This window comes from Grus americana, chromosome 21, assembly GCF_028858705.1.
Source record: "Grus americana isolate bGruAme1 chromosome 21, bGruAme1.mat, whole genome shotgun sequence".
In the NCBI taxonomy this organism is placed as follows: Eukaryota; Metazoa; Chordata; class Aves; order Gruiformes; family Gruidae; genus Grus; species Grus americana.
In genome coordinates, this window is record NC_072872.1 from 4,054,154 (window position 1) to 4,274,459 (window position 220,306).

Below are 220,306 nucleotides of genomic sequence, written 5' to 3' on the forward strand. Positions count from 1 at the left end.
TGGGAAGGAGGACGGGTGGGGGAGAGGAACCGCCGGGTGCGGGCACAGGGCAGGAGATAGGAAGCTGCCCGCGCGGGCTGGGAAATGGGGACACTTTCTCGCCTTTTCCCTTGCCAGGGGAGGGCGATCCGGTCCGGGTTTTGCAGGCGCCCCTCCCGTGCCTGCCTGCCCTGCCTGCCTGGAGAGCGAGTCCGCTCCGTGCCCGTTCCCTCCCCGCCGCTCCCCCCTTCCCCTCCTCGGGCGGGCCGGGGCAGGCGGCGGCGGGATCCAGGCCGGGTTTTGCGCGCCGCCCGCCCTCCTGTTAGAAATAGGAAAATTCAATAATCAAAGCAAAGGGGAGCGCGAGGAGGAAAAATCCGGGATCAGGGCAAGTTTGATGGCGCATGCGCGCTGCAGCCTCCATCCCAAACACACACACATTTCCCTTGACTTGGAAAGTCACCCAAAGCAGCCCCAAGTGCAGGTAAGCCCGTCCGCTCCCGCCCGGCCCCGGCCCCGGCCCCGCCGCCGGCAGCCCCGGCTCGGCGGCGCCGGGGCCGGGGCGCTGCGCGGGCGGGCGGCCGGCGGCGCTGCCCGGCAGGTGGGCACCGCGCCGCGGTCCGCGGCCGGCTCCCGCGGGGCAGCGCCCAGCCTCCGCGGGCACCGGCCGGCAGCCGCCCGGCTCCGCGGGAGACGGGCAGCGGCGGGGGGTGCCGCGGCGGCAAGGGGGGCCGGCGGCGGCTGCGGGGCAGCGCCGTGCCCGCTCGGCGGCGGAGCCGGGGCCGCGGCGGCGCCCGTCAATTTCCAGGACTTTGGCAGGAGCCCGGGCAGGGGACGGGGGAACACGTGTTCCCGCTCCGCGCCGGGCGCAGGTAACCGCAGCCCCACCGCGCCGCACCGCCCGGGGGTCCCGGCGCGGCCGGGCGCGGGCACCGGAGGGGGGGCGGCGGCAGTAGTAAAGTTGGGCGAGCGGCGGCGGGGAGCGCTCGGCGGGCAGGGCCGGGTGCCGGCGGGGCGAGCCGTGCCGGGGAACTTTCTGCAAAGTGGCGGGGCCGGGGCCGGTGGCGTTTCGCCCGGCGCCCGCAGCGGGAACGGCCGCAGCCCCCCGGCAGGGACGGGGCGGGCAGGGGCCGCGGCGGCTGGGAGCCCGGCTCGGGGCAGCCGGTGCCCGGCCCCCCGGGCGAAGCAGCAGGTTATTTTTACCCGGTGGCATTTGCAGAATGCGCAGCTGATTTGCCATCCGGAGCCAGGAAGTTTCCCCCCCTCCGCCTCCTTCCCCTTCTCGCCCCCTTTCCCCTTTTCCCCCGTGCGCGGCGGGGTAGCGGCGGGCGGGGGGCGGCCGCCCGGGGCCGGGGCGGCGGGGGGCGCGGGCCGGGGCTCCCGGGGGAGCCGCTGCCCGCGTCGGAGGCTCTGGGGACGGGAAACAGGTGTCCGAGCCGTCACTCAGAGCCGGGCCGGCGGGGGGGGGGGGGGCGAGCGCCGCGGGGCGCGGACGGAGAAGGCGAGGAGCGGTCCCGGGCTGGGACCCCGAGCGCCATCGGCTGCGGAGCGCCGGTCCCGGCGGTGCGGGGGGCAGCCGGGGGCGCGGAGGAGGAGCGGGGCTCGGCGGCGGGCCGGGGCGGCGAGCGAGCTGTCAAGAGGCTCGGGCGGGCGTTGGGCTGGCGCGGCCGCTCGCCCCGGCGCCGGGGCCGGCCAGCTGCGCGACGGGCAACTTCTGCGGCAAACTTTTAGGGGTGGGTTGCGGCTAGAGGCTGCTCTGAATCACGGCGGGTTTGATCGATCGGCCCGAGCCCTCCTGCCCTTTCGGGCTGGAAAGGTGAAACTTTTCAGGAGCTGCACGTCCACCTTCTGTGTGCCCCCTCCTGTCCGCGCTGCACTGCACAGCAGGTCTTCGCAGCCGGCTCCCTGGAAGAGTAGCTGTCTCTCCCAAAACTTCATTGATGAATTTATTTCCTCTATTGATTTGCTGACTCTTAGTGTGGAATAATTTCTTGCGAAGGTTTTGGACTTCTCATTTCCAGAAGTCCTGCCTGCTTCCCACCTACCCTTTATTTATGTGTCGCTGCCACCTTGTTAGCTACCCTAAAGGTGGTTTGGAAGAGTTTATGGGGGAATATTGTTGAACTTCAGTAATCAAGTATCCAGATCTTATGCCTCCTGTTTAATTTATTAGACTAGTTATTTATTCTGTTGATGATAATCTGTTGCTGGTTTCTATGGAGATGTTAAACTGATCTCTTTCAGAAATCAAACTCCATATGCACTAAAACGTTTAAAGGAGCAGCGTCCCCTTTTGTTTTCAGACTTTGTACCTTTTCAGTGCTTTTATTGGGCTTCTGTATATTTTATATATTAAAGCCTGAAGTTGAAGCTTTGTGCAAGACAGAGCTTATTATGGCTAACAGAAAGTCAGGGCTTTGATCCTTTTTTTGCATCATCATTTAAAACAGATCATTTTTCCCCCCTCATCACACAAGATAGCAGAACCCTTTCAAGATCAAAGAGTCCAGCTAAAAACTATTGTTTAAAAAAAAAAAAGGCAGAAAAAGAGCCAGTTAAATTAGGGGGATGTTTCCTTAATCTGCTTATTTTGTTCTAAAGATTTTTTTTTAGCAGTGAAAACAACAACAACAACAGAAACTTGTGGCAACTATATTGTTATTTTTATACCTCCCAAGTCTTTTTAACGTTAAAATAAGTTCGAAGTCAAATATCTCTAAAGATAAAGTGCTTGTTAGGGTGTTTTTATTACTTGGTTTCTAAATGTGGAAGGTCAGAATCCAGAAAGCTACCGCATTAGAGAAGGTTTTAATAGTCTTTGTCTCATCTTAATGAGAGAGAAATCTAAAAAACATTTTCCCCGCAACATTTATAAATTATTTCAAAGAAGTCTCTCTGCATTTAACTCAGTTTACATTATTTCTTAACTTATCCATTGCATTATTACATGTGATTCGGTGTAATATCACTTTATAAAAAGTAATTGAGGTGAGAGAAGAGAAATTTTTTTATGCTTAAAATTTGAGAACTCGTGGTAAGCTGGTGTGTTGATCAGGCTCACGCACAGTGCACACCAGTTGTGGTTTTTTGCTCATCTTCTGGAGAAAAGTTAAAAGATTTGCAAAGAAAATACTAACAGCACAATGCATGTTTAACACAGTAAACCCCCCCCCCCCCTGTTGTACTTTCTCTTAGTGTATCTTCAAAATGTTTCACTTGCTAAAACAGAGGCGTTTTTCCTCTCTGTATGATTCTATGCTAATCTTAAAAATAAAAGAATGATCCTAGAGGAAATAGTGCGTGTAACCCTTATAACTCATATATGTTTGTCTGTGTATGTGTATATACCTTTGTATTTCACATATATATATACACACACGTATATGGAAAACACCTAGGTGGTTTATGATCTGTCTATACTAGACTTTATCTTTTTTCCTTGTTAATTTTTCTCCCTTTTTTTTGTGTGTGTGTGTGATTTGTAGTGTGGTGGATCATTTAAAATTTTTTTGTAAATATTCTGTTTATTTGTTTGATTTGAATTGCAAACAGAATTGACTCTTGACAAGTAAAAAGAGGAGGGGGGAAAAAAGGAAACACTATGGCTTTAAACTCAGGAGTTTGCATATTCTCCTTGTATCTTTCCCCTTTGCTAATTATTGTGTTGTTTTCAGAGCAAATATGTCATATCCATGGCGACCAGGCAGGTTTATTGTCTTTCAGAAGCAATAGCTCACATAAGTAATTAATGACTTCTTTTTTTTTTCCTCTGGCTTAGGTTAAACAGATCATTCAAGGAAAGTCATATCTCTCTCTCCCTCTCTCTCTTTTTTTTTTAGCCCAGTGACATAAGAACATGAGTTAGAACAAGAAAATACTTTAACCAAGAAGTCAACAGCTTATTTTTCCTCATTTCTTTTTAAAAGCTCCAAGTGTCAGCTTTCCACACACATGACGTTGTCATTCTTGCAGTTTCAGAGCGAAGCCTTGGTACAGGGAAAAGCCACTGAAAGCTGGAGTTCAGTTGGTGGTTGTACAGCTGAGCAAAGTGTGTGCGTGTGTCTCTGTGTGTGTATGTGTGGGGAGATATTATTCTTGCTTAAGGGTTTTGCTGTGTACTGGCAAAAAACGTTTCCCTCGCTATCCCCCCCCCCCCATTCTATCTGTATTAAAATCAGTGTTAAAATAAAGGTGTGTTTTTGTATCTTGCAGATTGTAATTCAAACAGTTTCCAGGAAAGAATTAGTAATTCATTTTTATATACAGCATATATACACACATGCTTGAGCTCCACCCAAAACAATCAAGCTAGCTGGAAAAAAAAAACCTTATTTCCTTTTTCTTTTCAAGCCCAAGCAAACTTGCACAGTGACTTTCAAAAGCTTATTAAAAATAGCCCCCCATTTTTGCAAGGAGTTTGCTGCAGGTATGAATCTTGTCCTTTCCCTTTCCTACTCTGTTTCTTCCTATTAAAGCGGAATTTGCTATCTGTCCAAGCCAGGGGCTGGTTATCCACTATGATTTACTGAGGTGGTGATTTTCTCCCCCGCCCCCCTTCACACCCCCAGCACCTTCACCCCTGTTTTGTTTTTGCTAATTTCATTTTCAGAAGGATTTATACACAGTCCAGCTATATAAATTCCTTGGGAGATAAAAGCGCCGCACACTTCCATAAACAAAACCTTTTACTTGCATCCTGTCTTCCTTTTTTTCTTAAAGTAAAAAGAAAAAAACCCTAAAAACAAAACCCCAAGCCATCTGATTGAAGCAGGTATCATAAATGTGTGCTGGTAATGATTCTGTATTCCACAATGCTGCTACTTTAACTTTTAAAATCTGTTTCCTTTCTGGTTTGTAACATTAATCAAAGAGCCGCTTCCTTCCAATTTTTCCACAGACTGGGGCTAATTAGAACCACTCGAATCATATTTTGTAAATTCCATGTGGATGTTACTTTAGGTTTCAAGATCGCAAATGCTTCAGGTTCAGTCTAGCTAGGCACTCTTAGGGTTATTTTTATTAATCTTTCTGTCTCCCAAAGCAGTTCACGGTTTCTCTCCATTTACCCCAAATAGATTTGTGGGTTCATGCACAGGGGTGTGTCGGAAATAGACATTACAAGTTAGGATAAAGAAAAACCAAGAAGGAAAGAGATTTTGCAGTGTAGCTCCCAAAAAGCAACAGAGAACCCCCTAAGTAACGTGAAGCTGAGGATTCAACAGACTTGATAATTGAGCCCTTAACCTCCTGATGTCTATATCAGAAAAACAGAGTCTAGCAGAGGGAGACAAAGAATAAAAGCAAATACTGGGTAGGAGGAAGGTGGGGAGATGACTGAAATATTGAAGTATAGTTCAGGATATGTATAAATCTGTATATTGCCTTGCCTTAGGTTCAGAAAATGTAGCTGGTTTAAAGGTGGCTGTGGGAGAACCTGATGTTTCTAATGCAGCTGAGAGCCTGGTGTGTCTGTAGCGTGAGCAGATGTAACTTGGAGAGACTTCTCTTGGAATTGGTGTTTATGTTTCCCTGTTTCCTTTTGTTTTTGAAGGACCGACTAGTGATTTTTTTTATTCTTTATGGAAGTTAAATAGCTAGAAGTTGGGAGTTTTCAGGTTGTGATTATTAGGCTGTGTTAAAGGGATTTGAATCGAACCACTTTGAGCACTCGGCAGGGCGACTGCTTCCATGCTCTGCTACCGTATTTCTCTCCTATATATTTGTGTACCTAAATAGGGCATCCAAGAATTAGGGGGCAGTGGGCTCGCAAGAGGGATCTTAAAGTTAACTTGCTTTTGGTGTATAAGACTGCAGCTTCAAAGAAAAGCAAGAGCGCATCGTAAATTTTGCTAAAATTAATCAACCGTTTAAGAGCTCCACATTAACGAGGTTTTCCAGGCAAGCAGCTTTCTTCTCCTCTTCTTCTTCTTCTTTCTCATTCAAAGTCCAAGAGGGTTGGGGTAGAGGGGGAGAATATCAGTAAGAAGAGGAAAGGGTGGAATTTGAGTAGAAATAATAAAAACAAAAAAGGCTGGATTTGTAGAATATAAATCCTCATGTGTCCTTGATCCATATTGTCAGGGTTTTTTTTTTTTTGGTCGGATTTGTCCTGTGTGCCTTTGACGGAAAAGGCACGTAGAGAGAGAGAGAGAGAGAGCGCGACAGAGGGGGAGAGAGAGAGACGTGTCACTGCTTTGGAGCTCATTATCATTCTTAATAAGTCTTAAGGAATAAAGAGGAGCATTGAGTGTAAATGCTGGGTAATCCTAACACTCCTCAAGGTGAGAGGAGTCTCGAGGACACAGAGAAAGAGAGTGAGGAGGAGGGGGCTACTGCGGGGGCAGGAGAGGAGATGTGGATGAAAGTGGTTTTTAAGGGAGTGGGCATGGGTTAGTAGGGCTTGTGGCTCCGGGGCACTTCGGTTTTGTTCCACGGGCCTGTGCCGGGGAAAGTTGTCTCCAAGTTTGCATCCAGAGATGGTAAGCAATCCAGCTGGACCTTGGGGCTGAAATATTGGCCTCTAATGGTGATGTTTTCTGACAGAACTTCGGTTTGAGAAGCAAGTCTGCTGTCCTCCCTTCAGGCTGTGCTAAAGGGTCTCGCTCCCTGAGGGGAAACAGTGCCCCAGGGTGGGGTACTGGGCTGGGTCCTTTGCCGTGCCTCCTGTTTGGCACCTGCTTCCTCAGCTCTGGATGAGACCTCGCTCACTTCTCAACCTGTGCACCCTGTTCTTCGCTCCTTTCTGTTTCAGTCTTGTTGGATGTCACAAGTCCTTCTATTTGCCTGAATTTCCTAAAGCATCTGCCTCCCCCCACCGTGCCTTGCAAGGGGAGGACGCACCCGTGCGCAGCTCGGACACTAGGTGGCTTAAAGTACAGGCACGGCTCTGTAAGGCAGCTGCCAGAGACGTTCATTCACTCTTTCTGGTGGGCTCCTGTATTCAAACTTCAGGCTGACAGCAAAACATGGAAATGTCTTTGAATCCGTTGTGGATTCTGATACTGTGCTACCTCCTTGGCAGTGTGTTTGCAATCGTGTTGGAGGATTTGAGCCTGTGTAGCAGTAAGAAAGAGGACACCGAAGAAGTGAATTCAGGGGCTGGGCTGCTTGCTCTGACGATAAGGAGTCAGGAACCTGCTTGTGTTGCTGGATCCTTCCCTCTCCAGGCAGATTTCACCAGACCGAATTTAAAGGGTGTGTGTGTTCCTTTTGGAAAAAAAAATATTTCAGGGTTGGCAGAGCCCTTCTTACTGTGCTGATGTGTAATGGAAGATGCCGAGCCTTCAGTGATGCCCACTGGCCCTTCTTTCTGGTCTCTTATCTCAAGTCCAGTTGCAGGCAGAAGGGACTGCTGTAATTGGGAATTTGCGTAATGCATCCAAAGCCTAAAGAGGAGGAGTGGAATAGCACTTGAATTTTTAAATTTTTTTTTTCCTCCTGCAGTCTGTGTTGACTCTCTGGTTCAGCCCATAGCTGCTGGCTGAAGTAGGAGCTTTACCTTTTTTAAATGACTCCAGGTACCTTTGAGCAGGTGGGAAGGAGTTGTGGATGCTGAGTTTTGATCAGTTGGCAGAAGAAGCCAAATACAATGAGGTGGAAGTCTTGCTAAATGCTGATTTTTCTGGGTCCAGGTGCTTGGCTTCAAGGTTAAGTGTTACATTGGTAATATTATTAGATATTAAGTTATTAGTAATGGAACTGTGGGGCTTGCCTGTACTTGGCAGAGAACCGCTAAGAAACTGTATTAGGGCTGAGTTCATCCTGGTTTCTCTGGTAGTGTCCTTCCAGCATGCCTGAACCCTGAGCTGGAGGGAGCAGCAGCAAACATGAATGCAGTTTTTGTGCATTGTCTGTCTTTTGAACTCTTTCCTGAGACGGCTAATGAGTTGTAGCAAGGATGCATGGGCTCTTGTACTGAGGGATCTGCCTGCAACCCCTCTTGCTTGCTCAGTCCAATGGCTGTTGATGAGGTGTCAGCTAATACCTTTCACGCGTGATTGAGCTGGTCTAGAATAGGACCCGGAGGTACAAGAGTCTGTACTCCCCGGGGTGAGCTCTAGAGCTGTCCAGCTGCGGAGGCCTCGTGTGTAATAAGCGCTGTAGGAAAAGGGTCTGCATTTGCAGAACTGTCAGTTGTTTGGGGCCTTTGGCTCCTTGCCTGCCATGGCATTTTGGGGTAGTTTTCTCTCTAGAAGGTATCCTATTTTCGTTCTGCCACCAGTGATGCTGTTTTGAAACAAAATAGGTTGCTTCCAAATTCTGAGCCACAGGGCTTGTCATTTCAATGACAATACAACAAGTCACCTCAGAGTTGGTCTCTGAGGCTGGTCCTGATCCTTCTGCGTGCAAGGCTGGTCCCAGTGCTGGGAGGGCAGCACAGTGTCACGCATACCAGCATCCATCAGACTTGGGAGGAAAGGAGGTAGATTAACTCTACAGATTTTTCAGAGGCTTTTTAGTTTTGGATACTATCCTTTGAAAGGATAGTGTGGGCTGGAAAGCTTAGAAAGAGAATCCTTACATCCCCTTGATGGGGAAAAACTATTTGGAACTGCAAAAGGTGTTTTGTTTCAGTTATATGCTAAAATGTGTTGTGTAATGTCACTCAGGAGAGGCCTGCCGTAGTCCTTATAGAACAAGGGTTGAGAGTGTGACCCTAGCACGAGTGTGTCCAGTGGCATGGGAGAAAAGCAGACTGGCCAGCGTTTCTTGAAAGTGTGAAGTAGTCTAGCTGTGGTCCCGACTCTGACTTGAAGGGAGGGATGGCAGTTGACTCTCGCTTGTAAGCTAGTTCTTTTCTTTCCTGGTTTTGCTTCTGCTTCCAATAGCAAAGGGACCAGGGTTTTTTATTCCTATGCAGTATGACTTCCAGCCCTACACCTTTCCCAGTGTGGCTAGGTAGAGCCTTTGAAATAACAAGACATGAACATAGATGGCGTAAATGCAAACTGAGCTATCTGACTGCAGCCTGTGGCTTCGAGGTATCTCCCTCCTGCCCCACTCAGCCCATCTCTATGCCAGTGAGAGCGAGGGCTGCACAGAATCACGCTTGTCTGCATGTTGGATGATGAGGCTGGCAAACAGCTCCCAGCCTGGCTGCCTCCCCATGGTGGCTGTGTCTGCGGAACATCCTCTCTGTAGGGCTGCTGGTGACGAGCCCCTCCCTCCACTAGTGCCTCAGGCTGGCCCAGCTTTATACCAGGGGAGCAGTGTCCTTTCACACTGGTGAGCCAGCAAAATCTCTCCCAGGGGTTATTATAACCTCTCAGCAGCGATTTGCAAACAGGCATTCGGAGATAAAGTCTTGGTGCCAAGCTAAGGGCCAGTAGGGCAGATATGAAACGCGGCAGGTTTATGAAAGGGAAGGTGTATGAAATGCAGCCTGCATCTCCCATTTCACTGCACTATGCCAAAACACACAGTTTCTTATTTCAGTCACTGTGATCTTTCAAGGAGGTTAATTTCCATGACGAACTCCGGGCCACGTGCTTGGAGGATTTATCTAATTAGACTGACACTTTTCTTTTTTAAAAAAGAAAATTAAGCTGCACCTTGGAGGACTTAAGTATTTTAAACTGTGGGAGCGGCAGCAGGCGGTGTGATCCCTGCTCTGTGAGCAGGGAGAGAGGAAATTTCCCCTTTTTCAGTCTCCTGTTTAAGACTTCACCAAAGGTCCCCATTTACTTAATTTTCTTACATGGTGGCTGGATGCTAAAGAGTGTTTTATCCTGCCTGAGTGAGTCCCTAAAGCATCAGCTGGCTCTTTAACTCATGTAAACTATTGATGTTCTGGGCTGTTACGTATTCAGGATGGAGTGGAGGGTAAAGGGGAGACCTGTTAATGCTCCTTAGCTGTGTCCTAGAAAAACTGCATCCTCCCAGGGCAGTGAATGGAATGCCTGTAACTGTGTAATGACTGAGGCAGGTATATGTCCCTCTCATCATGCTTGAGCACCTCATGCTCATGAATGTGTGGATCATTGAAGCTGGTGTGACTGTCCTTGTCTTGTCTGTGGTCACGCAGAAAAGTGAGTCCCAGGAGAGCCCCCTAGCCCTTCGTCCAGCCTTGTGGCAGTTGGATCGTGTTTGGGTTTCCTGCTGAAAATGCCTTTCAGACAAGACCTGGGACCATGCTGTAATAAAAATAGAGGATTTTAGGTTAAGGCTGTTACATGCAGGCAAGCCCTGTGCTTTCCTCAGACTGGATAGCTTTCACACTTGCAGGCACGGTGAATGATGCTGATTTTGTTCCCATCAGAGGGCTCCTGGAGTCCTGTTTTACACTCACTGCCAGCTGCCTGCCCGTTACTTGGCAGACTCCTTGTCTTGTTGTTTGTGAATCCAGGTTCAGATCACTTCAGGTCTGATATTGCTCCAGCTGTTTATCCTTGCGAAGGAGATAGAAGGAAGGTCTTCGCAGGGCACTGTATTTGCTGCACCAAACTCAGATCACATTTTCTCGCAGCCCAGGCTGGAGCAGAGTAGCGTTTGTGGGGTCTGGTACGAATGGGGAGGGAAGTGTCCATGCAAAAGGGGCCAGCATGAGAGCAACCTTGCTAACTCTGGTGATAATACACTGAATCCTGTGGAGCTATTCATGTTGCAAGACTCTGCACAGAGTGAGAAAAATACGGCAGCTTTGTCCAAGGAGATGGTCACTGAGTGTGCTACAGTCCCCAGCTGATATGCTGAGGAATCCATGGTGGAATGAACCTGAGATTTAATTTCAGTTTGTCTTTGGAAAGGAAAATAACAAAAATAGATGTTTCCTTTCCTACACCACACACACACATCCCCCCAATGCAAAAGAAAAAGAGAAAGAAAAATAATAAAATCTACCAGGCACTCAAAGGTCTAACCAATAAGAGCTCTGTCGGCTGGGGAGCGATCGTTCTGGCTTGGTCAGCCATCCCTAACAAGTTACGGGTTGTATAAACTCCCAGCTTACAGCTGTAAATTTACTCAATTTTGAATACAGCCACAAGCTGGCTCAGCAGGATCTGAAGCCGTCTGCTCCAGTAGTCGTGGTATGCTTGAAATTCACAACTTCTGGGGGCCCCAGCTTTGGACGCATCTAACTGTGGAGGGCCAGATCCTGGACCGCACCACGCATAGCCCTACTGTGCCCTAAATGGAAAGGGATCTCACCAATATAAGCTGCTGCGTTATTTTATCCTTTTTTTAGCTTTTAGCTTCCCTGCCTTGGGTGAATGCCTCTTGATCTCCATAGCAGCAGGTCCTCTGCCCCTGTGTCTGTTTCTGTCCCTCACCTCAAGACAGGGAGCTTGGCTGGGGGGAGAGTCCCGTGCAGAAAGCTTCCAAAATGCTGCCTGTCACAGCAGTGCCATCTCTGCCGGATTGTGTAGCAGGTGGGCAGGATTTGGTCCATACACAGTCTGGGGCCCTTTCCTGCACCGTCTGCTCAGTCCTGTGCTGAGGTGGAGCCAGTGGGTGTTTGCTTGAGTGACTGAGATTTAAAGCATAGTTCTGACTTCAGGGTTTGTTGCCACAGAAGGGACTGATACCTCTGAACACCTGTAATGTTGCAACGTTTGATGCTCCTGGAAAGCTGAACTTTTGGCTTGTTGGCACTGAATCCTGCCGCAAACAGGAGTGTGTTATTTGCATTGAAAGAGAATTTAGCCCAAGTACACAATTCAATTTTGATCACCTGTTACATGTTCAGAATTTGGACAATTAACAGCAGCTAGGCAGAGGCAGCCTAGGGGACGAGGGGCATACCTGCCTGATCCTGATCCCAGCTCTCTTCTTATTGCTGGCTACATTTCATCATGTTTGTGATAGGGAAGCGTTTTGTCCGAGACAAATCCTTTTATCTTGGAATGAGGCATGGAGTAGTGCCGTGTTACTCTCATTGACACCTTAGCCTTCAGCAAAACTGATGCGGTATTTTCTACTTGCTGGAATGTACTTTGAAGGTAGAGATGGCTTGAAGGATGGCCAGCCCCAGACCTCCTCAACGTGCACCTAGCAGCCTCTGCCCTGGGCTGCTCTCCGGCTCTCTGAACCAGCTCGTGGCCATCTTCACTGGAGCGGGTGGGTTGCCTGGTTCAGGCTCCTCCAGGTATGAGAATGGCAAGGGCAGAGGTTATGGGGATAATATGGCTTCTAACATGGCACGTGTTCACTCCTGAATTCAACGTCCTACAAATAAATGAAAATGAGTGGATGCAAATGAAAGGTTTGTGAGAGGTTTCCTCTCCCGTCTTCCTCCTCTCCCCTATGGAGTTGTGCTGGCTCTGGCTCCCAAAGGGTTAAGGTGACTCATGCCCCTCTCACCAGATCTGCTGGCAGGAACGCTTCATCCCAGCCTCTAATTGGTGGTGTTTGCTCTGCACTTTCTCGCTCTGATTTTGATGAAAACATTTAACCAGGAGCTTAGTGTGCAGAGGCTCCCAGCTGACAGCCGCAGCACTGTCTTTACCAAGTTGTCCTTGCTGTGTAAATTCAGCAGCTTGGCTTAGGGGTGGCAGGGGAGGACAAACGTACACAGCATCGCAGCCCCTGGCCCCTTGGCTTCGCTCCTCAGGCTGCTCTTACCTACAGTAATCTTTAGGGTCCAGGCCCGTATTTGTTCTAGTCTGCAGGTGCCTTTCTGTACCTGGACAGCCAGTTCAGAGCCTTGGGATCAGGCTGCAGAGGTGGGAAGAGTGGTCCCAGCAGGTCCCGTGGGGCCTGGTCTTACCCGAGAGCAGGAGGACAGCTTGGTAGGGCTTGGGAGATCTGTTCCCAGACCATCTGGCTGCGATCCTGGGGGATTCTCCCCCAGAGAACAGGCTCCAACAGGCCCTGAGCTGCAGAGGAGAGGTGAAGCTACTGGTTCTGTTATGTGGAGACAACCTACTCATTCCTTCCTATACCATTTAGGAGCTCGTGCAGGATTTTCCCAACAGAGTCTTTCACTATAGCTGTTTCAAGTAATAACCTGCTCGTCTATAGGCTCTTTTAATGGGCTTCAGCCTAAGAAGTCTCAGCCGATTTTAATTTTTGCCGTGCAAGTGGCAGAGAAGTTACCATGTCCTTATGGAGACAGTCTTGCGAGCGGGCATGTCCAAGCTCCTCAGTTCCTACATTACAGAACCCTTAGGCAGCAGCAGAACTGAAACAGCCCCTGGGGGAGATGCCAGTTTATCTGTGTTGCTGCTGGAAAATGCATTCAAATTTCTGCCCAAACAGGAGATTGTGACATGCAAGAAATTCATCTGAGCCCGTCAGGGCTGCCACTGCTCTGATATTTCTTTACTTTTCTTTCCTTATCTCTGGTGATCTACCCTATGAACAGCAAAACAAATCCAGATGGGAAAATTTATAAACCAGAAAATCTGGATTCCCCGTTCCTGGAAAAGCATGATTCCTTGTTCTCAGCCGCCTCCGTGTGTCATGGGGTCTGCCATGAAAAGATGCCAGAACTGTTGAAAGAGGCCGGGCCTATGTCTACATGAAGGAAAAGTAGCAGCACTGTAGCACCCTGTGTGAGTGCGGGTTCCAAAAGGAGATGTGCTGCACTGGGGGAAGCAGGATTTGCCCCAGGGCAGGTTGATCAACGAAGACATTTGTCCTCTTTAGATCCATTTGAGGACCTTGCTCTGCATCATTCTGCTGAACTGATTATGCCTATTGAGGGAAATTTTCTGCCTCTTCCCTGACCCTGAGTATTGATAGTCTGGAACCAAATACATGCGTCTCATTAAAAACAAAAAGAGCCAGTCCAGGCCTCCACTCTGTGCAACGTACTGTCTGTTATCAGCCCGGAGAAAGGGGAGCGAACAGGTGTAGGATAACAGTGCAACTGAGAGAGACCAAAGTGCATCATAAAATAAACAAACAGCCAGTGCTCCAGCTCCCCCAAATGCACCATTGAGTTGCAGGGTCTACAGCGTGCTTTTGAATGTGCTCCGAGCAAGTGCCCGCTTGGGGCACCGTTTAATTTGCAGCCAGGAATGGGTTGATGATTATCTGCATCGTGGTAGTGCCTGGAAGCCCCCTGCCCATTCGGTTGTGCTTGGGGCTGCAAGAGCAACATAAGCTCCCTGCCTCAAAGAGCTTACAGTTGGGGGGAAGGACGCTGCTTCTATGATTGACCAGCTGTGGGTCTGACTTGTGTCATGAAATCAAAAAAGGTAGGCCTGGATGGAGAACTGAAGAAGGCATCTTAGCATCTAAGTAAGGATCATAACTGTCTTTACTATGACCTTCACAACCTTTGCGGTCTTCAGGGAGGAGCCCACCCAGCCTCTTCTGTGTGACAGGCTTTCCTCCTGAGATTTCTTAGGTGAAGATATTTGTACCAGGATTTTATTTTATTTCGATGCACCTTTTCTTACTGTGGGAATCTTCATTGCTCCTCGTGCTTTGGGGCTGGCAGAGCTTGCAGGGGTGCTGCTGGCATTTTCATTGCATTTAGCGAAGGAGCAGCTTGGCTTACTTTACCCCATCAGCAGCCAGCGCTTTAGTGTCTTAGCGTGACTCAGCCACTGGAATTATGCTTACCCAACAATACCTTTTGTCCTTTGCCCAAAACTTCTGGCCAAGAAAAAGGGAAAAAGGAGGAGGGAGAAAAGAAAAAGATAAAATTCTGCATTTAGTTGTCCTTTCATCACAGGTGGTGCCAGTTGGTTTTTGCTTTATTTGTACAGGGTGGGGAGAAGAGAAAAAGAAAACAAGGTGGAACTCAGACAAGGCCCAGGAAATGTTTGAGCCTGACAACAAACTTCCTTTTGTTCAGGGGAGTGGGGGAAAGAGAACAGAAAAAAGGGGCAGAAGACCAGCTGAAACCAACCTCAGCCCTGTGCTATTGGGCAGGTTTCTTCTTCCTACTCTTTATTGTTAGGGGTTTTTTGTTTTGCTCAGGTGTCTTGTGATAATTTTGTTTGCACTAGGGCCTTTGTGTGCTGCCTTCTAGAAGGTGGACAGATGAAAGGTTTCCTGGGTACACATTTGTTATTTGGATGGGGAGGATTTATCATTTATTCTAGGGGTATCCTCTAGACCGATACTTTGCACGATCCTTCCCCTCTAGCCATGAAGATGAAGATGGCTAGAGTGGAAGAATGAAGGACCATGCTATTCAGGAGGAGAGACAGAGGAGCAATTTAGGGGATAGGCACGCAAGTCATGAATTAAAATGTGAAAACCAGGTTTTGTTGATGAGTATAGGAAGAGGACCTTGAAGAGAGCTGTCGGAGATACTGCCTAGAGGACTCCCAAGTACCACCAAATGCTAGGACATAGACCTCCCTGTCACAGGAAAACTCTCTGACCAGCAGGTTCTTGTTGGCACAAAATCTCTTGCTGAATCACATGCAATGTTCTTCTTTCAAAAGAATTATTGGGAGTGGTGGGATAGCTGCCCAAGGGGCACTAGAAATTAGAGTGACCTTGTGCTGTATGGGACAAAATGGATTCTGGTGGGATTGGGTTTCAGCAGGGTCATTACAGCCAGTTCATTGGTGCTTACTCTAGGTACGATTGGGGCCACGCAGTGCGCCTGCGCTGCCTGGAACTTGGTTAGAGCAGTTAGAAGTGTTTTCCCATGCAAACAGGTGGTGAGGGCTCTCTGTCAGGCGCTTGCATGCAGTCCATGTGTTGTACATTCAGTACAGCTGGGCTGGGCTTGGGCGACACTCAAGACCTGTTTCTCTCAGGAGATGCTCTTCCCTAGGATGCTAGCTGGTACCTTCCCAAATTGCCCTGTACTTCTCCTTAGCTGTTGACTCTGTTCAGTGTTGTCATGGTCCTGTAATGTTGGAATAGCTGGGTAGTGAGCAGGCTGGGATGAATGGCTGCTGAGTCTTTTCTTGGCCAGGCTAGAAAGATATTACACAGTGCTTAATTAATCTCTGTTATCTTATTTGCGTATCACAAATTGTTGTATCAATATTAGTGAACAAAGTTGTGGATATCATCTGTAAGGCAGGTGCTGGCCATGCTCTCCAAAGAAAGGTGAAAGGTTTTGACTTGGCTCGTAAGAGGGGAGGTGTCTAACATTCAGTACGTGAAAAGGAAGAAAGAAGAGTAGAGAATCGAAGTCACTGCATGGAGCTGGACCAGTGCGGCGCTTTCCTGTGGTGTCTTATCGAAGGCTTGGTATTCTTCTGGTAATGGCCAAAATCACTGACATGTCTAGTATATTAAAAGAAAGCATCCAAAGATGCTGCCAACTAAAACTTTTCCCCCACTACTGGGAAGTGGATTCCCTGTATTGCATTTACTGGGATTTGTATCCTTAGCGTCCTTTTTTTTCAGCACAGGTTCTTTATGAGTTTCATCGGACAGTCCTGGAGCTGCTCTTTTCCTGAATGTACTGCTAAGCCTGTGGATCTGGGACCCTTGGGTTGCAGGACATGATCCCAGTTAAACAACTCCAGAGCAGAGTCTGAATTCAATGAGTCCCAGGGACGAGCTGGAATACTTCCACTACAAAATACGCTACTCCAGATTTACACTGAGAGCCACCACATTCAGACTTTGGTCCTCAGTCTTTGCCTTAGTTTTTGTATCTGTACAATGGAGATAATAAAACTTGCCTGCAACATGGCTTGTAGCTGAGAATTACGGAACAGTTTCCAGAGCCAGAGGGAAGGCAACTATGGAACATGGGCTGTATTTTTGCTGCTAGTGTATTTGTCTGGAGTTTAGAAATTAAGGCCTGAGTGAGACTAACAGAAGAAGGTGAATGCACTTGCTGCTGAGGCTCTCCAGAGATGCTCTGGGGAAACTTGCCCAGGGGTCTCGAGGGAAGAGGCTGGCAGCGGGGTGCTGGCAGCAGGAGCGGTGGTGGCGAGCGAGCAGTTTTCCTGCCGTCCATTCCAAACGCAGGAATGACTGTGGGGAACGATTTCAAAGCCACCACTATGGAGATTAAGGGGATGAGAATGTAAATCTCAAGTAAAAAGGTAATTGAATGTAATAGCAAACACTGCTCGGTCTATGTTAATTTTAGCTCTTCCCCTGGATACAAGGCGCTGTATTAGTGTTTTATTACCATTTTGTTTGCACTAATAAAATAGTAAAATTTATTTCAAGGAAGTTGAAGGATGGTTTTACAATGCAAATTTGAAGAAATTGGACTTTTCATTTACGCTACTGCTATTTTAAACCCTGAAGGGTGTAAATTAGCCTCCTGTGCCTGGGTGAAATCCACTGCTTCCACAAGCAGGGGGAGGATTTGATGTGGGGGAGAAGAGAACAAAACCAAATCATCTGAATATTTCAGAGAGACAGAGATATCTGATGAGGAGAAAGAACTGACTGCCTGGGCCACTGAGAGTAAGGGCTGGAGCAGAGTGGGGAGAGCTGTTGGAAAAGCAGGTTTCTGCTGATGAGCTGTTTCAGCTGTTGTGAGTGTCAAGAAGGGGCACAACAGGGCAGCAGATATGCCAGTGGGTACTATGCATTGTGCCCCGTGCTGGCTATACCATTCCTGGCGCCAGTAATTGGGGCTCAGCTGATTAACAGATGCTGTCAATGACAGAGCGTTCCTAGAAGTGTGGAAGCCTTGGGCAGGTTTTGCTTTCTGGCCCAGGGGACCTCCACTTCCCATGCTGCCTGGGCTTCTCTCTTTCTCTTTGCTGTCTTCATCTTCCCGCCATAGCCCGGCCCATCTGGCAGCCAGGCATGGCCTGCCTCTGATTCACCACTGAGTCACGGTGCTGCCAGCGAAGGTGCCTCCAGCCCAAGAGGCTGGTTCAGCGACCTCCTTCACTCAGGACTCCTCTTTGGCATGAAATGGAAAGGGATGGGCAGATTATGTGGTCCCTTTCACCTTCGTAAAGTTGTTTATAACAGTGCTGTTCTGATCACACTGTTTTGCCCCTGCTTGGCCTTGATGTAAATGATGCTGTAAAGGCCCAGCCACACAGACTTGGGTCCAGAGAGCCATGTTTGGTTCCAAAGGTCCTGCGCTGAGTTGGCTGCATGCCTCTTGGAGGCAGGTGTCTCAGGGTGTAGAAGCATCCAAAGCTTAGCACCTTTCTTGGACTTTTCTGAGTTTCTGCAACAGGTATGAAATCTCACAGGATAACTTTGAGGGCTTCATTCTTCTTGTGCAAATGGATGTATGGAACAGGAGTTGTAACATCACTTTTTTCAAATTCCAGAGGTCCCATTGCCCTGCTGGGGAAGGCTTGGAGTTACTATTTTCTAATCATGTTCACCTTGCACATACCTCGATCTTCAAGCAATACTAGAATGAAGGCAACCATGCCGAGTTTCTCCTGTATAGAAGAATTAACATTTTTTCTGAATCTTGAGTGAAATTGTACCTTTGTTCATTGTCCTGAGATTGCTCCACCTCATAGGATGGGTTGCTTTTTTGGAGGAAGTCTATGTATTACATACCTTCCCAACCCACATCAGGTTTTTGTGCAGTGACTGAGGTGTACTGGTTTGGGTGAGAGGTCCTCAAAGGACCCTTTTCCTTCTGATATCCAGCAGACTAATGGGCTCCTGAAACATTGCTTATTCCTAGGCAGTTTCTGTCCACGAGTATTAGCGCTTCTGCTGCCAGCCCAGTCACACTGCTGTGGGCTGCTCCTTCTGTGGGATGTAATTGCTACTGTACTCGTTTGGTGTCTGGCCTACTGGTCTAGCTGTTGCCCTGCATTCTTGGCCAAGTGGTACAGAGTGAGCTGGAGAGGAAAAACCAGCTCCGGCAATCTGATTTTACAGAGAGGTAGATCTCCCAGCTCTCCTTTGGATTATGAATATCATCTATTAATTTTATCCTCAAGAGGTCTTTCAGGACAGAAACCACTGTTTACCCCACGCGAAGGCAGGATGGAGCTTTGGGTTGTTACTATTTATGGTTCAGAGAGCAGCGAATCCACTGGGGAAGTCAAGGCCAGGCTCCAGGTCCTGTGTTCTTACTGCTGTGCAACCTCTCCTAGTGTCTGGGTATTAAAGAAGGCTTTCAAAAGTTTTTAAACGCTCTTGCAGGTTCAACTTCTAACACAAAGCTACTAGCCCATGGGTGGTATCAGGCAGCCCTCTTAAACTCCCTGCCCTTCTCCTTTGGTGAGTGTAGCAGAGGCTGAGCCAAGACTGAGGGCGTTACCAAAGAAAGCAAAGACTTATTTTTGGCATTGAAATGGTTTCCTATTCCAGGCGAGTCTGGGGAGCAGCGTGGTTGTGTACCCAAGGATTTAAGCAGTGCATTAAGCAGAGGGGTTACACTCCGGGTGGATTTCAATCAAAAACTATAATTACATCAAATAGCAAACGGAAATGGAAAAAGAGGATTACTAACTCGACCCTGAACGCTGTTGGCTGCTGAACCTGCTCCATTATTCACACCCCCTCTATTGCCTGAGGTGGGGTGTGTGTATGTGTGTGTAGGCAGTAAGGCCCCCCTCCTTTTTCCATTTCCTTCATCCATCTGATGAAGTCAGAGTCCCTGTGTTGGTATCAGTGCTTGGAGGAAGGCTGGAATTTGCATGACTTGGATTTGGGACTTTGCAGGGCAGGTTTGATCTCCCTGTGCAACTCTTCCTGGCTCCAGGCAGGAAGAACTGCTCAGCTAAGGCAGCCGTGGGAACCCCCAGGCCCACGAGCTTTCTCTCTTTTTCTTTTTCGTTATCAGACTAGTGTTTTGGACTCATCACTGTTCATCCTCAAGGAAACTGGAAAGCTCCGGAGTGCAAACAGGAAATGCTTTCTAACCTAGAGAGCATTGAGTGTTTAAAACTAGCTGTGTTTGGTCTCCAAAAGAGACTGTTTTGCTTGGTACAACTACTAGCCAGTCCTTCCCAGTTGAGGACTTGCTGCACACCTGCACCCAGAATTTGGGGCTCCCAGGTTTGCTCTCTGGGTCAAGGTGTAACATGGCTTCCTGCAGTACTTTGAGATACTTTGTTCATTCCAATGTGCCGCTTCTGCCGTCTGGCACTGCTCTATCTGTCACCTGCCTTCTGGTCTTTGTCTGCCTTCTTCATTTGTCCTGCTTTCCCAGTCCCTTCTCGTGTCTGTCTGCCTTCCTGTCATTGGCAGGTTGTGTCTCTACGCGCCTGTCGCACACCTGAGGTTGGGAGGATGCATTGTGAGTGTGCTGAGATGGCTGGAAGTGTTTACCAGACAGGGAGGATACGGTATTCAATCCCCCACTGCCTTCCCAAGCCTGCTTTCTCAGATGGTTTTCCAGATGTCTAATCCCAGATTTCATAGCCCAGCCCAGCTCCTGTTTGATGGGATCTCTTCTCTCTTCATGCTAAATGGATGAGATGGCGTGCTGGAGCTAGGTCTTAATTTCAGCTACAGAAGAGCACTGCTCGGTGCTTTGCTGTTATGGCAGTCTGCTACACCCTGACCAAATTTGTTGCCCTGTTTTTACCTATGGTAGGTTTGGGGCTGGGGGAAGCAATCTGGTGCGTGGAAGAGAAACCCCAATACATTCAGCAGTGTGAGGGAGGCAAGAGGTTCATGCATGATCTAGGAAGAAGGCAAGTAGTCTTCCAAGGAAGAAGACAGTAGTCTTTTCAAGCTCTGGATAGTGGCAAATCCATACAGGCTGAGTCTTTGCTAGGTTCCAGCCTCTGAATCAAAAACACTGTAAAAGCCAGCATCTGTATGATTTTGCTGTGCTTAGCCTCATGCCTGGCATTGTCTTGTGCTAAGGGATGGCATGGAGATGTGGTCGGAGCAGCAGGCTGGGATTCTTCATCCTGCGGTGCCTATCATTTTGATTCTTGCTGAGGCTTTCTCATTTGTCTTAGAAACTGGGAGCTACCCTATAGTTTTCTTGCAGCTCTTCCTTGGGACACTTTTGAGAATGAAAGATCTGACTGCCTTCTCGTGTAAATTGGTGTTTATGCTAATGACTAAACAGAGTTACTCGTGTTTTTTTCCCATAGAACAGGCCCCTAGATTTTGCTCCAAACTGTGAAGTAGTTATATGTCGCTGGCAGGTGTCTGCCGTGTCTGTCACATGAGATTTTAGGGCTTCTCTTTTTAAATTATTTTATAATGTTCCTGAACTGCTGCATGTAAGGATAAGCTGGCTCCCTGCACAGGAGGAAATTTCCCTCAGCAGTGGGAATCTGTCCCTTTGCCTTTGACGAAAGCTGCGTTCCCCACCTCCTGCTGACCAGACTGTGCTGACTTCTCCCGCCTGTTCAGAGGTGGCTGGCTGTATTTCCATGGCACAGACCTTACCTTATCATGAAACATTTGGAGAGGAAAGATGCTTTGTAACTGTAAGACAATATTCTTTTCTTATAGACAGATCTTTGATTTTGTAATACAGTACAGTGAACTAAAAAAAAAAGCTATCCAAATGTAGGTTTCACTGAAGATCATTTAAATACATTAAGGAAACTCAACCTTAGCTAAAAACTGAAATCTCTTTTAGCAGGTAGGGGGAGAAATAATGTTACTGATTAGACCAAATTTTTCTTTTATTACACAAAAGGAAAAAATTCGTAAAGACAAAAATATGACCAAGACACTTTCACAATTTTTTTTTTCTCATGCATTTTACTGACTTTAATTTTAAATTTATTTCAGGCTCCCTCTGCAGTATCTAGAGTCCAGATATTATGGTGTAGGGAGCTAGTTAAGAAAACCAAAGCCTCAAACAAACTAGTTTTGTCACTGTCCAAAAGAGCTACAGTGGGAAAAATAAATGGTGACAAATCACATCAAACATTCTAAAATTTATCTTGATTTCAGATTTGGGTTTGTTACACACTGTAGAAAATACAAAAATCCAAACATTAGGAAAAAAATTGTAACAGACACAGGGAGGCTGGTGTTGTCCTACTTTGAGCTTGAATTTACTCCTTTTCACTCTGCTAAGTCCTGTTTCTGCCATGAATGAACTGGAGCCAGCGGACCTTTTCAAATGTTTGTGTGTGTGTGTGTCTTCCAGTCCAGGGCCTTAGTGGTTTTCATGGTCCAGCTGTGACCCTTCTTCTGCTTCCTTTTTACCTTTCCTAACAATATTTTGGAAATGACAACCCCTTTCTGTTCTCTCGTCCTTGTGTAAACCACAGTTACCTTACATCAAATGATACGATCTCAGCAGATGCGAAATAAAAGGTTTGATTTTAAAGGGCATCATTTGCAGGTGTGGAAAAATAACAGCAGAGGGTGAGGTTGAAAAAGGGGAGCAGAATGTCGAGGTTCAGGCACCCATTTTGGAGAGGTTTTTAAGACTCACAACTCCAGCTGAAGCCTTCCAAAGCTGCAGGTACTTAGAAATTTGGAAGAACTGGGTCTCTACTTTTTTTAAAGAGAAATATGCATGTGCATGAATATTTCTAGTTGCCGTAAGACATATTCTGTTATTCCTGCCGGCATCAGCTCTCAGTTACAATACCGAAAGTCCCGCTGGTTTCTAGTGGCCAGCTCAGAGAGTGAGGCGCTGCATCTCGGGGAGGAGGAAGGGTGTTAGACTATAACCCCCTGAGAGCAGAAATGCTGGCAGGAGGCATCTCACCTCGGGGAAGTGATCTTCATGGGTTACTAGTTTTATCAGCAGTACATCCTTTTATACTGAGAGAAGGAAGAGAGGAGAGAAATTCCATCCGGCTCTGCTGATTCAGTGGAGTAAAGAGGTGGAATTCATTAGGAAAAAATTGTTTACGGCACAGTTTTAGTCAGAGGTTCTTCCATTTTAATGTCCTGCTTTTTTTATGATAGATTGTTTGAAAGACAAAGCAAGCACTAGGGGCTGCTTGGTGTTTTTGTTTTTATTTTTTCATTAAAGTTTAATTGCGTGACTTGTTATGTGATGTAACTTCTGGAAATGCCTGTTGTAGTTGCTTGCAAAATGATTTTTGATTTGTTATGTTTGACTCTTAGGTGCAGGAGTGTGAAACCTCAAATAAGTATTCAGACATGCATATAGAGAGAAAACATATATATATATATGATAGGTTTTGATTAATGAAAGAAAAGAGCCGAAACTGCTGTGAGAGAAGAATCTCCTTTATTCGAAAGCTCTTCTGCTACAGTACTAGGACAGAGACTAAGGGCCTTAAAATTAGTATAACTATAATTTATATCCACCTTAAGGACACTCTTTGCCTCCTGATCAGTAATGGAACCTTAAATATAAATGGATCCTCACCTTGCAAACACTCAAATATTTTCTTTACTCACTGAGGTGTCAAAGGAAGGGTTTCTATAAGGAAAATAAGACATTTGCATAAGTACTCACAGCATCAAACAACAGAATTTGTATTGCATAAACAACAACAATCACATTAAAATCATACTGCTTTAATAGTTTAGGAAAAAATACAACAAAAACATGGAAACTGTAATAGATGTTGCTGTCTGTATTGGTATCGATTTCATAATTTGCATTGCCTTAATCTTGGGTGGGTGAAGATTAAGAATCTCCATGTAGAGGTATGCGTGCGCAATAAGCGGGTAACATCTTAAGCAGCTTTCCTGTGCCTGGAGATGATGATTTGAGGGCAGAATGTTTCCTCCATAAACTCTAGGTTTTGGAAAACAAAAGAGTATCTTTATAAATAAAAATCTTGAGAGGAAAACATCCATTAAACAATAAACTGGGGGAGAAAATGCTTACTTTAAGCAAGTTTTCCAAGCTTGATGTGCATTGTAAACATGACAGCAAAGAGACCTCCAAGCGCACACATGAAACCGACTTTTTTCCCCACTGTCCAATACATCAATTCCTAAAGGAAATCTGGAGCGTGTGCTGAAAAAAGAGAGAAGTTAGAAGTGTTGATATTATATAATCTAAAGCCTTTTATGTATAAAACATTTATACCTGTTTAACTTGACATGTGATAGTTAAACTGATAGCCTGCATGGAAACAATTATTTTGGCTCAGTTCTAATTAATTAGGAACACATTTCTACAAAATTCAAATAAAAATAAGGGAGGTAGCTCTGCATTAAGCCAGTACAAGTTTGTATGAGGTAACAACTTATACACATTTTTAAAAAGCCATGTCTCTGAAATACTGTTAATCAAGTATGAAAAAGAAAATACAAGGAAATTCACTCTCTAGAACATTTGTGAATGAAGGTTAACATGTTCATAAAATGATGATAAAAAAATTAGTAATGGTCACCTTCGGCTGTGATTCCTTTGAAAGAGAGCTGAGCTTCATCCAAGTAAAAAGCTATTCACTCGGAGCTGAGGAAAGGGACCTCACCTAAAACTTTCCCAGCAAATGGTGGGGCTCAACTGCTTTTACCTAGAAAGAAGTAGGGATTTCTTGCTTCCATTGGTTCTGCTCAACACGGAGGACTGATTTTCACCAGAACTGTGTGATGAGCATGTCCCAGGATGTGCTTCTGCACCCAGAATGTATGGTCGCTTCCTGCTACAGGTAAGTACAGGTTTCTGAAAAGACAGACACATTTTTTCTCTAGTTATCATCCTTGAAAAGTTTGTCCCTCTAATTTTATTTCTATCTGGGATTTTTTCAGATTTTGTTACTATACATAATTTGTACATTTGTATTGTCTGTAAATTGTTTGTTCTGGACTGTAAATGACTATCCAGCCCATACACCAGAGCAGGTAGGTCTAGAAGTGGACTCTGGGCAATTTTGTGTACAGGGCATCTGCACTTGTGGGTGTGTTCGCAGCGGTGGTAGACTCAGACTGTCTTGATATTTCAGGATGCAGAAAAATGTTTCTGTTCTTGCTGGCCACCTTTCTAGTGAGTCTTTATCTGAACCAGATAATAACCTAAGCACAGTCCTGGACTGATACCTTGCTGAACAGCTTCCCTATTGTAAGGTGTCATTTAAAAAAAAAAAGGGGGGGGGGAAGAAAAAAGGCAATTAAAAAAATACAAAACAAAATACCAGTCTTTAAGTGGAAATAGCAGTCTCCCCTTAGACTGAGAAGTTTATTTAGCAAAGAAGGGGATAACCTAGTGGCTAGAACACAGACAGAAATCTTATATTCTCCTAGCTCTGACTAAATTGCTATTTGAGTTCGGTCAGGTTACTTTAACTCCTTGTTTTCCCACCTTCACTGTGAAGTGAAGAATTCCCCTGTGGCATGTCATGCAGTAAAGCTGGAAGTTTGACTGGGCAGCAAATATATCTGCATACATGGTGATTTTACGTTGGAAATCTGAGGCTGTCTCTGAGTTCCCATGCACTTGCTCATTTTTTTCAGTGAAATAACTCTGGCTTTTAAAACTAGCAAAAGCAATTAGTTCACTCCAGGGACCAATAGGTGGAAACATGTCATTTTAAAAAATGGATTTGGTTGTGGGGATCTCTGAGGCTTTGTATTAGGTTAGAATATTTCTGCTGCCAGTGATGTCTGTAGACACTGGGTATGCTCTGTGTTCTGAGAAAGCCAGAGCTTGTTCAGCCCCGTGGTCCTCGTGCAGTTGGTCTGACGGCATAATAATGGTCTTAAAGTACTGCACATCACTTCAGCATAAGCATATGTATGAAATGGACCTATAATGCATAATTGTAACAAGTAACTAGAATACTGCGTATGCACTTCTAAAATTGGCTGGGTTAATAAAATGTGCTGATTGCTCCCTGAGGATATCAAGGGACTGGATGATATTAGTAAGGGTCACCAGTTCAAATCTGGGGCAAGTTAGCAGTGACTGCAACAGCCGTGGTACATCCCCGTGTGCTTTCCCTGAGTTTCTCGTCGGCAGGTATGTGTATCACTGCAAGGCCTACTTTGGTGGCAGCTGGATTAAAAAAGGAGGATGGCTGTATGTGGTGCTGACATGGGGCTTCAGAGACCGCAGTGCTTTCCCTGTTCTGCTTGGGATTTCAGCCCCCCTTTCCTGTGTAAGGTTAAAGCACGAAGCTGCTCATCCACGTCCTCTGGATTCACAGACCTTCTGTCACACATCTTGCAAATCTGTCACCTTATTTACGTATTGGAAGCAAGAATTCATTTGAATATTGTGTTGTATTTTTAAACAAAGATGGTTGATTTCTAAGTTTCCAAGAGAAAGGAAATGCGGAAATATTGGCTATTGCTCTTGCTGACCACTGGTTACGGGGATTCAGGCTGCCAGTCCAGGACAGAGAGCATTTTCCAGCTTCCCTCGAGAGGCAGAGTATCCCCAATATACCTGCAGAGTGCCGTTACATCAATTTTGTAAAGGAAAGGCAACAGTCTCAAGCAGTAAGATAATATGAGATCACCACCTGCACCTCTGGGTGAGCAGAGGCTTCTTGGCTTTCCAGCTTACGCCTCAGGGCTGAGTGCTGTTTAGCAGGGGTCTCGTGAGGGTGTCAGTACGCTCGTGTGTGTAGAAAATTGGTGGTTTCTGGCTGTGCTCTCTGCAACATCCTGCCTCTCCGAGACACATGGGAAACTGAACAACATGACTTGCTGAGCAGGAGGGCAGCTTCTGGTCAGGCGCTTGTATTTTTGCTGCCTTAGCTGCTGTTATAAATTCCTCACTCTGGCCTTTCACTTCTGATATTTTTCCCTTGGCCAAATCAAAGACGGTTTTGTTACCTCCGGCTCCCTGCGGACGCGGCAGCTTCAGGCGATGAAATATGCTACAGCCTTTAGAGGGAGGACAGGGGACCCGCTGCTGGGAATCCGAGGTGGAGAAGGGTTCCGGGAACAGGACTGAGGATTTTGCCTTCGTTTCAGCCCTGGCTGCATCCGTGTGCATGTGCAAAAGCAACAAACCTGCTAGTTGTGTGCTGGGAGAATGAATAGATAAAGGTGCTTGAAAGTGCTATGGGATTTATAATGTGGAATGAAGACCACAGAGCAGCATGTGGAGGCTGGCACTGAGTCGTGCTTGCTCCTCCTTGCCACTGCCCACCTGGGGAAGTAAGGTCAGCGCAGTTCCTAAATTAATATATACTATAATAAAATGGATGAATTGGGGAACAGTTGTAATATTTGTGCCTAAAAGGAATAAATAGGGGCAGAGGGGATTGCCTGAGGTTCCCCTTGGACTAGACATGGAGGAGCACAGTCCTACTGACTGGACATGGATTTTTAAGCTAGAAGTGAGATTGTGCTTTAGGCTTCTGCAGCTTTTTTCCCCCTTTTTTTCCAGTGGTACTGAACAACATTGGGGTTCCAGATCCCTGTTTTCAAACTGTTCAAAAGCTTGAATGTACCTGTAGGACTAATACTGAGACCCAGCTGACAGTCCCTGGTGCACAAGAGGGAGAAGAGATAAGCACTTTGCTGGAGTCTGAGTGAAGCTATGGAATTTGCTCCTGTGGCTGCTAATGTTCGGTGTTTGGAAATGGAGAGTACTGAGCCCACTCTGATGTTCTGTAAGTAACTGTGTTGCTACTCATGAACCTGAGAGCACAGAAGTGCTTCTTTGGTCTTTGCTGTCAATGGCAGGAGCCCTGAAAGGCTGCAACACAGCATGGCAGGCTCTAGACTCGTGCAGTTCCTGCGGGAATCTGTCATCTTCCCCCACGAATGACTGCCCTCAGCCTTTGATGATGTCTGGGAGAAGAGGAGCATGAAGCCCAGCTTGACTGAGAGGCAGTGCCAAGGATTAGGGAATTACTGTGAAGGGTAGAAATAACTCAGATCCTGCAACATGATCATTATATTCCCCCTAGGATCTGGTCGAGGGCCATAGGATTTGTTTCAGAGCTGAGAAGTTGAGGGATGCTCAGGAGGTTCCCTGAGGCTGCTGGGTCAGGGCTCTTTGCACTCTGTAGGAACTTCCCTTTTGCCCACATGTACATCTTCAACTGCAGCTTGAGCAGCTGCTGTTTGAAGGAGGAGGGAAGGGCGGGAGTTTCTCCTGGAGGGGCTGCCCCTGTCAGCAGCCTCGGGCAGGTGGAGGGGGGAATCTGGCCAGCGAGCAGGCGAACGGACACAGAAATGATGCTGGAAGCCAAGGCTAGTCCTGCTGATGTGGCCCTTTCTCCTGCAGCGGATCATAAAATATGGCTCAAATTTTCATTACGGCCTCTATTGATTATCTTTTGGGACAGATGAATTATAGGGAACATTAAATTAAAAAAAAAGGGGAAATATTTGAATGAGTTTGGGAGGTCGATGCCAGAAAGGCTGACGCACCAAGCCTTACCGGCACTTGCCTGCTTCATGGGCCTGCTGGGCCCTTCCTGTGGTCCCCCTTGGGGGAGTGCCTGTCCAGGGAGCTCCCCTTGTCTCTGCCAGCTGCCCTTGGGGAGCAGCAGGCTCTGCAGTGGCCGTGGGCTATGCCTAGGGACAGCCCAGGTGCGGAGGTGGTGGCTGGAGCCCCTGAGTGCCGCTTCTGATGCCACATGCTCTGCCTTTGCTGGGAGGTGGCCCTGGGGACCTTCCTGTTAAACAGTACTCGATCGGTGGCTGGCTGGCACCTATCTTGGGATTCTCTAACGAAAGGGGAAAACAAGGGGCTGTGGATGGGAAAAGGCCAGGTCATTGCATTTAGAGAAAAATTTGGATCTGGTGTAAATATATGCGTGGAAGCCAACAGTGAATCATAAAAGTTGTGATGGGCGTTCAAAGGTTTCCCTCCTTCCCTGAATGAGGAGGAACATCGCTGCCTTCATCTCTCGTACATTGAAGGGTCTGTACTCCTCTCTCCAGGGTTCATCGAGTGCAGGAGCTGATTCTTGATGTGGTTTGTGGTCAGGGACTTTTGACTCCAGGTAAGAGAAGCACCAGGATCAAATCATACCACTGTTAATGTGGCAGACTGAAGTCAGAAGAAGAGAGATCTTGCTTCTTGCTGGCTCTGGCCAGCTCTGATTTTGAGGATGATCCTGGAACTTTGTTCCTGTGGATTCTCTGTGCCTTTTCAGCTTTTCCAGGTTGTACAGTATGCCACACGATGCTCTGGGCTTATCTGCAGGAGATGGCCTGGTAAGGCTTTATCCCCCACTCGCTTCTCTGTATTCCACCAGAGTGGGTGAGATCCTGCAACCTGAAATGTCGTCAGCAAACTTTCAGCAGTTGAAAGTGGGAAATAATTGATGTTACCTCTTTCAAAAGAGCCACAGTTCAGAGCACTGTTCCCTTTCCCAGTGGTAGCAGCAGAGTCCTGGAGCAGACACTCGCAGGAGCTGGGTGGCTTTAAAATCCCTTCTCTGTGCTTTGTTCCTGGGTTGTTTTCTGTCAGTCAGGCCAGCAGCCAGTGCTTCTGAGGAATTCTCTGTTTTCTTTTCTAAGATTGAGAAGAATGCAGCCAGGGTCCCTCTCCAGCCACCTGCCTTCACACACCAGCTAGCAAGACAAACATTCCCCCTCCCAAATACTCGCCTGCATCTGGACATGGGGTCCTGCATGGTTGACCCAGGGGGACACCCCTTCTCCCCTCACCAGTCCCCCTGCCTGCCTGCCACCAGCTGCCAGCTTTCCTTCTGCGGGTCAGAACAAACACCCAAGGCGTGATATCTGCTTTTGAGACATTTGCATGTGTTGTGGTGGGTGCCTTTTATTCACACGTGTGCAGATTCCCGTTTCTCTGGTCATGCGGCCATTTGGCAGGGAGTTTTGCCAGCCTGCACATCTGCGTGTGCGTGCTGCAGCGGCAGAGCTGTCTCTGCCTGTGCCATCGCCCGCACTGCCGACCTGGAGGAGCACAAGTGCTTTGGGTGTACACGCTGTTCGGCTGCGTGCAAAACGACTCGTGCGTGCCCTGGTGGGCTTGTGTGGCCTTTTGAATCAAAACGGCATTGCTAAAGTGTGAGCGTTCACCCTTGCTTACGGGAGATTTAGGTGCTGGTGGACCGGGCCACCTTTCTGAGTGCTTAATGCACACTTGCATGTACGTGTTTCACTTCCTTGCAGATCTGTGCTGATTTCACAAGCCATCCACAAAGCTTTGGCTTCACCTGGGCAAATGCAAAAGGTGGTGGTTTCCATGGCTCCACGGCCTCTCTCAAGCGACACACCCTTTTTGTGTAAGCTGGCTCCCTGGAGTCGATTGTTTTTTGGCAAACAGCTTCATAAACTCCTCCAACAATTAAGCTGAAAAGAAAAAAAAACACACAACAAACCCCATGCATTATGGAGTGAGACAGCAAACAGGTTGGAGCAACTCCCCCAGCCAGCTCTGTCCCCACCAGCTCTGGAGCTAGCCCCAAGCCCCCATGCCAGCCCCGGCTGCACTTGCTGGACTTCGTTTTGGGAGGTGCCTGGGCTGCTCCAACCCACCAAACTGCAGTGAGCTAACAAACGTGAAGGAAAAGGTCATGTTATTCACTTTTATTTTTTCAAAGCTGCAAACATCCCTCTCTCTGGGAGGGGAGGCTGCACAGATGCCAGCTCTGATTAATTTAAATATTTACCAATCCCATTTTTTTTTAATTGTGTATGTTTGCACTCTGTTTGTGTCCCATAAAATACCTGGTGTTTTGGGCGTACCCCGTTTGCAGGGTGCATGAGATCACACTGAAAAAATGCAGTGAAAAACATTTTCATGCCACGACACATCAAATAGGATTTTGAATTAAGATGAAGATTTTTTCCCCCTTTTTTATCTCTGAAGTTTGGGTGAAAGGGTTTTCTTTTTCTATTTTTTTTTTAATTCTTTTATTTAACTAGGAAGAAAAATTGCCATGGAAATTCCTTTAAAAGTTGCTTTTGCCTCATCTCACCATGTCAGACAATGAAGGCAAGTGTTTGTGCTGGTCAGAGCACCCATTAGTGTGTATTTCTGTGCTATTGTCTTGATGGTGGTTTGTTCCAGTGGGCAGGCAGCGAGAAGGGGAGAAGTCTTGAGTTTGAAAGCCAGTGCCAGCTCTGAGCTCCTGGGTGAGCGATGGCAGCTCCACTCCTTTCCGGGCCCGTCGCTCGTCTGTCTGTCAGACTTGCTCTGAGGCAAGTGGTGTCTTTTGCTGTCTGTGCATCCCTGGCACGGGGGTCCATGCTTTTCAGGGGAGGTGGCTGAGATGAATGAATGACCGTTTGGTGGGTTTGTGTGCCCCAGAGCTGAGCACGGTACAGGAGCCAGTTTGGGCACAGGGACATCGTGGCACATTGTCTTCTTTGGTATGGGATTTTCTATGTGCTTTTGGCCACAGAGGCTTGCAGTCCTCTGGGAGGGAAGTTTTATTTGCGGGTTCAAGCAATGAAAGCACTACTGACATTCACCCCACCTCCTTTTAATTGTTTTCCATGCCCATTGGGTCATAGTCTGGTCCCAGCGACATCTGGGAAAGTACGGAGCTGTTCCTTGGAAAAATGGAGCATCTCCAAACTGAGAGCAGCGCTGCTGGGATCAGGATCCAGCCACCTCCCCTCTCTGCCCTGTGGCTAGCAAGCCGGGCAAGTTTGGTCCAAAGCACAAGTCTTTTGCAGGGGCTTTTTGTTTTACTGTGCCTATCAAGGACCACAGCTTGAACCTTCCCACTGTGAACAAGTCTTGAAGCTCTGTGTCAGGAGAGGCTTAGGGCGACAAGGGGGCAGAGGCAGTAACACTTCTGTAGGTGGGGCTCAGGGACAGCTGGAAGTTGGTGCACGAGCCAGATGTCGGCGCTGGGATGCCAGGGGCACAGCTGCCTTGTTAAAAACCTTAAGGCTGTCATTGGGGCAGGGTAGGATGTACATATGTGGATGTCTGCTGGAGGGGGGGATTTCCACTGCTAGAATTTGAATCCTCTGTTCCTGCTCTGCTGTGGGGAAAGGAAAAGAGAAGGGGAAAAATCAGGGTGGGTGTGCAGGGAGGGCAGCAGTTGTCTCATCTGAGCCATTAGCCAGAATTTGAAATTGGACCTGTTACTTTTGAGGAATGTAGGGCAGTGGAGGAGAGATGTTGTGTGAATGTGCACGCGGCTCTTGCTTCAGTGTCCTAGGAAAATGCCAGAGCGTAGGATGGCAAGGAGTAGTAATTACCCCACAGCTTCAGCTCCACCACTGCACTCTTTGATCACTTATTACTTTTCTATTCCTTCTGCTTCTTGCTGTAATTGTTACAAAATCTCTCTGCTTTGGGAGGGGTCCAGGACTCCAGGGCCCAATTGCATCTGCCCTGATTCAGAAAGTGGGTCATGCTGCTTGGTCTGGGAAGAAGATACTCATCTTGCTTAGCATGATATTTATTAGGAGATAGGGAAGGGAATGCAACCACGCTGTTGCCTAGAAAATTGCTCTGGGGGGATAGCGAAGGACTTGTGAGGGCAGAGCACAGAAAGTTCTTGCGCACCCGATGCCTGCTGAAGCTGTGCCACGTTCCCTGCGCCGGTGTTGCCTGCCTCCCTCTCAGTGAGATGTGGTGCGGATAGATGGCAGGACGAAAGTGGAACTGGGGACGAGGAAGGGATTTGTAGCTCCTCACTCAGCAGCTGCCAGGCAGTAATGGGCTTTTTACCTTCCTTGGAGTAGAGGCTGGTGGGAATGGAGGGAGGGGAAGACCAGATCTGGTTTGTTCATAGAGACATGCTGTTTTCACAGGAGCAAGTGAAGACCTAACCTGGTTGGGTTTTGCTGCTGGACAAGCGACCAGCTCTGTTCTGCACCCCCTCCAAATACATGGCAAGCGTGGGTACTCGGTGTGCTGTGTGATACAGTGCCCTGAAAGGCAAGAGCTCCCCTGCTAAGAGCAATTAGAAAACCTGGATCCACAGCCTCGAGTAATTTCCTCTGTGCTGTATCTATCTCTCATTAAACAACAGAGAGAAGGAAACTCGGTAGAAGAAGCAGATGATGATACGCCCAGTGTTGCTCCAGCAGGGTCTCACAGTAGGGACTCTGCCACAGATCGCCCTACTCGTGGGGGGTAGAAAAGCGCAGCTGATCCTGCCAGTCTGGCTGGGCCTGTGCTGCTGCTTGCTGTGAAATCACCCTCAGGATTATCCAAAGGAAGAACTGGCAACTCCACTAACTTGGAGGGCCGGATCCTCAACTCATTTTAAATTGGCATGACTTCACTGAAGCCACCGAAACTGCACTGATTTTACACCAGGTGAGGATCTGGTCCAGAATCTTCTGAAAGAAGACGACAAAGAGGGCACAAAACAGAGGTGTGATAGAGCCCCCTTACAAGCATGGGGACTCCTGAGTGGAGAGTGGGTCAGCAGGTCATTTCCTTATGTCTTGGACGTCTTCAAAGGGCTCTGAATTCATGTGGCAATGGGAATGCCAAAGCACAGCTCCCTCAGGAGGACGGGGGGACACCTGCATCTTTGCCTGCACTTTGAAGTGTGTGATGGCAGGGTTTGGTAAGAGCATCCAGTGTTGCCCTGCCAGTGTTTCCTGTTCATGGCTTTTTAGTGGCAGTGTGGTGAGAGGGGTCGGAGACACAGTGAAGACCCTCACCTCTTGATTTGGCCTGTTGTGAACACCGCTAGGCTTGTTCTCATGGGTGCTGTAAGCCTGGCCCGTCTTGTCCCGTACATTCAACACCAGTAGTATCCCTTGTGGCATGTGATGCCGTTGGCTGAGGCAGACCGGCGGCTGTGGCTTTAGACTTACACCACTGCCACCGCAAGTTTTAATTTCTCCAAGCCTGTGAGATGATGGGAGGAGAATTTCCACTTCAAGGAAGGAGGGTAGCCAGTGTCCATTGACTGCTCCATTGGGCAGCGTTAAGCACATGCCTCCAGAAATTGTTGGTTCCCGGTGTGGCAGGCCAATTTTGTTTTCCCAGCTCTGCACCTCATTCTTAGGTGGGGGTATTATGGGATGTATGTAAGAAGGTACGTTGTCATGTGTTTCTAGAGGAGGTTGTTTGCTGTAGCACCGGGTCTTGGGACCTGCAGGGATGCACAGAATTTCCTCCGGCCCCTGGCACGCACTCATATCCGGGGTGGATCTGGATAGGGTTTTAGCAACTCCCAGTGCAGCAGCTCAGGGCCGGAAGTGAAGAAGGGATAAAATATCCAGCTGAAACTCCTGTAGGATGTAATTACCTGAGCTGGAAGCTGGCCAGGACAGCAGGTATCGTGCATCATCTGCTGGTGGTATCAGAAGCACCTGGCATTGCAGGAGAGGTGGTCAGGACTGAGGAGTGACGTTGTTTGTGCAAGAGATGGGACCGCTCCCTCAGGGCTGCCTCTGTGGGCATTCAGCGTAACGGCTTTTGAAGTCACTTGGTGTTTGTTTCCATGGCTGTTCTGTGCACGTACCATGGTGCCTATAAAATGCTCTTGGGAAACTACAGCCCATGGATGGATGGCCCTGTCCTGACACTCATTCAAATGCTCCTGCTTTTCCATTTAAAAGAAAAGAGGAAAAAAGCTTAAACAAAACAAAAAACCAAGGGGAAAAAAAACCACCAAAGGAAATTGACTTCCCAAAAATTACACTAAGCTAACATTTGAGGCCTGGCACAAATCCATCACAGCCAGGAAACTCAGAATTAACCAGTGCATTCCCATGGCTGCCGGGAGGGGCTGCACTCTGGCAGCACAGGCTGAAGCTTTAGAAATTGGAGGCTTGGGGTTGAAAGTCCTCCCCATGTCTCTGAAGCACAGCAGAAGGTTTTTTCATGCACCTCCATGCGTGCAAAAAAGCAGCATTAGATGCAGGGGCAGCTTGAAGCTTCGAGGAGGGAGTTAACACCAGGCTCCTGGTGCTCGGATCTGACAGCTGATACCAGCACCTGACCCCGGGCTCATTGCACCAGGACTTTCCCCATGGCCTCTGTGTTGGTGGAGCAGGGACAGAGGGGTACAGCAGGTACCTGCAAGCTGCTGCTGAGGAAGCATGAAAATTTACACCCTAGCCCAGGTTGCAAGTGAGGACAAAGTTGACTCTTCTTCGTTCCCACTTGCATATGACGCAGCATAGCATAAATCATTGTGATTGACAGCTTCAGTTCAGTTCAGGTTAGAGGGGAAGGAAGGGAAGCGCAGGTCAGGCCGGGGGGGCAGTGCCGGAGCTGTCTGTGCGAGCAGCGGGCCCGGAGCAGGTCACAGGAAGAGGCTCGGAGCAGAAATCGTGGCTGGTGCAGCGGGTCAGAGGTGGCCTGAGCTGGCAGAGCGGGATGGAGGGAGGCTTGCAAAACACCTGCTGCGTGCTCCTCGCCTTGGGCTGATGCTGTGTGTTTGCGAGGACTCGTTTCACTCATCAGCTTTGAAAAAGAAGGGAAAGGGCTCCTGTACCTACTGCTGCAAAGAGGCTGGCGCCGTGCTGAAAGCGGGACCGAGGTCCAGCTGTGCTTCCGCTATCCCCAGCCGGGATGGGTTGCCAGACTGCTTTTGCTGTGAATTTTCACAGCTTTGGGGTACTGCAGACAGAAGACTTCATGTCAGAGCTTTGATAGTATCTAATTTCAGAGGCTGGGGGAGGTCGGGATGTGTTAAGGCTGAAAATATTTACAGGTTTTGAAGTTGAAACGCAAACAGGAAAAGCCCTTTAAAAAATGAGTGTAGTGGATATTCAAAACAGGGATTACCATGGAAACGCCACAATATTTGCTTAAATTGACACAAAGGTTGCTGGTTGCAGGGTTCTGACTTCTTTGGCTCCATTTTCTTTGGCCCGGCACCTATCACAAATTGATCTCAACAACCCTCTTTTGTTTTGCTTCTTTTATTTTTGTCTGATGGAAATTAAAAAAACCACCACCAACAAAACCCTCCAGTGTACAAATCCCACCTCACAGAAGAGTCTGAAGCTTCTGAGCTTCTGTCAAATGTTGGAACCAGGACATTTTTTAATTTTGTAAGTAAGGGAAAAGTTCTTGTTCGTTTAGTATGTGTGCGTATCCATTTCCTCCAATGCAGGAAATAGAAGGGAATTGTCTAAACTGTCTAGGGAGAGCAGGGAGAAGGGTGAAACGTGTTGCAAAGGTGGCAATGTGCATCCAAGAAGCTCAGGAAGGGAAGTGGGACTTTTGTTGTCCAGCTTTTGGACCAAAATTTGAGAGATTTAGTTTCGGTTCCAGATTCTGCCTCGGATTTGCCAAGTGACCTTTGACAAGTCACTTGCTGTGTGCCTTGTTAAACTGGAAATAATAATTCTTCCTTTGTCTTGTCTGGTTATATTTGTAACGTCTTTGGGGCTGAGGATTTACATTTGATGTGGGGGTATACAAGACTGACGCTAGAGCTCTGTCCTACTGGTGGCTGTAAGACAAACACAAGTGAATGATTCCCCCACAAAGGAGGAATGGCATCATGATCTCTTGTGTACAGAAACGCTCAGCTGGCTATGAGGGGAAGCTCTTTGCAATAAGTGGCTTAGTACTGTAGGCTGCTTCTGCAACTGATTGACCTGGATTTTTTTCTGGGGAAAGTTTGAGTGCGTGGCCCACCGGATGCTCACCTAGGTGGTTTGTACCTTGACTTTTGTGTTGCTAGCACCACACATGGCAGAGAAGGAGATTGGGATGCAATGCGTTTGACAGAGTGTGAAATGCCTTACTTTGCTGGACTGTTGTGTGTGACCAAGGGCTGAGGTCTGTGGGTGGCTGTGGCATTTGAGGACGGCGTCATTGCTTGGGCTCGTGATTCACCTGAGCTTTTGTACTGCTCAGTAGGGAATATTCATTTCCTTTTGAAACTCCTTTTGAAACAGGGCAAAGAGACTTCACCAAGTGAAGGGAGGCCATCAAATTCACACTGTCTTCACCTCAGACCACCTCCGAAACAAAGAACCTGACTTCTCTCCTGGCTTTGTACACTGGAATGGACCTTGAAGCCTGTGACTTCTCAATGCAAGGTACTGGCTTTTGTTCTGTGATCAAACCCTCTACTCTGACATAGGACTGGAGTGAGTGATTTTGGCTCTCCAGAGCCTCTATTCCAGTTTCTGGGGAACCTCTAGCTTATAAAGTTTACAAGAGCTGGTGAAAGTCATTGGTTTGGGTCATAAACGCGTGGTGGGGTGTTGGTTTATCTTGGGCTGGCTTACAAGTAGGACTGGGTTTACCCTTGACATTGCTGCCCATTTCTGCACAGACATAGGCCTCCAGCTGACACAGCAAAGCGCCGGTTTGAACAGCTCCCTCTCTTAGCCTCCTTCTTCCTAATGAGCTGGTGTGCAGTATTAACAATTAGCTAAGTGGTACGCCACAACAGGCTAGCATGGGAGACCCCTGGGTAAGTATTGTGTGGGACAGTTTCTGATTGACTTGTTTCACAAAAGAAGAGGAGTTTGAGGATGTCTGTGGTCACGGTGAGAAACTCAGAAAGGTTGTGAGGGGGTGGGACTCTGTGTTTCTAAAAGCCATTTTACTTTCTTCACTGCTTGGCTCCTGTCACAGCTTCTCTACAAAGAAAGGTATGGCACAACATGGCCTAGAAGAAAGCAGCTGTAGGATAACAACAGTGGGATAATGTATTTCTTCTCAATGATTTGGGTATTTGGGAGGTACTTGGTGGCACTGCCATGCTGCTGCAGATAGAAGGGGCTGAGGATCCTGGCTGTGTCTGGGCTTTGTATGATGTTATGTCTGCTCTGTAGAGGGTAGAGGTTTTGTCAGGGGCTATCTCCATACTGTGCTGTCAACATTAAAGGATGATGATGCCTGAATGAAGATCAGCAACCTGAAGTGCCTGTGGGGGTTGTGTATCACTGTGTTACTCTGTCTTTTGCTGCTGTGCCATAAATGATACTGGGCAAAGCAGTGTATCCAAAGCTGTTGTGAGTCACAGGTACAGCTGAGACCTGAACTAGAAGGATCAGGGTGGAGGGAACTGTATTGGCTTAGCAAGAGGGAAGAGAGAAAAATCACAGAGCTAAGATGTTGGTCTGGGGCTTCAGCTATCCCTGTCTGTCCCTGGCTGTGTGTGGCACAGGGGAATTTACTCATGTTCCGAGTGCCCTACCTTAAAGAGCAACAGCCGTGATCCTCTAAGGCTCAGCAGGGCTTAGTGCTTGCCACGTGTTCAGAGCCTACAGAACTAAATGCTTTCAGTAAACCTGCCAGTAAATACAGTATGCTTCAGGATGGGATATGGGTGAACTGTACCTTCCCACACCTTTCTAGTGCTGAAACTCCTCCAGGGTCTGGCATGCTTTATTTGGAAAGCTTGGGTTTGAACTATTAATGTAGGGAACTCTGGCCTTTATCCCTGCGTGAGCTGTTCAGGTGCCTGTGTCCCCTTTTAGAGCAGTGGCACACACCTTCTTAGGCCTCCAAAGGCGAGAGAGCTTCCCAAATCGGAGCTCTGCCCGAGGGAATTGGGTACTGAAACGTAAAGAGCCTTGAGATTTTACCAAATAAGATACAAATTCTCAGGTTTGACTGCAGCAGGTGAATTTCCTGCCAAACATCCTTAAGTGCCTCTCCAGAGATGCCCAGCATCCAGGGGGAACTACTCTGCTGAGGAAGCTGCTGCATAGGTTCTGGGTCCATTTTTCCATCAGAGGAAGCTTTTCCTGTGACCCCTCTCACAGATTTCTGCTGGCGTAGCTCCTGGTATTGAAAGCCCTGCATGTCAATCTGGCAGGGACCTGGGATGAGCAGGTCCTCTGAGACAAGAAGGCAAGAGGAGGAGACTGATATGTCAGGAATTCTTTAAGTGCTGAAGTGAACCTTAAGGTTCAGGTTCTTGCAGATCAGTAATCCTTTTCGATGTTTGCCTTCTCCTCCTAGTACCTACTGGGTGCGTTGCCTGTACAAAGCTGAGTGTCCTTCAGGGGCTGTTTTCTGAGGGACAGAAGCTCATTAGAAACAATAGAAATATTTCCCTTGACTCCAGCTGTTTTCTGAGGTCCCCCTAGTTGTACAAGCATCACTTCAGTGAAGGGACATGCATTTAGCCTTTCAGGCGTGTGGCTTTGTGATCGCTCGTGCTCTGGACTAGAAATCCCTGTGTTCCAGTCTTCAGCCCTGGAGCAAGTTGTATGGCTTCTACTCTCAAAACAAGCTCAATTTACTTTGGGCTACAGAGGCTGTTTGCACGTTCTCCAGAGCCCATCCCTAGGCTGTGATTGCTATTTCACTCTCTGTTTATAAGCACAAGCTGGCTGTTTAGTCCTAGAGCTATAAGGGTTGGAGGGAGTTTTCTTGTTCAGTTGATGAAGGGTAGCCTTTTATGTGGGGAAAAGTAGTAAAAAAAAAAAAAGTGGGAACAGGATTAGAAATACCTTCTGAATTTGCAAAATATTTCCCCTTGCTTCAGTCCTAAAGTAAACCTAAATTTGGGGCTTAACTTGGGCTGACTGCGTTATTTTTGCTAGGATCCTTGGGATCACCACATAGGCACAACTGCTAAGGGAGTGAGGTGGGAACTCTGCCTTCTGCAGAACTGCAGCCGGCCCAGCCCAGCTGGCCCTGGTGGCTCAGATCCTCAGCTGGGTTGGGGAATATGAAACAGCCTTGCAAAATCGTTGTGGAAATTTACCTGCCTGTGTATGAAATCAACTTGCCTGCCTTTGCCAGGAGGAGTTTAACTTGCCCATTAAAATATACATCTATTTATGTATTACTTGTTCTGTGAGAGAAAATTTTCCCAGGCAGTTACAAAACTCAGTCTAGACTGTAACGTGTGGCATCTGGTGGTAACATGCCATATACATATATCTGAATACAGTATCTACTGTATCACCCTGGTTGGGAGTTAATAGCACGTATCTTTATTATAGCGAGGTCTTTCCGTTTACAGCACACTCTCACTGGATAAAAGTTTGGCCCAGTTCCTGCCTGCACTGGTCTGAATGGGGCTCTACTCTGCCTGCTTCCATCCAGATAAAGCAAGGCAGGCATTTCCACGCTGCCTGTTCTGACCTGTGGCCCCATGGTTCACCTAGGCTGGAGGCAACAGTTCTCGGGCAGAGCTCTTCCGGTATGGCTGAGTTGAGGAGAGGGAAGATGTTAAAAGCCTGTCTGGGATAAGAGCAGGGTTGTCACATCCATCTGCTCAGGCCCTGACGAGCAGCTGATCCATATTGTTAACATATTGCCTGCCATATGGGCTAGCTCAGCTCTCCAGGAACGCTTGGGAGACCTGACCTCTAGTGTGACAAGATGTGAGCATGAAGGACGGGTTGACAACAGCCCTTGGGTCTCGGAGTGTGAAACTGTGTTTCAGCCACTTCCGCTGCCTTCCCCTGCGTTTGCTCGCACGCTGTCTCTGCCTGCCTCTCTCCCTCTCTTCTCTCTCTCTGAGGGTTTTTTCCTCCCTCCCCTGTTTTCCGCATCCCTGGTCTGCACTAGATCAATGACCTTCACTCATAACCAGACTGGACAGTTCTGACTCCCTCCCCCGGGCCTTCGATCAGATGTTTGGTTGGCGGCTGTGGAAAGCTGAATGGGGGGAAGTCAAAGGAGGGGAAAGAGGATCATGTGCTCAGCAGGCCTTATAGCTGTCCTTACCATATCTGGTCTGGGAATGGGACTGAAGCCTGATCGCTAAGGTCCTCAGCACCTCCTGCTCACTTGGAGGCAAATGCTAATATAGCCTCCTACAGGAGGGCCAAGTGCAGCAATGGGATCTAAGCAGGTCGAAAAGACTCATAGGTTCAGAGAAGGGCCCTGATGCCAGAGTTTGAGGAGGGAACACTTATAAGGCTCTTGAGAGACACAGAATGATTTAGTTTCAAACTAAAGGTGGGCACAGCCCAAAGCCCTTTCAGAAGCCCTGCTATGCCCAGCAGCCAGTGATTTAGCAGCTACAGCCATCAACATGAGGAGGAATTGTTGTCTGAGATACACAAGCTGAAGAGGTTTTCCGGCAGTGAGGAAGTCAGCTGAGCAGGATCCGTCCCAGCTGTTGAAGGAGCTCTGAGTACAGAGCCCGTGGTGCAGTGAGGTGCAAGCACAGAGCTCACGTGTATAGATATGTGGAGCAGCTTAGCCCTAAAGAAGCCCAGTGCTTAAGTGGGGGCCAACAGTTGCCTGGGTGACTGTCACGCAGGAGATCAGCCTGCCCCAAAAACTTGGATGGAAAAAGGATGTTCAGTACTGGAGGAGATAGGACTGGGCCAGGCCCTCACAGGTTCAGGCCTTGCTTTCCCTGCCACCTTCAGTCGTTCTTCTGACTTCATTGTATTCTCAGTCTCCTAGAGCCATTGCTGATGAAGATGGCCATCTCTTTCCTAAGGCTTCTGTCTTCACACTTGAACTTCATGGAGGTTAAATCCTGGTGCTATTAAAGCAAGCATGAGTTTTGCTGTAAACCTCAGTGGAGTCAGGATTTCAGCCTTGACTCCTCCGAAGAGGATCAAGATGTTTCCCAATCTTTCTTACCCATCACCTCTGTCAGACCTGCAGGCATAACTTATTTGTCTTTTAGTCTCCCCAAGTAAGGGTTGGGTTTTTTTTTTTTAAAATGCCTGTCCTGTGAAAGTCGGTATCCTCAAAAAAGCTGTGATTTCACCCTACTGCTCCTCATAAAGGTTTTAGTCTGGTTTAGGTGCTTTTATCACTCTCCCTCCCCATATATCTGCAATTGCAATGAGCATTAATAGTGTTTATTTGTAGAGAGGAGCCCACTGAGGTATTGCAAAATAAAACACAGTGATGAGTCGTGGTTTATTTACTCAAGCTTCACTGATGTAACAAACCTGATTTTATGCTAATAATGACTCAGAAGCAGAGTTGGGAGGAGAAGACATATCTCCTGATTCCTTTAGCCATCTGACAGTATTTCTTCCTGTCCTTACTGGATCCAACAGCAGTTCTCTCAGCTGGGATGCAGGCAGCAATTCTGTGGCACCCTGACAAAACAGCTAGCTAAAAAGAAAAGGTTAATAGCGCTCTGCCAGTTCTCAGGGTTCCACTAAACATTTAGGAACGCATTCAACTCTGGTAGGCACTGTACGTGGGGCTGTCCATCTGTCTGTCAGGCATATGTCCAGCGGGAGCCAACGGGGACGCTGACCTGACAGAGTTCCTCAAGGAAAACCGGTTGGAAAGCACTTGGAGCAATCAGTGCTAAGTATGCCCATGAGTGTTCGAGGGAAATGCATGTTCAAAATGTAGTTCTTAGAAATCTGTTGATAAAACCAAAAAATTTGAAAAATGAACAAATACTGTAAAGTGAATGTGATCTGTTCTCTGATGTCTTCTACTGGGGGCTCATTCCATTCCAGAGCTGGTGCTCAGCCCATGGGGCAGTACTGGAGGTGAGGCTTATCTCACTACTTGAGCTGAATACGGAAAGACTGTTTTAGCATATTGCCTCTGACAAATTATGTATTAATGCTGGGGCTTTTTTTTTTGTTATTACTGCAGTTATATATTAACCATTAAGAGCCACAGGTAAGCCATCTGCTGATGTAAAGCAGCAGAGCTGCATTTTCAGCCAGCAGAGCTATCCTGATTTTTGCCAGGGCAGTATATGATCTGTCCCAGTGTCTTTCTTGTGATTCTTGCTGAGTTTGTCTTAGCTGTACATTAATAGAACATACAAGAGAAAAGAGGAGAGGACAAACTAAGGTGAGTTTGAAAGTAAAATGAGCAAACAATATTGCTAGCCTTGTCCTTTCAGAAGTCAAAAGCTACTTCCCTCCTCCCCCCAATTATAAGACTTAGTAATACCAAGGTTTCTATGTGTTTAGGATGCACACAAATCACATTTCAGGTTGCTGTGCCCTGCAAGTGGGAGAGCAGAGGGAGCAGAGGGAGGGATAGCACTATACATACATTGTTGTACAAAACAAAAATCTTATGTAACTTGCAAGATCTCAGACTTTAAGAAAAACATGAAGCGTTGCAAAGTTGACAAGAGTTGGCACATGGGAGCAATTCCTACTTGATTACCATGTCCCTGAAGTGTGCTGACCTAGAGAACAGCCTACTCAGGAACCTGGTTGCCCTCCTCCTTCGCCAGGGCTAGTTACAACAGGAGCTGAAGTCAATCGCCCTGAAGGCCGGGAATGTTCTGGTAGACTTGTTTTACTCGGGGCGGTTCGGCAGCGAAGCAGTGCAGATCCTACCTGAGCTGGTCAGATACGAAGTGGGGCAGAGGGGGTTTGTCCTCTCTGACATCCGATCTTTGAGGAACTGATAGCAGGACATCCTCGATCCCAGTTAGGGATAAAGGTAGAGAAATATCCTGGGGATGGAGTGAGGAGAGCTTCTTGGCAGCTTCCACTGTAGCAGCACAGCCCAGCGCTGCTGCCTGCCCTGCTTGTTCCCCGAGGCAGCTGGGCTCTGGCATTCCCCCCAAGAGGCTCAGGCTCATGTGCTCCTCTGCACATGAGACTGTTGTAGCTCTGGCTTTCCCATCCCAGAGGGACCTGCTGGACTGTGAGGGGTGCTTCCCCCGCCTCTCCCTGACTTCCCAGCACTCCTAACCTGGGGGTGGCCAGCCAGGGGGAAAGCGCGGTTGCCCTCCCCTGGAACTCGCTGTCCAAGCAGGGCCTGAACAGAGACCATTCCAGGTGCATGCGGAGAGCACTGAGCTCCCAGGCTTTTGGCCCAAACTTTGAAAATCCACACAATGTTCCCCTGGCAGAGCTGCCTCTCACCCCTTTCCCAGCTGCAGAGAGAGATGAAGGTGCCTCCTAGGACACCACCAAATCAGTCCCCCAGCAACTTCTGGGCTTGCTCTTTGAACTCTGCCATGCTAGCTATCCTCCCTTTGTCCTGTTCTCTCTTACCCACTTTTTGCTCATTCCCCTGTGCCACTTTTTATGGGTTCGCTAGAAAGGAGAGGAGATTTTTCTTTCCCTTGTTTGCTTCACTCCATTACTCCCATCTGTTCATCCAGGCCCTTAGTCTCTTTGTTTTTCAGAGTTGTATGGATTTGGACTCTATTTGCTCTCTAGGATGCTCTTCTGGTCAGGGCTGGTATGGGAAGGAGGTCTGGTTCACAGGCCAGCGCGAGGGGTGGGGAAAATGTGCCTCTTCAAATTAATCAGAATTTTCTCCTCCAGAAATGCTAATGGGGGAAAAGCAATTAAAGCAGCCTGTTTTTTATTAAGTAATCTGTGTTAAGAGCTTGTAATGAAGTTTAGTGCCGTTGTGACTCGATATTTCAGCTTCATCGGTTTGAGTCAAAACAATCCAAAGTGGGAAGGGAGCGAGGAGGTGAGCTGCTCCCCAGCATTGGTTGCGCTCTTTCCAGCTCCCTCTTGCAGGCTTTCCAGTATAATGCCTATGAGACCACTCACTCCTTATCCTGCCCAGGAGGGCTGTACTGCATAAGAAAGGGGGCTTTAAAACCTGCACACGCAAACTGGATGGCTTCTTCTGGTTTAAAATATGTGTTCTTGAAGTGGGGATGACCATGGCCCCTTAGAACAGCCTTTGCTTTGTTTCTTGGGGTAGTTGCAAATACCGAGTTTTCTGTAGGGCAGTGTGTGGACAAGGGATGGCAGAAGGGAGGTGGCAGCGAGGAGCTGTGAGACCCTCCAGCTGAGTGCTGCATATCTCTGAACAGGTTCGTAAACCTCTTCCAACATCTGGAAAAGTTTTAGCTGCCACAGAGCGAGGGTGGGGATGGCTCCTGCCATTCCTGTCCTTTGCACCTTGGGGCCTGCGCTCGCTCCCCTCTGAGCAGCACAGCCCTGTGACCAAGGGTTGCAAACTGCTGGGGGTGTGTGAGCAGCTGTGGAAGTAGCCTGTCTCCTCCTCCTCTCCTTCCTCCCACTACAGGAGAAGGCAAGAGAAAAAAGGGACAATGTCCCTTTAAACAACTACATGCCAAGCCTCTGCCGTCCTGTTTTATCTGAAGTCCAACCGCATGTTGTTCCAGGGCCGATCCGCTTTAGCTAATTAATAATCTGACAGGAGCCACCCAAGGGATTAGCTGCTGAGACGAGCTAGACCAAACCCCCAGCAAATGAGCCCCGCACTCCCTGGGGACTCAGAGGTGACTTTGGGGGGCAGGGGGCTGCACCACATGCAGAAGGGTGTCGAGGCCCTGAAGGGGATTTACGGCATCTGGGAGGTTGAAGGGGGAGGCAAGGGGTTACAATTTATGAGATGTAAACTAATAAATCAGTTAGTTGAGGAGGGGAAAGGGGGAGCACCAAATTAAAAGATAACGTCTTAAAGGAGCAGTGTAAATTGATGGCGCTCCTTGTGGCAGGAGACACCAGGAGAGTTCCCAGTGCGGACCAGTTGTAGCTTCCTGTGCACTGGCTGCCTGAGAGAGAGGAAGAGGGAGACTGCAAAGCAAAAGAAAAAAGTGTGTTGATGGGGATCGAGAGGGAGAGAGATGCATTTTTGTGCAGTTTATGCAAACAGATGATGGTTTGGCTTTTGTGACAGAAGCAGCAACATGAAGGAGGGCATGGTCACAGAAGACGGGGGCTCTGGGTAGTTGAAGTGCCCCTGGCCTGAGAGGAGTTGGTGGGTAAGGGGGTGCATGGTCATCCTCTGCACTTAATCACATATGATTAGACTTGTCAGGAACTCTTTGTTTGCCTACTTGTTCAATTGAGATTAGTGGGGTGGGTCAACTTGAAGCAAGACAAGTTACTATTAGGAGAGCTGTCTGAAGACAGAGTGATATATTTTCTTCTCCAAATTTGCCTTTTCAGTGACTCTTCAGATAGTGACGGGGTTTGGAGTTTGCTCCTGAGGCAAGTGTTTGGTTTTGTTCTGGAGGCTTGCAGGGGTTTGGAACTTCCTGGTGGTGAAGGTCCATTTCAGATTCTCTTCTGATTTCAGGAGCTGTGTGCCTGCTGGGTAGGGTAGTGGCCTTGGGCACAGGTTTTCCCCTGCCTTTTCCACTGACCGGTCCCAAAGCGGTTCTGCCTGTTGCCTTTCCATACCAGTCTGTTCTGGTGCCTTGAAACCTCTCCCAGGCCACGGTTCCTTCTGAGAGCATGCCCAGGCCTCAGCTCTCTCTAGGGGCTGCTCTAATGCAAATGGTAATGCAAGATGGGATTTCCAAAAGCCTTCTTAGGGAGATTTGTAATCCCTGCCCCATGACGGTGCTAGACACAAGCTAATGGAGATGGACCTGTGTGGGCTCTCTCTGCAGACCCAGAGAAAACCTCTGAACCCTTGCCAAAGGCCAAGCTTTCAATGTTGTTTCCTGCAAGGGCAGGAGACTCCTTTATTCTCTCCATCACCACCTAACCTGCAGCAGGCCCAGGGCAGCCTGGCCGCTTCCCTATCCAGGGCCGGGGAGCGAGGCTGTGGCTGTGGAGCAGCAGGCGGTCCCAGGAGCGGGAGAGCTCCTCCTGCCCCACCCCACCCCGCAGCACCCCATGGCCTGAAGCCAGCTGGAGCCCCCGCAGCCAGCCTGGCATGAGCCACAAGCAGCTCTGAGGTGGTTGCTGGGAACGCCTCTTTGCTGAAGGGGTCTTGGGCTCATGTGGGAGCTGCCCTGGGGGAGCTTAGCGCAGAGCCTGCAGATTACCCTTCCAGTGGGGCAACCGCATTAAGCAAACAAAATTCATCTGACTTCTTCTACATATTTCCATCTAGACAGCTACTTTGCAGCTTGCAGGGTCCCCAATACATACCTGTTGGTCTGAGGCTGCTTCTTGTGATCTCAAAAGGCAGGGAGTTGAGAGGCAGCGGTCTTCTGCCTTACTGGAACTGAATTGTGATCCTGAGCCACCTTCCTTTCTGGGCAGCTTTGGTGGGCACTAGCTTGGGCCTGGGCTGCCAGAGTGGTCTAGAACTGCTGGAAACCTCTCTCTGCCCTCCTGCCAGCGCTGCACCATCCCATCCCATCGCATCCCATCCCTCCATATCCTTCTGTGCTTATGCAGTCTTGTGGTAGGAGTGTGTGGGGAGGCTGTTCCGGAGGCTGGGCTGGCAGTCGCGCCGTCGCAGCCTCTCATACACACAGCCGCGGTTTGGCCTCCCTCCTGCAAAGCTGCCAGTGGCCCACGCTGCCTCCTGACCAACATCATTAGTGCGGGTATTTATATTTCATTAACAACATTAAGCCAAAATGGTATTAAAAGCAACACCAATGATAAATAGCTTATTAATAAACAGGGAACCGGCTGCACCACGTGCAAATTCAATCCCTTCCTAAACGTGTCTCTACCACTAAAACCAGCCATTTAACTCCTGCTGTCCTGGAGAAATTTGAAGGATGCTTTGGGGGAGGATGGGAATCAGATAAAAGCAGGAGGTGGAGGGACACAGTGTTGTGCAGTTTGGTCCTTAGTAAGGCAGCTGGCTGGGGTCGGAAGGTGTAGATCTCTCAAAGTGCCACTATATTTCCACTACCGGATGGGATGCATTTATTTCTGTGTTTCTAGTGTAATTTCAATTGTGTTAAAACAGCAGTAGTATAGAGAGCATGAAACAAAAAAGCAGAGAGATTTAAGATCTAAGTGAGTGTGTCTACCTTTGATTTTACTGTCCTCTGCCCTGTTTCACCTACACACTTTCACACACCTCTCCCTGGCTTGGGCAGTACCAGCCACTGCAGCCACCAGCACAAAATCTCTTGCCAGCACCAAGCCCAGTCTCTCCCAGTGATCTCTGAGGACAGCCAGCCCTGTCCTCATTCCTCCCTGTGTATTTATTCTAGGGATTAAGAATGTTAAAAATGTGGCTTTTCTTGTAAGCTTGTCAATCAGTTTATTATTTTTATTTTTTGTTTTTGTTTGCCCCCAACTCCTTATTCTCTGAAATGACTTCCCATGCTCCTGCCCCACCCTAAGTACAAAGGCTCTTTTATTGCTCTTCCTGCTCCTTCTTTCAGCAGTAAATTAATTGCCTCAGAAACTTGGATGACTTTAGAGTCAGAGGCCCCCCTTCAAACCACCTCTGGGTTTCTCAGAGGAGAGGTTCCCCTCTCCAAACACAGCTCGTGCACTTTCCCAGCAGGGAGGACGCAGTGCAGGGCTTTGCCTCGCTTGATCTTGCTCCTGCCACACAGCACAAGCTGCTGCCTCCTTTGCATCCAGACACACTCTCCTGCTCCCGGGGCACATGGGTGCCCCCACTCCCCCACATCCAGTGTATGGTCAGCAGCACGTGCAACCTGCACCCAACACCCCCCACACGTTATCTCCAGAGGCAGCAGCGGCAGGTCCTGGGCATGCTCCTGGCCCCTGCTGCTTGTGTAGGCATGCTTTGCATGCAGCTCCCAAAACCTGGGCAACTCTCCAGTTGGTCATGCTCATCTGTATTGCTCTGACTGCATGCACCTTGCTGGCTTAGGTTGCAGCCATTGCAGGTATAAGACAGTAACACTGTGGTCTCCTTGCTGTGGATTGGTTTGCTCACCTTTCAGCTTGCATCACGCAAGGGCTTTACATGAAGAACGAGACCTCTTCCCTAGCCTGACCATGTCTGAATGTCAAATCTCACTTGTAAACAGTGCGGCATTAAGTATAATTTTCTGCACTTCTGTTCCTAAGTACAGTGGTGGTTCTGAATTTAGGATTTGAGGTGCAGCTGGAATCTTTCTGCCTCCTCCTCTTCGAGTCCTTAGGTCCTTCTGTTACAGGCTGGGTATAGATTGGATGGGAAGGGAGCACAAGAAGATTGCAGAGCTGGCTGGACTCATCAGCATGACCTGTGTCTTGCATGTGATGGAGAGCAACTTAACCAGAAAGAGTGTTTTATCATTTGTTTACATGCCCATGTGGGCAGCATTATGGATCGCATGTCTCCTGGTTAGCTGAACTATGAATTGTGTGTCCTGACAGTCATGTAAGAGGGGAAACTCATCAGAACCTGCCTGTTCCAGGCCCAGCTGAATGTCTCAGGGTCTGTCCTTTACTCACACGAGCATTAAGACACTCAGATATTCAGAGCAGGGAGGGGAGGGGGAGAGAAGGGAGAGAAACCAGGCATCAAGATAATCATGATTTCCCCAGAGCCGTGTAGGGAACTCAGAGGCTGATATCCAGCAGCATCTCTTCCGTCTTGCTCTTGCCACGGCATCAAGGATAAACAAAAAAAACCTGGTGCTGCTTACCTTCTCTGATCCCTAGCCTTCATCCTGGGGCAGCCCTTCCTGCAGGGAACTTGGCAGAGCAGGGTCAGGAGGGAGAACTGGCTGTACTCACACCCTTTCTTCTGGGGGCTTGGAAGGGCTCAGGGAGTGGGAGATGCAGCCTGGGAGTTGGCTGGATTAATATCTTGTCTGCAGATGGACAGAGAACACAGAGGGGACCCAGCAGCCTGGGAGCTGCCTAATTGTAGGCAGTAGAAGATCCATTGTAGGGAATGGATCAGACAGAAATACCCTGTACGACTAGTAACTGTGTGTTGGCGAGGGGAGGGTTTCCGAGGAAAAGCCTTTGAGCTGTTCATCCTGGAGCCATTCCTGGAAATATCCCCGAGGGAGCTTTGTTAAGCTCTCCTGTCCACTGGGAAGACCACCCCTGCCTGGTGACAAGGCTTCTTAGGACTGAAGGTGATAAAACTGGCCTTCCCCCTTAGTCCTTCTCTATTACTATGCTTCCTTTTCATACTTACGGAAGGATCTCTGTTACACATAAATTACTGTCGCCTGCCAGATCTCAGGCTTTCTCTCCTTTGAGTAACCAAGCAAGGATGTAAGGTCTTGAGTCCTGCTTTTCACTGTGGAGAAGACCAGCCCCTACATAAGACACTTCTAGGTGGAAAGGAGCATAAGGTTCCCCCATCTGCTGAGGCATATGCTTCGTAGGAAGTTCTTGCATGCTCCTGGGAGGGACCCTCTCTGCCAGTTAGGAAGGAGATTATTGTGGAAGCTGTCTCACATCAGCTCTGTGTCTGAGGGATGAAGGATGGGAGCCATGTCCTATTTGGTACCCTGACAGTATGAGAACAGGTAGACCTGAACGGGCATTCTGTATCCAAAGGGTGGCTTCTCTCGGGACATGCATCCGTGTTGTGGGGGAAGAGCTGATCTGTACCCAGCTCCCAAACTATTGCACTTAGCGCCCACCCCTAGCAATTTTGCAAACTCCATGAGCTGCCTGTTCCATTGCAGCTCTCTCTATGGAGTGTCTTCCCTTGAAAGGAATTTTAATCAAACTTGACTGAGGAGTGCTGAAAAACATGAGGAAGTAATTAGAAATATGAATTTACAGCCTCCTGGAGTACCTCCCTCTCTTTCTCTCTCTCTGCATAACGCCTGTGTTTACCCGTGTTTCCTACCGTTACCAGTCTCATTCTTCAAGCCCTCCTCCACTTCACTACCTTTGTCCAAACCTGGTGTGTCAGATTTGTGACCCTCAGTGCTGCCTCAGAGAGAAGAGAAAAAGTAGAGACAGTTCTGGGGAAGACTGTGGCCTTCACTTTCTCCTGTGAGGCAGTAATAAGCCAGCGGGAGGACAGTCCCAGGAAGAAGTTGCAGGTTCCCTGAAGAAAATTGGCTGGAACAGCCCCCCGATTGTCTGTGATTTCCCAGCTAGATAGGCCCCAGGGGAGCGGGTAGGCTGGAGCAGGGTGGAATCGGCATGGAAATTAGGATGGGCTGGATGCTTCTTCCATAAGGTGTTGTTTTCTCATTTATGCTGTTCCTGAGAGTCTTTTTTTGGTTTTCATGCCTGAAACCATTATTCTGGGAAGGCTCTGAGCTCGGATAACTGCAGAATCCATAACCAGCTCCTAGGGATGGTCACATACTCCAATGCCATTCACAGGTCACATACTCCAGTGCCATTGGCTCTTGCTCCCTGACTCCAGCTTGTGTGTCCTTCTCCTTTTGTCCCATGTGCGCACACTGTGAGCGTGTGCGTTGCCTGTATAGAATGGAGAGCTTTCAGCTGCCGACTCAATGCACACCAGAGATTTTAAGCCCTTCGCAGAAGGGAGAGTGAGGAGAATCGCGTGGGTGAGATTCCAAACCCAGTCCAGTTGCCTTGGGCAGGAATTAAGGGGCAAGGTGTGAACTGTGTGTGGGGGTAGCAGAAGAGCTAAAACACTCAGGCACTTCTTCTCTTATCTTCACTTTGCTTTCTTCTCAAAGCAGTAGAAGAAATGGCTGGCAAGTTACTGGGCACTTGGGAACATGGCTGTTCAGACAGTTGCCAGCCTGTTTGGGGATTAGGAAGAGCTCTGAATTTCTTGGTGGAATTTAGGAGAAGTGAGTAAATTTGTCTGGATGATCCTTCAGCGCATTAAAGAACAAGCAGCTTCTAACCTGTAGCTTTTTTCTTTTTCTTTTTTTTTTGTTTCGTTTTTTGTTTGTTTGTTTTTTGTTTCTTTTTTGAGGGTTTGGCCCTAGGGGCAATTTATTTTCCTTGGCCCTAAAGGGGCCAGAGAACCAGCTGTCTCAATGCAAATAGGGGACAGCTTTCCCTGCGTCTCCAGCAGGCATCTGGCGTGGGGTGGGGTTGAACGGAAGGGTCTGTAGCCCCTGGGGTTACTAGGTGCCTGCCTCAAATCTGAGTTTCATTGTCTGGGGCTCTGATCTTCTGGACAGCAAAAAGAAACCAACCCCAAATGCTTTTCCTAAATCTGCTATCAAAGAGGCTGCTACTATGGCCTTACCCTGGGCTGTTTGGTGATGAAGGAGAGAAGGGGGAGTAGCATAAGTACTCCCTTGGGATCCCCTCTTACACTCTCATTTTCCTGTAACCACTTTGGGTTTTTGGCTAATTAAAGACTCTGAGCAGTTTTCAGCCTGTGGGGTTTCTTTTATTTGGCTCCTCAGCAATTAACTTTTTTACTGAACAAAGTTTTGATTGAGCTGGGTAGGATCTGGGGCCCATGTCTTGGTTTAAACTTTCAGGTCCTTTCTCTGTAGTCCTATGAATCCGTGCCCTTTCCTGTCCCTTCAGTGGCCTAGTGCCACCTTCTCTTCCTCCACTGATAATTCCTCTTAGGGCTGTCCGCTGCCTTTGTGCTTTCTTCTCTGCCTTCACTCTTACCAAGCCCCTTCTTCTGCAGAGAAAAGGAGGACCCAGGAGCCTTTTTGCCACATCTTCAGTGGGCCAGGAGCCCTGATTGTTGCAAGTTGCAGAGTCTTGCCGCTGTGCAGCGGTTTTCCCATGACATAGTCCCAATGGGCTGGGAAGAACCTGAGCTGCAGGACAAGCCTGTCTGTGCCCGTTCTGCTCCAGGGTCTCAGGGTGTTCGTGGACTTAGTTCCCTCCTTGCCTGGTGCCTCCGTAGCACGTCTCTTGCTTTCCTTACATTGAGAAGGGCCCTGGGCTTCTGTCTTGCCCTCGTGGTCCATGGGGCCGAGGCTGCCCAGACGGGAAGTTAGATGTCCACATGCCTGAATCAGCTGGCCCAGGTCCCATCTGCACCAGGGCCCCGCAGTGCCTCAGTGTTAGCTGAGAGCCTGTGCTCTGCGCTTAGAGCTGGTGCTTGCTCTCGCCTGTCGGGGACTCCTCTTTGGATGACCAAGGTCAGAAGCCTCCACACCCAGCTGGAGGCATCAGCCTCCTCTCCTGAAGGGTGTGATCCTATCTCTAGCTCTTTGCTGACTGTCTTGGCACAGGTGAAAGCACCTGACGCACCATGTCTGCACCAGCTCCTCCGTCTCCTTCCCCATGGAGTGAAAGGGTGGCCTTCTCCCACTTGGCTTGGAAACTCTTTGCCAGCTGTTTTGGAGTCCTACAACCTGCTGAGCTCCCGCCAGGCATTTGCACGAGGTAGCGAGTGTTGGATCTATTTGTTGTTCTGAGGGTTGGGGCTTTTTTTGTTGTTGTTTTCCCCGAGAGCTGTTCCTTTGCTGTTGTGTGGCGGTGTAGGCAGCTGTCCCCTTCAATAAGAAGCGTGGGCACCAAAGTGCCGCCCCGTCCCCAGGCTGGTTTCACTCTCCCTTGCCCCCCCAGCCCATTCCCTGTGGTGAGTGTGCCCACGCCACTGGGGTGTGCGGGCAGGCGTGCACGAGCTTTGGCTTGCTGTGTGAGCGCACCTGCAGCGCGTGCACACACACGCAGGCGCTGGTGGGGCGTGCCAGCACCACCATGCATGCTCCCCTTGGCACCAGCTGAGCCGTGGGTGTGCATGCCACTGTGCTTCCCATCCGTCCACCCGTCCGTCCTCTCCTGTCCATCATGTCTGTGTGCACACATGCTCGTGTGCCTGCACGCGCTGCACGAGGCACTCTTACCCTGCACATCCAGCAGCAGCTCTTCAGCATGCAGGAATCTGTACAAACTTTTTTTTAAAAGGGAAAATGACAGCTGTTTGCTTCCAAAAAAAAAGCAAATGAAACACAAATTAAACCCTTAACCTACCCTGTGTACATACACCAAACTTTGTCATCTGTAGAAAATACCCAACCTCATCCCCAAATGCTGGAGGTTTGAGACAGTTGGAGTGCAGGAGGGAGAAAAACCGTGGTTTCCAAGGACTGATTAGATGGCATGCCAAGTGTATTAAATTTTGCAGACATTTTAACAGCAATATGCTAGATAGTTGGGTGTCCCCTGAGGCTGCTGGATTTTTTATATCCTTCACAGAAGGTCAAAGCCCTCTTCTGCCTGCCCCCCTCCCTCTCTCTCTCTCTGCTGTCTCTCTCTCTCTCTTTCATTCCATGTCCCTTTCTCTCTCTGTCACCGTCCCTCTTTCCCTTCCTCCCTCTCTTATTTTTTTTGTGCACTTTCTCCTTCTCTTTTGCTCTGTGTGTGTAAAATAAAAGATCAGTCATTTGTGAGTTCCTGGGTGACTGGAAACTCGCACTCCCTGTGGTCTCCTTGCACAGAGATGGATATGCTGGGGCTTTCCCCTCTCTTTTCTGCACTTTGTTTTGGGGAAAATATGTTTTCCTCCCTTCACTCCCCAAACATCAGCGCTCTCCCCCCTTTTTTATTTTTGCAGCAAAAAAAAAAAAAGGGCAGGAAAAGAATCCATCTGGCATATGAATAATTGAAATGGCTCAACTCTGTTCCTGTTGCTGTTGTTTGCTCTCAGTTCTTCCTCCCCCGCCCCAACCATAGCATCCCCCCCGGGGTATGGGAGTCGGAGGTAAGGATGTATTGATTCATTTGAGGGAGGATGTATGGGGGGGTCAGCACACAGCTCGTACCATTCTTGCAGAGTTTTGTCCTGAGGAGAGCGTGTGGTTTGAGTGGCACGGGGGTGTGAGCCAAGGTTGCTCTCCCGGTGTCCGTGTGAGGCCTCTCCTATGCCGCTTTGCCTGGCTGGCCCTGGGAGCCATTCCCCAGGCGACTCGCAGCATCTGCCCCACGGTGCCGCCGGCCTCTCTGGCAGGCTCAGGCTGCTCTGCAGGTGCCTGCCGGCACAGGCAGCTCCTCCTTGCTAGGGGAGGCAGAACGTGCCCCTCGTAAGCGGTGACAGGTTTTGCTCTCCCCACAGCATCTTCCTCTCTGCCTGCTCGCTCCTGTGCCTTGGAGACTTCCCATCTGATCCCCACTCCGTGGCAGAACTGCACAGGATGGGGGCCTGCTGTGCCGGCCCTCCCTGCAGCGTTCTGCAGCTCTCTCCAGCTGCTCTGCAGAGCCATTGCATTCCCGCTGGTCGGTGCAGGGGATCCCAGTGCTGATCCCTCTCCCACAGCGCTAGGACAGAGCTGCTGACAGGGTAGTGTAAAGCTGTGCTTGCCTCGCACCGTGCTCACTGTTGGGTGCGCGCTATGAGTGAACTTACGGGTTAAACTTTTTAGGACATGTGTAGCAGTCTAAAGAAAATACCTCCCTCCTTCCGACTTAGTCCAGGTTCTCCAGCGCGTGCTCGGGTTCTCTGGCTTGGCCCCAAAATGCCGAACCTGCTGCCTTTTCAGTTTCAAAGTGCCTGAGCCAGCCAAGGTACCCATGCGCCTGGCATCCAGAGCACAGCTTTTGCCGTCTCTTTAAAACCATTTAGAGTAAAAACAAAGAACTTTAGTGCATTAATTCTGGATGAAGATGGGTCTCCAGATGACGCCTGATCCATATTCTTCCCCACAAGCAACTTCCATTTTCCTCCTCCCTATCGCCTCCTGCCCAGTCTCTCCTTCCTTTCTCTGTCTGTCTGTCATTTTCCCCACTCTTTAGAAAGGAAAAGCTGACATAAGGTGCTGAACCTTTAAATATACACATTGAGCTCCTTTTTTCTGTAGTTAGTAGGCTGCCTCTGATGAGTTGTATGTTTTGAAGAAGGTATTTGCTGTGTGTATTTGTGATTATACTTGGCAGGCGTTCAGTGTGCGTGGTGTGTTTTTGGGGGATGTTTGTGTATTGTTGGGGAGGAGTTTATATTTAGGCTCTGTTTTTTGTGGTTTGGGTAGGTAATGTATGTATGGGTGAGATGTGTGTGTTTATCAAGCTGTTTGTGTGTGTTTTTATTCTGTCTTGGTGTTTGTTGTGTGGGCATATGCCTATATAGTGTGTATGTATGTAGATTTGTGTATGTTTTTCCTTGTGTGGGGCCAGTGTAGGAGTTTGGGCTTGAGTCATAAGGTTTTTGTGTGTGTTTCAGGACACATACTCTGTGTATTACGTATGAGTTTTGTATGTAGTATTTGTGATGTTTACTAATTTTATTAATTCTGGTGTTAGGGAGGGATGGGCTTTGGTGAGTCTTGAGCGTGTTTGGAATGTGTTTTTCATGAACGTGCATATACAACATTACAAGAACAGCACCAAAGAGATGTTAGAAAAGTGATCGAGGAAGAGTGCCTGCTGGAAAATTCAGAGGTGCAAGCATCTCATTAATAATGTTAACTGGAGTGGTAGGTGTTCAAGGCGAGGAAATTTCCTACAAGCTGAAGGAGAATTTCTTTTTTTTTTAATCTTTACTTAAAAAATCCATGAAAAAGGAGAAAAAAGCAAAAATATTTCAGATTGCATTCAAATCAGGTTCATTTATATATGTAGATACCTAGGTCTTCTTTATATAAAGACACATGCTATAAAATTTGCACGTAAAATCTTTGGTAACCCAGTGCTTGCTACAAATAATTAGATATTTATATCTAATAAAACTGGTTTGATGGGGAAATCACTCTCTTCTGTGCAGATTTCCATTTGAAGACAAGTTTCGGTGCTTCTGTTTGTTTTTTCTGACAGCAAAACCAAGGGTTTGGCACCGACAAAACATATTCCCTGTAAATATCTAAATATCTGTTCTCTGCCATAAACATTCAGAGATGTGCCCAATCATGTCAGAGGAGCCTATTTATCCACTTTGTGCTTTCATGTTACTTACAGTGCGCTTTGTAAGTAACACGCAGCAAACTATAAGCAAACAGGACAATTACTGTCCCCGGGACAAAGCAGCAGCGTCCATGGTGCGGGCCGTATATCATACATACGTGGAGGCTTTAGGGCACACGTGTGTTCAATCAGCGAGCCCCGTGCAGAGGGCAGGCAGAGGCCCCGCAACATGCAGGCAAATGCCGAAGATGGGCAGAGACCTCGCGATGTGCTGGTGGGCTGGCACCTTGGCACGCGGTGCATCCGGCATCTCTGTGACCAGCCTTGTGCAAGGCAGACTGTCAGCCGCTTTGCTGTAGCTCCCGGAGGCAATGGGTCCCCGGTTCCCTTGTTGCTGTCCAGGTTAGATAAAGAAATCTGTTTTATTTGGGCTGCCAGGTGGGCTGCCACCTTGACACGGCAGCGGAAGGTGTTTGGCAGCAGGGTCCCTGTCGGTAGAGCAGCCGCCTGGCTGGCACAGCGAGAGCTGAAGCGGACGGGTTGATTTTCCCTGGTCTCCTCCAGGAAGAACTGTGTCATGCAGCCAGTTGCTTGTTCTGTCTATCGATCATTGTTAACACAGTTTTCACTTGAAAATGCAGTGCTCCGGGCAGTTCGAAGGACATTCAGCAAGGAGCTGAAGGGTAGGGACTCCCGCTCTGTGCGGGGACGGGATTCTCATCCTTGCCCAAGCTGTGTAAATCCCTGAGTAACAGTACCATTGTCCTGGGGGGGAGGCTTTGATCTTGATTTACTCTAGTGTTGCTGCAAAAAGAGTCTGGCCCACTGCCTTGTGGAGGAGGTAAAATTACCACAGATAAAACCCAGTCAGCAGAGTGGAGTCTGGCTGCTTTTGTTCTCTGAACAGGCCTTGTGGCACTAGTTGTGCAAAGCTGGGGGAAGGGGCTGTGCAGCAGGTACGGCTGGGTGAAGAGCAATTTCCTGCTTCTCAATTAAAATATGTCTATAAATACGTTTAAAGTTGCTTTGGGTTAAATGGAGGCAACCGTTCAGATTTTGCACAATTTCGAACCTTAGTTTTTAAAATAGAATGAAATGACGGTTGTAAGTCAAAAGTTGGTAAGTGCAGAAACTTTTCATTTAAAAAACAGCCAAATGAAATACTTCAAGAAAAATGGTGTTTCTTTCTGTAAATGATCAACTACATAGAATTACTTTGGATTTGTGAAAAGTTTGACTGTTACTTCACTTACATTTTCCATCTCAAAAAGTTTTGGTAAAAAACATGATTCTGCTTGAGTGGAAAGATTTGTATTTAAAATATTTAAAAAAAGATGAGTCATAGTTTATTTTCCTGTAGACTTTCACAGCATTGCTAACATAATCTAGCACCGCATCTGTTGGTTTTTGGAGGTTTTTGTTCATTTAACAAGCTAAGCATATTTTGAAAAGGCTGGAAAGACTAACGCTGGGATTGGAGACTTCTCAGGGAACAGGAGGCCTGGAGATCCCGTGGCAATAGGGTCAGCTTTTAGAGCCATTACAGCCCCCCCACGTACCAGGCTTTAATTACAGCTCCCACAGTCCCCGGTCAGGATGCATCCCTCCTGTAGAGTCAGGATGATGTGTGCATCGCTCCCTGGTGCTTTTCCAGACCGGTCCCTCAGAAAAGTGAGTGTAACCTAACACGCAATAACATCTTTATGGATGTGATGGGCTTCATTCCATGCTGGGTTTATACTGCTTGAGGTGTGGGGGAGACAATGAGTGAGAAGAGGGTAGCTGTACCATCAGTTTTAATAGCTCCTTTTAAAAAATAGACAAAATTAATTCACAGTCCTCCCAGAAGAAGATCTTAGTAATTGGCACCTGGAAATGTCAGTCAGATTTCCCCTCCTTGTCTCCAGCACTTTGATGGTATGTTTACTGCTAGATGTGACTTTAACAAAAAGTTAAAAAAATTAAAAAATAAATAAAATAAATTTAAAAAAGCCCTTCCTTCATGCATATGGAGTTTTTGGGGAAAAAAAAAAAGGTATTTTAATGCTTTCTATTAAATTGGGACTAAAAGTGGTGTCTTAATTTGCATTCATTAGCATATTTGCATATAGATCACTGAAATGGTGGAAGAGGAGAAGAGCCTATAAATGAAAATTCTTTTAAAGGCACAGGCATCCTTTTATTTATTTTTCCTCTCTCTCTCTCCTTTGCAAAGCTCCACTTGACCACCAGCTGAATGGTGTTTGCCACATGGAGCGGGTTGCAGCCGGGAAGGAAGGCTGTGCGGGACAAAGGTGACTGGGGTTCGTGGTGGACAAGTTCAGGTTTGGGTGCCTGTGGCCAGCTCCGAGCGCCGAGGACAGGCTGTGGGGAGGAAGCTGTGGTCCCTGCGTGGCAGCGATACGCGAGCACCCAGGGAGCTACAGTTCTCTGTTGCCAAACCCTCCGCTTTTATCTCCACATCTGCCAGGATGAGGAGAGCAGAGTGCCTGGTTGGGGATTTTGGAGAGCGAAGGGTTGGGCCATGCAGGTCCAGTGGGTTTTTAAAGAGGTGGTGTGGCTCCTTGGACAGAAAAGATGCACTCGTGATTCAGACCTGTCCCCTGGAAATCTGTCACTTGGGCTTTAATTCTTTGCTCTGCTCTTACATACCTTCCCATATATTCCCATATTTTTTTTCCATCCTAAAACAGAGGGAAAAGCATTTATTATTTTCCCCAGGCTTTGCACTGATTTGCTTGTAGTCAGTTATAATAACAATAGGAAGTTATTATTTTTAAATAGATTTCCCAATTGTATTTCCCTGTGATAGAAGGTGCCGTACAACTACGTAATTTCACACTACAGTTCCTGTCTTACGTCATGTGTGGTCTGGCTATTATAAAAAGTAGTTTGAGTCGTTCCCAAGTGTTTGTTCCAGGCTGCAGATGTTTGTAAGATATCCTATAGATGGACCAGCTAATTTGAGATAAAGACTGTAGTGAAGATAGATAAATCAATAATGTGAAACTCTCTTTCCTATGGAGTTGAAAACTGGGATGGAAAGGACACTAGAAACGTTCAGTGGGGTGTGACATGCCCAGGGTGTGTTACAGGTCAGAAACTGAGCGTAGAAGAGCTATTCCCAAGGCAAAGATACAGTGGGGACAGATTGGATGTTCAAGTCCAATTCCAAAGCATTGAGGAGAAATCAAGGCAAAGAAAAGACAGTCCACTGAGATAAAAATGGAAATTCAGGCTGCAGTTTACACTGACCCAAGCTGTTCTTAGCAGCTGCGGTTTGATCCTGGCTACAAAGCCCACTTAATAAGATTCTCGGCCATGTCGCAGGAGGTAATTCAGCTGGGTAGAAGTGTGCCAGGGCGCTGTGTTTGGCTCAGAGGACTCCTGGGGCAGAGCTCTCCTCCACGGCGAGAGCCCTCCAGAGAGCTGGCCAGACACGTTCCCCCTCTCTCCCACCCATGTACCCACGAGTATCACATGCAACAGAGTGAAGACTATGGAATGATGGAGTTAAATGGGTGGAGAAACAGAACGGCCAAAGGACTGAGGGCGTTTAGTCCATTCTGTTGCCCAGTGCTGCCATTCAAGCCTTGGCTTCAGCTTAGTTGTGCTTGGGGAAGGGAAGGAGAAGGTGGCGTGAGAGCAGACAGGGGTGTCCGTGACCCAGGTGGGGCTCTGCTCTGTCCCCATCGTTGCTCCCATCGCCTCTCAGCAGGACCCTTGGGCAGAGAAAAACCCACTTGGCCATTGGAAGGAAGGGGATGGCTGAGAGCGCTCTGAGGTGGCCTTTAGGATCGAGGCAGTTTTGCTTGTGCTGGGCAGCCCCAGCATCCCAGCACGTGTGGCTCGGGAAGCCTATTGACACAGAAAGGGGAGGGTGAGCGGGGAGAGGCTCCCCCCAACAGGGCAGGCGCCTGTTGGCCGCGGGTGCGGTTCCCGGGCCCACGTGGAGGTGAATGGGATCGGTGCGGGGAGGGCTGGGGGACGGGGGAGCCGGCGCTCCACCGCTAATGAAAATCGGAAACCGATTGAACAGCGCAAGGTGCCCAGGCAGCAGGTTGTGGAAATGAGGAAGGGAAGGGGGGGGAGTGTGGGGGCCTAATGGAAGCTTCTGCGAAGCGGATGTCGTATTGATTGCTGTGTGTCTATATTTATATATTATCAAGTATATAAACTTCAGCAGATGTATGGCGCATAGATAAATAAAATGCATGCTGAAAAATTAATGAAATGTACATGCAAATCCACCGCCATCGATCACACCGGCTGCCAGGACCAGAGGGCTTTTTACTTTTAGGCTTTTTCCTTCCTTTCTTTCATATGCTGTCTCTCCTTCCCCTCTAAAAAAACCCACCTAAAACCAAACCCCAAATTCCCCCACTTGAGAAATTCCTCAGCCCAGGCCCAGATGAAATGTGCCAGGATTTTGTGAAAATCTCAGTATTTCGTCTGAGTGCTGCCAGTGCTGCCTGCGAGTTGTGTGGGCGGGAGGCAAGGCAGTACGGCAGCAGAGGTGACTAGCTGGTGGCCGAGAGGGTACCTGGGAGGTGGCAAAGCCGTGTTTTACCATGAGCGGCTGGCCTGTGCGAGGGTAAAGGAGTCTGGGCAGATGCAGGCTAAGTAAAAAACATTTTTAAAGTGGGAGGGAACTATTATTTTAGGGAAGTCCCCAAAGAGCCTTATGTCTCCTGTTGCTGTTCTGGTTGTGGCTGGCAAGAGGGTTGTTACAGGAATAGTTAGCGGGTCTGGGATGGGAAGACAAACCTGCAGCGTAAGGTTTTAGGCTGAGAGTAGTCTCTGGGAGGTTTGTCACTGAGTTCTGTAAGAGTGGCACAGTGAGAAAGGTTCCTGGACGCTTTTTCTTTAGGGGTAGTAGATGTCTGAGGAGTTAAACATGGGAATCTCCCTTTATGCTGGGGACTGCAGCGAGTCCTGTGGGGCTGTGGGATGCCTTGTTGGCGCACGGAGCTGGGAGGGCAGCTCACCCAGCTCCTTCCGATGTTAATCCTTGTCTGTCTGTGCTGCAGGTATGTCACATCTGCCCTTTGCAGACTTTCTCTTGAGGTTTTCCTCACTCTGCTCATCGGGATGGGAAACAGAGGACTGTGCTTGGAGGGTTTGGCTCCTGTGTGTCCTTTCCCAACAGATATGTCCCCCCCTTCCTGGAGTGGGCACTTAGCACATCCCCTGTCCTCCCCAGTGCCGTGCTGCAGCTAGCAGGGGCTGGCTGGGCACAGCACTGGGACCCTGTGCGGGGCTGCATGGTGCCCGTTGCAACCCAGCCTGGAAACAGAAGCCAGGGCTTGAGAGGAGAGCGGCGCCTGGCTTTTTAACAACATCCCCTGCTCGGGGCAGGGCTGTTGGCAGCCAGACTGCAAAATCATTTTACATCCCCGCGGTGAACTGAATGGCTGTGACCATCTTCTGCGAGTCCCTGGGAAGCCGAGAGGAGACCGGCCTCGGGAGGAGCGGCTGGAGCTCCTGCAAGCACCCAGCTCCCAGGGGCTGCCGGGCTGCGCAGTGCAGGCTGGGGCTGGGTATTTTTAGACACTCTTTCTGTAGTTGTTGTTTGTTGTTAGCTGTGTCCCATTGTGAGTGGCAATGCTCCGCGCTCGCTGAGGGTCACCAAGAGTTTAATAGAGCAACCACGCAGCTCCTTGGTGGTGCAGCTGGCGACCCACTCCTAGCTTTGTTGCAGTCCTTCCCCGTGCCCGTCCCGCTGCCCCAGAGCAGAGCTGCTGCCTCCTGCCTGTGCCCGAGTCCCACGCTGGCAGGGCATGGGGCTGGTATCCGGGCATGAGTAGGGCTTTGCTCTGTGCATGTATTTGGCAAGGTGCTGTTTTGAGGCGTTTGAACTGCAGCTGGGCACTAATGCCCTCTGTTTACCTGCTGTTATTTCTTAGCAGTGTTGCATGCTTTCTCTGCTCTCCTCAGACTCTGATTTCAGCGCTTGGTTTGACCTGCTTTTCGGGGTGTGCTCCGAACAGAGACTGCGAGTGAGGGCCCGTCAGCGATCGCCTTCCTTTCCCTGTCCTGTGTCAGGTTGGTCTGTGCCACTCCTCCAGCCAGAGACTCTGCCAAGAATGAATTTCCTCAGTTTGGCAGACCACATTTCATGCTGTTGCTGTGAACCAGGCAAGAAATTAGAGGTTAGGGATGTGTTAGAGCCCAGACAGCTGCAGTGTGACTCCAGAGGTGTAAGATGGCATGCAGTGACCTGCACCAAGGGAGCAGGGCTGGCCTCGAGGCTACTTTCCCGGGCACAAAGATCACAAGCAGTTCTGGTGTGAGTTGGCCCTCATTTTGTCCCATGAGGAGGCCAGGGAGGTGCTGACAGCAGGCAGCCCACACGCTGCTCAGCTTCCCCCAGTTCAGAGCTGCGGTGCTGGGGCGGGACAGGGAGCTGCAGTGCCTTGCAGTGCGTGGGCTTGGCTCCTCTCCCCGCTTCCTCCAAAAGCCGCGAGGGGAAACTGAGGGAGAGTTCAGATGACAATTAAAAAGCCAAAGAAAACCCCACAGAAGATGAGCAGCAAGGCAGTGCGTTTTTTTCTTTGACACTTTTTCATTCCCCCCCTACTCCGTCTTCCTCCCGGTGTTTCCAGGAGACTCTCTCGTCGGCTCAGAAAGCTGCGTAGGCCCATGGCGGCTCAACCTTTCCCTCTCCCCGAGCCCCGGTCTAATCAACCCCTATAATTTATGCAGAAAATATGATTTATATTTAATTTCACCACACTTGCATTGTTAATTTGAGATGTAATTAACCCGTCGCTATGACAACTAATTTCGTGATGCCGTAAATTACCGCCGTCTTTTCATCAAAATTCAGTTACTTTGGCTCCTGTGTGCAATGTACTGATGCAATTAGGTTGCTAAGGGCAACCCAAAAGTGTTCAATTTCTTTTGTGTATCTGCAGTGGGGTAGAAGCTCTGGTGTGTTATCCCAAAGTCCTGTTTTCTTTGGTAAAGAGCAGGGGAGACGAGTCCGTGGAGGAATGTGCGTGAGGGAGACGGAGCGGAAGAGTGTCCTGTGCTGGGGTTTCCCTGCGCAAGCCTCTCCACCTCTCGGTGTGTTTATTTCTCTAATTGTTTTAAAAGAGCCGGGCTCCTGGTCGCGCATGACCCTGTTCGTCTTAAGCCAGCACTCTCTGTCTTCTTCCTTCCCCTCTCCCAAGCTTTCCTCCTTGATGGTTTGGGGAGAAACTAGGCAATGAGGGAAGGCTTTCACTGCTGCTTTCATCCTAAACACCAGCAACGCGCCTCAGTCCTTCCCTAAGTTTGTGTCCCTCTGAATTTGTGTGTGTGCACAGAGAGAACTTGTTTATATAGATCTCCCCCCCCTTCTTTATTTAAAACAAAAACCCTCTGTGTTGCTTTTGTCACGTTAATTCCCATTTTGCCAACACCAGGGGCCCAGGCAGACGAGTTACCAAGGAACACAAAATTTTAATTAGTGTATTTTAATCATTCAGGCTTTCCGAGCTAATCCACATACCCTAGAGAATTCCCGAGATGCAGCACTGCTCTGCTTTACCATTTATTGTTGAGTCTATTATAATTACTGTTAGCAGGTGGGGACTGGGAGATGTTTATTATGAGTTTTTCATCTTTAGTATAATTACCGAAAAAAACAAAATAAAAAGATGTCGGTGCATTTTGTTTTCCTAGAGGTTTTTTTTTTGGGGGGGGGGCGGTATTTTTCCTGCTCCTTGCAGGCAGGTGCTCACCAATTAGTGCCTTTTTCTCTTTTTTTTAATTTATTTTGTTGATCACTGACTCACCTTTACTTTTTCAGCATGGAAGCTAGAAGCCAGTGGCTCCTGGATGGAGTGAGTTTACCTAATTTAAGGCAAGAGAGTAAGCCGGGACAGAACTAGACACGCTCAGGATCCCAGCCACCGTGGGTGGGTAGAGTGTGCTAAGGAGGGACGTCTCCATTTGGGGCAAGTTTGTTTGTGTTTTGCTGTCTTGCTGCTGTTTCTTAAGCGGTAGAGTTTCATCAGCATGAGTGACAGGAGTCATGAGCAGGTAGGAAAGAGTGTGCACAACTGCCAGTGCTATGTGTGCAAAAGTGTAGGTGTGCACCTTTGAATGTGTTTCTACAAGGATGCAATCATGGTTGCATGGATATTCAGAACCCTTCAGTGAGTAGAGGGCGGTGAGTACTACACCTTCGGTGCACAGGGAGTGTTCAGTGTAGAGAAGGAAGGAGGGTGATTCCCTGAGCTCTGAAGTATGATACTTTCATCAGGTGAGCCTTTTATTCATCCTGGCCACCGCAGAAAAAACTACTGCTGCCTTTTGAAGCCAGACTTTTCTGTGTGATCCTTGTAACAAGATTCTGGCCTCTTGTTTTGCAGCTGCAGCTTGTAGCAGGGTGGGGAGTGTCTGTGCCTGTCCTCCAGGACCAGCTTCTAGGCAGGAAGGTACCTTCTCCAAGTACCAGTGCCTGGGAAAGCCGTGAGGGGGATGCATAGGCTGCAGGCAGTGCTGTTCCACTCTTCCCTGTAATGGCCTGATACAAATTGGGAAAGTCGAGTCAGTCTGAGGGCATTAGTTCCCCATTATATGTCATGACATTAGCTAACATTTTTAATATTCTAATCTATGAAGTTCTCCAGATTTCATCTCAGTTTGGGGTTCAAACAGACTCTCATATCCCTAAGCAAAACCCTTCAAAGAGGCTGTGTCCATCTCTGCCTGGTGACTTCCACCTCGTTCGATGTCTGCTCCTGTATCGTTTGAGGAATAAGCTTGTTTTAGACCATCCAAACACTAATCGGGCACCCCCCGCCTCTGTACTGCTGGCTCCTCAGGTTGAGTACTGGACTGTGATAGCTTAATTGAGAGCTCAGATGGAGTTTGCAGCTGTGTGTGTATTTAAACCTCTTTTTATCCATATCCAAGCTTGCAGTTAGGAATCCCCAAGCCAAATTTCCCATGTTCAGGGGCTTCTTTGGGAAAACACCATGTTAATTCCGGATAGCTCTGATCAGGGACACCCCAGAGCCATTCCACACATTCACTGCCTCTCCCCACCTCGTGGCTCTATCAGAGAGATGAGCCCCTTCTCCATCTTACACTTTAGAGGCTGAGTGCAAACATTTTCTTCTTGATGACGATTTTCAAGTTTTCCTGGAAAATTCCACATCTCTGCACAAGGCCAGGGACCTGGCTGGGGTGAGACCAAGCAGGATTAATTAATAAAGCTCAGTAGCTTACACAGGAACTCTGTAATATAATTATAGCTTCTGTAAGAAAAGGCCCTGGAGTCGGAGAAGTCTGTGAGAATCGCACGGGGTTGGGAAGAGTGCCCTTTCAGCCCCGCACACTTCCCTGCACCCCTGACCCGTTCTTCGCCTTGCTTTCCAGTGCAGAAGGAGTTTCTGCGCCCCAAAGTGCCCCAGTGCTATTTGCTACTGAACTGGTCTTTGGTCTTTGCTGCCAGCTGTTTGTGCTGCCAGCTTGCACCCTGAGACTGCTGCTGGGGTCCTCCCATTGAGAGGGGCATCTGCTCCCAAGCTTGAACCTGCCGGCTTTGGGGGTCCTTATACCTTCTGGCTTTGGTACAGCCCCGGTCAGGGTCCGGCTGTCGGCAGGGACAGCTCCTGGGAGCTGCGGGGATCTCCCCCTCCTCTGTTTTTTCCCTTCCAGCTCTTTGAGCTGTCCCCGAAGCAGCCCCAGCTCCTGGGAAAAGCCTTTGTGTCCCCTCCTGCACCTTCCTACATCTTCCCCAGACTCTGCCATCCCGCTCCGCTGGGCAGCACCGGCCCTGGGCGAGACGTAGGAAAGTGCCCGGAGCGAGCTCCATTGAAACGGCCAGGGCCAGCTGGGGACGGATCCGTCCCCCAGGGAGACAGCACTGAGCCCAGGCTGCGGGGGGAGGCTTTTCTTCTGATTCCTCCAAACTTTCCCACCCCGGCCGCGGCTCTACAAAGAGGCCCTGGCCCCGTGCGCGGGGCCTTCCGCACGGAGGGGTCTCGCCAGCTCCTCTTTATTGAGTCTTCAAGCGCTGGCAGGACACTCCATTAAAAAGCCATTCGCTTTTGTGTCCCCAGGCCCCCAGCCGGCTCCCGCTCATGTGACACTGGCCACAGTTGTAAAACAACAACACAAATAGTTGGCAACTACTGAGGGTTTTTTCAAACCAGGGTCGTCATAGCAACTTTCCCCAGTCAATCACTGGTGAGGCAGCCTGTCGAGGGGTGCTCTGAGTGGCAGGGCAGCCCAGCTCCGCAGAGGAGCCCCGAGGAGGGAGCTCTCAGGCATCCCCGTCACAGAGACTCACCAGCCTGCTCTAATGCTTTTCGCTTCTAATGTTAGTGAAATGCAGGTGCCTTTGCTGCGCAGAGCTGGCACAGGAAGGGGAGAAGTCCAGTCCTCCATCCCAGAACTTCCCTGAGCTTGGACCTGGGCCGCAGGGTCCCTGTTCCCCCTGGCAGGGTGCCACAGGGAGAATCCCTCAGCACCCGGCATCGTGCCAAAGGGGGCATCCAACACCCCCCCGTGTTTGGCACAGCGCCAGGGGGGCATCTGAATCCCCCCCCATGCCTGGCACGGTGCCGAGGGGCATCTGAGTCCCTCTGCCCGTGGCACTGTGCCCGCTGGATCAGAACGTGGCACATTGTCCTTGCGTGTGGCTCAGTGCCAGGTTTGATCAGCAGTATCAGCCACTGTCGTGTCTTGCAGGATGTAGGACCAGGAAATGACTTGGCGCTCCTGTAAACTCCTCGGTTTGCAGGAGGGTGCGTGAATCCCACAGGTTCTCGCATGAACGAAGGAGGTGGCATGGCTGGGAAGAGACAGCTCTGCTTAGCAAACAAACTAGAAGTCACAACTTTGTGGCATGGGGCAAGGGCCAAGTCAGGGGAGCAGGCTGGGCTCCCTCACCACGGCATGGGGTCCAGCTGCCACTGGGAGCAAAGGGAGCATCTCCTCTCCTCCTCCCATCCCTTGCGCTTGCCCTTTCCCCTCCTCCCTGGTGGGTCTGCAGGACCGATCGGGTATTGGTGCCTGTCCTGTCATTTCTTATGGTCTTTGGAGCACCTCAGCACTGCTGGGCTTTTACAACTCTGTTTTTATGACTTTGTTGCCTTTTCCTGTACATCCTGAACACTTCCCGAGTCTTGTGAGACACTAGCCTGGTACGTGACTTACCCCAGAGCCTGTAGCCAGGCAGTGCATGCAGCCAGCTCTTTTGGCTGGCCGTCTCCCACTTGTGCAGGTAGCGACCATGGCTTGTGCTCCAGAAGACATTGCTTGCTGTCACTTCTGTCCTGTGGCAGGGTTTCTAAGCAGAGCAGACCTCAGGCTGCCGTTGTTGTCTTCATGTCTCTCTGCTTGAGGTTCCCTGGCTGCCTCGAGTGACTCCTGGAGGGGAGGAATGTTAAAAATCCGTTCTTGTAGTAAGTTGGCACCATATCCAGCCACCGTCTGCTCTGTGCCAGAGCTTAGTAAAATGTTGGCGAGTGCTGCGGCTCTGCACTCAGGCCCCCCCTTCCCCTTTTGTCTCGGTTGGTTTGGCAATTGCACGGTGGTAACACAGCTCAGGGTGGCACAGGAGCTTTGCTGCCCATATGCAGCTGGAAAGTGGAAAGGGATTTCCAGGCGGAGCAAATGATAAAGGGAAATGGGATGTGAGGGTCTGTGGCAGCAAGCCAGGGTCATGCCAGGCGTTTTGCTAACCCTGGCACCTTTGCAGTGGCTAGAGGGACGCTGAGGATGGATGTGCCCTGTACAGCCTCAGGGGAAGGTGCCGGGGGCATGTTGCACCACAGGCAGCCAGAGTCCCTTGGCTGCTAATGAAGTGAGGCTCTGCAGAGGGCTCTCAAGGCAGGGCTGCTGCCAGGCTTCGGGTGTTGCAAATCCCATTTGTTGGCACTGTGGTTACATGCATGGGAACTGTTGGCCTGGGCAGGGGAGGAGTGATGCTGTCTCCTTCACTTTGTTGCTTTGCATCTTCGTCACTCTGTCTCAGTTCTCTCATTCATTTGTTCTTAATTATTTGTTAATTTCCTTCCCTTCTTCCTCAATTTGTTCTCTCAGTCGTTTGCTCTCTCATTTGCTTTTTCTTTCTTTTGCTTCTGTTGTTTGCTGCATAATTTCCTTCTTTCATTCCTCTCCCTCTTAGTTGTTCTTTCTCTCATTCCTTCTGGTTTTTTCTCTTCTTCCCTCTCCTCTCCCGTGGGCATTTTCAGTATCTGTGGCTTTTTTCTTGTGTTGTTTCTAATCCCAGGTGTGTTGCTTTCCTTCAGAGAGAGACAACTCACTCTTCCATGCAGAGCTCCTAGGGCCGCTGTCCCTTTCGTGCAGCACTTGCAGAGTGTCCCTTACCTTTGGGCTTTGGCTTTAAACGTCAAGGGTGGCCCCAGTGAGTGAAGCCCTGATGGGGGCTGACATTGAGAAGGAAGGAGGGAACAGCACTCGTGTCCTGCCCCTGAGGAGAGGGTCATGGCCAGGGAGTGGTGGTGGCTGGCCGTGCTCCCAGCCCCACTGGCTGGCCCTGCTCCTCGCCTGCGGCGCTGTGCTGGGCTGGGCATGGTGCTCAGCAGAGGAAAGAAGAGGAGGTGGTGGAGCCGGGTCTGTGACCTATGCCTGGGCAATGTTGTGCATGCACCCAGGCGTGGGGAGGCCCCCCACACACGCTGGGGTGGGCACTGGCTGCAGGCACACCTGCACGTGCCGGCGTGCTCATCTGCGCTGGTGCCGAGGTGCCAGCACCTGCCTCCCACCCACCTCCGCTCGTGCTTCCCTTTGCCTGCCTTTGTGCCGAGCTGTTTCTCCCGGGCCGCGGTGCTTTCAGCCGCAGGTTTGCCTCCCCACGCATCTGCGTGCGCGTGCTGACGCCTGTGCGGAGGTGTGCGCCTCTGGCCAGCCCGTGGGCGCGGGGTGCCTCTGTGCATCCTGCGCCCGGTCCTCCGGCAGCTCCCACACACGTTTGCTGTCCTTGGCATGCATTTTGGTAACGCACATGCCTGTGCACATCTGTGCTCACATGTCGCCGGCGCATACGCTGCTGCTGACATGCACCAGGGCTGCCTCCCCCATGCATACGCTGCCATGTGCTTTCCCATGCGCTCAGGCTCACATGCTGCCATGCAATAAATTATCTCCCCCCTTCACCCCACTGCTGCCCGGCTCCCCAATATCCAGGCCAACTAAAGTGCTGTAACATAGTAGCTGCCTGAACTCCGATTCAAAGGTTAATATCAAAATCTGGAGCGGATTACCTAAAAATTACTTACAACACCATTAAAATTCTGAACTCTTTTTGTTGTGGCTGTAAATTAATTTAAAATGTCAGTTTTTTTGAGAAATCCAATAAGAAATTGAGCCAACGGAGCAATCTGTAAACTGTCTGGCACAGAGGAAAGTGTGTCTTTTCAATCGACAAGAAAAAATATGGGGCTTAACTGGAACCATATGGCAGCGCACTTGAGAGAAATCTGCTGAAGAGGAGGGAGGGGAGGGGGAGCCCATGCAGGCAGGAGCAGCGGGAGAGCTGGCGGCTCGTGTGGGAGAGGAGCTGGGGCCGCCCAGCGTGGGGACCAGTGAGACAGGTGCATGAAGGTGGCCGTGCAGGAGAAGGCAGGCCCTGAGAAAGCGGGAGAGCTCTTTGCTCTGCCGAGACCCCCGCGGCTGCCCCGTGACAAGGCATCCTGTGCGGAAAGTGGCAGAGGTGTTCCCAAGGTCCCTGCGGGTGGATGCTGGTGTGAAGGGACGTCTTGTTTGGGGACAGGGCTCTACAGGCTGTGTAGGAGGTGCTGCAGGGCTGAGCAGCGAGGGCAAGTGGAAAATGAGGTGTTAAAGTGGATTTTCTTTGGCTTCCGTGCCCCTTGCTAGCCCACCAGCATCCAGTTCCTTCAGCAGCCTCCCAGCATGGCCCCTCCGGCCAGCGTCCCCTTCGTCAGGAGGTGCGGATGCCATGGCCCAGGGGTGGCTTCTTAGCTTCGACCCAAAGGCAAGGTGGGCACTGGGAGGCTGGCGAGGAAGGGCTGTGACTCTACATCGCCTGCCCCAGCCCCCTCTCCTTTGGCTCACATCCCCACAGCATTCCTCGTGCTGGTGAGAAACCCTGCTTCCCCTCTGTGTCTCCTGCCTGCCGACATGTGTTACCCATTAGGCCTTAATTTCAGAAGATTTACAACACATTAAGTAATTTGTAGGTTATTTCAACTTTAATCTGCTGAAGTCGAGAAAATCAAAATTAAATTCAAAACACACGGATCTTCAAAGTACTGGGATTGGGAACGGGAGGGGGTTGTTTACCAGCCCTTGCTTGTCTCTTCTCCCATGCCACTGCCTCTGTGTCTCTTGCCCCCTCCAATGATGCTGCCCTTCCTGCCACCTTTGCTGGTAGCAGGGGTGATGAGGGCTGTACAGATGGAATTCAGGGACCTTCTGGTTTTGATGGAGGGGTGTCAGTGATCACAGGACAATACCTTTTGAAGGTCCTCAGATTGATTGACCATATCCACAGCACAAGAGGGACAGTACTGGACCTGGCAGTTTCTGCACTCTCTGTGGTCATGTCTGTCATTAGCTCCAGTGGCAGATGTGCCACCACTCCCTGGGCTCTGGAGACAATGATTTTGCCTCTCTGTGCCTCACTTCCCTGCCTCTGTGTTGGGAAGAGCATCAAGCCTTGTGAGACTGGGTGTGCTGAAGTTGTAAGGCATTCAGATGCTATGGAGGGTGAGGCCGTCAGCCCAAAGGAGCTAAAATCTGGGGACAATTGTTGTTACAGGCCTTCCTGTTGCTCTTCTATGTCCACTGGCCAAGGGCATTTGTGTGACTGTCCCTCTCAGGAATATTCCTCTTGCTGAAAAGGGACTGCCATGATCCCTTTCACCTATTCTTCTTCTTCCATCTGCAAGTAAGATCACAAGAATTCTATCCACGTTGTGGATCTATGGTTGGAGATATCCCCGTGGGGTTTATCCAGCATTGCTGTCAGTGAACTGAGCATACTTCATTGACAGCTTTCAGAACTGGTCTGAAACTGGTCTAATCATTCATTTCAATGATTAGGAAAGCCAGAACTGAGATCTTCCTTAAACTCTTGTGTTGGGATAATGAGCTGGTTGAATCACAGAACTGGGAGTCTTTCCTGACGAATAGAGGCTGTTAAGGCATTATCTTGGGGCTCAGGAGATCTGAGATTTGTCTCAACCTCTCTACCGTGCCAAGTTTTGTGTTGATCTAAAGCAAATCTCTTACCCCATTTGTGCCTCAGTTCCCTGCCTGTGTAGTTGAGATAAGAAGCGTGGAGGAGAGTTGTGAGGATGGATGCGATGGGTGCTAAACCCTGCGGTACTGAGACGCTGGACCTTGTATGGCTTCTAGAGTGGAGTCCCCAGGTGGTCTCAGTGCCTCAGTTCCCCCGTGTGCACAGGGAACATAATAGCTTTTTTCTCTCCCCAGAGTTTGATGAATGGAAACTGTATGTGTCACAGCTCTGCTATTTCACACTGATCTCTCCACCCACATCCCAGACGGTTTCCGGGTTCCCAGCCCACCAAATCCCTCAGGCATCTCTTCAGGGGCCCTTTCCTCTTCCAGTTTAGTGCCGTCTTATCCCAGAGCTGGGTGGCGGGGTGCAGCAGACATCCCATTTGGGAGCAATCCAGAACTGCTGAAAGGATGAGCGTGCTGACTAGTTGGTTTTTGTGCGTCCCTGCATTGCAAGGGTGCTCAGCCCAGAGCTGACTCTGTTGCCTTGACTGTCTGTGAGCCAGATCCCCTGGAAGTCGACTTTATCAGGAAATGTGTCATTGAATTACACTTAGGGATACAAGCACTTTTGAGGGCGATGTCCCCAGTTCTGCTCCAGCAAGGAATCTGGAGGTGCAGGAAGTCTTCAAGCATGTTATGCTTCATCTACATCTGTAGGTTTTCCTGCTTCAGGCCTGAATACCTGGCTCTGTCCATCACATATTCTTGCCTGTGCTGGGAAATTTTTATCAGTACCATCACAGATTTGTATTTTCTCTAAGATTACTTCACACGCCTTACACAGCTGCTCTGACCTGTTTAAGGGGGTAGATGTGGATACAGATGTGCAGTACGACTCCTGTATTTGACACAGACCACTGGGCAGCCATCAGAGTAGTAACTTTCAATCCCTTTTGGCCTGGGTTGGTTTTAAACCAGATGTCAAAGCATGTGCGGTTTAAAGCAGAAATTGTTTTTCTAGTCTCTGCAGAGTTCATCTCCTGGGTCTTTTCTTTGCAAGGAAGCAAGAAAAGGATTTGAGTAGATCAGTTGTTTGCTAACCCTTATGAAAAGTCTTGTGTAGAAAAGGTAAAAATTAATTTTGATATGTATCAGCTGGTCAAGCTACACTCCAGAGAGCACCTCAGATTCACACTAATAAGCTAAAACATATTAAAGCTACAACCTGCCTTATCCGCATGAAGTATGTCTCTGTTGAAGTGGATGGCAAAACTCATAGTGACTTCATTAAGACCCAGATTTCACTTCAGTTTTAATGGTGTCAGGGATCTGCCATCTGCTTCCTGTCCTAAGACCCTGAAAGTTAAATACTTCTGCCCAGTGCTCACTCAGCTACAGGTGGTGGTGCGAATCTGTGTTTCTTTTTTGGTAGGGAGCGCTGGACTTGGAGAGGGTGCAGAGAGATCTCCTCCCAGCACAGGAACACCATTCAGCAGTTAGCCCAGACTCTGTGCCCTAGTTCTGTTACTACCCAGGCCTTTCAGCTTTCTCCCACCTCCTGCCCATGAAGTGTATAGGATGATAATACCCCCTGCCTTGGGGGGGGCTGATGTGCTGAGTTAATGGAGATTTGCAGAAAATTTAAGGATCCTGTGGTGGAAGATGGTATAGCGGAACATGAGCACGCACTCTGACAGTCATGATGCCATTTAGTTCAGGTCTAGTGCCTTTGATCCTCTTGTGAAGATCAGCAAAAGTTCAGAATCTATGCAAGGTGAAGAAGCATTATTGCCCTCTTCAAGCAAAGGGGAAATCAAGTCACAGGAAAAGTTAAATGAATAATTTACAGGTGTTCATGAGCCTTTGGCAGAGCAGGGAGTGGTGCTTGAGCACCCGCCTCTCAATCCTCTGCTCTAACTTCTAGATCAAACGTTCCCAGACTTCTTTCAATGGATGGGAGGCAGCTGAATAGAGAGTTGGCCTGATTGATGCCCTTTCTGTACATAATCACAGAATCTCCCTGTGGCAATTCCAGCAATTGCTTACGTGGGAGGTAATGGCAGGAAAATACTCACAGTAGGATTTGTATGTGCTTTGTGTTTGCCTAAACCTGATCTCCTTGAAGTCCCAGAAGTTTGACTAGCCACTTCAATGCCAGCAGAATTGACCCTAGTGCTGGGCATTTTTGCAAATTCGTGTCTTCTCAATTGCTTTGAAAGCAGGCAGGTAGCTGGGGAAAGGAGGAGGAACCATCCATATGTGAGCAGTCAGCTCTCCATCAGGTGATTTTCTAGGGCAAGTATCAAGATAAACACCCAGCAGCTGGGAACCTCTGCTTTTAAACTCTGCTACCTTTGGGATATGTCATCCCTGGTGTCCTTACGCATCTTGGACTCTAAAATACGGTAATCTTTGGGTCTTCTGCTCACCAAATGGTGCAGGGGAGGGGGATGTGCACACTTGGGTCTCCAGGGGAAGTGCAGCCTGTGCAGCGTTGGGTGAGCGGTGCAGCTAGGCAGCCTCCCGCCTCTCCTGTGGGCTTTGACCAAGTCTAAGGCCCCACAGCTCCTGCAAGCGTGCTCAGCAATGGCTTTAAACCAGCTAGCTGTAGTGTGGGCAGCACAGAATCTGGTACAGGCTAATTGCCCAAGGCTCGATTCAGCTTCTCTGGAAGGTTTTGCAGCCCTCGCAGAGCTGCCATGGCTGCTAAGCCTGTGGTACCCAAGCCAGCTGTTTAAAGCTGCAGTGTAGACATAGCCCTGCTGACTTGCTGTGCCCTTTGCCATCCTCTCCCTCTTGCTGTCCTCTGTGTTTTATGTTCTCTGGTAGATAAAGACATGGCGCCTCCTGTAAACAGTGCATGTACTTTGTGTGTGCAGGCTATGGCTGACACTGGGATAGGTAATTCGTCCAGTTAAATATCTAAGGGCACATGGGAAAGTTCGGGTGTGCTCTTTCCCAGTCTGATGGTGTTTGGTTCGGTGTGTTTGGACCAAACCCACTTCCCGGTTGAACTGCTGAATTAGAATGAGTTATTGGAGTAGAGAATGTGATCCAGAAATGCTGAGCTGGGCGGTGGTGAGATCCCAGTTAGGTGCATCTTCTATGGGCACCTCTCCTTGAAGGTGCGAGACAGTGTGATGCTTCCTGAGCACAGTTTGTGACAGTGCGAAGAGAACATGAGAAGACTGACTAGCAACACTTGAGGCTTTTGGGGGATAACAGAGCGTCTTTCCCAGAAAGCACAGAAGGGGTCATGAAAAGCTGCTTCCGAGTGACTGTACCGGTTGGGCTGGGGAGGGATGCAAGCTGGAGGGGCTTGGCGTACAGCGGGAAGGAGGCCCCGGCTCATCCGAGCGTGCCAGGCAGGTAGCTGGTTGCCCTGTTTCTCCTTGGTGTCTGCTAGTCTCCGAGTCCTGGTTCACAGCTCCCTGCAAGCCAGGGATGGAGGAGATCCTATGAAAATGATGATATGTGACAATCAGTCACAGCAATTAGTGTTTTGGTTAACAGGCCTTTTTTGTTTTCTCTCACCCAGACAGAATGTCACAAATAAATCCTCGCCTGCATTTGCATATTAATTGGATCGGAGACGTCAAGCATCTTTCATTAAAGAAAATGATCTGCATATTTGGAGACATAAAATAGTTATTTTGATGGGTTTTTTTCATAAGATCAGGGGGTGGGGGAGGAAGGTGATGGGAGCAGTGGAAATTGAGGTAGAGCGAAGGCAGAGAAAGCAGCTTTTGTGGTTAACCCTTTGTGGCCCAGAACTAGCTGGTGCCCAAAGCAAAAATAATAATATAAATAAATAAATGACAGGGCTTGGAGCAGCTAGTAGAGCACTGCATCATTCTCTGTATAGCTTAGTTCTTGGGACCATGGTGATGGTGGGCAGCCACAAATGCATTTCCAAAATGTCTTCCCCTACCAACTCTGTCCAGCCACAGAGTTGAGTTGTTACAGGGCCCTCCTTGTCATCTCTCTTTCACGAGAGTGCCTTGGCCATCCTGTTGGCTGTTCCATTTCTGGCTGTGCCAGCATCGGGCCTTTCGGATGGCAAGGCTTCAGGATCCATGTGCTGTGGGTGCCTTCAGTGCCTGAAGCAAGGAGCAGCTACTGGAGAACCATTGTGTGCCTTGGGGGAACACCCTGGCCGCTCAGGCAGTGGGGCTGGTTGGGCAGTTTGGCCTGGGAAGGAGAGCCTTGTGTTCAGGTCCTGCTCCCCTTGCCTCCAGCTTGGGTGAGTGAGGTGCCAGAGGGCTGGGGATGGATGTTAGCTCTCCTGTCAGCTGGCACAGCTGTGACCTGTGTCTCCAGTCACTCTCTCTGTTCTTCCAGAGGCAGTTCTCCTCTCCTTAGACATCCCATGGCAGGATGTGGGGATAAATGTGAGTTCTGGCTGCGGGGGTTTCTCTGCATGGCTGTATGTGCGTGCTGGACTGGGTGTCAATGCAAGCTGTGCACAAAGCTGCTGCCATCCTGCCGCCCACGGCTGTGCACGGGCCTTGGTGGCCCTGCGCCTCTATAGGGGTGTGTGCGTATGTGTTTCCAGAGAAAGCTGCTTTTTATCCAGCTGTACAGAGGTAACGCATCTGTTTAAAACCATGGGACAGCTTGTTCTCTGTTTTTCTGGTCTGCAACTGGCTTAGGAAACCAAAGGCTTGATTTGAGGCAGGGAAAAAACTTTCCCAGTGTCCCCAGTCCAAATCGGTGGTGGTGTACGTGGTAGATAGGAGGGTTTGCTCTTTAACTTCTGGATTTCTACCCTTACTCCAAACTTTGAGTAATTTTTTCCTTCATGTTGGCAGCAGTGCCCAACAGCCCAGGGCAGGATGTAAGGAACCTGACCCTCTACTTCTGAAACTGTCTGGGGAATTTCTGTAGGCAGCATGCAGTGGCTTGAGATGGATTTTGGCCAGGACACTGAGGTTAACACTGCAATGGGATCCAAGGGTACATTCACATGAATGTAAATGATCATGTTATGGCAGATTAGCAAGTTACTGCTTGTTAGCTGTGCTGCGGTATGGGACCGCGAGCACGCTCCTTGCCTGTTGCAAATTCCAGGTAAAATGTATTAACTTGAAACCGCTGCGAACAGGGTCAGAATGACTGGGTTTTGCTTTGCAAGTTACCACGGCATCGATGAGTGCCCTTGTCCCAGAAGTGACTTGAGTAGCACCTGCTCACATGGAGGCCTCCCTCCCTTGAGCCTAGTCCTCTCCTTGTCTGCTGCTCTGGTGATGTGGACCAAGACCCTCTCCAAGCTCATGTCACTGAGGTGTCCCCAAAGACTAACTGCTTCAAGCCAGCAGGTGTGGCAACAGCTTCGGTTTTGCAGGTTCCCAGTCCCTCTCCCTTCCAAGCTGCCCTCGGGAGTCTCAGCGGAGCATTGCAGAGGAACGCAAGCTTGGGATTCCCTGCCCAGTGCTGTGGGTGACAGGAGCTGGCAGCCTCACCAGGCACAGCAGAAAGTGGCCTCTGGCCCCAGGGATGCTTGGAGAGAAGCCCGTGGAGGGCTCCCTGCCTCTTATGAGCAGCGGCTTGGGTGGCACAGCTTTAACTCTTCATGGACTTTCCACTCTCCACAGGAATGCTGCCTGGGGTTGGGTCGGGGAGAAGGTGGCGAGAGCCAGACACATTTGCAATCATGGTACATCATCTGTGGCATGCTTTGCTTGGTTCTCCTTTTAAAAGCTAATCCAAGCCAGAAGGACCCCTAAGGAGGTCTGCTGGGGTCAGTTTTGAGGACTTCCCATTCCTGTGCTTTAGGAAATGGGAGATTTGGTTCGGAAAGCCCACCCGCCTTTCGGGCAGAGCACTGAACTCACCATGGGACAGCCTGACATGCGCAGACCTCTCTGAGGTCTCATTTGCTCAGGGGAGTTTCCCCACATGCCAGACACGACTCGGTCTTGAAGCTGAGAGAGTAAGGGCAAAGCAGAGGCTCTGGTTAGACAAGTACGCCAGAGTTGTTGGTAATGGAGTATGCAGCGTGGGGGCTGCTGGGGTAGGTTTAAGGAAATCAGTTGGGAATAGATGAGATAATTTGCCTTATCAGAGTGCAAGGGAGCAGGTCTCTCTGGGCATCTGGAATGACTGCCAGAAGGTGGGGAAGATGGTACAACCCAGAGCATGTCAGTGCTGGTTTGGGGACCCAGCTTCTTTTCTTGGCTCTGCCATGACCCATCTAACCTTAAACAAGTTGTCAAGAGATGAAATCATCTCTCAGAGCCTTGATTTTCCTTTGCCTGCCTCTTATATTTTAGCCCAACCGCCTTGGGCCAGGCCTCGGTATTCACCTTCTGCACAAGGGGTCAGACCTCTTGGAGTGACTGTAATGGAGGGTATAAGGTTGCCTTCCCTCGGTGCCTGGAATCTCAGCAGAAAAGAAGGCTTTGGCACATGATAAAATCTTCAAGGCACTCTCTTCAGCAGAGAGGTTCAGCTCCCAGCTCCAGAGAGCTCTGTCCTAGACGAAGGAACTGTGTTTCACACCGCTACACTGCCTCGTTTCACAGAAAAGGCTGCAATTAGCCATGGTTCCTCTCTTCACCCCACACATCAAGGCATGTTCCTGGTTTTTTTTCAGAATCCTGATCCTAGGAAGCCATCAGTATCCAGGGAACTTTATCACACACACTCGAAATAACCCAGAAAGCTGCCAGCCCCATATTAGGGAATGAATCCCTGTCGGAAAGTAAAGTGAATGCAAAATTTATTGACAGGCTACTGTGACTGCAGGCAGTTTGTGACCCAGCCCCCTCCTTTACCTCCACCCCTCCCCATGAACAACAACCCACAAACCCTCTTCGGTCCTGCAGCCTTTATATTTAGCATGTCTGGGTCCCTTGTCTCAGCTCCCAGCATTTGCAGCATGCACAGGAACCTTCCCAGGGGAATGAAATACAAACCCTGGGCAGGGAGGTCTGCACAGTGTCCTCCCTCTCTGCCCCACATCCAAGTCCTCTCCGTCCTCTCCAGTAGCTTAGTACAAATGCAAATGCTTAATGGAAAAACAAAACAAAAACAAGCAACAAACAAACCAAGAAAAACCCAACACCTGTCTAAAAAAGCCTAAAAATTCTTTTCCTGTGCTCAAACTGTGGCAGAGTTTTGCTGTCCTCATTACTGCAGCGCAAGGCAGGAGGATTTGGTGGTTGGAGCAGGAGGTGTACAGGAATGAGCTCCTCCTCGGCTCTGCCAAGGATGGTGCTATCTCAGTCAATCATGTTAATCTTCAGTGACTAAGTTTCCCCATTTGTAAATCTCTACCATCACTGCAGCCTCCAAACGCCTTTCATGTCTGCTGGTGAGTTTCCTGGAGAGGTTCACGGAGCTTCTGGAGCTTCTGTTCGAGTGTAAAATTCTGCTTGAAGCGGGCATTTGGGATACTTGGTTGTGACTTTTAACAAAAGGTTTTGTTTATGAATTTTGTTCTGCTCTTCCTTATGAGGAGGGGTAGGCATTCAGGAATATTTTCTATGAGATAGCATGGGCTTAGGCGTGAGTTGCTGTAGAGATGTGAAATGTCGCTGTACTATATATGTATTAGGTTCTAGAGAAAAGAAGCAAAGTGTAGGATGTGCGTTAGCACTTGCATGGCACATAGTAATTTTTCCCTTGCAATTCTCATGAGAGGCAGGTAACTCTCAGGATTGCGCTGTACCAAAGCACAGAAAGGTTCTCTTTGATTCCCTTTGCTCCAGTAGAGGACAGCCATCAGTTGGAGATGGCCTCCGCTCGGTTCCGAAACCGAGCTGATCTGTCCTCACTCTTGCTTCACGCTGGCAAACTGCAGAGGGCTTTTAAGGTCACTCCTGATTTACCCTGTAATGGATGGAGAGGAAGATCAGCCCTTGGCCAGCGTTTGGACAGGTGATCTCCATAGCCATGCAGATGCTCCCGGCACAGCTGCGTGCTGGGACTCTCTATCTGCTGTGTACCTGTCCCTGCTTCCCTAACACCCTACCTGATACTTCAAGCGTGCGACTTTACTGTCTTCCCAGTGATTTAGCTGTCCATATCCCCAGGACATGTCAGCACTGTGACAGATACTTTATTTCTTAAGAAAACATGAAAACTAGAAGGGGCAGGGAGATGTGCTGCTGGAAGGTGGGGTCAAGCCAGCTCGGAGAAAGGCATGGCCACCCTCAGCAAGTGAGGGGATAGCTGGGGTTATGTGGGAGAAGGGGAGAGCTCAGGTCTGAAGGCCAGGTTGGTTTGGGGAGAGCCACATCTCTCTGAGCACGAGTTTCTCGCAGAAGAGGGTTTTGTGGTTTGTGGTGCATTCAGCTCAGCGGACGGGAACTACAAATTGTCTCTTTTCAGCGCCTGCTGTCCTTTAGCATTCGGCCGGCACCATCAATCACACCCAGACACCATCAGGAAATGATTCCCAATCAATTATAATTGCTCTTCACCTACTTCCTGTATAAATCACTGATGTTTTACTGCAGATGCCAATGAAACACGGGAGCGAGAGTCTCTTCTCTCCACTTTCTGTGTGTGTCTCAGGCCCACCCACCGAGTTCCTTGGGATGGCCCTGCCAGGCTGAGAAACAGCAGGTGATTGGGATTTAAAAGCATCGGCATGTTTTATTGCTCCTGGAAGCAAGGGACAGATAGGAGGAGGATGCTGTGTGCTCTCCACATCTCTGGGATCCATCTGCAGGTGGGGAGAGGGGCTGCAAGGCAGAGCACACACCTTCAGCATTCAGCTGGTTGCAGAGGTTTTGTGCACAGGCAATGGAAGCAGAGGTCTCACTAACACTGGATTAGGTCCTAAAACAGCCTTTCCCAATGGGATCTCGGGTGGAGTTTACCAGACAGGTGTTCTCACTTTTTTGGTCACTGTTTTTCTCCTTCCTCTCCTTGTTTCTTCTTCTTCATCTCCTCCAGGCTTGATTGTTTGCTTAGCAAGGAGAGGTGCTAGTGTTCAGAGCTGGATTTGAAGCAGAGTGTGAGACCTAGCTAAGGCAGTAGAGACCTAATGCTGTTTGATTTTTTTTATGGCATCAAAACATTATGAGCTCTTCTGTTGAAATCTCAGCAGTGTGTAAGATGGGGTGAAGCACCTTTTGGGAAGGGCAGGTCAGAGACTGAAACATCCTTTTGGAGAAGGGCAGAAAGCCAAGCTAGAAAGGAGAGCTGCTTGGAGACTGCAGAGGGGGAAGAGGAGCGGCGAGAGGAGGGTGAGGAGTCTGGGCGCAAGTGGGACGGCCAGGAGGCCGAGGCTGGGCACAAAGTGGGATTGCGTGCGGCGGTGGAGCTGTGCCAGTGCAGATCCCGTTTGGCCTGTGCAGCCAGCGCTGGCTGGGCAGGAGCAGCGAGGAGCGTGCGTGGATGTGGGTGTGTGGCGGCAGGGGAGCCCGGCCAGGCGAGAGCGCGCCGGGGCAGGCGCAGGCGGGCGGCTGCAGCGACTTCCAGGCAGATGATTATTTTATGGAGTCCTCAGAAGTCCAAAGTTATGTGTGTTTGTTAAGCGCCGTAACGCTGAGTTTATTTAATGTGGTTTTAACTGCCGCACGCTTTTATAAATCAAAATAATTAAAAATAATAAATTTGAAGGTTAAACAACAGCCTGCGCTGTGGCAAAGAGGAGAGAGAATGTCTCCGGGCTGTGTTTGCGGGGAGGGAAGCGGGGGTTCCCGACGGCTGCCTGCACCGCTGGCACATCGCTTGGGGGACAGGGGCAGATTTCAGGCTGGTGTAGCAGGGGAAAGGCAGTGCCAAAGTCCAGACTGTGGCATGGCCGTATCTTTTCACACCCTGTCGAGGCCATCATGAGGAAAAGCACATCCAAGGGGCAATGGCAGCCCCAGTTGTGTCCTCATGACAGCCCAAGATCTCTGGTTCTCTTCCTCTTCTGGTTTAAAAGCACCTATAGACCCTTGGGTTTGCCATCCTCCTCATAGGATTTTCCGGCTATCGATATTCTTCTTGTTGCAGGGCATTTCTATTGATGCCACATCTCAGCCTGCATTATTTACACAGAGCTATTGAATCTGTCCCAGTATTCAGGACAGCCTGACAGAACCCAGCCTCCCTCTTTAAAGGTTAAACAGGCCGGGTCCCCTCGAAACGTGGGCTTGGTGCTTGGGAAATGCAGGGCTCTAAACAGCCAGCTCCCCCCGCTCCCCCCCTTTTCATTTTAGCTCAGAAAGGTTACCCTGAGGCACCTGGGACTGGGAAGTGGAGGGTGCTGGAGAGTGTGTGTGTCTCTTTAAATGCTCTTTGTGTCAGCGTGATAAGGAATTTGATGGCTTTATCAGAAATACCAAAGCTTTATTTAGCAGGGTGAGGCGAGCGCCACTCGGCTCCACACAATCTGCTGATAAATTGAGAAAAAAAAAAAAAAAAGAGGCAGTGGGGGAAGGAAGGTCTAAACTTTCCCTGATTGCATTTGGGCATGGCCCAGCTTCCAGAGGACGTGGAGCTGGGCACATTCCCTGCCCAACCACAGCCACTCTGTATGGTGAGGCCAGGTGTGAATTAGTGTCCTTGCTCAAGACCAGAACTCTTTTAAAGGACAGAAGCAACTTGGTTTTATCCCATTTCATCTTTTGGTGTCCCCACTGTTCACCTTGTTGTATCTCTCACATACTCCCTTTTCTTGTCTTGTCCCCAGTTTGCTGCACGTCTCACTTTCCCTTTCACCTCTGCCCGTGGTACTCAAGCATTTTTTGGCCAGCATCTGGCGTATGATACATGCTTCAGATATGAAGGCCTTAGTATTCTTTCTTCATCACTCAGGCTATGGATCTCAACGAGAGGTTTGGTTTTGTCTGGTCTCTGGGTCTCATCTCCTTTACCTGGAGTCTGCCTGCCAGATCACATAAGGGAAACACAGGCAGCAAGGTGGGAAAGGAGAGGTGTCTCATGGAGTCGTCAGGCACAGTGTAGAGGAGAGCAAAGCATCCCTTCTGCAGGGAGACGAGGCCAGCATGGGACTGGCAGGGAGCTCACAGCTGGAATGGGAAACACCCCCCAAATCAGGTCTCTGTCCCAGTCTGGATTACTAATCCAGGCGCAGGAGGACCAGCGGGCATCGGGGAGGCACATCCACCCTTGGATCTTGGTGTCCTCCCAGTGTCCCACTGAGCTGTGAGAGGATGTTTGCCAGTGCTAAACTCCAGTACTCCTGCTGGTGGTGGGCATACCTCAGAGGAGGAGTAGACTTGATTGGGGACCTAGTTTGGGTGAGCTGCTGCTCTTCCAGAGCAGAGATATGTAATCTGATTTAGACTATTGCAGACCGCCATACCATGGGGACCCCCTGCAGTGAGGGCAAAACAGAAATCTTCCCTTCCATCCACTGTTGATGGGTTTAGGGAAGACAGTGCTGAGTGAGGGGGCTGGGATTCATGACCCCATCCTGCTAGCATTGTAGAATGCTTATGCTGCTTTGCTTCTAAACGGGCTAAACTTTGACTTGGTGGTTAAATCACAGAACTGGGAGTCCAGCCTCCTGGTCTCCAGCCACAGCTGTTCTACCAGCTCCCCCCATAGAAATCTGCTGCTTTCTCCTTGCCTCTGTGAAAGGACTCCATGCACAGGAGCAGAGCAGCACCTGGGTTTGCAGCAGAGCAAGGAGCGTGCAAGGTTTTCCAAAGGATGCACATTGCCATGGCTCCACCAAGGTCAAATGAGTTGCGTGCTGCCTTTCTGAAACAAGTCTGGCCCCATGTTCCTGTAGCAGTTTGAGGTCTGAGTAGGGAGGCGATAGAGACAGACCCAGTATTTCTCTGGATTTGTGTTTATCATTAACATATGACATCTATTATATATTGTTACCATGTTTTGTTGTTCATCGCGTGCCTGCAAGCAGGCCACACACATTGTGACAGTTCTGGTCCCTTCCTGATCTCGTGCCTCCACACCTTTTCTTTCCATCCTTCTGTTCATTCTTACTCCTCCTCTTTCCTTTCTCTCTTTCTTTTGATTTTTCCTCTCTCCTCTGCTTGCACGCACGCACACACACAAACACATACACATTCAGAGCCCTTTCACAGTTGGATCATCTGTTCTTGGCTCTCGCCCACATCTTTTTTTGATGTGGTTTCTAGAGGGTTTGGGCCAAGTCCCCCATTTCTCTCTCTGTCATCAGGAAGCCTGCTGCAGCCTCTGATTCCAGCCGGATCTGGTTAACTCTCTCTTAGGAAACCTTGCCACCTACCAGAGTAAGATTGGTGCTGTAAGCTTGGCCGGAAAGGAGAAAGAGGGCTTGAGCTGCTCTAAGTTACAGCCTGCTGTTCTGGACGGTTACTCATGATTTACACTAATGTCCCTGAGCACAGAACAAGGTCCTGAGTTGATGCAGCACAGAGTGTCTGGAGGCACTGGCTGTGGAGCTGCTCATTTAGAAGATCTGTTTCCCTCAGTGGGGTTGTGTGGTGCTTCTCTTCTGCAAAGTTGGCTGCAGAAGGGCAGCGCCCTGAGCTCTAGGCAAGGCTGTGGCTCTCAGCTCTCATTTTGGGGCTTCTCTTGAGCATGTGAAGCACATTCAATCTTGGTCTCAGCCTGGGGCATCTTTGAGCTTGCTTGAAGCCCTGTCCAGTGTGTTGCTGTCCCCCTAGCTACTGTATGGGAGGGCAACCTGTTCACTTAAGCACCAAGTCAGAGAGAACGGTGGTCCCTGGGAAATGCAGCTTTCAGTCTTACAGGTGATTCATCCTCCTTTGGAAGGTGGTGTAAAGATGGTGTAATTGTGCTTGTGAGAGGGTGAGTAGACAAGTTTAGAAGAGGCTTAAAGGCAATTACGTTTAAATGACCCCTCTTCTCTGGAAGGTTTCAAAGATCCCAGGTCACTTTTGGGAAGAGACGCTTTCCTGAGTGCTCCTGGTTTGATTTCTCTCTCTGCGGCAGCAAAGCGGCTGCATCGCAGCTGGCTGCGCTCAGAAGTGCGTTGGAGTCCCCTGGGGGCTGCTGTTAATAGTTGTGCTTTCAGCACAGAGCGGGTGGATTGGACAAGAGGACGGAGGCAGGGGACGCAGCCCTCTCTTCTCAACACCCTTCTTGTGAATTGCCTGCTCAAGCTGCCGTTGTGGCTTGACTCAAATCGTGTTAAGTCAGCAGCAAAACTTTCACCGACCTCAGTCCGTGGGCCAGTAAAGAGCAAACATTTTTAGTCAGGTCAGTTCCAGGACCAGGGATGGGTTTAGGAAAGAAATACCTGAGAGACAGTTTGCTTTAATAAAATGGGGAGGGAAGTGAGAGTAGATTGCTCTGGGCATGAGTAATGGGACATGGAGACCTCGCTGACTCAGCCAGCACTGCGAACTCTGCCCTGGTCACTCAAACTGTGGCCACTTGTCCTCTTGTCTGAAATGAGCCCGTCATCTCAGCCTGCTACCCAGCAGGCTCACGTCCCCTGCCACAAAGCATCCTTCCGTGTGGCAATAACCAGCCCTTACTGGCTGTACCAGGCAGGAGCTGGGGCCGGTGTGGCTGCGGAGCCTGGACCCCTTTGGGTTCTCTTGCAGCTCGGTGATGAGGTGGAGAGAGTTTGCTCCATGGCTGCCCAATGCTGCTCTGTGCAGACAGCCCACATGCAAACTTTGCACTTGCTGCAGCTGGTGATCCTGGACTAAATTTGTTCCTTTCTAAAAGGAAAATTTGACTAGAATGGGCTAAAAGGCCTCAGGCTCCCCCAGTGTGGGCCTGGGGTGCTGGGACAGCATAGCTCCTCCCTGAAGCTGGCTAATAGAAATCAGTCCTGATTAGGATTAGTCCAGCCAGCACTGAGCTGGCAGGCTGATAATCTAATAAAAATTCCCAGGATTGGTTTACTCTGGGGAGGATTTGCACTGGACGCGGGAGGAGCAGGATTAGCCCAGCTGTGTTAGGGAAGGGAGGGCAGCCGAGGGTGGGCAGGGAGGCTGCCGAGAGGGTGGGGGGAGCAAGACAGACAGCAAGAGTAAGTGGAAGTGACAGGGTCAGACCGGGCCTTTGTCCTACAGCCTGATTAGAGAGTCTGCCCCCAGTTTCTTACACTTTGGGATGTTGTCGGACAAACTGGAGCTTAAATCTGTCAGAGCACAGTAGAGATTGGAGTTGACATCCCGGGAACATATTCCTTGCTGTGCAGAAATCCAGCCCTGCTGGGAAAATGTAAAATGCCCATCCCAGCCCCCTTTGAGCTGGAGGAGATGTAAGCTCAACTTCTTCCTTCAGCTATGTTGGGTGGTTGAAGCTGAGCTGCAGAGAGGCTTGTCCAGAAGCAGGTATCTGCCATGAGTGGTCTATGTCCAGCTCCGAATTGGCCTCTCCAGCTTTGTCCCCTGATGGACAAGTAGTCCTGGAAGCCTGGTTGTTGCTCTCCAGCTGAAATCACCAGGCTTTGCTTGACGTGGTGGCAAAGGCACCTACCACATGTGAGTGAGAACTTGGCAGGAGATTCCTGTTCCTTCAGGGAATCTTGAGGTGGGCAGAAAAACTGCTTTGTAGGCAGGAAGGAGGCCCGAGGCTGCAGGCAGTGACTCTTCAGACTGGAGGTGCCAAGGATGACTTTGGCTGCTGTGGTTGAGGAAGACCCTTAGAAGGGGAGGCAGAGCAGGAAGGTCTTCTGCAGGCAGTATTAGCCAGACCCCAGCTGTGCAGGCACTGAGGAACATGCTTCGCAGTGTTGCTGGTTTTTGGCAGCCCTGAGAGCACTCCTTGCCCCGCCTTGAATTGCCTGGGGAGCTGCTGGTGTGTTTGGTGCAGTGCACAGGCATGGGGAGCTCCAGTCAGCCCTCATCTGGCTGCTCTGCTGGTTAGCAGGGGGAACCCAAGCTGCCTTTCTGCTGCAGGGCTCCTCAGCAGACAAGGCAGGAGAGAAAAGAGCCCCACGGTCTTCTGAACTCATCCTTTAACTCTCCATGTTAGTCCCTTCTCCTCCCCTTCAACCCATCTGGACTGCCTGTTTTGTTGCTTGCCTGGGAAGTTCATCACAAAATCCCTGACTCTTTAAATGCATCTTATCCCTCTGGGGACACTGCAGTTGGATAAGGACATCTGCAGAGAGACCCTTCAGAGCGTTAAGTGGGGAGTCCTATCTGCACCAGAAGAACCAGAACAGCCACTCCAGATGATCATGGACACAAGGCAGGAGCTGTATAGGCTGCAAACCCCCTCCTGGAGTCTGAACTCCACAGAGAAATGCCCTCAAAGCTCCAGAGGTTTCAGGTTGTGTGAGGGTTTTTTTCCCCTTTAACAGCTGCAGCTACTATGATGGGCTGGAGCATTTCCCAGCTGAGCGTATCTGTCTATGGACCAGCATCCTTAAAGCTCTGGGGTCTGGCAGTTGTTTGGGAAACACCCCCTAACCATCAACCCCCACCCCCAAAAAGAAAGAAAAAAACCCCTCTAAGATGAAACCAAGATAACTAAATAACGAAAGCACTGTCCTCTCCAGGCTCGGGTAGCTGCATATATGATTGTCAACTTGATGAAATCCCCCCGGATGTAATGAGCTGATTTTCTGCTGTTAATATTGCATCTGCTGATGAAGGATTCGTTAGGATAATGGAACGAAGCTAAAATATAAATGACTCGCTGTCAAGAAGCAGCTTTTGCTTGTGTTCTCCTGACAGTTCCTCGGCCATGGTGAGGGAGTTTTGTGTGCTCCGCACACGTTTACAAGGTGTGTGCGATTATTTGGTCCTGCATGTACAGGGACACACGTGTCAGACTATGTTCCCTACGAGCTGATTGCCCTGGTAGCCTGGAAACCCACGGCGTGCGCCCATCCCGACCTGCTGGCACGCTGCTGGGCAGCCGAGGCAGTGGCGTGTTCCTCTGTGCTGGTGACTGCCGCTTTTTGCCTGCCAGCGGGGACCGAACGGTGCTGCCGTCAGAGAGCCGCGGCCGGGGAAAGTTGTTCCTTTGCTAGGCTGAGGCTGCCAGGAGAGGTGAGGGAAGATGTGCAGCTGGAAAAGTATCTGTGCTTTTACTCCAGGTCTTTTTCGGGTTCCTTTTTGCATTTTATTTTGTTGCCAAAGTTGCTGGATTTTCTTTCTGAACAAGAGAAATCAGTTTAAGCATGTTAGAAAGTGAAACTGATTTTCGCTCACAAAGTTTTAGAGTATTATTTTCATTGGAAAAAGCAAAGAAGGTTTTGATAAAAGTGATCGTCTCATTGCTGAGTAGTGATCTTGCATCTGTGCATAAAATCTCAAGGTTCCACTGTCTGTTTTGAGAGATGGAGTTGTTCTTCCTTGCAAAAAGTAAAATGGAACCAGCTCCATCATTGAGGGGATTTCAACTTTAATACAGTTTCGCACACGTATCCCCAACACTAGTTTGCTCATCCCATTTCAGGGTCGTGTGTGTGTGCATCTGAGCATGTGTTAAATCTTTGTTATCAGATGTGCAGGGAGGAAAATCTAAGGATATGTTTACAAGTATCTTTGGTACCTTAGACTTTCTGTACATTTCATAACAGCATTAACCAAAACATAACATTGCCAACCCCTCATTTTACCCTGTGCCTAAGGACATTTGGTGTTTTCCCTTAAAGTCCATGTTTCTGGACACAGGAGACCAAGTGAGAATCTCAGCTTTCATTATTTGTGTGGTTTTTGTTTAGTTTTTAATCACATTTCTCACTCTTCTGACTACCAAGGAGGAAAAAAATAAAGAATGAAAACATGAACTGTAATGGCTCAAAAATGAAATTAAAGAGGCCTTGCTTTCTACTATTATTTTTCAAATCACATTTTTCAGCCAATAATGTTGGGACTCGGAGCAGTGATTTTTATTTTATTTTTTTTAATAGCTGGAGCTGACACTCTCAGTTGTGCTGTTTTCCAGTGGTGTGAGGCAGTGGTGTCCCAGCCCCTCTAACCTGCCCATCTTTGCTGGATGTTCAGACTCCTCTCTCAGTCCAGCGAAGCCTTGCCTGGTCCGACTCTACTTTTGGGGAGTTCTCTCACTGTTCAGACTCTTCTCCTGGCAAGGAACATCGGTGGTTTAATTGAATCATTCTTTACAAAAGACCATGAATATAAATGATGGGGGAGGGGGGAGACACATGAATATGATGCTAGAAATTTTGCATTGAGGTATATTTGATGGAAAACAGCTTTCTGATGAAGTGAAATTTAGAGTGTGTGCCTGTGTGTGTATAAACATATATGTATCATTTTTTCAACCCTTTTTGTGAAAACATTTCTTTGCTCTTCCTCATGATAAACACTACATGAAAGAAAATTTTCAACTAAAGAAATTATTTTCCCCCAAGATGTTAGGCAGGAAGAACAATCCTTTTCTGACCAGCATTCTGTCCGAATTTGAGCTAGCTGTGCAAACTTAAGGAAACGAGTGAAGCAGTGGTCCCTTGCACTGGAGGCAAACTAAGTCCGGTGCTGGCTGCAGGCATCCTCCCTGGCACCGTCCCACAGGAACCGCTACACACGACTCTGCGTCACGGCTCTGGCGTGCCAGAAAAGGCCAAGCAGGGATGCTTTCCGGGGGATCAGAGTTAGTCCCAATGGGAAGGTGGTGCAGAGAAGGTAGAAAGTCTTTTGTCTCCGGTGCTTTCTATTGCACAAGCTTTAAAGTCCCAGACTTGCGGAGGAAGAAGCTGGTGAACAGTTTGCAATTTCTTTGTTGCCTCTTGGCAACAGTAACATAGTCAGTCCCAGGCAACCGAAAGTCGTAAGCTGGGCTCCAAAAATGTGAGATCATCCTGGAGGTTTTGAGATGGAGTAGGTAAATGCCAAAGGGTATGACATTCTTGGACTTGCTTTCTGAATCCTTCAGCCTTTCTGGGCTTTTCTCTGCAGAATTAGCCTTGGCAAGGGAGGGGAGGTGGGCAGGGAGGTCTGACCAGCATCCTTCTCTCTTGGCATCTCTGAGACTTTTTATACCAGTTGTTTAAAGGCAAAGAGCCAGATCCCGAGCCAGCACAAACCAGCACAGCTCCGTCAGTGTCAGCAGGGCCTCCCTGATTCACACCCACTCGGGCTTTCCTCCCGGCGTCAGGGAAACTCTTTTGAGGAATTTGGTTGCAAATTCAAGCACTGCTTGGCTGGGACAGCGCATCTGTTATGGGAGGGACCCCCTTGGCTCTGGGGGCTTGCTGGCATTGGGCAGGCTTGACCTACAGCAACCAGCCTGGGGGGGAATCACAGACCCCCTCTCCCCAAATCCTCCACTTCATTTTTTAGGTCCGTTTCCACTCTCGTCCAGGTACCCCAGAGCCCAGCAAGCCCCATCACCTCTTCCCGCGTTCCAGGTCTCTTGGGCCATCACTTGGAGTGTATATGTGTGTTTCTGTGTGTCACACTTTTTTTTTTTCCTGGGGTCCCCTGCTTCATCATTATCTTAATCACTGTTGTGTTAAGTTTCATGCTTCCTTTGACCTTTATTTTCGGCCTGGTTATGCTGTTTATCTGCCTCTGACACTTGTCCCCTGGTGCTATTGCCAGGGAAACCCAGCACAGAGGCCTTTCCCTCTTCCCCCACCCCCTTGTCCCTTTCTGTTTAATTTTTTTCTTTCCTCTTTTTTCTTTTTTTGTCTTTTAACATGGTTTTCCTAAAAAGTTTTTTAATCAATCAAATTTGAGGCAGAAAATAGGCTTGGTCACGCCTGGTCCTTGGGTCGTGTGACACTCACTCAGGGTCCTGACAGCTCCTCAAAAGGGGTACCCGGGACGAGGAGGGGGGGCCGGCAGCACGTTTCCCCAGGAAAGAGCCCGTTTCCATGGCACTGCCCCCACCTCTCTGCCATCCGCCAGCCCGACGTGGGCCTGAGGCTCTTCAAAAGGGGCGTTGGGAAGCGTGCGTGTGTGCGGGTCCGGGGAACAAAACGGTGGCGCGGGGGCGGCGGCGGCGGGGGTGTGCTGGCTGCGCTGACAGCTGCTGGGGTTCTCTGCCACTGGAGCTCGTGGGGAGCCAGCGGGAGCGACAGCGATTGAGCCAGGGCCCCAGCCAAATCCGCATAATCAGGGGCTTTTCATAAATGCCCCATTTTTCATCCCCATCGAAGGCATTTGCTCCACAAGAGCCGGTAGCCCTGATCTGGAGGGACAGTGCTCCTGAGTCCTGGTGCACACCCCTGGCTCTGCCCTCCTCGCTTGCTCTGCCCCCCCTGCACTCTCCTCCTCCTCTGCCCTTATCTCTGCAGGTTAGCAAGCACCCGCTCCTCCACTGACCTGCCCCTCTGGCTCTGGTAGGGTCCTGCCAGGGCTGGGACCACGGAGGGATTGCAGAGACAGCCTCGTGGCTATGTCGATGGCGCTGGCTCCCACTGCAGCAGGACCTGGTCTCTGCATGTGCCTCACCATCCACGGCGCTGTTGCTTTTCCCTCCAGTCCCCCCTGCTTCCCTCACCTCCGCTTCTCCCCACCCTGCCCTGGGAGATCGCTTGCCCTTCTGCTGCCTTCATCCAAGGCTCTGTGCTGGGGATTTTAAAGCCCTTCTCTTCCCCCCCGCCCTTTTCTCAAGCTCTCCTCTTTCACTCTGCTCCCTCCTGTCCTTTTCCCCATGCCCTTTCCAGTTCTCCATTTGTGCAGGGTCTTTTTCTCTCTCTCTTTTTTATAATTAATGATTAGTTTTAATTGGTTTGCTTAGGCAGCCTGACAGCAAATTAGCAGGAGCCAGCCCAGGGCTGCCAAATGCCAAGTTTGGGGACTGCTGTGCTTTACAGATGTCGGGGCGGGAGGTGAGGTGAACTCCTTGGGATCCTCTCTTGGCATCCCCCTCCTGCTGTGCTGATCGGTGCCATAGCTGTGCTGCAAGGTGTGGGTCTGGGACCTTTCCTTGTCCTGGTTGCCATCAGTGCTGGGAAGCTGGGATCGGTGGTGGACTGGCACCAGCAGGGCTGCTGTCTTCCATCCCTCTGTCCTGTGCCTGGCTCCCGCACTCCAGAGGTGGCCGATGGGCACTGAGCTGCAGGGTTACCTCCAGGATGAGCCCTGTCCCTTTTCTACTGCCCAGCACTGGTTTTCCTCCTTCTTTTTGCATCACCTTTATTGAGCTGTACTGGGCTCTGCTCAACAAGTTTGAGCAGAGGGGGAAAGGGTGAGAGGCAGGGCAGGATTTCCCCGGGGAGTGCTGTGCTGAGGGGGAGTCCTCGGGAGCAATGAAGCAGGCGTCTCTACCCAGTGCTAAAAGGCAGGTAATGGGGAAGGGGTGGGAAGGGAAGGGGGGCTTTGCTCTTTTCTTCCTTCGCAGTGATTTCCCTTTGCTTTGCTTTTCTTTTCTTTGCCTTTTTTATAGCTCCCATTTTTCTTTTTTATGAGAGAGAAACTGCAGGGTTCTCCCAGGGCTGGGAAGAGCGCTCGGTCCCAGGCTGCTCGCAGCCAGATGGAGGGGAAGAGAAGGGGGGTAGTGGGCCTGTAATCCTGGGAGGAGAGTTTTCCTGGTTAAAGAGGATTGGGGATGGAGTCTAGGACATTTCAGCATGTTGTTTTAGGAAGAAGGGACAGACCTATTTGGGATGCTTGTTAACCTCATTTTCAGCACAAAACTTTGCTGAGAGCACTGACAGCTGTGTAGCCCTGCCAATCAGTGGATGTAGCTGGTTTGTATTGTGCTACTGGTATTGCCTTGTAACGACAGCCAAGAAAGGGGGAAATGGGAGATAACATGAGTTTCCCTCTCCTTCAGCCCATGTGTTTTTCCCTGAGCAGCCCAAGATGGGTAGGAGATGATAGCTGGGTGCGACTGTGTGGTGAGAGCATGCAGGGCTCTGTCCCGGGACACTCGGGGTGTCCTTCAGCTGCCCCTTGCTCTGCCCTGTCAGTCGTGCCGGTTCCTCGCCTGGGCTCACCAGCTTCTCCCCCTGCTCAGGCCACGCTTGGGCCAGTCTGGGGACGTTTCTGTGCTGCTGCTGCCCCATCCCCTCGCTCCTGAGAGAGGGTGTGAGCTGCATTCCTCTCAGCATCAGCACCTGGACAGGGTCCACAGCCCAGGGCCTGGGCTGGGCTCGCAGAGGAAAGGGATGGAGTTTGTATCTGCCTTTTGTTCTGAAACATCTATTCAGCAGATGACAAGGCCCAACTGAATCAACAGAGCAGCCAGGATATTCCAGCCCTCCTGCAAAACCAAGGCTTGTGTTGGTGACGGTGTGGGGTGTTTCTTGTTTCCAGCAATCCTGGACCTTCTCAGTTGTCCTTGCTTCAGGTGTTAATGGGTGCTTTTGCCCTTTCTGGACACCAGTCCAACCCTCCAGCTGAGTGTTAATATCTATATATGCATTTTTATGGGATCCAGAGCACATGTAGATCTGAAATCAGAGGGATCTGGTGTCTTCCTGGGATTTCTGTCATGCAGGAACAGCCTTTTTGTCAGTCACAGAGGTCCCTGCTGTATTCCAGATTCATAAAAGATGGAAGCCAGCGCAAACACGTCTGCTAGCAGATCCGTGTGTTGTTCAGCTGTGAGTGTGCTGGCAAACGCCATGCTGTGATACCTTGCTGCAGCCTGGCCCTTTCCCCAAAGACCCGTACATTTAGAGCTCGCTCAGGTGAAAATACTGATAATGCACGTAGAGACTGATGCTGTGCAGGCGTCCCCCGAGGCTCAGAGGCTTTGGTCACAGTGCTCACTCCTCTGCCCCTGCCCTGTTCAGGACACACTGCTGTGCATGCCCACACAGCTCAAGTGCCACTCCCCAGTCCTGATGTGACCCTCAAGAGAGAGTCCCTCATGTGGCTTTGCCAGCGTTTTGGACGTTAGTTGACCTTTGTGCCTCTGCAGAGAAAAGCTAGGGATGAGTCTTCCTTTCTTGGGGAGAGAAGGAGAGGTACGAGGGAGAAGTGTGGAAAAATACCTGCTAGAAAACACATTTCAGTTCTTTTCATTTCTCTGTGATCTTGGCTTACTCCCATAGCTGATGTCCATGCAGTAGCAGAAGATGCATTTTGAACTGCTGCAAACCTTCCATGTTCTGTGCACTTGGGAAGTCCTCTTTTTCTTTTCACACCCACCCACTCACGCAGGAGGTGTTTTAAGATCCTTTTCACTTTCTTGTAGGCTGTTTACATTTCACTGCACTTCAGTGAGCCAGAAGGGGCTCAAAGAGTTGGCCATACACTGTACACCCTCGTGTACCAACAGGACTGGGACGGATCCAGCTGAGCCTGGTTATGTCCCAGGCTGTATTGTCTGTTTGTCAGTCACATGTTGGCCGGTGCCAAGGAATAAGTCATGCTCAGACTTTTTTTGCCAGATGAGGCTTGGGCCAGGCCAGAGCGTGACCACGTGCCTGAACCCTGTGACGTAGCTCCTACTAGTGAGGTGCTTGCGGCACTCGGCAAAGAGCTCACGGACTGGCAGCGCTGTGGTGACTGTGTTGCCACGCATAGGGCTGAGCTCAGGGTGCAGGGCACTTGCTTTACGGCTTACCGAGTTTATTGTTGATACTAGAGTGATCAGGACAGCTTTAAAAATTGGAAGTGCCACTGGAGTGTCAGGCGCTGTACAAAGTTAGAGGAAGGCACAGCTCCTTCCCTGTGAAAGTAGCCATCCCTCTCCCTGGTGTCAAAGTTGTCCCTCCACTTCTCATTTAGCAATGTGGGTGTCAATATTCGACCTCTCCCTTTGCAGTTATGGGGAGTCCGTTATAATTGTGTAGTTCTTGCCAATTGACTAGCAGCTGAGGATCACCAGCTGTTTCACCATAGAGAAACTGAGGCATGGCACTGAAGGTGCCTAAAGGTGCCCTCAGAGTTCCTGGAGTGACTTGCGGAGGGATTATCCCACCTGTGGTCCTCGGTTGCGCATCCCACAGGCTGCCAACACAACCCATCGCTGCAAATGAAACCAAGGGGAGCAGGAAACAGTGCTGCCTCCTGCCCTGCATGTGGCTTGGCCTGCCATCCTTCCTCTCCTCTTCCTCCCCCAGCACCCCTTGCTGCCAGCACGTGCCCTCAGTCCTTCCTCGGCCGGCAGCCCGAGCCGGCTCCTTTAAGGCAGGCACGCCGGGGAATTGTGCATGGTGCCAGCCTTCACTGCGAGTGCCTCTCCCGCTTCCCCCTCGGAAAGTTTCCTGCCCAATTGTTATGTGCGATCCGATCTGAAAGTTGCTCTCTAAGCTTCTTGTCACATTTTGACTTAATGAAGTGCAACTGGAGTGGGAATTGGGGTTCATCACGCCAGTCTCACTGCGCTCCCTTGTTGTCAGAAAACAGGGGCGGTTGGGGACCGTAATGCAACGCTGCAAGTCGTTATCATTCCGGTCAGTCTGTTTAACACAAAATTAAACAAAGAACTAATTAGTGCCTCATGAATTAATAAATGCGCAGTTGCCGGGTAGGAAGGGGAGGAAGGAAAAAAGGTTGTTGAAGGAAAGATACTGAAAAAGTCGAATTAGGATGTTGTGTCAAGGGGAAAAAAAAAAAAAAATCTGAGTCCACTTTGGCGAAGAGTTTGGATCCATTGGTTTCTTTGGAATAAGCTCCCCTCCTCCTCCTGCGTCCTGCTTGTCTGCTCTAGAGCAGTGATGGACGGGTAGGCACGGGGAAGAGGGAGGTCTGGATTTCTTCACGATGTTCCCTAGAAGCTGGATCTGGGATCCACAGGCCAGTAGCCAGATATAAATATTTATCCAAAGAACTTTATGCCCAGATGTGGGAGCTGAGAGGTGCGGGGTGGAAGCCCTTCCTTGGAAAGGAGGGAGGCTTCGAAGATGGTCATGGCAAGCAAGTCTCCTCAATTTGTCCAAATGCTTTGGGGCTTCGTACTTTCTGGTGAGGGGTCTTGTGTCGTGGTTGGGGCCTGTCCCCGAAAGGTTCATCTCCCTCTGAGCCAGGGAAGGAGCGCCCCCTTGGTCTCCTGAAGCAGAGGAGAGGGCTGGACCAAGTAAAAGGGGAAGCCCCACAGAGGAGGGCAAGGAGGCAGGGGAGGCAGGGACGAGGCAGGGAGGAGGAGGAGGAGGGACCGTAGCAGTGGGGTAAACAGGAAGGGGGCAGGGTGAGGTGGCACCCATGGCTTGGGAGGTGGCAACACGTTGCTCATTTTTCTAGAGAATCCAAGATTGTCACAGTAACAGTGTGTAATCTCAGATTATCTATGTCCCAGCAACACCCCCCCCCGCCCCTGCCCCTGCTCCTTGTCGTGTCCATGCTGGCCGGCCCCGCTTCCCACGCGGAGTTGTGCGGTGCCGGGGAGGACAGCCGGTGCTCTCACAGCGGAGCTGGGCGTGCGGGCTGTGCCGGACGCCCACCCAGCCGGCCAGCCCCGCAGGTGCCGTGCCGCGCTGCGAGCAAGCGGGCTCTGCTCTGGCGCATTGTCAGGCAGAGAAACAGGCAGAGCTGGGGGAGGGAAGAGTCCATCCTTAAGAGGACATGTCAAGTACAATTAGCGTTATCTGTCTAAATATGTACTGGGAACACAGAATACAAGAGGAGGCCTGGCTGGCTTTAATGGAGACATATGCAAGGTCATATTGCCTCATACAATCCCCCAATCTGATTTGGGGATTACACATTCTAAGTAAATTGGCGTTATTCCTCTTGCATCATTGATAAGCTGCGGCCGAAAGAAGGGGAGTAAAAAAAACAATTAAAAACTCAAACCCAAGAATTGACCGTGCACACGGACGAGGGAGTGAAGCCAGGAAGGCAGAGAGAGTTACAGGCAGAGAACTCGGGAAAGGGGGAGATAACAAAAGGGAGGGAGAGAAAAAAGAGCGTGACAGAATGGCAGAGAAAGCGATGGAAAGAGCAAGGAAGAAAGGGAGAACAAAGGGAAGAAAAAGGTGAGAGAGGGGATGAGAGAGCCAGAAGGACAGAGGGTGCCAGGGTGGGAGAAGGACCTCAAGTGGGGGAGCCGTTACTCCAGCCATGTCCTCAGCCTTGTTAGCACCAGGATTTGAGTGGGAAAGGAAGGAGCCAGGCTGGTCATGCATCTTCCTCACCCGAGGGGCTCCCTGTGCTCCGTGTCCGTCCATCCATCTGGGATATCTCACCAGCTCCTTCCCGCTCTGGGTCTGAGCCAAGGCCAGGCATCTATCTTTGGCACAGCGTGCAGGCAGTGGCAGAGTGCGAGTGACAGGAGGAGGCCGCCCGCACGCACGGAGCACCAGGGCCCCAAAACACAGGGGCGAGCCGCAGCGGCAGCACAGACTCCCCAGAGCCAAGTCCCTCTCACTTTTGCTCTCCGAGGGGCTAAAGCAGGGTCCCTACAAGGGGCTGAGTTGTGGCACACGCTGCTGCGCTCTGGAGAGGGAGGCATGCTGTGAGCCGGTGCTTGGTGCAGGTGGTTGGGGCTCCTGGATTCAACCACGGACTCACTGTGCATGACCTTGGGCCAGTTTTTCATTTCACTGCCATGTCTCAGGCAGTTGTGATAGCTGTTTTGGCAGGGTTGCAAAACAGAGACTGCAGGAATGGGCCAAGCCCCCTTGCCATTGTGCATGAAGCCACCTCGTGCTCCCTGCCACCTTCCGGCTCTGGGAGAGGGAAGTCCCTGGCTGGCTGGCTGTGGAGCAGTGCTCTCGCTCCCGCGAGCTCTCCTCCCACCCCGCCTGTGCAGGATAACCCCCTCCGGAAGTCTCACGGCACGGCTTTTATGCTCTGTCACATTTTTGGAACATATGGTTTTAAATAATTCAATTTACTTTTCATGTGTTTTGCTGTGACTTTTTTCTCCTGTCCCTTTTCTCTTTCGTCCTCGCTCTCTGCATTCTCCAGGAAGGAAGACGCACAGATGAGTGGATAAGGGGGTTCAGTGCCTTGGACCCAGTCCTGCACCCCATCGCCTTGTATCCCATTGGTCTGCAAGGGAGGCCTCAGCATTAGCACACTGGTGAACCTCTGGGAAAGAGGGGTCAGCAGAGGAAATAGGAAGATTGGAAAGGGAATAATTTGGCATGGAGCAGAAGGCACCCATGGATGTGTGGGCAAAGTATGGTGCAGACCAGCATGGGGTCTGTCTGTGGTACCTGGGAAGCAGGATTCAGGCCAGTAATAGCTGCTTGCTCTATGCTAAATTATTCCCAGCCCTTGTTAGGAGTCTCGTGCACAACGAAGTGCAGGAGTGCTGCGTGTCTTGTGGTGTGCATGGCACTGCATGGTGCGGCCAGAAGCAGGAAAGCACTTTGTTCCCGTGCGAAGTCTGAATGCCCCATGCTGGCCCCACTTGCAGCTGGGTTCTCACTCAGCTTTTGTGAGTGTCTGTGCCTTGGTCCTTGGTCAGGTGTAACCTGTGTACTAACTGGATCCTTTTTCTTCCCTCTCCAGGATGAAGTGAATCTAGAGCTAAAAACGAGGCAAGAAATCAGGCCTTGAAATCTCCGAAAGGTAGGAGAGACTTCAGACTGCAATGGGTATGTGACTACACCCTCCTGGGTTCTCTTTTCCTCTGCGTGTCTCTCACACTTTATGGCCTGGTCGCTGTGGCTGTGTCTGCACTAGAACTTACAGGATTGGACTGATGTTAGTTATAAAGAGAAATGAAAACAGAAGAAGGTCTAATGCAGACATGGCCTGTGTGTGTCCTAATCCTGTCTTTGTCTTTGTACACCAGTTGTTCTGGGCACCTGGTTTTGTCACTGTGGGTTTTCCTCAATATCTTCTCTACTGCCTCTATCTTTACAGATAAAAAAGTCTGTAAGGGCTTTGGTGAGGAGGGTACCGCTTTGTCTTCGTCCGTGTGGGCTGGTGGGAGATGGATAAGGTCCTTTCACTAAATAGGATGCAGTCTCCATCTGCTGTGAAGTTTTGCTGAGCTCAGTTCACATAATTTAAGATGGCGATGTGCATGCTCTCCCCCTCCTCTGACACATTTTTATCTATTCAGACTGCAGCACCGTGCTGGTAGGAAGCAGCTCTGTGTCTCCAGCAGAATCCTGACTTTTCTGGGTTTTCCTTTTACCTAGACCCTCATGGTCTGTGTTACTGCAAAGAAACCCCAACTTCACTGAGTGGTCACTTAGTCCATGGCTGATATGAGTTAGAGGCTTAGAGCCCAGGGAAATGAAAGGTGATTGCCTCTCTTAACAGCCTTGTCTCCATGTGTTGGGTAAAACAGTCCCTGTGCCACCTCAGGTGGTGGTCACTGAGAAGTCCCTGACATGCCGAGGCAGTCCCTGCTGTCCTTGTCTCTTCCTCGTGGTGCCAGGGGGACCACGGGGCTCCCTGGTGTGTCACCCAAAGAGTTCCCACTCTCTTCCTGGTCTCTGCGCCGTACCCTCAGCAGCACTGCCGAGTCTAGCCTCTCCCATTGCTACTCTCCCTCCCCAGGCGCCAAGGGAAGTCTGAGACCAGGCCAGGGCAGGAGTGGCAGTGGTGGGGAGTGCTCTGCCCTGTGGGTCATATCTCAGAGGTGTTGGGAGCACTCGCTGTGGTGTGTCTGCGCTCAGAGCATCCCTGCAGCAGTGGGGACCCCCAAGCCCCAGCGTCAGGGAGCTCATGGGCTGAGTCCGAGCGGTATCAGAGGGGCCTGGGCTGGCTGGGGCGGGAGGGGGCCCCAAGCCGGGCTGGGCAGTGTCAGAGGTGACCGGTGGAAGGCCAGTGTTATGTAAATACCGCTGCTGTAACATGGCAGGCCTGAATGGCCCTATGCGTCCATCCATCATTGCTGGGGAACAGAAGCCTCCCTGGGAGCACGGGGGGCCGGCAGTGCGGGGCACGCAGACAGAGGCAGCATGTGCCCTACTCATAAACTGTTTGTTTTCTTTTTGTCTCTCTCGTTTTGGGGCACCCCGCCGAGAGCAACTCTCTGTTTTGTCCTTGCAACCTCTCCCCCAGCCTTCCCCCCACCACTTCAGCCCTTCCTTTTCCTCCCTCCTTCCCCCCCCGCCCTTAAAAAAATGGGAGGAAAAAAAGAAAAAAAAAAAGAAAGTCCCCAGTTCACATTGCGGCTTCTTTCTCTGACTTCAAAGGCTCCCCATCATTGTTTGGGATCGGCAGGCAGTGGCCCTGAAAACGTGATCACAGCCGGGCACAGTGTAGGTCACCACCGAGCGCCATGCTCCGAGTGCTGAAAGGAACAGGCAGATTCTTCCCTTTTCATGCTTCACAACCCTGGTTACAGCGCTCTGCCTCGCCCGCGTGCTCCTCGCTGCGTGGCTATTCTTGCTCTTTTCTCCTCCTTTTCCTCCTGCCCTCCCTCTCTCTCTTTCTCTCAGGTCCCTCATTTCTCTGTCCGTTTGCTCTCATTCTGCCCTCCTCTGTGCCCAGCATCCCACACTTTTCCCACTTTCTTCTCCTTCTTCTTTCCTTTACTTTTCTTCCTCGCTCTCTCCTGCCCAGTAGGGCACTGCTACCCCTTCTCTCTCTCTCTCTCTCTCCCCTTTGGCACTCTGTTATATGAATCACTGTTTTCTTTCTCCCTTTTCGCTTTTCTACAGGTCAGGCTGGAGGTTGATTTCCTCATGCTCCCCGTTCCCGTTCAGTAGCAGCCTTCCTCTGACATTTGCCCGTGTTTCTGTCTTCCCCTGTGATATCTCACTCACTGTGCCCTAAACTGCGGAGGTTCTGTAATCTCTGCATTAGCCCCAGCCAGCCTGCAGTCCTGTTCTTCCCACAAGGTGCAAGCCAACTGCTTTCATGTGCAACGGGCTTACTCCCCCGGAGTTTAGCATGACCTTACGTAGGGAGGCAGCACACGGTGCCTGCCAGCAGTGTTGACTTCACGTATATCACAGGGAAACAGAGGAAACATTTGAATCTTGTAGATCTCATGTGGAACAGGACACTGATGGTAGAGCTGGAGAGCAGAGTTAGGCAGGCATAAGGCAGAGTGAAGTAGGCCCAGCAGTTTGAATGGGCATCCCAGAATACTTTTGCAATGGATTTCAACTGGGGAACATCACCTCTTTGTACTGAAACTTGGGCACATGTTTGGCTGCACGGTGAGCTGCAGTCAGACGGCAACTCCTTGCCTGCAAAACATCCCCCCCAGCAACGCCAAGAGTTTCATTTTGCCGGCAGCAGAACAGCACAGGGCTTTGCACCCCTCCAGCATCCGCCGGGGTACAGCTGCCCTGTCCTCCGCCCCCGGAAGCAGAGATCACGGTGCTTGTGCCTCTGGTGATTTGTGAGGTTGTTTTAATGCCGAGGAGCCCACCAGGACTTGTCTTTTGCTAAATAGGCATATTAAGGGACATTGCGGCAGGGGTTATAGAGTAATAATTTGTCCTAATGAGCTGGTGTCACGTTCTCCTAGGCCGAGCTGTGCGCGAGCAGGAGCCGTGCTAGGAAGGGGCTGCACTCACTGACCTGTCAGCCCAGGTTAATGAAGTACTGTGCCGCTTGGGGGGTCAGAGAGCGGGAGCTCAGCCAGCCTGCAGCAGCTCAGGGGGGCTGGAGGGGAAGGACAGGGCTCTCTCCTGAGCTGAATGCCCCAGGGAAAGGCCTGTGCCCTGCAGGCGAGCAGCAGGACGCGCAGTATGACACTGGGATGTGCTGGTGGGCTGAGTGCTGCTGCATCCTCATCAAACTGTCTCTGCAGGCAGAGGTCAACCTGCTGCAGCTGGGGTTTGGCAAGGGTTTGTCCTCTGGCCTTGCAGGACAGCCCAGGTTCACAAGAGAGTAAGAGAGAAGAGATCTCACCTCTTTTACAAGTGCTCCCAAGGCTAGTAGGGCTGAGCTCCCGCACAGCCGGATCAAAAGAAAAATTCCTCGTGACACCAGGAGATAGGTGCAGGCAAGTGGCCAGTGGCGATAACCAGTGTGTAGCTAGGAGGTTTACAGAGAGATGCCGTGTGTTCATCCTCACCTTTCTCTGTGCACAGAGTGTATGAGCAGCCAGAGGAAGTTCTCTCTGTCATTCCTGTTCCCTCTTTCTTCTCTCCTTATGCTTCCCCGGGGCTTGCTGAGATCCTTTGCTTTGCATGGCAACTCTAAACCCAAGCAGTTGCTTCCATCCCTTCTGGGTAGCTGAGCAGCAAAGGCACAGGGAGAGTTTTGCCAGTCCCCAAGTGAGCGGTATGAGGGAGCAGGCTGGTGGCAGGACATCCTGGGCAGCTGTGGTTTGAGCAGGGCTCCGCACTCTGCGGGAGAGGGCAGGAGAAGCCAAGATGGGGGAGTCCTGGCCCACCTGGGGGGGATCCATGGCCTGCCTTGCCCCTGTGGATCACACCACCCTGTCCATGCTGGGGCAGGAGAGTGCCCTTGGCCACACCAGCGCCCTGTGGTCTACAACACAAGCCCTGTATACCATCTTCCTCCCACTCATCTTTCTTTGCTCCTTCCCCCCCCCCCCCCCGCTTCTCTTTGCTTTTCTCTGTCTCCATCTCTCTCTCCCTTTCATCTACTCGGAAGGCTTTACTCTACTTCCTCGTCACCCTAATTGATTGCATTAACCTTTCAGCGTATTGGATTTCCCCAGCACCGTGCAGAGAGCACTGTGCAATATGCTTATAATCTGGGCTGTAATGGACAGGGAGCAGTCAACGAGCCCCTGCCCCAACAGGTTCTGCTGACAACTTCTTCTCGGGGAGGGGGAGAGGGAGCGTGCCGGTGGGCCTGCCCTGCACGGCTGTCCTGCAGCCTGCACAGACCTGGCTTCGCTGCTCCCCAGCGAGCAGGGTGGCAGTGTTAGCTTGTGAGAGCTGAGTCCTTTGAAAAGGATCCGGCTTGGGAAGCAGAGGGAAAATGTTGTAGACCCTATTCCTGTAATTTTTCCTTGCGTGTGAGGCCCACCCCCCCCCGCTCTGTCTACAGTTTTATTCCATCTGTTAAATACTAAATTAATGTATGCTTTACATTTAGGCACTTGTTGCTAGTGGCAGGCTGAGAAGACAGTATCATGGAATCTGCATGTTTTCACGTTGTGCTTGCCTTTGCCTTTCCTTTAATTTCGGTGTACGAGGATGAGGGAGGTGGACACTTTTCCTGGGGTTTCAAAGATAAAAGTATAGGAATAATGTGCTCATGAGGAAGACAACACCAGGGTGCAGAGAGATCAGGAGGCAGAAATTATATCTCAGGCTTGGCCTTGGATAAATCCTTTCAGTCCCTGGTACCTTATTTCTCCCCCCCCACCCCGAGCTGTGATTTCAGCACCCTGTAACATGCTGCAGAGTCTGCAGGAGGGCTGCGGGGAGACCCAGGGCTGTTATCTCTGCTCACTGGGCAAGGATGGGAAAGTGACTGCAGACAGGCAGCGAAGCTACACAGCCAAGTGTCACTGCTCCCGCTGACTGTGAGGCAGGAAATAAACCCACAAGATCAGTGGCAAGAGCATGCGAGTCTGTTAAAGGCCTGGCATCCTGCTGGTGGTCAGGGCCAGAGCGGAGAGATGCTTTGGCATTCATTTGTTTTAAAGGACCGCAATGATGGATCTGCCACAGTCTTCTGGCGACGGTGTCCCCTTAAAGTGTCCTAGCGTAGGCTTCAGTTCAGCAAAATGCATTGAGCACTGGGTTGAGTTTTGCTTAAGCCAAAGTCATTTAAGCACATATTTAGAAGTTTCATTCAACGTGGACCCTAGGACGAGACCTAGACCCTTGTGAAGCACTGTTATAGTTCTCCTTTTTTAAACAGCTTTTAGCACAAGATGAGTCTTCATTTATGGTTATGGCTCACAGTGTAAAAAAAAAAAAAAAAGCAATAGTGGAAGGGTTTCAGATCATTTCATAGGTCTTTAGCTCAAGAGTTACATCATCTTGTTAAAAGCAGAGTTGCTCCTGCCACTTTAGAAGGTGGCCCACTCTGCCCTGGGGACGTATGGAGCTGGCGGTTAGAGACTTGGCAAGTTCCTGAGCGCACCAGGAGGAGGGGACGAGGCTGTATTGTGAAAGGTAAACGCAAATCCCCAGTCTCTTTTTGTTTTTCCGGGAAGAAAGGAGAAATTACAGGAGTCAGAGAGAGGAGAAAAACTTTATTCCAGGTGATCATTCTGAAAAGTGGGAGACTCCTTACAAGCCAGGAGGTAGTTGAGGGGAGGTACTTTTTTTTAGGTTAAATAGAGAAGGAATAGGAGCAGGAAGCAAAGGATAAGAAATTTAAAACAAGCAAGAGAGAAAGAGAGCAAGCGAGAGCAGCACCTCCTAAATGGAAGAGTAAACAGGCACTCCGAGGCATTAACTTAATTGATTGTTCTGCAACAGGCTGAACGCTGTGTTACTCTGTCGCCGTGGCAACAACCCAAAAAAATTGTCAGCCTGTTTGGATGAAGTGAAGCGAAACATTCTCTAATTTGCGGTGATCCGGGTGTTTGTTTTCCTTCCGAAGAGGCGGGGGCTCTATTGATCTATTGTTTGCACAGAGCTTTTTTTTTTAATGGCGATATGGGGAAAGCAGGAGCCTGGGGTGTGCTCCCGGGGCAGGTGAGGCAACGGGGGTGTCTCTGCGGCGTTTCCCCAGCTCTGCCTGTGCAGGGTGGCCACGCGAATCCAGCTGAAACTCCAGCGGTAGGAACCGTCCCGAGGAAGCTTGAGGACAGGGGAAAGTGTTTGTCTGTGATGAGCTTGTACCAGAGCTACTGCTTCATTCCTTCCCGTTCTCGTCCCTCTGGGTTCTTGCAGTCCCTTCTGTATTGCGGTCTCTGGTGTTAGGTGAGGACAGCTACAACTGCCTCGGGGAGAAGAGCAGCTCTGTTCCCCCAACTCCCTTCCCAGATCCATGCTATTCCATTTAATGTGTGCAGACCTGTGCCCGTGCACACCCGGTGCTTGTGGGAACATACCGTTGCACCCTCAGTGGAGGAGTCGTGTTTGAGTTTTATCCCAGGACCACAACTGTGGTAAGATAACGAAGCATCCACTTTGAGCTCTCTCTATTACAGCAGCAGAGAGATGAAATCCCTGTGCCAAAAGACGGGGGATTTTGTCCCCTGGAATAGGGAGTTAAGCTGCTCCAAGGAGCTGTGCGGGATGGGAGGTGGGGACGGCCACGGTGGGACGGGTGGGAAGGGTGAATTGCTGCAGGAATAGCTTGGGCAAGACCCTGGGGAGCGGCATGGATGGGAAGAGGCACCACAAGTTGTGCAGTGGCTTATGCACCTCGTCAGCTGTGTCTGGCCATGCACAGCCCTGGGGGCCAGGAAGAAACTCCCGGGGATGCCACTTGCTGTCAGCACATGCTTGGTTTCAGAGTAAAATGTCGCTGCAGCACTTGCTTTAGCTGGGAAATGTTCTGTCACAATGTGAAAGCCCAGGAGACCAGGGAGCAAGCCCACATGGCCGGGGTGAGCAGTAAGGCTTTGGGCCAAAGACATGATGCCAAGATATGGGTGCTGTGGCAGTGGAGGAGAAAGCTGGCAAAAAGGTGCCTTACAGGTCTGCAGCAGGGGGAGCAGGCAAAGATGGCTCTGAGCCAGCGGGAGGGTGAGTGGCAGAGGTGGCTCTGGGTCAGCAAAGGAGAGCAGGGAGGGTTTCCTCGTGACAGAGGATCGGTAAGAGGGACAGGCTGCTGACCTTCCTTGTGCATGGCCCTGCATGGAAGTTTCACCCTTCCGTTTGGGGTTTTCTGCACTCCCACAGCCTTCGGGCACGCCGGTGGGGAGCACTGTGTTTCCTATCCAGGCAGATCGTCCTCATTACTCCTCGGCAGTGTCCCAGCCCACACACAGCCAGTCCAGCTGCTGCCCAGGAGCTGTCTAGTTGATCCCTAAGATTTCAGGGAGAGCTGTAGAATATGTGAGTGTCGAGTGTTGTTTTGTGGGGTGTGCAGGGGCAAAACCCCACAGTATGTCCTTGCACTCTTCCTGCCTCCCTCCCTGCTCCTCTTTGTTGTCTTGGGGATTTTTCCTTCTCTGTTTTTACCGGTTTTGCTTTATCACCCTTTTTCTCTTCTCTCTCTCTGTCTCCCTCTCCTCTATTTTACTCTCTCCATCCAGTTTTTAACTCTTCTGCTCTGTTGCTCTTTCTCACAGTGTAGGTGTGGGTGGGGATAAGAGACTGTCTCTGGCGCGTGAGCAATGTCCCTAGGCACTGTGTCCTGCTTGGGGATCTGTCCCCTGTGCTCCTGGTGGGTGTGCGTGGGTGGGGGCACTGTGGGCAGGTGAGAGGAGCGCTTCATGTCTCCAGGGAGAAAGCTGAGCTGCCAGTGAAAGTTTGGTGGTTATTGGCGTCAGGAGAAGCTAAATAACCCTGTAACTGGTATGAAGGTGAATTCACGGTCTAGTGAGCACTGAAAATACGAGAGGGCTCTGAGACAGGCAAAGTGTAGAGAGGGGAATACAACTCGCCCATGGCTCAGGGCAGTGCTGTGTCTCTAGAGCGGTGCGGGGACATGTGCTGTTGCCATCCTGAGCGCCAGCCGCAGCACGCCGCCTTCTGGGGGGCTGGCTGTGATGAGTAGGGTGCTCGGTACTGCAAGTTCGGTGACAAATGAGGCATACAGACATTGACATGGCAAGAACGCCTGCAGAGAAAGTCTGTGTACCTCTGGCTGTGGACAGCCACGCAATGTCTGACTGCACAGCCCTGTACACATGGGTGGCCGCGTGCCCACATGATGCCACGAGGCTGTGCACATACATGTGCACAAACGTGCAGGCAGCCAGACCCACGCAGGATCTCGCAGGTTCACATCTCTGCACATCCTCATGTGTGTAGATGCATCCACAGCTATGCGAACACACAGGCGCAGGCACACACATGCTACAAATACAGTCTTCTGCTGTCTGCATCAGCTTGCAGTCAAGTCAAATTCCTCTCTGGTGTAAGTACACTCCAGTCAGGCAGCACAGACAGATTTATCCCAGCATATCTTGAACGTCTATGCGGTTACCTGCTGAGAGTGGGAGAAGAGTTGCAGGAAATCTATTGTCCTCCCATCTGGGAGAGGCTGATGCCTTGGGGTACCAGGAGATGTGCAGAGAGGAAACCCCCTTCAGCTTTTCACCTGGAGCTGGTAATCTCCTTGCGCCGAATCCCTGGAACAGGGGAATTGCATTTGAAGCACAGCCAGTGGTGATTTAGTGTTAGACGTTTGCAGAAGAGACTTTGATTAATTCGTAGTAAAATCAAGTAGCACTTGGGTGCCAGCACCACATTCCAGGGTGAGCCGGCGACCGAGGTGCGCGCTAGGCGGGCTGCCAGGTGCCTGAGCAATCTCCACGGAGGTGGCAGCGCCATCCAGCCCACAGCCTCTCCCTGCTTGGGCTTCTTAATTATTAATTTATTTTTCTCCCTTCCTTGGCAAAAAAATAGTATTTGGTAACGACCTCAAATTGCAAAATGCTGATGATTTGGAGAATGTGTCACAGAAGCTCCAGGGTGATAAAGGGGAGACGAATCCCAGCCAACAATCCGGCTCAGCCAGTTTGCCTATTTATTAAAGAAAAAGCCCAGATCATTAACTTTTTTGTTGTTGTTCTGTTTGCGGGCAACTCCCTGCTGGCAACTTTCGGGCGCCCAGTAAATTAAACCGAGTATCGGCCTGGTTCAGGGCAGCCTGAGCACCTAGTTAAAGCTGTGAAATGCGTTAGAAACTGGCTTCGTTTATGTTAGCGCATGAATAAACCCTTTAGGGTACCATGCAAAAGTGCTCTCTGGCATAAAAGCGGTGTCAGAAAATCCTCACTCGCTGCCTTGTGGAGGGTCAGGTATTGTAACTGGAGAGCTGAGCTTCACTTCTCCTCCCACTGCTTGTTCACACAGTTAATTGCCCCTCGACACGTTGCTGTGCCATGTTGGTCCCCGGAGAAGCAGGGCTGGAAGAGAGCATCTGTAGGCACACAGGCTTTGTTGGTTCCCCATTTGCCTGCTTGGTTTGGTTGTTGAATAAAGAACAGTTTAGGGATGGGCTTGCCTGCCTGGTGCCTCTGTGAACTCAGAGAGTTCCCTGTGCTATCAGGGAAGGGTGATCACGTCCCTGTCCTCTGCAACATCCCACGTGTTCGCTGAAGTAGTGCTTCGAGCAAAAACAGTTTGCTAAGGGCTCCAGCTTCCCTTAATTCAGTGTCAGGACCGGGCTTGCATGGCTATTATTCAAGAAGCTTTATCAGAAGCACAAAGCTAGCATCTGCCCTCCTGCTTCCCTCTGGGCATCACCAGCTCTCCTGCCCTGGGTTTGGCACACAGAGACTCGAGGGACTGCCTCACGGAGTCCATTTGCAGGCAAAACTCGTTTCAACTCCTAGAGAGCCTCGGCTGTTACACTGGCTACAGGAGAGTGGTGGCTTGTCACTAGTCACTGGCAGAGCAGCGCGGAGGTGCAGAGCGCCAGCTAGAACGGAGGAGCTCGTGTGAGAAAAGGGAGCAAAGATGCTGCTGAGATCACTAGCCTCCCCTCTTTCAACCCAACTGAGCTGTAATTAGGGCTGGATTTTAGGTTTTAATCTCAGCTGATGTCCGAGCTCTTTCCCTCAGAGGCAGCCACCTTCCTCCCTAGGCCTGGTTCATGTCCCTCCACAATCATTTCTCTGGTGAAGCCTGCCCAGACCCGTGCTCACGTGGGTGCTGATGGGAGGAGAAGGGTATTTTTCAAGGTTTCTGCTAGGTTTTTTTCTTCTGAAATACAAGGATGTGCAATTTTTTTAGTTTCAATTTAGCATTGGAGAATTTTATAATTTAGTAATTAAAATCTCTGATAGGCTTTAGAAATTGCAGCTAATTGAATTTAATGGGAAGATGATTTTCAATTTTATTTGATTACCCGGACCCCTGGCATTGGTATTTATGGGAAAAAAATGGGAAATGTGCTGTGTGGGCTAAGATGGCATAATTGAATTAGGGCTAATCGGATTTCTTCGTCATGAATTTCACTATAATTTTCCTATAATTTTCCATTAGATATCTAGTTTACAAATATTCACAAAGAAATGAAGCTCTTTCGGAATGGAGATTGCTGGCTAACAGGATTACAGGGACGATAGCTCGGCACTGCCAGCCCGGGCTCCTTCAGTAATGCAATCGCTGCGTCTGCCTCACACTTACCGCCCGCCGCTGCTCCCCGCACCCCCTCCGGCCCACTGCCAGGGCTCCCGAGGGGCCGCGGCCACGCTTTCTCCGGGGTCTTAGCTGCTTTTTTACAGTGGTGTCCATGTGCCACTTCACTGCACATGTATCCTTGTGCACAGCACACATGTCCCTGCCGGTGCTGTGCCGGCGCGCGTGCACGCACGGCGTTGACACGTACGCGGGCTTGCTTAGAGTCACTTGCGTGCATGCTCACATATCCCCTGTGTCAGCACCAGCGATGCTCTGGCAGCCTCGTTGCACAAGCAGGGCCAGCCCACACAGATGCACACGTGCTGCATCATGGGCATCTCTCTGCGTGCGCTCATCACTGTGTCTCACGTGCGAGGGGGACGCTTTGCCTTCCCTCCCTGTTGCTGTGGTGGGGATGCTGCTGTCACATCCCCAAGGAGGGGTTGCAGTCAGTCCCCACTGTATGCACTCCAGGGTCTCCTTTCTCTGCTCTTGCTGCCCATTTCTTACCTCCTCCATCATCTCTCCTCACTTCCCTGCTGCCACAAGTCCATCCTGCTTGCTCCATCGGGGACAGTCCCCAACATCCCTCTGTACCCGCCTCGGTGCCCCACAGGGACGCAGGGCTGACACAGCCTCTGCCTGCGATGGGGCAGGTAGAACAGAGCGGATAATGTGCCAGGCTCCCTCTGCCTTCCCTCCTTTCTGCCTCTCGCTCCTGCTCAAGCCAGGTCAAATCCAGAGGGAATTTATGGAGACCATCTCTACCTCACAGCATCAGAGTCCTGTAAAATCCAACCTGTCTCTCTGCCTGTCCCATCTCTGTTGCTTGCTGGGCTGCATGTCGAAAGCCTTTCCCCACCTGCTGGTGTGACCCAGCCTGTTTCAGGACACAGTTGCTGGGGTAGTGAGTCATTACCCTGGGGAGTAAGTAGGGTAGCAGCTCCCCTCTACCCAGACCCACTTGCCATCTCCGTGGCATCAGGCCTTCCACATATGTCCAGAGCAGGACAGTCTCTGCTAAAACATCCATGACACAATCCAACCCTGTCCTGGGTGCCCAGGCAGGCGCCACGCTGGTGTGCTGCAGCATCCATACACAGAGCCTCCTGTGTTTGTACACTTACGTGTGAATGTGTGTGTGTGCACATGGTGCGTGCCTCATGATATTGTTTGCATCCAAACCTGCATGTGCAGAAACACAAGCTGGCTTGCAGCTCCTCTAGGCAGAAACCACCTTTTTGTTTTGTGTTTGCCCCGTGCTCTGCAGGAATGGGTCTTGCCCAGGCTGGGACCTGCCCTTGGGCAGCAGTTTCCTGGTGCCTCCGGAGGCCATCCCGGTGCCTAGTGTGCCGAGTTGGGGCTTGGGGGCTCTGTGGGGCCAGCTCTGGGCTGGCTCAGGGTGGTATTTGCTGGTTTTGCAGGCAGAGCGCCTGCTCTTCAGTACCAGGTACCTTCCCTGTTGGATGCGGTGCCTGGGTAGGACTATCCCCTTGCCTCCTCGCCGTGAAATCCCCAGGCTGCACTTTTAATCACTGTAGTAAATTGTAACTAATTGTTAGTGCATTCAAACCCCTGCCACTCCTTCCCCCTAAGTCTTCTGGGCCCCTGTGGAGCATGAGGATGCGCAGTGTATGTTCACTGCTGTATGACCTGCTCCTGGTACAGTCATTCCCTTTGGGCAGTGGTCAAGAGATGAGCAGCATTTGGCGTCCAGCAGATGCTGGAAGTTGTGGAGTGTCTGGAAGAGCAGCAGCCACATGGTGGGGAGCTGGTATCAAACTGTTTGAGTAGCGCCAAGGAATAGTAAATGGCAGAAGCGATCCCAGCAGAGCCCCACCCGGCACACTGAGACTCGGCACAGCCGCTTTGGCAATGCTTTCTGGGCGCCATGTGCCAATAATGTGATTGAAACTGAATTGAGAAGGAAGGAGTGAAAGAGAAGGAAAGGGAAAGAAAGCACGGATTGTCTGCTCCTGCCGCCCAGGCCCCGAGGCCTCCGGGCGCCTCCCTTGACGAAACAGAAATCAAACAAAATTACAGAAATAGGGCAAGAACATTTGCCTAATAGACTCCCCAAGCAGGAGCAGGAGGAGGAGCATAGTGCTGCCAGATCTCCAACCTGCAATCTGAGAGCCAGCGCCCTGAGCCCACATGAATCCAGAGCACGGCCCCAGGCCCCGGGGTCAGCTCCAGCTAAGGAGGGAGAAACTGCCAAGAAAATGGGCTAAGCATAAAAAACAAAGGTAGAAGAGACACACAAAGGGGGATGTCCCACATATCAGCGTGACTCACCCCCTGCTCAGCCCTGGCACACTGTCTGCGGGGAAAGCATTAAACTGTAATAATAATAATAAATTAATCATCCTTCCCCCTCCCATTGCACTTTTCATCTGAGGATCTCTGAGCACCTGGCAAACATTAATTACTGAGAGCTCCTGACGCCCCTGGGAGGGTAGGAAGGGACGAGGAGAGATCTCTTCACCTGCTGCGAAAGGGCAGCCGCGGCTGGAGCGGGACAGGGCGGCTCTCGCCATGGCGTGGAGGTGCAGTTCAGAGCAGGATGAGGGGTGCTGCCTTCCCTCGAGTTCTCCTGGGGACTGGGGGGGTTTGGGAACCGCTTTGTGCCAGGGCATGGCTGGAGGCAGCTTTTCCTCAGAGAGGATCCATACCCTGGAGGGATGGAGGAAGAAGGGGAGATGCTGCCCTAATGGGGGGCACAGGAGTCCCCAAAGGAGCAGAAAGCTCCACAGCCTCTGAGAGAGGAAAGAACAAACTTTTCTTGGGTAAGAGGCAAAGGAGGGAGGATGGGGAAATAAAACCTGATCCTGTGACTGGAGATCGCTGAGATAGGAAATCAGGCCTTGACATTGCGTCAGCTGCAGGGCGTGGACTTCACCTGAAAAAACACCTTGGCAAGTTGTTCCTGCAAGGAGGAGTGGGAAGGACAGTGGGAAGTCTGCGGAGGGGATTCTCCGGGTGTGTTTAGGTTGTGTGTGTGGGTTCATGTGTGTCATGGTGTATGGATATGTGTGTATTTGAATGGGAGTGAGCACAGAGTATCATTTTCTTTGTTGGAGTGCATATGCATGTTGCGTGTGCGTGCTGGGATGGGAGGGTGGGGAACATTTGTATACTGATGTGTGAACGTGCTCAGCTCAGTGCATGTAGAAGAACAGGTTGGTTTAGAGGGTCTGTGTGGCTGCATATGTGCAGTGACACATTCGTGTTAAAGTGTGTGTTCCCCCTCGTAAGGAGTTGGGGATACAGCTGGGCCGCTGCCTTATGGAACAGCAGTGGTGAGCCGAACTCTCACTGCTTAAATATTAAGTTCATAGGGGAAGTGAAAATGGAGAAATCCGGGTGATGCGAGGTGCGGTGAACTTATGGACCCATCAGCAACCTCACATCTGAAAGAAAGTGTTTGGTCCAAACTGAGCTATTCCAAAGCCAGAGATGAACCAGCACAGACGTTTCTGGCGCTGTCCATCGTTTCCCGGGGTAGGATATTCCCTGGACCAGGGCAGGCTCTGACAAGGATTTTAGGAGATGTTGGCTGGGCTGGTGTCTGTTTTGGGGCCAAGTGAAATGCAGACAGGCAGGATTTTAAAGGCAGCACCAGGTGACAGCTCTGGTCGGAGCCGATGGCATGGTTAGAAAGCAGCAGGGGAAGTCGGGGCGATGCTGATAATGTTTTGCCCATCTTTCTTAAAGCAGTAGCTTGCCTGCACCAGGTAGGAAGGTGAGCCCCATGCAAGGGCTCAGTTTGGGAGCACTGCTTGGCTGGGCTCCCACTGCCTGGTGCCTGGGCACCCCCCAGGCAGGGCACGCTTGCCTCCTGCCTGACACTACTGTCCCCACCCTGCTTCCTAGCCCGGAGGGTCCCCGGGTGGCTGCGTTTCACTAGACTTTGTTTAGATTTTTTTCTGGGAGAAGCTGGAATACTTGTGGTTTTCACAAATGACTCCCCTTCTCCTCTTCCTTCTCCCTGCCCTCTGGCCCGGTCTGCTGCCCATACGTTTTTATGCATGCAAATGCAGCGCTTGCTGAGAGCTGGATTAGATGATGAGTTGCAGTGGCACTGTTGGGTCTCTGGGCTCAGGACACTCTCTGGGTTGCAGCGTGTCCTGGTGTGCGGAGCCAAACAGACATGGGTTGCTTCCAGTCCTGTGACTAACCTGTCTGGCCACTTTTGGCGAGTCACTTCCCTCGCTAGTGCCTCAGTTTCCCCATCCATGCAGTGGGGTAATGATGCTGGCCTCCTTTGAAAAGCACATTAAGTTCTGCTTATAAAAAGGATTTAAGAGCTGGTGAGTTCATGGACTGCTCCCCAGCCCTGGTGAGGAGCCCTGCTCTGCCAAAATCCACGGAGCCAAACATGGTGTGTTCAGAAAAACAGCCTACAACCTGCTCAAAATACCTATTTAATCAGGTAAATAATCTGCTCGTTTGTTTTAAAGAAAGAGGCTTATATCTGTGTTTACCCAACACGCCTCTTAGAACCTCCCTCACATTCTTTGCTACTTAGAAAAATAAAGCAACAAAAAATGAGGAAATTCGCTGCAAAAGAAAACCCACCCCTCCTGTGGGCCAAGTGCTCCCGCGGCGGAGCGGCGCTGGCTTCCTGTGGGGCATTGGGCAAGATGCTTTAACGTCCAGGATTGTGACACCGGCCACCCCGGGCCCAGGCACCCAGCGCCGTGCCCGGCGACCGGTACCCAACGGGCTCCAGCCCTCCTCGGTGCCGTTCCCCGTACCTCACGGCCGAGCCCGGACACGCGTGGGACGGCGGTGCCCGGGGCAGCACGCCCTGCCCCTGCCCGAGGGCTGCGGGTCCTGCCAGTCCCTGTCCCCTGGGCACCGGCGCGGCTCGCCCGCCCGCCCCCCCCCCCCGCCCCCCGCAGCCTCCCGCGGTTTGCCCCGCGCCGGCGGCTCCTTCCCCGCCTGCTCCGGGGCTCCCGCATCGCCGCGGCCACGCGTGGGTCCCCCCGCTCCCCGCCGGCGGAGCCAGCGCCGCCCGCCCGGTCCCGCGGACGCGGGGCAGGTGGCGGCAGCAGCCGGCGGCGATGGGAGCGGGGCACCGCGGCCGCTTCGGGCGGGCCGGTCCCGGCGGGCAGCCCGCGGCCCTGCGTGCCAGCGCGCCCCGAGTGCGGAGCTTCCCCGCGCTCCTTCCCCGGCCGGGCCGGGGCCGCCGCTGGGTGCGCTGGGCCGCGCTGCGGGGCCGGGCCGAACGCCAGGTCCGCCCGAGGTGACCCCGCCGTCGCCGTCGCCCCCCGGTCCGGCCCGCTGCGGCCCCGGTCCCGCACCTGCCCCCGGCGGCGGGCCCGGCGCGGAGGCGTGTCCGCCGGCTGCCAGTCACCGCCCCCCGCGGCGGCCGGCGCCCGCCCCCGGCCCCGCTGCCAAAGTGACTCGGGGAGGACCGGCACGGCAATGACATCAGTGCTTTAAACAACTTGTTATTCGGGAGCAATCAGCTGCAATTAGGTATTAATTAAGTATTATGAAAGTTGATTATTTAAGTGAATTCGGCTTTCGTCTCTCCGACTATGGTAAGTACAGCACAATTGTCCTTTTCCTGCCCCCAGCCCCCCGCCCGCTGCTCGGCGGAGCCCCCGGTCGGTGCGGCTGCCGGTGCCCCCCGCGCCGAGCGGTGCGGAGCGATGCGCTCCCTTGCGCTCCCTGCCCCGGCCGCCCCGCCGCGCGTCTCGTCCCCTCCGCCGCCGCGGGGCCGGGCGCTGCGGGCAGTTTCCCCGGGACCCGGTGCCGGGGGCCGCCGCCGCGCCGAAACTTTTCCCGGCGCCGAGGCGGGTGCGCGGGTGCGGGGCGGCGCAAGGGGCTCCCGGGCCGGGCCGAGCGGGGCGCGGGGGCGGCACCAGGTGCTGCCGGGGGCTCGCAGCCTCTTTCACTTTTCTTTCACTTGTTTTACGGAAGTTGGCTTCCTCTCCTGCCGCCGCTCCGGCCCCGCTCTCCCCGGCTCCGCGGAGGCGGACGGCGAGGTGAGCCGTAGGCTCCGCTCCGCCGGGTGCTTCCCGGCAGCGCGGCGGCCCCCGCGGGCCGGGCCGGGGCGGCGGGCGGGCGGCGGGGCGAGGCGCGGGCTGGCCGGGAGAGGATGCGGAGGGGAAGTTTATGGGGGTTTTGAAATGATTCTGCGTTTATATTTGTTGTAAGTTGTGTGGGTTGTTTTCTCTTTCATTTCTTTCCCCTTCTGAGCTCTGGCGTCTTGTTGGTGAAGGTTGCTTGTCAGGTTCCTGTGCTGTCTAAATGAAAAGGAATTTAATTTATTTGGGACAAGGCAGTGTCAGATGAAGAGGCTGCTTATTACATTTAATGAGTATTTTTTTTTTTTTTTAACCTGGGCATATCTGGGATGGGTTTGTTTTTGTCCTTCCATGTGAGGTATATGAGACCTCCCCCACCCTTTCACATCTCGTAGGGAGGAGGAACGGTGGCCAGACTGGGGCAATGTTTTGGTTTTAGATTACAGGCCCCAGTAGTGGGGCTGGGTGTGTTTTTCGTTATAGCTTTTTGTGGCGCGTCCACTGGTTTTTGATGAGGTATGGGGATGAGGAGCGGGGTCTGGCCTGGCGGTGGGCTGGGCTGGTGCGTGGGCTCAGCTGGGTGTGGTGGTGGCCAGGGCTCCATTATTCTGGGGCGTGATTGCAGCCGGGGTCTAGGGAGCTCAATGTGCTGGGGGGTTTTCCAGCCCTTGGCCAGTCTGGGGCAGGGTCTGTTTAGATTTCACAAAGTGGGCAAGTTTGGAGTTTGGTAGGAATTGCCATGTTAACTCCCTCTTTGGGACCTGGTCCCACCACTTTTGGCCTCATACCTGCTAACACAACCATACCTGCCCCTCCAAAATGGGGTAAACCATTCTCTCCCATTAAAAACCTAAATGGCAGCAATGGGCCAAACAGGCCTGTGCTGTTGATTCGCCACGGTCCAGGTAATTACTGCTGGAGCATATGTGTACGTGTGTGTGTTTGGTTTTTTTTTTTTTTAATAAGGAGTAAGATGGTAATAAACTGGTTGATGATTGACTGGGCCTGAACTATGTACTCTGATATTTTGATTGAGAGGATAATTTTGTTGTCGTTTATTTCATTTATTTATTTATTTCTCTCATTGAACCAAGTGGCTTGGGAACTGCTTCCACCCGCAAGCGCGATGCGCCGACTCTGGTTGGGTCCAACCGTGGGCACGCGGCTCCCTCCCTTCTAGATCAAGGAGCTGGGGAGGCTGCGTGGGCAGCCCAGGAGTTAAGGATGTGGTGAAACTGCAGGAGGGCAAATGCTTTAAAGAGTAATAAACAGTGATTTACCCCTGATCTCCATCTCCAGGAGCTGTGGCAGCGCAGAGATGGGATCTGCAGGCAGCTGCCCGGGTGTTCCGGGCCGGGCTTGGCCCCGAGGCAGGCAGGGCCGTGCCCCTGCCCGGGGAGGCAGTGCCCCCTGCCGGCTGGAGCCCTGCCCGCTGGCCAATGGGCCCCCACGCCCGGCCCACCCAGCCCCACTCCGCCAAAAAGGGACTGCGAAGCCAACGCCTTCCCCCCCAAAAGGGACCCTCCTTCTTCTCGGAAGTGCTGTGGGCGCTCGGCCTTCCTGCCGCTGCGCCCAGGTAACGCGTGGGTTTCGGTGCTCCAGTATGGGAACCCAGGGCCGCAGTAAGCCATGGAAATGAGGATCTGGGAGATCTGTTTAAGTCAGCATTACGAGCTGTGTGTGGGTGAACCCGTCTTGTCATGATCTCGGGGCAAAGACCTGCCCCATAATCACCACCTCTAACCCTTATCTACTTGGGCCAGCTTATCTCCTTCAGTCGCTGCCTCTTGAATTCTCTCCAAGCCCTCAGGCTGTGGCTCCCCAGAGGCAGTGCCCAAGGGCTGCTCACATGAGCTGCCAGCTGGCTGAGGCAAGTCCAGAGGGGTTTCTTTCCCAGAGGGAGTTGGTATGTGGGGTCTGCCAGTCTGCTCTTGCTGAGGGCTTTCTCAGCTCAGTCAATCCTTTCGTGGACCTTCTAGGGCCAGAAGCATTCATAGTGGTTAAGGGCTGGAAGGAATTCATGGACTGAGTCCATTTGCCCAGGATCACGGCAAGATGTTCCCTACATGTGACTTTCTGCAAGTCTGGTTGTAAATATCTTGAGTGACTGGGCACCTGTCACTTCCTTTGGGAAACTGTTCGCAGCCTAATTATCCTTGCTATGAGATTACAGGAACTGATCTCAGAATGGCGACCAAGAAACCTGTGGTAAACGGGTGGAGAAACACCTAATTTTCCACTCAAAGGGTCGTTTTGTGACTTTGTTTTGTGAAAGCACTGTTGTTGTTTGAAACACCCAGTGGATAGGAACACCTTCTTTGGGCTGGTGCCAACTCTTTTTTTGGAGAGACATTGGCTCAGTCAAGGTTGGTATCACTCCTGTGCTGAGCTCATAGGCTGCAGGAGGTTCACAGGCAGTTTGGGTGTTCAGGTCACTGTCCAGTAGTCCTATGCTATGAGATACTTGTTGGGTGGAAAGCATTCAAGTGCTTAAGCCTACCTAGCGAAGACTATTTCTTGGGAGAAGGGTTTACCCGGGCAGGGATTAACCTTCTCATTGCAGTGTTAAGCAGGACCCAGTTATTAACTGAAAAGCGTGCTGCAAAGCCAGTTGAAGTCCATGGGAGTGTTTCTACTGGTTTGGCGCTAAAGAGCGATAAAATTGATCCCTGAGATAATAAACTTCTGTTTCCCCTCCTGCATCCCGTCTGCTGGGTGAATTCCTTCTGTACTAGGTCTGCTACCGACAGAGTGGGGTCTGCTAACGTGTGCAGGTCCTGCGTCCTTCTGCTGTGAAACACAGTGTCTGAGACGGGGAGAGGCAACGTATAGTAAAAGTGACTGTGAATGATCCAGACACCTCAGCTGGAAGGGATCAAATATTTAATACGCAGCTTCCATATCATCAGTTTCTGTTTTCCTGGACTATTTATGCTTCCATTCTGAGTCCTCCTTGCCACTATCAGAAAGGGCTATCTGAGCTTGGAATTTATTTTAGGACTCCTGTGCGTGCAGCTTTGTCTGTCCCACTTCTCATGCTGCCAGAGTGCTCGGCTGCCCTCACAGCGAGAGCCTTTGTGGCCACTTTGACTCTCCTTCTGACATCAAATCATACCCCTAGACTGCTGTGTAGTCTACAATTTAGGTTTCTCTCTGAAAAGTTGGTTGAAAGTATCTGGAAAGTAATGAGAAGTGTTATGGGAGGTGAAGACAACCATCGCCTGTGCTGCATCGCCCACCTCCACCTGGGCTCCTTCCCTCCCTCCCAGGGTTTGAAGATGCAGCCGTTCCCAAGGTTTGGAGAGCTCGGGTGCCACCCAGGGCTCAGCTTCCAGAAGTGCTGACATCGCAGAGGCCACGCTGGCCGATCCAGCTGGGATTTGGGAGAACCAATGTCCTCGTCCTCAGCTGCACTTTGCAAAGCAAAGAGGGGGCAGAGGAGGCTTGGCTGGAAGCAGGGGAGGGGCAGAACCTACAGCCAAAAGTCCCACGCGGCACCGTCTCCTCCCCTTCGGTTCAATGCGGACTGGATCAATTTGGACGTCTTCAGCAATAAAAAATGCCGATGTCGTCCTAATTCACCAGGCCCCGAGATGACAGCAAATTTACATTTTTTAATTAAACTAGCAGCCAGTTTTTATGAGAGGGGGCTGGGTTATGCAAATCAAATGGTTGTGTACGAAAGATTAGGAGAGTTTGGGAATAAATTCCACAAATGCTAATAAAAAAAAAAGAGAGAAAATGAGAGGGGGGAGAGAGAGACACATTGTTCCATTAGCCCCTTTTAGACTGATTTCCCTAGGGAGAAAGCAATGGGGGGTGAGAGATGGAGGCAGCTTTCAGAGACAGGTAAAATCCATTTTGAGGATTGAGAGCCCCTTGGACCAGGACCTTGTTGCTCCCTGTTTCCTCTCCAAGGGCTCGCAGGGGAGATGGAGGCAGACATCAGTAGCAGAAGAAAAACTTCCTAGCTTCTAATCCCCCGTTCCTGCTTGACCAGTGATCTTACAGGCTGAAACACCGTCCGGGGCTGGGGAGCTGCCCTGGGTGACTGCAGCCTGGATGAGGATGTAGGGGGGTTGCACAGTGCTTAGCTGCTGGAGGGGCATGGCTGGGTCGAGGGCTGGGCCAAGTCACGGTGGTGTTGCAGGAGGGTGAACCTGGCAGGGTTTACCCTGGATGGGCAAAGCCCAGACTCTGGCCACAAGTGGGTACTGAAAGGGCTACACAGAGCTACTCCAGATGGGGACTGTCCCGGTGGCTGGGGTTGGTACTCTGGGGCTTTCCCCTCTCTTTTATGCAGCTTTTGCTGGTGGGCTCCTGGTCCCTGGCAGGAGCTTGCTGGTTAGGCGGACAGTTTTACCGATCGCAGGGCTGGGCTGCCGTTCCACGTAAGCACAGGCTTCGTCTGTGGAGCAGATTGTGTTTTGGAGAGGGATGATGATGCTTTTCCTTCCCCCAAACTGTAGACCCCCTTGTTGCCCATCCATAGGGCTCTCAGAGGCTGAGTCCAGCTGTTAACTTCTCTTCCCAGTGAGCTGACCTGGCATCAGCCTCCTCTCCTCTTTCTCAAGAGACTTCCCGTCCTTCTTCATGTGATGATTCCAGAAAATAAAACAGTTTGTCAAGCCTTTTTGAGAACAAATAGTTACCAAAACCATGCACCTCACTCGTGTAAAATATGTTCTTGTTTAAATTTCCTACAGAATTCTGAGTTCTCATTGCGTTTGGGAGTTAAGTGTGGTGGCCAGGTACCGAACAATTGTTTGCTCTGCCATGGAGAAATACAACCAGAAAATTTCTGGAGGCTGGGAAACTGCTTAAAGCTTCCAGTCCTGAGGCAGTTTCATGCTCAGAACAAAAGCTGAACAACCCGTGTAGGTTGGCAAGAGAGAGCAAGGGGTGGAGAGAAAGAGATACAAGGAAAAAGGATGGGAAGACTAAAGTCACTGGGTGCACTTTATGGCAATCCCCTGAGGATTTGGTGCCTCACTAGAGAATTTTGCCACCCATTCCTGGTTTTGGGGTGTGAAATGATGATTCACCTACATGCACATGTTTTGCTTTGGAGAGGTGACATTTTAGCAGAGCCTCTTGTGAAATCAGTAAAAACGCCAAGCTCCGCTGGAGCATTTCTGGAGGTGTTCCCCACACCCAACACCTACGTCCCCGTCACCCTGTCCTGCACATGCACATCTGCCCCAGACATTCACCCACCTCCATGCTCCCGGACACTCACGTGCCCTGTGTTGGTGTTGTGCTGAACTTCGTGTTCTCTGAGTTGCTCTCTCAAGACATCGCCTTCCTCTGCACTTCAGTTCTGTGTGCTTGCATCATCGTGACTTAATAAGTGGATCTTTCTTAGCAGCAAGGAAAGATCAGTATGGTCTATGCCCTGTGTGTTAGGTGTCCCTGTGCTCCCACCGCTGCTGCAGTGCATCCCCCACCGTTCCTGCTGCCAGGGAGGTTTGGTCCACGGCCGCAGGCAGGCAGGCAGTTCTACAGGGGATTTTTGTAATGCGAGTTTCTGAGCTGAACTAGGGCCAAGTTCAGCCTAAATCTAACAAAGAGAGCTCCAGAACAGGTCTGTGAGACATGGCAGAGTCTGAGGATTTGGTGTGGGATGAATAACTCCTAATCTATAAAGTGGGCATAATCATACTTCCCTGTGCAGCCCAGAGCCAGGGCTGGGCGCTTCAGTGATGGAGATAAGTGAATGAGGCCTGGCTGCTGTCCATGGATGGGTGCGGGGGTCGGGCAGGAGCGCTCCTCCCTCCAGCTGGGGTGTGGTGGCTGGGGTGTGGGAGAGCTTCCCGGGAGCTCCTGCGCCCACCTGACCCGTGGCACCCTCAACGTCCCAGCAGCTGCAGTGCCGCAGGCTGCGAGCACCCGTGGGTCCAGGGCGGGTTGTCGTGGCCCCACAAGGAGGGCTCTCTGGGACCTGGGCAGGGAGGTGCAGAGCTCCAGCTGGGCTTTTCTGTTGTAATGGTGCCGTGGTGTCAGCCCCTCTCCCGAGACTGGCTGGGCCAGGGCAGAGCAGAGGAAGAACCAGGAACTTTTAGCTTCCATACATGGGAAACTGTCAAAAGCCAGGTAGCAACACCAGCTTTTGTCTGGTATTTCCAGAAAAACCCGGCGGGACCTGGCATCACAGGGCATAATTTATTATGGAAAAATAAAATAATAAAGTCCCAATCCCTTTGAGGCCTGAGTCATAGAAGCATCTTCTCATTAAAGCAGCTCCACCTCTCCACATGGTGTTTGCCAGCACCATGCCTGTATGAATCCACTCCCTGAGTCGGCCTGCCCAGGGCAGCCCTCCTCCTCCTCGCTGCCTGCACTTCCCCAGCACACCTCTCCTCCAGCACCCCTTCCCCTATCTGGAGGAGCACGAGCAGTTCAACATGTCAAGCCAACTTCTCCCCAGGCCTCCCTTCTTCGGGCCAGGGGGATGTTTCGTTGGCATGTTTTGTAGACAAATGTCTTGATCTTTTCACCCACCTTCCACCCCCTGTGCTATCAAGTTCTCTGGGCACGGCCCTGGCTCCCACATCCCCCTCTCCCTGCCATGTGGTGTGGAGGTGTCTGTGGTATCTTTCCATGGCTTGAAGCTCTCTTCCAAGTGGCCCTCTGCAAGCAGGGAAAGGAGAGGAAGCTGCTCCTGGAGTAATTACCATCTGCATGTCCTGAAGGCAGGCAGCAGATGTTAGCCAGAGGAGGACTGGGTTGGAAGAGGGTGAGGGAACAGAGGCTGGGGAGAGAGGGTCTGATTTTTCTTCTTGATTGTATGTGAACGTTTTTAACAGAAGCTCAGTAAGACAAGAATCACAGTTTTGCAAAGTTGGTCCATGCGCTTGGAAACTTTCAGAGAAAGTTCCTTTGCTCCGTCTTCCTGTGTTTTCAGTCGTTCACTCTTGCTTTTCTCAGACTTCCTCTGTGTTGCACTGTTTAACTTTTCATGCTAAGTAGCTTTCCTCTATGTCCTCCTTCCTTTTCTTATTTCCACGGTCCTGTCACTCTTTGTCACCCTCCTGGACTTCCCATTCTGTCTTTGATTCTGTCTTGGTTTTCCTTTTTTTTTGCACTCTCCACCTCCCTTCCATTATCTTACTCTCTTTATTTTTCATTTCCCTATTTGTCTGTGGGCTGATATTCAGATGAGCAAACTTCTTCCAGTTAAAGGAGGTCATGAATATTAGGATTTTTCTATCAAACAATGAAATATGGCTGAAATTACTCTAAAGAATAGGGCCCTTTTCATAAACCACCTGCTGTTTTTTTTTGAAAGAAAGCACAACCACTCACTCGCCTGTGCGCTTCAAGCAGTTGTTTCTCATCTCCACCTCGCCAAGCTTTGCTGTTCCAATTTCTTCTTCTGAATTTGTTGCTCTTGGTGGAGTAAGTCTGCTCTTCTGAGACTGCCAGCACCCAACGAGTCTGGGTTTGGACAGGTTGGAACAGGACGGTGATTCTGGCAGGATCCTCACTACTTTGAATGATGGTTTGTGATTGTGCCTTTTTGATTGTGGTGTGCTTATTTTGGGGTTTTATTTTTGTTTTCAACAACATTTTGGTCTGAAACTCATTACCTCTCAGCTTAACTGAGAGAGGGATCTCATATTCAGATATTAGCACCCAGCGGGGCGTGGAGATGCACAGACACCCCTGCCTTCTCCTGGTCTTTCTGGTGTGGACCAACCCTCTCCCCTGGTCATGAGGAGGGCTGTGGTGGAGGTGTCTTGCTCAGGCCTGGACACCAGCCGGGGGCTGCAGTTGTACCCTCCTGGCTTTCATGGTAAGCCCCTGTGTGTGCTGAGGCTGAGCTGAGTTCTTGTTCTTGTTCCAAACTGATCTGTCAGGGCTGATTTTAGTACCCGGGAGTTGAATTTGTCTGGCTGTTTGCAGTGAGGTGAGGGCCATGTCTGCAGCACCCCAAGAAAGAAGTTAGAATAGATCTGTGCTGGAGGTGAGTCCCTGCACCAGGCAGGTCTCCCCGGCGGGGACCAGGGTCCACGCTGCTGTCCCCTTCCTCCCAGCTGCATGGCTTCGGAGAAGGATCTGTGAGCACAGTGGCTGCAGACGCCCTTTCTCCTGAGACCTGAGCCAGGTATGTGCTCCAGCACCAGTGCAGCTTGGCTGTTAGCCCATGAGCAGGGGTGAGGAGAGCGGTGGAGCGGTGCCCCGGGGGCCTGGAGAAGCGTGGACAGAAGTGTCTCTACACTCCCCTTGTTTGCTGCCACAAGGCAGGTGTGGGCAATGCCAGAGACACGGACAACAGAGGACACCAACTTGTCTCAGGCTTGTGTTTTGTTTTCAGTCCAGCCTATTTATATTCATCATAGTTGCTATTTTTTCCCCAGTTACATGGATGTGTCTTGTTCTCGCTGTCTTCCATCTTCCCTGAGCAAACCTTGCCGTTTTCCACATGTCTGTCCTGGGAGGTGCACAGCATCATCCCTCTTGGACAGAGACCACTCTTCTCTGAGGAGGCACGTCTCGGTGGTGCGCTTGGTCCAGGAGCCTGGCACAGCCCTCCTGCCCTCTCCCACCCAGCCCCACGTTTCCCTGGACAGAAACTGCATACGCAGCCCGGGCTGTGTGAACACGGAGTTTGTTTTGCCAGGGTGACCTGTTTAATCATCTCATTTTCTGGTGGCCGTTTATTCCTCGTTTCCACGGTTACAGCCCCATTAAGAGGAGAAGCAATAAGGCAGCGAGTCAAACAGGTAATAAAAACATTAAAGCCATGTGCGCATTGGGAGGGAGGGAGGGCGAGCAGCACTCAGTGAGACGAGACGGGCCGTGCCAGGGAGACAGAAGGGTCGCAGGGAGCCTGTGCACGATGTGGTGACACCCGGCTCACTTCCCATCCTCTGCAGGGGTCTGACTGCCAACACAGCACCCTACAGCATCCTACCCCACTCCCTTGGAGCGTGCTGCCACTCAGGACAGCATCACTGCCATCAGCGTGCTTCTCTCGCCATCGCTGTGCTGCTAAGAGAGTTGTTAGTGGCCAAAAGCACTTGAAATCAGAGTATTTTTGCAGCTATGTTTTACTTCAGGGCTGTGACTGTCTGGCAAAACTTGTAACTTGCTGTTTCTGTTTAGTTACTGTGATGCTGGTGGACCCAAACATTTGCCACTGTAATAGCTCCACCATGGTACTTGTCAAGGTACCTACTCTTACTGATGGCAGCTGTCCTGATACCCCAAGGAGCACGGCTCTTCGAGTTGTGCTTCTGCACAGTTCCTAAAGTAGTACTAACTGTTCAAAATACTACGCTCATGTACTTACAGCTAGCTACCTAAACCGACACAACCTGGAGTATCATGACAGCAGTTTGAAGCTTTCCTAGGTAGAATAAGTATCTGTTTATGGAAGGGTGTATTTCTGCAACCTCCAGGAGAAGGTCAGGCTCCATGGAAACAGGATAGGTAGGTCTCTACTCCGTGGCAGCACATGGGCTGCTAGCAGGCGTTTGTGGGGTAGGGAGCGGGTGGGAGCTGTTCACCTGGGAGCAGTGGGCGATGCCTTATGGCCATAGCTAGAAATCAAGGGAGAGCTGTGGAGGGCAGGCAGCATAGCTGTGAATTACTTCTCTCCTGCTGAAAAGAATCCCCAGATTTCTGTTTTTCCATTGTGGGCTCATAAAAGGAAAGTAGCAGTATTAAGCAACTCCTCTAGAACGACGAGAAGGCAAAGAGCCGTGCTGTGTCAAGAAAAAGAAGGAGGTTGCTTTCAGAGCAGCTCACTTTCCTCCAGGGTCTTGGTAGGTGGGAGCCTGTTGTTACTATATGCTTGTTATCCCAAACCTGACTTTGTCATCAAGGTGACTGTGGCCTGTCTCCTGTGGGAAATTGCTGGCTAGATGTACTCTTGGGCATAAAACCATGACCTGACTACAAAAGCCAGCAGAGTTACTTTTCCTTATCATTTACCAGTGGCCACGGAGGCCGAGTGGCATTGGATCTCGGATGAAGAAATGTTAGCGAGTGAACTGACATTTTTAATACCTGTCTTTCATGTGAAGGCCCATAGCTGTCTCTGATGGTCAAATGGAGATTAAAATGATATCACTAAGGAATATTTTAAAACTTCTTTGGACACTGCAAGCGTGAGACTGGGATTTTCAAAGTCACACTGTGTTGGCCAAATTTCGTTTCTTTGGAGTTGGAGGTTTATCAAAATTGCCACATCTCAGAGCAGCGAGGAAGGCTGGGCTCTCTGGAGACCTGCCCTGGGATGGAGAATATAGACTTTTTGAAGCTGCTCTTCATTTCAGACAGTCTGTAGGATTGGTCTGTGAGCTGACTTGGTAATTAAGTATGACAACAATTCTCCAGGACCCACTCCCTCTTACCATACTGATGTGAAGGGCCCCATCCATTCCTGAGAGTGGGGAGCAGGGTGTGACCTTCCTTTGTGTGATCTCTAGCTATGCCGTGTTGTGCTGTGCATTACCCAGGGTAGGTACAAACCCTGATGCTTTATGCATGCTGCTTGTAAGTAATGGCTTAGGAAAAATGAGCAAACTGTGTAGCTGAAAAATCCTCTGCTCCGGATGGGTTTGAGCTGCCGACTCGCTGTTGTAAAGGAGCAGGTGCCCACGGGCTGGAAGGGTTCTGGCCGTTGAACGAGGATGAGTTTCACTGTGGATGAAGAGGTTAAATATAACAGTCTCCCTCATATAGGTGGCACAGCCCTAACAGCAGAACAAAAAATATTCAGAAAAGCAAACAGGAAAAGAGAGCAAGAAAGTAATCATAGAAATGCAGGGAAATGGAGTAAACTAACTCCAAGGGTGTTTTACCTGCTAGCTTTCTCTGGTGAAACATTCTACTCTGATGCAGCCCCACTTTGCCCTGTTGGGATTTTTCTTTAAATTATTTCTGACATTGTTTTGGTTTTTATAGTTTCTTTTTTCTGGACTTTATCAGAAAGCATATTTGTGGTGAGCGCCTGTGAAAGGACCTGGCTCGCTGAGTAAATATTCAACGTGGAAATGAGCTGCATGACCTTGAGGGGGGGAGAGGGAGGAAAGCTGAGAGAAATTCATAAAAAGCTGAAAAAGAAAAGAACAAGGAGAAGGGAGGGGAGAGGAAAAAAAAGATAAAAGGCTTGGCCAGACTGGAAGAAGTCACACAGGAGAGAAATATTGGTCTTTCTTGTTAAAGCGGTGATTGGACATGTAGTATTAGACATCTTAGAGAGGCCTGATTCTCAGCCGTGCTGAGCACTGACACTTTGAAAAATAGGCCCATTTAAGGTGACTGAAGTTGGGCAACAAAAGTCAGTAGTCACTTTAGATCATCTTGGCCTGTGTTCAGAAGGGTGAATTTTATCCTTGGCGAAAGGCCAGCGGGAGGCCTTTCTGTGTACTGTTCCGTTCCCAGAATAGGACTTGGGGTGGCTCCTGGACCTCGTGCCGGTCCTTCGGGGCAGGGGCAGAAACCGCTGTCCCCGAGTTCTGGGCTGAGCCTCTGCCTGCCCTCCCCACGCCGGGGGCAGCGATCACCAGCTGGACTCACGTGTCACAGCCCAGTTGTTCTCGGGTTTGAAAACTGGGCCTCAATTTATTTGTGGACTTTTGAGGGGGCTGCGGGTGTCTTGGAAAGGTGCCGGACAGAGCAAAAGCCCCTGTCCTCAGTGCTGGGGCAGTAAGGAGCAGCAGCGCAGGTTTCCCCACCACCCACAGGGTCCCTGTGTGGTCCCTGTGTGAGATTGAGATGTAGATATTTGCTTTTGGAAACTAGTGAGGATCTCGGTCCAAAAAGACCATGAAAACACTGTTGCAAGGAAAATGCATAAGATAATTTGGGTAGAAACATGCCGCCATCGCTACCAGAGACCAAGATGTGAAGTCCAAATGCACTCTGGAGTTTGGGTTTCCAGAACTGCCTGGTTTGGACTTGAGGTTTTTTACTTCAGTCCCACGTCTAGTCCTGGATGATCTAAACTGGATTTTAAAATTGTATTGTAGGGATTGGAGAGAGATGAGCACTGAGTTTCTGCAGGTTTGTATTTTTTTCTGTATAGGATGTTCCTCTAGTGTGTCCTTAGTATCTTGATGACACCAGCACCGGGAAGCCCCTTGGTCCTGCAGCTGCAGCCGTCAGCTCTCTGCTGCCCGTTTCTGTGAGTTGCGGGAGGGATCCGGGCACCCAGGGAGCCAGCACCCAGCAGTCGTGGGGCTGGAGCAGAAACTCCAGGCAGCTTCTGCTAGTTTTTTGTTGTTTGAATGCATGACAAAAAAGTTTGGATGCATTTAAGATGCCCTTACCGCTTATCGTGTTGTCATTTCTTTGGCTCCCCAAATTCTCTTCATTTTCTAGAGGGGAAGTCTAACTTCACTGGCATCAGCACTTCAAAAACGCTGCACACTGACATAAGCATTTCAGAGTGTGGGGCAAGGACTGTGCCGAAGCTGAGCCCTCATTTGTGTTGAAACAGTGCTGATTACCATTCTTTGGTTAAAACAAAATAGCTGCACTAATGATCTTTACATACACATCTTTAAATTTTTCTTCATTTAGGTGGGGGGATGATTTATTTCTTTCCATAAGCATGAAAACTGTAGAATTAATTTTCGTTGCTCATATGGGAAAGCCCTACTGTATGGAGGAGAGCTTTTTTTTGATTTCTTTCCAGTTGGAGTGTGTGAAATAGTAGGGAAAAGTCTTGTCTAGTGATGACCTCAGAATAATTTCTATAGCAGTGTAACGTGATGTCAGACAGTATGCAGCTGGGTGGGAAGTGCAGACCGTGGGGGCACGAGTGCCTGACACAGGGGAAAACCGACATAAATAAAAAAACGTTAGTCCAAGGCTTTGGGAGGAACTAGAGCAAAGTCACCAGTGCAGATGCCAGGGCAAGGAACTGTAACTGTACGTTTAATAGCTTTGGATGTTTGCTTTTATGTGACAGTTGCTGTTCAAGCAAACAGATTTGAGAATTCCAGACTTGCATGGATTTCAGGGATTTTATTTATATGTGTTCCGCACAGGACATGAGCAGGATGCGAATGCAGGGGGGCTATGCAGCAGGAGGAAGGGCCTGGTACCCTGCTCCTCCCTGCCCTCCCGCTCACTACCCGGCGCACCTTGATTTACCCACACGTGCTCGTTCAAGAGCTGAGCCTTCCCCTCTCACTCCTGTCTCCTTTCTCTGCCCTGAAGTCGTTCTCCCCCCAAACTTGCCTCACTCACCTGCTCCCCACTGCTCGTAGCATTGTCCTGCACTCCCAGGAGCATCCTCTGTCCCATTCCCATGTACGCACATCCTCTGCCTCCCCAGCAATGGTGCCTGACACTAACCTGCTCGGCCAGGGACCTCTGCAGCCTGCGGGAGCCCTACCCTGCGCTGAGAGCCCCTTCTGGAAAGCAAATGGCCGTGCCCCGTGTGCCTGCCCTGCCGGCCTCTCCTCTCTGGCTCTGGGTTCAACTGAAACTGTACAAAGAGAGCTGAAAGGCAGAGGCATGTTTTCGCAGTTTATTCTCCAAAAGGAAAGCCTGCAAGGGGTGAGGGGCAGACTCCTTGCAGCGAAGGTGTTAACAAATAGCAGGTGATTAAACATGACAAGCAGTGACATTTCTGTGTGGGGTTCTCAGTACCAGCAATGCCAAGAATGAAGCTATAAACCCTGACATTTTGTGTTATGCACTGAGGTTTTTAATAGACATCTTTCTCTCCCTCCCCCCTGTTTATTTCTTTTATTCCTTTTTTCTCTTCTGTCCCTTTCCCTCTCCTCTCTTTTCCTGACCCTCACCCTGGCTCTGCCCTGTCCCAGATGCCCCCCACCTCATCTTCTCATACCTCCCTCCCTGCCCTTATCTTTGCTCCCTTGCTTTACCAGACTAATTTGTTTGATGGCCTTCACTTTTTCTTTTGTTCCTCTATTCCTCCCTATTTTCTTGTTACACTTTTCCAAGCTTTTTTGCTTTTCATGGCGTCATTCCCCCTTCCTTGCTCTTCTCTTCCTCCTCTTAACTCTGGTCTCTGCCATATGCACACACGCTTGCAGTCTTTCTCACACATACGCACTCCCACACTTTATTGCACGCACACCGCCACTTTCCGCACACTTTTCTGCTCTCCCCCACGCGCTCTCGCTCTCTCCTGCACCGTCTCTCACATGCGCTCGCACTTGCTCTTTTCTTTCTGTGCTTCCCCTCTCTTGCTCTTCTTTGTCTTTGTTACTCCCTTCTGCTGTCATCCTCCCTCTGTCTGTTCTTTTCCACTCTCTCCCCTTCTCCCTCCCTTTCCTTTCTCTTTTTGGGGCCTGATGTAATACGCTAACCACGGGCAGCCAGGCCAGTTGCTTGTCAGGGAGCAGGTGTCCCACCCCTGAGTGATGTTTTTGTTAATAACATTTTTGCCCTGACTCAGAAGCCGGCATTTTGGAGATCGGTTGTTGGGTTTTTTTTAAGGACAGGAGCTGAGGAGGCTGTGCTTTTGGGAACAGTTGCTGGGTTTGTGCTAAAAGGACTGCAACAGTTGTTCTGCTGAGCAAGAAACGTTGGAACAACTGCAGATTCCCTTCCCTCCTCTCTCTCTCCATATCTATCCAAAGGGCATTTGGAGGTGACACCCAATGCACCGTCCCCCTTGCAGCCAGCTCTAATTGGAGCCGACGGGCTGCCGCTGGCTCTTGGCTTTAGGAACGGGGCACTCCTGCCGCCGGAGTTGGCCCTACCCGGCAGCCCTCTGTATGAGAAAAAAACTTTCTTCATCTGCCTCTGCCGCCTCTTCCTGATGGGGTTATTGGCACAAAATTAGTGAAATGCCAGGGTGACCAGAGCATTCAGACACAGAGCTCTCCTCCATATCAGCAGGTTACCTGGTCTCCAGGGCTCAGCAGTAATGGCCCAGCTACACGGTCTGAACATAAGGAAGTGGTCTCCAGGCACACGAAGATAGAAGGGTTCGGTGGCGGTCTGTTCCCCAGTCCATGACTTGCCTGGCTCACTGTGTCTTATCAGGCTATGGTCTCCTTCGTGGAGAGGCCAGGAGGCAACGCGTGATGCTTTCCACTCGGCAGGATGGAAATTGCGTGGGTTGGCTCATCAGAGCCTGTCTTCTCTGCCGAATCAGCCTGGCTATCAGCACCAGGGTCTGAACCTTCCCCATCTGGCTGGCCCCAGTGACAGTCACACTGCAAAAGCCATCGTGAAGTGCCACTTGGGGACTTGAGGCATCTCCAGAGGCTCTTCAAGTTGCACGGCGATTCCTTCTCATCTGGCTGCGGGAATCTCTGCCTCTCCTCAGGTCCCTGGGGAGGATCTGTAGGGAGCTCCTGGAGAATTACTATGCACACGCTGTCTGTGCTGTGCATCGATGGCTTACCGGCCCACTGCTGTAGCCAGCACATCTGTGCTGAGAGCATCCAGGGCAGGCAAGAGGCTCTTGTGGGTGGACAGTGAGGACAGAGGCTGGGGCAGCTCCCATGTGTGGGAGGTCACTGGGGCCCCAGTGTAAAGGGCTCAGCAGGCATTTGAAATGAATCCAAACTAAACTGCGGCTTTAGTCCCAGTATTTTCTCTTCCTTGACTCTGCAGGCGCTCTAAAAATCAAAATACTTCCCCCTAAAGACCCCGCCTTCCCGTAAAAGTGCCTCTCCCTCCCTGTCCGCCCAGGTCTTATTGATCCAGCACCACAGACGGTGGCTGCAGCTTGAGTTGCCAAGTAGGGCAGATCGATAGAGACTTGGTATGGGATTTTTGGCAGCTGGGACATCCATTTGTCCCTCCTCCCCTCCCACCATCCCTCCAGGAAACAGCCAGCATCACAGTGAAAGCAGGTGGAGCAAAGCCCCGTCCTTTGCTTTCCTCTCACCTTGTCCTTCTGTGTCCTCCGTGCTGCAGCCGCTGGGACTGGAGGCCTCTGCAGAAGCGTGTGCAAGGCCACAGAGAGTGTGCGGCACACGTTCAGCTGGAGCGGTTCCCTCCTCTGCGCTGGCTCCACCGGCCACTCTCTGCCACTTACCCTTTGCAATGGCCAAGTTCACTCTTTTGTACACTGGGGCAATTCCGTGGTTCATTCCAGCATCCCCGAGAGCAGGATTTGGCCTTTATTGTTTGCACAGTCTTTTTATTTAACAAGGGCTTCTTCCCTGCCTGGATCCAAAGTAACTCCTCTCTGCCCTTCTTCCCTGCCGTGGCCATCAGTGCTGCTGTCATCTTTCCACAGATGGGGAAAGCAAGGCACGGTGACGTGAAGTGACTTCCTGAAGGCCAGAGAGGGAGTCAGTGCAGGAGCTGGGGACAGGGGCCATGTTTCTGGCCGTCCTTTGCCAGTGCTCAGCCCCTTGGCCATGGGCAGGGCTTCTTCCCCACTCATGAGGCTTCCCAGAGTGCCCTGTCTGTGTGGGTCCAAGAGCTGTGGGCTAGTCTCCAGCACGAACCGGGTGAACTGGAGACAGAGAGAAGCAGTGGGGAGGAGAGGGGTGCTGTGCAGGCAGCTTCCCCGCTCCATCGTGTCAGGAGAGAGTGGTTAGCTCTGCCGTGAGATGTTCTTAACCCTTGCCAACCCTGCTGGCTGCCGAACCTCTGACAGGTGCCGAGCGCCGCGCACAGTGAAGTTAATGAAATGAGTATTTCGGAGAGAGGGGGAGGGAGGCTCTGTACTGCACCCTGGGGCCTTGGGTTTATTAATGGTGACCTGCCATTAAAGACTAAAGTGCTAACCTGGTCATATTTAGCAGCTTTCAATGGTATCCCAGTGGCCTCTGCCTGTAATATCAACTCCTGCCTTCCCCCCGCAGCCCCAGGCCGGCAGGAGCTGACTCCAGAGTTTCTCTGCTACGATGAGTCTGGTGGGCAGCACTAAGAAGTCTCTGCGCTGCTGCTGCCAGACAGATTTCCACCCCCTCCTGCTGCTCCGAGCAGCTTCCCCCTCTTACTGCCAGGTCTTGCCAGGGAGCACTTGGAAAAGAGGACCAAATCCTGGCATCTTCATGATCTCCTTTGCTCAGACAGAGCCTGGGGGTCACTAGGAGAGGGCGACATGCCAGCATGAAGCTCGCAGGATTTGGCCATGAAGGAGAGGCATACTCAGGCTCTGCAAAGTGCTTCCACAGAGCTCTCCGAGAAGGTGCTGGCAAATTATCCCTCTGAGGTAGCAGGCTGGGAAAAGAGGCAGCAGCTCTGCCAGACCTGATTAAAACAGGACTTGAGGCTAACAGCTTCAGGTCAGAGCAGGAGGGCTGCTCTCACCGCTGCTGTCCCTCTTGCTCCAGTCCAAGAGGGACTTGGAAAATGCAAGCATGGGGGATGTCCCCTAGGGGATGACAGCAGTTGGATATTGCCGTGACAGGCACTTTAGAAAGATGCTGGGGGCTGCTGCTGGTGCAGGCAGGGATCAGTGTTAGCAGAAGAAAAAAAAAAACCCCAGAGTCTCCTCGAAGCTACTTCTGCTCTTGATGCCTCCCCAGAAGCAAGACCCTGCTGTGCTCTGTGTGCCAGCTGAGATTATTGCCTACCCTGATCACTTCTTTGTGGATTAAAAACTCAGCACAGAGTATTTTGCCATGTGTTATTCCAGGATACCTGCTAGAAGCTCCACGTGGTGCAGACCCTGGCAGAGGGATGGGGGAATCACGGGGCATCACCAACTGGGGCTGCTTCTGCTGCTCAAGATGGGAGGTGGGGATGCGCCTGCCCCCTCACGCCTCTGTTTTGTCTGGGGCGAAGGCATGAAGAGTGAGGCCGTAAGGGATTTTCCTCTCTCTAGCAAGCCCTGTAAGCCACAGATCCCTCGTCCTCAGAACCCTGCCCTTCATGTGGGCACGTTTGTCAGTGTGGGCTTCAGGCCATTCCCCAGCAGAGCCAGCAAGGGCAGGGGCCTTGTTCCAGCGGAGAGCTCCAGCCCTCACAGCCTCCCAACAGGATGAGTGCCGGTTTGGCAGCCAGGCTGGGGGCAATCCTCGCTCTCTCGTTTGGCTCTGTGCCCCAGCTGATCTGGAGCCAGGTTTTGCTGTAATCCCTACATCCTGTTGCAGGTCCTTAATCAGCTGGAACCAGCCTGGAAAAAAAACAAAAACCCAAACCCCAAACTGTTGTGGTTAAAGCTCCCCGCTCCCGGGTGATGGGGAGGAGTGTGCAGCAGCCTTCCTCAGTGCCAGCTGGGAGGCTGGAATGGCTGGGAGAGATTGCAGCTCCTTTGCTAGGGATGGAAGCAGAGGAAAGGGTAAGTGTGTGTTTCTGCTGGGGGTCTCAGCAGGACCCACTCGTTGCTGTTCCCCTGCAGATGGGATGGGTCTGGGTTTAAGATATTGATTCCTCCTGTTCTCCCACCGCCAGCGCAGCTAGGGATGCCGCCCTTCCAGCCCTCGCTGGGCAGGCTCGAAAACTCTCTGGGTTGTTGTTGAGTTGTTTTTTTTCCCATTTAATGCATAGAATAACACTGATGGGTCTGAACAGCTCCAGCCAGGCGACGAGGGGAAAGAATAACAAGCTCCTGAATGTCAGGCGAAATTATGGGCCATTGCTATTTAGGGTGAGTCTGGTGGATTTAGGGCCTCTCTGTTCTATTGTCCCAGCTGCTCTGAGCACTGGAGCAGGCGAGACACAAGTCGGGAATTTTATGCAGAGCATGTGCAGGGGAAGGCTGGTTCTGAGCGTTTCCGGAGTTGAACAGCAGCGGTGGGGGATAGGGGACAGTTTCTGTTGGAAAGTTGGTGAGATGTGATAGTGGGAGGAGGTAGGAGGCTGGAAGTCCTGGAGAAGTCGTCATCCAGCAGAGAAGTGATCCCCTTTGCTTCCTGCTCTTTGTCAGGATTCAGCTCCAGATGTTCATCAAACTCCCCAAGTCCATGTAGCACTGGTCTCCATCTGTCAGACCTTCACTGGCTGTCCAGCCGCCACTGTTTGCAGGAGCTTCCCTTGGCAGACCCTGCTGGTCTCCCTTCTCGTGAGCATATGGCTGCTCAGCCCCTCATCTTCTTGTCCATCTCTTGTGAAGCATTCAGGGAGGTAGTTGGTATGAAAGACAGTGCACAAATGTGTGCGTTGAATGGGGATTAGGGGTTTCGGTGCCTTCTCTTGGATTGCTTTTGGCTGGCACTGGTGATGTAACCAGGGCTGGTACTGTGCTTGCACAGCCTGCCAGGTATTAGGGGGAAGAGCCCAGATGAAGAGCGTAAAAGAACACAGAAAGGATGAAGAAAGTGCTCTACAGCATGATAGAAGTGGGTCATCCATGGGAAAGTGAAGTCTGCACGAGTCCTGAACAGGGTGTATCCTAAGCTACCAGATTTTGGCAAATACAGTATGTCCCATGCCAGGGTGGGGAGGAGTTGCAGAGAGTAAGAAAGCCGTTCTTGCCTGGCTGTCTTCACAGGCGTGAGGCTTGGCAGGGTGAATTCTTTGCTTCTTTGGGGCTCTTTTTATTTGACCGGATTAAAAAGCCTATTTGAGTTTCTTAAACCATTTAATCTAAAATCCCCAGGTAGATGCGCCATTGGATTCAGTTTTAAGCTTATAAACAAAATAGGTCTGTGTTTGTCTCTTCTTCATTTTGCTCTAAAGAAGCAAGGGTTTGACCTGTCCTCCCTGGACTCAAGGGGGGCTGCCGGGGGGAGCTGAGCTTCTCGTGCTTATGAATCCCCTTGAGCTTTCCGAAGGGTGGGAAGGTACGGAGACCGGGATGCTGGCGTGACCTTCCTGCAGCTCCAGGTTAGCATGTGGCCTGGGCAGGTGGTGGGAGGAGGGAGCAGGGGCCAAGCTCTACTGGCTGGGTTAAATGACTGAGTTGGTTCCCAGGGCTCAGTACCTACATGGAATGCTGAGCATATGAAAGTCCCATTAAGACCATTGCTCGGCAAGTAGTATGGGGAGATGGGGAAGGAGGAGACCATAGGAAATTGGAGAAAATGGGAGGAAAGCATGCTGCAGTGTGATCCACTGGACCGGTCTGGGTAATTCTTTCCAGTTCCCGCGGTCCTTTGAGAGGAGCTAGTTCTCCTCCACTCCCAACATGCCCAGCTCTTTCCAGGGTTTCCTTCTGCGCCTGTCCTCTCCACCCGCTTGGGGTTCTTGTCTTCTTTCCAGCTCTGTATGGCTTAATTGCTGCCACTCCCTGCACTTCTGAGGAGGTTTCATGGACTGCTCTCACATCAGCCCAAAATGGGACAGTTCATGATTTGTGTTCGCAGGAGAGAGGTGCTAATGATGCCTACAGGAGCTACAGGAATGTTGCAGCTCCGTAGTCCGCAGTGTCATGTTTCTGACAGCGGCTAGTGCCAGATGCTCCGAAGGAAGGTACCAAACCCCACAGCAGGCAGATGTAAAATGATCTGCCCCTGTGTCCCCTTGATGTCCTTTCCATGTGTCCGGCAGAGACCAGCTCGAGTTAGTGATGCCTGCATGCCTGCGTGGGGTGACAGTGGCAGCGCTTGGTCCAGCCCTAGCAGGAGAGGTGTCCCTTCCAGATCCCATCCGCAGTGCTGGCAGCCGCAGCAGAAAGCCCAGCAGAAAGGAGTCCATCTGCCATCCCGTCTCCCTCGTGCGGCCATGGAAACGCTCATTCCAGTGTGGCCGTAGGAAGGCCATGAGGGCAGGCTGTCCTTCTCACCTCTTGCGGTCTTTGCCATGAGCAGAGAGGCCTCCTGTGTCCAGGGCTCTCGAGGAGATGCTTTATGAAAGGGGTTGGTGGGAACAAGACTGTATCCTTCTCCCCCCGCTTCTCCCAAGGAACTGGAGACAGACAGAGGGACAGGCATCTGTCCGATGGCAGCTTGAATAGGAGGGAGCCCTGTTGGCTTTGCCGAGGGAGCCTCTTTCTATATGGAAATGAAGAATTTAGGCTAATGGAGCTCAACCATCTCTAATTTTGCGATGGCAGGAGGATTTTGATTGAAAGTAATTAAGCAAGCTAGCTGTAAAATTAATTAAAGCAAAAGGGGGGGATTTTTTTATTGGATTGGATAGCGATATAGCGGCTGTCAAATGGGGGACGGATGGGGGTGACCTGAATTCTCTGCCCTCCCTCCTCCCACTCGGGACGTTTATGTCACTTTAATCTCCTTACAGCGGCTGGTGTGCATTTGTTTGAAATAATCAAGGAAATATGGTCAGAAATTGTCAGCTTTCAGATCTAATTTACCTGACAGCCCTGCGCGGACCAGTAAGCCTCTGTGTGCGTGTGTGAGTGTGTGTGTGTGTGTGTGTGTGTGGTGTATGTGACTGTGTGGTCATGGAGGACTCCTTGTCTCCCTTCTCCCCCCTTTTTCTTCATCCTGTCTTCTCTTGATTCCTAGCGAAAATACTTCTGACACATCTGGGACCACCCAGCACCTCACAGGAAAAGGAAATAAGTTTGAGAATTTTCCTGTGGTCCCTTCTCTACCCCCACCTTCCCATCACTGCCTCCTCCCAACCTGCTGCCTCATCCTTGCACCATAACCAGCTTTAGGGTTTAGGCAATATAGGATTAGGGGAGGTGGCTGTAATTCTTTATTCCAGATGGCTGGCAACTGCTAAACGCACTGTCACAAGTACCGAGTTATAAAAATACTTAAATTAGGCCCTTTGTTTCAGCCCATGTCCCTGCCAAGCAGCTCTCCTGGTGTCCTGCATGGCACAGGTGGGGGACTCTGAGTCAAGACTATAATGATGCTGGGGAGAGGCTTCTCCGGCCTCGCACCTATCTGGATTCCCTTGCTCAGCTCCGTCTGCTTCTTTTTGCCTTTGGCACTTAAAGAGAGATCCTGCAATAAGAAAGAGCTAGGCATGACTTGGTATATGCGCGTGCTCACTTAGCAGGTGAAGGTCCTGGTCCAGGGACATACCAAGGCTGCACCTCTCATACATCTACGGGGGGTGCACACTCTTGACGGAGATCCAGGTTCCCCGCTCTGGACCTAACCCTGCCAGTACCCGCTGACCTGAGCTCAACGTACAGGAAACTGGGAAGGGCAACTGCTGTAGGGTCAGCGTTTCCTCAGAGCTGCCCTGGTGCCTCACATCTGTCTTGCTAGGTTGGCTCTTAGGGTTATTATTTATTATTTATTATTGTTCATTAAGTGCTGACAGACTTGGGGCTTTTGTTTGTTTTGTTTGGGTCTCCATTTAGAGGCCTTTGCTGAGGCAGACTTCAGTGCCAAGACCTCAGGCACTTTTACAATTACAGCCGTGATCCTATGGTATTGTTTATGTAATGACTCTCAGTCCCAAGGGATTCTGCAGCCTTTCTTAGACCCCAGCACCCAGCACCTGGCAGGGAGAGTGCAGGGCAAGTGCTGGGCCCTGGTGCCAAGGAAAATCTCTGGGCTTTACGTGCTAGGGGAGCATTAATACGTAGACAGATCAGGCTGGACCTTGCTGCGAGGATCCATATGCAGGGAAGATGATTAAGCTGCTTCAGAAGGAGGAGCAGATGATTCATCCCTGCCACGGTCTGTATGGTTGCGGGGTGTCTTGGTGGCTCAGACCTGATGCTCTGGCTGTTGGGCGTCCGCAGCCCGCCAGTCTGTCTCCGATACAGTGAGCTGAGTGACTGGTCTTTGTGGACGAGCTTATGCAACCAGTCCCCTGAGTGTCTCAGAGCACCCCAAGCCATCTCAGCACTGGAACTGAAACTTTTACCCAGTTGATGTGTGGAGGGCACCTCACCAGCTCTGTAACCTGCCGGACATGGGTAGGACATGGTCTTGTCCAGGACCAGCCATGCATGGCTGTGCTGAGGTGGATGATGAGCTCATCGCCATGATTCCTGGGTTTATTTCCAGCTTTGCCGTTGATTCGCTTTGTATCTGTAGCCATGCGAATGCATAGCTTTGTGCCAGTGCTTCCTCATCAGTATAATGGGTATAATTAGGCTTCCCTGATTGAAGATATGCTGAATGCTTAGTGCGCTGGCAAATTTTTTTCTTTTGTTTAAAAGTCCTTTCCGAAAAAAGGAGGTAAGACCCGATTTTAGAGTGCTGGTTCCCATATCATATTTCAAATATACGTGGATTAAAATCTCTGACAATATCAAACCCTTTCCTTGTGGGATAGATCCGCTGTGAAGTGTTGGCTTCCCATAAACCTAGCAGAAGCAGAGCTAGGTGAAGACTAAGTGCTTCTAAGCACGTAGTCTCCTCCATATTCAGCAAAATATGGGGATTGCAGGATGTGGCGCTGCTGATCTTCTGTGTTAATTACAAATGTAACAGAATGTAATATCAAGAATAGTCTAAATAATTTCATGGCCTGTTAACCAAAAGAGAGCTTGAGTCCTGGGATGTGGACCAGGCTACCACTGCTAATGGTATCTAAAGTCAGTGGTGTCTGGAAGAAGGGTCATACCATGCTGGCTGCTCCTGTTTCCTTCTGTAGATTGCAAGACCAGGTGATTAAGAGTGCATTAGATAATTTTCTAACATAACATTCCCTACAGGCAGTTACTGGCATTGCTGTAGAGGCATCGTGAACGACGTGTTGGAAAAGGAAGTGCACAGGACAGTCTTTCTCCATTGTGAAAATGTTTGAGATCCCCATGCAAAGCTGTGCTCTGTGCTGACTCCAAGTCTCCTCAGACATGGCCGAGGAAAATGCATGTGAGTGCTGACCTGGGGGCACCTTCTGTTGTTCTGTTTGCACCTACTTCTACCTGTTCAACGCATCTCCCCTCTCAAGCACGGCCACTCTTGCTGCAAATGAGGCTGGAGACCCTGACTCCAGCACAGCCAGGAGCTGGAAAATGTCCTGTAGTTGGGTGAATGGGATGAAAAGTTCAGATTTGGGTGGTGTGTCTTTTTCTCTCAGCTTGATGTGAGTGGCAGTGGAAAGGCATAAGCTCAGTTCTCCTGTCACTGACGTGGTGTCAGCTGGGAAAATCATTCTTCTGAGCTTAGCAGAGTGACATTAGCATAAGAGCAGTCAGAGAGGGATTGAGCCTAGCGGGTCTGGAAGAGAGCTGAGGCACTGGGCTGAGAGTGTCTGGGATATTTGACATGTTGCTTTTGCTTGCTTGTGCTCGGGACTGGAGATGAGCTGCTCATCCTCAGCCTGTGGGACAGGAGAGTCCTTCAGAAAGCAGACTGGCAGCTCAGCTCATGTCAGGTCAGAGAAACCCTGGGAATGTGCACAGAGGAGATCTCCAGGAGTGAGACATGGCAGAGACACCTATATCTGCCTTTCCTGGAGAGGCAGCGCAGGCTGTGGAGTTGCTGACTCTCACACAGCATCTTGCTCCAGCACTGAATTCTGGCTGCTCTTCCTGTGCATCCAGCTGGCTTGGGGCAGCGAAGAGAAGAAAAAGCCAGAGCCAGCGGCTCAGCTGATCAAGGGGTTTCAGGCAGAGGTTGCCCTGCCTGATTTGCAATGGATTCGGGGGCTTTCTGTAGAAACTGTCTCCAAGGCCAAGTCTGAACAAGGCGGTTACTCTTAATTTCCCATGGAGGCAGAAAAGCCACCGAGAAAATGAAAATATTGCAATAGAAGGTTAGGGCATAAGAGGGCATAGTGTTGCTGGCCAGACAAGACTGTGTTTGATGATGTATCTGTCATTCCATTTACCGCCATGGCAGTGGGACCTGAGGACCTCATGAGGATTCAGGACAGGCTTTCGTGAAGACGTCCTGAGCAGTGAAGCGGGATGCTGAATGGGGCACAGGGCAGCGAGGGAGGCATGGCAAGCCGTGTGTCACACTTGCAGCTCATCTGCCGGAGCCCAGTTAAAACACGGGTGTAAGGGAAAGGGGCATCAATATGTCTCCCACTCACCCTCTCCCTTCCCCCTTCCTTCCATCTCACATCCTCCCTGGAGCACCATGCAAGTTTATCAATTTACACCAGAATGCAGTAAAATCACTGAGGTTGCCAAGGTCTTGGTTTCATTAATTCTGAACCCTGATATGCCAGCCCCCCGCTCTGGCACTCGTTTGCAGGGCTGTCGCTGCTAGTGCAGGCTCGCCTCACAGCTTATTAAACCAGCACCTTTGAAACCTAGGCTGAATTCAGATTCATAACATCTGATTCCCCCATGTCCCTCGCTCCCCCAGAGCCTAGAAAACAGCTTATTAAAAATCACCATTGGTAATTGCCTGGGAAGTCACATTTTTAACACTTTCCTTCAGTTCTTGGGAGTTGAGCTCCCTCCTTTCCCAGACCACGGAGTAAATCATGACCATCCCTGCTATTTGCTCCAGAGTATAGAGGACTTGTAAATGTTCCTGTAGGGCCAGTCTGCCCTCAGGAAAGCCAGTGGATCCCAGTCACAGTTGTTTTTGGGGGGAAGGAGTTCTGCATGAGGCTGAGGATTAACAATTTAAAGGCAGTGATTCCCCATCCTGGGGCAGGAGCTGCCAGCAGGGAGCCACCAGCTGCAGTGCCTGCAGGGACTCTTGATCCACCTCTGCTCTGCACTTTCAGTATCCCACTCCTCGGTGGTTTCTGGAGATGGCTTCTCCTCCCAGGCCTGGTGGAAGAGCAGATGGAGGGAGCAAAGGCTGGGAAATGGGTGGCTCAGCAAGTGTGCCTGGGCGTCCCCGCAGAGACGCAGAAATGTTTGTTGGTGGGAGGGCAGGAGTAGTAGAGTAGCCAGGATCTGTCATCAGTAGTTGTGGCTTTTTTCAGCTGGTGGATATTTTTCAGATAGTGTTGAACTGGATACCACTGAGCTGCTGGGAGTAGAATGAGACCTGTTGACTTTGAGAAGCTTGAAATGTGTCTTTGCCCAACAGTGCCAATATAGCAGCTGCAGAAACAAACTGGTTAGTTGACCATTGAGAAAGCAGAAGACAGAGTCCTCCTTACTAGCGCGGGAACTGAAGAGGAGGAATCAACTTCAGGGACTGCTCTAAAGCCAAGCCTGTGGCATTGGAGTACATGTTCATTGCAGAATGAATTTGTAGGACCGGTGCATGACCCTGAGCTGGCAGGTTTAGCCTCCTGGAGGTGTGAGCAGGCATGTTGAGTTCGAGTGTCCTCACTTGGGTGACTTGTACTGGTGCAATACTGGGACTTCTGGCGGAATCTCCTGTGGTTGTTTACAGAGCTGCTGCAGGCTCCGTCAGCAGCAGAGTCTGGGAGAATTTTCCTCCTCCTGCACCCCAGCAGAGGAGGGAAGGGAGACTGTGGCAGACTGGGAGTAGCTGGTGCTGGACAGTCTCCATGTGCGTCCTTGCGGCAGTGGGGCAGCTCCCGAGCCCGAGTGAGCGCCACACTGCTCCCCGGCTGGGCTGGCTGACCCACGGTGCAAAGCACCAGACTTGAGGAGGGCTTTGTGGGAGCGGGCTCAAAGCAGCACTCCCCAAGTTCACTCTGCACGGGAGATACACCCTTACAGAGCTGTCTTTTTATTTGCAAACTGAGCAGTTGTACTGGAAGAGATTTAGCAAACATGGAACTGCACAATGCTATGTGTACTGAGTCACACATCAGGGCTAGAGCCAACTAGCACTGTGAGCTACCGAGGCAAACATTTGAGAATAGTTACAATAGGCACCAAAAATATCTTCAAATGAGATCTTTCTGCATTGCTGCATGTTGGGTAACAGGGAAGGCTGACAACCTGAGCTTAAACTCTACCCCACATGCTCTAGACCTCATCCTGGGCAAAGCAGGAAACTGAGATGGGAACAAAACAGAGGAAAAGCAGTTTTGCTCCTATAAAGGGAGCCCTGATTAGCCAATTTCACCTAGGTCGGAAAAGTTCTGCTCTGGTGGGAGAGATGGGGTTGTGGTCCTGCATAGCGACTTAGGCTCTAGTGTTGGCCCTGCGGTCCTGGCTCTGACTGTGTTTCAGGAGGGAATGACCGCGTAATTACTAATACACCATTGGATCTGCAGCTCAGAGCTCCCCACGCCTGCCCGAAGCCAGAGCAGGATCAGTCCCTACAAGATATCTTCTGTCTGGTTCTCCCAGTTGCAAGATTTTCTGAGGGGTTTGCTCTGTGGTTGCTGTTTCATCTCTGTCACTCTCATTTAGCGTAAAAAGCTACTTCCCCAAAGCCCGGGTCTGGTGTCAGAGACACAGTTCCCCAAACTCAGATTTTGGGGGCTTGTCTAGGCCTTCTCAGCAGAATCGGAGAACAGGCAGCGGAGGCTCTCGGTGCTGTCTGGCGCGTACTCGTGCAGACTAAGTGCAGGGCTGGTAGCAAACACCGAATCCAACTCAGCCTCCTGCCAAGTGACCCCACCAGACATCCTTTCCCCAGTCCCCCCGTGCCCTTTCCTCGCATCCTGCTGTCTGCCGCTCTCCGCACCCTCGTGCTGGGGCCGGGATCACACCTCCGCCTCGCCACGGCCCCTTCATGGCTTCGAGCACACGATCTCTCCCACTGGTTTTGCAGCCGTTTTTTTCTGCCAGCACAGGGCACTGAAAAGTGCTGGCACTGCCAAAAACCCTGTGTGCACTACGACTCCCCAAACATCCCTTTATTTTTATTGTTCTGTTAATTACTGTTTAAACTTTAATAAGTCACTTCGTCAGGAGGGGGGACCTGCAGTGAGGTTTCTGTGCAAACACTGGGCCCGGCAGTGACTCTAGTGTAACATAACCCTTTATACAATGTGGGAATGTTTAGACTGTAACAGAAACTTGTTATTTTAATGACAGTTAAAGGGGGAAAAAAAAGAAAGGAGCGAATGAAAAAGGGAAGCAAGTTTGTTGGGGAAATGGCTCATCTCAATCTCTCTGTCTGGCCTCTTTTCTCTTGGCTTTAATGATAGCTGGATAAGGAGGCTTTATGGCTTCTGTTGAAGCAAGTCTTGTTCCCAGAGATGCCCTATACCAGGCAGTATGTGGTCCTCTCTGTTCTGCGGGGTAAGGCTAACAGCAGAGAGATGCTGATGGAAGCAGCATGGCTTGATTTTGCTCGGAGGCAGCAGCAGATGCCTAAAGCCAATTTGAGCTCAGTCTAATTATTCTGACCCACACAAGAGACTTTCCCCTTCTTTTCAGAGCTTCTTCCACTGTTGTTTTTAAGTAACTATGCTGGAACAGATGCTGGCACGCCATAGATAAGAAGAGGAAAATGGACCTTCAAGCTAGGAAATGCTGCCTGATTTTGACTGTCACCACTCAAAAGGAGGAACCATTATGGACACCTGCGAGAGGGAAAGGGAGAGAGACGGAGAAAGGCTGGCTCATAGTCTTGGCAGTAGGAGGACAGAGGATTCACAGGCATCCTCAATTTTGAATTGTGACTGTTGACATCTGTATTGCTTTGAGGTAGTGGAGGGTGCCTGTGCAGTGGCTGATGTCCCTGCATCACGGTACTGAAGTCATGTCCAGGTTTGGCTTGGCTATATTTAGCATTCACTATAGACAAGACCATATAGAGTGATATATATGATCTGAAAACCTTCAACTCCTGCTGACCTCTCTGCTGGTACAGTGAAATCCCCAAAATCTGTACAGTCTAGGTGAGGAGTGACGCAAGACCAGGAGAAGGGCGAGGTCTCACCTTTTCCCTGACAGGTTTCATCTTTCCCCGTCTTCAGGTTGGTCACTGGTCCCTGGCGGTGCCGGTCCCCTGGGCAGCACAGCTTTCTCTGCCAGCCGTGGGTGGTAGGACCACAGGGACTGAGGGAAGAGAGGTGTGAAGAGGGTATGGGGGTGCAGACTGGGGCAGAAGAGGTTTGGTAGGACATGCTGGGAAGGAGGAAGCTGGGATGGTGTTGGGAAGTTGAGGAAAGAAGAGGGGAAAGGAAGAGCAACGCTAAGGCTGAGGCTGGCAACTGGGAGGGGAAGGGGGACACAAAGGGCAAAACTTTGGAGGGGAGGTCAGGAGGATGCAGGCTGTAAGGAGCACTTCGCTGGAGGCAGAGCCTGTCGTAGCATCAAGAACCTTCCTCGGGTGCGAGCTCATTGCCAGGAGTCCTGTTCCTCTGTGCAGAGACCCTCTCTCCTCTTTGCTGAGTTTCTGATCAAAAACAGGAGCCTGGGGAACTTGCACTCCATAAAGCTTTTTGGTGAGGGCGAATGTAGGGTGGAGCAGGAGGGGATGAAATCATGGCCCTCCGGGGGACTGTGTTTTCCCAAGTGGGTGAGCATGCAGGGAGCAGGCCAAAACGGTTCACGCTTTCCTCACCCGCTGCTGGGGTTGTGATTGTTATTGATTGGGTTTGCTGTTCTCGGCACTTTGTGTTTTTCCAGCTGAGCATTGGCTGCCCCTTGAATTTTTTATTTTATTTTATTTTATTTTTTTTACCCTTGCTTTAGTTCAAATACCCACAAATGTTGCACGTGGGACAGGTTTGTGCACAGCCCTGTGCCGGCCAGCATTGTGTGACTGGGGTGAGCACGCACCGGGGCTGCGGAAGGTTGGGAGTGTGCAGGGGTCTGCGTGAGGTACCAGTAACATGCAAGCCTGCTGTCAGTAGGATTAAATTCATAGGTCTGTGTTGTCTCTGGAAGTGTGTCATACAGAAAGGTAAAGAAGTCTGCTCTAGTAGAAAAATCAGTGTCAGGGCTTCATGTTGAAGCAAATAATAGGAACATGCACAGGGGCTTTCCACGCTTGGGCATACGTATCTGGCTGGGGGTGCATAAGCGTCAAGCCCAAAGACAGAGGGCCAAGGGAGCTGCTAGCTGGAGGAACAGTTTTGTTTCATTTCCAACGTGTGGTCATGACTTTCAGACCCCACCGAGCCCCTCATATTGACCTGCTCTCTCACTCCAGCCTGGTGCGCTCGTGTCCCTCTGCAGAGCTGTGCCTGCTCACGGGGCTGGAGGCAGGAGCCGTCCCTTTAGGAATGGCATTTTCCAGGTTCCTGTGTGAGGCTGAACATGTCCCAGCTGCAAAAATAACTAGTGTATACACCCTATGGAAACAGCAGCAGCGACACATCTGTCTGGTCTGGGCAGAGCCAGCTTGTAACTAATGCCCCAAAGGGGCATCGAGCGGCTGCAAGCAACTTGACAGTGTGCAGAAACCCAAAATAGAGACCTTTGGGGAGGACTAGCCCATCGGAGGGGCGACGCTCTGCAGTGGGCAGGGCAACAGATACCTCTGGGCCTCTTGTAGGACCGGTGGGTTCCAGCAAGACATTAATATTGACTGGCTTCTCTGGACCAGCTGCGGGGCGTGCAGGCTGCTGGTGAGGCCGAGGCGAGGGGCCGAGCCTGGCACTGCTGGGCACTGGCGTCCCCGAGAGCAGTCCCAGCCTCTTCCCCCCTCCCGGCCCCTGCTCCTGCCTCCCCCGTGGCCGGTGGGGTCACTTTGGTTGGAGAGCACAAGCTGAGCTCAAGGATAGAGCCCCCTGGACGGAGCCAAGGAGCCGCTGTATAAAAAACGCTGAGGTTTTCCTTTTCTGTACAGCGCGTTTCCCTAAATTGCCTTTGACTGTGTGCATCGCTAATGAAAGTTTATGCCCTTGTTAGAAGGACAGGCAGGTCCGTTCCAGTTAGGGCTGGGTCTATCCTTCTGCCAACTGCCCTCCCCAGCACACACACACACACTCTCGCTCGCTCGCTCGCTCTCCCTGGTGAATAAGTGGAGGCTGTTATAAAAAAAAAAAAAAAAAAGAAAAAAAAAAGAGGAGGGGAAAAAAATTTCCATATTTGTGTAAGTTGCTTTAAAAGCATTTTATCATGTCATAAAAAAAAAGGAAAGTACTCTCGGAAATTGATCCTGCACACGAGCCCATTGGACAGAAGGACGTCGGGATGTTAATGGCTATTTTGCTCCAGGGTGGCTTATTAAAAAATTTATACATAAATGCTTAAAATTGCATAAATTATTTAAAAAAAAAACATAGTAAGCAATTTGCAATCCCGATCCACTTTTTCTCTTTTTCTTTCCCTCGTCATCCTTTTCTTCCCTTCTTTCTTACCCAAAAAAAAAAAAAAAAATTCCTTCCCCCTCTTCTCACCCTTGTCCCCTCCCTGTCTGAAAATGTGATGCGTCCAAAATTGTACATGTAAGTGTGTAAAATAAATATGATTTTAAATGTGACCCGCCACTGGCCAGTGGAGCTAGCTATGAGGGGGAAATAAAAAAAAAAAAAAAGAGGGGAGAAGAAAAAAGAAAAGAAAGAAAGAAGTTTGGATATGATGAGTGTTTCTCGCAGGCGTGGAATGTCACCCACATATCCTGGAGATTGTACTGGGGAGGTTTATGATGGTTTCCCATTGATTTGTTTCCCCGACGCAGCTGCCGACCTCTATTGAGGGACAAACATAATCAGCACTGACGCAAATTAGATGGTTATTCGTTTTGAAAATTGACAGAAAAACAATAAAAAAGATGAAATGCTCCCAAATCAATAGATATAATGAAATTCAAATAATCCGAGAGATGAGGTCTCCATGGCAACTGATAATGTGGAAAAGAAAACAATTTAATAAAGGACAGACACACTTTGAAAACAGATTGGGCAAAGGGAAGGCGGGGGGGCGAGGGAGCAAGGGGGGCCGTGGGTTGGGTGGTGGTGGGAGGGGGCAGCGGGAGGAGGTGGTGGTGGGGAGCCGGAGCCGGCTGCTTCTCCGGTTGGTTAGCGGTGCTGTAGTGAAGGATCACTGTCCATCCCAAGGACGCTTGCCATAATTAAGAGAGGCTTTCGGTCCAGAAAGTGCAGATTCAGGTTTTAATACACAAAATTATTTCAGGAGCACTGAATCGGAAAGTCGTTTGTTATGACCTTCCTGAGAGGCCTGGAGCAGGGCATGTTGGAGGCGCGGCGGCTGAGCCAGCTGAGTTATGGCATATTTGTGTTTTTATAGTGCGGAGGGGAGGGGGGAAGGGGGGAAGAAGGTTAAACAGTATTTACAGCTCAGTTGTTTTCAGAAAGGAAAGAGAAATAGAGTTCATGAAAAGATGCGAGTGGAAGAGAGAGAGAGAGGGAGAGGGAGAGATCCCCTGCCCGGCACACACACTCCGCTGGGACGCCAGCTCCAATGAGACACTCACCGATGCTCTTTTTGCCTTAAGGTGTGAGGTGCAGATGGGCTGGGGGTAAAGAGGGGCTCTTTGGTGGGATGGGGAGTGTGTCTGTCCCTGCTGCCGAGTCTGTCTGCAGGGTCCGGCTGGGAGCCCACTGTCTTCTCACTCCAAGCTGCAGAATAAACTGCTCCTGGCATGCAGGCTTGTGCTGAAAGCGTGTGCGCGTGCGCGCGCGTGTGTGTGCGCGTGCAGGGTGCTCTGCACTCGCACGGGTGGCTGCCTGTGTGCGTCTGCATGTGTGGCTGCTGGTGGGCTGTATGTACGTGGGTGCTCGCCGCGTGTGCAGGGCTGAGCAGAGCTCGGTGCGTGCGGGTGTGCGCCTCTGGGGAGGTGCATACGCTGTGTATCTGTCTGTGTATTGCGGTGTGCGGATGCAATGCTTGTACAATCACAGGTACACAGACCTTTGCGTGCGTTAGTGTGCGTTCTGTGTGCATACCGTTTCATGAACACATGCACGGGCATGCGATTGCGTGTGTTTGTGTGCTGGGTCATGTGTGCTTCTGCATGCGATAGTGTACCTGCACGGCCACGTTTTTATACACGTGTGCGTTCCCACTGATGGGTGTTTGCAATTAGTGATAGCGCTAGCACATGGATGGGCTCACGAGGACAGGAGAGATAAGAAGATGAGCCCTAATGACAAGAAGAAAGAGCAGCAAAAGGCAAGTCAGAGAATTAGCGTCGGTGTGAGCATGGGCAGCGCGGGGTGAGTGCCCACGCAGCCCGGCTGCTGGGGTTTCTCTCCCGTGCCGCTCTGACAGGACTGCTGAGTTAACAAGCTCAGGGATGACCCACAGCTTTCACACCAGAGCTCGGCTCTCCTCTGGCTGGACTGTGAGCCTTTTCCACATGAACAGGACGGACAAGCGTTTCTCCTAACCGTGTTGCACAGTATTTGCAGGTGCCAGGCATCTCCAGGGATTAAAGAGCTCCTGAACTCCCAGTGCTGTGTGTGATGGGTGCCTGCTCTGTGGGTTCACAAAAGACTCCCAGCCCCACGTGGGGATTATAGAAACCTCTAAGGGATCTGAGTGCCCCCTTTGCATACAAAGCCCAGAGCACATTACCTGATCGCATACAGCTCAGGCAGCAGTTCGGGGCTGTGGGGAGGATGTAACCCAAGCTGGAAGGGTAAGATGCTCTAGGCTGCTCTCCGTCATGCAGCTCTCGCTGAGGTCTCACTTACCTCATGTGGACTAACACACAGATTTACTTTGCAGGACCTCGAAAGACCACAATAATGAACCCTGGCCCTGTTTCTTAGTGATGCAACAAGCATTCAGGCTCCCAACTCCCATTTAGCTCCTGACTTCCCACTGCAATTAATTAGGAGTCTGCATTCTTTGTTGGGTCTGAGCTTAATAGTGCTGAAAGGGATTGCAAATTGCTCTTAAGCTGCCTCCCAACTACCAACAGGCTTTGGAGGGACACTTTTTTAGGAGATGGCTCACTTAACCCCTGCCCTCAATTAGGGATGACTGAGCCCAGCCTGAAGCCAGGGAGCTGCTTTCCACTGACTTGGGTCATGGTGGGTTTGGATTCTTTGTAAAGTAACTTGTTAAAGACAGTCACCAAGAGGGACTGATGAAACTTTGAGCAATTCCCTTACAAATCTGCATCCTTTAAGAGACCTCATCTTTTTTATTCCCTCAGTGTCAGGTACTTGCAGCCAAGTCAGGTTCCCTCTCTACCACCTCGATGTTTCACTGCACCCCCTGCCCTATCTCTTTCGGCATTTACGAAGATGGCTGTGCAGCGTTTCAGAGGGGCTCACGACTTGGCTGCTGCTTCATTCTTTGGGAGCTGGCTCCCGCACGGGCTGGCTGGTCCAGCTCCGGAGGCCTTCCCAGCCCTCTTTGCTCTCCACCACCCCTTCCCTCCCTCTCTCTGTGTCCACCATGTCCTCCTGGCACAGCACGCAGATTGCGCTTATGTGTCTATGGAGAGGTGAAGTTAGGCACCGTGTTTGCATTTAGTTGCCCTGACAACATGTCTGACTTCATAGGGAGTTTTCCAAGGGCCACAGCAAATCTGCAGGGACCTGATGGTGATGAGCTATTACTCCTCACTCTGCCTTTTTCGTCTTTCCCCTTGGTTTTCTTCACAACCTGTGGGGAGATTGATGGCGGGATTGTGATGTAGATGTTAGCAGTTCCGCTTGATTTATAGAGTTACTTAGGCTGAGTGAGGCCACTTAGACTCGTCTGGATAGTAAACCTTTTAACTGGACTAAAAAATTAATAATAAATAAATAAATAAGGCAAGGAGGAGAAACTGGATCAGAAAAGCTGATCCTCTTGGCTTTATGTTATCTGAAAGAAAGACTCTGAAGACAGAAGGCTCCCAGGGAGCAGCTTCTCTCAGCCTGGGGAGCAGTGAGACCCTGCTCGCTGCATTAGGCTGGAGCTCCGAGAGCAGGTTTTCATGGGACCAAGAGGAGGAAACTGTTGAAATGCCTCATCAAAGATGCTGCACTGACAGATAAACTAGAAAGTTGGCTGCAGGACACAAGGGACTTTTGAGCTTCAAATTGTCCTGAATCAGAGCTTTTCCTCTGCTGTTACTTGAATTGTGGTAGCACCTAAAATTGCAAACAAGATACTGGGCCCTCTCAGCTAGGCAAGAAATCTTTGCCCAGATGGCTGGCCATCTGAAGAGAGCCAGCAGGTCAAAGGCAGAAGGGGAGCCTGCGTGACGTTATTTGCCCAAAGAGAAGGAGCAGGTCAGTAGCAAAGCAGGGAGCAGAACCAGAGTTTCTGACTCCCATTACTCACTTTTTTCCCTTTCTTTCCACTCTGCTCCTTTTGTTAATTCTGGAAGTTCCATATGTTGCTTGTATGCAGGAAGAGGGGCTTATTTCTTGTCCCTTGGAGGTTCAGGGTACGTGCGTGCAGAGCGGGGCGAAGGGAAGGGCAGAGGCAAGGAGCTTTGTCTTGGGGCTTGGGGGTGAGCAGCAGAGCCTTAGTGGCTCGGAGTAAGGAGGCTGGGGCTAGACAAGATCAAAGCACATTTAGGATCATTTTTGAGATCTGCTCAGGAAAAGGTTCAGACGTGCGTTACTAAAGAGCTGTGAAGAAGGATTAGTCCTGTCCTTGCTCGCAGTTGAACCACTTTCCCCACCAGCTGTGCCAAATGCCTGTGAAGAGCTGGTCGAGCGGCAGCAGAGCAGGTCAGCGGCAGGTGAGACGGCAGTGTCGCAGAGGAGACCGGCGCGGTGCAAGGGAGCGGGGCCGCTGTGGAGGCTGTCGCAGTTCAGCTGTGCAGGGGAGAAGGGCCCCGAGTGGGGCTGAGCTGGGGCGGGGTGAGGAGGACGGGGTCCACGCAGGCTGGGGCAGTGCAGGTGAGGAGGTCTCTGCGGTGGGAGATGCGGCAGCCGCGGAGGCAGCGCAGTGCTGAGTGTTAGCAGGTGTCCGTCCTGCTCTGCTGCCTGCCAGCCGGGCTCTGCTCTCCGGCGGGGACTCTGCGGACTCTGGAGGACTTTGAGTTGCAGCCCATTGCACCATTGCAGCAGGAGCCGCTGTGCTAGGGCCAGCTCACTCCTAGTGTGAGGTCTGTGCTGCCTTTCTCTCCCTGGCCAGTGATATATGGCATAAATTAGGCCTCTGAAGGGGGATACTGCATCCTTAAGAAGAAATATGTCCTCATTTTTCTTAAACACCGTTTGCACTGAGTGAAATGTTTAGAAGGGACGCTGAGGGATAACTTTATTTCTTACTAGGGAGTTCAGAGCCGTTCAGTTAAACCCATAAAACACTGGGAGTAGGGAAGCTGACAGCCTGCCCGTGCATTAGAAAAGCCATTACTCATCTAGGGGAAATTCACCCCATGCTGGAGCCTTGCGTTACCAATGGGGTGGTCCAGGGGAGGACACAGGATCATCTCCCTCGGCCATCTAAGGGGTCAGTAGGATGCTCAGAGGTGAAAGAGACTCAGTTAGTAACAATCCAGGACAGTGACAGAGTGTTGATACAGAGATCTTAAAGCACCAAGTAAACACAGCTGGGTTCAGCCCACTGAGTAGGTAATCATCCTCATTCCTCCTCCTCTGCATGGGGAAACTAAGGCACAGAAGGCTGGGGAGACTGACAGTTACACCATGATGGGAAACCAGGCTGGAAGCCAGCACTCCTGGCTTTTAACCCCCAGCTTAAATCACTAAAACCAAATTCCCTTCCAGAGCAGAGAGTGAAAGTTGGGAGCCCTGACCCCCTGCTCCGTTCCTGCTGCAAGGGTGGACGTGGGAGTCCTGGCTCCACCTTCATTGCTCCAACGTTCGGCCCTTTCTTCCCAATGGGATTTAGAAAATCTGTTGGAAGACGAAGACAAGGGTCTTGTAGGTGGTAGTAATGGCAATTCCTGTCTCGGACGATGGTTGGTGGTGTGGTGGGCTGCGTTATAGATGTGGCTTGGTGGGCTTCTGCTCTCGCCGGTACAGGCTGCCCTTGTTCCCCCAGCAGCTGGTTGTCTCAGGGGACAGGGCCAGAGGTGCCCAGCATCATGGCACACAAGGCATCGGCCACCAAGAGGGTGGTGACTTTCTATTTGATATTTTATTTTGGAGGCTTGACACCAAAAGATTTAATATTTGTTTGAAATGAGAAACAGTTCTCAAATGAATTTGGAGAGCCTGGGAATTAATGTCAGCCCCCCCCCTCCCCTCCCTAAACATCCCTCCTCCCCTTCAGCTCAGCCCCCCCCTTTCAATTTCTGAAGCCTGCTGATTTGAATATTTATAAATATCAGTAAATTATTTATTGTAGCAATCTGCTGTGCCATTTCACCAATCGCCGTTAACACTTTAGGGCTCGCTCTTCAGGAGGACGCGACTGGAGAAAACGGGCACCTGGGGGCTGGGAGCGTGTTCTGGGGAGGGGGCTCTCATGCCTGGGCAAAGCCGGCGTGGCTGTGATGCTGGGAGGGGTTGCCTCTGCATGCGGCACAAGAAGAGTTGGGGGTGTTTGCAGGAGAGGATTGGGACCCTCTGTGCCCAGTACTAGGGACACTGCAGGGGACACTGGGAGAGGACATGGCTGGAAAGGGTGGCTTGTGTTAATGGGGGAGGGCAGCAAGGAGGCTTGCCTGACGGGATGGGCTGTTTGCTGCAGCACCCTTGCAGGCTTTGCCCTGCGGTGTGTGGGGACCTCGCTCTGGCTTAGAGCTCAGCGTTAGCCCTCTTTGCTTGTAGTTTCTGTTCCCTTGAGGAAGAAAATTCCTCTCGGTTTCTCCTGTCCCGTTCCATCCCTCCATAATTACATTTCTGCAGTGTGTGGAAGAGATGATGTGGCTATTTGCTGTTTGGGGAAATGGGGGGCTCCCCATGTTCATGAGCTGTTCTGGAGAAACCCAGGCAGTAGCACCAGAGCAGCCAAGTGGCCGGGTGGGGAATAGGAGCAGCCCAGCGAGCCGGCAGCCCCAGTGCAGGGCACCAGCATCTCCAGAGCCCCATCGCTTCCCCCTCCTCTCAGGACATCTTCTGTCGTTCACTGCCCAGTGCTGATTTCCGTACGCTGTCCCTCATTGTCACCAGAAAATTATGGCTTAACTCTGCAGCTGAGAAGGTTGAGCAAAGGGAAGCAGGACAGACTCGCTGAAGGGAACTGGTACTGATCTCTACCTCTTTGGGCCAGGGTTGAACCAGGCTTTGGGAGCTGGAAATAGGGAGAAAAGTGGCATTTTGTGCAGCTGGAGATGCCAGCATGGCAGGCAGGAGAAGGTCAAGCGGTGCTGAACGCAGGCAGACTGCACTTTGGCAAGCGTAGCCCATGGGGACCAGAGCAGGGTCCCCAGCTTTTCCTACACGGTTAATGGATGGGGTGTGTGGGGAGAGCCCTCATGGCTATGGGAAAGCAGGGAGTGTAGCTGGCAGCGCTTCAGTAAGGATGCTCTGGCTGCTCGCTTCGTTTCTCCTCCCACGTCTTTGATTTTCCTTCTCCTCCCTGCCCAGTGCTGAGCTGGAGCCTGTCAGGTCCGACTTTCGCACCGAGGGCTTTCCCCGGCTTCACGCAGACACGCACAGGCGGGATCCATGCTTGCAGGGCAGAGGAGGTTGTTAAAGAGCCTTTGTGAACTCCCCAAGGTCAGCCAGAAGAGACAGCATCCACTAATCCAAGGTCATTTCCTGGGCTAAAAGCAATAAAATGTTTTATTGATAAACTGAAGAGGGGAAAATATACACACTAAATCCACTCACACATTGTGGGCAATGCCTGGGCTGTTGCTGCCTTTGCCCTGGCCCTGCCTGGGATAGTGCACGAGTCTTCGTGCTGGAGGGGAAATGTTTTCTGGAAGGGGCTGAGCGTTTGGCTGCCTTCCCTGCCTCCTCCCGACGTGTGGCTGGGCACCGCCAGGGCATTGCTCCGGGGAAGCATGTTCCCAATGCCCCAGTGGCCTTCTGCTGTGAAGGTTTGGCTCCATCTTAGGGACCGCAGCTCAAGTGTGAAGATGCTCTGGCGTGCAGCATCCTCACCCCTACCCCAGCGAGCCATGCTGCCCTCCCTGTTTGGGGCTCCTGGGCAGGCCAGAGTCTCTCCAGTCAACCTTGTACCACAGTGGTTAAAAAAGAAAAGGATTGTGCAGCATGTCGGCCTTCCTTCCCTCCCCCTCCCCGCCCCAAATAATGCCGTTAATAATTAATCGAATGAGAGCTTGCAGCTCCTGGAAAGCTGGCACTGGGACCTCCCTCTTGAACGGAGCTGCTCAGCTGGGCTTAAAACTCTTCAATAGGAATATGAAAGCTCCATCTGTTCGACGTACCCGGCCCTCTGAAGTGACAGCGCACCGTCCCTCCCCAGCCAGCACCCCTCTCCCCACAGCACGGGCCCTTCTGCCCCTCCTCTCCTGCCCCTCCTCAGCCTCTGCCCCATCTGGCGGGGGTCCACCCTGCACCGCCAGCTCTTCCCACACCAGTAAGCTCCTGCCACACAGCCAGGGCCCCTTCTCCTCCACCCATGCCAGCTGGTTCATCCAGCTCCCACACCCCTCTTTTTCACAGCCGGGTCCCTTTCTCCCCTCTGCCGGGGTGCGTTTCTTCATTGACCCCAAGCCAAAGCCAGACTTCGGCTCTCTTTTCCCTTCCCTGCAAAGCCAGACTTTCTCTTTGTAGTGCAGTTTGCCCCTCGGCTGGAATGCCTTATTTCTGTCCCCGCTGCAAAGCCCTTCGTTCTCACACATGGCGTGTCCCCCGTAGCCCCTCTTCTCCCTCGGAGGGAGGCAGAGCCAAGCCGTGCCCACCTTGGCAGCACCCCACTGTGAAGTTCATGGGTGGGAAAGTGCTGCTTCAGGGACTGCATGGAGGGACAGGGCCTGGGGCTGCACGCGGGGCACGGGCAGCACATGGGGACTGGGGGAAAGAGGGGCAAGTGGGGGCAGCAACCTGGGCTTGTCGGCAGCAAGTTCAATGGGTGACAAGGCAGCAAAATGGCAAGGTGGGTTTTGTCCTCCTCCTTGCCGGGCCTGGTTGCGGCAAGCCGTACCTTTTCTGCAAAGGGAGGTTTGCTCTCAAGATGCCACTGGGCAGGGTGCAGAGTGGAGGGAGCCGGTATCTCCTCGCAGGGTGTGGGGAGGGGGTAAGTGGAGTAAACTCCCGGTGGCATTGTTTTCAGAGGAAGTGCTCAGTGTAAATAGAGCATGTGGGAGAGTTTGTCCTGGGCAGAGATGAAAAGTCCATGTGACAGGCTCAGGTTATAAACGGCTTCCTCAGATTGATGTGAAATCAAAACATTTCTATTTAGACGAAGAAAATGAAGGGGGATGTTTACTTAGCCTGGAATCTTTAAACAGTGCGATGGAGACGCAGGGTGATTTGGGGTGGGGAGCTCGGCCCGGGGGGAGAGAGCCTCTGCCTGGTGTCAGGGATCCCTCCCTGCCTGGCAGTCCTGACCTCGGGCAATACGAGGGTCCCTCATTCAGCAGCTTGATTCCTCTCCTTCTGCCTGAGCGACCAAAACACAGATGCTCTGGTCCCCTCTGGCCTGATGGCCATCTTCAGCGTTTTGTTGTGAGAAGGGTTTCCCTTCCACTTTTGAAACGGACAGGCTGAGGGACAGGAACAGGAATGTCGATATAGGTGATGTCCCTCCTGTGCCATAGACAAGGAACTAAGGCAATGGAAAGATAAAATGATGTGTCTAGGCTTGCGGAGAGTTGGTTGCAAGGTTGGCAGAAGAAGCCGGGAGTTCTGATTTCCTGCTGCCATACATGCATAGGTGGGATGGAGATACGTAAGTCCTGGTACTACAGGGCAGATCCCATCTCAGAAAGGTCTCTGGGAGGGTTAGTTTTACAGATCAGGGAAAAGGTACATTTTCAGAACTTGCTTTATTTTTAACTTAAACTTTAGGAAAAGGTTCTCAAAATGTTAAAAAGCAGCATTGCTGTGCTCAAAAATAGCCCAAACACAGGGAGAAGGGACAGGAAAGATGCGGAGGGGAAGGGCAGGAGCTGGGGGGGCAGAAGGTGGGGAGGCAGAGGGGCAAAGCCGGGGTGTGTGAGATGGAAGGAGGCAGGAACAGGAATGGAAGACAAGTTGCAGGCTCCCTGGAGTTGCTGCGTATGCCACAAGTGTGGCCTCAGGAACGTCTGTTCCTCTCTTCCTTTGAATAAATATTTATATATTCATTTGCCGGCTGGTGCACGCACTTGGCTGCTCACCTCCAGGCCAGAATAATGGGACCTGCCCTCATTGCAGAAAGGGGGAGGGCAGCGGGGATTTGGGCTGCCGCGTGTCTGCCTCCCAGTTATCTCCAGCTGCGAGCGGCGCTGATCTCACCAGTTAAGCAGGGCTGGGTATCGTGAGAACGTGGATGGGGAATCACCAGGCAGCGTTGGGGAGAGCGGCGCTGGTGATTCAGTGCTGACCCAGTGCCCCAGCCCTGGGCAGGCACCGCAGCGTGCGGGAGGCACCGTCCTAACCACCTGCAGCCGTGGAGGCTCCGCTGGCCCTTCGCCCGAGCATACAGGCGTGAGCTGTAGGTGTCCTGGCCAGGCTCCAGTTGGAGCTCACAGCAGCCTCCCGAGATTCCCTCTGTGGTACCAGTTGTGCATAGAATTGGCCTTCACTTTCTGCCCTAAATAGAGTGGGAATGTGATGGGAAGGGAAGGTGCCAGCACACAGAGACTTTTGCAGCTTCATGGGCGTCTGCCTGTGCCCATCTGTATGCGTGAGGACTGCGTGCGTGTGTTGGGGGAATGTGTGAAAGGGAAATGCGTGGGGAATGCGTACAGGAATGTATTTTGGGGAGATGGGACTTTTTAACCCGTATGTGTATGACTACACTTAGGGAGCGTGCCAGCACGTACACCCAGCTCTTGAACAGCTATAATTTCTAGATGGGGAGGTATATGTTTGGGGGCAACGTGTGCTTTCCCTTCATGAAAGCATGATTGCACGTAGGTGTTAGTGCTGGGGGAAGGGGGGCTGCATTTGGAACGTGGAGGAGTACGTTTTGCCTCCCTTTGTGTGGGGGGCTGATATATTTGTCGGGGGGTTATTTTTCTTGCAGTCCTTGACAGGGAAGCATGTCTGAAGCTGTCAGGAGTTTACGCTAAGCAGCCACTCTCTGGCTCTTGGACAGCAGGTCTAAAGTTTCAGTCTGTTTGTATTGGGCTGTCATGTTATGGGATTAGGGGTTGTCACGATGGCTTCTGGATGCATTGTAGGGGGTCTGATTAATCTCACTGTGCTTCTGTGGAGCAGCACCTCTGTGCTGGTGACAGGAAGGTGTGGGCTGAGCTGCCACGAGGGACTCCTGTGCAATGGAGGAACCCATTCTCACCATTCGAGGTCTGGAGATGGTTTCTGTTTGCTCTCCATGTGATGGGCTCCTCTTTCAGCACAGCATAAAGTCCAGGAGACCTCCAACAATGTCTCCACAGTAACTCCAGCAGCATGTGTGTCCAGCAGGCGTTTTACCAGGTGCTCTTCCCCAGCCCTGGGACACAGAGCTGGCTCTGCCATGGCACCACGTGCTGGGGGAAGAGCCAGGCTGTGGGCACGTCTCTTGCCTTGGGACCTTTAACCCTTCTTAGTCTGGGTGTCTCTTGGAGATATCGTAAATAAAGAGGGAAATGAGACAATGCAGCTGCTTTAGAATCAGGTTTTGCTTTTATTTGTGATTGAATCTTGTTAATTGTTGGTGCAGTAATTATGCAAGTGACTCTGTGATAGGGACCATTTAGTTCAAGATTCTCTGTGACCTTGAAGTTAAGACCTTACCTTCTTCCTTTCTCCCCCCCCCCACTTTCTCTTACCCCTCCTTTACTAGCTGTCACATATGAATAAACTACATTAAAATAACAAACCCACACTAATTAGCTGATTGTGCTGGGAAGTGTGAGAGCAGAATTTCCTGTGTGTGTGAGAGCGAGCGAGCAGGCAAAGGGGCCTGATCAACTGATACCAACCCAAGGCAATTTTCTCCCGTACGACTGCCACACACCAGTCTGCTGCTCCAGCGTACACACTTGCCAGGGCTCCTGTCCTCCATACTGGTTCTTTCTGGTCTGCACTGGTTCTCTTCACTGAGAGTATGCATAAACCCCATTAAGTGAATTCCTCACCGTCCCTAGGGTTAGGCTTGGGAAGCTGTTCTCCCTGCTACAGGTGCTTGGGTGCAGTTACTGGCTGGTGGGGTTTTGGCAGCCACACCGTCTGGGATGGAGCTGGGGACCCAAAAGCAGGTGGTGCTGCAGTCTGAAGGAGAGAGCGAGTCAGGCTTTTAACAGACTTCATGTCCAGCCTGAGCCAGGAGCAGAGGCTGGTCCGTACCATGTTCACCTGCCTGAGATGTTCGGAACCTTTGAGCCCAGTTCAGTCCCAGAATAAATAAGTGCCTCTTTCTTGAGGCCAGTGGCATCCTTTGGTACCAGCAGGTTCAGAGCATGCCTGTCACCGGGCTCTCCTGGTTGGGCTTCCACTCAGAGCTTATGAAACAGATGGCAGTCCCACCTTTCAAAGGATGACACTGGCCATGCCTGAAGGCCTGCTGGGTTGGGACCAGCCATTTGCTGTTTGGGTTCAAGTTGTCTGATCCTACTAATGCCCTTCCTTGCTTCTTTCCCCTCTCTCTTTCCAGCTGAAAGAACTATATGCACTGACGCAACCTCAGGAAAACCCACAATGGCTGCCAAGCGCAAAGGCGGCCTGAAGCTAAATGCAATCTGTGCCAAGCTGAGCCGCCAGGTCGTCTTCGACCATGGGGGAGCCGAACAGGCGCGAGCGGACAAGGGGCCGCAGCGGGAGAGCAGCAACAAGGACCTGCCTCAGCCTGGGACCAAGGAGCTGGGGACGGAGTTTTCAGATGGACTCAGCCGCGTGCAGAAGATTGAGGAGGACAAAAGGAGGGAGGTGATTGAGAAGTGGGTGAACGGGGAATACAACGAGGAGCCCTTGCTGGGGCGAGTGGAAGGCAAGGAATGTAAGGGCGCCGAGAGCGCGGAGGTGCCCCCCGAAGGGGTTTACATGGTGCAGCCCAAGGGCTGCAGTGACGAGGAAGATAACGGGGACGAGGCGGATGCTCTGAGGGGCTCACAGGATGGCAACTTCTTGGATGACAGGGATTCAGATGGGCCAGCCTCGAAGGATGATGCCTACCGGTCCTCCAGTGGCGAGACAGGCTCCAAGCTGGGAGGAGGAACCACCTCAGGTAAGCCCTCTGCTTCTTCCACCTCTGGGTGTGGGGCAGCTTCACAGTCGTGTTTTGTGTGGGACAGAAGAAGCTGTTGCTGTGTGTCCATGCCAGATACTGTCTGCATCTGGCAGCCAAGGAGGAGGGTAAAAGCCCCGATCCCCTTGCAGAGCCTGGCATTTTGCTCTTGGGACCGTGCTGGGTTTGCCTCTGCTTCAGCCTCCCCGAGAGAGGTGTTTGTTGGGGCAGATGTGGCTGGACGGCTCTTGCCAGACCATCGATCCCTTGGTAGAGTAGATCTCCCCCATAGACTCCTTCCCACCATTCAGATGGAAATAGCTGTGGCGTGTACTGGTTTTCTGGTCATGTATTTCCATGAGGGGGGAAAAAAAAAGCAGAGGGTGCCCTTGTGTCAAATCCCAGGTGGATTCTGCGGTGTATTCTGCACATGCACACCGGCTGCGCAGTGCACTGCATTGTATTGTATTGCAGTGCTGTGTAAACACACTCCTGCCCCATGTTGCACCTTACACAATGGTAATTAGCCCCGAGATCAGAGTCGACCACGGGAGCCCCGGGCTGGAGGGGGAAAGCCAGTAACTCATCGTGCCTTTCAACCCAGTGCCTGCTGCAACCCGGCTGCAGGCGGAGCTGCTGGGCTGCCCCTTCCCCCGGCTTTCTCGGGCCGGGCCGGCGCGGCCACCTGCGAAAGCTCGGGGGGCTCCGGGGACCCGAGGCCGAGGGCGGCTCCGGGAAGAGGCGCGAGGGCGGGCGCGCAGCTGCAGCGTCTGGCCGGGCCCGAGCCCGGCAGCTCGCGGGGCGCACGCACCTGGAATCCGGCCCCGCGCCCGCCGCGCGCGTGTGGCGGCCCCGCCCTGCCCAACGGCCGGCCGGAGCGAAGGTTCTGGAAGGAGCGGCCGCCGCGGCGGGGCAGGAGGTAGGCGGCGGCTTTTCCTGGGGGAACGGGCGGGGGGATCCCGCGGAGTGAGGCCGAGCTGTGCCAGGGCAAGGCTGCACCCCCGGCTGCTGCCCTGGGCTGCTCGACGCTGGTAGCAAGCTTGGCGCCAGCTGCTGTCCAAGCGCTGCCTTTCTGTTACTCACCCGTGGTTGGCCCACCGGTACCGATGCTGCTTTCTGGGTGTCAGATAAGATCCCGTAACTGAGCTGTCCAACATGTAATGCATCGCGTGCCCTTTTTGCTGCTGTGCGTTCCCTCATCTCGGCCGGAGGGGCCGAGGGGTTACCGCTCGCCCGGCGTTACCTCAGGAGGCAGGCGTGGAGTCCGTCCTCCAGCACTGCCAGCGGTGTGGCACACCCCGAGTTTGGGATTGACCTGGTGAAGCTGCCAGTGCCAAACCTGTGTGTGTCCCCCCCACCGCTTTGGTCTGGGATGCCGACTTGTGTGCGCTTTCAAGGCGTATTTCTTATTTTCAGATAGCTTCTACCTTGTTTTTGTGGTTCACTGAAAAGCTGAATTCAGCAAGAGGTGTTGGGGAAAGCCCCAGCTGAATTTCCTTCTCGCTTTCTGATACCCAGGTTCCCCCCAGATTGATTTTGGGGGGCATATGAGTGCTAAGCCTTGGTAAAAGCTTAGGGTAGATTGAATTCTTTCCATTAGGAAGCAGCTCCCTCCCCCAATTTGTCACTCAGCTGGGCTGGATCTGTAATTGAAAGATCTCCCCCTAATCTGCTCCACCTGCGTGCACCCCCCCCCCCCCCCGATCTCAGCACTTTGTGAATCCATCAAACTTTCCTTCTTTTGTGTGCACGCATGTTTTCCTCCTCCTGTTAATAATGCAGCCGAAACTCATCTCCGTCTGTCCGTTCCCCTTCTGGAGAGGCACATTCTCTAGTCTTCACGAGTTCAGTGGCAGCGCACATAATTATGCATATAAGATATAAACAGAGCTGTTTAATTATCCTTCGCCACATCAGTGACAGAGTAATTAACAAACATTGCAAGATCAATGAGGAAAAGTGTGACCTTCAGTTTCCTTTGATAGGAAAGCCCTTGTCGTTCCCAGACACAAGGTGATTGTGCCTGGACTCTGTTTTTAGTTTATTTTAATTCCCACCCCCACCCCATTTGCAGCTTTTATTTGCTAGAAAAACTAAAAGAAGGGGAACTTAAATGTAAAAAATATGTTACCCAACTGGGGAAAATGAAAAGGAACTGAGGTTTCTCCCTGGTTTAGAAGTTTTCAGTAAAATGCCTTTGTAGGGCTGTATTGTCAAAGGATTATGCAAAAATGTACAAGCATTCATGGGGGCTGAAGACTCATTTATGTTTAAGGCAGGTAATGGCATATACGGGGTCCGGTTTACATATACAGCCACACGGGATTTGACTTGCAAACAGACGTGCTGCCAGGTCTTCAGCGTCTGTTTCAAGAACCCTGTTGTAAATGTCGTTTGCAACGTTTCCCTGGAAAGTACAAACTGAAACATCTCTTGTTTGGAAAGGACAAAGTTCTTTTTCTGTCAATATTCCAGAAAATGGGTTTTAAGCTGTTCATCACCAAGTCCTCTCGGACCTGGTGCTACTGAGTGCAAGTTAAGTTTATTCCAATGAGTTCTGGAACTGCCTATACCAAAAAGGAGATTTTTTTTCCTGTGAGTTTGGGGGGTAGCTGGAAGCAGTCAGATCAAAGGAGATGAATACAGCTCTGTCCTCCTGGTCAGCGTGGCTCTGGGGAATCATCATAGGACCCTGGTTTTGAAGGTTCTGAGCACCCGTTGCTCCCTCTGAGGACACAGAGCTGGGAGTGCTCAGTAGCATTTAAAATTGAGCCCATACTTCTTTGTTCAGCTGGAAACTTGGATAAAAAGCAGGAGCCACACAGAAAACCATATCCTAAATCTAGCTGGGCTTTCGTGATCAGTGGGGAAAAGTGATTCTAATTATATGGGGCTGAGAAGGGTTCCTGCTTCTTGAAGTCCTAGCGTATACACACACAGCCTGCTTCAGCTACTGCTCGTGTCCTCCACTAGCACCTCTTGTAGTCTAATGCTAAATCCCTGCCACCTTTGTCTCCTTCCAGGGTCAGACAGTGAGGCTTATTGTGCATCAGGCAGGAGTTTGCAGAGACTTGGTCCGTGCTGTTCAATCCTCTTGGAAGGATTGGAAACAAGGGACTTACGAGTCAGTGCTCAGTCTTGCCTTATGTGCCTCCCTCTCTGGTACAGCTAGGAAACATGTTCAGGAGTCGCAAAGCTGGTGTCTGTCAGGAGATGGGTGTCAGAAGCTGATCTGGACATGCAGATATGTTTCTTCATTCACGCACCCTCTCCTGCACACTGACTGACCGGATACTTCTCTACACACATTTATATATAGCATTTAGACTTCCCAGTACAGTCTTTGACAGAGATCCCTTTCCACAATCTCTCACTGACGCACACATACCCAGGGAGATTTTCCTATGTGGTCCCATGTTCTTTACTTGCCTGTTACTTACATAGTGGGCTAAAGTAGTCCCCAGGAGCTGTATAAGCTTTCAAAGTTCTCCTTTCTTTTCTTAGCCTGCTGGCTAAGGCTCTTAGAAAGGGAATATTGGACCTGTTTTAACAAAGGGGGTTTTCTCTTCATAATTTCCTGGGGAGACTCCACTTGGGAGAATGTGCATGATGAGTGCCAGTTTCTTGCTCATTATCCTATAGCCCCCAAGTCTACATGTTTTCCCCCCCCCAAGCAGAATAAAGGACAGAGCCCTGGCTTGGATGTCCCATCCCCCAGTATCCAGACCTTGCACTCCATTTGGGCTGTTTTGCTTTTCCTTCCATATATAGTGTGCTGCTGCAGGCTATTTTTAGCCCCTTTTTTGCTAGCTTCGGATCCTTTGTGATACGATAGCTGCTCTGAGACACACAGATCTCTGCTCTTTGGCAATGCCCACAAATGGAGAGCAGTGGCAAGGGGAGAGGGAGCCCTTTTATTATCACACAGAAAAGAACAGAAAAATGCGGTGCAGGGGAGGGGAAAGAAGACCCAGGGACAAGGCTTCCTGTGCCTTCTAGAGCTGCGTACTTTTTACCGGGATTTGTTTCCCAACTGCTGTCCTGCTTCACTTTCATCTGTGTGTGGGTATGGGGAGGGTTTTTTTGTTGATTAGGTAATAATAATAATAATTACCTCTTCACTGTTGTTTGAAAGGGTATGTGAAATGAGTTGGCTGGGTCTCATACCATCTTTGTGGTGAGACTGTTCCCTTCATAAGGTGCCTCCACTTGAAGAGCCTCTGGCCTACTGGTTAGGTGCCTGTGCAAATAAGTGAAGGTTGTCTCGGCTTTAGGGGATGTGTCGATGGGCTCATGCTGGGATGAGTGAAGGTGCGCTTGCTAGGCAGCGAGTAGTAGGAACTGGCCATGGTTTCGTCTCAAATGTGGATGAGGAAGGACTGAGCAGCGCTGGCAAAGCTGTTGATCGGGGAGGGTATGGCGATCATCTGGAACCAAATTTGGGCAGAGGAAAAGCAGAATGCAAGGTGTTTTGAGGGATGAGGGAATTAAATCCAGGGTAGTGAAACCTAAACTCAAGCTCAGACTTTGCAAAGCTCAAAAAAAGGTCTGGAAACTTTCCCTTTCCTATGATCTTGGGTTTTGCATCTAATTGTTTGCATCAATTGAGGTCTAGCCACGTGGGGAGCAAAGATGCTTTCCAAGACCAGGTATGCAGATGAGAGAAGTTTAAAAAGGAGCTGTTTTCCTGCAATGTTTCATTTTCTCCATTGTTAAAAGAAAATACTAGGTTTCCTTGAATCTCCTCTCTGGATTTGTAATGTCTGTGGGGCCTGAACCGAGCTGAGATTTGTAAAACTGATTTGATACATGGGATTGAAAAAGAGAGTGTCTCCTCTTTTTTTTGTGTGCTGCAGGTTAGGATAAAGAACGAAGGGGGTTGGCTGGCTTTCAGGGCAGCTGTTAAAGCTAGTAAAAATCACACTTAATAGTTTAATTTCCTATCAGATCCTCTCTGTGGTATTCTTTCTCCCCTTGCAGTTTGGCACAGGCTGGCTAGAGTTTTTCTGTGGAGTGCTTGGAAGTCAGGGCATTGTGAAGGAGGCTAGGGGATTGTTTTACAGGTCCAAAAAGCAAGGAAAAGCAGAACAGGGAAAGCAGATTTAACAGAAAGAGGGAAGTGTTAGACCCAGTAGAGATTTCATGGGTTTAATCACTTCTGTTGGGTCATAGGGTTACACTGAAATGGAGGTGGAGAAGAGAGAAAAAGAGGTAAAAAGGAGAACTGCTTTAAAGCAAGATGAAATTATTTAATATGTCTGTGTGTGAAAGATAAAGTCGATGGCTTTGGTACGGTGTTGGAGGAGCCACAGGACGAGGCCAAGGCGGGGAGCACAGATGAAATGATCCTACCTCTGAGGATGGAGTAATACAGCCTTTCCTTGAGGTTTCCTTCTGACAAGTCTTGTTATTGGACACTGTGGGGCATGATTCTGCATTTAGCATCCTTTAAGATTAATGCTGACCCAAAAGGTTCTGCGAGGAGAAAAAGCTACAACCTGAGCCAGGCACTGCAGGGGCGTTGCCACCCATTCTGTAACTAACAGGGTGTTTATTCTGAAGCCAGGCATCTCAAAATCCCATGCAGGGTGCTTGGCCTAAATGCCCAGAACTGGAAAGTCATTTTGGGCTAAACCAGATCCTAGCACTTAGCGGATGTGTCTTTGTCCTCCTGCTTGCAGGCTTCAGGCATGTTCTTTGCATTGTCTTTCTCACGTAGCACATACACAGGCAACTAGCGTAGCAGCACTTCTGCTACCTGAACACAGCTATACTGGGCAATATTGAAACAGGAATATGACCCTCATGGTCTTGCACTTTTTAGTACCCATTGCAGGCAGTCTCTTCCTCTGTGTAGTCCTGTGGAAACTGATTTATGGAAGCTGATGGCTATTGAACTTTGACTTTGCTCATTGACTGAATCTTGTGTGCGCAGAAATGCTCTCGTGTATGTACATGCCTGTGTGTATGCCATCGTTGGCTGTCAAATTTCCCAAATCCTAGGGGTCAGTTTTCATGCTTTGGATCTTTTGACCTGTTCTGTGACTATGTCTTCGTGCCTTCCTTTTCCACTGTGTTTCAAGGCAGTGTTGATTTGGTTTGAGCTGGATCCGGTGCCCAGAACCTCCATTCTGCTGCCAGTGTATCTGCCTGTGCTGGCTCCCTGTGAGCAAGTGTGCTTGCCCATGAGAGCTGGAGTGAGTGATTGGAAAAGATGACGAGGGAGGTTTGAAGGACTCCTGCACACAGTAAATCTTTACTCTGCAGGAGAAAGCAAGAGGGAGAGGAGGAGGAGCGCTGTGTCAGACTGAAGCCTAAATGAGTCCAAGCTGGCACGTCAGAGCAATCTTTATTTCCTCCTTTACACTGATATTGGGTGACCTCCAGATGTGTGTTCTTCCCCTCCTGGTGGCCTGTGAAACTGCCTGAGGGAGTAGAGGAGGGAGGCAGGGAGGGAGAGACCCAAGGAAGGACAGCTTTTGCTCATTCTTCCTTGCTGTGATCAGGCTCAGGTAGACTAAGCCCATCCTGCCCCTTCCCCAACCTGTGCTCCAGAGAACAGGCTTTCTCCCTCTCTCTGGAGCCCACATCAGGACAACAGCTCTTTCTGTCCTCAGTCCAAATCCTGATGGAGAGAAGGCTGTCCCTTACCCATTTAGCACCTGCATGGATTTTTCCCTTTCCTGGTCTTACTGGAAGCTGTTCCTGTAAGCCTGGAGGTTTCCACAGCCTTCGCTGAACTGTGGCCCCTTTTCACATGGCAAGTAGTAGCTGTGCATTCATTGAGACTGAGAAGGAAGGGAGCAAGTTGGGTGAAGAAAAATCTTAGAAAATTGGAAGGGAAGGACTGCAACAGCTATGGGGAACTGTCCTGTCTTTGTCTTGCCTTCTCCACTCTTTCCCCCCTCACTCCTCACTGCCAAGCTTCTCATCCATACAGCCTTTGCTGCTCTTCCCCACCTTAAGTCATCTTCACCTCTGCTGCTTTCCTTCTCTACTCTGCACTTTTCCATTCTGCCCTCCTCCTGCTCCACCCCGCATGTTGTCTTGCCCTGTCTCCCTTATCTGTTTCACACCATGCTGTCCTGCCTGCTCTCAGCCCTGCTGTTCACCAACACACATAGCACATCTCACATGTTTCTATCCCCCATACACATGCAGAAACACTGCCTCTGTGCACCTCCTTCCATATACAAACACACACAAGGACAGAACTGTACAAACCTCGGCATATTGGCGTTGGTCTCACTTCCAGTAAAATGACTTTTTCTTCATATTAGGCCAAGGCAAGAGTGCAGAGACATTTATGAAACTTTGTTTAATGTACTGAAAAGCCATCGGCTAGAACATTTAGGAAATTGATTTTCCTGGCATTGATGAACTCTTTTTATTTTACCCCAGTATTAATTACTTTTTTTTTAAAACAAATTAATTTAAGAGTCGTAAAACCTAACAAGTGAGCCAAACGTCAGTAGATCATGTTCCCCTCTCCCCTTACTCCCCCTCCCTGCTACTAGTGCTGGTATGGGAGGAGAAGAAAAATCAACGCCTTGCGTGACTCTCTCACTTTGGTTCTCTGTAGGGGAAGCTTCATCGTTGCGAGATTATGCTGCCACCACTATGAATGAGTTCCTGGGCATGTTCGGCTATGATGATCAGAACATGCGGGATGAGCTGGCCCGCAAGATCAGCTTTGACAAGCTGAATGCTGCTACCTCAGAGGCCACTGCAACTGCTGCCTCTCTTCCTGGCGAGGATGCCATGAGCAAACGAGCCCGCTTCTCCAAGTATGAGGAGTACATCCGCAAACTGAAAGCTGGAGAGCAGCTCTCTTGGCCCATGCACTTGGCCAAATCGGAGGAGTTGGGCTCCAAGCTGGGCAAAGAAACTTCCTCAGTGCTGGCACAGCCCATTCGGGTGCCAGGTCCAGATGCCTCCATGCTCACGGAGACCAAAGCCACCATCCTGCCACTGCCTTCTCCCAGCAGTTCCCAGATGCAGGGCCTGATGTCACGGGCCTCCAAATACGACTTCTTCATTCAGAAGCTGAAGACGGGTGAGAGCATCAGGCCACAAAATGGCAACACTTACAAGAAGGCCTCCAAGTATGACCTAGAAAACGTCAAGTACTTGCACCTTTTCAAGCCTGGAGAAGGAAGCCCAGATATGGGAGGAGCCATCGCCTTCAAGACAGGCAAGGTAGGCCGGCCATCCAAGTATGATGTGAGGAACATTCAGAAGCTTACTCCAGTAAAAGCTCCAACACCCAGCCTGGCCCCTGCTCCCCTCGCCAGTACCCCCAGCAGCACTCCTGTGGCCGGGCCAGAGCAGTCCGTCTCATTGCCATTCAACACTCCTGAGTACCTGAAATCAACTTTCTCCAAGACAGACTCCATCACAACTGGAACAGTCTCTACAGTAAAGTAAGCGTCCTTCTACTTTTCTTATCTTTGTATTAGTGGGGGATCATTAGTGTCTGTAGGAGGACCTGATTCTTGCTTCCATTTAATTCAATGGCAAAACTCTGCTGACTTTACTGTTGGCAAGATAGGGCTTTTTGTTTGTCCCAGAACTCAGAAGACGTTTTGGTGCCTAATTCCCATCAGTTTTCATAGGCATATACATACTTCTGTGGGGCCAGGCCTGTGTCTTCTCAATTTGCTTGTTCCTTACACAAATAGAGGTGATTCAATTAGCCCTTAGACTGGGCAAACTCATTAGCCCAATTACCACTAATAACCTCCTACACATACATTGCTGGCAATCTCTGCAGTGATGCCATTGACTGAATGGAGATATCTGAAGGCCTTGCCAAACCTTGGATTATTTTTTAATGTGGCTTCCAGAGGTGGTAGCTGTAGAAAAGCTACACGCGTATGTGAGGCTGCAAACAGGAGGAAGGGAGGGACTTCTTTGCTTTCTTGTCATGGTTAGGATTTACTTGTTTCTCACTGTGGACCTGGGGCTGTTGTGAGCTGTGAATCCTGTGGGGTCATTAATAGTAAGTCTAGGACCTCTGGCCTGCACTTCTGTGGCAAATGCCATCACACACCCCCTACTACTTTGCCCTCTGGTAAGGAAGGAGGCTGTTTTATGTTTAATATGTGGACCTAGGAGGTCTTGGGCTGAATCCTCACTTGAATGCTCTTTGCAGTCTTGGGCAAGTCTGCATCCCCCACTTTCCATGTTTCCCCACCTGGAAGGCAGAGCTAATGATACCTGTCTTCCATGTGAAACAGTCATTTCCCAACTGTCTGCAGACAGATTTGGTTAAGGTGTATGGGAAAGGGCAGAGGATTACTAACATTTGCATCTGGCCCCTGCTCAGAATGAGCCCTGCATGCGCTCCAGATGGCAGTCAGGGATTCCTATTACTAAAAACCACTGTGTTGTAAATATTCCTGTAGGCACAGTGCCTTGTTGTGATGGGTGACTTGGCCAGGGACTCTGTGCCTGAAGAGTCTGCAGAACACTCAGCTGCCTGGAGTTCAGTGGCCATCCTAGAGCTATGCTTGGAGGGCTGCGAGCCTCTTCTTACCTACTTTGGTGTTGCACTGGGATCCCAGTTTGATTTCCTTTCTCTTGCTCATTTCCTGCCACTTGCAGATGTGGGTTTGCAGCACCATGGTGATCCCTCCTCTAGCCACAGGACTTCCTCAACTGGAGCATCATGATGGGGCTGCAACAGGAATGGAGATGACCAGGCTGCTTACTAGATACAGGCTTTCAGGATAGAAGAAAGCAGCCCGTTAATTGTGCTGGTGGAGGAAGTGCTAACTGTGGTATCTGGGACCTGGCTTTCCATTCACAGTCCCCACTGGGACCAAATAACCTGGTAGAAATTACCCCTTACTCTCACACATATGCACATATACCTAGCCATGGGTTTAAACTCTCTAACATCTAATGCTATTAACCTGCCCTGAACTAATCTACCTACTTAAATTGAACTCTGTGCGAAAGTGTCCTTGTTTAAACCAGGCTACAGAGCTGTCATGAGTAGGAGTGGAGGTTGGATGGGGCAAAAATGAGAAGGAGGACTGCGTAGAGGTTGTCTGGGATTATGTTGGTATGCCACTGCCTCTTAGGTAGGCTGGAGTCTGGTCCTGTATCTCTTTTCTTCTTGCTGAACTCATTGAGGATGTAATTTTTGTTTTCTTCCTAATGATGTTAAGTCACCCAGGCTTATGTGACAGTTGGGTGCAGTTGGGTTGGTTTTGTCGTTGATTAAAATACATAAATACCTCTGCTGCCTCATCCGTCTATTGGAGTTGGGGTATCTGTGTGAAAAAAGAGGCAATTAAAGCCCCACCTAGGGGGCTGTAGCCATGTTGCCAGGACCGAGTAGGAGTCCACTGTATCTGCTGGCCATCAGAAATGCGCAGTAGCTCATAGCATGGGTGAAGTACAGAGACTCTTCTCCCACAGCTGAGCCTACAGCAGACATGCCTCAATGGCCCTTCTGTGCACATAAGGGCAGTGTTGCAAGGTGCCTTGGGGAGGTGTTTGTTTTTATGTGGCCATCACTTGTTTGTATATGGGTATTTAGGTTTTTTCTGTGGAAAACCAGGTTTTCATGGTTGGTCTTCTCAGTGTCTCCAGCAAACTGAACTGAGACCTGCAAAGAGGGAAAATGCAGGAGGGGTGGTAGGTGGACTATATGGTTCCCTAGGAAAAGAAGGTACAGGATTTGATGGGTAAGGGGGAAGGAGGTTAAACCCATGGGTGTGTTTACTGGGTACTCTTATGTGTCCCTCTCTCCTGATGTGTCAGTGGTGTGTGAGAGAAACAAGGAGCTTAGACTGTGCCCTGTACCTGCCTGCTAACCAGCTCTGCCCTGTGTGTTTCTCATTAGGAATGGATTACCCACTGACAAACCAGCTGTCAGCGAAGACGTAAATATTTACCAGAAGTATATTGCCAGGTAGGCAAAACTCTGGACTTTCTTGGGGAGAGGGCTGGAAGTAAGAGGGGGGAGTCGCGGTGGGAGAGATGAGTGAGGTCTTGCACATCTGGATCAAGTGTTTAAACCAGTCATTGGCACTTCATTTCCCTCTGGCATCTGTACTTGCTCTGTTCCCCTGCTTGGGAGAGCAGTAGCTGCAAGAGGTGTACAAGCATGCCAAGAGCACGCTCGGCTCCCCAGAGCTGTTAGGCTTTGTGACAAATAGTGGAAAAATGTTTCACTGCAGAAGCCCAGAGTTTAAATGGGAATGTTGTCTCTTGACTGTCGTTCTTTCTGTCCATTGCTGTGCTGTCTCCAGCCTTTTTTCCCTACCATGTCCAGTGCCTCTAGGAGGCAAGCAGAGAACTTCTCACCTCAGAGAATCTAGGCTGGAGGAATTCACAAGTGACTCGAGTTTAGGCAGACTTTGGCATCAATGTGGGATGTGTATCCTAGAATATTTTGTGGCTCATTTATATGAGAAACCCTCACTGAATAAGGTGCAGACTAGGGCACCTTATCTCAGCCCTGGGCAAGCTTAGGTCAGGAATGAGTGATGCTGAGAGGGAGCCCAAGGCTGTTGTGGTAAGACAAAGTGAGTAATGCCATGAGAGCCAGAGGGACAGAGGAGATTATTGCATAACACCTGCCTGTTTTATAGCTCACGGTGTAAAGGGTCCATCAGCCTTTGCCCCTGGCCTGTCGAATCCTCAGGAAGGATTCTGAGGAAGCTCCCTATGAAAGCTGCTTGTATACAGAAAGACACCAGTCAGGGAAGCAAGCAAACACTTCTCTCCAGAGATAAAACTGAAGGCTTTGTTCCCGCCAGCACTTGGGCACTGATTAACAAGAGGGGAGGGAAATGTGTACTGTGCTTTCCCACCTTGCCAGAGTCTACAGAGAGTATCTCTGTGCGAGGAAGTCACCTGCTAGGAAGGTGCAAAGGAAGATCTTGGCACATCTGCAGGGAAAAAGGGGGAGAACTGCTCTCCCTAGCTGGAGAGTGGAATGAGAGGTGATTTCCCTTCCATCCCTATTGCCCAAATCCCTGATGTAGAAGAAGAGGACAGAAGACCACATGGGAAGAGAGGACAGTTGCACCATGACATGCAGCTCCTCAGGCAGCAATGCCTCTAGCACATGTGGCAACTCACTGCCTCCTGGGAGAGTGTAGGAATGAACGCAGGGATTTAAGCCCATCTTTGCATGGGGCAGAAGGAGCAGCACCCTTTTATTGCTGAGATTGCAGGAATTGCAGAGGCTGCAGTGAGAGAGGAGATACCACCCTTTCTGTCCCCAGGTCCCCTCTCAAGCAGAGAACTGTATAAACACTTCACCCACATCCACTCTTCGTAGCGCTCTGCAAGCCCCTTCCCCTGGGTCAGGCAGGTAACTGAGGGAGGCTTGTGAGATAGCTAAGGGACACCACATCCTGCTTAAGAAGCTCCGCAAGCCGCCCGTTGGCAGCACAGCCACTTCCCTTCAATTTACACACAATTTTAAAAACAGTTTAAAACCTTAAAATCAAGGGGTGGGGGGAGAGAGACATGACACTCTATGTCTGTACTGCATAATTAGCTTAATGAGTTTGCCAAAGCCACTGCCAAAAGCTGCCCAGGGATAATCCATTCTCTCACACAACAAAACAAAACCTCTTACTTAGCTAGTTTGGGTTGTTTTGGTTCCCCCCCCCCCCCCGTATATTTATAATTAAAAAAAAAAAAAAAGACCACAGAAAAAATTATTATTATTATTATTATTAGTGCCTCAGCAGATGGTGCTTCTGGCAGCACTTGCTTAAATATTTATTTCTGTGTGGGTTTCCTCCCCCCTTATAATTGGGGTGGGTTTTTTTTTTTCTTCCTTCTTTCACATCATCGTTACAGGGTAATGAGTCTGTAAACACTCTCTAAGCATGCTGACTTCTTTATTTATTATTTTTATTATTATTTATTTATCCTGGTTTTTCTTTCTAACTCTTGCCAGATCGAGACTAGTTCTTTCTGGCCAAAAAAAAAGTGAACGGATTAAAGTAAGGGAAGAGGGAGGGGGTTGTTCTTGTGAAAATGAATCTATGTGCCTGTATGACCAATTTAGGAGTTTGGATTTGCATATCAATGTGATTAAATGGTCTGCGAGTTTGCTTGTTTCAGGTGTGTGTGTTTGTGTCTGATCATGTGCGTGGAAATTGTGGGTACGCTCATGTAAATTAAGAGGGGTGTTGATGTACGTTAGAGTATGTGCATGTAAATGTGCGCGTGTGTATGCGTGTAAGTAAGTGTGTGGTAAGCTTTCCTGTTATGAAAAAGCTAAACAGATGCTGTGCTTTAAAAATTAATAGCTTTGAACTGTTTCAAGTGTCAGAAGAAACACAGGATAAATATAACCCTTTAGGAGCCTAACCTTACAGACTGAAAGAGCAGAATTTCCCCTTTGTGCTGTGTTTGCTGCTTCCCTCCTTCCCCAAGCACATGGTTTGGTAGAACACTTGCCTCTCCCTTCCTGCACTGTAGACACCACACACACACACCTTTCCGTGGCACGTGGAAGGGAGGGTAGGAGTTTGAAGTGCTAGAGTGCTTGTTTAGCTGTTGCTTTTAAAGCTGAGCCTGTGAGTTACTCCTGCTAGGAGGCTTCAAGTAACTCACCCCATACAGTCAGATCTGTTTGGTGTCTGACCCTTCTTTTACTGCAGTTGGCATCTCTGGTCATTTTGCATCCTCACTTTTGATAATATTTTGGACTGCTTTGCTTCAAAGGTGTACATTTGTCAACAAGGTCTTTATCTTCCTCCGCTCTGCCTGGCCTGTGCTCTGCAGTTTTCCAGCCCTGCACAGCCATTTGCTCTCTCTTGCCCATCTCATCAGTGGAACAGGGAGGAAGCTTTCGACAGAGCAGTTTCTTTCCTTTAAAGCTGCTGATGGTGCTGCTGACATAAAGCCCTGGACTAGCAGGACCAGTTCATTCGATCTGCTGCTGCTGAGCTCCATGTACCTGGTTAATGCCATGGTGACTCAGGCTGCTGCCTGTGCCCCGTTCTAGCCTCACAGTTGCCCAGGCATTGAGCAGGAATCGCTTCCTCTGCTTTCAGTTCCACACCTTTGTTTGTGCAGCCAGCCTTGCTGTTTGCCTTGTGGTTTGTTTCTTCTCTGCTGCTGAGGTTTGTTCCAGTTTCTCAATCACCTGTTCTGACGTGATCCTGATTTCCTGCAGTGTTTCTTCTCCTTCCCCAGGGAAAGGCATGTCTGCTCCTGGCATCTGTCCCTGTCTCCCTTTGTGAATGCTGAGGCAAAGAAGTCATTTAATTTTTTAGCACTGTCTATCTTTTCTGTCAATTAAGTCCCCTTTCCATCTCCTAGAGGCCCTGCTGCCTCCACAGTTGACCTCCTCTTCCTTACTGTGCTTCAGAAATGCCTTATTTAGTACTACTTTTCATCCCAACTTTTTCTATCCTGCAGCTTAGCGTTACCTCACCTTATGATGATCTATAATCTTACCTGCTCCTGTCCCATTCCTTGATTGCCCCAGCACACTCACTCCTCTCATTTTTCCTTTTTACCCATTGCCCTTCCTTGTTTCTTTCCCATGCCCTTTATCATATACACGCCTGTTGTGTTTAGCACTAAGTGACGTGAGGAACCTTTGAGCAGATGGTACTTTATCTTTGAATGTTTCCCCTCTGAGTCCCCTTCTCTTCACTGCTTTTCCCTTTCAAGCTCTTTAGCTCTTCCAGGGTCCTCTAGAATATACATCAGAGAGTTCATTGTACTGATTAGCCCGTTACTGGATCATCCCCTTTTGCCAACTACTGATGTGTCCATCTTGTCAATACTTTCTATGTACTGTCTGTTTGTATGTAGATATTATATAGCCTTTCTGGGTTTTTTTCCAGCCTGTATATGTCAGGAGTTTCCAGATTTGCTGTGTGGAAAGCTCAGTGGTGGCCTGCAAAAATGGATGAGGTGCATGTTGTTGGCTGTTGTTTCTTGTGTCCTACTTTTAATTGCACTCAAAAGCAGGCTGAAAACGCTGTTCTTTTGCATTGCGCTTTTTTTTGTTATGAGCAAATACTGTATCCACATGGAAAATAATGATTAGCAGGGCTGTTGTGCCTGGGAGAAGATGTGCACATGGGGTCGAGATGGTCTGCCTGTAACGCTTCGTTCTGTTCCTGTTGATCCATCTCACCTATCTTCCCATTGATGTGTCCATCATATTGAAAGCTCCTCTGTAAGCTTGCCATGATCATCTTCTACTTGTATGGCTTACCATGTAATCCACTGGTTTGAAATCTTCTCTGTACTGTGACACCATACTGTGATTAAAAAAAAGTCTCGAGACATAACTCGTACAAACAAATGAATGCCTGAGCTTTTCTGAGGTGCTACTAAATGGGTGTATACCTAAAATTTAGAATCCATATTTGACCAATGTTTATTTGTCTCCTTCTGGCATGGGAGGTTTCTGAAACTCACTGCTGTGGTGTCTAAACTCACGAGAATTTTTTAGAATTGTATGATGCTTAATTCAAGGAACCCTCCTTTCTTACTCTTCCCCAAGTAAGCAATGTAGATAATGGAGATGAATTTCAAAGGGAAAGACAGATTAGGGATGTACAAGACCTGAATGATCCTGCTCAAGAAGCACATTTAAATAGTGACAAATAAAAAGAGGAAGGCGGGAGGGTCACCATCCTTGGAGGGGATAAAGGAGATGAGGTTTAATGCCAGAAACGTGTGGAATGAAAGCAGGAATGGGACTTAACTTTATTTGGACCTTGCTTATAGGCACTACTGTCAGGACGCTGTTTCATTCTCTCTCCCTTTCTTTCTTCTGTCCTCCTCTCATGTTTGCAGGTTCTCTGGCAGTCAGCACTGTGGACATATACACTGTGCATACCAGTATCGAGAACATTACCACTGCCTTGACCCAGAGTGCAACTACCAGGTAAAAGGATGGTAAAAAGTTATCAGCATAGCTACCTGAATGTAAAGGAGTACAACCTAGGGGAGATGTGTGTCCTCCTGTGCTTTCCTCCCCCATGTATGCACATACCTCTTCACTTTTCCGCTCTGAAAGAGAGCAAGATATATTTTGAACTTACTAGAATCCTATTTTGTTTCCATTTAACCCAATCTAACACCATTTAACCAAACCCAGAACACTATAACGAAGAGCAGAATATAGATCAGCTCAAGTCAGTGGGAACTACTCCAGATTTATATCAGTGAAACCAAGAGAATAAATTCTGCTGTGTTACTAATTGTGCCTGAAACTACGGAATGCTGATCTGTTAGTCTGTCTCTTTCCCTCCTGCTGCCCGAGTGACATTGTAGCAGCAGTATCTGCAACAAAACACCCAATAAGACCAGCAGCAGTCTCGGATTTGTGGGGAAAGCGTGGGGGCAGGAGCATGTGTGATGCTGTAATTACTGGGAGAACTGCCAGGGTAGGGACGTCAAGCCAGCCGAGTCACGTGCTGTGTTTGTTTACCCTCTTTGCAGGTCTGTGAGTTTGACACTGCCATTTCTGTGGTCAGGCTGCATGTGTGTTAAGTGGAATCCCAGAGCTTGCCTCTACTGTGCATCAGACACAACTTCAGCTCTACCCCAGGAGACCTTTGGGTCTCAAAGGAATGAGTCTGACCACAGCATAGGAAGTTGATCTGGACCTGCTGAGCTTGACTGTGGGTTTCTGTTGATCAAAGGAGAGTTTGTCTCTGGGATTCACATAGTGGTCCTCCTAGCCCAGCATTTCACAATCGAGATGAGTCTGTCCCAACTGTGACACGGATATCTCTGCACCAGAAAGAGAGAAACACAAAGGATGGAAAGACAGAGAAACCTATTATGATGATTGGCCTCATGATTATTTCCTAAGGAGTCTGGAAGCTGCTTGCAAAGGAGCTGTCTGGTCTCGCAGGGAATAAGGATTTAGGCTGCTTTTTAAAATGCAAATTATTTTATGGCTGAGATATATTTTAGAATAAGTAACGCTCTGTAATAAGTGGGCACAAATTAACGATGATTGGCAATAGCAATCCTGTATGTACGCCCTGGGAAATCATACCTCCAGCCTCCAAGGGATTCCTGTTGAAATCTATATCCATATATTCCTGTGCCAATACCAAGAAGATTGATCAGGATTGATATTATAGGAGGAAAGAGTGGAAGCGATAATCATTTGTTTCCTATGAGGGAGACTAGAAAAGTTGTTAAACATTAGAATACAGGTCTTTTCAATTACTTCTCAAAATAAATGGATATTGATTTCTTTAGAAAAAAAAAATCAGATTTACTTTCCCACCTTCACTGTTAAATATTGATGTCTGTGGGAAATAGAAATGAAAAGCCTCATTTTAAAGGCACTTAGCCTGCTCTGACAGTGGGGTACCCCTTCATTACTTCAAGCAGGTAGAGGATGAAAAGGATATTCTGGTCATACAGATTTAGCTCTGAGCTCTCCTACCATCTTTTTCTGCGAGTGGAAGAAAGTTCACCATCCCTGTTTTCCTAATAAAGCCATCCTACCTTGTAGGGGAGGCAGAAGACTTACAGTGGGAAGATACTGTAAAAGAGCAGAGTGTTTTTCCCAATTTCTAGTCTGACATGCATGTGGCAGCCAGTGTCTTTGCTAACCACTGCAGTGAGTGATTTGGAAGCTTGGATTACTCTCTTGCAGGCTGTTTAGTTCACTGGTTTGCTTTCTAACTATAGCAGTTCTTGAGATAGTAGCAGCTAAAATTATGTTAGAAGAATTGCAGTCATAAAGCTGCAGGGAGCGTATTCTGGACATCACCCCAGTGTCATGTTTACTCAACAACTTCTCATGTGTATATACTTTCCCTTTACCAAGAAGATACATGCACACAATTCCTCTTTAATCTGACTCTCTTGGGGTGATTACTGCTGAGCTTTAAACTCCTGGTACCATAAGTTTATTAACAACAACAACAAAAAAAAAACCACCCCTGCCCCCAGGATTACTCACCCACTCCCATCACGTGTGTCTCACTGTCTGTCTCTGTATCTCTCCAGAGATTCACTAGTAAACAGGATGTGATTCGGCATTACAACATGCACAAGAAACGTGATAATTCCCTCCAGCACGGCTTCATGCGCTTCAGCCCCTTGGATGACTGTAGCGTGTACTATCATGGCTGCCACCTGAATGGGAAAAGCACACACTACCACTGCATGCAGGTAACAGCCGGACTGGGGAATAGGTGGTAGCACAGAGGCAAATGAAGAGCCATTGTGTGAGCTGTGTCCTTTTTGGGATGGACTGAAAGGATTCCTGAGTTCAGGCAGCCCAATGCTTCCTTGTTGGAGAGCAAGGGGCTGCCCTGCAGCAAAGGGGTGACATCTTAACCATTCATAGCTTCTCTTGCTCACTTCTGATTCAGGCACCTCTTTGAAGAGTCTGTGCCCCGTCCTCACTGCACTTGCCCTGCCAAGTGTTGGGAAGGGCAAAGGGAAGCACCATTCTCTGTTTTTAGAAGCCTTGCGCGCACAATGAGGCAAAGCAGGTCTCAAGGTTTTCTCACAGTCTTGGACTTGTTCAGACAAGTCCCATTCTCTGAGATTCAGGGACTTCTCTGTGATGCCACTGCACTGCCTCTACCCAAATGTGATCTGTCACTCCCTTGAAATCAGACTTTTCTGTGACACATCTGCCCTTTAACACTGGGTTAATTTTCTCCATAATCAATTTCTAAAGTAATTAAACTTTAATGTCACGTATCTAGACTTAACACCCCTGGTTCTCCATCTCCTTCACCAGTGGTACTGGAGTTTACTTGCCTGTGGTGTAGGCTGGGAGCTTTGTTTCAAGAGCTAGCCAGGCTTCAACAGCAGCGTAACCAGAGTTGGAGTTGCTGCATAGATGTAACTGTGATGCCTTTACTGTTTTTACACACGGACACACCACACTGTTTGGGTCTTACCCTGATCATCTTTCAGATTAGAGGGTTTGATATGTACTTGTTTCATTAGAATTGTAGCCTAAACCATTGCTATGAGAATGTGCTGTAGTTACAAACAGAATAATCAGGCAACCCTTGGTGAAAGCTTTTCTGTTCTGAAAGCTCAGATCTCGCTTCCTGCCCTATCCCAGCAGTTTAAGACCCCAGTTAAAGTCACAAGGCCTTAATCACATGCTTAAACGCTTTGCTGGGATAGACTTCAGCATATGTTTAACTTGGAGTCAGGTAAGCTTTCTGAAGTCAATGGGGCTTAAGCACATACTTAAATGTTAGGCATGCACTCAAGTACTGTCCTGAATAGGGGTTGGTTTAAGCATGTGCTTACAACATTTGTTAAATTGGGAACTTCATGTGACTTTCTCTTGAGGACATTTTCTGTTATGCTTCCATAATATTGATTGTTCAGTTTTTTTCAATTGACCAGGATGGGATTTGTTTAATTTTGTTTTAGAGTATGAGGAATGTTTCACAGCTTTAAGTCACTCTGAGTTTGAATAGAGACCCCCCCGTTTACACAACTATATATGGGTAATTCCATCCTGTGCCCACTGTCTTCCAGTAAAATAATGCCCATGTAAGCAGTGTCTTACAGGAGAGGTGTCTGAATATAAACTCCCAATTAAAGAAAATACTGCTTAAATGGCAGAATTTGTGCCATCCATCTCATGGGGGTTTTTTTCTTTATGTCCATAATTGGTGTGGATAAAATTCAGTTAGTTGTTTATATAAACTGACATTTTTTTAGGCTTTAGCACCAAGAGCTGCATTGCAAATTATTCCTAAGGAGGTTTTTGTTTAATTCTTTTTTTTAATGCCGTGCAGGGTCTGTCTTTTTTCAAGGTGTCAGTGCGGGGAGAGAGAGGCTCTTTTATATTGGAAATAGCTGGAGATCCTTTTCATTTTTTTTTCTGGGTATTTGTCATGGGTTTTGTTATTGCCTGTTTGAATCAACCTGGGCTGAACTAAGAGGTGGTGTTTTCGTTCTCTTCACTTCTGAGATGGTGCAGGCATTGGCACACGTTGTGCTAGAGAAGAAAAGGAAAAAAAAAAATCCTCCCTCAGCAGGGCTGAGGATGTTTTCAGATTCCAGTGTTTTTTTACTCAATATGGCAAAGTTGCCCGCTTTACCCAGAGGAAGGCAGGTTTTCAGCATTCTGTCCTCGTCACACCATTCCCATTTGCTGCATGAGTTTAAAATTATTGAAGTGGTAGTCTTGAACAGTGACGGGGGAAAAAAGTCACTGGTTTGGTAAGATCAGCTGAACATAAGGTTTATAATTTGCTAGAATGAAACCCGTATATTACAAGCTCAAAAGATTGGCCTCATGTTGCACCACCCTGCCTTACCTCCCAGAAGGACTAAAGAGGTAAATAACCCATTCCCGCTCAGTTTTGTATTCCCCAAATAGATGAAATTCCTACTTTGTTCCATGTCGCTCCAAGATAACAAAAAGTAATGACATCTGTCAGTGTTCTTTTCTCCTTAAGAGCAGGAACCCTGATTACTGCCTCCCTAAGCAGGACGATTATCTGTTGCTGGTCTTTTATCCCTTTGCATCCTCCCCTTCTTTTCTTACTGTTTCATGCCCAAAGAATTGTGGTGGTGGGTTTTTTTCACAACTGCTCTATCAGTCTTTAGATTGGGGATTAAAGTGATGACTTAATACTCCTAGGAGAAGTGCACAAATGGAACCATTAAATGTATGTGTGCTGCTCATATGTTTATTATTGCTGGTAATAATGGTAGGCTGTTAAAATGCTGTGCTGATGACTCCCTGTTTTGGCCCGGGGTAGGTGGGTTGTAACAAGGTCTACACAAGCACTTCTGATGTGATGACCCATGAGAACTTTCACAAGAAGAACACGCAGCTCATCAACGACGGGTTTCAGCGTTTCCGTGCCACGGAGGACTGCGGCACTGTGGAATGCCAGTTCTACGGCCAGAAAACCACTCACTTTCATTGCAGGTGAGACAGCAGGGAAGGGGAGGAATCCTGCCTCAGAGCTGCGTGGTCTGTTTGCCTCCTTCTGCCAAATCATAAATTGAGGACTACACACAGGGACTTGATTTTCCCTGCTGTGACCTTCTTAGCACTGCTCTTGAGAGAACTCGAGCCCCAGGGCAGATGTGATTTCCAGGACCTTGCCACAGACTGCTCAGAAGGCAGGAATGGCCTCTCTATGAGATGATCTGAGGAAAGCGTACCCACTAGAAAATACATGCTAGAGTCATTTGGGAAAGATATCACAGTGCTATTCAGAGTTCGACTGAAGTAGGCCATTAATATACTGCTAATGGCACTTCCATGCAGAGTTCTCTCCAGCCAACAGTCAGCCAGCTCATCCCTTTCAGGGCCAGACTCTGCCTTCTGTACACAAATGCTCTTCTATTGATTTCTGTTGTTCTCAGGAAGAGTAGGAAAGCACAGTTTGTACCTTAGTCCCCTTTAGCTGCTGTTTTGGTTGGAACTCTTAGTGGTGGGTGCCTGCATCCCCATGTTATTGTGGCTGTTCCTCAGAGTGGAGTGAGCTTCCCAGCTCTCTCACATGGCAGCATTTTGGTTGTCTTGGTGTCACAGGTTAACCCGCATAAAGCTCCTCAACCCCTTTGCAGCCAGGGTCATTGCCTCATATTGGCGCCAATCCTTATCCCAGGGAGAGGCAGGTTACAGCAGTTGCGTTGTGCTCCTAGCCCACACAGCCAACCACCCTCTCCTCCTCGATGCCCTTGCAGGCGACCTGGGTGTACATTCACCTTCAAGAACAAGTGTGACATTGAGAAGCACAAGAGCTACCACATCAAAGATGACGCCTATGCCAAGGATGGCTTCAAGAAGTTCTACAAGTATGAGGAATGCAAGTATGAGGGCTGTGTCTACAGCAAGGCCACCAACCACTTCCACTGCATAAGGGCAGGTTGTGGCTTCACCTTCACCTCCACCAGCCAGATGACCTCCCATAAACGCAAACATGAGCGCCGGCACATCCGGAGCTCAGGAGTGCTGGGCCTGCCTGCCTCTCTTCTGGGGTCCAAGGATAATGAGCAAGAGGAGTCCAGTAATGATGACCTTATTGACTTCTCCGCTATGAGCTCGAAGAACTCCAGCCTGAGTGCCTCCCCCACCAGTCAGCAGTCTTCCGTTTCTCTCATAGTCCCAGCTGCACCCTCCTCTGGTGCTGAGCTTGCTTCCTCACAGGCCAGCAAATCTGCTAACAGCATGACACCAGCCACTAAGATCTCTGGCCTGCTCTCCCAGGCTCTTCCCAGCAATATACCCTTGGCCCTGGCACTCTCCAACTCAGCACTTCCTGGAACAGCTGGATCCTTCTTCCCCATCATCCCCAGTCGGGTCTCTACACCACTTCCTGCCAGCTCAGCTAATCTGATGACTGCTGGTTCTTCTGGCACCAATCCAACATCATCTGCTTCTACGGATTCCTCATCCCAGGCCATTTCAGGATCTGGTGAGCCAGCGGCTACTTCTTCTCCAGCTCCAGCGGCATCTATAATGGAAAGGATCTCTGCTAGCAAGGGATTAATCTCTCCTATGATGGCCAGGCTGGCAGCAGCTGCACTCAAGCCCTCTGTGGCACTTGAAGCAGGTGAGTTACCCTCATCAGTTGTGCTAGTGGTGGGAGGAAGAGCAGTGCCTGATGAATTGGGAGAAGAGTGAATGAGAAGCCATCCAGTTCTGCATGGGACTGGAGGGGGGAGGAGGTAGTAAAGGAACATAAATGGGAGAATAAATTTGGTCATGTTCAGTTAACCCTTGAAGAGGGCAGTCTAGGCATGGTTTCCTGTGGAGCCTGGCTATACCCACGTGGCCAGAAGAGAGGCAGGAAACACAGCTTTGCCCAAAAATGGAGTAGGCTCTTAGCAGATCTGAAGGAACAGTGTTGCCATGTGTACCTAGTTTGCTGTAGGCTGGAAGGACAGATGTGCTGTCTTAAAATGGAAATGAAAAAAAAGCTGGGCCAATACTTGCAGGCCATACAGCAGCCTAAGCCCTCTTCTGCAGACCGTATTGAGTTTTGGCTGGGCCTAGTGGTGTTGGTCCTGTAGCTCATTGCCAGTTGTTTTTCTGATCTGGGGGGGGTGGTTCTGTGCTCCAGCTCTGTTGTCCCAGCTGTGGGTTTGGAGATAGTGTTGGTACAGTCCACAAACTGGACCTTTCTCCTGTTCAGTTCTTGCAAGCTGTGTTTCTCCCTGAGCTGCAAGGGGCAGCAGCACCGCGAGAGGGGTAAAAGATGGGAATGAGAAGTCCCCTGGGGCAGCCCGGAGCTCTTCCTGCTGCCACCTAGACCTGGGGCAGGTCATTGCCTGTGCCCAGCCCTACTAGCGGGGACATGGGGCTACCTCCAGAGCGCAGGGTATCTCCACTACCTCCTGCTCAACATGGGCAGCTCATGGCAGGCAACGGAGGGTCGTAGAGGGGAGGCTCTGCCTGGCAGCGCCCCGTGGCACTGGGCTGCCCCACAGCCTCCTTCTCCGGGGTGTGGAAAGGCCAGAGGAGGCTGCTGGGCCACGGGTATGTGAGTGCTGCTGATGTTCCCTTCTACCCAAGAGCAAACGAGGGAGTAGGATGAAGTGATCTGATTAAAGAGGGAGGGGAACTTTCACATACTTTTAAAATTATTATTTGAAAAATTGTTTCCTAAAGCAGAGAAAGGTCATTGAGGGAACTATTTTCCTTTATTTTTTAATAAAATGCCACTTGCTGTCTGAGAAGCAGCTCGCCGTCAGCTGTACTGCCGGAGGGTAAATTAATATTTTAGTCACTTGGGGATTGTGGAAAAAAGCTCTGCAGACATGTTCCTGTCAGCAACTTTTTTTCCCTCCTTTTTTCTTTGCTGTTCTTCCTAATTTTTTTTCTTTAATTTGTTCTCCCATTTTCCTCCCTTTCCTCTTTTTTTCTCTTCCTTTAATTTGAATTTTTCTTTCATGGGCTCAGTACTAAACCTCCCCCCCCAAAAAAAGAAGAATTCCCCCTTTTTGTGGGGACAACGTGACGGCGGTGGCAAGAGGTCGCGCAGTTTGAGCCAATCCCATTGGCTGTCACCTTCGATAGCCCCGACGGGGCAGATGCTCCTGCTGGGCACGCGCAGTGATGGGCCATCGCTGTCGCTACGGCAACGCTGGGATTGGGGACGAGAAAGGGGGCTTGACTAGCAGTCGAAAGCTGCCACATTGCCTCAGCATTAACAGAGTCTTTAATAAACGCTTAAGAGGCAGCCCCGCAAATTAGTTATGACAGTTTGTGCAGAGAATCAGGTCTCCCCCACGCTCCTTCCGCCCTTCTCCTTTAAAGGGCCCATAGCCTGGACAACTTTGACATAATTTTGCAATAATTATCACTTGAAGAATTTCCACGCTGGAGTGGACGTCAGAACCCATCATGTCAGCTTGGCACTAAACGCTGACCAGCAATCCCAGCACTTCCCTCCCCCCACATTTTTCTTTGCTTTTTCCATTTATGCACTGGTGCTAGTGATTTAACTTACTGATTTGCCATTGTAACCTCATTCTAGACCTGTATTTTTCATTTACTTTTTGCATTTAATTTTGGTGTCTTTTTCAAGCAGGGAATGGACAACCAGCAGCTCCCGGACGGTTCAATCCAGTTCAAGTGAAGCAGGAACCCGTGGAGGCCATGGGATTGTCATCTGCCACCAGTCAGGACTCCTTGCAGGAGCACAGCTTGGACCTGAGCGTCAAGGATCATGGGTGAGAGAAGTGCGCGGGCAGGCACACTTAGCTCTCTTTCCAGCATCAAACTCTGAGAAGTTTCCATACCTGTAATATGAGAGGACAAAGCATGTTGATGAAAGGCAATTTCACAGTGGCTGAGCTGGACACCCCCAAACTGGAGGTAGGGAGGCTCTCTCTGCTCCCCCTCAACCATATGTTCTCCAGACATGTTTTTGGGCTCACAGGTACCTACTGACTCTTTGACATGAGCCTCACCTCTGAAAAACAAGCCACTGGCAAAGCTCCTTAGACGTTCCTGCTGTTGTCATCAAGAGCTGATCGAAGGCTGCTCCAATGCCACACTTCAGCACAGTTTTACCAGGAGCATTTGCACTGATGTAAATAGGGCATTCAATCAGGTCTAAGAGAGGCAGCTTCCAGAGAAACTGGACACCCAAAACAGTTGAGTGTCAGGCTAACTCTGGTCTGGGTCTGGCATGAGGTAATCTTTAGTTATGGTCATGAGTCTTTGCACTTGTGCAGGTGTGAATGCACCTATCTCAAAGCGTGTGTCCCACTGGTCCAGCATCTCTACTGAGAATAGCAGTGTTTGGGGATTGTCCTGTGAGGAAAAGCTGCAGAGGAACTTATACTGGGGATAAGTGAGCCTGCTCCACTTTGACCTTTGTATACATTGCTTTCCATACTTTATTTAAACAAGTTTCAATTTGGGACCCCGGCACTTGTAGTCAGCTAGAACTATTACTGACGTATGTGAAATACTAAGGTTGCCTTTCAGCATGCTTAGCTGTGGCCATAAGGATTGTTGCCTTGCCTTCTCCTCTGCTGCCCGGGGGGCCTGTGTCCCTGGCAATATGAGTCTTCCATCAGCATCTCCCCAATTTTGTGACATATTTTTCGAAGTTCCAACAGATGAAGGAGTAAGGTGGGTTGTGAGTCAGCTAATAAAAAAGTGTGATGATGTGAACACTGGAGGAAGAGGTCTGGACTGTTTAGTAGTTCAAAGAACTGAATTCTGCAAACTTGGGACCCTCTTTCATCTTGGCTATCACAAGTAAAAGAGTTTGGCTTGCCCAAGGGAGGGTGGGCATCATTCTCTTCCTCCGGATGTAGCAGGTGAGGAGTGAGGCAGCTTGAAGGCAGAAGGATTAATCTCAGTGCTCACAGTCCCTGTGCACATCTTAACTAAACCCTGTTGGTTTGTGTGTTCCAGTAATGAATCAAATGGCCACACAGTCTCGGCAAATTCATCTCTTTTATCCTCGCTTATGAATAAGGTAAGAGCCATCCATCAAACGCCTTTCATTGCCCCCACCAAGAGAAATTAAAGCTGCGATGGCGGGGAGGGGGGGAAGAGATGCGTTTGTTTTTTAATGTTTTGCCTCTAATAAGATGAGTTTGTACCATTTAAATTTTGAGACCATTTTTCATCGGGTATAATTTCAGAGCCACTGCTTACGAATTAATTTAATGAACTGGCTGAAGAAATATATTGCAGCCTCTGACACCTTTTTTTTTTTCTTCATCCTTTCTAGACAGAGGAGGGCTCCGAAAGATTTTTTTTTTTTTTTTTTTCATTTTTATTTCCAGAACCTGGCAACTTCTCTCTCGCTCTCTTTTTATAGTTACTCATTTTGTTTATTTACTTAAAAACATTTTCTTTCATTAGAAGAGGGGGAGGAGAATCATTTGTTTTTATGAAAGAGAAGAAAAAAAATTAGAAGTTTTGAGCCAAAATCATCAATTTCTGTCTTTCTGGTGTGAGTAATGGTGTCCAACAAAGCCCCCTTTACCATGGTCTATATTTATTTTAGATAATGCACGGTTTCTTTTTCCGTACTTTTTCTTTAAATTATACATCATCTCAAATATATATTTCCCTTTCACATGATAAATTCCACTGTACTGAGATTAATTTTGCTGTTGTATACAACTGCAGTAGAGATCAGGGCAGCCTTTGAGCCATGCTTTAATATTCTACTGTGTGATAGGTTTTACAGGCATAACTATTGCCATCCCCTTGGCTCTGGGCGTTACATGCATCAAGGCCATATAACCCTCAAGAGAGGGCAAAGTGACTTTGCCTAGTAATCTCTCGCCTCCTTTCTCTCTTATTTCATCACTCTTTTTTCTCTGTGTTGTTAAATTTCTGCGTTTATCCTTATGCCACTTTTCTCCTCCATTGGCTCTCTGTTACCGTAGGTTTTTGATGTTCCCTTTTAAACTTAATTTCTTATTCGTTCCTGTGTATTGTCCTTTTAGTGATTCCAAATATGCAGCTCTTTCTCTAGTGAGTAAATCTGTTTAGTAAGTCTGTTGTCTGGGGTCCTGAGTCATTCTGAAGGCCCCAGCTCAGGGAAATTCTGTTTCAATAGATCCTTCACTTGAAAATCTCTGGGACAATATGATATTTAAGGATATGCTTAGAAATAAGCATTTGTTTGTGTGCAACCCTGCATAAGGTTCTTTGTGCTGTGCAAAATAAGTGTAGCACAGGTACACAATACGAGTGCTTCAGGTTTGTTCCTTTATTAAAGAAGGAGCGGGATTAACCAGTGACATAAACCAGCAAAGTTTAGAGCCCACTGGTTTGAAGGAGCCTATTCCACGACTAAGGATTGCAGAATCAAGCTCAGTGTGCTCAGGAACACATCATGCTTGCTTCTTCCTCTTGCTGCACACAATTTCTGTTTGCAGAGGAATCCTTCATTATTTGTCTTGGAAAAAGAAGCCTTTGCAGAAATTGAATGCCCAGCAAACACCAATGGAAAAAAGACAACCTGAATTTCTGACTCCAGCCATAAAGAGCTACAGTCTCCACATAGCAGCAGGGGCTTTACCTTCAGGGGGCATTAAGAGAGCCTCAAATAGCCAGGGTTCCTGTAGCGTATTGCAGTTTATTTAGGGGGCCTGTCAGGCTCAATTAACTGATATTTATAAAGGGCTTCAAGATCCTCAAGTGGGTGGAGTTTATAATGCAAGTATTGGGCCCAATCCTGCATTTTATTCATGCTGTGAATTTCACTGTTGTTACTAGTCTAGTGGAGGGTGTCCCTGCCCATGGCAAGGGGTTGGAACTAGAGGATCTTTAAGGTCCCTTCCAACCCAAACCATTCTGTGATTCTATACTGGAGGTAACTGAGAGCACAACAAAGCAAGAAAGACTCTGGAAAATTGTGCATTTATTCTGAAAGAAAATTTTCTCTCTAAGCATTCGAGTAACTTCTTTTTTCTGTCTTGCACATCATACGCCTGGACCTCTAAACCTTGTCTGTGTAGAATCTCTTTGAAGCCTTTCACACAAAGCCAATTGTGAGTCCAAGTCCTGCTTTGTAGAGGACATGTCCATTTAGCACAGAAAGTGACATCATGTCTTTATTGAAGTTAGTTAGAATTTTCCAGGAGCCAGAATTTTTTCCCAGTTGAATGAAATTTCTCACCTCCCACCCCCAAACATACCTGATAGTCACTTTAAAGAAGGAGACATCCTTGATGATTCTAAATAAACTAGAGCTTACCAGTTCTATCGCCAGCTCTGTACTAAGACATCAGCATTTTGTAGGAGCTGTACAGGGTTATTAATGTTTAAGCTTGCACACCTTCTCCACACTCAAGGTATGTCTCTCTTCACCTGTTTCCCCATGTATAAAATAGACGTGATGCTTCATTACTTTACACAAGAGCCATGAATATTAGATGGATACCTGAGTACTTTGTGGTAGCTGGGTGGAGGATGCAGAAGAGCGAGGTGTTTTTCTGATGCAGTTGAGGCAGCCTGTGCAGACTTCTTGTCTTCTCTCTTAATCTTTGAAGACACAGCTTTCCATGGGACAGTCCTGAGGGTTTCCAGACTGGCAGTGTCCACGGCCACGTGCTGGGCTTGATGCAGTGTCTATGTTCTTGTTCCAGATGTCCAAGACCAGTGCCAGCCTTGGCAACCTGCTGAACATTAAGACAGAAGGAGATGGCAGCCAGGCTGGGGCTGGAGAGCCAACACAGTACTTGGGCAAGGCAGTGAAGGCACTTGTCCAGGAGAAGCTCTCTGAGCCATGGAAGATGTACCTCCGCCGGTAAGGAGTGTGAAACTGGGAATAGAGGAAAGGGAAAATAAGCATCTGGCTCATTAGCTCACACTTGAATGCAGAGTTCTCTTGAATTTAAAGGCCTAATTCTGTGATATGCTGATTACCTTCTGGAGCGCATTTAGTCCTCGGTCCCAGCTGTCTGCGGTAGGTGTTAATGTCCTATAAGAAATGTCTGTCCACATAGAATTACTTTACAAAGGGACCTTGAGAACCAGCAACAAGCACAGATCTTCATGTAGTACAACATGTTAGCCTAGACTTCATCTTTGGCTCCTCTTTATATCCCTAGTCTGCAAGTCCAGTGCAGCTTGCTCTTAGCACTGAACTGCTGTTGGACCACGTTTAGTTGTTACATACAGATCACAGAAGCCTTAAAATGCTTGCTGTGGCATTTCCTCTGATCATAGGAGTAGGCCACTGAAACAAAATAAGGAGTGTAAGGGGTATGGGAACTGGGATGGTTTCTGCTGGTTTTGTTGCAGACAAGGAGGCTTGAAAGGAAAATGGAACAGATACAAAACACACCCACACACAGACACATGCACATACATGCCCAGACACATGCTTTGAGCATACACAGATACACCCAGGCAGGCACATAGGGGTTTGTGCTCTGACACAGATAGTTGCCTACAGATGCCTGTGGACAGTTCGTAAATCACAGACTTCAATGGAGAAGACTAGAAGGTCTTCTAGTCCATCTGCCCCTGGCCAGTGTGATATCCTTCCTTGCAGTCCATTTGCATTTCGTCCAGCCTAGTTTTAATTCTGCCAAGTAGTATGGCTATTTTCTTGTCTCTGGGAGCATTATTCTACCACCTAATATGTCTCACTGTCACAATTTTTTCCACGGTATGCTGCCTGAATTTCCGTTTTTGTAATTTTGTTGCAGTTCTCCAGGTTATATCCCCTTGAACCACAGCAGATAATTCCTCTCTGCAATTGGAGTTCACCCCCTTCAGATAGTCACAGACTTTTAGCATACCATTTAACCAAGCTTATTTATTTCCTTTAATCTGACTTTGTAAATTAGTCCCTTCAGCCTGCTGATCATGTTGTTGCCATTGTCGTTCTTGCTGTTCCCTGAATGGGTGCAGAATTGGGCTGCCACTCCTGTATCTCACTACACCAGATATAACAAGCTTCCTGCCCCCATATATGCAGCTCACAATTGTGCTACCTTGTTTGCATCTATACTGCATAATGTATGTGTATCATGTTTACCATCCACTGTTACACAGGATTGCTTTTAATGTTGCTCTCATGAGTCCCCTATGTATAAAAAACACACCCCCCACCCCCAGATGTATTAGCTGTACGTTTCCAAATATGACTCTCGTATTCTGAACCTTCTCCCTTGTCTTGCAAGGCATCTCTGTGTTATTTTTTTCCTCTTGCACTGGTGTTGCCAACTCCTCCCAGTTTCGTATCTTCTGTGAATTTCATTAACACGCTGTTTACTCCTTCTTCTAGATTACTAATGAAGATGTTAAATAAGCTCAGACCTAACCAAAGTCATCCTCGCAGTATTCACAAGATACCTCCTCCCAGCTCGATATGTTGCTGTTTGTCATTAGCCTTTGTTTACGGTCCTTCAGCCAGTTTTCAATCCATGAGGTAGCATTCACATCGAGGCCAATTTGAATTAATTCTAAGCATATGCGAGACTGTATCAAAATGCTTTACTAAAATCCAAATATATTGCATCCCTTCATCCACTAATTTTGTAATTCTATCAAAAAAAGCAATTAAATTTGTCTGGCAAGATTTATTCTTTATAATCCTGATGCTGTTTATTGCTCATGGTTTCTTTATCCTCTAGATGTTTAATGATTTTCTCCTCCCTCTTAATATTTGTTCCATTACTTTACTGGAAGGAGAAGTTAAGACTAGAGGTAGGATAATTGCCAAAGATCACTTGTCTTTTTTTTTCCATCAAAGAATCAGTACCTAGATTTTTAATTTTTTTTTTTTTTTTGCCACTGTCCTAGTACTTCCCTCTTCTCTATGGCTTAAAAAATAGCAAATAGTAATGCAATCACTTTGTGAGTTAATTTCCATTGCACTTCAGGACATACATCATCCAGACTGGCTGATTTGTGCATATTTATATTTTCCAACCAGTCCCTTTATCTGCTCCTCTAGGTGGTCTTCATTTTATCCCTAATTGTGTGCTTTGTCTTTAGTTTTCCTGTCCAAAGCACATTTTATAAGGCAGCCATTTTTGGCTCATCACCTCCCATTTTTATTGGACCACCTTTCTAAGTATGATGCCTCTTGTCCCTGATAAAACAACCCCTTTACCTTCCAGTAACTTGGTTTCTTATCGCTTTCTTACCACAGCTTTACTTTCCTTCATCTTCTCCCTTGAAACCTTAACTGACTGCATGTATTCTATATCCACTGACCTTCCCTCTCCAGTACAAGTTTTTTTTCTTTTCCCTTTACCCTCAAATTGTGAAGAGGTCCCTCCTGGGGACACACAGGCTGCTGTTTGTTTCTTGCTTTCCTGCTCATCAGAGCAATTGTAGTTTGTTGTATCTTAATTACGCAAGATTCCCCTGTTAAGTTTCAAATCCTACCTGCTGGTGTTTTTTACTTGACTTCTTGATTCCCTTTGATTCTGGAGTTTCCTGAAATCGCATGTATCCGTGCTACTCTTATTAAGTCTGGAGAATCTCAGCAGTGGATAAGGAGTGAAACCCTGCTTAGTTGTTTTTCCCCTCTCGATCATTTTCCCCGAGATGACAAGAAGTGTATCTTAGATGATAGCTTTTGGTCTGGTTTTTTTGCATTGCAGCATTGTTTCTCCTGCACTTCAGGGATTGTGCTTTTCAGTATTTATGCATACTAGGCTGTAACTGCTATATAGGTGATACTTTGTCTCTCCCATTTATGTAATACCCTGTTGTTCCAAGGTGGGGGGCAGGCAGATTCTGGATCTAGAATCTCTTGAACCAGTGTGGTTTCTTCCCTTTTGCTACTCCCAGTAGACTGAAACAGAGAAAAGAAAAAAAAGAAAAAAGAAAAAAAAAGACCCGTAATGATTCAGCAGTGTCCTCTTGGTCTGGATTTCCCTTAATTTACTCACCTTTGATTGTTCCTCAGAGCCTTGCCTTTGGTACATAGGCGCTCAAGAACACTAATGATTTTCATGTTTTGTTTCAGAATAGTTCTGTATTCCTAAAAGTGAATGGGAGTTTCTCAGTCAAGTTCAATTGGAGAGAAATTAGGTTCTTGTTCTACATGTTCAGATCTATAGAACAGGCAATAATGAAGCAACAATGCCAGCAGTGCTGTTTATGCAGCAGGGACAGCAACATTAGAAAACAGAATGATAGTAGAGTTTAAAAACAAAGAAAATATGTCTGTTCCAACATGGCTTCTCTCCTGGGGCCTTGCATAAGATGCCTGCTTGTCTGCTTTGGCCAGGTTTGGTACCAAGGATTTCTGTGATGCGCAGTGCGACTTTCTTCATAAGGTGCATTTCCATTGTGTGGTGGAGGAATGCGGTGCCCTCTTCAGCACCCTGGATGGAGCCATCAAGCATGCCAAGTAAGTAAGAGAGCACGAGTCTTGGGAAACCTTGAGAAAACTCTACAACACGCACACTGCAGGACAAGAGACCTTACTGAGTAACTCTATTCAAGAGCAGGAAGGTGGGCAGTCCTGAGGGCAGTGATTTGGGTATCCACATGCTCCCTGTGTAAACATGCTCAGCTAAAATTTTTGGAACACTATGTCCTCTTTATTTTGTTTCACAAGAAATGCACTCAGCTTGTGAAAAAGAGGTATGTGTCACAGTATTGGCAAGGCTGAGAATTGGACTTTTTTTTTTTTTCCATAGCTTGCTTGACCCATATTTCAAGGAGACCCATATTTCTCACAGCACACAAACATACCATACAAAGAAATAAGAAAATACAGGAGGGAGAGGATCCTGTAAACCCAACCATTGTCACAGGATACAGACTTTTTGTGGAGTAGACAGCTCCCCATCACTGGAGTGCAGAAAGCATTTTATTGTTCTTTGTCTTGTCGTGACAAATCTCTTTTAACAAGTTTTCCCTAGCCCTTAGTTTATATGGTTTTGTTTAAGAGTTTCACATCTTGTGGATAAGGATCTTGAAATGAAGCAGTCAAACTGTCCAGCCCAACAGCAACCTCCTTCTCACCTTGCCATGTTCTATACTGGAAACTCTTTGTCATGTCACATCATTTTGGAAAGTAGCAGACAGCCCAGAGTTTGGTAGCCAGGACTGTAGGCTAGATAATATGGCCTATATTACAGAGGCTGTACAGCACGCTCGGAACTCTAGATGACTCTTGGGTGAAGAATAAATTTAAGGTATGCTCCCACTATTAGAGTGAGGGGGCTAGCAAAGGATCGGTGGGATATTGGAAATTTTCCCTGTTGCAGATTTCTAAAGAGCATCATCTGCAGTTCAAAACCATGCCAAGTTCCTTTTAAAGGCAATGGAAGATTTGCCCAAGTAAAGAATGAGTAAGGCCTTCAGCAGCTGGCCACACGACTGATTCTGAAGGGTTTTAAAGGGAAGGAGATTTTGCAAATGTTAAGACAGAAAGATCTGTTAGTATTTGGTTTCTGGCATTGAATAGTTCTCTGTGGTTCACTACTACAAACTACTGGCTTCTCACAACAGTGATGGAAAGTGCCCTCACAGGCGTATTGATCTTACTGACTGCAGCAATTCTTGCATCTCTCTGATTTCAACATGTTACTGCATCTTTCTGTCTGCACCCCTCTTAATGAATTCCCTTCTCTTCACAGACAGTCTAGGAGGCCCCTGAATCTTTCCACAACATTTGCAGAGCCCCTTCTAGGATTTAACCTCAGCTAATTTGTTTGCAGACTCCTGCAATGTTCCTGTTGATGTTTAATCAAGTTGTATACAATGGTCAAGAATTTATGTCTGAATCACACTGGGTTTTTTTTCAGTTTTCACTTCCGAACTGAGGGTGGAACTGTGAAAAATAACTCTGAGTCTCCCTTCTCAACTACTACTGAGAATAAGGCTTCACTGGCCCCTTCATCACCATCTGCTACTTCTGTCACCATGGCAAGTGCTCCTGCCCTCGATGTGCCCACTCCAAGTCCAGCTACTGTGCCCTCTGCCCCTACACTGCTAGCTTGGAAGCAGCTGGCTTCAACCATACCCCAGATGCCTCAGATCCCAGCGTCAGTGCCTAACCTGGCAACTTCACCCTTGGCAACAACTTCCCTGGAGAACGCCAAGCCTCAGGTCAAACCCGGATTTCTCCAGTTCCAGGAGAAGTAAGTTGTGGATCCCACTTGCCTCCTCGTGTCCTCTCCAGGCTTGCAATCCCCTCTTTACTGCTCCTCAGAGCTGTAGTACTACATCTCTGATTTGCCCACTGAGAGATCACTTGTCTAGAAAGCACTCTGGGCTTTATCTCACAGAAAATTTACTTCTATAAAGTCTAAAAAACACCTTCAGTTATCCTAGGAAAAAACCCCCAAGATTTTCAAGTACATCTGGGAGCACTTTTAGGTATGATTTTCGAGGAAAAATAACCTTGCTAACATACCACTGAAGCAATTTTTTTTACCTCATGAGAGGTGTACAGAAATACATGCGTCTTTGCAGTATTTTTGACCCTGCAGGCTACAGAGGAATCATAGCATTTCTAAAGTTTTCAGCATGATGCCTGACTAGCCCACCTCCAGATCTTGCTGCAAGTCTGAGACTTGCCATGAGTTTGTGTAGCTGAGCAAAAATCAGTGGGCAACTGAGTGCTCAGTCATGCAAAGGCGAGGTGTTACTACAGCAAAGTACACAGAAGTAATTTAAGAGTAGGTGTTTACAGATTGCTGCAAAGGAAGCTTGCTGGATTTCTCCTGGATTTGTCCCCAGTAAGTGCTATGGCCCTTTCCTAGGAATGCTCTCTGTAGCTCAGTATAATACAGCTTTTTTTTTTTTTTCAGTGAAGAAAACTAGGGGTCAGATAGTGGAGGGGGCACAAGTGCTTGGACTCTGCCTTACCAGGAACGGGTGTCTCAGCAGCTCGAGGAATAGGGAGCATTTCTGTCTCACTTCAGATTTGTCAAAGTTTTGCTGTCCTGGCTGAACTTCTGTACAAGTGTAATGAGTCGCCTTAAATTCTGTGCCTCTGGTTTTGTAGTGTTAGTTTACAAAGTAATTCACAATGGCTGTGGCTGGCAGAAGGTAACATGACCTTCTTTTAAAACATTAAAGAAGTTTCACAGTGTTGCTGTGATGATGGTGTTATATCTGTTACATAGACAGAGGCACAGAAGTTACATAGTATACAGGAGTCAGGATCAGGTTAGGCATTACAGCATAGTTATTCAGGCTGGTATCAGACTCTGGGTCATATATTGACAGTCATTTGTCTACTTTCAAAGAAGTGTATTAATTCTGTTTCACAAATCTGAGTAGGTATCATTGGGTACAGTACTTGGGATCCAGGAGATCGATGTTCAGCTACTTCCGATCTGACCTCTGTCTGTGCAGCCAGAAATCCACAGAATGGGTGGAGGGAGTAAGGTACAAAACCATTTAGCTGATTAAACAGGCCACTGCTGATTTTGTCTAATCAGGGGAAGTCCTGGCATCTTGCAGTGTGCACGCCCAAGAGTTTCATTTCAGTTACATAAAATCGAGATGGGAAAAACTTACCTGAATCCATTGAGATATGTACAGGCAGAAAGGGAGAAACAGCATCTATCCAGATGTGGAGAAAGCTTTAAATTGGAAGTGTGGCCCTCAAAGACTACAGAACCCACCATGCATTGCTGTATTTTAATAATCTTAATCAAGAAAGTGCACTAGCTTGGTGGAATTGCAGTAGGTAGTGTTGCCAGCATCAATTTTTCCAAAGAGGAAGGTGGCTGTGGGAAATCTGTACGCCATGTTTGGAACAGAGGCTTCAGCTGGGCTCCCCTTGAATTAAATTTTGGCAAAGAAACAAATGTGTGAAATGAGTGAAGGTGATGATTGGGTTTTGGATGTATTCCAGTGATCCCTGCCTGGCAACGGACTGCAAGTACGCCAACAAATTCCACTTCCACTGTCTGTTTGGGAACTGCAAGTATGTGTGCAAAACCTCTGGCAAAGCAGAATCCCACTGCCTGGACCACATCAACCCCAACAATAATTTGGTGAATGTGCGAGACCAGTTTGCTTACTATTCATTGCAGTGTCTCTGTCCAAACCAGGTAAGAGCAATTCAGAAGCAGTGTTCTAGCCCGAGTATGTGTGTGGGAGAAGAATGGGAAAGAGCAAGTAGATTACCCAAAAGGAAATGAGGCCGAATGTTTCATTCCTGGTCTAACTACAGAACCATGGAAGGGTCTTAATTACATTGTCTAGCAAAATGTTTGGTTTCCAGCAAATTGAAAAAAATCACACTGATTTTATGTTTCTTTGATTTGGATGAAGTGGACAAGGCAACTAGAATGATCTGAAAAAACCTATGATGAATACCAGGGAAACCCACGAGTTAGGTTTGGGAGTGTTTCAACATACTAAGTGCAATACAGAATACACGACAGCAATACAAAATACAAAACAGGGAACAAATTTGCATTGTGGCTTGTGGAAGATCAGATGGATGTGATCTAGAGTATCAGTTCAGGCCTCATGTCTCAGAGGGACAGCATTAGTAGCAGGCAGATGAGGGTGCGTTTGTTTTGGATCTGCTTAAAGCAACCTGCCTGTTTGCTCCTCTCTAGCACTGTGAATTCAGGATGCGAGGGCATTACCACTGTCTTCGTCCTGGCTGCTACTTTGTTACTAACATCACCACCAAGCTGCCCTGGCATGTGAAAAAACACGAGAAGGCAGAGAGAAGGGCAGCCAATGGCTTCAAGTATTTTACCAAGCGAGAAGAGTGTGGCAGACTAGGTGAGTTTTCTTCTCTTTCCCCTGTCACCTTTCTCATGTGGTCTGTCCCATGCCCAGGCTAAGAATGCCATCGGTTAGAGCCTGTGAGTTATGCTTAAGATGTGTTTGGTCATTAAATCACTACACAAGAAATGGAACAAAACAGAAAGCAGTTCCTGGTCTGCCTGAGTAGAAGCAGACCAAATAGACCTGAGTTAAATGGATAGAAACTGTAATATAGAGGATTATATGTATTTGTCTGGAGATACAGCTTCCCCTTTGCTTTTCCTTTTTATCTAATTGTCAAGGCCTTTTTGTTTGGTTTGGGTTTTTTTTTTTATACTTTGTAGTATTTTGGGCCTACTGCTTGTCTTGGGTGGAGTTTAAGGGTGCTCTTAGGAGTAAAAAAAAAAAAGTGCTTGGGGGAGATGCCTGTTCTGATGAGTGCCTTGTGTGAAAGTCTTCCCGTATCAAGGAAATTGTTGCTTTGCCTGATGCCAGGCAGCTTCAAATGAAACTTTTGGGTTTTAGCCAGTGCGGCATGTTGAAAGCCAAAGGGTTTACTTCTCCTCCGAAACCATTCTCCACATCCACTTGTGAACAGCAGGGAGCACAGCGCTGTATTCTTTGTGCCGGCCTTCCACCAGAGCATGGCGTACAGAAACACCTGAGAGGTGGCACAGCCTCAGACTGTGGCTTGCCCACTTGCCAAAACTATTAGCAGCGCTGCAGTAGTTATTAAATCTAAGTGCCTCTAGTGTAAAGCTGGTAAAACGAACGCACAACAGAAAGTAGAATGCATTCCCAGGGAGGTGTCTAGAGCTGAAATCCTTAAGGATAGCTCCAGCAGAGCTCCATCCTGAACTGCCTGGGATTCACTTAACCCGTCTTAGTTGTGTTTTGGCTTAACAGTATCACAGACCCAGTCCTCCCTATCGCCTCTGGTCGGAACAAAGGCTGAAACAAAACAGAGTTCAGAATAACACTCCCGGGTGCTGTTCTCTCACATTGCAGGGCAACAGCCACAATAACCAGAACCAAACTTTTCAGCTTTGAATACATCAAGAATTTATACTCAAATGGTAGCCTGTTTGCGGTAACCAGGGTAATGAGCGTCAACACGCCACAGCCAGTACTTACCTAGGTCTCATTTATACATGTCAGTAGATTCAGCAGTTGCTGTTATTTGCTCAACTTTAGGTGTTTCAGGTGATAGCAGGGGCTAGACAAAGCAGGACATTGATATATGACACCCAGCCTAAACGGATGCCCTAGCAACAGGCGAGCCTTCACCTGCCCTTTGCTGATACTGTTTCAGTCCCGCCAGCACTGTTTGTTCTCCATCCCAAAGAACGGCACAGTGCAATGGGGAGGGCAGATGAGGTGGGGCTGTGGGGGAGTGCAATACCTAAACAAACATAAACTTGGCATCCACATAAAATGCTATCTGTGAGCTAAAGATGGGCTGGGTGATTTAGGAGCTGTTTGGCAGCGAGGCATCTACAGGCTGTGCGTGTGTCAGCAGCGTTTATTTTTGGGAGTGATGGCGTACGTGCATCCAGCAGTATGTATACATGCCTATAGGTTGGGCTTGCTGTGCAATAAACATACATTTAGCCAGCACTCTGCATTTGCCTATGTGGGTACAGGCAGCATGATGGGATGGTGTAGCTGGATGTGTTCGTGTAGATATATACTGTTATACCAACATGTAAGTGCATGTCTGCTTCTCTGTACCTCTCTATGTTGCGTATGTATATACAGCAGGTGCAGAAAGCACTGGCCTGCTTTAAGGGCTGTGAATGGTTCTGAACAAACACACGTGTGATAGATTTTTTTTATATGTATGGTTTTGCATGTATAAATGTATACATGCATGTATGGGTGGGGAGGGAGAGATGAAAAATACATATTTTAAGTAAAAGTGAACGACACCCATCATATCTAGGTGATAGATGAGTAAAACTGAGCCTGTCTGTAGGTGTGTACCTCTGTGTGTATAAGGGCATGGCCAAGGGATGATGGAGAACAGACAGAACCTGATTATTGATACAGCTGTGTTTTAACTGCAACTAGCCATTATTTATCAGCTATAGAATGTAGCTGCTTAGGATTATCTGTTAATGAGATACACAGACTCCCAGCATGCATGGCACTATCCACAAGGAGCAAAATGTGTCAAGTGCTGTTAGCCAGAACCATATAAATTGCTTGTTGTTCAGTAGCTGCCCCTATTACACAACAAATTTGGAGTGGCAATAAACACTTCCTGGCTCATTTCTATCTGACCAGAGAGCATACACTGTCCAGAGCCAGAGCTTTTGAAAGACTGCTTTTCTGAGAGCACAGTTAAAGGAAAAAAGAGAAAAAGAACTTTTCATTTCTAATCTAATTATGAGCATGTATTTTCAATTATAACTTATATGATGCAGTTAAATATCTTGGGTTTGTTCTCTTTGTAAAGGAAAAGGCGCTAGCTAAGACTGGAGAGCATTAGGCACTGCTAGATGTAATGGTAATGATCCTTTATAACAAAATGAAGTGGGATGGGACTATTCTGCAGCATAAGCTCACTTCTTAAATCTACGTACACTGTAATCCTCTCCTGCAGTTGCTCACCAGGCAACAGATCATGGGGTTTGTTTTTTTTTTTCATTCAGGACTGTTCCTGAAGAACCTGTGACCATTGATAATCTTGAATCCAGCAGAAATCAATGTGGCAGCATCCTTGTCCCACCTCCATATCATCTTCCCTACAGTCCCTTCCCCTCCTGGTACCTTTCATGCACTATATTCAATGGTTTTGTGTCTGTAGGTTGCAAATACAACCAGGTGAACAGCCACTTCCACTGCATTCGAGAGGGCTGCCAGTTCTCCTTCCTGCTCAAGCACCAAATGACATCCCATGCCAGAAAGCACATGAGAAGGATGCTGGGGAAGAACTTTGATCGTGTTCCTACTCAGGTGACTCACTGGTTATTTAAGTTGTAGATCCTCATGTAGAGCTGGTCCCTTTGGTTCTGCTGCAGAACTGCTTTAGGGTATGCTCATACCCAAACTCTTAAGGATGTTTGTCTGCACTGGGAGATGCAGCTGGGATGCGCGAGTTCACCCAAGTTAGCTTTACTTGGTTGGACTTCTACAATAAGAGGAAAGATGATGAAGCATAGACATCAAAGCATTACTTAGTGTAAACAGCTTTTCCTTGTGAATTACAGAGAAAAAAAAAAGAGAAGGATATCACTAAAATACTCATATTTACAACTTGCATTCCCTCCCTGCTCTCTCAATATACACCAAATGGCTTATTAAAATGAAAGTGCTTAGGATGTGGAAGAATTGAACGTGCTGGTTAAAGCAAACATTTCCTGTTGCCCATAAAGAATTATTTGCTGCTTCCGCCTAGGATGGGAGAAATACTAGTCTCAAAATTTCTCTTCCCTTATTGATTTGGAATTAGTTTGGGGCACTCCTTGTCCTCTCTCAGGAAGCAGCAGAGCAATGCAGTTGCTTCTTTTCTAACACATAACTGAGAGCAACTGGCAGATTAGGTTGGTGTGTTTCATGAATAAATTGAAGAGTTTCAACTGCAGCACTGAGCGGCTGCTCAGAATGGCAGCAGTCCTGCAACCTCCTGCTTGTACTGCTTTAATTTCCATTGACTTGGGAGGTGAAACAAGCTAGCTTTATTTTAATACCTGTGACTGATCTGGCCCTAAGGACGTGTTCTGTATACAAAAACCAAAAGGGGTCATCTGCAGAAGCAAGATGGGAACCCCCCTTTCATTCCACAACACGGGAAGGACAGGTCCCTATTAGTTATTAGGTACTGTCAATAAGTTAATTGTTCAAGTCTACTGCTGTTGGATTTAAGGAGTTCACAGATGCCAAGGAACTGATGTTACTGTTGTGGTAGCTTTTGTTCTGAACATAAAAAGCTTAGGTACAAGAATCAAACGTAGGAGAGATTTAACAAAGAGATTTGTCTTCACTACTCTTCTAGTACATGCTGAGTCTAACCCTAAGAATTTTAGTACATGCTGAGCAGAAAATGCTGGTTTTGACCTCCATCTCCTTTCACTGGTAATCCTATCTCACTTCAGCAGTGGAGAAGTGGTAATCGTGGCCTGAGCAATCCTGGGAGCATACAGTGCTAGTCTGGCTCTGTTGCTGTGCTTAGCCCATGGAGCAGTCCAGCAAACAACAAAACAAGGATGAAACTACAAATCAGGGCACATGGCAAAGCTAACCAGATTGCTGTCCTGCCACTGCCTTTCTGCATTTACATGTACTAACACCATTTTTTCCCATTCCTTAGTGCTCAGTAGGCACTTAGTGGTGTGTTTGGACGTACTTTGCTTCTGGGTACCCTACCCATGTAACTGTCCAGAGAAGACCATGCCAGGCCACAGCAGCTGCATGTGAACAGAGCATACACAGACGTCACTGGTTTCAGTCTGTGTTCCCTTGTTGCAATGTCTCAGCATGCAGGCACTAGGACAGTCATGTCCGTAGTCATATTTCCAGTCTCTAAATGCAGCAGGACCTACACAGTAAGGTAGTAATACCAATATTAACACCTCCTGTTTCTGAATGCATCAGAATCCACACACAAGGATACTGGTGCCAAGATTAACACTCCTAGCCTGTGAGTGCATCACAATTCACATACCAGGATACATGTGCCAAGTTTAGGGCTCCAAGCTCCCAGTGAAGGCAGATTGACACTCCAAGCCACGGTGTCATGGGTTCCACTCACGAGCATGTTCCAGCTATCCCTCATGAACTGTGGCAGAGACAAATACACATTGCAGACAGATGGTTTTGGTCTTGGCATCTTGCTTTTGGTGTGAAAGTCCCTGTCCTGTTTTCTTGCTGCAGGTTATTGGCCACACTCCAAGAAATGAAAATCTCCCCCAGGTTGGCAGCATGGCACCCAGCCCAGCCTCATCAGGAACCCCAGCTTCCTTTCAGGGACCCCCGAGCATGATGGACACTGAAACAGATGAGTACATGGACTACACTGGCTGTAGCCCTGGGGGTATCTCCTCTGAATCTTCCAATATGGACCGCAGCTGCTCCAGCACTCCAGTGGGCAATGAAAGTACATCAGCAGGTAAGAGAGAAGGGGGTGTGTGTGAAATGGATCAGCAGTTGCCTGCTCTCTTGGGAGACAAACTCATGAGAGGCCAAAGGACAACTGCACCTTAAAATATAAATTGTACCAGCTTCACAACAGTGCCTCGTACTAACCCTTGCTCCCTCCATCATTTGTGAGAAGAGATCCATCAAAATGTGCACCTCAAGCATCCATGAACTAACAGGTATCTTTTTTCTCCCCTGAAGAGAGGTTTTTATCCTGTGTCTTGGAGTTGGATCTATTTTAATAACCAATTTAAAAAAAGGAAAAAAAAAAAAAAAAAGTTGTGGGCCTGTTCTGTACTTGGCATTTCCCCTGATACCCTTTTGTATTTCCTTGTGCAGCATCTGAAGTCAGGCACTTTCCTATACTGCTGAGGTACAGAACGACTGTGCAATAGCAAATATTATATACATAGGAAAAAAAACCTACCACATCTTCAGAAATCAACATATAAAAGCAGCTCACTGAGCTCCCTTCCTCATGCAAAAAAATCTTGTTCACTTTGTGCAGTGTTGCACAGAGGAAACCTCCATCATCCCCTCTTTTTGGAATTAACTTTCTGCCATTGTTTCCTGTTTGCCAGGATAATTATGTGTAGCCATCTCCACTGCCCTGTATTACAGGGTTGTCTTTTCAGTAGTCGGATATCTTTTATGAATTCTGTTATCATCCAGGGATCTCTTAGCTGTCCTTCCCAGGGTTAAGTGTTACATTCTAGATAGGCTGCCTCACTGAGTTTGCTTTAATTTCGTACACATTTTCCTACTTTTCTTTCCCACACCAGTTAGATGAAGGTTATCATACAGCACATTTAACTACACGTTGTATGAACACTGCTGGGTCATGACAGTGGTTGCCCCATGACATTAAAGCTCCTCCAGAGAGTTTGGTGGGACAGTGGTTCCTAGCACTCGCTCCTTTGTCAGTATGCCATCTGGCCTGAGTCACACTTCCTAGGAAATGGCACCCCATGGCTAGCCAGGCAGCAAGCAACTCCACCCGCCGAAAGTGTAAGAGCACCCTTACAGGTATTAGTTGGTACAAGCTGTCACCATATAGGTGAACAAGGACCAAACAAGCAGGAATTTCTGTGTAAAAGCCTGTGACTCGTTCCCCCATGCCACTAAAGCCACCTTACCTTCTGCAGAGACAACCCGCCTCTTCCTGATACTGTCAGTTCTCACCTTCTGTTTCTTCTCTGTTACAATTCTGTTTCATACATTTGTGAATGTATTTTCCATTTTCATCATATTGCTTCTGCTCTTGGGTTCTCATTCCAGTTCTTTTTTTTTGTTGTTGTTGTTGTTTTTGTTGTTTTGTTTTTGGTTTGTTGTTTTGTTTTTTTTTTTCTTTTTTTTCTGCTTTTTTTTTCTCTCCACATTCTCCAGGCTGCCTGGTTCCTTCTACTGCTACTGCTGCTGCCGATGATGCTACCCACAATGCACCACAACCTCAACCACCATCTCTGCCTCCATCTTTCTCACAAGCCCTGCTTAGGTCTCCCCTTCCCACCCTCCCCTATCTTTTCTCTCCATCTTGTCTCTCATACTCTCTGCTCAGTGCCACTCTTGGATCCAGCAGAGGCATTGTCATGCCTGCCGCCAGCACCACTGGGTTTTCGCCCATCATTGCCACTCCAACTCCAGTAAAAAGTGACGTTCCCTTAGTTCAGGATGCAGCAGGTAACACTTCTTTGCTTTCTCTCTTAGTGTCCTGTGCCCATCTCCTTCCCCACTCACCCTGGCCACATTTTTTTCTCTGCACCTTTGGGTCAGTAAAAAAGCATATGTCACTCTGTGTCTCATTTAACTTTGTCCAAGGGCCCGTCCATGCCTACTCCTGTTGTCTGCTGACACAGTACCCACAGCTAAGGGTAACCAAAACCACAGCAAATCATTAAGAGACATTTGGATACCCAAGAGCAATTTCCACCAATTCCAAACTTTGAGAAAAATCTAACAAAATCCCTAGTTAAAATGCACTTTCAGCCTCTTGATAACAGCAGGGTGGCCACAAAGCAAACTTTTGCTTTTGTAGCATTAATGGGACTTGGAATTCTTGTTTAGATCTTCCAGGCCACCCAACCCAGTGCCTACCATAGTGTGCTGCACACATCTCAGCAGGTAAATGTCTGACAAGCTACCCAGTTCCCATATTTTTGGGAACTGTAAGCTTCACTGCTTCCTATTCATATATGAAGCCATAAAATTCAGGGCTGCTTTCCCCAGCACCCGTAACAGAGTGTAGTACAGTCAGTGTCACTACGATGACATCATCAGACAGCTCAGGCTGTTTCTCACACTCACTGTTATTTACATCTGCTCTTAACAGCTGCAGAAAATACATCTAGATTTTTAGTTTTAAGCTGCCGTGTTTCCCATGTGTGACTGAGATCAGAGATGTCTCAGTCTGGAGATTCTCATTCCAGCTGGGAATGTTTTTTAGGGTGTGTCTCAGTTTTGGCTTCTTTTCCCAACTCTCGGCTCTTTTCTAGTTAATTAAAGGCATATTTGTGCTTAAAGTTGACGCTTAAGAGGATTCTAGCAGCCTACAAATGTCCCAGTCATTCTTCCTGCCAGTTTTAGTAATGCGCAAATCCAAGGTAAATGGTTGGGAGTATGGCTGGAGGACCAACTCTACTTGGAAGTTCACAGGTTCTTCTCATGGGACTTGGCAGGAGAAGGATCCTTGCCTTGTCTGGAGGAGGGTGTTCCAATGAACGAAATTTGCTTTTTTTTTTTAACTTATTTACATGCAACCTGAAACATCTTGACCTTGTGCTGTGCTTTCCTCTAATTATATATTTTTAAGTTTCTTTTCTTTTTGCCTTTGTATAGTTTCATGAATGTTTACATCATTAGTAGTTGAAAAGACAAGCTTATGGCATGCACTTACCATTGAGATTGTATCTGTTGAGGCTTGTAATCTTCAACTGGGTGCTAGGGACTGCATGTTGTCTAGTGGCTAAAGGAGAGTGTACCATGTTATCATCTCTTATTCATATCCCTGCTCTGAAATTTTGCCTGTATGAGAAAACAGAATTGGTTTAACTAAAGTTTTAAGCACATCTGTTTGACCTGTTGTAAAAGTTGGACAGATGCATTGAGTTTAAAAAAAGTAAAATTTAAGTTCCAGTCCAGAGTCTTTCTCCTAGGATGGTCTATCCCATATTCCTGTCTGAAGGCAGGCAAGATGAGCATTCATACTAATGATAAAAGACTTGATGGTTTGGCTGTAATTTTTTTTTAAAGGAGTAAGGAGTTTGGATAGCAGCGATTTGTCCAGGCAATGATGCACTTACACTAGTTGCCTGGAAGCAGAGAACAAGATTTTACAATACCAGATGTTTGCGGGGGGGGGGGGGGGGGGGGCAGCAGAGAGTAATTGGTCACAGATTCTATAGCTAAGAGCTTGCTGATTAAAAATCTACAGTGACAGAAAGTTATTCTTTCACTGGTAGCTGGTTAAATTAGCCTTAACGCGCAGTTTCCACCAGCTGCATGTCACCAAGATGGTCTCACCATGGATGCCCCAAGCTGGTATCCTGATTTGCAGTCAGAGCAGAAGTGCCATGTAACAAATGGGTGTGGGAAGATCTTTTGTTCTTTGCTTATCCTGCAATCTCTATAGGCCAGGCATGTGAACTATGCGGAGATTAGGTTGCTGCTACCGTTTCCATTGACTTCAGTGCCAGTTTAACTTTTGGAGGTCTCCTTCAATGATCGCCACCTTCTCTTAAAGGGTTGTCATTTGAAGGGCCAGATATGGCAAAAATAGCATTCATCACTTTTAATACCTGCTTATCAGCCAGGAAAAAAAAAGAATTCTACAACAGTCAATCAGATGACTGTTTCTTCAGTCTCCTAGACAAGGATGCAAACTGTTCTGGATTCTCAGGCCGCAAGGCACTGCATGTCACAAATCATGCCTCTTTTTAAGAGCATGGCAATTTCAGCATGACGGGGGGGGGGGGGGGGGGGGAAGTAAAAAAAAAAGTATATTTTAGTTGCAAGCTATAATTTCCAATTACACTCACAATTCTGCACCTGGTGAGAAATTCTTGTCCCCAACCTTGTCTGTACCGCATGTTGATACAGATTGTGGTTTGGTTCTGGAAATAGCAAGCAGAGAAGAAAAAAGTTAATAGATATAATGAGGTCGAGTTCTTGATGTCAGCTTGATCCTAGGGGACGCGAGCACTAGCCAGTTACGCTGGCCCTGTGAATGAAAGTGGAAGATAGATGAGGGCTCTTTATTTACTAGGGGCATCATGTGATTTTTGAGACCCAAGGGAAAGCTGTAGAACTGGTATTTTTTCTCAGAGTCCACTGGCTAGTGATGATGAGAATTAGCCCCATTGAACATCTGTCCATCTGTCTTTCTAAGTGCACTCATTGTAATATGTAGGCTCATTACAGTGAGGGATGTTGCAGTCTCCTGGCCAAAGTCCATCCTATTTCTATAAATTCCCCCCCCCCCTTGCAGTTTTAATCACGCATGGGATCTTCCTTCACTTCCTGCCTGTCCTTGGCAATTGTAGTGTATTACAGGAGCCTGGATATGGGAGAACAGTATACATGGACCAGTTTTTAGCATGCTTAAAGTCTTTTACCACTTCAACCCCAGTGAACTACAGTAAAACACCTCAGTCCTTGGATTGAATAAGGCAGCTCCTCTGTATTAAAGTCTGATTTGAGGAAAATAGAACTAGAGATTACCGAAGCAGCAGGAGAAACAATGAGAATAGCAAAACAGAGAAGCAACAGTTAGCATTTGGATAGCATCAATATACAAGAGCAGCAATTAGAGGCAGGGTGGGATATGCTGAAAATTGAGGAAGCCATGTCCAGCAGGCATCAGCCAGCCCACGATCCCAGAGTTGAGGCTTACTTAGAGCTTGAGGGATGAGCTGCTGGGGGGGAACAGTTGCAGCATCCTGTCTTGGCTAATACAGAGCTTGCCAGGGTGGTTAGGAGATGAAGAGACCTGGCTGTCAGCAACACCACTCTGATTTTTCTCCTCAGGGAATACTATCACTATGCCAACTGCCTCGGGGGCCAAAAAGCGTTTCTGGATTATTGAGGACATGTCCCCATTTGGCAAGCGCCGCAAGACTGCATCCTCACGCAAGATGCTGGATGAAGGGATGATGCTGGAGGGATTTCGGCGCTATGACCTCTACGAGGACTGCAAGGACTCCAGCTGCCAATTCTCTCTCAAGGTTACCCACTACCACTGCACGCGGGAGAATTGTGGCTACAAGTTCTGTGGCCGTACCCACATGTATAAGCACGCCCAGCATCATGATCGTGTTGACAACCTGGTTTTGGATGATTTCAAACGCTTCAAGTCTTCACTGAGTTGCAACTTCCCAGACTGTCAGTTCTCTGGCAATAGCACACACTTCCACTGTCTGCGTTGCGGCTTCCGCTGCACTGACAGCACTAAGGTGACAGCCCACCGTAAGCACCACGGCAAGCAGGACGTCATCAGTGCTGCTGGCTTCTGCCAGTTCAGCTCAAGCGTGGACTGCGAGGTGCCTGACTGCAAGTACAAACTCAAGTGCTCCCACTTCCATTGCACCTACCCCGGCTGCAAACACACAGTGGTGGGCATGTCACAGATGGACTCGCACAAGCGCAAACATGAGAAGCAGGAGCGAGGGGAGCTTCCTGCCATCTCTCCTGGCCCTGAGGGCCTTGCCCACTCCACTCTTGAGTATGACATCCAGAACTCTTCCATCAACCTGGACAGTTCCCTCAACCTCAGCACTGACAACAACAGCTCTCTCTTCTTCCTGCAGAATGCGGCTGGTGTGGGCCTCAATGATTCCCTGGACCTCAGCAAGAAGCAGTCAGAAGTCACTGAAGGTCCATCACCGAGCAGAGCCGGGACTGCACCTCAGGAGAGGGGGGCGGTGGCATCTGGCTCTGGTGATGTGGAGGATGAGGATGACTCTTCCCAAGAGGATGAAGAGGATGATGAGGAGGAGATGAATGAAGAAGAGGAGGATGATGAAGAGGAGGATGATGATGATGACGATGAGGATGATGATGAAGAGGAAGACCTGAACACAGATTCTGAAGAATCGCTGCCTGACCCTGAGGGCCTGGCCACTAAAGAAGATGGAGAACCAGAGGAGGCTGCTTCTTCCACAGACCATGGTGATGCTTCCAGGCCACAGGGCGAGCCAGCCCTTACTCCAGCCCCAACTCCTGCTCCAGCTCCAGCTGCTGCCCCAGCCTCTACCGTTGCTCCAGCAGCTTCTCCTTAATCTTAGATACAACAATGGCAGTAGTTCGGTTTTGCTCTTAACACAGAGTTACTAAGAGGACCCCATATGAGGCAAGAACAAAGATTGGGATGGCAAGTGAAAAACAAACTCCGTGCCACACACACGAGAGAGAGGAAGGAAGGAAACCCATGCTCCTCCACAAGCCCCGTAAGAGAAACAGGTTTGCAGCAGGACTGGTGCTGCATCACTTCATTCTGCAGATCACAGAACACGGGGGCAGGATGCAGCAAGAAACACCCTTTTAGATGGACGTGAACCTTGAGGGTACTAGCTGCTTTTCCTTGCTCCCTGCATGGTGCGTGGGGCCTGTGCCCATCTGGGGACCCTTTGTTATGGGTGGGGCTCTATCCCCCCATTTTTCTTTCTGGGTTTTATTTTTCCATGTTTTCAGTTGTACGATATTAATAATAATCTCCACTTCTTGGAGGGGGGTGGGTGGGAACAACAGGTAATGAATTTAAGAAATATATATTTGTGTGTGTGTCTCTCTATATATATATAAAATGTACACACACACACATATATAAAATTCAAGGAATTGGTGTCACAAAGACAACTAGCTCAGCTTTTGCCAGTAGGAAGGGGGGGGTGAGGGGTGTGTGCGCTCGCTCTCTCTCTCTCTCTCTCCCCCTCCCCCCTTCTTTCTCCAGCATTAAATGAATGGCATCAGACAGCAAGGGTGGGAGTGGGTATTTATTGTCACGTAAATGAGGACGCATTAATGAATGAGCAGGGGTGGGAATGGGACACTCCTCTGTTCTTCCAGATCCTTTTTACTATTAATGATAATTTTGAATGCTATTTATATTGTAAAACTTTCTCAGTCTACACTTTCTCTGTAGGACACCTCTCCTCATCCCTGCTGTTCTGCCGGTAGGGATTTAGCTGAAGTAACTTGGGAAGAACACAGTGGGCAGTTAAAGGGTCTGTCATGCTGGAGGACTGGGGTAAAGCTCCCATCCAGTTCCATCTCATCCCAACCCCCAGGTGCTTCCTCTCTGTTGAGGGCGAGGCGTTTTTGTGGTGCTTCAGTATCCCCATCTCAGGAGGTTGTGAGCTGACACTCTGTCCCACGGTGCAGCAGAAGGAGCACCGTGCTCACATAAGAGCGTCCTAGCCATTAAAGCAGCCTTGAAAAATACTACTTGCTCTCTGATCCAAGCAGTTGTACAATGACAGGTATGTCCCCAGTCCCCAAGCGCTCATCCCCAGCCTTTCAGTGGGGATGGGCAAGTCTGTCTGTCTCTGCATGCACCGATATGGATCTCTGGTGACTTCTGGCACCACTGAGAAGGGAGAAGACAGGCAAACATTCAGGATCCTGCTGCAGGATGTTTTGTTCAGACTGGGGGTCCCTTTTGCTCAGCACTGGGGCGGGGGGGGGGGGGGGGGCAATGCTGTTCTGCAGTATCTGTAGCTAGATGATGCAAGTCATGTTTTTTTTGCAGCTACTAAACATGAGGCTGCTGCAACCTACACAGCACAGAGACCTCAAGGACAGGGTGGGGAGATGCTAGCTGAGGCCAGGATGTAGTCCAGCTAAGAATTAATGCATTTCTGAGTTCATGCTGGTTAATTTTGACAAGTAGGGCTAATGGCTTGCACACTGCATCAGCAAATGCAACTATACTGTATTGAGACCTGCCACCTCCAGGAGCCTGGGCTTTCCCCTGGTGACAAGCTCTTCCCTGCTCTTTTCCTAGCCCAGTCTGGGAACACACACTACAGGATAATGTCCCGGACTCCGATAGGCATTTGACCCCCCCACATCCTCTCAGAGAGGGCTTGTCTGTGTACACCTGGGCTCCAGAAGGACTAGCTGTATGAATTAATTCTGATAATAGTTATTTCAGTGCCAGTTTGTAAGTATACCAGCCTAGCAAAAGGTTCCTTGTGTCTGAAGTTTGTCCCTTTTTAAAAAAAAAAAAAAATTATTTTTTTCTAACATCATGCAGGGACCCTCCCCCCTCAACTCCATGAGCACTTCAGCTCCAAGGGATCCCCATAATTTGTTTTCACCCTGAATAGATAAAGGCCTCAAGAAGTTTAGGTTGCCTTTTTTTTTTTTTTTTTTTTTTTTTAATTATTTCCCTAAGGAACTGGTGCAGATCAGGTCTGATTTATAAACAAGCAGCTCAGCTGTGTAAATGCGGGGACAGAATGTTCAGATAATGTTTCAAAGGGAAAGGCAAAAAAAAAAAAAAAAAAAGTTGTACAGTATTTTTCCTGTAAAGGTTATTACTATATATAGAACAAAAGAGAAACCACCAATGCCAGGGGATGGGGGTGGGGGGGTGGGGGGGGTGGGGTCATCTGCCTTCTGGGTAGCCCTTAGATATGGTTAATTGTGTGCAATTTTTTTTCTCTTTTTTTTTTTTTTTTTTTTCCCCCAATGTAGTGTTTGTTTGTAGGGGGTGGCAGGGGAGGGGGGGGCCTTAATGCTATGGTTTGAGGCTGACTTCACACTCCTAGCACTGACTGGAGCTGCACGATTCCGAATTCTAACTTGAATTTTGTAGAGATGAAACAAATGAAAACAAAACAAATGAAATATTGTTATTACTAGTTTGTAGTTTATTTAATTCTTTGGAGTTCTTTTCCTCTATCAGCTATTTGTGTGGCTTTTATTTTTATAGGGGTTTTTGTTTGTTTGTTTGTTTGTTTTTGTTTTGTTTGATATATCCCCTGCCCTCAACTGTGTGTTTTCTAGGACAACCCAATTCTTGAATATAATGAAGCTCACGTTCCTGGGGCAGAGTGAGGGAATGAGGCCCTGGAATTTCTAGAAATGGGATGGGGCAAAAAAGATTTTACTTTAACGGCATTTGCTGCAGGTTCTACACTTGTACATTTTTTTTTTTTCCATATTCAACTACTTAGATAGTATGGTGATGGGCTCCAAGAGGAATCCTTGGATATAACACAAGCCACATCTTGCAAAACAGATGTGTTTATTTTGTACCACTAAAATCAACAGGTTGTCTATTGGTGACTTTTGCGGGAGCAGGATCGCGCCTACTGCCTTCAATACAACATCCTGCAGGGTTTCATGAAACCTGCCAGTAGGTGTTGCTAATGCTGAAGGTGGGTGGGGGAGCCTGGGTTCAGGGGCAAGGCACAGGGCTCATGTGGGCCACTTGTTTCCGTTCAGGATAGGCAAGCTTTTTCCCTGCTGTTAAGAGCTGGGAACCTGCACTGGCATGTAGTGTTTTACCTCTCCCCTCTCACATCTCACCAGACTCCACTGACGGAATCACTGCACAACAGCAGGAGAAAGCATAAGCATGTGGAGAAAAGGCATAAAAGATCTACCAGTAGCTCTGCTAACGCCAGACCGCTTTGGCTGGTGCTGGACATAATACATCATCCCAGGAGGCAGCTTCAGGCAGGTGCAGCCCATGCAACTGCACCAGGATCTGCGCTGGAATGGGGTCCTGTTTCACATGTCCTTCTGCGTGGCTAAGCGTGCCAGAAGGGCCTGTGTTTATCTATGCACACCATTTTCTCCCCCAAGGCACGCTACTTCTCCCTAACATCTCAGCCTTTCTCCCAAACGTCTATCACCTCTTCTCCAGGAGCTGGCACAGGGAATGAGATTTCTTTCCCAACAGGCTGCTGCTAAATGTGACCGCTGAGCAGGGCCTGGCCCCTCCCCGAGAAGGTCAGATACCTGAACAGGACAGTGGCCACTCTGCCCTTCAGACAGGGCCACCCAGGAGGCTGGCCCTAACCCCTGAGCATGTCTTACTCAACCTTCTCCAAGTCTTGTTTCTGCAAATCTCTTACTATGTCTCTATTTGCAACAACAACAACAACAAAAAGTCAAGAAAGTTAAACCCATCTTTTTTATTCTGCCATGTTAAGGCTTTAATTCAGCAAAACTCTTAAGCAGATGCTTTCAAACAGGCACAGGTTTAAGCCCAGGCTTAAGAGCATTTCTGAACAAAGACCTCAACAGCACAAAGATTCCCTATTACAGCGAGGTGGGGTTTTTTTTCACTTCAAGCTATCATATCAATAGGACTGTTAATACAATACTGTTGAAATATGTGCTTAAAAGAATGACCAGAGAAAGAGAGGAAGATTCAACTAACTGTATGAGGAGGGGGGAAGAGGAGAGAGGAAATGGAACTATTCTGTCCAAAACAAGATCAAAACCAAACAAAATAAATCTTGAGATGGACCCTCCTGATTCTGCTACCATTCACTGCTGAAGAGCAAAAAAAAAAAAATTAAATAAAGTAGGGAAAAAAAAAAAACAAAACCCCTATTGACTAGATTGTTCATTCTAGCCACAAACTCAACTGGATTAAAGTCTGTGTGGAAGGAATTTTGTATAGAAAAAAAAAAAATAAAAAAAATTAAAAAAAAATTTCCAATGTAGCAAAAAAAAAAAAACCTTTAAAAAAACAAAAATGAAAAAAAAAAAGAGGGAGGATTCTAGCCTTTTGTAATATCCATATTGCACACTAGGACTATAAGCCATTGCTAGCTCATTTTGAATTTTAAATGTGTAATTTTTTTTTTGTTTTGTTGTTGTTTTTTTTCTTTCCGTGGGGGAGGGGGGGAATAAATGCTTGAACCACCAATGCTCTTTTTAATGTTTTATAAATATGTATGTGTATATATATAAATATAAAAATAATATGTATGCACATATATATGTGTGTGTGTATATATCTATATGTATATACATATATATAGATATATAGATATATATATAGGTTTTGAGACAAAAATGCAGAAAGTGAAAAAAAAAAAAAAAACAACACCCTAAACAGGATGGTGTGCTCTGATTTACTTGAATCTGGTCTCTTCAGCACCTGCGTTATTAAGAACTGAATATTTTTCCACTTGAATTTAGTGCTATTAGAAATTTAATATATGTGTTTTATTTATTTGATTTTTTTTTTTTTTTTGCATGACTGATGCAAGGTTTGACATTTTCACTCAATAAAAACTGGAAAAAAAACCCCAAAGTTTTAAGTGATCAAGTTGTCTTCTTGATTGAGGAGGTGTGGTTTTTTTTTTTTTTTTAAGAGCTGACAAGTCTTGGAGCCGTTTGGGTCTTTTAAAGCACTTCAGTCCTAGTGATGGCCCTGCACCCCCTTTGTCAGCCACTATTTTAGCACTAGTACTAAGGTAATAAGTGCAATAGGAACGGAGTTCTCTTTACAGGGGCTCTGGCCTCAAGTTTTTTAAGCAGCCCATCAGGGCTCCTGATAGAAGTGATGCTTACATCTCCACGATTTGCTAAACTGGGACCTGGAATTAGAGATGTGACTGCTTACACTTTGACTTTTCCCTTCCTACCTTGGCCTGCACCTCAGGGTAGGGAATTGGGATCCATGGTAGAACTGTGCTTTCTGTAACCCACTTGAAACCTTACACTGTCATTCAAAGCCCACTAAATCAATAGATGTTTGACTATTGCCCTAACAAAAGAGTGACAAGGAGCATGAATGAAACATCTTGTCTGCATAGAAGGGGTGGAGGCTAATACATCTACTAATCTTCACTAAAATGCAATGTTGAAGCCATATACTTTGACAGAACTTAGCAAGGACACATAAAGTTGTATGCCATGCATCGAAGATCTGAAAGCATTCTTTACCTGAAATAGCTTTCCATAGCTTTTTCCTGCTGCAGAAACTTGTATACATCATGCAAAGTACAGCGCCTGCCATCTGGGATGAGAAAGTCTTTCAGGCCAGAGGGTGTTCTGGCAGCCAAGTGCGATGCAACACTGCCTTGGTACAACTGATCCAGCAGTCATGAGTGCTGACTGTAAAGGAACAATAGATTAGATAAAACCACTGCACGCTCAATACAGCTTGTCCCCACCATTCTCCTATCCAAGACTCATGCCAGGCCTGGGCACTTCCACACTGGAGGTGTGTCTAGAACAGGCTTTCATCACCAGCATCCCCGCTCTGAACAAGGCTGATGGGGACAGGCAGTAGATGCCATCTTATGAGGAAGCAAGCAAGTTACTGGGGGGTATGCAGCGGTGTCTGGGGTGGGAAGCATGTTCACAGCGCTTCATGTGCTCTAAAGTAATGGCCCTCGTGCTATCTGCCAGGTAATGCCATAACCCAGAGTACTCACCCTCGGTGGAAGACCAATGCAAGCATACATCCTGGCAGTCGTTGTGGAGATTAGTACACATAGCAAGAAGTAACTCTGCACAAGAGCTGCCCCTGTGTTGACACCCCCCCCCCCCCCCCCCCCAATCCCTCCCCACCCAAAGCTGTTCTTTCACTGGTGGGGCACAAAGCCTGCACCCAGACCGGCACACATCCAGCTGCCTTCCTGACAAAAAGCCAGGCTTGAGTGCCCTGGAAATGCAATGGGTTGTGCACCAACAGCAGGTGCTTGGGTGTCTGTGTATCCGTCCCCTCGCAGCCTCGGTCACCACTTCTGCATTGCCAGACGAACTGCTCCTGGCGCGATGCACTGCTCTGATGCCTGTCCTGACAAAGTGCTGTTGTGGATTGGGGGGGGGGGGGGGGGGCAGAGCAATCCCAAAGTTCTTGGTTTACCTAAAGAATGAAAACAAACCCCCTCCTCTGTGGCTCTTCCCCTACCATCTCGAAGCAGCTGGGTCTTTGCGCCTCTCTGCCACCCGTCAGAGACACCAGGAGCAGCAAAGCAGTGCTTGCCAAGCCTGATGCATTGGCAGCAGCTGCCTCCTTATTAGCAGAGAGGATTAGACTCCTCTCTCTTTCAAAGCCCCCTCGTTGCTCTGCTGCAGCTCCCAGCCATCCTGTTTTCAGATGTCATTATCTGAACACGCTCCTAATCCGACCTCAGAGCACAGAGGTTTGTTCTCACTGGAGCTCTGCCCACAGCACATGGGATATTTACATGACTATGTTTCCAGGGAGGGACAGGGGACGTGAACGACACAACTCACTGCTTGGAAGCTCTTGCTCGACTTGCCTGCTCTCTGTGGAACTCTGCACTTCACAAAAGAATGACTTAAGTCATGGGAGAAGCTGCAAGTTGAACAAATCAAAGTCTCACTATTGCATTCATTCCAAGCCATCGCAACTGGTGACACTGCAGCTCTGCATCCAGCCCCTGCAGCTGGTGAGCCATGACAAGCAGCAGACACTTAGCAAGGCTGCTTGTTCTACCATCAGGACAAAAACTGGGCAGTTGCTGCCGCTGTTATACTTTGATTACATCAAGTGTACCCCTGTAACAGCAGGTTTTTTGAGTGCAGGACCCTACAGTTGCACACATAGCCACAAAACTACACTGCCTGTATTACATAGGACACTAGATAGCAACTTTTCAGCGCACTACCAAGTCTTCTGCAGCACCCACCAACATAGGCACCCACAGCGGGACTATCCCTTGGCACCAGCCCAAACATAAAACTTAAACAGGGGAGCACTGCTTCCGCCTTCCCAAACAATTCACAACTTGAAACCAATAGAGGCAGCAAAAGCTCAACTACCTCAAACATAAACAAGCAGCATTCAAAGTGTTCTAGGACACAGAATGGGAGACCAGATGGTTCTGATGCTGCTTCCAATCATCCTGGTTTTTAGATGTCATTAACCAAACATGCGTAGTCCAGAATTAGCACATGGAGACCTGTCCTTGCTGGAGCCATAAGGGCCAACATGGACAGAAATAAAGATAGCAGATTATCAGTGTTGGCCAAAAAATGAAGGTAATAATAGCCATCACGGTGGCTCAGAAAGATGATCATCGCTATTCATCCAGTGCTTCTCACAGACAGTCCAGCAAGGGTTGTTGGTTTTGGTTTTTTTTTTAGGGATTACTAGGAAAATAATACTTTGGGTTATACCTCTCTTTATGTCTCAGACCTACAAGGAACAGTTTTTATACTGTGGTAGGCATTCATTTAATTTGCAGGAATCTTTCTTACAAGCTCTTACCAGCTCCAAACTTAACTCCCCTTTTAGTCTAGCAGCCATCTCACAGGGAGCTGTGAAGAGCAGAATGCAGAGCAGCGGGTGTAGGGCAGCCAGCGGTCATCTCTGAGCCACACCATCAGGTGTGCAGAGCTGGTGCACGTGCCCAGCAAAATACTCCTCACAGGTTGCTCAGCTGAGTACAGAATGCAGTAAAGCATGTTCGACTCTGGGAGGACATTTACTGTAGTAGCACAATGCCTCCTACACCCAGACAGAAGGAAATTCAGAATTCTGATGCTTACTAGTACAGCGGAAAAAATTAATTGAGCCAGCTTTTGGTACTGTCCATGTTGCTCAGGTATGGGAGCTAAGATAGAAACCAGCCATTAACAGATAACAACTAGCTAATAGATAATAAATGTCTTGAGACTTGCTGGAAAAAATATTTTCACTGGGCATTGGGTATAATAACACAAAGCAAGATAGAAGTATTATGACACAGAAGTGAACAAGAGAGTGTGGACCAAATGTTTAAAGCTAAGACCTTCACTTGACCTCTAAAATTTCCTTCACAGTTCTGCACAAGCCCTTTCCAAGAATTAAGGTTCTGAACCAACAATCCTGCTATGTGGTACATACAGACTGCATCAACTGCTTGTGTCACAGCTGAGTTTTGCATTTGCACATCTGTGCTGTTGCACACAGGCACAAAATTGTGTTCGCAAACCTGCAGGTGCCTTGTTTGAAGACCACGGGAAGCCCTTTTAAAGAAGCTCTTGGGGAAAGGGAAGGAGAGGAGCAAAAACCAAATATCTCCTCCCCCCACTCCCACCCCCCCGCGCTTCAATCTGCATGCAGTCTGCATAGAAGACTGAAGCTTTCAAACATGACAATAAAAACTCACATCATCTTCAAGGGGAACATGAACTTTAAATACTTCTCTGAAAGTCAATGAGCAGCTTGTACCTGTTCCAAACAAAAAAAAGCATCTAGATTGTTGGGAATGTTTTTGGAGTTTCACATACACACACACACACACTCTAATAAATAATTTTTGTCTTTCTCTACAACTTAAGGCAGAACTTAGTTTAATATGACCAAACTTGGAAAGAGTGAAGCATGCATGAATACATCTGTACACAAGACTTGCACATGCATAGCTACAGCAAAATACACAGGTTTGCCTAATACTCGTGTGGGGATAAGGGAAGTATGCCAGTTTCAGTGAAAGCACACACTAGCATGCGAAGGAATTGCATGTGTGATATTTATATATCTGATATGTTTTATGGATATCTATAAAAAGGTAAGGATAGGCAAGATGCTTTTGAGTCTCTCTGTTGCAGACACTATGACGCGGAAATAAAACATTCAGGCAGGAAGCTCCTGCTTTTCGGGTCTCTCTCTGCTGAACAAACTTCACCAGTACCTGAAAGATGACAACACCTAACTCGGGAGGCAACAATCTATACCAAAGGGGTGAGGGCAAGGAGGCGAGAAGGGCACTGAATGCCATTTGTAGGTACAGATGGTGTTTGAAGGGATGACAAGTTCTTCATGCCAGCCCTGGGGCGAGAAGCGGGCTCACTGGAGTCCCTAACACGCTTCTTCCCCTACAAGGGCCAAGCGTTTGCCCAAAAGATAGAGCATGGCCCCTCCAGAGGTAGATCCCTTCATCTTACCTGGGGGAGGCAGGGTGCTCTGGCCCCTAGGCCTGCTCTTGCCCTTGAAGTGCCCCAGACCCATCCTGGCTGAGGAGGGGTGGCCAATAGAGGCAGCTTCCCTCCTTCCTTTTGCTCTTTTTTGGCAGGGAAACTCTTAAACAAACAAATGAAGAAACACTGAGGATTTAAGTAAACAGACGAAGATTTATCTGACAGGCAGACTGAGCCTTTCCCTGCCCCCTTCCCTTCCCACAGGGCAGGGTGCTGCCTTGTGCTCTAGATGGGAAGCCAACTACCAACAGCATTTGGCCGGAGCCCTTGCTGTCACCAGCAGCCCCTAGGACCCTCCTGTGATCCCAGGCCACAGCCAAGCTCTGCCTAAATGTCAGAGCTCTAGAGTCCGAAACAATTAAGAGGATAAAACAAAGCCCTTTCCTCTGTGGCTAAAGCAAGCTAGAGAGCCCCTCAGAGCGAAGCAAGCTCGTTCATTCAGCTACCAGGCACTAACCCTCAAGTCACATCTCAGCTAGGGCCAGTTGTGCCCACAAGATGGAAGGGAACCAGCTCTGGCCTGTAGCTGGAAGTGGCACTGTATCTACCTGCCTATGCCCTCACTGAAGCCAGTAACACAGCCACCTGCGCAGAGGTGGTTCCTCGCAGCCAACACAGCTGCAGCCCCTCCACATCCCCTCTGCAGAACTATGGAGGAGACACCTGCTGCCAGGGGCATTCACTATGCTGCTCTATTTTACACAAATGAGCAGACTCTGCCTACGGTTTTTTGAGTTGGGGAAAAAAGGTAAGAAACAGATGCAATAGTGTGATGTTCCAATTTCAGCTGAAACATCAGGCTGCACCTAGCTCATTCTGGGGAACAGAAGAGACTGTGAAGCAAGAGGAAGCCCCAACCTCCATCTCACACCCAAAACATGCTGGCTGCTGCAGTGGAAGCATTGATACTACGTTCCCCCAACATAAGAAGGACATGGACCTGTTGGAGCAAGTCCAGAGGGGGCGACGAAGATGATCAGAGGGCTGGAGCACCTCTGCTATGGAGACAGGCTGAGAGAGTTGGGGTTGTTCAGCCTGGAGAAGAGAAGGCTCCGGGGAGACCTTATAGCACTTTCCAGTCCCTAAAGGGGCTCCAGGAAAGCTGGAGAGGGGCTGCTGACAAGGGCAGGGAGTGACAGGACAAGGGGGAATGGCCTTAAGCTGATGGAGGGTAGATTTAGATTAGATATTAGGAAAGACTTCTTCCCTGTGAGGGTGGTGAGGCCCTGGCACAGGGTGCCCAGAGAAGCCGTGGCTGCCCCTGGCTCCCTGGCAGTGTTCAAGGCCAGGTTGGATGGGGCTTTGGGCAACCTGGGCTAGTGGAGGGTGTCCCTGCCCATGGCAGGGGTTGGAACTAGATGGGCTTTAAGGTCCCTTCCAACACAAACATTCTATGATATTACTGTACAGCAATGCACTGACACAAAAACATACAAGTAAGCAGGTAAACAGGCACACAGAGATGAAATCTACCGTTGATACCGTAAGAGGGCGGGAAGCAAAGAATAGTTCATCTACATAGGAAAGCTCCAGCAATTTAGCACAGAGTCTTTTGTGCATGCATGTATCAGTTGATACTGCTTAAGTAAAGCAAATCTGTTCAAAGAGATGCAAGAATGTCCACCCAAGAATTTGCTCTGGTTTAATTAAACCAGTTAAAAAAAAAAAAATTTAAAGAGATGTTACTCTAGCTCCACACAGATAAAACCTCAGTTCTAGCTCATAGAAACAGAGGGATAAAGTTGGAAGCAGTCTGTTTCGAAATGTTAGAAAGAAAAGGGAAAGAGCAATAGGCACTAGGAGACAGGCAGGCATGACGGAAGACTGAAAAACCAACAACACGGATGCTGTACAAAACAGACATGCCAAGCAGACAAAGTGACTGAGAGACAGACAAGCAGGCTGGCAAAATGACAGACACAAAACAAAAAATAGGCAACAAATAAGCCAGTTGTACTTCTAGGTTCTCTGAATCAGCCCTATCCAGCCAATCACCTTCTCACTCAGGAGACACAGTCCTAAAGAAAAGCAAGTATTTTACCTAAAACAGAAAAAAATACAATGTCAAATCCGCCCCCCCCCCCCCCCCCCCCGCTCCTCCTCAGGCATGTTCTTGCAGCCAGCATCATAAAATATCTCTCATTATTTGTGCAAAGAAAAAAAAGAAAATCCTGAAGGGTTAAATCCTTCAGTAGATGCAGAAAAGAAGGGCTTGGTGGGAAAACAGGGGTTTTCTTCTAAGATGCTCCATATTGTAACTAACCCCTGAGCAGTCCTTGCAAAGTATTTGGGGAGATTTTTCGTCTGAAAGACACTTTACAAAAATAAATTGTAATTGAGTTTAATAATCTTCCCCTTTTCAGAAAGGGCCTGACAGATGCTGCCTAGTGCTCACTTCTGCCCCATTTCAAATATTTTACCTTATTTGGATGAAATATATTATTTTTCTAATGAAAGGAGGTTGGTTTGTTTTTTTTTTTTTCCCAAAGAGCTGGTTTTCCCTTCGTCCAGCTGGTGCCTTTATTAGGTTAGTGCTTGCTCCCTTTTGGGGATGGGATTGTTTTTTTCCCTGAGCTGGGAGAGACCATGCCAGCCCCTCAATCTACAAGTGCGCAGTTCAGAGCTTCTACTGCACAGCAAGTGGAAGAGTTGGGCCCTGCCCTCCATCTTCCCTCTTCCCTGATATCCCAAAATTCACCTTAGGTACAGTTCCATAATTTTATTTCATTTTTTAAGAGCGTACATTGTGGTAAAAGCCAGCCTTTTCTCAGCATAATAGGTGGACACAGCTCTAAAGATGCCTACAGAGGCAGACTCCTGAGGAAGCAGCACAGTCTGGGGATAAGACAATAAAAGGGAAGATGAAGAAAGCTGGAAGATCTCTCCTGTGCCCTTAGGTAAATCATTTCCTATGTTTCACCGCCCACCATCCCTTTATTTATGTTTTCAATCCCTGGAGGCCAAGCCCCTCTCTTGCTTTGCACTTGCATACAACCCAATGGTATGAGAGGTCAAGTCCACACTGGAAGACTCTCAGCTCAAGCTTAACAGCATTTTTGGTGTGCAGGGTCACCACCAGATACAATCTGTGCTTAACATAAAGCATCACCACACAGAAGGGACCTTCCAAAGCTTCATGTTGTCAAAGCCCTTGGGAAACACAACCTGCTGTGTGTGGAGGGTCTAGTCAAGCATGGAGACCTTGACTTTAACACAACAGGTTTGCAACAAAAAGCTACTCTGGACCTGCTGTCTAGCCTTTGTCTTCCCCAAGCATCACACTGTCCCACCAAAGGAAAAGCAATGGCAGCCTCCATTTTTGTAGAAGGCACTGCAAATGAAAGCAATGGAGTAGACACAGACTGGGTTTTTCCACAGCCCCCTCCCTGCCCCGGGCAGCAGCCCAGCATATACCATGCTTCCTTCCACCAGTACACATCAGGATAGACCTTCTGGCAACCCTTCTAACAAACCCCAGACCAGGGTGAGGTAGCCACTGGAAACGCAGCCAGTTCCCCTGCTCTATTGAAGACAAAAATCAAGAGAGAATATAGTTATTAAAAAGCACTTACTTGCCAGAAGGACCTGAGTTGCAATAAGCAAAGGCCAGATCTAAAATGTCTGCCTCCAAGCCAGGGCAAGCTGGCTAAACTGACCAGCAGGCTGCTGCAGGAGGGCGGTGCAGCTCCTTGCGCAGCTGTGCAGGCCAGGCCAGGCTGTCAGGGGACAGTGGGTACAGCTGGGTGCTGTGCGCAGCCTTGTACTGCTCTCACTCCACAGCACAGCAGCAATGGGGGGCTCTTGCTCCAGGACCTAGCATGAAACCTGGTTCCCAAAGTTGGCTTTCTCTGCAACTTGTCTTTGTCACGTCTCTGTATGTACCAGCCAGTATTTTTTACCACCACGTGTGGAAACTGAGGCACACTTAGAAGTAAAATACTTTGCAAAGCATCACACAGCAAAGCAGCAAGATCATAGGGAATCCTACAGTCCATCCTCTTCCTTCTGATCCCAAACACTGTTAGGTTACGCCCCCAACACACAAAAGGCAATTAAAAAAAATTCTTCCTGCTTCTGATGAAGATGCACATAGGACTTATTTGTCATTATTGGTATTTGTTATTTGGAGGTGAGAAAGGTTGGACAAAGTTAATCAGGAGACAGCTCTCTTAACCCTTTCCCACTTTGTCACATTTCTGAGTTCCCCACATTTCTCTTGCAGCTATTGAAAAGGGAGCTTTTCTGTCCTCAAATTACTGGAAAGCACCAGCTTGGTATGGTTTCACCCAGGAGAGCCAGCACAGGCACACAGGGTTTCACTGAAATGTGCTCAATGACACTGTGCAGAGGAAGCTCCCTTCACTTGCTTTCTATACGCTATCAAGGACCTACAAAAACCATGTTACAAACCCACCGAACTCACCAACTGGGGTGGTGTTATTCTTCTTCCTGTGTCAAAACAAAGGCTGATTACACAGTAAAACAGAGTACTCAAATAAGCCAGATGGTGGATAACTGCTGCTGCTCTCTTTCTTGTTCTGCAGAAAAAAGATTCTATACCTGCTCATCTTTCTGCTAATATGATGCCATTCTCAGTGCCTACTGGCCAGTGGGCTAAACATTTCACAGGGCAGCTGATCTAAGAAGTTTGTTTCTAGCAAAAAAAAAAAAAAAGAAAAAAAATTACAAGTTAGGAGTCGGGCTACATGGTTCATAAGGACCAAAATACTTGCCCTACAACTGTTGCCATGCTGGAAAGACAAGGAATGCAAGACAAAAGAATAAAACTTGTGATTCATGACAATACCTGCTGGTAAGAAGGTCTGGCTTCTTCCAAATTCTCTGCTGGTGGGTTGGATCTCTTCAACAAAGTACACAAACACCCCATCAGCAGCCAAAGGCCCAGAGTTAGATTTTCTGAGCAACAACGGCTATGATGGAGTTTTCTGGGATTCATCAGGTTAGTGAAAGGAGAAACTGTGACCTATTGAATTGGTAAAGGTTGCAAGAAGCAAAAACTAAGGGAGGGAAAAGGGCAGTTGAAGAAAACTGCCTTTTACTCTGCACCAGAAATCTGGAGGTAAATGAATTGAACACTGGCAACATGGAGGAAAAGGGGGGAAAAATGAACCCGCAGGGATGCTTGTACTGTAAACCTCGTAAGTCACTCTGCAAGGCACATACCTCAGCAACATATTTTCCACATTTCACCAACTGCTGTTGTCCAGGCACTTTCTATTTTCAAAACCTTCTATGTATATAAAATGTACACAGGCAGGACAATACTTTTTCATCACATCCCTGCGTTCAGTCGTGTTTTCTTTTCACAAGGATTCTTGGCTTGGATAAATGAAAAGTGCCATCTCTTAAGAAAAGCCTTTCCTTTTAAACACTTTCAAATTTGCCCTGTTTTAGCTAAACGTGACGTTCTTTGTGAACGTTAAACAGTGGAGAGAGAGACTGAGAGAGGGAGAGGGAGAGAGACACACACACACTCA

The 220,306-nt window shown here is 49.3% G+C and overlaps 1 protein-coding gene across 5 annotated transcripts; it reads left to right on the top strand.

The window, feature by feature from the left end:
• The first annotated feature begins 335 nt into the window (after positions 1-335).
• On the top strand, positions 336-209,465 carry CASZ1 (castor zinc finger 1). Of its 5 annotated transcripts, XM_054849344.1 has the most exons (21): positions 336-463; positions 36,376-36,519; positions 97,011-97,096; positions 156,581-157,150; positions 164,733-165,573; positions 168,006-168,074; positions 172,952-173,042; positions 175,133-175,297; positions 177,874-178,046; positions 178,814-179,682; positions 181,660-181,804; positions 183,003-183,066; positions 185,699-185,859; positions 189,307-189,429; positions 190,835-191,170; positions 192,898-193,096; positions 193,613-193,784; positions 196,579-196,727; positions 198,645-198,879; positions 200,295-200,588; positions 203,931-209,465. In XM_054849344.1, exons 3-21 carry the CDS (start codon positions 97,093-97,095, stop codon positions 205,178-205,180), a joined length of 5,910 nt encoding a protein of 1,969 aa, XP_054705319.1. In that variant the 5' UTR covers positions 336-463; positions 36,376-36,519; positions 97,011-97,092; the 3' UTR covers positions 205,181-209,465. The 5 variants fall into 5 exon arrangements, with proteins under 5 accessions (XP_054705319.1, XP_054705317.1, XP_054705320.1 ...); XM_054849342.1 differs by lacking the exons at positions 336-463; positions 36,376-36,519; positions 97,011-97,096 and adding an exon at positions 113,003-113,145; XM_054849343.1 differs by lacking the exons at positions 336-463; positions 36,376-36,519; positions 97,011-97,096 and adding an exon at positions 113,008-113,145 and having other exon boundaries at positions 181,663-181,804.
• The last annotated feature ends 10,841 nt before the right edge of the window (positions 209,466-220,306 follow it).

Coding starts and splice junctions, on each gene's coding strand:
- CASZ1 (XM_054849342.1), top strand. CDS start 113,097: ATGAAAGTTGATTATTTAAGTGAATTCGGCTTTCGTCTCTCCGACTAT. Junction 165,574..168,005: donor GGAACAGTCTCTACAGTAAA/GTAAGCGTCCTT, acceptor GTTTCTCATTAG/GAATGGATTACCCACTGACA. Junction 175,298..177,873: donor CACACTACCACTGCATGCAG/GTAACAGCCGGA, acceptor GGCCCGGGGTAG/GTGGGTTGTAACAAGGTCTA.